The sequence below is a fragment of the Vombatus ursinus genome, unplaced genomic scaffold, assembly GCF_900497805.2.
Source record: "Vombatus ursinus unplaced genomic scaffold, bare-nosed wombat genome assembly UNPS02009975.1, whole genome shotgun sequence".
Classification (NCBI taxonomy): domain Eukaryota; kingdom Metazoa; phylum Chordata; class Mammalia; order Diprotodontia; family Vombatidae; genus Vombatus; species Vombatus ursinus.
In genome coordinates this window covers 3,513,124-3,723,123 of record NW_020949753.1, presented here as the reverse complement: position 1 = coordinate 3,723,123, position 210,000 = coordinate 3,513,124, and the positions used below count along the sequence as shown (strand labels likewise).

At 39.3% G+C, this 210,000-nt stretch overlaps 1 protein-coding gene across 4 annotated transcripts; it reads right to left on the bottom strand.

Annotated features, from left to right (window-relative positions):
- Nucleotides 1-24,119: 24,119 nt before the first annotated feature.
- On the bottom strand, nt 24,120-183,473 carry NFKB1 (nuclear factor kappa B subunit 1). Of its 4 annotated transcripts, XM_027853362.1 has the most exons (24): nt 183,401-183,473; nt 145,986-146,034; nt 142,988-143,075; nt 130,768-130,808; nt 116,982-117,080; nt 73,239-73,387; nt 66,708-66,871; nt 64,620-64,778; nt 62,863-62,967; nt 60,754-60,845; nt 58,127-58,265; nt 52,325-52,468; nt 51,436-51,522; nt 49,718-49,906; nt 48,133-48,274; nt 44,621-44,735; nt 37,446-37,647; nt 36,762-36,931; nt 35,901-36,003; nt 33,274-33,398; nt 31,252-31,318; nt 30,577-30,749; nt 27,728-27,908; nt 24,120-24,964 (listed from the first exon to the last, which is right to left on the bottom strand). In XM_027853362.1, exons 2-24 carry the CDS (start codon nt 146,025-146,027, stop codon nt 24,795-24,797), a joined length of 2,946 nt encoding a protein of 981 aa, XP_027709163.1. In that variant the 5' UTR covers nt 146,028-146,034; nt 183,401-183,473; the 3' UTR covers nt 24,120-24,794. The 4 variants fall into 4 exon arrangements, with proteins under 4 accessions (XP_027709163.1, XP_027709161.1, XP_027709162.1 ...); XM_027853360.1 differs by lacking the exon at nt 183,401-183,473 and having other exon boundaries at nt 145,986-146,105; XM_027853361.1 differs by lacking the exon at nt 183,401-183,473 and having other exon boundaries at nt 130,768-130,805; nt 145,986-146,105.
- Between the last annotated feature and the right edge of the window lie 26,527 nt (nt 183,474-210,000).

Below are 210,000 nucleotides of genomic sequence, written 5' to 3'. Positions count from 1 at the left end.
TTTCCTCTAATTTTATATTGATTTTGTTCTGCACCATATATAACAAGCTTGGTGTCTAACAGTACACAGCTGATTTGAGACTGACTCTCACTTAAGTAACAAAGTGTTTATTACTTGTTAAAACAAAATTATTATCATTTTTGTAATGTTATTTAGTACTTACTTTCATGCCTACCAATTAATTTCTTTTTTTTTTTTTTAATGATGGGACTTTTTGATTGGGGAAGGCAATGAGGAGGGCTTATTCCAAAGCAACCTCTAGAGGTTACATACGTACATGTTCTTTCATTAAAATTAAAATTTCTTCAAAGGAGAAACTGTTTTCACTTTTTCTTTGTATCTTTCACTTAGCATGGTCTCAAATATAGAAGTACTCAAAAACTTCTTGGTTGGTTGATTGAGCCAAGTGGAAATATCTTGTAATGTTTAAAACTGGGGGTTTGGCACTCAGAAGAGGGCAATGATTTTGGTACCTACAATATGACACCATAGCCTGCATAAAACAAAATATCACTTTTTGTGGTAGCAAAGAACTAGAAAGGAAGTAGATAAACATTAGTGGACTGGTGGATCAGTCAATAGTCATTTATTAAGCTCTTGTTATGTGCCAGGTAATATGCTAAGAGTTAGGAGTAGAAATATAAGTAAAAAAGAAAAACAGTTCCTACCTTCAGGGAGCCTATAGTCTCACAGGGGAAGCTAACACCAAAAAAAAAGGTACTGAAAAGCAGGGAAGGGAAAGAGAGGAAAGAAGGAAGAAAGAGAGACGGAAAGGGAGAAAGTACTGTCAGGGAGAAGGGGTGAGAGGAGAAGGTAAAACAAGTCCAGAGAGCCAGGAGCATAACTTGGAAAGAAGTAAGTATGGCTGAGCTCAGTACTCCTTTAAATGAAGGTTCTGGGTAGGAACTTAGCAAGGGAGAGAAAGGACCTGCCTAAAGTCAGAGACATCTCTAGGGTGAGAACACTACTGGGATGGAGGTAGAAAAGCTGAAAGATGGAAAAGTCTGGAAATTCAGAAGCAGAATTGACTAAATAAATTATGCTACATGAATGTCATTGAATATTATTACTACATTGTAAGAAATGAGCTTGGGAAGACTGATATGAATTAATGTAAAATGAACCAGGAAAAAATATGCTCAATAAATACAACAATGTAAATAGAAAGAAAAAAAACAACAAAACTATCCAAAATGAATACTAAAAAATTGTATTTACGGCTTCTTTAGGGAGCTAGGCCCCCAAAGAAGAACTATGGCAAAATAACCTACCCTAACTATTCTTTGCTGTGGTGAGAGACTATGGGTGTGGAACATTTCATATAATGTCATCCTCTTTTATATGTTGGTTAGTTTCACTGATCTGTTTTTCTCCTTTGTTATGAGGAATGGTTCTCTGGTAGCGAAGAGGGAGAGATTATATAGTTAAAAAATAAAAGCAGTTGAAATTTATTTTAAAATTTTTAAAAAATTAGCATAGACTGCATGGGGCCAGGCTGAATGTATATGAAGTTTTATTTAAGGTCCTCTAAAATTAATGATTTTATTATTATTGTGATATTAATAATATAATTAGCACAATTCATCTCAATTCAACCAACATGCATAAAGAACTACCCTAAGCACTGGAAATACAAAGACAAAAACTGTCTCAAAGCAAAGAGTTTGCATTGTAGTTGGTTTTAGAGAAAAATTTTAGGAAATAGTTAAGCTTCATTATTGTAGAAGGCACAGAATTGCATACTGTGTCATCCAAAGCTGTTGCAAAATCTTGAAAAGAACATGACATTAAAAAAAAAATAAAAATCATTAGCACAAAATCTGGAGATTTATGTTTGTTGATAAAAAGTCCTATTTCCCTGTAATGTAACCTCAAACCTTTTAACTGTCCCATAGCATAACTAAAGAAGTAAAAGGCTCATCTGTAGTTAAGAGAAATGGCCTAAAAATAAAATAAACAAAAAAAAAAAACCCAAAAGTCATCTCACACATACTCTGTGTACTTTGGTAGAAGACCCATAAATGTTTTTTTTGCCCTGGACCTTGTCCATTTGTAATGTAGATGTCACTACACAATTAAAAACGTAAGAGGTTGTCTGATTGATTTATTACACTGGGGAAGCAAATCAATTTGATTGTGGATTATTCTGAAGAAATGTTTTTAAAAACTTTTGAGATTATAAATATCATGTTGTGACTTTTCTCCATTTCAATTTTCATGTTGCTTATAGAGATCTGAAGCTCAATGAAAAAAATGATATATTTTACTTGGTTTTGTAACATTATCTGTTGACTTGAAATTTCATTTAAGATTTTTATAGGTAGCATTCAGCGTCTGGTAAAATGAAGGTTGAATTTAATTATGTTATTAATTATATGACATTTGAGGAATTTATTATTGATGAAGAACTGAGGACTTAGCTAATTTACATAAAAGTTCAGATTTTCAAGTGAAAGGTTTTCAGAGAAGGGTATAGTATCTCTCTTATGAGTATTCTTCATCCTCTCCTCTGTGGCTCTAAGAAGCTGTAGCATGTACAGCAGCCCTACCCTGGTAAACCATCTTGGCAGATGGACTAAACCAGGCTGAGAGTAACTGACAGGCCTCAAACCTATTGGTGAGTTAAGGGCCTGTCTACCTTGAGCACGTGAAGGCTTCCCCACACAGAATGGGCAGATGAGAACAATTTGTTCCAACGGCCATGAAAGTGGCTGAAGCAGGTGCTGTGAGGAACTTAGAACTTAATCAGACATCCAAGATACCAAGGTCAGCTATGAATCCCCGGTAATCGCCAGTCATCTTGACTTTTGTCTTGCCACTGGATTTGGATGACTCTGGAAGAGAGCGAGGCTGATGACTTTGTGCGACTTTGCCTCACTTAAATCCAATTCATGCAGAAGTCAAGAAATCACCCTGTGATCTCATTGGCTCTCTTTGAAAATGAAGGACAAACAGGAGCCTTTCATCCTAGCCTGTTGTCTGCATTATAAATTTGTGTATTTGAAAAAAGCCTTGAACAAGGAGTCAGAAGACCTGGTTTCTTGTATCTGTTTTTCCATTTATAAACTTTGACTTTGCCCAAGTTATTTAATTTCTCTGAGCCTTAGTATACTCATTTGTAAAAATGAAAATGTCAATTCCTGCCCTGTTTAGAATGGTGAGTGTAGTAGAGAAAACATTAGGAAGCCATAAGGAGCATAGGCTGGATCTGGCACTTTGCAAGGGAGCTCCTTTTCAGATGATTCTAGCAGTGCCAATACTGTGGGAAATAGCTAGCAATGGTGCAGTTGTTTGCACTGGCAGTTCTGCTGGAGCAATTGAGAGAACCAGATCAGAAGAAAGAGGATTGTATAGCTTAGATCTAACTGGTCTGTGCTTCAAGGTGAGAACATGTGGTAAGAGTCAGTGGGATGAGCAGAGAGTAGACTTAAGTTGAAGATGGAAGGCACAGTTGTCCCCCACCTTGCTTGTAGTTTCTTCATCTTCTGTTACTATTGGATTCGTATGTGTATGTGTAGGGGTGAAGTATGTCTGGGGAGTATTCAGTATGTCCGAGTCGGTCTAGGATAGTCATCATTATCATCATCATCATCATCACCATCATCATCACTAATATTTAAAGATCATTTTAAGGGCTGTAAAATTCTTTACGTTTATTAGCTCATTTGATCCTCAAAACATCCTTTTTACAAAGATGTCATCTTTATCCCCATTTTACAGAGGAGAAAACTGAGGCTGACTTGCTCAGGGCTACAAAACTAGAAAGCAAGGCAAATTCAAACTTAGGTCTTTCTGACTGCTGTTCCAGAATCCTGGCTCTTCCACGGCTCATGTTCCTTTGAACAAAGTGCACCAGAATCGGGAGGCAAAAAAAGATATGGTCAAATATAGCCTAGGACTCCCTCGTTGAATTGTATCATCTGTTCTTAATTTCAACTTACTATATCAAGTGAAAAAAGCCCAGTGGTAGGCCTTAAGCATCATATTCGAGTCCAGTTGACTATCAAATTATGTAATATATTTTTGAAAAGTATAATGTGCCTACTACTGTACGTATGGATGGAATTATTCTCAGCAAAAATAATATTGTCAACTCTCTAAGACTCTGGCACTCATGTGCATGAGTAAAAGAAGTTCCCTAATAGAGTTTCCTACACCGATGAAATCACAGATCCAAACACTCTCTCTCCCTCTCGCAATATTGTCATAAAATTAATTTAATATATAAATGATAACCTCAAATAAGTTATAGGAAACATGGGAGGTGAGTGACTGGAAACAGTGAGTATGGATAGTGTTTTAAAATCAGAGTTTGATTGTGAATGGGAGATGAGAAATGGATTAGAGAATGGAAAAGAAAGTAAGAGAGTAGAAGAAAGTAGAAAGTTCAAATAAAGGGTTTTTTTTTTTTTAAGGATAAGGTAGACTTTCTAGGCAGTAAAGATGGAGATAAGGTAAAACTGAATTTGAAAGAGAGGAGGTGATCAAAGGAGTAAGTTCCCAGAGGAGACAGGAGAAAACAGACCAACAAACAAGTAGAGGCATTGACCACAGCAAATTGAGCTTCTGACCTTCTCTATTTATGTTGAGGGCATCAGCATTCACCCAGCAAGTCCGCAACCTTAGTGTCATCCGAAGTCCTTTACTATTTCTCATCCATATCCAATCAATTGCCAAAGCTTTTTCTTTCTTTTTTTTTATGAGCAGTACCTTTATTTAATTTTTTAATCTATGGAATAAAACAGGCATTTCCATAACATAGTATAATAAAAAAGATGATTGCACATGAACAGCAAATCTATTATGTACAACTTGCTATTCTTTCAAAACATATAAATATTTTATGTATTTATATATAGAACTATATAATAAAGTTTATATATAAATATATTATAGATCATATATAATGATAATAAAATAAACATATAATAAAGCCTCCTGCCCTAGAGATAGCTGCCATTAGACACAAATAGGTTTTTTCTGTAGTCCATATACCATGAAAACCTCTTTTGGTTATACTTCGCAATACATAAAAATCAAGAAAATATAATTCATATTTAATTGTGAGAAGACAGCAGCACCCCCCCACCCTTTGCAAAAAAAGAAGGGAATAATTAAATACAATTGCAAACTCTCTAAGAGGTCACAGTGGTATTCAACTGCTAAGTTTCTCTGAATCAATTTAAGCATCAGTAAATGAAGAAAAGTAACAAGAACAAAGACTTTAAATAAAGTGACAAGCCTATTAACATGGATCATTCTGCTAAATAGCTTCCCTCTTACTATTTTATCCCATCAGGGTGAGAACTTGAAAATGGAATGCTTTGCAAGCAGATTGATTTTAATTGGTTTTACATTCCCTTAAAATCTCACACTTTAGAATGAGATTGTATATATTAGCACTGATTATATAGCATTATTTACTTGTCTGTATTTGGCCATTTATAAAACTCCTGGAAACATCCCAACCCCTCCTGGAGGCAGGTTTGACCTTCCTTTAAGGCAAATTGGCGAGAATAGTGAGAGGCCAAGCCATCTCTGCGTGAATTTGTGGCATCAAACATCCATCAGTTAGGAAACCTCCCGAAACTTAGGTTTTATAGTCACTGCAGTCAAGAAAAGAGAGCAGAAAGAAGGATGCTGCTGCCAGTTTATTGCATTAAAAGGTGGTCTCTCGTTTTATCAGGTCCCTTTCATTATTCATCATCTTTAGAACCAGCTTGGCTTAAATGCTCGACCACATCAATCCGTGCCAGCCTTGTGGAAGCTCCTCGTTGTCATCTGTTTTGTTTTCTGGCTTCCATCCCTGCGTTTTTTTGGGGAGCTGATCTTTTTAAAAACCTTATTTTTTTCTTACATCAGGGAAGAGAGGTATTAGGAGTTTCGACTGAGATAATATTGTTTATTGACGTCATAAAATAACAGTTTGATGAGTCTACACGAACTGATCTTTATTGTCCTTGTATTCAGACAGTATGTGTGTGTGTGTGTGTGTGTGCGTGAGAGAGAGAGAGAGAGACAGACAGACAGACAGACAGACAGACAGAAAGAGACAGAGAGAGAGAGAGAGACAGAGAGGGAGATGGAGACTGAGAGAGAGAGATTAACATTTCCAAGATAAAGTCCAACTTTTTGCAGTAGTTTAGCAGCTTTGCAGATGACTATTTATTAGTGTTGAAAAAAAAAAGCATCCATAGACCCATGAAGGCACGTCCCTGACCTTAATCATGTATGACTGATTGCTAATGTTCCTATATTCTTTGATAATCTTAATAAAGGAATAGCTTTTTGAAAATTCATATATTTATATATAATTGGAGTCGTTTATGGATATATTTCTCTCCAAGAAACTTGCATTAAGGTTTGGGGCTCACCACTTTCACCAATCCTATATTAAAACAAAAGCTTTCGTTATTTGAAAATTTTATCTTCTTCATGAATAGAACACAATACTTCTATCTCCCTCTCTTGGTGCTCTCTGGCACTCATCCCCCTGGCAGTGAGGTCTCTGGAACTTGTGGGTTGGGAGAGAGAAGGAGGTAGTTGTGGTGGTGACAGGGGACATACTCTGTGGTTTGACCCTCTCCCACTTCACTTGTCACCCCACCTCCTTGCCTCCTCTCAGTTAATGCCCTATTGTGCAAGCCTCTTCCCTCTTTATTCTAACCTTCACATAGCTGCCAAAGTGATTTTTGGTAAAGCTCAGACTTTGAGGAAACAAAAAGAAAACTGGAATTCTTCACTGGAAAAAAGATCCCCAACATAAAGAGAACTTCAGGTCTTTAGGGGAGTCTATCTTAGGGCCGTTATTGAAGACCAGATTGTTTTGGGAGGTGGGGAAGTGAAGGGAATGATAGGCCCCTGTGTTTGGAGAAGTCCAGTCAATGCTAATGGCAGACAGGGAAGGAGAAGTACAAATTTTTTACTCCCAGCAGACAGGCTGGCAATATCAGTGTTCATACCATGGGATCTATTGGGTGTGCACAATCTCCCTCAGCCCTTCTCTTGGGCATGATGGTAATGGTTGTGGGGGAGAGCAGGAGACTTGGCAGCAACAGTCTGGGCATGGGGTGTGGTAACTGGTCCAATGGTTACTCCCATCTCCTCTTCCTCCTTCCTATGTCTATCATGACTAAAGTTCCTTTCCCCCGTGACATGGTTGGAATTTTTCAAAAGGAATTTTTATCAGGAAAATAAAGGAAGGAAAACAAATAGAAAAACATAGAAATAGATGAGTCTTAAAAGCATAGTTTCCTTCAGGATAGAGCCTATCCACAGACTGGCTTGATTAGCATAACTTTGGGGGCACTTTACCTTGGTCTCTTTTCTTCTCTGGAATTGGAGAGGGAGTGCTGGACTTTCAACCCCACAGGAGTTTTTGGGGGGATGGCATTTCTCCCAGGAATGGTTTTGTTGGTTTTTTTTTTAACCTTTCTTTTTTGATTATCAACTCCCAGGTCAATACTGTTAACCCTGAGCTATGTTTTGCTTTCCTCTGGGAGAAAGAAGCTGCTTCCTTATCTGGCTCTAAAGATTCCTTCCTCCTTTACCTCAGGTCCTCTTGCACTGACTCTCTAGATATTCTTCTGTAGCTCTATATGTATGTGGCTTTATGTCATGAAAAGTTCTATGGGCCTAAGTTTTTGTTCTTTCCAGGTAGATTACCCGAATCTTATTTATTTTCCTGTTGTTGAGGCTATTTCTACTTATCTGCAAGCCAGAGATTCTTAAAAAAAATTTTTTTCAATAGCTAGCATTTTTTTCTTCTTCCTATTCCTATTCTCCCATAGAGGGGAAAAAAAAAACAAGAACAAACAAACCCCTGTAACAAATAAGCAAGCATAACTTATTCCCACATTGGCCATGTCGAAGAATGTATCTCATTCTGCATTTTGATAGGATAGATGATGTAGTCTTTATTTTATATTTTAATTGACATTTATTTTTACTCTTCCTTGGGGAAGGAAAAAAAACACCTTTTTATAAGTAAGCATAGTTAGGCTCTATAGTTAGCCCTATCACCTCTGTCAGGAGGTGGAGAACATATTTTTAGATAAATATTTTTATTTCTTTAAATATTTCCCAATTACATGTAAAATTTTTTAACATTAATTTTTTTTAAAATTGAATTCCAAATTCCGCCCCTCTTCCATCCTTTGAGAAGACAAGCAACTTGATATTAATTATATATACGAAGTCATACAAAACATATTAGCCATGTTGCAAAAGAAAACAAAGACAAAAAAGAGAAAAACAAAGAAGATGAAAAAGTATGCTTCAATCTGCACTCAGTTCATCAGTTCTCTCTCTTCAGGTGGGTAGCACTTTTTCATTATGGGTACTTTGGAATCATCTTGGATCATTATCTTGATCAGAATAACTGAGTCTTTTGCAATTGATCATCATTACAATGTTGCTGTTGCTGTGTACAGGGCTCTCCTGGTTCTGCTCATTTCACTCTGCATCAGTTCATATGAGACTTCTCAGGTTTTTCTGAAACTATCCTGCTTGCCATTTTTTATAGCACAATAACATTCCATCACAATCATATTGTACAAACTTATTCAGCCATTCCCCAATTCATGGGGCCCTCAATTTTCAATCCTTTATCACCACAAAAAATGAATTTTTTTAAATAAATAGGTCCTTCCCCTCTTTTATTTGATGTCTTTGGGATACAATGTCTTTGAGATATAGTGATATTACTGAGTCACAAGGTAGACACAGTTTCATAGCCCTTAGATTATTCTCTTCAGTTTCCTGAGGGTTATCTTACAGAAGCTGATTCTTCTGACATTCCAATGTTAAAATGACTTAACATGTTACCCACCTCCTGAATGAGAGATGATGGACTCAGGGCACAGATTGAGGTATAATTTTTTTTGACATCGCCAATGCAGCAATTTGCTTTACTTGACTTTGCATGTTTGTAACAAGGATTTTGTTTTTCTTGCTTTCTCAATGGAGATGGGAAGGGTGGGAGAGGTAGAAGGGAGACAATACATATCTGAAAATTAAAAACAATTGTTTAGCATATTCAGTAACAGCAGATATAATTTTTGCCGAGGGAACAAGAATCATTCCCTAACAGCTTGTTCCAAACTAGATGGGGGATGGATGGATAGAAGGGGGGGAAGGTGGGAAGTTCTTGCTATCTCAGCTTTGCATCTGGGAGAGTAATCACTAACTTCCAATAATTTCAGGTCCAGTTTTCCAGTTTGTGGTTTGCCCAAGTCCATTGTCTTCTTTGTTTTTTCTTCCTGCCCCCCAACTTTTGGGCATTTCACCACTTACAGAAGGGAGAGGGCAAGAGAGAGAGGTAGCATCAGCCTCTTTTCTGCCTTAGAAGCTCTGACCCAAGATCCTGCTGGAGAAGAGGTTCAAACTCGTAGCTGAAAATAAAGGCAGTTTGTTTCATCTGCCTGTGTAATCCCTGGGCCCCCATTAGCATGGATAATTGGCAGTTTATAGTACTGTAAAAGCCAGTAAGAGGAGGCTATTAGTATGGGCAGCTGCTCCCATCTCCTTCCTTTTCATCAAGAGTTCAATGGCCTTTGGGGGCCATCGGTACTGATTCATCTGCTTGTTGACACAATGCCCTTGCTGGGACTTTTTATTTGGTGGAGAAGTTGTCTTCTGGGACAGACCTATCCTCATTAACATCTCCCTTGGTTCAAAGGTGCTACTGATGGTGTGATTAACTTTCATTATATCCTGACTTTTCCCTCATCCCTTGAATGAGCCAAAGTGTTCCCTAGGGCAAGGTGTAGATGTCATCAGGAAACTAATTTATTTTAAATATTAAATGTTAAGAAAAGCCATAAGGGGTAGTAGATGGAGGGCTGGCCTGGGAGTCAGGATGACTTGAGTTCAGACTCTACTTTGACATTTTCTGCTTGGGTGATCCCGGGTAAATTGCTTAATCTCCCTGGGGGTCAGTCTTTTCATCTTTAAATGAAGACATTGGATACCTGTCAGATCCCTTTTATCTTTGCATCTATGATCCTGTGATGCCACATTTCACCCATGCTAGCTGTGTGACCCTGGGAAGTCACTTAACTTCTCAGTGCTCTAAGGTCACTCTCTTAAGACCCCACCATTGGCAGAGCATTTTCAGGTTTGCATTGTTAAGGGGGCTTTCCTTTAGGGGCCTCCTTTCTGGATTGGTACCCCCAGAAACCAAACAAAAAACAGATAACATGACATTGGGGTCATGTGTACCCCCCTTTTTTCTTTTTTACTTAGGTGGGTCAGGGGCTGTTAACTTGAATGTTTCTCTACTAAGAATCTCATGAGGGCCATGACTGTGTTTATTTGACATTTGAATATGCTTATGTAGACCTATTAGTTTATTCTTTGGCAATATCACAATTAAAATTCTGTGATTGTTACCCTCAAAGTAACTGCTTATGAATTTTTTAAAATTCAGTTTGGTCCTAATTCTTATTCCAGAAATGAACCACAGAGAGGGGATGGCTCCACACAATGAAGATACGGGAACTGGGAGGGCTCCCAGATATTTTGGTTGGGGCAAAATTGGAAAAATCCAAACTTATGGGTGTTGAGTAATTCTGCAGGAACATGATGATAATTGGAATGTTTCAAAGCCAGCCAACTCCACAGGAACAGTGTCATAAACAAGGTCATGGTGAGATTTTTCAGCTTCACAATGATACCTAACGTTCTCTTATATTAAAGATGTAATTGTGAAACACCCTTGGTTGGAGTACCAAGATAGCTTCCTGTTAGAGCCTGAGGCAGCATGGAGCAATGATAAGATTACTGGACTTGGGGTCAGGAAAAGTCTTGGTTCACATCTCGCCACTTAACTCCAATTACCTCACCAAAAAGAAAACAAACAAACAAAAAGAAGTTATAGAGATGTCTCTCTGTCTTATCATTTAACCTACCACGGTTCTAAATATAACTAATGACTGGAGGTGTCTTTTTCAGGTGAGAGTACACCAGTGGAGCTCTCTGGAGCCTGTGTGCTCTCGTGAGACTGAATACTTGGTGGTGAAGGCAGGTCAGGCGGTCCCTCTCTACAAGGACCTGGTGGTGGAACTGCTGAGAAGGTGTGGTCAGTGCACATGGCAAAGCTGCATCATCTCCTTTGTCCTGACAGCTGGTGGTGAGCTCTCCAGCCCTACTAACTATCACTTCCTGTCCTCCCTGAAGGATGCTGTGGGGCAGGAGAAGGCACAGATCACTGTGAGTACCCACTGTCTTAAAGTTCCTGAAGGGATATTGAGGTTACCTCTGGAGAAAGGTAGCCCCTCCTCCACAGCAGAACAATAACCAAGGGGTGGCAAGTAGGACTTTGCCCCAGGGTACCTGTGTGGGGAGGGTGTCGTTCCTTGGCCCAGGGGAAGAGAAGAGGAGGGGATTCCAGATCTCTTGTGGGTCATTTTGGGGATAAGGAACAGGTAAGGGCAGGGTCCTCTGATGAAAGATGCTGGATCCAGGAAAGCCTGGGGCTCTTGGACCACTTTCTACCATTGAGACAGAGCCCTTCAAGGACCTTTTTAGGTGGTTAGGTGGCTTAGTGGGCAGAGCACCAGGCCTGGGGTCAGGAATACTTGAATACAAATCTGTTCTCAGACATTTAAGTAGTATGACTCTGGGCAAGTCACTTAGCCTTTGTTTGCCTCAGTTTCCTCATCTGTAAAATGGGGATAACATTGGCACCTACCTCCCAGGGTTTTTATGAGGATCAAATTAGACAATAATTTAAGACATTTAGCACAGTGCCTGGCACATAGTAATCACTATATAAGTGTTAGATTGTATTATTATTGTTATTAGCACAAGAGGAAATGCCCTTCTATGGACCCCCCATCAAATTTACCACCATGAAATGATGAATTAAGATAAGAAATAATTATATTTGGGGTGTATAAAATTTGGAATTTAAAACATGTTTCCAGGGCAGTGAGCCTTAGGGGCATCTGATGGGCCCTCCCATGGAGAATGTGGGTATTCTGCCTCCTTGGTAAGAATGTAAGGGGATGGCTGTTGATTGAGCTTCAGAAACCGGGGATATCCCCTGGGTCAGAAGAACCACCCTTCTCTATCAGATCAAACTTGAGAGCAAATGAGATACGGTTTTGCATGTGAAGTACTTTGCACACCTTAAAGCACTATATAAATTCTGGTGGTTATTATAGAAAAGAGGCAACAGATTTCTCTCTAGAACACAGACCCACTCTGCTAAATGAATTCTGATTTGTCCTCAAAGAGGGGGAAGAAAGAAAAAAAAAAGGATAAGTGTGTGGGGGGAGCAATCTGATTTTGTTTTATGGACTCCATAGGCTCTTTTACAGGCTAGCAAAATCCAACTGGAATCTAGCCTCAAGGGTAACAAGTCATCTTGGTAATAGCCCCTGTCACATAAACCCAATCTGGAGCCCTCTCCTATGCTTTCAGCTAGACCACAGTGGTCATGCCCACACTCCATGTGCCTTCGGATTCCCCAGGGCCTTGCTTCTTATAAACTCGTGAAACTAAAGAACCCATCAAATTGGTCAAGAAATACATTTCCCTTTCGTAAAATTCAGTGAATTATTCACTATTGTTAACTACACTGAGCTTTGGGAACGTGATCTGAACCTTGGTTAACTAACCTTTCCGATGAATCACCTAGGGATTGGGCCTAGAAGCACGTATATATCTTCTGGGCTCTTTTCCATTGGTGGAATTAATGTCATCTGACTGTTTCTAGACTGACCCCTTGTTGATTCATCAGAAAGGTAGTTAACCAAGGTTCAGATCAGGTTACTTAAACTCAATATAGAGAACTTCAGGGAGGAATTCCCTCAGGCACCTTCTCCACAACTTTTAGTCCTACAGAGTTGCCTAGAGGTCTAAAAGGTTAAGGAACTTGCCCCGGGCCACACAGCCAACATGTGTCAGGTACCAATGTGTGTCTTGAACCAGGATTCAGTTGCCAGTGTTGTTATTCTCTTTTTTCTATATAATAAACTGTCTCAGAGTTTGAAAATTGCCTAGAATTTCATGGCTACTGAATAGTGACACTGGGAACATGAACCCAGGAAACCCTTAAAGTAGCTCTTTTTTGAATCCCAATTTCTTTTTAGAGTTCAGTGCGCACAAAGGTGAGTGCTTGAGCTGGAACTCAAGGTTTGCCACAGAGCAACTTTTTCTTATCTCTGCTTTTTGGCCTACTTCCTTCCAATCCATCAATGCTACCTTTGCAAAAGGGTGACATTTGAATGCTTTATAATTAGATTTAATTACCATGGATCCATGAAACTTGGCATAAGGCATCCTGAAAAGATGACTAAGGAAAGGGAACAGATGAAAAAAATTAAAAGAACAGTATAGAGAAGTGGTCTCCAAATTTTTAGATTGTGCACCCTTATCAGTAAAAACATTTTGTGCATGTATCCCCAGTAAATATTTGTTTATGTTATATAAATGTTTTACTGTACTAATCATTATGTACATTATAAAACCTGAAAATGGAAGTTAAAAAAGGATAAGATAAAGGTGAAATAATATTTTATCCTAGAGTCCATAGGGAGCCACTGGAATTTTTTGAGTAGGGAAGTGACATGGTCAGACCTGCACTTGAGGAATATCATTTTGATAGCTGTGTAAAGGACAGATTGGAGTAAGGAGAAATTGGAGGCTGAGATCATGCAGTAGTCCAGGTAAGAGAGACTAAGGGTCTCAACCAGAGTAGTGGCTATGTGAGTGAAGAGAAAGTAACAAATACAAGATGCTGTGGAAACAGAAGTGACAAGATTTGGCATCTTATTGGATATGTGGGATTACGGAAAATAAGGAATCTAGGATAACACCAAAGTTGAGAACTTGGGTGACTGATAGGAAGTTGGTACTCTCAATATGTAATTGAACATAAAATATAAATTTAGATTTCAAACCTGAGTTGTTTTGCATGCTACTACTTAGAAGTAATTCTGGACTGGTGGAGAGAATGATGACTGGATGCCACCTGAAAAGGGGATGATTGAATGGAGAGCTTTAGAGAGAAAATATATTCTCTCTAAGACAGGACATGAATGATTCCACACTCACTTGGGGATCGATTCCAGATATGTAGAGAGAGGGACAGACTTTGGAATACAGAAATGTGGGGGAAAGCCTGCTCCTCAACATGCTCTTGATTTTCAGCTTATTTCTTTAGACATTTTGAGGAATTTCCTTTGGCAATTACAACCAAGAATCACCTACCAAGTAAAACTGAATATAATCTTTCAGGGGGGAAAATGGACACTTGAGAAATAAAGAACTTTCAAGCGTTCCTAGGTGAGAGATGGGCTCTGGGGTGGAGATGGTGGAGTAAAGACAGGGGCTCCCTTGAGCTCTCCCCCACGCCCCTCCAAATACCTTTAAAAAATGGCTCTAAACAAATCCTAAAGAAGCAGAACCCACAAAAAGACAGAGTGAAACACCTTTCCAGCCTAAGACAACCTGGAAAGTTGACAGGAAAGATCTGTTGCACCAGGCTGAGAGAGGAGCTCAGTCCAGCACGGGCTGCACCAGCACAGACTGGGCCCCAGCAAACCAGGAGCAGACCTTGGGAGTGACTGAATCAGCAGCGGCAGTAGCGGTGGCTACTTCTGGAGCTCTCTGCCCATAGACAGTAAGGGGATCGAACAAGTGGTCAGAAGGAGATTACAGGGGTCTCTTTGCTAACACTGAGGCAGGACGCTGTTGCTTTGCCCATACTTGGAGCCGGGTCTCAGTCCTGGGTGGCAGTCCCAGGGTGAGGAGGAGCACCGGCACAGCAGAGCTTGTGGCCGCCGTGGAGGTGGAGGACCTTCTTCACAATTCCAGGGCAGAAAAGAGTGCTTATGGTCACATACCTTTCCTTAGGTCATACCACCTTGGAAGAACTAAAAATTTACAGGTCCCTAAAAGCGTCTCTGAAAATAGCTGCATAAAATTGCTGAATCTTGGAACAGCGCACCCTCCACGCTGGAAGCAGAACCCTCCCTTAACAAAGAGATTAAAAATCAAGTAATGGGCTGGGAAAATGAGCAAACAACGAGAGTTGGGCTCTGGTCCAGCACTGTCCCAAGCTTTTTGTGCTGGGGCTCAGGGTCTTGCTTTTGGCTTCCACTGGGATTCAGGAACTAGCTGCTTCTGGCTTGTCCTAGGGTGGATCTTCCCAGGGTGTGGACTTTCTCTACTGGCCTGCTCCAGTGTGAGGCCCTGATCCTGGAATGCTATTGAAACAGGTCTCTCTGTTGGTAGGCCCCAGGAGTTTTCTTGGCAAAGATATTGGAGTGGTTTGCCATTTCCTTCTCCAGCTCATTTTATAGATGAGGAAACTGAGGCAAACAGGGTTAAGTGACTTGCCCAGGGTCTTACATATGCATATAGGTGTATATGTGTGTCTCCTGATAGAATGTGAGCTCCTTGAGGTCAGAGGCTGTTTCATTTTTCTCTCTGCATACCCATTGCCTATCACAGTGCCTGGGAGATGATGGTTGGCACATAATAAATGCTTATGGATTAAACGATTGTTCCTTGGTGTAAGAAGACATTGTGGAGGATAAAAAGATGAATGACGTGGAATAATGATATTCCAAGGTCTTACAAGAGACATTCAGAGGAAAGAAAGAAACTTTTTTTTCTTTTTGGAAGCTGCTATTAAAAAAAAATCATGGAAGGACTCAGATGGGAAGGATTGAGCTTCTAAGGAGTGGTGATTTCAATAATCATTTTAATTGTTTAATTTTTAATTGTTTTTAGTTAATTGTTTAATTTAATAATTGTCATCTGACTTAATAATGAAGACGGCACTCTATAGGGCCAGTCTAAGGTTTGCAAAGGGCTTTGCATGTGTGATCTCATTTGAGCCTTGATTTGCTGATGGAAGTGACTCTCATTGGGTCGCCAGCTGTAGGGGATGACCCCTGGCATCTTTGTGAGGCAGGCTCCCTTTCCCTCTCCTGGCTGCAGCTGCCTGTACTCTTATCTAAGAGCCCTCAGTTTCCATAACAAGTTTTGGGGTATCATTCTATTTTCCACTTTAAAAAATTATCTTGAAATGTAGAGGCATTCAGAGAGATAGACTAGGAGAAGGAGCATGGGCTGGGTTTGCACCTCAGGCTCTGCCACCATGGCCTCCGTGACCTTGGGAAGTCATTTAAACTCTGAGAGCCTCAGTTCCCTCATCTGTAAAGTGCCTGCCTACCTCCCAAGGTTGTTGCAAAGAAAGCAAATATAAACCAGAAAGTGTCCCATAAGCGTGCACTCTAGAGATTCAGCTCTCTACGCCAGGGAGCAAAACTCAAATCTTTGGTTTCTACCCTCACCCTGACCCTGGCCCTTCAGCACCATATTAATTTTCCCATCTTGATAATACTCCCGTGTAGGGCACAGCTCACAGAATCACAGAATACCTTACACATGTTCACTTAAAGACAGACCTTCAAATAGGGGCAACCCCCACCTACTGAGGAAGTGCATTCCACTTTGGGAGGGCTGTAATCATTAGGAAGTGTTGACCGACCTCAAGCCTACCATGGCCTCTTGGCCACTCGTGGTGGCCGCTATTCCTGGTTCTGCCCTTCGGGGCCAAGCAGAACAAGTTTATATCCTAGTTCACATGACAATCCTTCAGATACTTGAAGACAGTGATTATCTTCTTCCCATGAATTCTGTTCTCCAAGCTAAACATTCCTGGGACTTTCAACCTGATTACATACACTGCAGACACTTTCTTGGGTGTCCTTCTCTGGACACTCCCCAGTCTTTCTTAAACTCTGGTGCCTAGAATTGAACACAATGCACCAGATTGGGGCTGATGAGGGACAGTGAGACAATCTCCTTCCTATTTCTAGGAAGTTACTGTTTGGCCATCCTCAGTCATGGCCAACTCTTTGTGACTCCATTTGGGGTTTTCTTGGCAAAGATATTGTAGTGGTTTGCCATTTCCTTCTCCAGCTCATTTAACAGATGAGGAAACTGAGGCAAACAGGGTTAAGGGACTTGACCAGAGTCTCACAGCTAATAAGCGTCTGAGGCTGGATTTGAACTCAGAAAGGTGAGTCTTCCTGACTCTAGACCTGGCACTCTATGCACTATGGCGCCACCTAGCTGCCCTCCCAGGAAGTTATGCCCTTCTAAATGTGGCCCAAGATGATGTTAGCTTTTTTGGCTGCTGCATCACACTGCTGATTCACATTGTAGGCGCAATTCACCTCCAATTTGGGGGGGGATCAATTGCTATTTAACCATATCTCCCCTTGTGAGGGTGATTCTTGTGTTACCTTAATGCAAGACTTTACATTTATCCCTTTTGAATTTCAGCTAGGTGGCACAGCGCATAGTGTTAGACTTTGGAGCCAGAAAGACCTGAATTCAAATCCTGACTGATACTTCCTAGTCACGTGATCCTGGGCAAATCACTCTGTCTCTCTCATCCTCCGTTTCCCCATCTGTAAAATGGAGCTGAGAATAGCACCTACCTCACAAAAATGTGAGAATCAAATGAGATACGTAAAGGTGCTTTGCAAACCTTAAAGAACAATCTAAATGCTAGTTATTATTATTGTATTCAAATTAATATAATATTCAAATTAATTCAGGTTAATAACCTGTCAAGATCATTTTAGATCTACTGTGCTAATTACCCTTCCCACTTCTGCATCATCCACAAATTTGATGAACATAACATTTACTTATGCCTTTATCTAAGTCATTGATAATGTTTTCAGAGCCAAGCACAGATCCCTGGGGCACTCCACTGGAAACTTCCTGTTGTGTTGACATTGAGCCATTAATTACTACTTCTCTTCGAGTCTGGCCATCCAACCATTTCTGAACCTCTCTGACTTCAATTATCTAATCATATTGCTCCATCTTATTTGCAAGAATACAATGAAATACTTTATCAAAAGCTTTGCAGAAACCTAGATGAACTTTATCCACAGCAATCCCTTCATCTATTACTATAGTAATCCTGCAGAAAAAGGAAAGGAGGTATTGGTTATCATTCTTCTTTACAACATCACTAATGCGAAAATATGTTTAATAGGAATATATATGTAGAGTCTATATCAGATTGTATGCCGTCTTGGGGAGGCAGAGAAAATTTAAAACTCAAAAGCTTACGGAAGTAAATGTTAAAAACTAAAATCAATTTAAAAAAAAAAAGGAAAAAAGAAAGGGCAGTCTGTCATGACCTGTTCTTAATGAAATCATAGTCGCTCTTTGTAATTACTGTTTCCTTTTATAGCTAGATGTTCACTAACCATGTCTTTAATGATCCGTTCTAGAAATTTCCCAGGAATTAAAGTCAAACTCATTGGCCCACAGTTTGCAGACTGTTCTTTTTCTGTATTTGAGCATTGGGACATTTATCCTTCTCTCATCTTGCAGAATCGCCTCGTTTTTCATGATCCATCAGTAGTGTTATCGGGGCTCCCAATTTTGATGCCCTAAGCACTAGAGTGGAGGTCAGAAAACCTGGATTCTAGCCTTAACTCTGTCACTAACTACCTTTATATCAGTGGGCGAATTATTTACCCTCCATGGTCGTCAGTTTCCACATCTGTTAATTGGGGTTTAGATCTGGAGACCAGTTAGGTTCTTTCCAGCTCTATTATGCTAACACTTTGATTTTTCTGGAACTCGGTTACCTTGGCTCTCTCTCTGGGCTGCTGGGGAGATGATTTTTATCCCTCCTACCCCTTCGCAGTCCCCTTCCAGAAACTAGGGATGGAATCTAGCCACTAGCTTCTGCCACTTCTTTGCAATTCAGTTGCCTCATTTTCCAACATTGGGCCAAGGCTCTGGCTGTTCTTTTTTTTTTTAATTTATTTATTTTGGATTATCAACAATCACTTCCATAAGCTTCTGAGTTTCAAATTTTTCTCCCCTCCCTCTCCACCTCCCTATCCAAGATGGCGTGCAATCTGATATAGGCTATACATATACATTCCTATTAAACATACTTGCATATTAGTGATGTTGTAAGTAAGAATTAGAACCAATAGGAGGAACCACCAGAAAGAGGAAACAAAACACAACAGAAGAAAAAAAAGTAGCAAAGAGTATGCTTCAATCTGCATTCAAATTCCATAGTTCTTTCTTTGGATGTGGATAGCATTTTCCATCATGAGGCCTTTGGAGATGTCTTAGATCCTTGTGTTGCTGGGAAGGGTTAAGTTTATCAATATTAGTCATCACACAATGTGGCTGTTATTGTGTACAACATTCTCTTGGTTCTGCTCACTTCACTCAGCATCAGACCATATGAGTCTTTCCAGGATTTTCTGAAGTCAGCCTGTTCATCATTTCTTATAGCACAATAGTATTCCATTACATTCATATGCCACAACTTGCTCAGCCATTCCTCAACTGATGGGCATCCTCTCAATTTCCACTTCTTTGCCACCACAAAAAGAGCTGCTATAACTATTTGTGTACATGTGGGTCCTTTTCCCATTTGTATGATCTCTTTGGGATACAGCCCTAGAAGTGCTATTGCTGGGTCAAAGGGTATGCACATTTTTATAGCCCTTTGGGCAAAGTTCCAAATTGCTCTCCAAAATGGTTGGATCATTTCACAACTCCACTAACATTAGTGTTCCAATTTTCCCACATCGTCTCCAACATTTATAATTTTCCTGTTTTGTTATGTGGGTCAATCCGATAGGTGTGATGTGCTACTTCAGAGTTGTTCTGATTTGCATTTTGTCTCTGGCTGTTCTTGAGGTGTAACACACCTGCCCTCCTACCAGAGGGACTCTGTATAACAGCAGGAACTTGCAAGATGTGTAGGTTGTATGAGGCCACACCGTAAGATCCAAGACAAACAGGAAGATGGTTTTCTACTCCAACCCTTAAACCATCTTGTTATCTCCCATAGCCCTTGATCTAAAGACTCTTTTAAGAATAATTTTGATTTTCCATTGCTTTCTCTCTCCTAACTTTAATTTCTAACCCTGAAAAACTTGTTTGGATTTACCAGTGTCTACTGTTCATGATAATGGGTGAATATTGCAGAGAAGGGAGAGGCATCAGGATGCTAGACTCTGAGTCAGAAAGACTGCCTCCTGATAAATACTGGCTCTGTGACTTTGGGTTAAGTCATTTAACCTCAGTTTCAGAGCAAGGATGAGCAGATGATCCTCATTAGTAGTGGGAATTTCTTCACTTGGAGTTGCCTATACCAACAAAATCACAGGTCCGGTCCAATATTACAGCAAAAGGGAGGGCACCTATGGCAATAATGTCATGCGCTAAGTAAAGTCCTGATGGAACTTTTTAGTCTTGGCTGCAATATGATTGTTTTAGGCATCAGCAGGACTGAAATAATGGATGTATTAACAAGCAGAAAGAAGACCCAAAACATAAAATGGGAAAGAAAACGGAGCAGCAAGACTTCTGTGTGGTCCAAAAACTGGAGAACTTACCTATTTACAACTGAAAGGGTAGGCACCATAGCCATCCCTCTGCTAGGTGGAAATTTAGCCCCTTCTATCAGATCCTACATCCTTTCTCTCCACACCCTGGTTCATTTTGCATCTTAGCAGGCTATAATAGTTCCATCAAAAACTCTTTACTTTTTCTTCCCCTGTTTAAAGAACTATAGACAACCTAATACTAAGAAGTCAACGCAGATGACAGATGACCCCTGGGGCTAGGGTGCCTAGGTGGCTGAAAACATCTGTGTGAACTGACTTGATTGATGATACTTGCTTTTAGGAAAACCAGGTGTTTTGCTTGGCCAAAATGGGTCTGTGAACTTGGTTTTAAGAAATATTTTGATAATTGCATTTCAATGTAACTGGTCTCCTTGTTTTCCTATGCATTTTTCTTATATATTTAAAAACACAGGGGCAGCTAGGTGGCACAGTGGATAGAGCACTGGCCCTGGAGTCAGGAGGACCTGAGTTCAAATCCAGCCTCAGACACATAACACTCACTAGCTGTGTGACTCCGGGTAAGTCACTTAGCCCCAACTGCCTCACCAATAAACAGATAGACAGAGAGAGAGATACAGAGATAGAGAAAGTGAGAGAGAGAGAGAGACAGACAGACAGACAGATAGATAAAAACACGATTTTGAGGAGGGGAGCTACCCAGAAGCTTCTATAAGTTTCTATCCATAAGACTGCTAAAGAAGACCATGACACCGTCCCCCCCCCCAAAAAAGGTGAAGAATTCCTGGTGTAAAAGAATATTGATTCAAATAAGACTTGAGAAAAAGCTGGCTTCATAGACAGGGTTATACCTATAAAGGAAGAGAAACCCCAAAAGGTAATCAAAGTCCCAGGAAGTGATTTTACAATTTTTTTTTCTTGCTGTGCTCTAAGTGTTAAGGTTAAGGTGTATTTCAACGCCTTAGCAGGACCTTCCCTGAAGGAGCTGCATTCATTGTGGCTTTATCCCCATCTGCTGGTGCCATATGAAAATGACTCCATCCCATAGAGGTGCAGAAGAGATTGATACCATCACTAGCCTGACTCTTAATTTTAGAAGCCTTGGCCAGGGTAGAGGTTTGAGTAAGTAAAAGAATGAGGGAGTTTCTGGAACAGAGGGAAAGGGCTTTGGAGTAGGATCCTTTTACTCCAAAAGTTAGGGAATATGGTCGTGAGCCTCACACTTAGACCCTCTACTGTCATGCCAGTTCTTCCTTTAAGTTTACAGCTTTCCAACATGGAAAACCTAGACCATGGTGGTGCTGGGGAATGAAAAACAGAAACTGAAATTACTGGATGTTTTAGTCCAATTCCACAAATAAATGCACTTTTTTAAATGAAAAAGTTCAAAGTTAATGTAAAAGCAACACTAACCAGATAATTTGGACCAAGAGAATGTATCACAGAAATTACTTGGTATGGCATGTGAAAAGTATAATTTCCAAATTAATCTTGGTATTTTAAAAATGCCATAATGGCTGTTATATTTCTCAATGCCATTCATTTTAACAAAGCTAGCTTCCCCCCCCCAAAAAAAATCTCAAAACCAAAAATACTTGCAACTTTTTAGTAATTCTCAGCAATTAAAATCCAACCTATTTTTCTGAAATTTTGCCTTTAAGTGAAATAATATCCTTTCTTGATGGATAAATATACAACCAGCTTATAGAGAAAACCCATTAGAGAAGTTGAAACTGATACAAGTGAAGACAGTTTAAGTAATAAGAGAATTGCCCATGTCTGAAGACCTTTGTAATCAATTTGAGAAATTAAAACCTTCCTAATGCATTACAAATGAGTTAAGCAATAGATGTAGTTATATATCCTAATTTGATTATATGTGTATGACAAGTTGTTGAAACTGATACGGCAGTTGCAAATCTACTGATGGCAATGCCCCATCAGGAGGAATTTGCAGTAAAATCGCTGGACTTTTAGAAATGGAAATGATATAATGGGGCAAAATTGTATTGGAATCAGCACCTATGGTGCTCAGTGTCCAAATGAAATATAGGTCTATAAGCACTAGTGTGTGTAACTTAGACACATTGCTTCATACACAATTACCTGTATCGAAGAATAAAGGCTATATCCAATTTTTCAAGTTGTTAAAAAAGAAATCAACTTCTTAAGCAGTTCATTATGTGATATTTTTGGAGAAAATTGCTTGCTTTTAACAAGCAGAACCAAATGTTTTAAAAATCTTACCAGCTAAGATAAAAATATGATGAGATAGAGGTAAGAGAGGACACTTTGATAGCATTATAAAACATGTTGGCTTTCTCATGCCAAAGTAGTTTGAAGAATGTTTGAGCTAAGAGACGATCATCACCATTTTTCTTCCTGATTATTATAATAAAGATGAAGTAAATTCATTTTTCTAACATATTTCCTCCTGAGACTTGTATTTTTGGTGGACCTTTATTTTTAAAATGGATATTCTCAGTACTCAATGAATGCAGTGCCTTCAAATTCACATTCGGTTACTCAATGATAAAGTGACTATTTATAAGAAAGTCAGAGCCATGGATAATAAATTGTGAAATATTCACGTATTTCCCAATCTAAAAAAAAAACTCTGCTTTAATCACTTTAATTAATCACTTGACCCAGTCTACAGAAGCATTCTCATTTTAAAGAATTAGTTGTTTCTAAATACAAATTTATTAGGAACCTGTTAGCCATGTTTAGACATTTAAACCTAAAAAGCTTATCGTGTTGTGTTTCCAGATGAGTAAGGAGTTCTCCATTTTATCAAAGTGATACAAATCTTACTAGTGTCCATAACATCTTATTTGAGTGAAATGGGGTTTTCTGCTATAGCCATTAAAAACAGTAAGTGTCCATCTCAAATAGTGATTGAAAAAAGAAGTAACAATGACACCATATTTTGAGAAACTTGGTAGGGCAGAGTCCAGATGGCGGGAGTATTAGGAATCAATGGGATTGAGCTCCCCTCCACAATTTCCTCTAAACAGATCTAGAAAACATACTAAACTGAATCTTGATGGGGAAATCCAGAAGGGGAGGAAATGTATGACATCTCATAGGAACTCAGTACAGAAAACCAAGCTTATCCATCAAATTAATATTATCATTATGGTTATTATTTCATAAGTTATTCACATGAACACTATAAATAACCTACTATTTGTTCTGCATGTTATAAATTATAAATTTTAACATTCTAATTGAAATAAAGTATGAAGTACGAACTTTAAAATATTACTTTAGTAAGTGGATGGGTGGTGGGCATCCTGGAGGATGGTGAGGTACAACTAACCAGAGTGAACAATTAGAATGGCAATTAAATGCTGTCAAAGCTCCTTGTGAGAGTCCTTGGTCAACCAGCCTAATGAGATGATGTCCTGTAGAGAGACTTGGGCACTCTGACATATTTCAGTCTCGGTGGTTTATGGAAAAGATTCTTCAAGAAAGATTCAGAGATGGTTCTGCTGTTTTGGCAGAAAGAAAGGCATAATCTGCCATGAGGAGATCAGGATCTGGGCTTATGTCCAAAGCCTATGTCTAAAACATTAGACAGATTCTGGTTCTTCACCGTGATGACAAAGTCTCAAGTTCCTTAGTTTACAAAGGCTGACAAGTGAAGGGGCTGTGTGAACAAGGCAATGGAATGAACCCCAGGTATTTTGTCGGAAAGGGACTCTTCAAAGATCAGAGAAGGTGAGGTTATCAATTTACTTTTTCTTTTATTATAAAAGTAAAATAAAAAATAGCATTTATAAATCCAACATTTCTCCTTTAAAGTATCTGATCTAAAAAATTATTTACAATAGTAAAATGCAGAAACAGTGGAAAATACCATTTTCAGCATTGATTAGACCAATGTTTAAATATTCACTGAAATATACATATTCCTTTCTTTCGAATCATGAAAACCAAAAGCAATGAGCTTTTAAAAAATTGTACATTGAGCGAGTCCCACTTCAAAATACTTTTTTCTTAATTTCTTTATAATCTGAGTGAGTAACTGTACTACAAAAAGCTAGAGAGAGTATCCTTGTGGGCACTCCCCAAGTCTTTCAAGGGAAGTGGGTATGCAGCATAGGAACAGCAGGACAAAAACAGAAAGCACTTGAGTTCATTGGCAGTCAAAAAAGGTTTGGTAAGACCCATTCCCCTAAAGAAGGTGCCACCCTGACCCTGGGTTCTGGTTACTAGACATATCTTGTAAATGAACCAAACTAAAGTTAGTTTAAGAAGTAAGAAGGAAGTTGAAGATCCTGGTTTTAATCCAGAATAGTTCAAACCAGTTTGCTTCCTCTGAGCACCTTGAACTTCCTTTCCTTTGACTGGTGAAATGGCGTTTCAGGATTTTCATTTCCATGGTGTGCTGTAAATCCTTTGTTAAACTTTGCCTTCGATTGATGCTTCCTGGCCATAGTCACGAGGCATTTTGTTGAGTGTTATCAATGGGCTGGGGCTGGTCAGAGACTCAGTAAAGCTGAGTTTACGGAAGGAGGTCTCCACCCCACTGTCACAAACACTTTCATTGTCCTGGAGTTTACAAAATTCACCTGAGGAGGGAAGACGGAGCACAGTTGTTCAGTGCTGGACAGCTCTTGTAGCCTATGATTGCATGGAGTTATTAAACATCACTAGGTCTGCACAATTGACACTAAATTCCCCTCTTTATTTCTGCCACTGCCTGTCTCTCAACTTTCACTTTTCCCCATCACACACCTAATGAAACCAGGGAAACACCTACTAAGCGCCTACCCTGACACAAAACACTGTGATAGTAAATAAACGGAAGTCCCTCCTTTGAAGAACTTTAAAGAGCAGAAACATAGGCCTAGCAAACATACTCTGCTTCTCTCAAAACATAATTGCAATGGTGGCAGTTAGGTGGCACAGCGGATAGAGCACTGGCCCTGGAGTCAGGAGAACCTGAGTTCAAATCCGGCCTCAAATACTTATTAGCTGCACGATCTTGGGCAAGTTACTTAACCCCAACTGCTTCAAAAACAAACAAACAAACAAACAAACAAATAAACAAAAAAAAAACAAACAAACTCAAAACATCATTGCAATTAAAATGAAACAAGAAGGGAAACATAGAGGGGACTTCTTATGCTGGATTTCTCCTGGGCATGGGCACAGGACTGGTTCGGAGTCTCAAAGGAGACTTTAATTTGATATTCATTGCATGTAAAGCTGATGTGATTAATAAAACAAAATCTTTTTTCCCAGCCTATTTTATGATGGATGGTCAATGGCTAAGCAAGTATTTGATCACTTGATCTGCCGTAGCTAGGTGGCTCAGTAGACAGAATGGAACAGGAACCACACACTACACTTTTTTACTGAGTGTTCTACATACCATGTATTCAACACTATTTTCAGTCTTTGAACTATTTTGATTAAAATAGCCTGTTTTTCTTTAGTCGTTTTGGTCGTATCCAACTCTTCGTGACCCTATTTGGGATTTTGTTGGCAAAGATTCTAGAGTAGTTTGCTATTTCCTTCTCCAGCTCATTTGACAGATGAGAGACTGAGGCAAACAGGGTTAACTGACTTGCCCAGAGTCACACAGCTAGTAAATATCTGAGGCCAAATTTGAACTCAGGAAAATGAGTCTTCCTCACTTCAGGCCTGGTACTCCATCCACTGTGCCACCTAGCTGCCCATTTGATAAAATATGGGATGATTTTTAATTTTAATGAGACCATTCTGGAAAAATTAAGCCAAATTTCTCCTTAATGGGAGACCTCAGTAGGAGTATGAACAACTTTCATGAGTTACTTGGATATTCTATTTGGGTGGTCAAACATTTTCAAACTCTAATCAAATGGTGTTGCTAGATTTGTGAAAATTCCAGTGGCATGTCTGACATCTACTTGAGGAAATAACCCTAAATAAATAAAGCTCATTATGCACTTCACCCATTATCTAGCATTTCCTTAATGTTTTTAGAATACATCAGCACAATGCTGGTAGTCGAGGACAACTGGGCTCTCACCTGCAAGAGGGACATAGATACAACTGGCCTACTTTCAATGATATTTTAAAACTAAGTAGATGATGGATGCCCTGCTAGTTTTGTCTGTTAATCCATAAGACTACTTTTATTGCTGTGATTACTACTGAGCCAGCTTAAATTTAAGGTACCCCAGAGGCACAGGGAACGTGACTCATTTCATTCTCAAAGAACAACCTCCTTGTGGGTTCCATCGTTAAAACACTTCCTGATTCCTGCCCCTTTTATCTGGAGGTGCCATTCTAGAGGTGAGCAGTACCCAGCCCTGGAAAGCTGGTAGTGAAATGCAACCGTGCATCTAGGGAGAGATTCTTAACCAAAGTGGATAGATTCCAAGGTGGGAAGGGAAGGGTGTGAACTTAGATGGGAAAAAAATTACATCTTTATCTCAATAAAATTGATTTGATTTGTAATCCACCTAATTTATTCTATGTACTAAAAAGCATTGTTCTAAGAAGGGGGAGTCCCAAGGCATCCAGGACACAACTAGGCCCCCTCATCTACTCTTGCCATTAGAATTGCACGGGTTCAAACAGCGTCTTCATTAATCTGCAAACCTTGGGGGCATTCAACACGGCTGCTCCTAAAGTTCCTCCTTCTAGGCGCTAAAGATCTTTTTGCTTGCCAGCCCTACTGGCAATGGCAATGGAGAGGTGTCACCATTACACAACCTGTCCAATGCACACCAGGGCATAAGAAGAAAACTGAGCCAGGAGCCAGAGGACTGGAACTCTGGACCTTGATCCTATTAATAATTAACTAAGCGACCTCAGACTTTATTTCTTTTCTCTATAAGACGAAATGGATTAGCTGAGCCCCCAAGTCTTTAAGCTTCATAATTCTGTGCCTCTAGGGTGGTGATAGGGCATCTAGGTGGTGCAGTGAATAGAGCACTGGCCCTGGAGTCAGGAGGACTTGAGTTCAAATCCATCCTCAGACCAAACACTTAACACTTACTAGCTGTGTGACCCTGGGCAAGTCACTTAACCCTGTTTGCCTCAGTTTCCTCATTTGTCAAATGAGCTGGAGAAGAAAATGGCAAACCACTCCAGTATCATTGCCAAGAAAAGCTCAAATGGGATCATGAAGAGTTGGACATGAATAAATGATTAAACAAAAACAAAGGGTGGGAATAGCTGCCCTGTGACAACCGAGGTTAAGAATGACTAATTTAGGAAGTCCAAGGTCAGGGAGCAGGGGAAGGTGCCTGCCAACCACTCACACAGGAATACGTAGACTGTGTATCATCCCCGCCATCCTCCCAAGACACAGCATTTCAAGTTTGTAATCATTCTCATACCTAGTTGCTGTCTTATGGAGGAGGGTGATGGGGGCAGAGAATATATCTGCTCTGTAGGTTGCTGTTTGGTTTCAGATGGATTTACTGAGGCATCGAAGGCTTTCTGGATGACTTCAATTGCTTCGGTGTAGCCCATTTGTCCCAGGGCATCTACCAGTTCCCTTATCGTCCCTCCAGAGACCTGTGAGAGAGAAGGGTAAAAATAGCATTTCTTTGTGAGAAACACTGCAATTCTCTTTAACAAGCAGAACAAAGTGCGAATCTTCCCCATTTGGCTACAAGTTTCAATGTCCTCTCTCTCCCCCACAGCCTCCCTCCCTCTCTCTTGCCACTGCCACCCCACACACTGGAGGGACAGAACCACCACTGGTCAGATGCAAATCATCAGAGTACAGTGACAAAGAAAATGTATCCTTCTTGAAAAGAATTCAATTTCCTGTTTCATCTCTTGAAGACCACTCAGGATATCAGAGAGGCTGTTTATAGTGAGCACAGAGAAAGAGATGCTGAGACAGTGAAACCTCCACATCAAGTGGCATTTGGAGGGTTTCCCTGCATAAGTGAAGGCTACAGTTATTGTAAAACTGCAGCTGGGGACGGATTTTTCAAAAGAAAGACAAATGACTTTACCTCCACGTTGTTTCTACAGTCTGTACCAAGCCACACTCTAAATTCTTAGAAACAGAGTCATCAGCAGGACCATAGGCTTCATCGGAACCCACCTCTCACTGTCCACACCTCTCATCGTCCACACTACCATCTGGCATCAAGGACATTTTCCACTGGGCAAGAATGTGCATGTTGTTTATATTCCAACCCACTTATTCAATCGAGGAAGGGTGCTGGGCTGAGAGGAGTATAGGGAACTGCTCTCTTCTCTCTTCCTCTACCCTTTATCTGTCTCCTACACTCCCTTTCTTTTCCTATCTTTCTTTTAACCCTCTGTTGTCTCTGTCCCCCATCTCTGCCTCTTCCTTCCTCAGAGGGCTCTCGGGGTAGAAAGTCAAACCTTTGTTGGGAAGCAGGGACCCAACCAGGACAACTTTTCAAACTTACAAAGAGACTCCTAGATCCCTAAACTATCATCTCAGCAACCCAGGGGCACAGAAGGTAGCACGCATGTGTTTTTCTAGAGCTACTGCCTCCTTCCCTGCAGGAACATGCATGAGACCCATCCTTATTTCATTACTAAGACCACTCCAAGCTGTCATATTCCAAACTTTCACCACCATCTAGTTCTAATGAACCCTGCTAATCAGGGTGGTTTGCACCATTCTGCAAAGACCTCAGTCTCTAGACTATGGTCAGAATGTAAGACTGACTAAAAAGTTGGTCAAAATGGGGGCAGCTAGGTGGCGCAGTGGATAGAGCGCCGGCCCTGAAGTCAGGAGGACCTGAGTTCAAATCCAGCCTCAGACCAAACACTTGACACTTAATAGCTGTGTGACCCTAGGCAAGTCACTTAACCCCAATTGCCCCCCCCCCAAAAAAAGTTGGTCAAAATGAAAACTTGGGAGCTAATTTGTCAGCCTGTGATGACCCAATATAGACAGATGGAAGAATCTGAGACACGTGGCCCAGGGACTTCTGGCAACATCTAAGAAATAGTCAAAGGGGAAGAAATCTCATCTAGCCAAAGTCAGCCCTGGCTTTCCTAAGAGTAGAAATATTTTCATTTTGTGTGTTCTCCTTTTCAGCCCATCTCTAAGACCTTAAAGACTCAAGAAAAACAGGGTGAAGGCTGAGGGTGGGCTAGACCACAATCACTTAAAAACTGGATGACAATAAGGAAACTCTCTTCCTGATTGGACAGCTGCACTGAGGCTTTATAATGTTTTGTTTCTAGGTAGATGTTATTACAAATAGACAGATCCTTACTCACGTCCAAACAAACAAACACAAAAAACCTTTCCAGGGAATACTTAGTAGCTCAGCATTTTTCTGCGGCAGCTAGAAAAAATTACAGTTATCCCTTCCACATTGCGGGGATTTGGGCTGTGGTACCCCTGCAATCTGGAAAATCCACATAAAACTTTTTGGCTTTCCCTTTGTACCAGAAAAGAAGTTTGATTTTTTTCTTTTTCTTTTATGGGGTGTTCACAGTACTTTACTGTAAAATTTCAGTTAAGTATTTGGTCATAGGCTATATTATATAATACTATACATATTTTTTATGCATTTTTGAGTTTCTAAACTTTTTTCTGTGTCACCTGCTGGCCTTCATGGGTCATCTGCAGATTCTGCAAAACTCCTCCAAAATTCCCATTTAATTTCTTATGCCAACCTGTGACATATTGAAACCACAATGGGGAAAATCATGAATTGGAAGGAAAAACAGTGGATAGGAGGCTGGACTTGGCCTCAGGAATACTTAAGTTTATTTGAATCCTCTCTCAGACTCTCATTAGCTTTGTGACCCCTGTGGGCAAGTCATTAAAAAAAACCTCTGTCTGACTCAGTTTCCTCATCTATAAAATGGGGACAACATTAGCACCTACCCTCATGAGGTTGTTGTAAGGATCAAAGCAGATAACATATGTAAAGTACTTTGCAGATGCTTAATGTTAACTATGAGAGCTATTATCATTGTGTCCATCCTCTACATCTTATTTTCTTAGAGGCCCTGGAAAACCCCAAAATGCTTGAGAACAGCTTTTCAGAGGAGGTGAGTTTATTATTCCCAATTAGAATGACTAGGTCATGAAGGTAAGCTAGTGATAAGAAGTGTTTTTCTTCCTCTGAGATATGGGAGTGAGGGCAGGTGGAGGTAGCTCTACCTCCTGACTAAGGATGGTTGAAGACAGCCAAAGCCAAACGCCAATGAACAAATGCTTAAAATGGGGCATCACCTCATAGTTGTCCATTAGAGTTTTGGAAGGAGCAGGACTCAGCCGGAAGGCGTTGTTAAGTATCCCCAGACCTAATTTCTGTGCCAGGGTGGACCAGTTTTTGTCTGGATCAGGCATTTCTAATAACTTATAAAGCTGCAACTTTGCGTCTTCATTCAGCTGCTTCATATCTCCTGAAGGGGATGAAGCCACAAGAGAGACAGAATGGGTTAATAACCGATGGTTCATGACAGCATTGTTCTCTCATCATCTCACAGTGGAAGCAATCAGACTGCTTTATTTGAGGATCAGTCGGTGCCCTGCTGAGCAAAATTAATATGTATTTCAGTAGGTTAAAACTGGGCATTCTCATGGGGCAGCTAGGTGGCGCAGTGGACAGAGCACCGGCCCTGGATTCAGGAGGACCTGAGTTCAAATCCAGCCTCAGACACATAACACTTACTAGCTGTGTGACCCTGGGCAAGTCACTTAACCCCCATTGCCTAACAACACACACACAAAAAAAAAGCCAAAAAAACTGGGCATTCTCCTTCCTCGTGTCTCCAGGATCTTCAAACCCTAAACGAGAACTTGTGCTTGACACAGTTTGAAACATATTTTCCCTAAAAAAACATGCAATGATTTGCATTTTAAAGTATCATTAAAAGAAGAGATTTGTATTCTATCACAACTTACCTTGTGCCAGTAAATCACTGGATGCTGACTCTGATTGATACGGCTTTCCATTTAATATGTCATAGACCTGTTGGGAAGAAGAGAGGAAAATGTTACATATTAATGGGAGTGTCTTGGGGGAATCCTTTTCCCAATACCTCAAGCTCAGAGTCCCATGCTTTCTTCACCTTTGCTATCAAAGCTAGCTCTTAGGAGAGGATTCGTAAATTCAGTCTTTGTGATGGGATGAGTGCTAGGTTCTCTATGTGTCTCCCAGTTGCTGTGAAGACCTCCTTACAGGTCTTTTATGCAGGTGCAGGGACAGCAAAATGGACCAAAATCCACTGTCAGGAAAGCAGTCCCTTTGCTTGACCAGTGCCTGAAGCAATAATGGTGTCTGGGGATGCTGATGGTGCAGGGGTTCTTACTCACAGAAAGCCAGGCAGTGTGAAGGTGGGGGCTGCCTGGGTTCTGCTGGTAATTGTCTATGCTGGAAGCTGCTGGAATCCCCGAGCAGGCTGATTAGTTATCTGAGTATGGGCCAGGGAAGTCTTACCACCTCCTCTCTGGGGGGCACCTGGGAACCTATTCTGCACTGTGAAGCAAGCATATGTCTCCCTTCAGGGCTCCCTCCCCCAACCCTCAGGGGTCCTTGTGCTTTCTGACCTTCCCTACTAAAACTTGCTGTCACAGGCATGACTGGAATTCAGGTCTTCCTGACTCCAAGGTCTGCTTTCCATCTGCCAGGCTAAGTTGCCTCTCAAACCCACTTGTATTAAGGCAGAAAGACTGAAAAGGCTTAAATTAATGTTATCATCTTAGGAAAAATGGGAAAAGCTTAAGCCAAAGTTTAAAAAAAAAGCATAATGGTGGAATTTCAAGCAGCTATCAGAAGTTGGGGGTGATGTTTGGGGGACAGACTGAGGGACTGTTTTTGGTGCCCCCCTGAAATCACAGGATGTAAGTGACTGCCTGTTTGTAAGGCCAGTTAAGGAAATATGCTGGAATTTTGCATTAATGATGCCATAACCATTCATTTTAATGTTGTTATGTGGGTCACATAATGGCAGGATACAGGAAGGGGGTCTGGGTGTCTAAATGGGGCAATGCTCCAGTGTGCTCCTGGCCTTGAGGCTGGTCCTGCTGTACCCTCTTTACTGGTAGACAGAAATGGGACACTGAAATGGTCACTTTCTCAGAAGACCTCATCACACAGCCCACAGCCACGAGAAGCCATACTTCAAGGGAAAAATATGTCTCTGTCATCATTCATGACATCAAGATGAAGTGTGAAATGAGCATTCTGTTACTATGGGTGTATGTGTGTTTGTGTGTGCGTGCGTGTGCATGCATGCATGCAATACCCCCCCATTATACTATAAGCTCCATATAGTGCTCTGTATGCAGGAGGCAATTAATAAATACAGCTGAATTGAAGTGGATTCAGAAACCCGGTTAGACTCACAGAGCTTCTGCTATGTCAGAAGTCTTCCTGTGGCCCCCTCCCTCCTCCTGGCCCCTCTGATGGGGCCAGACCAGGGAACCTAACACATGTCCCAAGTGGCCTTTCTCCTCCAGTACTATGAGCAAAGGCTCTAACTTCTGTAATTCTATTTATTCCTGCTGCAATCCTAAGAAGACTGCACGTTGCTGTTTAATACTCAGCTGAACAAACCACAAGCTTCATGCCAAACTGCAAAGTCAAGATGCCAATGGCGGGGCGGTTCAGATGTGGCTCAGTCTCCCTTCGTACTGTTTTATTCCTCCTTCCCAGACCCTTTCTACTCTCCCAATTCTTAACACAGAACCACCTTTAATATCCAAAATCTAAATGGTCTGAGTTAAAGCAACAGAGGCTTTTCAAGGTTATGAAGTATCGTTAGAAGCAGGATTTATTTAAAAAAAAGATGAGAGCATAGCGTTCAAAGAATAAGAAACCAGGAGAACACCACAGCCTGCCTGACATGTTTTCTATTCTTTGCCTTATCAGCAGTTTTTCTCTCTACCTCAGCCAGTGATCAAGGAGCTGGGGAAACCCCTCACCTGGGAGTTGGCTGCCATATCCAGAGGGGTGGTCCCAGGAATTATTCCCTCATCTTCTCCATCCTGTTCCCAAGCATCATCCAGGTCAAACAGAGGTTCAAAGTTCTCCAAAAGAGGGTCTGCACCTGAGGAGTAACATATGTTAGGTATTTCCCATAGAGTTAAGCAGGGGGCAGCCAGCTGGCACATTGCATTGCTAGAGCTCTGGATTTGGAGTCAGGGAGACCCGAGTTTAAATCCAGCCTCAGATGCTTATTAGCTGTGTGACCCTGAGCAACTCACTTAATTGCCAACTATCTCATGTTCTGCATTTGTAAAATGAGATAATAATAATAACACCCCCCTCCCAAGGTGGTTGTGAGGAGAAATGAGATTACATTCATTAAGTCCTTTACAAACGTTAAAATGCTATATAAGTGCTAACTAGTATCCTTATCACTTTTATTTACCAGATACTTTTGGTGGCCACATCTTCATTGGCAAAACACAGTGGAAGACAGGGGCAGTTACGTGTATGATTTTCAGTAAATAAAACCAGCTGCTGCCTAAAATAGTGAGAGTGTTGCCTCAACCATGCACATTGCTTTGAAATTGAATTGAATATGAAATTGGATAGATCTGAAGCCTGGGCTCTTGGCCTACTTTAGAAAATAACAGTCGGCTTGGCCGTGTTATGTATCAGTGACTAAATGGCATATATTTACTTAGCCTCTGTATTGTGGGTGGTGTATCTTTGTACCGTTTAAAAAACTGGGGGCTATAATTGGTACTGTTGGAACATGAGGTCCTTTCTCGGGCTGGTGAGTTGTGAAGGCCAATAAGAGGGTGATAGATTAACATCCTCGAGTGAGAGGAGAAAACTACACCTGAGAGACGTTGTTGATTCCCCTCCTTTCAGGTATGACTGGACCTAATTCAACTCGGGAATAGGAGATGCAATGACTTCTCAAAAGTAGCCAAAAAGTGTTTAGTCAGAAGGAAGTGCGCACACAAAGTCCAAGGGAACAACCCAAAGACCAGTTGTGACTTTTGGAATGTCTTGCCATGCATAGGAACTCCTTCCTACAGATGCTCAATGTGGGACAAGAACTAATACATTTTGCCACTTTGTTAAGATATTATAGCCTGATATCCATGTAGGTAACTAGGTACCATTTTTCATCGAGGTCTTCTCTGGATCCTCATCACTTTAGGAAGCTGTAAGTGCTGTATTCAGAGTCTCAGGATCTCCAGTACTACACAGTGCATCAAAGAAGGCACTTAGGCTCAGATTCTTAAAGTCTAGCCACTGCTCATAACCTAGCCAATAGAGTACTAACATTCAGACTCCTTAAGAATCTGGCCAATATGACAGATGTTCTAATAAATCTTGTCTTTGGCAAAAAAAAAAAAAAAAAAAAGAAGAAGAAGAAAAAGGCATTTACTAAACATTTGTTGAATTATCCACTTGTAAGCCTGGAGAAATTCAGGCACAAAAATTTAGTGGATAGAACTGGGAAACCTGAGCTTGGCTGGCTTCGTAAGTTTGTGACAAAGGTTCTGTGCCCTGCTTTTTTCATCTGTATGTGTACTAAGGAAATGCATGCTTCCTTCAATGGAGAGTGATAAAGATTCGTGAGAAACATTTATTTTAAGGATTTAAAATTCTAACGTAAAGACAAAGGAATAAGTCTCTTGAGACCTATTGATGAATGTGTGTGTGTATGTGTGTGTGTGTACATGTATGTATATACACATATACATATATATACACATACATATGTATATATACACACATCATCAACCTGTCAACAGTTATGCATGTATTGGCCCATACCAAATACAGCAGGGCTTCCTATTTAACAGGCACTGTGCCAGTTGCTAGAGACACCAGGAAATGCAAAAACCTGCTCTCTGAGCATAGCACCTTGCTGAAGAAAGGGTTCGTTTTCATGAGGGAAAGAGAGAGAGACAGGACACTATTATTACTGCTTTGGGAAGCATTTCCTGATTAAAAGACGAAACAAAAACCCTCAACTTACTCATTACAAATTTTGACACCTTTCTTCCAAGAAGTACTTAGGGTGGAGGCCTACCCTTTTTTTGGGTGGTCAGAATATTCTCCTGAGAGAAGTCCTGAAGGGCTTAAGGCATAAACTTCAGCTGAGATATAACCTTATCCAAGCTCATTTTCCCATTTCTAAGGCCAAACAGCATCATGGTCTATATAGAGGAATGCAATCATGAATGTGGGCTCCTACTTTTTCCTTCCTTGCAAAGCAGTAGTGTTAGCAGTATCACATAGGGGAGGTTTTTCCTAATCTGGATTTCTGATGTTTCCCAGACTGGTCTCTCACATATATTTTATGAAAACCTAGTACACTCAAAACTACGTTTTTCAAAACAACTGATCAAGATGGGAGTGAAGATCCACATTATGAAAGGCTGATCTAAAGTTTCTCTAAATAGCAAACACCCTTATCATGCTTACAATGGGATGCAGTCTATGGAAGTTCCAAATATACCTAACTCTGTAGCCTATTGAGATCTGCATCATATAGAGATACATGTCTGTCCTCCTCTTTCAGCCCTAATGGATGCCTGCATTCAAAGCCTGATACTTCTACAAAAACCCCCGCTGATCCTACCTGCTGCTTTGAGGAGAGCTGCTAGCTTCGTGGACCCTCGTCCAGCAGCAATGTGAAGGGGGGTGGTTCCGTCATAGGTGGTGCTGTCCACGTAGGCATCACCCTAGAATGCCATTCACCAAAAGAGAGAAAGAATGAGTAGAGAGAAATATGTGTCCATATTTCCTCACATCACTATGCTCTCTTTCTAGCTATGCCCAATAGATGCATCATTGCCAAAAAGCCAAAGCCAGTGGGAGGAGAGAGAGACAGAGAGACACAGAGAGAGAGAGAGAGAGAGAGAGAGAGACAGAGAGAGAGACAGAGAGAGAGAGAAATCTAGGGCAACGAACTAGTAGAAATGATGCCATTGTCAGTGTGGAGGATGCAGAATTGGATGAGCAGGAAAAGTTGTTGCTGACACTGTTTTTGAAAAGAAGTTATTCAGGGGCAGCTACGTGGCACAGTGGATAGAGCACTGGCCCTGGAGTCAGGAGGACCTGAGTTCAACTCTGGTCTCATATACTTACTAGCTGTGTGACCCTGGGTAAGTCACTTAACCCCAATTGCCTCCCCCCAAAAATATGTTTTATCAATGTCTTTTGCTTTATTTTTGCCAGTTTGTTCCTGAAAATTCTATACCCCCCACCTCTTCCCAGGTTGAACCCTCTTGGTAACAAAGAAAAGCAATTTAAGTAAAAATTTCTGATATGGTGAGGCGGTCTGAAGGTATATACGATATTGTCATCTAGTAGTGCCCTCTCCCTGTGCCAAAGCCTTCCCATCCACAAGGAAGGAGACATGTCTCTGTATCTGCTTTCTTGGAGCTCTGTCCATTTTTCAGTCTGGGCCTTGAATTAAAAGGGCAGTGAGTGCACTCACCTCTAACAACAGGCAACCCGCCAAGGACACATTCTCCTGTTCAACAGCCAGATGCAGGGCGGTGCGCCCGGATGTCTGCTCCTGGGCATTGACATCTGCGCCAGCAGCAATCATTAGCCGAAGGCAGGGCATACTGTTGATCAGCATGGCCAGATGAATCGCATTCAAGCCTATGGCACAAAGTACAAAATGCAGAAGTCACCAGAGGATGATGGTAGCCTTGGTGGAAAATCCCCAAAGATCAGTTGCAGAGTTTAGAAAACCCCTTTCTCCTTCCACTCCTTAATGGTCCAAGGTCCAAGCTCTTCTACAGAACTGACATAAATTTATCCCTCTTGCAACACTGTCTGGTTCCTTTTCTGCTGTTTTCCTTCTCTGATGGACAAAATACGGCCATTTGTTGAAATGATAACCTTTCATTCACCTTTCTTTGGTTATATCTTAGCTGTTTCTTTTGCCACCTAACACATGCCAAATTCCCTTTAAAAGCATTAATTCAACAACAACAAGCAATAGAAAGTTATGAGATGATGAAAAGTAGGGTTAGGTGAGGACCCACATTTATTACATGACCATCTACTTCAGCTACAGAAGCAACTACAAAAACTACAGTAGCTACCAAAGAAACGTTAACAAAATCAACCGTTCATTTTGACAGAAAGCCAATGTGATTTTTTTTCCTACCTTCACCATTGGGGTGATCGATAAGTGGTGATATCTTTTTGTGCTTTAGTAATATGCTCAGAATTCTGTCATCTCCTTCCTTTGCAGCTAAGTGTAAAACTGAGTTCCCCAGGCGGTCAGGAAGGCTCACGTCGGCTCCAGCCCTCAGCAGGTCCTCTACCACATCTTCCTGCTTGGTGATGACTGCTAAGTGCAAGGGAGTCTGGAAATGGTATGGAAAGGAGGCAAAATCCATGTCAGATAAATGGAGAAAAGAAGAAAACCTTTACTATTTCTACAATGTTATCAGAGCTAGAAGAGGTCCAGGATTCTTATTCCTATAGCCACTTGGAAGTTACTGTCTGACCTATGGCAAATTTCTCCCTCCCTTTCAGAAGGATGAGAAAATCCATCTACCAATGCAGACTGGCACTTCTTCAATTAATAGTATTATAGAAGGTATCCTAAAGGCCTTTAGTGCAGTTTACTCAAAAAGGCACTAAGACTTTTAGGACACTTTGTAAATTATAGGGTTACTAAATATAGGCATATTTATGGAAGAACATGGAACACATTCTTTAATTAGGGTTGTGTTCATACTTTTATTGTCACAATGAATTTTTTAAAAATTTCCATTAAAATAGGTCAGGATGACAGATTTAGAATAGAAAGGGATCTAGTCAAACCCCTTCATTTTATTTTATTTTATTTTCAGAGAGGCAATTGGGGTTAAGTGACTTGGCCAGCTAGTAAGTGAGACCACATTTGAACTCAGGTCCTCCTGACTCCAGGGCCACTGCACCACCTAGCTGCCCCAACCCCTTTGTTTTAAAAACAAGGAATCCAAGATCTAGAGAATTTAAAGGTTTTGACTAAAATCACACAGTAACAGAGCCAGGATTTGAACCCAGTTTCTCTGACATCAATCAGTGCTCATTCCACTGTGTTGTTCAATTGTGTTTGACTCTTCATGACCCAATTTGGGGTTTTCTTGGAATAGATACTGAAGTGGTTTCGCCATTTCCTTCTCTAGCTCATCTGACAGATGAAGAAACTGAGGCAATCAGGGTTAAGGGACTTGCCCAGGGTCATACAGCTAGCAAGTGTCTGAAGCTAGTTTTGAACTCAAGGAGATGAGTCTTCTTGACTCCAGGCACTACACAGTGTGCCACCCAGCTGCCCAGTCATTCCACTGTTCTTCACCGATATCTGAATTCCTTTCTAGCAGGGACTTGTTCTTGGTCAATATTTTTACTTGTCAACAACTCTACTCAAAACTTTGAGCCTTATGTAGGCCCTCTATTGGCTGTCCTTCATAAGGTCCCTATAGCTAGAACCTCCTAGTTAAGCAATGTGCTCTTATTCACTGCAAACCTTGGTGTAAAAAAAAAAAAAAAAAAAGCAATTTTCTCTATCAAGATGAGTCATCTGCTTTCTGTCTCTCTTAAGCCAAATCCAAACTGCCGCTTTGGAGCAACGAATTCTTCCACTGCAGGTGGCTAAGGAACTTTCTTGGACCCTGGCAGGGGAGAGGCTCACTGGATATTGGAATAGTCAAGCCACTGACACCTCGCAGGGGCCCAATGGATTTCCCATCTATTAAGTGTTGATAGGAAGTTTTGAAAACTTTATATGAAGTGAAACAGGGGATAAAAAAAGACACCTTAAAAGAAAAAAGCAAGATAGTCAACAAAAGCAACTTGGTTCTAAAAAAGTGAGATCCCTGATAAGAGAACAGCAATATTTTATTTTTATACAAATGAGAGTGTTTCACAGAACAGCACGGAGCAATCTGCCCTGGCTAGCAACGCCTGTTTGCATACTTTCCCCTTCATTGGGCCGTTACGGGCTGTGATTCCACCATAAGGCCGGCTAACAGCATCCTGCCTACGTCACAGATTATGCTATATGTGTTTAGTGGGGGGAGGAAAGCTGACTCTTTCCAGGGCCAGGTGTTTGAGATTATTCAGAGTGATAGAGTCCCAGCATTTCTCTATGGTTTAATTACATTAATTATCACGGCTACCATAAACTAATAAGGAAGCATCTTTGCTTTAGAGTACCTTAAAAAAAAAAGTTGTGAGTTGTCTGATTGAGTTAGTAACTAACCTTTGCAATTATTCAATAAACTCAATTCAATAAACATTTATTAAGCAAGTCCCTACTATGTGCCAGGCGTCGTGCTTAGTGCTGGAAGTTGAGTAAAATATTAATGATAATTGATATTTATATCACATGGTAAGATTTGCCTTATGTTTACAACAGCCCTTTGGGGTAAGTACTACACCTGTCACAGCTAGGTGATGCAGTGAATAGAGCTCAGGGCCTGGAATCAGGAAGACCTGAGTTTAAATCCAGCTTCAGATATTTCCTAGCTGTGTGTCATTCAATATCTGTCAGCCTCAGTTTCCTCAGCTCTAAAATGGGATAATAATAGTTCCTGCCTTCTAAGTTGTGAGGATCAAATGAGATAATATTTGTAAAGGCTTTCATACAGTGAATGGAACAGAGTTGGCACTTAATAAATGCTTGCTTTCTTCCTTCCCTGTAAGGTTTCTTTTCCCCCTTTATTTCTTTGGGTTTTTAATTAGGAGAAGGGAAGGTCAGCAACAGCTTTGCCCAAAATGGGAGGGGGTGGGGGCACGACAAATTTTTTAGATGGACAAAGATAAGAGAAGGAAGTTTGAAAGGAAGTGTAAACAAGCTAGCCAGTTTTGAAAGTATTTTGTAGGAAAAAAATGATATGAAACAAGGGATTTACAGTTTCACACAGAATACTTTTTTGTATCTCATGTGTATGGAAATGCCAGGGTTTTTTGGAGTCCAAGTTCAGAATAAAAAGAATTTTTTAAATAAAAAGGCACTTTGAGAAGTCAAAGATCTTTCTGCTGTTATGACTTACGCTTATGATAATATTTATTATATTTACACTTATGACAATACCAGCCGTCTAAGGTAGGCCATGCTTATTTTATGGAGGAGAAGGTAGAGAAGCAAGATGAGTTAGCCAAGATCTCCTTGTCAAATAAGTGATGTGAGCCAGGAATAGCATCCCTTCCACAACTCACTGGGGCTCTGATTATGTATGGCCCCATCCACCCCTTTCTTCAGCATGGAGCTGCTCTGGAATAACTTAGTGAGATGCTGTTGGCAACTATGAGGCCCAGTGGATAAAGCACAGGACTTAGAGTCAGAAAGACCTGAGTTCAAATCCTACTGCAGATTCTTATGAGCTATGTGACCCTCAGCAAGTCACCTAGTTCTTCTGTTCCTCAGTTTCCTCACCTGTAAAAGGGGACAATAATCCCAGGATGGTTATAAGGATCAAATGAGTAACTTATGTGGAGCACTTCGCAAACATCAAAGCACCCTATAAATGCTAGCTATCATTATCATTATTATTATAAATATCACTTGCTTCAAAATGGCTCATGCTTGATTGCTTTTAACCCAATTTAGTGAAAATTTTGCTCTTTTGTAATATATGTGTCTTTAAGGGTTAAAAAAGAACAGCTTCCCCCCAATTATGTGGACTTCATCAATGGGTGGTAACAGCTGTGCACAGGCCCGGGCTTGGATTACTTGCTACATTACTGAGTCTTTATGGCACTTGGAGTCATGAGACTGGATCTGAATGTCAAATATGTGACCTTGGACAATCTCCCTGAGCCTCAGTTTCCTCATCTGTAAAATGAAGGAGTTGAACTCAGTGACCTCTGAGGTTTCTTCCAGCACCTGAGTTATGATGAGGTTAATACACAACACGGGTCAGGGTAGAATGAAAGCCCCAGGTAAAATGGTCTATAAAATTATGATTTTATAGCTCATTTGGGGTGTTTGCTATTCTATCTTCTGCTGCTTGCTCTTTAGCCCATTCACCATTCACAGACAATGATCAGATCTCCCTTGGAAATGGGAGGAATATGATGCTGCCATTTTTCATCAAGTATATTTTTTTTAATAAAAAAAAAAGGCTGGTTGAAAGAAGCTGTTGAAATTAGGGTCAAAAACGATAAGCAGAGATTGCCTGTATATTGACTGGAATACTTCAGGGACCTGTCCGTGGAGGCATTTACCGCTTTTCCTCCCAATGGATGGGACTTTTTGAGTTTCTATGGCCTAATAATTCATCATTCTGCAGCCAATGTGGTGATGAGCAGCTCCAAACTTAGGTTTGTTTTTAGAGGACAAGTGCCTAGCTTGTCTCTGGGACCACGCTTAAAGCCCCTCCAAATTATCAGGCCTGGGACACGCTGGTATGACCTCTAAGAACCCTGGGGTCCTTCCATCATACAATCTATAGGATAAATTCTAATAATTTGTATTATATTTGTTCCCCAAAATAACTGGGGGTTAGATAACTCTCTCAAAAACATTCCCTTCCAGGAGTATATCTGCTATTTTCTTGATCTATGGATTTTATTTAAAATTAAATTGTTTTTAAATTAACACAATTTTTCTCCCTCTGATCCCTCTCTCCCAACAATGAATTGGGAAAAAGTCCTTATAATACATATGCATAGTTAATCAAAACAAATTCCCTCCTTGACCAGTGCTTAGCATGGTACCCAGCACATAACAGGTGGTTAATAAATCTTCCCGACTGGCCACAAAAATGTGACTTGCAAATTTTTGAATCTCAGAATTATACATCTTAATTACAGAAAAAATAAGAAAGGATTTTTGGTGGTGATGGAGAATAGTGCCTTAATTAATCCCTAATTTAGGGAAATGTATTTTGAAAAAGTTAAGATAAAAAGACATTACTGCAACCTGGTCCCCCCCTCCCAGCCATGTTACTGAAAGAATTAAGTATACCTATTCCCATCAAGGTTGGTGGTTACTGGATAATCCTTAAAAGAGGCAGAATTGAATTTGCTTAATCAGTCATAATATAGAAGTTGAGGCAGCTAGATGGCTCAGTGGCTTGAGCACTGGGCCTGGAGTCAGGAAGACCTGAGTTTAGATCTCGCCTCAGATACTCACTAGCTGTGGGACCCAGCCAAATGGCAGAGATGTTTCCAAAAGAAAATCTAAAATGAGGCTATCACCAAAGCCCTGACTACATGTGAACCTTCCTACAAATTATGCGTCATGGACCAATGGAGAATCCCCTACTTCAGCCTCCTTTCTGTGTCATAAGAGCCCAGTTCCTTTATTGGTTTCAGTAAAAGAAAAGAATATGATGAGAATATGATAGAAAGAATAGGATGAGAAATCAGGAGTGCAGAACCTTTTGCCTTTCAAGAATCAATGACTCATCACAGGGGAAAAATAAATTACTTGAGAGACACACAAGTAACTTAATAGATTTTTGTTGTTTTAAAATAGAGAGTTTTTTAAAATTAAGAACTGAGAACTTCATTAAATCAGTACAACAAAAACAACAACAAAAATCCTTACTTAATATTCTACCTCAGAGTGAAGGCCTTACCTAGACTAAGGAAATATTTGGGCAAAAGGAAACATAAAGCTTAGACAACCGGAAAAAGTAAAAGAAAAGTGAGGAACAGATAAGAAAGAGGGGAGAAGAAAGACAACAAAGGAAAATATGAGGGATGGGTGTGGGGAGAAGGCAGCCTCAGGGTAGAGAAAGATAAAAGGAGAAGGAAGAGAATGGAAGAGACAGCTTGACGTGAAGAGAAGGTCACGATCTGAAGGGTGCCCTCTCTTCAATGAAGACCTAGACACAGAGGGATGGGTGGTGTTTTGTTCTCTGCGGATGGAGGGAACAATCATACCAACAGACCGACAGACTGTTCAAAGTAGGCCCCATTTGCAATGTTGTCAAAATAGATCCATTCATTCTCCAGCTGGTGTCTCTAGCATTCACTCGTGCAGTGGAAGCTGTGTCCTACGTACAATTTGTACTGTTTTTTTTTTAATATTTCTTGTACCAATATGATTTTATTACCTCAGATACAGAGACTTAAATAAAGATTTCAGAATAACTGTCATTTATGTAAAATACTGTTGTGTTGTAACCAAATTATTCAAGTGGGAAATAAAGTTTTCTTAAAGGGGAAAAAAAAAAAAAGAAAATTATTGGCTTTGGAAACCTTGTAAGATACTCCTCACTTAATTTCTAGGGTGCTAAAATATCTTATGGGCTTCTCTTTTCCTCTCCCTTGGTCCCTTTTTCCTTTTCTACTTTTTGAAACACACCTCCTGAAATCATCTGATTTTGTCAGTTAAGTTACAATTTGAAGCACTCCTTTTTAGAGCCCTAAATATTTTTTATCTTTTGTGTACATTTATTCTGGACTTTCAATAAAATGTTTTTTCCCTGCAATAATCTTTAGGCTTCTTATGTATAGCTGACTCTTGTATTTTCTTCTTCTTTCATAGAGGAAGCAGTAAGAAAAGTACAAAGAACAGATGGGCAGTGACTGCCTTACCTGAAGGTTTTGAATCTAGAGGGATTTGAATTAGTAGTAGAGTATCTTCCCCTGATCTTAGTAAAGCTGTGACACAGTGCATGTAAGACAAGGCGCCTATCATATTTTAGTATATTTCCCTTTTCCAATATTCCAAGGGAAAAAAAACACCCAAATCTGGACTCTTTGGTTTTTTTTCTTTCATTGTTATTGTTCAGTCATTTTTCAGTTGTGTCTGACTTTTCGTGACCCCACTTAGGGTTTTCTTGGCAAAGATACTGGAGTAGTTTGCCTTTTCCTTCTCCAGCTCATTTGACAGATGAGCAAACAGGGTTAAGTGTCTTGCCAGGGTTACATAGCCACTAAGTGTCTGAAGCTGGATATGAACTCAGGAAGATGAGTCTTCCTGATTTCAGGCCTGGCACTTTGCCACTGCACCACGTAGCTGTCCATATCCCTTCATACTAAGATGTTAAAAGTTAACTATGTCACAATTTATATAAGCATAATGGCTCACCCAGAAATAAAAAAGGTTCTTTTTTCATGGAGTTAACAGTCAAATACAGAGGATTTTTAAGATATTATCACTAAAGATTTTTCAAAGCTATGCCACATTTTTTGTAACCACATATAGGGACAAGTGCAAAGAACATGTAATCAATCATTTGTTGCATCAAATTTATTCAAGGGCCTATTATGGCCCATGTTCCATGGCCTGGAAGTTTCTATATTACCTTGTATTCTAGGAAATTTCTTTAGCCAACTTTAAATTTAAAAAAAAAATGCATTTTTTAAATAAAAACTGACATCTCTGCTTACCTGGTAGAGGTCATTTCTCATGTTAATGATGTCATCAGAAACCAAACCAGATATCACTTCTAGAAGGTTCCGTACCAATTCAGCATGAAGATGGATGATTGCTAAGTGTAACACACTAGAATGTAAAGATAGTGACAATAATCAATTAGTGGGGGGGAATCAGTTTAGGAATTTATAGGTTCATAGGTTCATATTTGATGGTCTATAAGGTTCATATTTAATGGTCTATAAGCACCAATTTATTTAGGTTCATATTTAATGGTCTATAAGGTTCATATTTAATGGTCTATGAGCACCAATCAGAGGTTTTCTAAGAAAAAGATGATGTTTGCTCCTGGTGGTCTTGAGATATTATGCTGTAAGATTTCTATCAACACTTGAAACTTGTGGAAGGCATCATGCGTATGAACCATTAAAAATGTCACACTTTCCAAAACTTCCTAAAGAATTTCCACGTGTATTTCAGAGAAGAGATAATTTTCCCTCCATATGGGGATTTCCCTATGGTCAGGAGTTTTAATTTCTCAGTTTTTCCTTGTCATTCATGTGATGGCTCATGGCTACAGGATTCAGATTGTTAATTAGCTAAAAATGAAAAAAGTTTAAGAAAATGAGCCGTGATGTTAGCAGTAAAAGATGTCTGTTGTTTCTGTTATTACAAATCATTCTCTTTGACTGAATCTTAGTTCTCTAACCCAGTGATGATAATGATAGTGATGAGGGAGAGGAGGAATAAAATAATTATTACTACTCTCGTCCTCTACTACAAGACATGGTCATACACACACTGGGGCCTAATTCATTAGGACAGATGCTGCTGCTCTAAATATTCATTCAAATCCCTTCAGACTGGTTGTATAGGTAAGGACAGGCCCTCACCAACTGTTTCCTTCGGGCTCTCTCTACATGCTTAAACACGCCTTATTGTCTGGCTTCCCCTGCTCCTACAGCACACACAACTCTCTGCTTCTCCAGAAACTATTTCTTTTTCTTTTTAAAATTTGTCTTTATTCAGTGGTATAATGAAAACTAAATGTATATGCCAAATAGTGACAGCAAAGAAATAATTATCAAATTCTAAAATTCCTTCCAATCCTTATGATTGTGAAAACATTTTTTTAATCTCATAGGAATCAATTTGTAGACAAGCTCTCAAGTTCTGATTTTTTTCATTCAGCATTATTTCACGCAGACATTTTCATATTTTTGCAGTCACTTTTAGTTAATACAGATTTCTTACTATGATCTCATTAGCTCTGGATTTCCCCTGGAAAATTCACTAGAAAAATGACTATCTTCCTTCACTATTTTCTCTTTGAATTATACATTATTTTGCACTGAAGAATATTTTCTGGTATGTTTTCTGATCTACAGTTATTGTGGCATTAAACATAAAGGTTATATGAATTCTCTTGGGCTGTATAACAATAAGGTCAGTGGATATACCACATCTTTGGTTGCACTGTAAGGAATGAGAACACTGATCTCTGATCGCTGAATACTCAGGGTTATTTGCTTTAAAGATCTGCTTCAGGTTTCATACCAAAGTCAACGGGAAAAAAACCATCTCAGTGATGAAAATGATTTCAGTAGATTTTAGTCAAAGTACTTGGCTTGTGACAATTCATTACAGGCCTCTAAGCCTGTCAGAAGACCATGATGAAAGAACTCTCTGGATCATTTTCAAAGAGAGCTCATGGGGATTGGCCAGGTATGATGGGGACAAAGTTTAAAACTACAGTAAGAGCAGAAATGTAAAGCTTGGTGCATAGGAATCACTGACAGATGTTATCACCATGACGTGAACCAAACACCATGACTAGGTGGAAACCAAAGGAAACACTTAAATATGAAAAAAAAAAAGCAGACTTACCACAATTAATTAAGGTATACAGAAGAAAGCAATCATTACAACAGAATATAGCTACTTATTAAGTCAACAAACGTTTATTAACTTGCTATGTTTATTATGTTTATTAACTATGCTATTTATATACTTGCTAAGTGCCAAGCTCTATGCTAAACTCTGGGAATGCACAGAAAGGCCAAAGACAGTCCTTGCTCACAATCTAATGGGAAGATGATATTCAAATGACCGTGTACAAACAAGACCTTTACAGGATAAACTGGGGATAACCACAGAGAGAAGGCACTAAGTGGGAGTGGGAAAAGCTTTTTGTAGAAGGTGAAAGTTTAACTGGGAATTCAGGAGGCAGAGATGAGGAGGGAGAGAATTCCAGGCATGAGGTACAGCCAGCAAAAATGCAAGGAATATTTTGTGTAAGGAACAGGCTGTCCACGAAGGGTACGTGAAGAAAAGTAAGGTGGAAGAAGACTGGAAAGGTGTGTGTGGGGGGGGGGGGGGGGGGTGGGGGGATTATAAAGGGCTTTAAACACAAAACAGAGAACTTTGTATTTGGTCTTGGGGGTAATAGGGAGCTACTGCAGCTTACTAAAGGAGGGAGGAGGGTGATGTAGTCAGACCAGTGGCTTTAGGAAGATCAGCTCTCTGTAGCCTTTTGAAGAATGTTTCAGTGCAAACTCTGTCTAAGGAGAACAGTACGTGGTTAGACTAAAAAGAAGTTTCCATAGATAAGGGGAATAAAAAGACACCAACGAGGGCAAAGTGGAGTTGAAGATACTGCAAGCAGTAGATAAAAGAGAAGAATGACCTGAAGAAAAGTGGGTGACCTGGGCATGGAAAATTCTACAAAAGGAAACTCTGCCTCTGCCCCCAGGGATCTGTTCAGAGGCTGAGCTAAGCAGAACACCCGCACTGGAGACTACGGCGTTTGAAGGCTTGTCGTTGTCAAGGACCATTACAAAAAAAAAAAATCTGAGGAACCCAGATACTCATTCAACCTTGGGCTAAATGGATGACCTCACCACGCCTCCTTTCTGGGACCTGCTTGGAAGCAACGTGTGGGTTGGTGAGCACTCTGCCAATAACCAACACAACACAAGAGGCAAGAATTTCCATTGAGGACTGGACCTCTATATAATCCATCTCAGTTCTCCTTCCCAGCAGGCTGCACTATCTCAGACATTTCTATGAAGGGATGATGAAGAAGAAGGCCATCCCAGCTAGAGAAGAGTGAGGCAGCTGATTTGACAGAACCCCCTGGACTTCTTTAAATCTAGACAGCCAAGTGGTTCAATGGCTAGAACACTGAACATGGAGTCAGGAAGATCTGAGTTTAAATCCTGCCTCAGATACTTACTAGCTGCATGACCCTGGGCAAGTCACTTAACCTCTCAGCCTCAGTTTCCTCATCTATAAAATGTGGGGAATATACCTTCCAGGGTCATTGTGAGGATAAAATGACATAATATTGATAAGGTGCTTAGCAAATTTTAAAGCATTATACAACGTTGGCTATTATTACAGTTGTTATCTGGATGTTTCAGAATGGCCCAACCCCGGCAGTCATTTGATAGCTTAGTGCAACCCTTGCCATCTCCAGGCCTGCTCTCCTCCTCCAACTCCTTGTTCTATATACAGTCCCACTTACTTGTCCCCATTGTCATCCTGCACCGCAGTAAGATGGCGCTGGACAGCTAGCAACATCTTCACATCGCCAGTCACTGCATAGTCAAAGAGAGCACTGGCATGCCGTTTAGCAAGCTGCATGGCCTTCTCTAGGAACAGGTCACCTGCAAGGTAGTCATCCGTCTTCTTCAAAGAACTGACAGTAACAGTCATACTGCAATATCTTATGCCTATTTGTTACAGGGAATTATACCGCTTGACCAAAGATCAACATGCAAAAATCAATTAGCTCACTTTCTCTCTGAGATGTGCATTGTTTTGTTTGAAAAGATTTGGGGGCTTACATTAGAAGCATGGGAGTCTGAGAATTCAATCTAGTGTTTAGTAAAGGGGAAAAAAATACTGGATGAGAGAAGCAGAGAGATCTGCCTGCTTAAGAAGAAATGAGCAAACTACCATTTTGATCTTAATGCTTCCACTCTTGATGAGGACCCTCAGCCTAAAAACCCAAGCCATCCTGGGCTCTGATTGAGATGGATAATCAATGCCTTAGTGCATTTAACATTTCACTGGATTCTGTCAGCAGCGATGGCAGATTTGTTATAAATTAAAGGTTAAAGTTACAGCTCTTTGGGAAAAAAATAGGGTTCGCCCCCCCACACCCAGAAAATAGGGAAGAAAGGGATAGCCTAGCAAACACATGTAATTGATCCACCTTTGGAAGACAGTTTCCATGAGCCATTAGTGTTTTTACGGCTTACTTCCTCTTGGCAAATAGCCTAGAAATATCACAGATTATCTGAGCAGTTCTCAGTATTTTCAGCAGAGGGCAGAAATAATCATGTAACTAATTCATCTACAAAATGGTACGGGAGAAGGCCAGGAGAAACTGTTTAGCCTGTCTTGTTTTCAGACAAACCTTCACCTGAGCCTCGGTGAGAATTCCGAGGATGTTTGGCCTGGAGAAAACTTGGGGGCTGGGGGGAAGGAGGAGTGTAGAAATAAGGTGGGCATCTACAAGTGTGCTTGGGCCCAGAAAGTAGACCTGGGAGTGACAAACAGAAGCTGCAGACAGGAAGATTTAGGTTTGATATAAGAATCAGAGCTCTCCAACGTGCATCCAGGCTACTTTGGGAGGGAGTCTCCCATCCCTGGAGGTCTTTGTTCAGAGTCTGGGTTACTGCCTTTTGAGATGTTGGATTTTCCAGGTTAGAATAAAAACGACCTCTGAGATTCCTTCCTGATTCCAGATTGTGTGCTTTGTTTATAAGACACATCAGTGGGTTACTAAAGAAGGTGAGGGGGAAATCTTCTCTGAAGCTTTTAAAAATCAGGATAGACACACATCCTTCTGGTATGTATTATCTGAGGCAGTTGTATTTGTAAAAAAATAACTGATGATGGTGGAATAGAAAAAAGACCTAACATGCATGCTCTATACTGTGTCCCTAGAGCATAAAATTCTACAAGGCATACTATGTTAGGCATTAATATGTCAGGTTTATCTTAGCATTAAAAAACAACCCAGACACCCTTTTAATCAGCTTCAGGAAATACCTTGCTATGTAGAAGCTCCAATAAAGATTAATCATTTACTTATCACTCACCCTGTAACCTACAATCATCCTCCTCCACTCCTACTGTGCACGTCAAAGTAACCTCATCTTCCCCAGTGACTCTGGACTTATCTTCTTGCTCTGTGGTTTGCAGTATTTTCCCAGAAAGATCTGCAGAGTGCCTGTTATCTCTACTGTCACAGCCTTCATGGCCTTGCTCAGATGAGGAGTCTAGGGTTTCTAAAAATAATGAATAAAGATCAGCTGGTTCTCAGTCTAATCAACTCCCCCCACTATAATATGATGTTAAGAAGGGCCCAACAGTACATGATAGGACTCCACTGAAAATGGAGAAGAAAAAAGTTATTTTAAGATGTTTAAAAAATGCTTATGAAAAAAATGTTTTTCAATAATTTTCAAATTTTCACTTTTTTGATTTTTAAAATTAAACCATCTGTTATTTTAAGAGGTTAAAAGTTTCTACTAATTGGAAATGAACTTTTTTAAGTTTAAAAAATTATATGCAAAGAAGTCTATGGGGAATCTTTTTTTGTTCTTTGTGTATTTAACTATTCATGTTTGTTGATGATTAAGTTCATAATAAAAAAATTTTAAAAAAGAAAAAAAAATTAAAGTCTGGATAATTTTCTTTCTCCCTTATTGTACACTGATAGAATTCAGGGCAGCTAGGTGGCACAGTAAATACAGTACTGGGCTTGGAGTCAGGAAGACCTCAGTTCAAATCTGGCCTCAGATATTTACTAGCTGTGTGACCCTGGGCAAGTCACTTAACCCTGTTTGCCTCAGTTTCCTCATCTGTAAAGGAACTGGAGAAGGAAATGGCAAACCACTCCAGTATCTTTGTTAAGAAAACTCCAAAAGGGGTCATGAAGAGTCAGACACAGCTGAAATGACTGAACAACAACAAGCAGTTCACAAAGTGTAGCCCAATAGATCTCTGGAGGTCCCCAAGGCCCTTTCAGAGGGTCTGCAAGGGCAAATATATTTTCATAATAAGACTAAAATATTAATTTCCTGATAAATATTCATTTTACAACTATATCTGCAGGGGGTTGGATTTTCTTCACATATTTCAAGACAACATATTGCAGCAGATTGACAGCAGAAAGCCACTTTTCTTTTACTAAGCCAGACATAAGAGAAATTTGAGAAAAAAAAACATTCTTCTCAATAAAATTTTTTTGTTCTGGAAAACAGTTTTTTTTTTCAAAAAATGTTATTTATGTTAACATGTCATGGGTTTGTTATTATTTTAAATGAATTAATAAATATTTTAAATTGATCAGTTTTAACTTGTAATACAGAAAGTGCTGATAGGCAGAACCTGCATAAATAACTGATGATCACTTTTGAATCCTCAATAATTTTAAAAGATTGTAAATTTTAATTTTTAAAATTTAACTTTTAAACTTCAAGAAGATCATAAAATTTAAATTTTAAAAGAGATTGTAAAATAATTTTAAAAGAATGTAAAGGGGTCCAAAATACAAAAAGTTTGAGAACCACTGTTGTGAAGGTATATATTGGCCTACGTGGCTTCAGGGTCCCCTCCCACTCTATAAATGTGTGACTTCAATAGAACTTTTAGCAAAATATAGTGTTCATTTGTGTTCCCTTAATTCTTCAAGATGTGAGTAGAAAACTTATTATTGCGGTAAAACTATAAACACCTTTCTTCTTTTGGTGTTTGTGGATTATTTTTTTGTTGGTATTCTTCCTTTAACATTACAAAACCCAGCATTCATTACCATGTTTCATCCCAGCATTAGATTTGGTTGTGCCAGGATGGAAGGGAATTCCTCCATAAGAAAATCCATAAGGAGCAAAGCCATACCCTAAAAAAGCAAAGGAAATAAAAGATGTGCCATTAGAATTTTTTTTAATCAAAAGTCAACAATGACATCTCTCCTCCACTACCAACAGGGCTCATTCTTGGGATGAATATGTGTCTCTACCATAAATCAGAAAGCTCCAGAAATGTTGGAGGAGGAGCGGGCATTGCCAATAGATTTCCACTTCTACAAAATTTCTGATCTTTCACTGTTCCATTAACTAGGAGATGTGTGACCACTGGGCACCTCCCAGGCTTCTATTTCTCCGTGCATAAAACAGAGATGATCATACTGGCACTATCTACTTCATGGGGTTGTTGTGAAAAAAACAGAAAAAATTAACTGCAAGCTACCTTTCCTTGGGGGTTATGTGTGTGTATGTTTTGGGGAGTGTGTGTGACCCATTTCTCGAATAATTAAGAAGACATGTTAATAGTAGGTTATGATAGCCCTAACTCAAATATCTTTGGTTTAAAGGAAGGTCTAAGACATTGCATGGGGAATACAAGACAATACTGAATGAGATTCAGATTGCCACAATCAATTTAACCAACAGCCTTATTTTGTAGGAAAAGAACATTTTACTCCAAGCAAATACGATGAGTCCAACTACAGGCTTAATATTAACTACATGCCTAAAATTAGATCTCATCAAAAGGAAAAACACATTCAGGTATGTACTGAAAAACAGCACTGCTTCTAGATCACATACGGGTTTTCTATAAGCTGGAGGGGGAGAGAAGGGATGGGCAAATGTGGTCTCCATGCAAACTGATAATATGGAGATGCTGGATGGTATTCTTACCTGGGCCGCCAGTTCCACTCCCACTGCCTCCACCGCCACCACCAAACATCCCTCCTCCTCCTGCTCCAGGGCCACTCCCTCCACCAAAACTATCTGAAAAATTAGGCATGAGTTTTTGTCGTTTTCTTTGGACTTCTTCTTTATCTGTATTGAGAGAGAGAGAGAGAGAGGGAGAAAGAGAGAGAGAGAGAGAGAGAAAGAGAGAGAGAGAGAGAGAAAGAAGGCAGAAGAGAAACCAGAGGGGAAAAAAAAGATTGAATTCGTTGATACCAGGACCCACAAAGAGAATATCAACACTGAATATATTTTTAAACACTTTAAAGGGAAATTGAAAGTACTTACAGAGAAGAGACACTAGATTTCAAGAAGCACTGTATTAGCACTTCCAAAGCGTAACCAAATTGTGCAACAGACACAGTGATACCACAAGAAAGGACACACCCAAGTCCTACCAACACTGTAAGGGATCACAATGGTCCCCAACTCTCCTCGCAAGTTTCTAACTTTGCCATAGTTACTAAGATGAATGGAACTAGAATGTTTAGAAAAGGACAAGTCAGAAGACATTGGTGACATTTCTTTTTTCTTTCCTTTTTTTTAAAAAAAAAAAAAAAGCCTGGAGCTGGGCAGAGTGGCATACTGCCTGTAATTTTTTGCTCCTAGAGGAGGTTGAGGCTGTAGTCATCAAACAGGGGCGTTCTGAGCTGTGGCTGGGCTCAAGCCAACTGGATGCCTACACAGAGTTTGGCTCCAAAACTGAGCGCCTGGAGAGGAGCTACTAAGCTAGCTGCCGGAGGAAGGAGGGAGCCTAGATGCAAAGAGAGCAGGTCAAAGCTTTCATATCAATCATTATGGTCCAGGAGAGGCTGCTATACTTGTATCTGGGGAGAGTTGGCTAGACTCATTCTAGAAAAGAAAAGAAAAGAAAAGAAAAGAACAGAGGAGAAAAGAAAAAAACAGAGGAGAGGAGAGGGGAGGGGAGGAGAGGGGAGGGGAGGGGAGGAGAGGAGAGGGGAGGGGAGGAAAGGAGAGGAGAGGAGAGGAGACTGGATTTGTTATTTCATGGAGCATAATGAGCTCCCCTCCAGGATGGAGCATTTAGAGCATTTGCTCTAAAACTCACAGAGCTGCCTGGGCCACTAAGGGGTTGAGTGATTTGCCCAAGGTCACACAGCTTATATATGTCAGAGACAAGACCTGAACCCAGGTCTTCTGACTCTGAAGCAGGCTCTCTACCCATTATTCCATGCTGCCTTTCAGTACAGCTAGGTGGGGCCACATTGCAAAGATCACTGGGCCTGGAGTCAGGAAGCACTGAGTTCAAATCCAGCCTCAGACACCTACTATGTGACCCTGGGCAAGTCACTTAACCTGACTGCCTATTCCCTCAATTGTAGAACAGAAATAATAACAGCACCAACTTCCTGGGGATCTTTTTTTTTTTTTTTGGTGAGGCAATTGGGGTTAAGTGACTTGCCCAAGGTCACACAGCTAGTAAATGCCAAGTGTCTGAGGCCACATTTGAACTCAGGTCCTCTTGACTCCAAGGGCGGAACTCTATCCACTGCACCATCTAGCTGCCCCTCCTGGGGTTCTTGTGAGGATCAAAAGATGTAATATTTACAAAGCCCTTAGCACAGTGCCCAGCATATAGTAGGTACTAATATAAACCCCATTTGCCTCAGTTTCTTCATCTGTAAAATGAGCTGGAGAAGGAAATGGCAAATCACTCCAGTATCTTTGCCTAAATGATGTAGAGTCAGAAACGACTGAACAACAAAATAATGATTGGGATTTACAATTACTATTTCTTTTAAAGCAAACTAATCCACATACGTACTGATCGTGGGGGAGAGTGAGATGCAAAAAAGAAGATGGCATAGGTCATGATAACACATGAAGTGGAGATAAGATAACACAAACCTAATTGGAAAGGAAAGTCTCCTTCTGATCTCTGAAGTTATCAGGTAATGATGAAGATGATGATTTTAAAAACCAAGCCCAGATATCTTAAGGGATTACTTCAAGAGGAAAAGAGCCAGGGCTGGTCAACTTTTGAGGAAATAGACCACCTGTAGAAACTGCACTGATGGGTAATTTCAGAGATGACTGAACTGGATCTGGGGAAGTTCACTTCACTACTTTCAATGTGATTTCACAACTTTTAATGAGTTTGTTGATTTCCCCCTAAATTTTACCATGATGAACTAAAAGTCCAATCCATTACTCATCTTAGGTGTTGCTGTTTATACCTCACAGTGCTCTGGTCTTTGACCAGGTAGAACAAGATGGAAGTACCCATCATCCAGTCAATTCTAAAGGAAAGATGGAATCTCAAAAGAGACCAAAGTACGAGCTTGGGTTTTCTTATGCATTTTGCTTAGCTCACACCATGGCTATTTATCAGATGTATTTTGTCTGAAAAATGGGAAATTTGGAGGCAATTTTTAAAAATAAAATGGATTCCCTACCAATAAATATTATTATTAACTATTAAATTCCATAACAAATGGTTGATTTATTCCAACTAAAATCAATTCACACAATGAATTCCACATAGTCAACCTCATTATATTCACAGACCATCATTCTGAATCTGTCTTGGATTAAACATAAGCACGGTGGCCCTGGGCCAGGCTCCTGGATTATTCAGCCCGATAGCCTCTCTTTGAAAAGCACAACAAGGGAATTTATTATTGTGAAAAGTCACAACTACCCATCTTGGAAAGAATATTAATGGTCAGGAAATCAAAGAGCCCAAATAGAACTTTAGACATCATTTTGGCCAATACCATAAAAGCCCAGAGACTAGATGATCTGCCCAAGGTCACACAGCAAGTTAAAGAAAGGAGCCAAGTCTCCTGATTTTTGGTCTGGTGACCTTTTCCATTTATATCATGACGCTTTGAGATGGATTTTCCTCCTTCCCCAAACACTCTAGGCTTCCTTCAGTAATCTATCACAGATCAGACAGTCATTATTCTAGCAAAACCTTTTTTGAAACTATATTTTCAACCAATATCATCTCTTACGGTAACCTAATTTCTAAAGCACTACTTGATGTCTAAAACAGAATAGGTAGCTGGATAGAATGGCGGACCTGAATTCAAATTCAACCTCAGAAATTTACTAGCTGTGTGACCCTGTGCAAGTCACAACCTCTGCTGGCCCCAGTTTGTTCATCTATTATAATAGTACCTGCCTCTCAGGGTTGTTATGAATATGAAATAAGACATTTGTAAAGTGCTATGTAAATTCTAGCTATTATTTATTAACTGCATTTCTCCTGACCTTTTCTCTTTCAAACTTTATAGGGTATCCCTAGTTCTCATGCATGGATTCTTAAAGTTTATATTCACCCACAATTATATAAAGTTTGATCTTACTGTCTCTCAGCTTTTGTTTTCAATTGGGATCTTTTTACCCCTCCTCCATACAGTGACCCCTCTCATTCTTTTAATGATTTTTGTTGCCCTTCTTAGTACTTGTCTATTGCCTTTACATCTTTCTTAAGGTCAACAACCAGAAACGCACACAATATTCCAAGGGTATGCGCATGATTTTGTGCCATTATAGGATTACGTTTTGGGTTTTGTATATAGGTGCATATACACACACCCATACCCACACCCACCCATACACACACCCACCTATACCCACACCCACCCATATACATATACTGCTGATAATTTGGGTGGTTTTTTGTGTGAGCATGTGTATATGTACGTGTATATGTATGTATACATATATATGTGTATACGTACAAGTGTACGCATGCACATACATGCACACATATACATATGTGTATGTACATAATACCTAGCACCTTTGGTTGGTAATCAATCAACTCAACGTCTTCTCAGAATTTTTGACAATAACTCTCTGGTCTCTTTTCTGGACCATCATGGAGGTCCTGTGATCCAAATACAAGTCCAGTTTCTCACACATACTAGTCGAGAGACCTTAGACATCACAAATAACCTCTGAGTGTTCCAGACTGCTCTCCTAGACTCAACACCGTTCTCAATATATGTCTGGAGATGGAATTTTCTCACCGAGAGTTCTTGACAAATTATGAGTCAAAGGTCCAGACCAAAACAAACAAACAAAAACCTTATGGGTTTAGAGCCCATTATCCTAATAGTATAATATGAGTAATTTCTCTCTTTATATTTCCTCAAATCAAACTCACCTGTCCCTTTCCTGCCTAGTTACACAGCCAGATGAGAGCTTCCTCTCACTCAAATCAAATGAGCTAATATTTGTACAGCACTTAGCACAGTCCCTGGCACATAGCAGATGCTATATAAATGCTATGTTATTATCATGCTACAGTTCAGCCCTATAGGATTTCCCCACCCAAAAGAGTTTAATATAATCTGCACACTGGGAAATTTTACGGTGCACTTTCTCTTCCAGATAATTCGTGAAAATGTTAAATAACACTTGACCCAACACTAACCCTTAGAGAATGTTTGTTTATCTTTGCTATGCAAAAAAAAAAAGTGTCCTCTCACTTTTCCTCCTACACAGCATTCCATCTTCTTTCTCTGTGCTTTTTTCACAGACAGCCCCTGGGTTAGGAATGTATTCCTTCCTCATTTCTGCCTTTTAGCCACCTTTCGAAAACCCAAATAACCCCAATAAAATGTCATAACCTTCCTATATAAGGGCTTTCCTAATTCCTGTTTCTACTAAAACTACCATTTCTTCTTTCCATTCCTCCACTAAAATTACCTGGAATTTATTTTGTGCACACAAGCAACGACATACTCAAATGCACCAGTAATCTCATCAGTTTGGGAACCCTCCAACACTACTGAATGCAACTCATTCAGCCCTGCTCTGTCTGTGCAACTATCCTCCATGGCCTTCTCAAAAGTCTGCCATAGAAGGTTAGGTGGCACAGTGGACAGAGCACCATCCTGAAGTCAGGAGGACCTGAATTCAAATCCAGCCTCAGACCAAACACTTGACACTTACTAGCTGTGTGACCCTGGGCAAGTCACTTAATCCCAAATGCCTTTAAAAAAAAAAAAAAAAGTCTGCCATAGGGAGTTCCAGTTGATGTGCTAGAGGTCTTCCTTGCTATATTCTTTAACTATGTTATTCATCTATTTTATTATATTATTATTCTATGTGACATATATAATAATAGGTTTAGTACATCATTGCATGTCATATTTATTATGTTTTATTATTTTATTGTATGTAAATTTTATAATAATATATTTAATGTATTATTGTATATTATATATTTATAAGTGGATATATCATTTCTTTCTACAGAATAGAAGTTCCTTGAGGGCAAAGTCTGTTTCATTTTTGTCTGTATCTCCAACTGCTAGAACAGTGCCTTGCATTTAGTAGGAAATGTTTGTTGATTAGTTCCTTAACATAATCTACATCCCTCAAGAGAAATTTCTAAAACAGTAATTCCAGAAGCATTCTTAACAGGATACTTTTAATGTTTCCCCAGTTTTGTATTTTCCCTTTTTGCTCCAAGCAGAGTTTTCCCTTGGATATACCTCCAATTATAATCTTTGCTGATTATATGAGCAGTGTTATGTATTTGGGGGAAATCCATCACAAAACCTTGAGATTTCAAATAAGCTTGGACAGGGTAATATGATTAAAATTTGCTTATTATGGGAATATTAAAATAGCATTTCTTTTGGCTCTTCTCTGGAAAATGGACACTTGGGTTCCGGGGGCCTAGCCATCATGAAACTATCCAGACAGACACCATACTTATGTGTCTATGTCTTAGAAAAATGCTTGCAAGAGACAAAAATGACTTACCTTTAATTTCTGGGTAGTACAGAAAAGGCTTTGGCTCACTGGTTTCCAAGTCAGATTTCCGCCGAAGCTGGACAAATACAGAGGCTGGCTTGGTGATATTGACATCTTTATACTTTGGAGTTTTGAATACAATGGCAAACTGCAAAACACAGAGAGCTAGCTTTATGCAGGATAAGGATGGGTCTCTCTCTCTCTCTCTCAGTAAATTTTTGGATAAAAAAGCTATTTCAAACGATCAATATAATCTAATTTGTATTGTTCAATTTTCTCCAGTGTTTTAAAATTGGTCATGCCTATGTGTATAAATTTCACACCTATAAGATGGTCCAATAAATGGGTGGCCCATTCTCTCCCTCTTCAATATCAGCTCTAAGAGCCTGCTATAACTGCTTCTAACAGCACTGAAATAATTAGTTAGGGGAGGTGGGAGAGAAGGGAAGAGAGAAAAAGGGTAGCTGCCCAGGATGTACCACTCCAGAAATTAAATACACTCCCTGTGTGTTACACTTCAGAGCTCTCTGCACCCTCAGGAAAGCTCAACTAAAGCCCCCAAATGCACGAGCCTGAAAACTCATATGCTCTCATATGCTGCTGGGGTAGAGGTAGTGTGGTGTGCTGGCCAGAGAGGAGGCGTTAGACTCAGGAAGACCTGGGTCCCAGTCCTATTTCAGGTACACATTGGCTGTGTGACCATGGGCAAGTCATGTAACATCTCAGTGGCCCAGACTATAAGTTGAAGACCCTTATTGGGAGAAGGGGTTTTCTCACTGAGGGGAGAGGAGTGCAGAGGACTGGACGAGGGGTCTGATATCTCTCTGCCCTTACAAACTCTTTGCCATGCACAATAACTGTCTTCTCATCAATATTCCTCAGCACTGGGCTATCCAAACTCTCAGCTTTCAAACATATGCTAAGTTATCATTGGACAACCCTTCTGACTTTTCATGATGAGTTAAAATACACTAGCTAGAAGAGGCCCTTAGTTTGAAGACCGCTTCTGGAAAAAAAAAAAGACTTCAGTGAAGTATCCTTTTGCAGATATCATATTTATTTATAGAGGCAGTTAGATGGCGCAGTGGATAGAGCACCAGGCCTGAAATTAGGAAGACTTGAATTCAAATATGACCCCAGACACCTCCTAGCTGTGAGACCCTGGGCAAGTCACTTAACTCTGTTTGCCTCAATTTCTTCATTTGTAAAATGAGCTAGAAAAGGCAATACAAATCACTCCAGTATCTTTGCCGAGAAAACCCCAAATGGGGTCATGAAAATTGAACACAACTGAAATGCCTAAACAACAATAAATATTTATTTACAGGCTTAAGCATGCCACTCTTGTGAGAAGAGAACGATTTTTAGCAACTAAGTCATTTTGACCACTGTAAATACTGAAATTAACTACAAAGGACATATGAAGAAAGATGCTATCTGCATCCAGAGAAAGAACTGATAAATAAATGCAAAGAATGATTTTACATATATATGCATATTTTTGTCTAATAATAGCTATCTCTAGGTTGGGGAGAGGGGAGGGAAGGAAAAAAGGAGAAAAAAATTTACATGATAATTTTATTATATATTTAAAAGGAATAGCAAGTTGTATATAACAGATTTGCAGTTTCATGTGCAATCATCTTTTTTTATTCTTCTGTCTTACAGAAATGCTTGTTTTATTCCATAAATTCAAAATAATTTTTTAAAGAGTACAGAGCTCACTGCCTATGACTCATCAAGGAAGCAAACAGGGAGACATACCAAAGACTTGTCATACAGTCTGAGACTCAAAGGTTAATGGGGACCTGTATGATTAATGATTTTCTGGGGGCAAAAAAAAAAACCCTCACAGTTATTTCAAGCATTTTGCCACAGGATTTAAATAAATGTTTGTGAGTAATTCAATTCCTTTTGTGAAAGCAAAGGGCTAGATTTCATCATGATAACTGCTGATGCTTATGTAACACCTGAAGGATCACAGAATACTTCCTTAATAACAACCCTATAAAAGACGCATTTCTCATCAAATTCCCTCAATTTTGCAGACAAAGAAACTGAGGTTTGAAAAGGATAAAGGATTTGACACAAGGCCACAGAGCTATTAAGTGTCATAGCTGAGAATGAAATTCAGAAATTGTGATTCCAGAGTCACTATCCTTTTTAATTATCAATTTATCCAATTATCTAATTTAATTACCCAATATATTAATATGAATGATATAATATGATATTAATATATAATATACTATACATACTGTATATTATAACATATTAGTATATAACATATTAATAACCCCAAACCCCAAAATGTTTAATTACCTCTAAGCCCCCCCCCAAAACCCAAATCTCGAAAATATACAAAAGTGATCATTTTCTTTCATTTGCCCACTAAGACTCTGAGCTCCTTAACACTGTTCATTCTTCATTTCTTTCTTTCATTTATTTTGCCTTTCTTTGTATCCCCAGGGCTTAGCACAGTGTCTGGTATACTGTTGGTGCTTCATAAATGCTTGTTTACAGGCTACGCTCATTCCCCCAATTTTTTTCTTATATTATTGCTATAGCTAGCATTTCTAGCACCCTATCAAATCGTAGTGATATACCTCTCAAAAAATATCCAAACGTATCTTTACCTGTCTGTGAACATCTGTAGGAGAAAAATCTCCAAAGCCTTCCCAGAACCCACCATTCTCCTCTTCTTCATAAAATCGAATTTGGATGTCATCTATAAAACAGTTACACCTCTTTATGGATTTTTTAAATGATGTTTTATAAGCAAGTTAAAAATGAAGGCATCAAAAAAATTTAAAAATAAATAAATGAAATGAAGGCATCGTAGAGCTGGAAAGATATTTCAAAACACGCTGTAATCCATCTCTATTCTTGTCAATCTGTTACCCTTGATGTAGCCTTCGAACACTTGCTACTGTTAAAAGTCAGTCACCAAGAAACTTTTGAAAGAACTGCGGGTACCTGCTGAGGTCCTAAGTATATAGCAACTGCACAAAACGTTTGAGATCCACTGACTCTTTCCCCATTCCATCTTTCTCATCTTAATTCCTCATCCAATAAATGAGACAGATTATAGTACTTTTTAACCTTTATTTTTATTTTTGAATTTTAAAATTAACTTTTTGCCTTTTTTGAAGATTCTGTAGTGATTCTCACCATGTAGGAAACAAATGACTACTATATTACCATTATTATTCACCATAGGAGGGGGTAAGAGGTGGGACAGTCCCTATTCATTCTGGCAAAACTGAGGTCATAGACTGTAACACATTTACAACACTGAAATACATCTGAGTCTCCATTTATTGTCTTTAAATTGTTACTATTCCTTGCTTCTTTTTATTCTTATCAGGAGGAAAAATAAATATGCTTTGTTTGAAAATAACAGAGGTTTGTCTGGGTGTGAAATTAGCAAATGTTTTAAGGGATCTATGAGTACATAACCCTAGTTTCAAATGTCAACCTCAGAGGGACTACAGCTATTGTTACTACAGCTTTAAGAGGCCAGAAAAAGCTCTAAATGAATGTTTAGCAAAGCAGCATGTGCAGGATGTCTGTTTGGGTTTTTTTTGTTTTGTTTTGTTTTGTTTTGTTTTTTGGTAAGACAATCAGGGTTAAGTGACCTGCTCAGGTTCACACAGCTAATAAGTGTCAAGTATCTGAGGTCTGATGTGAACTCAGGTCCTCCTGACTCCAAGGCCAGACCTCTACCTACCCACCAGCTGCACCACCTAGCATCCCCCAGGAAGTTTTAAGACTCAATTGAGAGATGTCTGGAAATAAGGTTCTCCCTATGGAGTCCCAGGAAGAAGATGCGTGTTTTGTCTATAATCCATGAGGATCTATGAAGGAGAATACAGAGAGGAAAAAGGAGATATAAAAAAAAACTCCTTCCTCATCAGAATGGGCGGAAGTGATGTTAAAAATAAATCTTTAAAGAGAATTCTAAGAGTAATTTGGAAAAGGCTGGTAAGCACAGTGCATTTTGGGAAGACTGTTTCCTGTGATTACCAAAGAGAAGCCAGGAACAATAGATTAATCTGACTTATTTAATGAAAGACTGAATGTGGCTATTATACTGAAGAGAAATACGAAGATTCTGAAGATAACTGAATCAGTGTCTGGAAGGAGACCGAATGGGGTGAAACTAAGTTTCCAGAGAAGTCAGGAGTCATCTGCTGTTGTATTGAGGGGACTGTCGTATTGATGTAGACTGGGACACTGTCTATAGCCACAGTATTATAAATAGTTACCTTAAACTTTACTAATCACTGTCCTCATTGGTTAACAAATTGCATATGTTCTATAATTTAATATATTGATTTAGTTATAAGGAAATCAGAGTAAATACCAATGGGAAAAGTTTTCTCCAGTTCATTAAATAATTAATATTTGATGTACTAGGGTAGAGTCTCACACAAATCAATTAGTTGATGAGAAGATATTGAAATCTTATTAATGAGAACACATCATGCAAATATACTCTTGTATCCCTCTAGAGTTCTGAAGGAAAGAAGAAAATAAACAAATGAGTCAAGTGGTAAGTTTAAGGAGAGATATACAACCGAGAGGTGGTCAGACCCCAAGTGCCATTTAATAAACTTGATACAAACGGACTACAACCCATTGTAAGTAGAAAAAGGAATATGGTTTGCAAAGTGTTATAAATACCTAACAATTACTGTCAGTCTCAACTATGTTCCACCTCACAAGCCCAGGCATGCCCTTACCTTTCTGAACTTTATCACAAAGAAGATAAATCTCCTCCCCTCCAGTCACACAGCCTGCCGTCCTGTCCATTCTTACAATCTTCAAATTGGAGGCGTTGGGGGCTTCTGTTGGTAGAATGAATAGTAACAAAACCACAGTTTAGCATGGACTTCAGAAGGCTTCCAGTGGAACAAAGCTTTTTTTTGCAAGAGAGGTCAAGAAATTTCAAGAAGAATAGTATGTTTAAAGAGATATCTTTACCTAAGATATTTTAAGTGGGTTAAGAATAATAAAATGAAAATACCTTCTGTCAAAGAGTTCAATCTACACTTGGACATTAAGTCAAGTCAAGTCAATAAACATTTCTTAAGCACCAAGCACTGTGCCTTTAAGCACTAAGAAATGCATTAATTTATTCATTCCCACTATACATCTATGAGGCAGGGCAGAAGAGGATAGGGAGGATGCAGAGAGTGATAGGACTTTTCCAATATATTAAGAGGCTTCCTTGTTCCAAGTCTTATCTTCGACAAATTTCTGATCTCTTGGTTATATGGTTCTCAATTCAATCATAGATTTATCAACCAACAAGTTTTTGTTGTTGTTGAGTTGTTTTTCAGTCATATTTGTGACTCCATTTGGTGTTTTCTTGGCAAAGATACTGGAGTGGTTTGCCATATCCTTTTCCAGATCATTTTACAGATGAGGAAACTGAGGCAGACAGGGGGTAAAGTGACTTGTTCAGGGTCACACAGACAGTAAGTGTCTGAGGCCAGATTTGAACTCATGAAGGAAGGGTCTTCCTGACTCTAGGCCTGGCACTCTATCCACTACGCCACCTAGTTGCCCTACAACCCATGAGTTGTAAATGCCAGATATGTACCTGGCCCTGTGCTGGCATATAATATCATTTGTATAATAGGACTTTAAGGTTGGTAGCACCTTAAGAGTGTTGAGGGAAAAAATTCAGTTAAACTTTTTGACAATTCCTGTTCTCAAGTAAAGGAAAACAGAAATGTTATTTTCCCCTCAACTAAATTAAGGTTCTGTGTGGTTAAGGGCAAAGGTTTCAGTGTGGTAAATGGTACGATACAAAGCTTCCTTCTTTGCTCTCCAGCTGTGTTATACGGCAATCTCTAATAGAGAAGTCTTTGCCTTTTTAGAAACCTCCAAGTTCCCTTTAAACATGTTATCAATAATGAGAAAAACCTGTCCATGGTACAACTGGAAGGTGAGGACTTTGCTACTTAGCACAAGTTCCACAAAATCTTGATGAGCCTACAGGTCTTTTAATGAATTTGATTGGCAGATGTTTGCCTGGGGGATGCCACAGCACACATCTAGATCAAGTAAACAGCTGGGTGATCAGTATAGTTTTGGGGAAAAAAAAAAACTTGGCCAAAAGTGGTCTATACATGTTATAGACAAAAATGCTTGCTTGAAGTTCATTCTTCAGGCAATAACTTAATTTAGTTCGTAGTATTTTAATTGCATAAACATTTCTTGAGTACTCATTTGAATACATGGTCTCAAAGAAATATTGGCTAAAAAGGGGAAAGAAAAGAACTTAACAATACTTTTCTCACACCACCCCATTAGGATCCCAGAGGAAAATTGCAGCTGCTCTTTCTTCCTCTGAGAGGCCCAACAGAATCTCCTTGCCAGGCTTCTCTACAGCACCAGATGGACTGAATTCACATACCAAGAAAGGCTGGTATTTCAGTTAAGAAGGGGGAGATGGGCACATAAGGAACCACGTGAGGGAATGTGTACTCACTGCTGTCATAGATTGCATCTGACACCACGGGCTCCAGTCTTCTGGTGAAGCTGCCTGTGCTGTCTGGAAGAAAGGCTGTGAACATCAACCGCACCACGCTGAGGTCCATCTCCTTTGTCTGCTGGAGAGCTGCCTGTCGGATGATCTCCTTTTCCCTGTCTAGGAACAAACAGGGCAGGTCATTTATTCCACATGCAATGGAAACATGGGAGGAGGGGGAGGACACTTGAAATGTGATGCTTTTGAGGGGTCCCTTACAGATGTGGAAGCATATTTAAAGACCTCCTTGTCAGTGTCCCTAGAAATATATAAGACGGAAATATTCCCATAATGGGAGAAAAATAAAATATTGAATTTTTTAAAAAGATGTAACTATTGCCCTCATCCGAAAACCCTTTCCATACTTTTCCCAGTTTAAAGTATGTTTAGGGACAGCTAGGTGATGCAGTGGATAGAGTACTGGCCCTGAAGTCAGGAGAACCTGAGTTCAAATCCAGTCTCAGACCAAACACTTGACACGTACTAGCTGTGTGACCCTGGGCAAGTCACTTAACCCCAATTGCCTTAAAAAAAAAAAAAAAAGCATGTTTAAAAGGCCAGGAAAAAAACAGGCTTTCTTATGGAAATGGATTAAAAGTGGAAATCAAATCTTGAGTAAGGAAAGCATTTTATCCAGTTAAACTCATTGCCTTCCCCATCTTCACTAGAAGAAAGCATTTTATCCAGTTAAACTCACTGCCATCCCCATCTGCCTAGCCCAACTTCAGTCATTCAGGATAGATTAAGATATTGATCAGAGGGAGAAGAGATACCTGTTGATTACTTCAGGAAAACACTTCAGGGGAGTGTCAAGGAAGGAAATGAGTAGTAACTATTGTTCTGGAACGCTAACTCAAAACTATTTTAATATATTATGTCATTTTTCTTTGATCAAAACTTCTATAAATACTACCTCTAATTATCTGGGGAGGATGGGGGTGGGGACCTGGGAGGGGAGGGTTATGCTCTCATTAGGCTAGAAATGTGTGGATTTAGAATAAAGTTAAATTAAACAAAATAGTTTCTGGCAGAAGTGCCTAAAATGCAGGATACAGGATTATTTACATCAACACAGAGCAACTGAAGAAAGCAAACATAAAAGTTGCAACTCAATTTTTTTCCTCAAACTTTTCATTTTCCTATTTCCTGTGTAAATTAGAGTTTTCCTATATGCTTGGTTGGCTGTTGTCCTTCATTCTCAGAGGACCAAAATGGCATCACTATGCTAGAGTCAACTTACAGTGTGTCTGACGACGGCTGATCAGACCAGTATGAGCTCAGAATGCTCTACCATAGGTAAGGCATAAATAGTCCACGTGAACATTTGAGGTAGATTCTCTAAATTTGCATATCTCACATTTCTTTTGAGCTACTTCAATTCTACTTTGCTCAAAAGAGCGCAGTGTAAATTCAACTTTTCCTATATGCTCCTACATTAAGAGTTGGTATCTTGATTGTACCTGAAAAGAATTTCAAATACATTATCTCATTTGAACCTCAAAAACTAGGGATGTAAATGACTGTATTATTCCATTTTACAGATGAGGTAGCTGAAGCTCAGACAGGTTAAATGGTTTGTTCACAGTCACAGTAAGTGTTGGAGACAGGATCTGAGTACAGGTCTTCCTGACTCTACATTAGTGAGAGCATTCAATTTAGAGTCAGAAGTCCTGAATTCAAATCCCAATGCTGTTACCAATCTTGGGCAAGGTATTTAGCCACTTTTTTCCTTAGTGAGCTCATATGTGACAAGAACGGGCTGAACTTGATGACTGTTCAGATCACATCCAGCTCTGACAATCTGTGGTATTATGCAAAATAACCAAGAGAAAACCATCCAAAAAGCAACATATTAGCTTTGGGTCTCCTCTTTCTCTGGCATCCACTACAAGAGGCAGTGGTCTGAAACATGTAAGTCCAATGGAATAAAAGGGGAGAGGGAGAGAGAGACAGAGACACAGAGAGACAGAGAGACAGAGAGACAGAGAGAGAGAGAGAGAGAGAGAGAGAGAGAGAGAGAGAGAGAGAGAGAGAGAGATTAAGATTCACCTGTGAGTTGTCTTTCTCCACCACCTTCTGGTTGCAAATAGTTGAGTTCTGGATGCACTAAAAGTCCAGGATTATACCCCCTTATACAGGCATCTGTCATCCGTGCTTCCAATGTTTCATATACTTTTTTCTTTGTCACATGAAGTATACCCAGATTTGCAAACCTTCAATAAACACAAAGAATCAAACAACCATTTACTGCTGGAAGTTGGTGCAATTCAAATAAGGTAAAACTGCATAATTAGTGAAGAAAGGCAATTTCAACTCTTTCGTGGTATATTTCTCCTTCTGTTGGGAACTGAGAAACTTATTTCCAAAGTGCGATACTTAACAATTATAATAGAAAGGCTTGATTATTGCATTGAAGGAAAAATCTCCCAAAGATCAGGTGGCAAGATTTGGGGCAGGGTTTATTTTGAATCCAACATTTCATTTAGCAATTGTGGAATTGGAGAGATTCTAGGATCAAAGATCTGGAGCTGGATGTTATTAGAAGCTGGGCCGCTATATCCACGCTCAGGATTGAGGAAATACATGTAGAGTAGGGGTTTGGAATCTTTTTTTTTCCTTTTGAAAGCCACAGATGATGGAAGAACTCATGTTTACACTACATTCTAAGGGTTTACAAAGTATCTACCTCAGCCACAGTTTTTCATCTCCACTTTACACACAAGCAAACTGAAGTTAAATGACTTTGCCAAGATAACACAACAATTGATGTGGTCACTTAAGAGCAACTTAATTTGATGGCTTCTACCAGAGAAATACAAACGTTCTAATCATCTACTTTTCTCAATTAACGACAGGAAGTTTAACACCGTTCAGATGGAAAGGCAGAAAAACAGATGGATAGCCAGAAGAGATATCTGAGAGATACTGAGAAAGACAAAGAATACAGAGATAGAAAGCAACAGAGACATCCACAGACGTATGGATAGAAAGGTAATGACACAAAGAGACATTTAAAAAAGCAACATGCAGAGTGATCTGGTGGACCATTAGGATATGGCTACCATATAAAATAGTACTGATACTGATTCATATAAAATAGTACTTATTTGCCCAACTATAGGCCAAAATAGAGATGTCACTATTTAGCATGTCAGTAGCAGCAGCAAACATTCATTGGTTAGGCATCTACTACATATTGCTACATACAGGCTTGACTGAAGGGCCAGTACCTCCCCACCTTTTGTGTAAGTGAAGAAAACTAGCCAGCCTTTAAGCCAGAGAGTTCTTCTGGAGTTAAATTTCAGAGGCATCATGAATTGTTTGCTAATCAATACAGTTGGGGGGCAGCTAGGTGGCACAGTGGACAGAGCACTGGCCCTGAAGTCAGGAGGACCCGAGTTCAAATCCGGCCTCAGACCAAACACTTGACACTTACTAGCTGTGTGACCCTGGGCAAGTCACTTAACCCCAACTGCCTAAAAACAAAACACAAAACAATAATCAATACAGTTGAACTGCTTTGTAATACCATGTATTTTATTTTACTCATTTAGAAACATTATTCTTAGAAGGGGTTGATGGGTATTACCAGATAGCCAGAGGTCCATGACCCAAAAGAGGTCATGAATCTCTGCACAAACCAAGTTTCTCTGATAAAAGTCTCATTTCCAAGATACACATATATAAATAAGAGCCCTTCCTCAATTGATATAAATTGATTGAAATTATTCAAATTTGTAAGAACAAGAGCCATTCCTCAATTGATATAAATGGATTTGAAGAGGCAGTTTTCAAGAAAAGAAAGCCAAGCTTTTTGGAAAAAAAAAAACTTCAAATCATTAATAATTAGAGAAATGCAAGTTAAAGTAACTGATGTTCCAATTTATACCCATCAGATTGGAAGAGGTGACCAAAAAGGAAAATGACAAATGCTGGAGGGGCTGCCCCCAAATAGGCACACTGATGTACAGCTGGTAGAGCTCTGGTACCATCATTCTGGAAAGTACTATGGAACTATGTCCCCAAAGTGACTAAACCATAAATATCTTTTGACCAGCAATACCACTATTAGGTCACTCTATAGACCACTATTAAGTCTATACTACAAAGAAATCAAAGAGAGGGGAAAAGGTTCTCTGTGTGCAAAAATATTTATAGTAACTCTTTTTGTGATGGCACAGAACTGGAAACCTAAGGGGGTATCCATAATTGGGGAATGCTAAACAATTTACGGTATATGAATGCAACAGAATACTACTGTGTGGTAAGAAATGAAGAAGGAAATGGTTTTGGCTTTTGAGACAGCTAAGAGGCAGAGACTTGGAGACAGGAAGATCTGAATTTGAATCTTGCCTTGATACTAATTAGCTGTGTGACCCTGGGTAAGTCACTGAGCTTCTCAGTTTCCTTATCTGCAAAATGAAGATAACAATAGCACCTATGTCACAGGGTTTCTGTGACAATCAAATGAGTTAACATGTGTAAAGTGTTTTGCAAACTTTAAAGTGCTATGTAAATGCTAGCTGCTATATTATTATTATTGTTTTTATTATTTATTGACTGAAACAACGTGGAGTAGGCAGAACACTAAAGAACAAATCTATACCATAATACTACATTGAAAAAACAATTTAGAAAGGCATAAGAATTCTGATCAACCCAATGATCAGTCATGATTCCAAAGGCTCAATGATGATGGGGAGAGGTCTCCTAACAGAGACATGGTGGACTAATGCACAAAATGACACACACATTTTTGAAAATAAAAAAAAAAAAATCAGATGCTTCAAAAAAAAGATAATGGAAAAAAATTTTTTAAAGGGGCTTATGATTTTTACTTTTTTTTTAGATTTTTTTTTCTTCCCAAGGCAATAGAGGTTAAGTGACTTGCCTGGGGTCACACAGCTAGTGAATATCATGTGTCTGTGGTCAAATTTGAACTTGGGTCCTCCTGACTCCATGGCTGGAACTCTATCTACTGGGCCACCTACCTGCCCCGGCTTATGATTTTTTTTTTCGGCTTATGATTTTTAAAAAAAACCCCTGCTCTCAGCAGACACTGTAAGGAAAGGGTAGGGAGTAGGATAGTTTGCTATTAGAAAGAGCATTCTGAAGCACAGAAAACATCTTTACAACTAAAGAAACTCAACTGATTTATGTTATTTGAAAAAACCCAGAAGCAGTAGGCTAACAACCCAACAAAGCCTCAAGCTGGGCCTGTTTTAGCTGGGCAATTTCAAAAGACCAAAGGAAAGCAACTTCTGTCTTTTTATTTCTCGTTTTCTTCTAAAAGCCCCAAGAAACAAACCAAAAAAAAAAAAAAAAAATCAAACTCCCTCAAACTAACCTGACCACATTCACAAAGACTTAACTGAAGAGTTGAAAACTAATAAAACTATTATTCCACTGTGTTTTTGAAAATGGAAACTCTTTCTCATCAGTGACGTTGACAGAAGGCACCAGAGACATAGTATGGTTTCTGTTTTTAATGAGTTAACGTATTATTTATTTATTTCATACACGCCATCCTCTTTGAGTTTTCTGTTGCCCTGGGCTCAAGCCTCCTTCTGAATCCAGAGAAATCTAGAGAGAGAGATCCGAAGCAGACTGAATAGCATGGTTCCATCACTGACAAACCAACTGAGGGTTATCATCTTCAAATTCCATCCATGTTTCATGTGAAAAACCACCTTCTTGCCAGCTAAGTCAAAATGGCAAAATACTGGCTAGTAATATGACACAAATAAAAACTATGACAAGTTTGCTCATTCTACTTTATGTTGTTTCAGAATAAACAAAGAATCACAGCATTTTGGAGGTAAAGGACTTTAGAGATAATCTAGTTCAGGGCATCTTAACCTGAACATCCTCTCCCGTTCCCCGGACACTTGGACAATTTTAGTAATGTTTGTGAACTTAGATGGGAAAAATTACATCTTTATTTTCACTAACTTCTAATTGAATGTAAGCATTTTTTAAAATTTTGAATTCTTTAAAAATCTAGTATTCTGAGAAGGGCTTTATATAAGGCCTCACCAGATTGGTAATGGAGTCCATGACAAAAAAAAAAAAAAAAAAGAAAAGTTGAGAACCTATGATCTAATCTAAGTCATAATGGAAGTATAACCAAATTGGGAATTAAGTAGCAGAGGAAACTCTTGGTTTGATTATTTGTTCATTATGATATTTTTTTTCAGTCTGAATCTATGATTTCATCAGTGTAAAGAACTCCATTGTTGAAGCTCCCTCTACCATTCAAATAAGCTGGCAATTTAAGGTTGCTTCATGACCTGAGAGGCCAGTACATGATGGAAGCTAGGTCTTCCTGATTCCAAGTCTGACTCTCTCCAGCATGCTCTCTTTGTATACATTATGGCCTCCCCCAAATACTGCCAGAGAATATAATATCCATATCAAACAATCTGATAAGCGTACATAAACAGATGCTCATTCAAGGAATTAAGGGAACAAGGAGCATTTTGTAAAACGAATTTTAAAACGAGTTCTTGATGAGCTAGAAATCAATTTAGAAATGGTGGGCTCAAGTGAAAAAAAGCTCAACTTCATTGACTTAAGATCCCCTGGGTCTGTTATAATCAACCTGAAATTGTCATCTGTTCCCATGGGGTTGGACAAAATCAGAAAATGGCCATTCTGGCTTAAACTTATTACATATCTTAGTGATGTAACTTAGAAGCCAAGTCTGAGAGGCTGTTTTTTTTTAAGGTGGGAAAGACAGCTCCTCTCTTGGTGTCTTTGAGGACACTCCATGTTTATTTAACCTGGCTTCTGTTGTTATTGAAACCTCCCAATCAAAGAGCCCATTCTCCATTCTATTCCCTCATTGCAATGAGACCTTCTACTAGGAAATGTACATGTTGTCTTCATTTAAAGCCAGGTCCTCATCTTGGGGCCCGCGAGCTTTTTTCTCAAAAAATATTTTGATAACTGCACTTCACTATAATTGGTTTCCTTTGTCATCTGATGTATTTTCCTTTATGCTTTTAGAGACATTATTTTGAGAACGGGATCCATAGACTTCACCAGATGGACCAAGGAGTCCGTGACACAAAGTTAAGAACACCTACACTAGCAAATGCAAGCTCCTCGAGGGCAGGGATGTTTCCTTTTTGTCTCTGAATCCCCAGTACACAGTATAGTGCCTACCACATTGCAGGTGCTTGGTAAGTCCTTATTGATTGGTCCAAAGAATAAGAGATGCCCATTGCTTATCTACTGATGAAGTGAGACTGAAATAACCATAGGGTCTTCCTGACTCCCTATGTGATAGCTTCTGTTCACTTAACAACTTCCTAAAAAAGCCTCCATGTCAGAGACACTAATTCACTGGCACAAACACAACTTTTCAGTGTCCTGGAAATTTCATAACAATAGACCTTGTTTCAAGGGCTCCTTAAGAACAGGACGCTCTGAACCAAGAGATAATTAAGATATATTAAACTGGAATATATTTCTAATAAATAAGAGGCTATTTTAATAAACCAGCAGGCCCACAATTAATGTTCAATTATTTCAACAACTCCTGGCCTTTTCAGACCTCTCAGAGGTCAATTAGGAAGGGGAAGGGAGTTCCTGAACAGACCATGGTGACTCACCTAGGATGGGTAACAGGAAACAGGCCCAGTCTTTCAAGAGTTTGTTGAAAAGACAAGTGCAAATAAAGCAAATTTGAAATTCTAATATCAACTTAAGCTTCTTCCTTCAATGCAGTAGGCCTTTTGACATCAAAAGAGTCAGATTTTAGTGACTAAAAAGGAAGTGCTCTCTCTACCTAGGCTTTTCACAACTCGAGTATTCCCATCATCAAACAAAGAAATAAATGCCAGAGCACATACATGAAAGAAAGTAAACTCTCTCTACTAAGAGCCAAACTGAAACCTGAGCTCAACTCAAGGTCTGCAATGCCACTAGAAGTTTAATTACAGTGATTTCATGCAACATCTCTCTTTTGAATGAACAACACAGATTAACTGAGATTTCATCATAAACTTTGCTTAAGCCAGGATTATGAAGTTTCAAAAGATCCTAATTTTTGAAATTGATTTTTTTCATCTTTTGGATTCAAATTCTTTTTATAAAACTTCTAAAATTAAAAACAAAAGTCCGATCAATTCATGGACAAATAAGTGAGCCTGTCTAGGTATGAATCTAGTAAATGGAAAAATAAAAATCTGTTGCTTCTTGTCCTTCAGTAAGTACCTTCTGAGAAGCAAGAGTTTGGAGACCAATCCTAACTATTTCTCCTTTCTGAGATGTTTCCCAAATGTTTGTTCCATAAGTGAAAATTAATTTATTCAAGGAAAAAAAAAATCACCAAGAGTATGTCAGATGCCCCAACAAATCAATCAATAAACATTTACTAAGTGCCTAGTATGTGCCAGGCAAATGACAAAGAGAGAGACCTTCGAGATGGTGGCAAGAATACTTAGTTCCCTGAGAAAGCCTTCTAAATGTCCACAAGGGGACTTCTACCAAAAATGCCTCCCTTTAAGAAAGGTCTCTGGCCCTCCTTCCTTCTACATGTCACCTTCCACCCATCATACTGACACTATCACTTACCCCACCACCATGTCCTTGGGTCCAGCAGTGACAGTGCAGATTCCATCCTCACAGTGTTTCCCCACCAGGCTATGAGCATGCAGGTGGACATGCTTCCCATTGGTGACCAACTGGACAATAACTTTTGCTGGCCCCACATAGTTGCAAATCTGAATGAGAAAACATTTAAAAAAAAAAAAACATTTAACACCAATGAACAAGGACACTTTGACATGATGGAAACAAAAAATATTAACATCAGAAAGACAGAGAGAAGGGTTTCTGGGTGGGACCTTTCTGAAACAGGCCTTGGTAAAGCTGTTGTAGTTTGACATAAAGGGGGCTGAATTTCAATGAAATATCGGCACTATGCAGCAATGGGCAAGAGTACTGATGGGTAGTTGGGACAGGAGGCCATTACTGATTGGTGGAAACCTAAGATCTGAAAAAATGAGTAGGTATTTCTTGATTTTTAGGTCCAATCCTCAAAAGTCCAAACCTTATGTTCCTATCCATTTTTTAATTTATTGTTATATACCAGAGCTATCTTTTCCTTAAAATTTTAATTTGTCTTTTGTTTTTCATACTGCCTTCATTTCAGAATGTGGCCCTTCCTGTCTCCTATTCAGAGGGCCATCTCCTGTAAAAAAAAAAAAATTGAAAGAAAAAAAAGCAGCAAAATTAACCAACAAATCAACTGTGTCTAATAATATATACAACACTGCATACCCTTAGTTTCCCCCCTTTGCAAGAAGGGAGGGAGGTATAGTTGGTTTTTGTTTTTGGGTGAAGCTTAACAACAATATCTTTCATAAAAGTCCCTGTTGTACCTTAGTGTAGCTATTATGCGAACCAACAATCCAACCATAATCCCTCATCAACAAATTACTTGGAACCAACATTTGCTTTTTTGTTAATTCATAACTAATACCCAATTCTTTTCTCTAGATGGAAATTAGGATTGTTGCATTTTGCTAATAGAGGTGAACTATATAAGCCTAGAGAACCAGCCTGGTGGCATATTAGATCAACACCCAACAAAGTTGGTGAAATCATGGTTAATGCTGGAGCACACTGAAAAAGACTAGATACCCTAACACTATTAGAATAAATGTTACCAGCAGAGACTCTCTGAAATAACTGAGCTTCCTTCCAAATAACAAAACACTCATTTAGTTAATAATTTTTATTGCTATATAATTATTATATTATCAATTTTATATAATGTATAATTATGTATTATATAATACATTACATATCACATATAAATGTATTATTGTATAATATATAATATACAATGCATATTATATTAATATTTATCTAATATAGTACTACATATGCTATACTATACTATAATATGATAATTATATAATTAATAATTTAACGTCCTCTTTTGCCCAATGCCCTCACAAGCTGCAGAAGTAAATGGCTTGTCCCTCACTTCTTCTCCGCTACCCAAACTGGGGAGCCTAAGAAACAGGGCAACAACAGAAAGCAAGATGAATGGATGTTTGCCTAGACACCCTCTCGCCTCCCCTCACACACCGTCATGGCTTAACTGTGTGCAGCTCTCAGGCCACCAATCTTTTTACCGCAGGCTCTGAAACAATTCTCTCTTCCAATGCTACCTCTTACCAAATCCAAACTAGCAAAGCCCTGGAATTCTATCCATCAGACTACCTTCTTAATACACTATCACATTATACACCTGGCATGACAATTATGTATGTCGCAGTCTTATTTCCCCCACTAGGCTAAGACTCCTTGTGGGCTGGGGCCGTGTCTTGTTCAGTTTTGTATTCAAATGACTGTTTCAAAAAAACATTTATTTGGCATCTACTTATTGCACAGAAAACCCTCCTAAGTAGGCGTAGTATCATAGATCCAGAGCTAGGAGGCATTTCTGAGGCCATCTTGCCAACTTTCTCAATTTATATATGAGGAAACTGAGGCCCAGTGTCTTGCCCAAGGTCACCCAGGTAATAAGTATCTGAGGCAGGATTTGAAACCAAGTCTTCTGATTCCACAGCCCATGTGTTTTCCACTGTGCAGGGTACCTCCCTTAGCCCCTGCCCAAAGGGCCTACACTCAATGGAGACAAATGACAAGTTGTACAAAAACATTTAAATACTAGGTAAGTTGAGGCAGCAGAAAACGCTAACAATGTGGGGGGGTGGGGGGAGGGATAACAGAGAAGGCATTACAGTGACACAAACTGAAACTCGAAGGAATTTGAAGAGGCAGAATTCCTGGCATACAGTAAACTCTCAATAAATATTTGTTGAATTGAATTGGTGAGATTTTCCTCATTCCAAAGGAAGAGTCATTCTTCTGGCCAAGATAGTAACTTGAGTACATAAAACTACTTCCTAAGGTAGAAAAAAAACAAACAAACCTGTTTATACAAAGCCTTTTACAACCCTGAACCTGGACAAATCTTAATTCTTCATAAACCCAAAGGAAAATTTAATCTTTCCCAATTGATGTCCTTTATTTTCAGTATGTGTTAACACCTGACACAGAATTCAGAGATGTCTCCATTTACCTTTCCTTTCAGGATATAAACGTGTTAAGGATTCAGTTCTTCTCTCAACCTGTTTACAGAGTACATTTTTGTCTGTTTCCTTAGGAGCTTGGACTGCCCATATTCATTACTAATTCAAGATGAGTCAGTTAGGTTAAGAGTGAAACTATGCTTTTCAAAAGTCTGGCTGAAGCATAATAGATTTTATTTTATCCTGCCCCCTATTTCAACTTTGACTGAACCGTGTTGTTTCAACTGTATATTGAGGGATGTAGTTCAAGTAGTCCTTATGGGAAAAGAGTAATAATCCTATGAAAGTACTGACCTCCATTATGTTTTGTTAGAATATCTAAGCTGGATTCTAAGGGGAAAAAATTAAAATCACACCTCGCCCACATTTCTATTGGCTAACTATATTTATCCTCTACTGAAAATGACATAGAGAGTTGGGCCAGATACAGAGTTTGGTCAGAAAGGTTTGTAGGAAAATTGGAGTAGGCAGGGTTGGGGTAGAGCCATAACACAACTGACCCCTTCTTCTATTCCTGAAGGCAAAGACGTCATGATGCAGCAGAGAAACTGAGAACAGAAACCAAGACAAGAATTCTACCTGTCAGACTGTCAGTTAAGAAAGCAGACCACCTCCTTACTACTGGGAAGCTCCTGGAATTTTGCACAATGGACTTAAAACCTGGTAACCATAGAGATTCTTTTGCATTTTAAGCAATACGTTGGTGCTTATTTTTTTCACACTCAAAACTGTCTGTCTGTAGGCTTGGCAGGCAGGCAGCCCTAGTACAGAATTCATGTTTACTGTGAAAACATGCTGAAGCTAAAGTAGTTTACCATGCTTTTGGCAACTGCAAAGAAGGAACCATCCAGCTTATCAGTAAATCATTACCTTATTTGGTCAGTCACTAAAAGCTTAAGCAAAATCCTTTCCCAGAGGCATAGTACAAATTAAGCCAGTTAGATATCTCAGAAACACTGAATTTTAGAAATGGAAGAGGTTTTAAATATCATATAGTTCAACCTACTCATTTTACAGATGAAGAAACTGAGGCACAGAGAAGTGTCATGATCTGGCCAAAGCTACAAATTTCTTGATTCCCAGCCTAATCCTCTATCGTATTTCCATTAAAGTGCGCGAGGAGGAATAAATAATACCAAGACACATACAAACAAAATTTCATGTCATTTTAAAACTTGGAATTATTTATTATTTTTAAAAAGGTATTTTTTATTTCAGGGAAGGCAGAAAATGTATTTAGGTATTTTATTGATAATCTCTCTTTTTTTAAACTTCTCTGTAACTTTCCACCCATCCCCAATGTATGTTTCATTCTGCACCTATAATCTACCACATCTTAATGGCAAGGAGGGATTCAAGCTTCACCAATAGCTTTCGGAAGTCCTGAATGGTCACAATGCTGATCAGATCTCTCTCTCTCTGTCTCTGTATCTCTATGTCTCTGCCTCTCGCTCTGTCTCTCTCGCCCATGCTCTCTTTCTGTGTGTGGGTGTGTGTCTGTCTCACTCTCTGTTTCTCTTTGTCTCTGTTGCACTTTCTCTCTCTGTCTTTCTGTCTCTGTCTCTCTCTGTCTTTTTCTCTCTCTGTCTGTCTTTCTGTCTCTGTGTCTGTCTCTCTCCCCCACCCCCTTCTTCCCTTCCTCCCCAAGTTTTATTAATGCTTTTCCCTTTGGAGCTACATCATTTTGACTTCCCCATTGATACCATCCACAAAACAAATACATAGAGCTTTTCCTTTATAACAAAAAATTACAACCAGGCTAAACAAGTCACTGGCTTCTTTTGACAACCATGCTCCCCGTTCCCTAGCTCTCTGACAACAGTGAAGCATACTTCACCAGGAAATCTTCTGAACTCCTGACTAGTCACTGCATTCATCAGAGTTCTGAAGCTTTAAAAGGTTCTTTTTCTTTATGTTATCATGGACATGGGGATGACTTTCTTCATTCAACTTATTTTGATCTACATTAATTTATACAGGTTTTCTTGTGCTTTCCTGAATTCTTTATATTTGTCATTTCTCGTAGCACAATAATATTTCACTAAGTTCACACACCACCATTTGTATGACTATGTCCCCAAATGCTGGGCACCAGCTTTTGTCTCCATTCCATACCACTATAAGGGTTGTTGCAAGGATAAAATGAGATAATAAACATAAACACTTTGAAACCCTTAAAGCATTATATAATTACCAGCTAGTTTTATAATTCAGTAGCTGTTTTTCAAATTAAAAAAAAAAAATCCATCGCCCTATAGGGAACTATTAACTTGGTTGATGTTTGGTTAGTTTTGCTGAATTTCCTTTTTTCCTTTCTTTATCTTTTTTGTTTGTTTGTTTTTTGCTAGGCAATGGGGTTAAGTGACTTGCCAGGGTCACACAATTAGTAAGTGTCAAGTGTCTGAGGCTGGATTTGAACTCATGTCCTCCTGACTCCAGGGCCAGTGCTCTATTCACTGTGCCACCTAGCTGCCCCTTCCTTCTTTATCTTTAAAATTCTTTGTTAGAAGGAATTCTCTAGGAAGGAGGAAAATATATTTGGAAATGAATGCAATGGAAAAAAACCAAACAAACCAATTGATAACAATAATTTGTTTTGTAAAAGCAAGCCAAATTGGGGAAGAAATCCCTCTAATAAATAAATCCTTCTTTTTTAAAAAATGAATTTCTTAACAAACGCTATCACGCTGCAGCCAGTTTGCTTTAAAACTTAGCTAGGCCGGTCCACACACAACAGAAACAATGGGTGCATACTTGAAAGCTCTCCAGCTTCGGAGGACCTATTAGAGCTCGCGTGGCATTGGCCCAGCCTCCCTTAACCCTGGATCACCCTGAAACCATGGTGAAGGCCTCAGAACAAGTCTTCCACACTGTATGAACTCTAAAATACAACATTAAGCAGAGTGGTTCAATAGTTACAAGGCTTACGACAGGCTTCACTCAAGAGAAACCCACTGGGCTGCCACCTTAAATTAGGTGACAGCAATTGCATGCTGTCTTAGTTTTACTCTATCATGTCAAGATTCAAGAGTGTCAAGAATGAGGAACTTGAATGTCTCTCTGAGGTAAAGAACCTGAAAAATCTGCCTGTGACTAATGTGTTTCTTGATCTATTTGGATGAATGGGAAAGCATCATCTGGTCTTTACAGAAACCACATTGCATCTCCACAGAGGGGTAGCTGGCTGGAAATGGACTTTCCCAAACACCATCTAAAAGCAGAAGCTGAAATGTGATGATACACAATGATGTCTCACACACACACACATACAGGCTCAGTGACCTACGCTCAGGGGAGACATTTACTCTTAAAATGTCACCTTCAGTTAGGTATGGATTTCACATGCTGGTACAAAAGCCACAATACTGCTATGCTTTGTAAATAGTACAACTAAGAACAACGTTAGGGCTGTTACTGTCATATCATAATGGGCAGGCAGCATCATGGCCTGAGAGCCTGGAAGAGGAAGGGTCAGGGCCTTCCTCTGACACACATCATGTGACTCTGGGCAAGTTACTTCACATCCCAGTGTTTCAGGTACCTCTCCAAGAACATAAGTTACTAAGAGAGTACTGACTCGCATTAGTGGAAGGAGTTTGTTTGCCTGGGACTTCCAATGAAATCTACAGGTCCAGTCCTATCTAATCGTATATAATAAAAGATGATATGAGAAAAATACATGAGTGGAACAGGAGATGGGCTGATTAAGTCTCGTGAGGCAGGGATCACAGATGGACAACTGATGTGCTTACAACAGCAAAAGATTCAGGGGAGGGCTCCAGAGTTCTGAGGGGAGTGCTTAAAGGACAAGAAACACAGAAGATTAGCTGGCTTATATGAGTTGTAATTTGTACCAGCGGAGGGAATACCTACATCAATGAAATCAAAATATAAAAATTCTATTAATCTATCTGCTATATAGGATCATAGATTTTTGAGTTGGAAGAGATCTTAGAGAAAAGTGAGTCACCTAGGCAGCTTATGGAAAAAAAGTGCAGGAGGGCCACTAGGTGGCGCAGTGGATAGAGCACCAGCCCTGGAGTCAGGAGGACATAAATCCAAATCTAGCCTCAGATATTTACTAGCTGTGTGACCCTGGGCAAGTCACTTAACCCCAACTGTCCCTCAAAAAAAAAAATCTAGACCTGTGAGTTCATTGATATATAACTCCCAGGACAGCAATTTCCTCAACTGGTCCATATCAACAGCTCATTTGAGTGTAACAGAATCATCTGGGGCACTGAGAGGTTGAATGACTGTCCCAGGGTCATGTAATCACATGCATCTGAGGTAGGATTTGAACCTAGGTCTGCTTGACTCCAAAGCTAGTTCTCCATCCGCTGTGGCATGTTGCTATGGAGAACTTCTTAAAGATATAAATGGTTCTATTAGTTTATCTCTATGGTTACTTCTTCCAAGGGGGCAGATCATAACCCATCCACACTTTCTTGTCTTGTGTGATTCTTGTCCACAAGAATATATGTGTGTGTATGTATATGTATATATACAAACACACATATATAAAGTATAACGATATAATTATATAGTATATTATCTAGCATAACTATAATATATAATTATATAGCATATGTGAATATACAGTATATCATCTATCATATAGTATAACCATAATACATGATATCATATAGTATACATTATATATGAAATGGGAATATACTACAATCTTTCCCAATAAATATGAGAGTGAAGCAAGGATGTCCACTCTTCTTACGAAATGCTAGAAATAGTAGTAAGACAAGATAAAGAAATTAAAAGCTTAAAGACGGTAAAGAGGAGATAAAACTATTCCTTTTTGCTGATAATGTGATGATATACTTGGAAAATCCTAGGGAATTGGCAAAGATTCTAACTGAGACAATACTTTCAGTAAAGTTGCAGGCTACAAAAAAAAATCCTCAAAAAGCAAGAGTATATCTATATGGTAACAAAATTTGAGAAGCAATAATGGAAGGGAAATCCCATTTTAAATATCTACAACTACATTATATACGCACACATACAAACACATGCAAACACACACAGAGACAGACCAGATCAATGGACTGGTCATCCTAATGAATGTCATTATCTTGACCAACTGGCGTTCTTTGCGCGTTTGGTTTTTCTCTCGTTGGCTGTTAGATGGTATTCTTCTGAGTGCCTGTGAGTCTCATTTGTAAAGTCTGACAGTGCTCCACGGCTTGAGACGGTCAACGCTCTGTCACCCACAAACCAGATCATCTTGTTGACCTCACCACCACATATAACGAAATCATCTCCTACTTGGAGCCCAATACTAGTTATTCTCTATGACGGTGACAAACAGCTCTGGTAAGAACACACCTCCCAGCTTTGCAGCGACAAAGGTATCTCTGTTTCTGCATTTTTCAAGGAGTCTCATACGGGAGACATTTTTTCAGAAGAGAGCCTTCAATGATGCATTTGCTCTATCAAAGACCTTGGACAAATCTCCTTAAATTTATTAAAACAAGAGCTTCTGCTGGGATATGGCTCATACTGAGCTACTTAAGCTAATTAGGAAGAAGGGAGGGGCTAGCAGGATTTTATAATTCTCTCAGATATCGAATCATCCTGCGCCATCGCCAGTCATCTTGACTTTTGCCCTGCCGCCGGACTTTGCTGACTCTGGAGGAGAGAGTGAGGCTGATGACTTTGTGTAGCTCTGCCCACACTTAATACAATTCACAAGCAAGTCAAGACATCACCCCGTGATGCTACTGGTCCTCTTTGAGAACAAAGGATGAACAACAACAATAATAATAACAACTTCATTCATTCAATATATGTATTTTTCAAGTAGAGTAACAAACTCAAAGAAGGCAGGGATTATGTCATTTCTCACCTTTGCACCCCAGCTCCTAGGATGGTACCTAATGTACACATAATGGGTATTTAATAAATGTTTGTCATATTGTTTTGTTGTTAGATTCCTTCCTGTTCTAGCATTGCATAGTCACAAGATGACATCCTAAGGGCAGATCTCTTAGCAACGAAACAAAATCAAGTGTTAATAAGAGTCTTTCCTTTTGTTTAATATTTATTGAGCAACCACAAAGCACACTAGAATGGAATACTCAATACCATCCCCTCTCTGGATGAGCTTCTATTCTATGGTGCACCAATAAATTCACGTCCCATCTTTTGTACACACGGGTGGTATGACTGACTTGATTCTGACAAGGTTCTACCAGTCACTATCACTGATCCATGCCGATCCACCCGGACTCTCTCACTTGTACCCCTCTTTACTAAAAGAATACTTTTTAAAAATTTGTATTTATTTTATTTTTAATTTATGGAATAAAACAAACATTTCCGTAACACAGTATAATAAAAAAGATGATTGCACATGAAACTGCAAATGTATTACATACACCTTGTTATTTCTATTAAATATATTAAATTTCTATTAAATATATTATTTCTATTAAATTATATTAAATATATAATAAAGTTATCATGTAAATTTTTTTTCTTTTTTCCCTTTTTTCTTCCCCTCTCTACCCTTGAGATAGTTTACCATTAAATACAAATATGTATATGTATATGTATGTATGTATATGTGTGTGTGTGTGTATGTGTGTGTAAAATCGTTCTATACATACTTCTATTTATCAGTTCTTTCTCTGGATGAAGATAGCGTCCTCCTTCATGTCCTTTGTAGTTAATTTGGGCTTTTATAATAGTCAAAACGATTTAGTTGCTCAAAGTTGTTCTTAAAACGATATTGCTGTTACTGTATGTATGTCCTGTATATGACGTCCTCTTGGCTCTGCTCATTTTGCTCATTATTGGGGTGTGTGTGTGTGTGTGTATGTATCCACGCACAGTATATATGCACATATGCTCACAGGAGAATTGGTGACCAAGGAATACAGGAAACTTTCAGATTCTAACCACACACACTGTCCATCTGAGAACACACTGGGCAAATGACCTACACATAAATGAACCTGGTTTTAGTTCTTATGCCATTTTGTTTTCATTTCTGTCACTGTTCTATTGTTATAAGCACCATCCACATCAAGTCCCTCTGTTTCTCACCAGTTCTCAATAGTAGAGGCAAATAGACACTGTCATTTAGGAAGCAGGCTAAGAGGAGACCTTAGACAGTTCTGTGACCCTAAGGCACTTGACTTACAGTACCCAAGTCTGTAACACAACAGTTGCAAACTTGCACAGGGTGTTTCCTCTTGGAGATTTCCCTACACAAATGCAATCCCAGGTTCAGAACAAAAAGCCAAAATCAAAACGTCAACAAAGGATGCCTTCTAGCCTCTGCAGTCTATGAGGCTGTAAATAAGGTTGACAGTGGTGACTGTAAGACATCTGGAAGTTCTATAAAGAGCAGTCCTCTTGTGAAATCCTGCCATTAGGATGAGGTACAGTTTCTCAGTCGTGCTTGGGGGTGGGCCAAAACAGTGGGATGGGTGGAAAAAGAACTGTCATCAAAGAGATCATGATAAGACAGAAGTGACACCGAGAGGGTGAGAAAATGCAATGAATCACAGTGGTTCAGTCTCTAGGGTGAAACAGGTTCCAGCTGACTCTGTCCCGGGCTCTTTGTAATCCAGGCCAGTGATCTCCGACTCACAACCACTGCTTATTGTTTCTGCTAGAAGCTCGGTAGAGGAATGTCCTGGCACTTGCACTTAATGGAAAGAACTGAAAAAAAGTAGGCAAATTTGGGTCTCTAGACACTAAAACTGCTGCCTACCATGGTGCTCTGAACACAGTAGGTCTTTATAAATGTATGTTGAATGGAACTGAATTGAATCAGGTCTGGGAAGCAGGTTACCCTGAATATCTTCCTGTCTTCTATCCAAAACAAGGTTTGGGAAATATAAAAACTATAGCAAATACAACGATATAGCTATCTACATGTAGATGATGACAACAATAATTATAATATAAACTAATAGATGTGATATATACATACACGTGTGTATGTGTGTACATATCACTTAAAATGTGTTGCTAAGCGCTTTACAATTATTATCTCTTTTGATCCTAACAACCTTGCAAAGAGGTAGGTACCATTATTATCCCCATTTTATAGATGAGGAAACTGAGGCAAATAGACATTAAGTGGATAGCCCAGATAGCAAGTATCTGTGCTGGGATTCAAACTCAAGTCTTCTTGACTTCAGACCCAGTACTCTATCCACTGCACCACCTGGCTGCCCCTTAGGCATAGATATATGCCTCAGTGTGATCATGACCATAATTTTAAAAAAAATTGTAAATTCAAATGGCTCATAATCCTCAAATCTAAGGAAAGCTCTCTATGTATTGTCTCCATGTGTGAAACACTTCTCTCTTGTAAACAGACTCCAGTTAGGTCCCACCTTCTACTGGAACACTTCCCTGACCCTCCCAGGTGTTAATGTTCTCTTTCTCTACTCAAAGGTACTTTGAAGGAAACCTTTATCTCTCCTTATTATTGTACCTCAGATGCCCCTAGTAGAAAGCTCACATCTCCTCACTGGAGGTAGAGACTGCTTTTTGGTTTTATCTTTCTATTTCTAGTGTCTAGAAATCAACAGAACACCAGTCATTTATTAATTAACAAGCACCTACTGCACTCCAGGTACTGGTAATATGAAGACAAAAGTGATACTGTGCCTGCCCTCAAGGAGCTTACTAGTACAGGTGTCTAGAATATAGTTGTTGATTGTACAGAATAATGCTAAACATGTTGCCTTGCCTATCAGTTTGATTTTAACTCTTCCCCAAAATAAATTATCTTATTGAATGTGGATTCAGACGGTCGATTACTTGGAATTCTTCTTTTTTTTTTTTTGCAAGTGGAAATAATCTATGTCCTTAGGCTTTGAGGTAGATCTTACAACTAAACCACTTTGTAAATAAGAAAGCCTAGCATAAATTATCTTATTTTCATAGTGTAGCACACAGCATGTTATTGGTAAGAGTAGGCACTGGATAACTCTGGGGCCCTAGTCAAGTGCCCAAGTCTTAACCTCTTTTTTAAAAACTTATTTTATTTTTAATTTATGGAATAAAACAAGCATTTCTATAATATAGTACAATAAAGAAAGATGATTGCACATGAAACTGAAAATCTACTATGCACAACTTGGTCTTCCTTTCAAATGTACAAAAAAAATTACTGTGTAAATTTCTTTGCTTTTCCTTTTTTTTCTTAACCTGTTAACTACAGTACCTGGCACACAGTAAAATATATATGTATATGTATATTATATATACATGCACATATGCTATTATATGTAATGTATATATTATATTGTATAAACACATGTATATATTATACATTATAGTATATATATACATGTACATATACTATATATTGTATAGTCTATATTATATATCATATTGTATATACACATGTATATACTACATATTATATATACATAATGCATCTATGTATGTATACATATATTTATGTATATTTATACATAAAATTATTTCTGTTATCATCATCTACATGTAGAATGATATATCGGTATAATTGCTATAGTTTTTCTATTTCCCAACCTTGGTTTAGATAGAAGACAGGAAGACACTCAGGGTGACTTACTTCCCACGTCTCATTCAAATCAATTCCATTCAACATACATATTATTAAAATAGGGATTAATAATAGCACGTATTTCTCCAAGTTGTTGTCAGGATAAAATGAGCTGATCCTTGTAAAGGAGTTTATGTCTCACTACCCAAATCTACAACGGAAGAGTTGCAAATCTGCATTGGACAGTTTCCTCACCGAGATCTCCCTACACAATGCAATGACAGTCAGGCTAAAAAACCAAAACCGAAATATCAATAAAAGCTGCTTTCTAGCCTCTCAGTCTGTGAGTCTATGAAAAGGGTTGATGGTGGTGATTTTAAGACATTTAAAAGTTCTATGAAAATCAGTCCAATTGTGACGATAATATAATAACAAAATAATAACTAAAACTCTCTAGACCCAATCACATTATACTCAAATATTATTTAAAAAGACGAACACTATATAATTATCTGTGGCAATGAAGTGGGAATGAGGATGGGCATGGAAAATAAAAATTCAGAGATAATTAAAAAAATTTTAATTCTAGAAATTCAGTTTTTTTTTCACTATTAAATCATTTATCAGAATTGCTCAAGAGTAGTCAAAGAAACTACAGCAAAGAAAAGCAAAGTCCCTGGATAATGAGGTATAGAAAAATCAAGAACTGTCCACACTTGCAGTGTGTCGGAAATGTTTTCATGACTAAAGTTAGCCAGAAATGGAAGCCAATGAACTATAACCAAAAGAGGTTTGACAGAAAAAAAAATGCTGATACCTGTGAGTCAGAGTACCAAGTCAGGAGATTTAGTTAGCCCTCCTGTATCTGAGATAGAGTTAAGTTCTGGGCTGGACCTTTCAAACACAGAGTAACAACAATACTAATAATAATGACAATTGACTTTTCTCGAGTGCCTCAAGGTTTATATCCTAGGTAACCAAGTAGGTACAGTTGGACTTGGGGTGGGGAAGAAGAGTTCAAATCTAGTCTCACTAGCTATGTGACCATGGACAAGCATCACTTCACCTCTGACTCAACCTCTGCCTCAGTCCTCTCATCCGTAAAATGAAGATAATAAAAGCACCTTTATCCCAGGGTTTTTGTGAGGAGAAAATGAAACAATACCTGTAAAGCACTTTGCAAACCTTAAAGCGCTATACACACGCTATCATTATCGTTATTGTTGTTGTTTACTTCTTTCCTCAAAACACCTCTGGGAGATAAGGACTCAAAATTGTTAGCCCCATTTTACAGAAGAACAAATAGACTCAGCAGTTAAATGATTTTCTAGCAGGATTAATAAGAATCAAAGCTGGAACTAAGATCAAAGAATCAGATTTGGAATCGTTCTACTCCTCATTTTACAGATGGGGAAACTGAAGTTGACGGCCATGAAATGACTTGCTCAAGACCTCGTAGGTGGTACACAGAGGCAGAGACATGGTTCAAACCCAGGTACTTTCACTAAAAACAAACAAATTCAACATGCTTTATTTATTTACTTGGTGAGAAATGTAAATTACCCCTTCAATGAACCAAAAAAAAAAATGGTTTAGGCCTCTCAAACCACAAATAATTTTGAATGAAAGCTAAAAACTTGAGAGTACTGAGAATATTTGATATTGTGATCCAGTCAAGAAATGAAATGATTTCTTTCTTCAAAAAAAGGGTAAGTGATTATTTCAAGACTATATTTTTCTGCTAAAAAAAACAAACTTTATATCAACTTCATTGAAAGCATCTGATGAGGGAATAGTAATTGAGATAATTTGACTCTCAATGATCTAAAAAATCCTTCGAAGTTCACCAGCTCTATGCAGAATTTAATTTGCATTACAGTAAATACAGCTGCAATGCAGAACAGGGATGAGAGACATTTTGGTGGCTGCTGGAAGAAAGCCAATGAACTGTTCCTTTCTTCAGAAGGAAAGTACATGAAATAAAGAACATTTCAATTATTCTTCTGAGATTTCCTGTGGAAAACCCCCACTAAATTAAGAGAATTTCAAGTGAGTAAAACTGGGAAATTTTCTATGTAAGATTTTTCACCCTTTAATTAGTTATTCTAAACACTAGGACACCAATAGGGCAAAACAATAAAGCCCATCTAAGTGATAGACTGAGGTTAACCGAAATATTGTAACAGTGATACACGACGATGATTAAAAAAAAAAGAATGGCAAAATTCACAGGAAGGGGAAAATATCACATGTTCTGACATGTTCCAACACACAATCAGGCTAAACAGTGTTGTGGAAAACAACTGTACTTTTAACCGGCAGCCAAACCAATGCACACCACCACCATTACGAACAACAGGGGCTGCAGCAGTAACTACTCACATTTAAAGAGAACTTGTAGAATTTATAGAGCATTTTCCTCACGACCACCCTGGTACAGATGGGGAAAACTGAGTCTCAAAGATGTGACTGGCACAGTATGAAATAGCTAGCAAGTATCAAAACCAGCTCAGCTGCCCCTAAAACAAATTCATTCTGTCTCTGTCTCTGTCTCTCTCCCCTCTTTCTCTGTCTCCCCTTCTCTTCTTTTCTCTCCTCTTTCTCCTTCTCTTATCTTCTTTTCTCTTCTTCTTCTCCTCTTTCTGTCTCCTCTTATCTTCTCTTCTTTTCTCTTTCTCTCCTCTTATCTTCTTTTCTCTTCTTTTCTCTCTCTCTGTCTCCTTTTCTCTTTCTCTCCTCTTTCTCTTTCTCTTTCTCTTATCTTCTTTTCTCTCTCTGTCTCCTCTCATCGTCTTTTCTTTTCTCTTTCTCTCCTCTTTCTCTTTCTCCTCTTTTTTCTTTTCTGCTTCTTCTTCCTCTCTCCCCTCCCCTTTCCCTGTACCACTGCTTCTACAAATCACAACACAAGTTCCTGAAGTGAACAACAGAATGTAAAAAATCTGGATGGCACTTGACCTTTTCATTCCTATGTGAGTCTTCTCAAATGAAAAAGAAAAAAAAGTAAGACAAAGAAAGCCTTTCCTTTGTATTGTACAATTGTGACACTTTAATTAAACAGCTTTGACAACGACCATAAATAAACTTTGTTCCTATGTACTCCAAAGGACTCTTCACCTTCCCAGAATGTAACAGACAGGCTCTGTTAAAATGCTGTAGGAGTGGTATGACGTGAGGCAGCATTTAGCTCATAAACCAACAGTCCCAGGAGGCTTATTAATAAGTAAAAAACATTTTTGATGATAAGGAACAGAAAGACATAGCTAGCACTTGATAAGAGTGGTTAACTCTTATGGGAGAAGCAGGGACTCTGAGAGAATAAGTTTAGAACTGGGAAGAATTTTATCATGTTAAATAAATTCAACTTTTGTTAAGGGCTTACTATGCGCCCTGGAACTATGTTAGGAGCCGAGGATATAAAATCAGAAACACAACAGTCCTTATTCTTAATAGACTTAGCTTAGGGGTAGGGAAGCAAATACAGTACAGACCCACATAAGAATGCTACAGAGAAGACCCTGATCAAGGCAAAGAGCAATCAATGATGCCATAAGAAATTGGAGGGACAAAGGATCATTTTCAGCTGTGGTGTCTGGGAAAGGTTTCACAAAAGTAGGACCACCTAAACTGGGTCTTCCTTAAAGGAAGAGAATTTAAAGAAGAGAGTGCCTTTGTTCCTAGAGGAGGCAGATTGCCAGACAAGCTCATTTTAAAGATAATGGAATAAGTCTGCCCAAGTATCATGGAGGTTTTTTTTTTTACCTTTATGTAAAATTCTCATTTGGATTTGTTCGATGTTCCCTGAGAATACAAAAGTTGAAGAAAGCATGTCCGAAGTGTTGGCTCCTCATCCAGGTCTTATCTCTAACCATAGAAGTCCCATGAGGTTCTGTCCTGGGCCTCCTTCTCTCCTCCCTCTAAACTGCTTTACTTGGTGATCACAATAACTTCCATAAATTTAATTACCCTCTCTCTGCTGACAGTTCTCAGATCTACCTATCCTTGCCCCTTCTCTGCTGACCTCCAATCTCGCATCTCCAACTCCCTTTCAGACATCTCGAACTGGATGTCCAATAGACATCTAACTCAACATGTCCAAAGCTGAACTCAACAAAACCCTCCCCAATCCTAACTTTCCTATTCCTGTAGAGGGCAATGCCATCCTCAGTCCCCTCAAGCTCCCAACCTAGATGTCCCCCTTGACTCCTCACTATTTTTCATCTCCCATATCCAATTTGTTGCCAAGGACTGTTGATTTTACCTTTTCAACATCTCTTGAATTTGCCTCCTTCTCTCCTCTGACACTGCTACCATTCTGGTACAGGCCCTCATCACCTCACACCTGGACTATTCCAACAGCCTGCTGGTGGGTCTTTTTGCCTCAAGTCTCCCCCCCTCTTCGATCCATCTTCCATTCAGCCACCAAAGTGATTTCCCAAAGCACATGTTCAACTGCGTCTCCCCACTCCTCCCTCCCCACTCAATAAACTCCAGTGGCTTCCTATGGCCTCCAGGAGCAAATACAAAATGTTGTCTTCGTACACTTACTCCCCAACATGTATTTTTCAATCCAGTGACAGTGGCCTCCTGGCTATTCCATGAACAAGACACTCCATTCTTCTGCTCTGGGCATCTTCTCTGGCTGTCCCCCATGCCCAGAATGCTCTCCCTGTTCAATTCTGCCTATTGACTTCCCTGGCTTCCTTTAAGTCCCAAATACAACCCCACCTTCTACAGGAAACCATCTTAATTCTAGTCTTCCTTCCATTAATTATTTAGAATTTATCCTGTATGTAGCACGTTGTACATATATGTGTGTATATATACGTACAGATAAGTACATACATATTTTCTCCCCCTTGTGAACTCCTTTGGGACAGTCTTCCTCTTTTTGTATCCCCAGTGCTTATCACAGAGTCTGGTATATAGTAGGTGCTTAATAAATGTTCACTGACTGACTGAAGAGTACTTAATAGCATGGAAAAGCTAGATAAGGATTAAGAATGTAGCCTTAAGAAACCATCATAATGATCCTTCTACTCAAAGGTTACATCATAGCTCTCTCCACCCTTTGCTGCTAAGCTTGTTTTCTTTTTTTTGTGGGGGGGGGGGGGGGCAGGCATCCGGGTTAAGTGACTTGCCCAGGGTCACAAAGCTAGTAAATGTCTGAGGCTGGATTTGAACTCAGGTCCTCCTAACTGCAGGGCCAGTGCTCTATCCACGTGCCAACTAGCTGCCTCTGTTGCTAAGCTTGTTTTTAAAAGCTTTCTATATCTATTTCCCCCACTTCACGGAATCTCTGAATTTGGAAGGGCCCTTAGTATCCATCTAGTCCAGGCTTGCCCAACATATTGCCCACCTGCAGCCCACCAAAGCGGCCTGCAGGCAGTTATGTTGTGCAGGCCTGTTTCACATCCTCTACATTTTTCGCAGGTCGCCCAGTATCCTTTGGTAATCCACAAGCGGTGCACGGGCCATGTTGCGCAGGCCTGATCTAGTCCATAAGTCCCCAAAGTGGGCAATACCACTCCCTGGGGGTGCTGAATCAATCCGGGGGGTGGTAGTACCAGCAGGTACAACTAGGGGGCACTGAATAAAAATAAGGGGGCAGTAGAAGCATAAGGAAAGAAGAGAATTTGAAAAACCATTCGTACATGTTTCATCTACTGTGTAACAGAGTTAAAGTTGTAGTGATTACATTATTTTCCAAATAAACACACAAAATGCAAGTTATAACCAATCAGTGGTCAAGTTCATTGACAGGTCTTAACAGGAAACTGTTGGCAGGTGAGCACATCGCTCATTGTGGGGAGGTCCAGCATGAATCAGCAGAAATATGTGCATATAATGACTTATTTACAATATGACACTATATGCCATATAGTATACAGTTACACAACACAATATTGTGTCATCAAAATTTCAATGCAGGAAAAAACCCCACAAATTTGCAATAAATTATTGAATTTAAGATGCATCATTTTAAAAAAATATGTATTTTACACTTTTTTGAAATGATGCAAATTAAAAAAAAGTTAAAGAGTTTTAAAAAAGTAGATTTCCAGGGGGCACTTGGGAACCCAAAATGGTTTGAATAATTCCAGAAGAGGGTAACCAGGACGGTGAAAAGAAAGATGGCAGATGAAGGTTGGACAAAAGAGCCAGTAATGTTTCACCTGTCAAAGAGAAGAAAACATGGCAGCCGTAACTACTATCTTCAAAGATATGAAGGGTTTTCACATAGACAAGGGATGAAAACGATTGCACTTGGCCCCACAGTGAACAACTCAGTACAATTCAACTCAACAATTATTAAGTTCCTACTATGTGCAAGGCCCTGTGCTAGGGGAGGGGGAAACATATAAAAATGAGATAGATTCTGTCCTCAAGGAACTTCTATTCTACCCAATGTGTAGACAGCTAAGTATGTACAAAAGAGATTCCAAACAAAGTGATTTCAGGATGAGCTATGCTCTGAAGGAAGCCAGAGATTCCGAGGCAAAGGTGAGGAGGGGGAGCATTGCAGGAGCTTTAAACAGCCAATACAAAGGCCATGGATCAGGAAGCAGAGACGGCAATAAGTAGCTCAGTTTGGCCTGAACACAGGAGGCCTGGCAGGGGAGTGTGAGGGCAGTCTGGAAAGGTCCACAACCAAACAGTAAACCAAAGAGTTGGTAGTTAATAATCTAAGAAGCAACAAGGGACGACTGAAGCTTCCTAAGCAGGGTAGTGATACGGTCTTTCAGTCACGTCCAACTCTTTGTGACCCCATTTGGGGTTTTCTTAGCAGAGATACTAAGTGATTTGCCATTTCCCTCTCCAACTCATTTTACAGATGAGGAAACTGAGGCAAATGGGGCTGAGTGACTTGCCCAGGGTCATACAGATAATAAGTGTCTAAGGCCGGATTTGAACTCAGGAAGAGGAGTCTTCCTGACTTCAGGCCCAAGACTCTAGTTATTGTACCACCTAGCTGCCCTAGTGACAAGGTCAGACCTACGCTTCAGGAATATCATTTTGGTAGCTGTGTGAAATTGTGATTAGAGAGGGGGAAAAATTAGAGGCATGATTGCACTAGTTCAAGGGAATTCAGGTAAGTAAGGCCTGAACTAGATAGCTAGGTGGCCTAGAGACAGGAAGACTTGAGTTCAAATCCAGCCTCAGACATTTACTAGCTGTGTGACCCTGGGCAAGTCACTTAACCTCGACTGCCTTCCCACTTCCCCAGCCAAAAAAAAATAGAGTCAAATCTAGCCTCAGATATTTCCTAGCTATGTGACCTTGGCAAAAGCTGAAGCAAACAGAGGTTAAGTGACTTGTCCAAGGTCACACAGCTAGTATATGTCTGAAGCCATATATGAACTCAGAACTTCCTCACTCCAGGCCACGCTCTCTATCCACTGTGCCACCTAACGATCCTTAAATAAACTAGTATGATAAATAGTGTCCCAAAAGTCTTAGTGCAGTTTTAAGCTTTCGCTGCTTTTGTATTTTCATATTAAAGCACAGGTTCTTAATTATTTTTATATTATGGAACCCTTTGGCAGTCTGGGCAAACCAAGCCTATGGTCAGAAAAATAGTTTAAATGTCCAAAATAAAATACATAGGATTATGAAGCGAACCAACTATACTGAAATACAGTTGCCAATATATTATACGGATATATTACATCAACATATTGATATTGTTATATCAGTAAGTTACATATAATATACACACATGTTCACACAAAATAATTATACTTCCCCAATTTAGTCATTCATTCATTCAGTAAATGCATATTAATCATCTATTATGTGCTAGACATTAGACATACAAAGATAAAAAAAGATTGTTTCTGCCCTTGAAGAATTCATATTCTGTTACAGGGTACCACATAAGCAAAGGTAAATAAATACAAAATACACTCAAAGTAAAAACAAAGTAATTTCTGGGTGAAAGGGTACTGGGAACTGGGGGGATCAGGCAAGGTCCTGTAGCTCTTAACATGGGGCTTGCAGAAACTTGGAAATCAATGATAGGAAGTGGTAGCACATTCGAAGCTTGCAAAGACATGGAGGCTGGACATGAAATCTGGTGCATAAAGAACAGCGAGAGGACCAGTCGGGCTAGACAGAGTAGCACATGCAGAAGAACAATGCTTTAAATGGCAAACAGAAGAATCTGAATACTGGGGCAACCGGTAGCCCCTGAAGCTAAGTGCATTACAAGTATTGTCGCATTTGATCCTCACAACCCTGGGAGGTAGGCGCTATTATGACCCCATTTTACTGATGAGGAAACTGACACTGACAGAGGTTAAGTGACTTGCCCAGGGTCACACAGGTAGTGCCAAATTTGAATTCAGGTCTTCCTGACTCCAAGCCTACTGTAGCCCTGTACTATCTAGTTGCTGAGGCAGCATCTTGAGCAGGGGGGGTGACGAGGTGGAAATTATGCTTTAGAAATATTAATTTGGCAGCTGTGTGAAGGATGAATTGGAGAATGGATACAGGCAAAGTAATTAGGAGACTATTACAATAGTGCAGGATCAGGGGTGGGGAACCTGCTGCCTCGAGGCCATGTGGTCCTTGTAATCATACTAGGAGGTATGAAGTATGATACCTGGCCCAGGTAATCATATTATAAGACAAAAGAACCCCAACTGGTATCAGTTAAAAAAAACAAAAACAAAAAAACACAAAACATAAAAAAAAACTTTGGTAAAGTACAAGCCTCACATGTTAAAAATTTTTCCTAAATGAAAGGTTTTTTAAATAGGATAAAATTTACATGCATAGACCCAAAAGCTAGCATTATTTGTAATGGAAAAATAACAGTTTTCCAGTAAATTAGAAGCAACGCACAGACGCCTCCTTTCCCCAGCTATTATCTGACACAGTACTAGAAAACCTCTAATATTCTGAATGAATGAATTGCCATAGTAATAAGCCAAGAGAAAGAAATTAAAGGCAGATGAGACCCAACTATTCTTATTGACTAATGAAATAATGATTTGCTTAGAGAAGGTCAGGGAATCAGCAAAAGCTTCAGTACAGTAACATGAACAAGAGCTTCAGTAAATTAACAGGATGCAAAATAAATCCACAAAATCAACAGCATTTCTATATAGTAATAAGAAAATTCAAAAGGAAATGATAGAAAAGGAAGTCCCATTCAAATCAACTACAAAGTTCATAAACTATCTGGAGATATTTTAAAAATATAAATGAAGGGACAGCTAGATGGCGCAGTGGATAGAGCACCGGCCCTGAAGTCAGGAGGACCTGAGTTCAAATCCAGCCTCAGACCAAACACTTGACACTTATTAGCTATGTGACCCTGGGCAAGTCACTTAACCGCAATTCCCTAAAAATAAATAAATGAATAAATGAATGAATGGTTAGGTAGATAAAAAAATAAAAGCACACTCAAGACAAAGAAATACAATTTGAAAACACTCTTTAAAGAAATAATCAGTTACATAATTGGAGGGATATTTATTGCTTTTGATTGGGTCACATCAACATAATGAAAATACTACTTAAAGTAATATATTAGTGCTTTACCAATCAAACCAACAAGAGGATGCTTTATAGAGCTAGACCAAAATAACAAAATTCATTTGGAGGATGAAAAGATCTAGAATCACAAGGGAAATAATGAAAAAAGGAGAAATGGAGGATAAAAAGTAGCATCCTAGGCTCAGATTCTTATAATCTAGCCAATAACTCACAGATGTTCAGATTCCTTAAGAATCTGGCTAACACGGTGGATCTTTGATAAACCTTGTCTTTGGCTGAAAAATAAAATAGCACCCTCGAGCTTGCATTATTCTATAAAGCCTCATCAAATTTATTTTATACTAATATGATTATATGTGTATAGCCTATATCAGGTTGCATGCTGTCCTGGGGAGGGGGAGAGGAGGTGGGGGGGAATTTAGAACTCAAAATCTTATAAAAGTGAATACTGAAAACTAATAATAAATAGTTTAAAAATTATTTTATATGACTAAACGAATACAAAAGTAGATAAACTGAATAGACTAAATAAAGAAGAATAAGAAACAACTAAACTAAATAATCCAGTATCTCATATACCTGAGAATATAAATTTTTTGAGTAAATATTCCACATTTGAGCAGAACTGATGCTTCTCAGCAGCTTCTGCCCACTATACCTACTTCTGCCAAACAGAACAAATCAAATCTCTCTTCTAGGTGACATCTCTTTAATACCTGAAAACAGCAACCATTCCCCCCGCCCCATAAATCTTCTCTTTTTGAAGAAAAGTTTCTCTACTTCTTTGTAATAATCTTCATAAGGCATGATTTTCATTGTGAAGTCTGTGAGCTCATGACACAAACAAGAGACTGATAATGAATATCTATCACTTGAGACCTTTTTCCATCGCTTATATGAACTTGACCCCACTAAATCCTTGGCACCGGTGACTTTCCTGTGATGAATGGAGGCACTGACTTACTCTGTAACCAGTTATTTTGGCTCCCTATCATCTCCCTAACAATGATTACCACTCAACACACCAAGACATGCTCTGGATCCCCGGTCAATTTTATTTCTTGCTTTCTCATTTTCCTTTTGAAAACTCCCCAGCAGGAGGTGATCAAGATCAAGGTGATGGAAGGAGCCATAGGTCTGAAGTAGCTGACCACAAAGTGAAATTTTGAAATCCTGAACAGCTTTACGGAGAAATGTACTAATAGGACAAAATGAAACGTTACAATTGAAAGAACTCTTTAAACTGATTCAAAGAGAGAGTATAAAGCAGTAAACATATTTACGGCATCCTCTAAGAAGCCCAACCTAATTAGGCTAGCCTTTCCAGGTCTCCCTGTCCTACATAATAGAATGTTCTCAGTAGTAACTAAATGGTGTAGTTGATAGAACACTAGGCCTAGAGTCAGGAAGACTCTAGTTTAAATTAGATCTCAGATGTACTAGCTCTGTGACCCTAGGCAAGTCACATAACCTCTGTTTGCCTCAGTTTCCTCATCTGTAAAATGGGGCTAATAATAGCACCTATCTTCTAGGGTTGTTGTAAGAATTAAATGACATAATAATTATAAGGCATTTAGCACAGTGCCTGGTATATAGCAGTTGCTATATAAATGTTAGCTATTATTATTATATTATCTTACATAACCTATGAATTATTTTTCATTTACATTTGAATGTGGCCTGAAGTCAGAAAGGCCCGAATTCAAATCCAGCCTCATATACTTACCAGCTATATGACTCTGGGCAAGTCACTTAAATCTCTATTTGCCTCAGTTTCCTCGAATGCAAAACAGGGATTAATAACAGTACCCACCTCATAGCATTATTGTGAGAATCCAATAAAATAATATTTGTAATGTACTTAGCACAGAGCTTGGTATATAAGAAGCACTTAAAATGCTTATTACATTGCTCACGTGCACCGGTCTTATCTGCAACTATATCTCAAGTTCTTTGAGGTCAAAGATCTTTTTCTGCATCCCTTCCAGGTTGCAAATCTGGATGACTGGATAATGCTGGTATACTCATAACAGCAGTAGGAAGAAAAGAAGGTTGAGGACAGGGGGAGATAATGAGTTCTGTTTTAGACATGTTGAGCTTAAAATTAAAATAAATTTGAAGAGGAGGAAATGCAGCATGTCTAGATTTGGAGGAAAAGAACTTGAATCCTGGATCTGATTCTTACTATCTGTATGTGCTAAGATTTGTCACCACTAAGATATTCAAGAGAACGTGGGGCAGACTTTAAAGGCAATGCCAAAAAACGTTCCGGGAAATGACAACATCACTGGAACAAAGATGCCAAGTACTCTGAAGGGAATGATCCACATTTGGGATATAATTTCAACTATGTTAATTAATCAATTAGTCATGCAACTTCTTGAAATCTTTAATGACTGACAGGGAGACAGACAGGAAGAGAAGAGGTGAGTTCTAGAGGCTGTAAGAGAAAGCATCTCTCAGGTCTGGAAAGGTGAGATTATTAAGTCAGTCAATTAGCATTCAGCGAGCTTCTACCACATGCCAGTCACTGAGGATACAAAAAAAAAAAAAAAGGTAAGAGTTAATCTCTGCCCTCAAGGAGCTCAAAGGGGCAGACATCATGAAAGTAATGACGTATAAAAAAGCTATACATAAATAGTAAACCAACAATAAGAAGACACTAGAATGACTAAGGATAAGTAAAGGCTTTTCATAGAGGGTGGGATTTTAGTTGGGACTTGTTGGAAGCAAAGAAGTGAGGTGAGGTGAGGTGAGGTGAGGACACAGAGTATTTTAGATGAGTAGGAATTCAATTCAATTCAAATTCAGTGGGAAGCTGCCCAGCACAGTGTAGTTGTGCATATTCTCTATTCTCACCTTCCCAATGTTAAGAGGCTAATTTGGTTCTGACCCAGTCTCATTGGAATTAGTGAACTGAAATTCTAATTTAGACTAGCACAGCACTGCCTTGGAAGGCTGGTCTGGTCTTGAGTTGTTTCTGACTTAGACCAACCCTACAAAAACAGGTGAGTGTCTGAAGGATCACCAGCTTGAAAGTCAAGAGATCTGGGTCTAGTCCAGGCTTTGCCAAAATAATTAACTGTGTAATATTGGACAGATCATGCACTTAATGTTGTTAGGTTTGAATTTTTACCTCCATGAGATGAGGGGCTTGTATTTAATGATCTCCAATGGCTCTTCTTGCTCAAAATTCTATAAACCTCAGTATTATTAATTTGCCTAGTGTGAAATAACCATGAGGTTTACAAAAAACAAAAAACGTATACTCAGGCGCATCCTGGGGTATGCTCAGGTCTCTCAGGAATTTAGAAATCAAACTCAATCTTTGGTTGGTCTAGAATAGGAATTTTTGACTGACTGATTTCTGGGATGCATGAATATGTATTTGGGGCTGTGTTTGCAACCAATGTTCACCTCATTGTTAGGATGGAAATTCGCTAGTATATGGAGTTAAGGGAAGGAAGGGTATGAGGTGTTACAAAATACAGAATGCCTTGGACTAGAGATTTCAGGAGTAATTGAGACAGGATTAAGGATATGCAAGAACAGAAGATGGCAGTGATCAGAAGCAACGCTATGAGCTCCTTCTCACTAACAGATCTAGAAAATGCACCAGATGCTAGCTGTGTGACCCTGGACAAGTCACTTAACCCCGACTGCCTCACCAAAAAGCAAAAAAAAGAAAAAGAAAAGAAAAGAAAAGAAAAGAAAAAGAAAAAGAAAATGCACCAGACCAATCCTAATGGAGAAATACAGTCACGGTGAGTCCTCTGTCCAGTCCAGGTCTGCCTAGGGAAAGAGACAAGGAGGTTTGCATACGCTGGAGACACACTGGGCCAGCAGCATGCTTCACAGGGAGCCCTCCAGTGCCCAGGGAGAGGCTATGCACCAGGGCAAGTAGTTCTAGACTAGGGCACTGCAATCAGGACAAGTGCCAATGAGCAGCTTCCTCACCCATGACTCAGTTTTGGTAGCAGGTCCAAGGCAGAATGGGAAGGAGACTGTGCATGGCAGGTAGCAGCATTCCCTGGTAGGATAGTCATGGATGGTGTACAGAGAAATGAAAAAGTTCAGAAATAAGCAGCAGTGTGACTCAGACCTCAGGTGCATAGCAAGGCCTCATTTCCAACTTCTAACCTGGCCTACCGAGGAATAACTAGGGTAAGAATCCCAAACCAAAGGGGAGCCCAAGTTCTTGATATTCTGAACCAGCAGAGCTTTCTAGCTGCCTGAGAGGGGCTGAGTCCAGGAGCAGTCTACTCTCGCTCAGACCCAAACCCAGGTCGGAAACTTGCAGAGCTCAGACCTTGGGGGAAGTAATCACACTTTGCCTGAATCAAACCACTTTGGGAGTCCTGAAAGTCTGCAGGTCTCCAGCCTGTCCCTAAGATTCTTAAATACCAGACCACTCAATACAGCAGAAAGCAGCAACAGGACCAGCAGAAATGCCACAGAGCCCTGCCCTAACATCTGAAGTCAGGAAGTAGGCTGGAAAACAAAAAAGAACGAGCTATGATGGTAGTAGGGACACTAAAGACACAAACACTGAAAAAAATGACTCCAAAACATCTACAAATACTGCTTCAAAGAAAAACACAGGTTGGGCACAAACTCAACTAGAATTCCTGGAAGAGATGATATGAGAGTTTAAAAAGAGTTTTAACTTTTTTTTAAATAAATGGAACGAGAGTACCTGAGGAGAAAATTGGCAAAGAAAGAGAGCAATGAAAGAAAGAAGTAGAAACAGAATTAATAGCCTGGCAGAAGAGGAACAAAACCTTGTCCAACAACAAATGCTATGAAAATGAAAATGAACTATATAAAAGCCAATGACTCCATGAGGCAACAAGTAATATTAAGATAAAGTCAAAAGGCTGAAAAAAATAGAAAAAAAAAAAAATGTAAGGTGTCTCATGGCAAAAACAACTGACCTGGAAAACAGATAGAGGAGAAAAAAAAATTAAGTATCATTAGATTACCTGAATGCTATGACCAAAAAACAGGAGCTGAGATATCATATTTCAAGAAATCTTAAAAGTGCCCAGTTCTCTTAGAACCAGAGGGCAAAGTTGAAAGAGAAAGAACCCACCAGTCACTCCCTGAAACTCAAGAACATTATAGTCAAAATCCAGAGCTTCCAGGTTAAAGAAAAAAACAAAAAACATTGCAAGCATCAGAAAGAAAAAATTTGAGTACCAGGAAGCCATAGTCAGGATGACACAAGATTTAGCAGCCACCACCATAAAGAAACAGAGAACCGAGAATATCATATTCTAGAAGGCAAAGGATATGGGCGTACAGCCAAGAACAAGTTAACCATCAAAACTAAGTATAATGCAGTTGAGACAGCTAGGTGGTGCCATAGCACATACAGCACTGAGCCTAGAGTCAGGAAGGCCTGAGTTTGAATCTAGCCTCAGATACTTATTAGCTGTGTGCCCTGGAGCAACTCAATTACCTCAATTGTAAAATAAGGATGACAGCACCTACCTCTGAGGGTTGTTGTGAAGATCAAAAGAGATAATATTTGTAAAGTGCTTAGAACAGTGCCTGGCATTTAGTAGATGCTATACAAGTGCTTATTCCGTTCCCTTCTATACCTCTCCCTCTCAGTATTGCAGGGGGAAAAAATAGGCCTTAAATGAAAACAGAGGACCAGAGATGCAGAGAAACTTTAAAGTACAATTACAGGAGTGAAGTAAAACATAAAAAGATAAACATGAAGGATTAAACAAGGATAAACTGCATGCATTAAAATACAGGGAGATGATACATGTGTCTCCTCTTATCCCTAACATTATCAGAGTTCATAGAGCTAGTCCAGTTAATAAGACTTGGGAGTGATTCTGTTATGTCTCCATCTATAGAAAAGAATAGAAAAAAAGGGGGAAGAGAGATACACTTGGGGAACCACAGGTACGAAGTCAGGAAAAATTACCTTTAATCAGATATACAAGTACACATTTATACAAATGAGGAGAGGTTGGGCATGGGCTGACGCTTGAACCTCACTCTTATCTGATCCAGTCAAAAGAAAGAAAAATACACACACATACACATACACACACACACACACGCACGCACGCATGGAGAATTGGGTAAAGAAATATATTTCATTCAACAGTAAAATAAGGAAAGGGGAGGAGAGGGGAAAGGGAATTAGAGGGTGGGCAGATTAAGGGAAGGATTAGTTCTAAGAAGAAACAAATTCTAAGGCTGGACAAAAACATTTATAGCTCTTTTTCAGGTGGCAAAAATGGGAATCTGAGAGGGTCCCCATAAATTTGGGAATGGATGCACAAGTCAATATAGGAGTGTGATAGAATAGCATTGTGCTGAAGTCTTAGCATAAAGACCAACCAGGATTCCAGAGGATTTATGACAAAACATCAGCCCATCTCCTGATAGAGAGGTGAAGGACTCAGAATGCAGAATGAGACAAATCTTTTTAGGACAGAGCCAATGTGGAGATCATTATGACTGACCATACATGTTTGTAATGGATCTTGCTTTTCTTATGTTCTCAATGAGGTAAAGGGTTAGAATGGGAGGGTAAGAAAGCTGATCTTAGCTAATTTAAAATGATATATGTGTGTGTGTGTGTTTATATATAAAAGAAAAGTTGAGAACCCTGATCGATACAATAATCAACCACATTTCCTAAGGACTCATGATGAAATGTGCTGCCCATCTCCCAACAGAGGTGACAGACTCAGTGCAGATAAATACGTGTATTTAAAAAAAAAAAAAAACACTGCATTGAGAAATTCTGTTTTGCTTGACTGTACATGTTTGTAATAGGAGTTTTGTTTTTCTTGCTTTCTCAGTGAGGGGCAGAAGGGAAGGACATGGGAGGGAGAAAAGTCTGACCTTTGAACATAAAATAAAATGTAATTTGAAAAGATATGCAAGAATGGAAGATGTCAAAAAGCCAAGCCTTGCCCCAAACTGAACAATGGTTTGGGAGGGAAATCAGGGTCCTGTATAAAGGAGGTGTTCTATGTTTAGGGGATGACATTGAGCCCTTCAAGGATGGAGAATGGAGGAATATCAAGAAGAAAGTTTACCAGAACAGGGTAGAGAGTACTAAAACTTCTTTGGGAAGCAGTTTCAAACAAGTCTTCTAAGTGACAATTAGTAATTTCACGTTGTTTGCATATGCATACTGACAAATTCACAGGATTAGGTTTCATAGCTCTGCCCAGGGCTAGAAGACTTTAAGTTTACTTCAGGGAAATATAACTTTATCCAATAATGGTCCAAGATCATAAATCTAAAGGCTGATGGGAATTCAAAGACCACCTAGTCTATCTCCCTTGTTTTATGGATGAGGGAACTGAAGCCCAGGGAGGTTGTGAGTGTTGTGCCAAGTTACACAAGTAGAAAGAAAAACAGGATTAATTCATCAGAGGCAGGATTTGAATTCAGATCCTCTGACTTCAAAACCAGCGTTTTCCAACTAAAGTTGTTTTGTTTTGTTTTTAACATAAATTGTTTAAAAGATTGGAGTTTGGAAATTTAAAAAAAATCTAGTATGTGAAATCTAGTCCAATCAAATGTAGGAATAAACAGTAATTCAGAAGTAGAACTATATAGAATTCTTGGTTTTCCTGCTCCTGACTTCACTGATATTTGTTCACCTCTTTTTACTGGCAGCTCTCTAAGTGGGGAGGAAGAAGAAAATGTAACTCTCAAGTCTCCCATCAATCACACCCCCACACCAAAAGCCAGGAGACTTTTTAGATTGCTTGCAGCAACATGCACTTCTATAGGAAAAATTACCTTGACAAAAAGTGCTCCATTTAACTACTGGTAGTTGAAATGAGATAGGTGTCAGATTGGCACATTCAATCAGCTGTTGTTGGTTTTTCCCTTATTGCCCTGAATCACTAAATCAGTTCCATTTAAATGCCCCCCCACCCTCAATTCCCCCAAAAAAGATTGCAGCCAGATAATTAAAACTGGTGTAACATCTGAACGAAGTTGTCCGAGGACCCAAACAGTGCTACGTGAGACACTTCATGGCTGGGGCAATTCAACCAGCCTTTAACCTTTGTCAGCCCAAGACAATAGTACTTTATATTAATGATGAATGTTTCCACTGGTGGCCTTGAGCCCAGACCTTTCTTTTCTCATCAAAGAAAAATCCTTGCTGATCCAGACGTTTCAGTCAAAACCTCGTTGCTCAACATGCAGCTTTGACTACATGCGGGACTGCGATATAGGCTAGCTTTTGGAAGACTCTTAGCTATAATAAGCCATATAGAGATAAATCGTGATTTCAAAGCATAATTCATACACTATGTTTAATATTTATGCCAACAGGAAAAATGTAAATGGGCAAGCATTTATTACTTCACTATTTAAATGATGCTGACATGCTCATTTTTGCTGTGCTGAGCCTTCTTCCAAGCTCCAGCAGGGTCAAACACCTACAGCAGCCCCCAGGTTATGGCACAAACCCCTCAGACTGGTCACATAGGGTTCCAGGTCCCTTTAAATACAGACTAGGAAGCTGGAGTTTCTAAGGCATCACTGGCTCTCCTTAACTCTCTAGGAGTTCACCCCCATGATGAGGCAGGCAGTTTGATGCTGATAATAAAACTCAAACATGACTTTCGGGAAAGAGAGAGAAGTGAGCCTTTCCTGGCACACCTTGCTGAGTCAAAGGCAGGCAGCAACAAGCCATGGCCTAGAGGAAGCCGAATGTGTTTATTCACCAGCCTCTCCCATCAGGTGTTACCATAAAGAAATTAGTGTACAGGGAATATCAGCTGCTATTAAAGGGGATTTTGAAGAGGAAAATAATAGAGTCCATTAAAAAAGGTTAACAGGATTTTAAAAAAAAGATATGAAGTTTAAAACTTTCTGTTCACTCATTTTCCCCCTGTGTACTGTTTCTCTACAGTGTATACCCTACATAGGGTCTTTCTATTTTGTATCACGAACCCTTTGATAGTCTGGTAAAGTTTATGGACCCCTTTTCAGCATAATGTTTTAAAATGCATAAATTAAAATACATAAGACTATAAAAGAAACCAACTATATTGAAATACAGTTATCAAAATATTTAAAAAACATAAACAACCCTAGTTCACAGGCCTCAGGTTAAGAACTCTTGTTCTCTGTAGGGAGGGCTAAGCAGAAAGAACATTATCCATCTCTTTCCACAGCCTGGAAGGGAGGCATTATGTACAGTAGGAAGAGAGAGGCCTAGATTAAAACTGGGAGAGGGTAGATGTATTTAAGAGTTCTTCAGGGAGATTAAAAGAGAGCTCGCCCTGTAGCCAGAATATCACTACGGAAAATGGGACCAGTAAGTCCGGTTGAGGAATTAGGGTTAAAAATGGAATTAAATCTCTAACCTACAAAAATCTCCCTAAGATGACATTTCAGAGACCCAGCTAATAAATCATTTAGCTAAACTAATAAGATACTCTTTTCTTCCTTTTTCTCAGCTCCGTACAGGACAGTCTAATGAGTTGGCTATGGAAAGATCAGTCCTAAAATCTCAATAATTGAGAGCGAGCTCAGGGAGAAAAGACCACAACAGTGTGAATGCCATAACACAAAGTAAACATCCATGTGAACACAACGACAACAACAACAACAACAACATAATAATAATAATAATAATAATAGTTATATTTACATGGAGCTTAAAGGTCTGCAAACCATTTTATACACCTTGTCTCATTCAATCTTCACAACAACCTGGTGAAGCAGGTGCTATTTTTATGCCCATTTTATAGATGAGGAATTAAGAACTAAGTGCCTTGTTTAGGGTCACAAAGCTCTAAGTGTCTTACCCAGAATTCTGGCGCAGGGTTTCCTGAATTCTAGCACTCTACGCACTACAACAGACAAGTGGGAGAGCAAGTATGGCGGAAGAGAGAGACTAGAGAAGATCTCCACAACTTCAGGCTGAAAAATAGCTGTCTAGAACGGTACTTTACATAATTATGAGGAATTGGGCTTCTAGAAAAATAAAAGTAAGAGGATGTAAGTCATGTTCGTCAGGTACCAGCACCAAGAGGGAAGTAGCAAAGACGGAGGCAAGAGTGGCGAGAGATAGACAGAGACAGAGATAGAGAGGGAACGACAGATAGGGAGAGACAGAGACGAAGAGAGAGAGATAGAGACAGACAGAGAGGCAGAGACAGACAGAGAGAAAGACAGAGACAGAGATAGAGAGAGAAAGACAGACAGGGAGAGGCAGAGAGACAAAGACAGAGATGGAGAGAGAGAGAGTGACAGAGCGAAACACAGAGACAGAGAGAGAAAGACAGAGATAAAGACAGACAGGGAGAGACAGACAGAAAAAGACAGAGAGACAGAGACAGACAGAAAGACAGAGATAGAGAGAGAAAGACAGGCAAGGAGAAAAGACAGAGAAAGAGAGAGAGAGAGAAAGAGAGAGAGAGGAGTCAGACACAGAGACAGAGGCAGAAAGAGACAGAGAGACAGAGGAGAAGAGAGACAAAGAGAAGGGGAGAGAGGAGGAAGGAAAGTGAGACACAGAGAGAGAGAGATAAAGACAACGCAGAAGAGAGGTAGAAATACACATTCACACATACCAAGAGGTGCCAGTCATTGCCACCCACACGCTTCCCCCGACCCTGCACTTGGAGGAAGGGGACTACAGAGGCAGCTGCCAGCACTGTCTAAGTCCCCACAAGCTGGAGTGGTCTGGAATTGAGAGGCATCCAGAGCCTTGCTCCTCCTAAGGCCACCACTGCCGTCACTGTGTGTCCCCCCAACTGAATGAAAGAACGGCTGAGCTGTCTCTGTGAGCTTCCCCGGGGGCTGAAGCAGACAGGGACTGTGTATCTGCCTGAGATTCTCAGGCCTCAAATGATATCAGGTGCTTATTATATGTAAAGCCTTTCTGCAAACATTTCAGGACTACATAAAGACGGGCTCTTATGATTTCCCCATCACTAGGAGTGAGGACAATGAGGAAGCAGGAAGAGAAGGTCTGGGATTAGGGGGAAAAAAGATCTGAGAAGGAAAGCCTGTTGTGCCTCTAGGTAGATCAAGGAAGGAGGAGAAGGAGAAGAATTGGTAATGGAAACCTTATAGGCCCTAGGAGTTCAAACCCATCTTTTTAGAGTTGAGTGAGAGACAGAGAGGTGAAGTCACCTGGCCAGACAGTGTCACAGATCTGGTAAACGTCTAAGGCAGGATTTGAGCCCGGGTCTTCTGCCGGGCTTCAGCCAATACTTGGCTGATGCCCCTCCTCCCTATCTGGGGAGGGTGGAAAAGAACACAGATTAGATGTCCACACATCTCAAATCCAGAGTCAACAGCCTTGGTTATTTTTTTTCCTTTAAATCTATTAATGAAAAAATAATCATTACAAACACTGAGAAGAAAAATAAAACATTGAATGATGACTAAGTCAAAGAGAATATCTCACTGAATAAAGAAATTCTATAACATATAAAACTAAAAAACAAAAATAACACTAGAGATAAAAAAAATTGGAAAATGATAATGATTAGGTCTATGATTTCATCGCTACTTACTGTATGTAAAATTTTACCTCTATCACTGAAGACTGTGAACCTTCCCTACAAGTTATAATCTTAGAGAGTTTCCCAGAGCACTCAGTTGTTAAGTGACTCGTTCAAGGTCATATAGTCAGTATGTGTCAGAGGCTGAATTTGGACTCACCCAGCCCAGCTCTTTGAAAGGTATAACACACTACCTTTCAATAGGATCACACTAGGGCTAGGAATAAACAAGCATGTTAAAAGAATGAAAGGAAAGTTTAATTTTGGGGGAGAGGGGAAGGGTGAAGGCAAAGGAATAGGAACTGATCAAAATAACAAAACAAGAAATAAAAATCAATAAAAGTAGAAAAAGGTAAAATAACCAAGCCAAGCAAATCAATGGTGAGTGAGAATAAAACTGAAAAACAAACTTAGAAAGTAATAGAAATTTTAAAAAATCAATAGCAGTGCTCGGTGAAGTAATAGAAGTGAGGATAAGGAAATCAGACTTTAGATTAATAAGGTTCTTGCAGGTCATTCAAGAAGAAAAAAAAGAGCTGGATTCTATATACTTGTATAATTGAATAGAAATTGTATGATAGAAAGAATAACTGTAGAAAATCCCCCAGAGTGGGCAAGAACAAGTATTCCTTCACTGGGGAGAATCCACAGAACTTGTCATGGAGAAGGTCAAAATTCAAGGGTCCAAAACACACAGAGATCAAATGTCAAAAGGATAAAAGCAAAGATATGAACTACACTGAAGGCTACTAGGTACATTTTCACCAGATCTTTCCGTGATTAAATTGGAAAGTTTCTTCAAAGTATTGCAATAACACAGGAAAGTAAGCAAAATTTGTGTGTATATGCATATACACGTATGTATGTATATTTATATATGTACATACACATGTATAATATACACATTTTTAAAGCATAAAATCAAACTAAAACATTACACGTCATTCAGAATGTGCCAGAAGTTCTCCACTTCACATGTTTTTGTTGACTTCTCATTACTCTGGCTTTCATCTTATCCTTCACTCTTAGAACATGACCAACCATCGGTCTTCAGAAAATGGATGGAGAGCAACAAATGGGTGTGGGACAGAACAGATCCGCTTGGATTTCTATGGTGATCTGTACTCCATGGGTCAGCGAGGTGAGCCAGTGGATAGAAACTAAGTGGTTACCCAAGATCACAGAGAAGGTTAGCCTTCAAAGTCCCAGTCAAAGGTCACCTCCTTCCTGAAACCTCCCCTGATTGTACCCAGCTGAGGTCCTGGCCAGCTAGGTAGCACAGTGCATAGAGTGCCGGGCCTGGATTCAGCAAGACTCATCTTCGGGAGTTCAAATCCGACCTCAGACGCTTACTAGCTGTGTGACCCTGGGTGAGTTACTTAACCCGGTTTACCTCGGTTTCCTCATCTGTAAAATGAGCTGGACAAGGAAATGGTAAACCACTCCAGTATCTTTGCCAAGAAAACTCCACAAGAATTGAACAGTCAGACACGACTGAAAATGACTGAACAGCAACACGCGTTAACTAAGTATATCTCTGATGAAAAAAAAGAAAAATGAACAGGGAGGACTTCATAGCCAATTTTCCATAACAGACTACATTTTTACAGTTCCACAACTGATTGACAACTATGGAAAATGTATCCTATTATGCCTACTCTTTGTTGATTAAAAAAAAATCTAGGGGCAGCTAGGTGGCGCAGTGGATAGAGCAACGGCCCTGGATTCAGGAGGACCTGAGTTCAAACGTGACCTCAGACATATAACACTAGTTGTGTGACCCCAGGCAAGTCACTTAACCCCACTGCCTTGCCCCCTATTAAGTTAAAAGAAGATATTTAAAATAAACTCAAATACTGGTTTACCAAAACTTAGAGGATATTGCCACAGAAACTTTTGGAGATAAATTTATAGTTCTGAGTGTCTATATTCGTAAGTGAAAAAAAGAATGATTTACATCAATTACGTCTACACCTCAATACATTAGAGAAAGAACAAACAGAAAGGAAAGTACAAAAAAAGACACAAATGATAAAAACAGAAATTATGTTTTAGTTTTCTATTTTATTGAACTGACAAATAAAGAGCTTTTTTAAAAAAAATCAGAAAAAGCAACAGGCCATTAGCAAATTTAATTACAAAGGGGGACCAAAAAAGTATCAAAATTTAAAACGAAAAAGGAAAAACTACAATTAATACAAAAGAAATTAACTATATCATCAGAGAACGAATACATCTAAGGTATTAAATGAAACTGATAAAAATTCACAAAAACACAAAATTACAACAACTGACATATAATTGAAAAAAATAACAAACATCTCAATTTCAAAGGAATTAGACATAAAAAATTATCCTTCAAAAAAAAATATGCCCAGATTTTTCCACGCTTTCAAAGAATAAACAAATAAATAAATAAATAAATAAATAAATAAATAAATAAATAAATAAATACTACATAGGTTATTTTTGAATAGAAAGATGTTATGCTCTCGGGTACTTTACAAGATATTACAAGCTGATTGAGACAATACTTAAAAAAATCAATCTTACTAATTAATGTAAAGATACAGAAAAGCTCCAAATTAAAACACATCATTCATTTGAGATAGAAATACTAAAAACAACAAGAAACCTAAAGAGAAAATTTTCAGCAATGAGCTAACATGAAAGAATTGTCACTAAAAACAGGTATAAAACAAAGCATTGCTATCTGATGTGATTATCAGAAATGCTAAGAATAGTAAGACAATAAAAAGAAAATCAAGGAATGAAGACAGGTAGCAAAAATATCAAAATATAATCTGAAAATATTCTGATTATTCCAAAATCAGTTCATTTGCTTAGCAGAGTGCCTATCACATAGCAAGCCCCTAATAAATGTTTACTGATTGATTAATTCACTAAAAAAGGAGACAATTAGGCAAGGATAAATGATAAATCTTCAAAAGAATCATTCATATGTAAAACTTATGTATACGTTAATTTCAAAATAATTTACAGCAGAAAAAAAAACTAGAAGAATCCATTTACTTAAACACAGTATAACCCAATAATAACTTTTAAATTACACTGATGGAAATGAAGGAAGCTCTAAATAAGTGAAGGTAAATTCAGTGTTCACAGATGGGTTGGCATAACACAATGGAGTAAAAATACTGAAATTAATTTTAGATTTAGCATAGCACCAATAAAAATACTAATGGGTTTCTTTAGAGAACCGAATAGAGCAATAATAAAATTTATATGAAAAAACAAAGGGGGACATCAGAGGAAAAGGCCAAACCTCTCATATTATAAAGCATAAAACAAAGAAGCCATTGCCTACACTATCTTTTCACTAAGCACAAAACAGAAAAGCAGACTAATGGAACACAATGGAGATCTCAAAAATATAAACAAATATACAGAACACAATGAAGTCTCATAAAAATAAGTGAATATACAGAACCCTATAGGAAATAAAAACTGGGGAAAGGATATATTGCTATATGCTCTTGGGGAAATTTTCTGGCAATATGGTAAAAAATAATTTTTAATTTTTAAGTTCTCATTTCGTATCATATATGCAATAAAATATTAATGAAAGAATTATGAGGAAAGCTGTAAGAAAATGGAATTTTGTAAGTATGAAAGGGAGATACATTTTTATTTATTAAACAAATACAAGAAATTGGGGGCAAAAAATGGATTTTATTACCTAAATTTTTTTTTATTCTCTATAGCAGCATTAAAAAAAAAAGGAAAATGGATAGCCTTTTAAAGTCTACAGCAAATGTAACATATAAAAACTAGAAAATCAATCAGAAAGCATTTATTGAATATCAGACAACGTGCTAAGTGCTTTACTAAGTGCTACTAAAAACAAACAATCCCCCCCCCAAAAAAACTCCTAAGAATAATCCCTGATTTCAGACACTGATACAAATATCCAAAGGGAAGATTTATTCCCCATTAATAAATGTTCAAAGAAGATGAACAAGAAACTTATAAAATATGATTCAATAGATTCAAATATTATAAACAAATCACTTAAAAATATTCAATCTCACCAATATAAAAAGAAATGCCAAAATTAAAGCAGCTTTGAATTATTTCTTTATATCGAAAAACTTGACAAATTAACTAAAAAATGACAAAACTGAAAGGTGGTAGGAGTTTTGAGAAATAAGGACATTTGTATATTGTTAGGAGAATTGCAAATTGGATGACTTTGTGAAAAGAAGTCTAACAATCATGTAAGAACTACACACCCTCTGAATCAATAATCCTATCCTTGGTAATGTATTCTAGAGGTATTATCAGAGAGAGGAAAAGGGAACTATTTGTTGAAAGCTATTTCTAGCTGTATTATCTAGGCTGGATATTTGTCAGGGGTATCAACAGAGATTATTCCTATTACAGGAAGGTCACGGATTCAATGATCACTGAGGCCTCTTTCATCTCTTAAGATTCTGTGATTAAGTTTTAGAGTCTGAAGGAAACCCCTTCATGTTACAGCTAAGGAGACAGAGGCCAGAAGTATAGTAACAGTGAGTTAGTTATTGAAGTTAGTATTACAGTTCCAGGTTTCCTGGCTCTCCAAGGGTGTTCTAGATCAAATCAGACCTGAAAACTTAAATTTCAATGTGAATATTTACACCTCGATTTATTGTTCTGTTGGGGGTCTAGACTTAAGAAAGTGATGGAGAAAATGTTAACAAAGCAGGTAAGACTGAAAAGTATACCATGACTATATTCTCCTCCATCAAAGCTGGTTGTTAAACATTTACCAGCAGATTACCAACACTTTCCACTACACAGAACTAGTAGGGGAAGATCATGTACACAAATAACTCTAATAGGAGTTAGAAAAAAAATATAAATGAGAATTCCTTTTCTGGACATCTGGAAGCCATGGAGCACGCCTTCAGTCAACAGTCAAAGTCAACAAGCATTTTTTAAGTGCCTATTGACTGACCTCCACTTTTGTTTGGAATTGGAAGTCTCACTCTTTGGACGCTGGGCTCTGATAGATGAGCATTTTAACGTGTTTTGCTCACTTTCTAGCCCACTCCCTCATTCTCTATCTCCAGGCCATGCTAACAGCAAACAAATCAACCTTTCCATGCCAATCAACTACCCTACTGCTCCTGTCCTCATTTCTTCAGATTTCTCTGCCCAGAATGCTCCTGCCTGCCCACCACACTCCCCCATGTGGGCTCTCTTCTCTTATCACAATTTAAGCTGCCTGAGGTCAGGGAATACCTTGCTTACTAGCCTGTAATTCTGTTCCTAGTGCCTGAGAAATTGCCTAGCACATTTCTTGATGTTATTCAGTCACATCTGACCCTTAATGACTCCGTGGACCCTAGTATTCCAATACTGTTCAGGGGCTTTTCTTGGCAAAGATACCAGAGTGGTTTGCCATTTTCTTCTCCAGTGGATTAAGGCAAACAGAAGTTAAGTGACTTGCCCAGAGTCACACAGCTAGTAAGTGTCTGAGGTCGCATTTGAACTCTGGTCTTCCTGACTCCAGGCCTAGCACTCTATCTACTGAGATACCTAGTTGCCTCTTGCCTAGCATATAGTAAGTGCTTAATAAATGCTCCTTTCTTCCTTCATGCTTCCTCTCTTTTTCTCCCTTCCTTCCTTTCTTCTTTCTTTTCTTCCTACATGATCACTTCTTGCCTATATTATTCGATAGCCTTCTAATGGATCTTCTTACCTCTAATCCCTCCCGTGTCATAAATATACACTAAAAAGTTCCATCAGATCAGTAGTCCTAATAGATACATCTGATAATCTGACTCATCTAATCTGAAATTTTCCAATGATTACCCAGGAAGTAGAAAAAAATCCAAGTTCTTAAAGTTAGGATTGGGGGCAGCTAAGTGGCCCAATGGATAGAGTGCCGACCCTGGAGTCAGGAGGACCTGAGTTCAAATCTGGCCTCAGATACTTGACACTTATTAGCTGTGTGACCCTGGGCAAGTCACTTAACCCCAATTGCCTAAAACAAACAAACAAAAATATCTAATTAAAGTTGGGATTCAAGGCACTTTACAACCTAGCTCTAAGCTACCATTCCAGTCTCATCTCTATCTCTGTCTCTTTCCACATACAAACACGTATGCATATACATATACATATACACACATATTGCACCTGTCTTCCAGTCAAACTGCCATATTCTGAAAATCCCATGCTTTCCCACCTCCATACCTTTGCTTATGCTCCTTCCTATGCCCAGGCTCTCCCTCTCTGTCAGATGACACCCTCCTTTTCCTTCAAGGCTCAGTCCAAATACCACTTTTCCCATTGGTCCCAACCCTGATTTTCTCAATCAGAAATGCATAAAATATTTTTCTAACCTTTCCAAACAACTGCTTTACCTCTCTTTTACATTTTTTTCATAATTCTAGTTAGTTTTATTCGTTACGGACATGACCTGTCCCTTCTACTACATGTGAGCTCCTTGTGGGCAGGGATCATGTTATCTATTTTTTATACCCTTACTGAAGGAGGAGTTAGTCTCTTTTGTGCCATGGACCCCTTTGGCATGTGGTGAAGCCTGTGGACCCCTTCTCAGAATCATGTTTCTAAAGGCATAAAATAAAATACATAAGATTACAAAGGAAACCAGTTTTAAAGAAATAGAATTATAATATGTGTGTATATATACATATATATACATGTACATATACATATATACACATGTACACATATATATGCATATACATATACATATACATATACATATACATATACATATACATATACACATATACATCTTAACTTCAAGGACCTCAAGTTAGGAAAGCCTGCCCTAGCACAGCATCTTACATAGAATGGGTAAAATATAAATGTTTACTGCATTGGCTTAAGATCATTTTTATAGGAATGTTCACATATACACTGTAAAACTGGAAGGCTTATCCACTAATCCCAGCTTAACCCCTTTCATGCCACATGACCTTGGACAAATCACTTAATTAGAGCCTCACTCTCTTCAACTGTAAAAAGGCAAGAATCAGTTCCTACTTTGACTGAATCTTATCAAAGAATGAAAAAAAGTCTGTGAAAACTGCAAAATGCTACAACAATGTAAGGCATTGTTATTTGACTAAAGAAAAAAGAGAAATGACTCTGAAAGTTTGAACTTACTAAGGGGGCCATATTACAATGGGAATTAGGATGTAATTTTCCTACATGTAAAGGTGCCACGCCCCACCCATGTCAATTTCCTGTTGGGATGGGTGATGGCAAGGCCAGGGGGTAGGAGGGGCCACAGTACACCAGTTCCCTTCACAAACTAGGCACTGCCTTTTTTCTACTGTTCTGGGAGGTTCCTTCCAAATGATCGGCCATTTCAGATACTTGACAGCCAGCTCTTGGTCTACACTTTCACTTTCTCTTTGGCTCTGGTTTTTTAACTGAAAACAAAACACCCACCCACCCTCTCCTCCCTAAAAAAAAAAAAAAGTGTAATGAAAATGGAAAATATCACAGTTCAGGCTTTCATTGCACATTAAAGAAATAGGTGATATAAGAAACTGTTTGAGTATGGGAGCATCACACAATATGAAAGTATCATATATTTTTTTGTGTGTGTGCTTTTTTGTCCTTTGTCTTCCCACTTAGTACTATTCAGTTTCTCTGAGTTTTCACAGAAACTTTAGTTTTAGCTGGGACACAATGCTGTCCAGAGAGTGCCTAATGATGATACAGATATATAATATATAATTTTATATATATATATATACATTTATAACTATATAATATAGAATTATTAACCAGTGAAAATGCACTATTACATTCTAAAAAATAACTCACATATATCATTTACTATGTGCCTGGCACTGTGCTGCTAACAAGTGCTTTACAATTACTAACTCATTTGAGTCTCACAAGAACCTTGCGAGGTAGGTACTGCTATTATGCCCATTTTTCAGATGAGGAGAGTGAGGCAAACAGAAGCTAAGTGACTGGCCTAGAGTCACACAACTAAGTGTGATCCAGGGCCAGATTTGATGCTCTGTATTCTATGTAGAATGTATTCTCTGAAGTCTTAGAATGAATGGATATACTTTTAAAAGTATGCCAAGGAGTTCTTTTTTTGTCCCTCTCTCGATGCCTACTACAATAAGCTCAATAAATATCTGGTGAAAGAAAAATACTCTATATACAAATGATTATGAATAGGATGAGGATCCTGCCAATGCCTGGCATTGCTCAGACACTGAGGGTTTCCTTTTTTCACTCTATCCTTGCAGATCATCACAATGAAAAGAATGAAAACAATGAAAGAAGGCTAACTTTCAGATGAAAAGACACGAAGTGCTCTTTGTAGATAGCATCTTCATCTCTTCTTAAAAAGAACAGCTTATGGAAAGAGCCATTCTCTCCACCCCCACCCTCCTAGAAAGCTGTATCCTAGATTCAAAATGGAATTGTTTCTGATAGCTGTTATAAACAGAAGTATTTAGAATTCTACTGACATCTGCAATAGGCAACAAGGATGGCTTGCAATTCGATAGCAGGGTCTACCTAATTCAGTGCCTTCCAGACGGAAGGTGCTTAACAAAAGTGAACAGTCCTATTGTTCACCCTAAAAATCCCTCCTTTTCCTGAAAAGTATATACTAGCTGATCAATAAATGTTTATTGGGTGAATTAGTTAGTTGAGTGAATTAGTGAATAGTTGAGTGAATTAATAAAGCTACAGCTAACCCTAATTCCAATGGTCAACCTTCCCTCTAGCTTTTAAGTCATGCACAGATGACTGCATCGTATGGTTAGATGTCCAAGTCACATGACCAACATCCTATGAACACTGAGCATGTGTACATTCACAGAGAGTATCAAATATATAGCAAATTAATTATTTTAATTACTAAATTAAACATTAATCATCACAGTCATTACTGTACTACATGGTAATTACACACAAGTAGTAAGCAATTCACATAAATGACTCTAATTAGCATTGCTTTTGTATTGCCAAACAAAATTTTTAGTTTGGTGGGGTTTTTTTTCTAATTTCTATTAGCTCTCTGGTATCTAGTTCTGGGTTTGACATCAGTTTCCTCTGACACCACCTTTGCAGTTATTGTCATACGGACACACATGTTAGAAATCAAGATTCTTACCATCTGATAACTGGGATTGCTAGCTCTCAAACCAAGCCCATGGGCTCAGTTTTCCTCTGATCCTCATGCTTCAGTTGGGATTCTTCTACTCGCTCTCCCTTCCCCCAACCACTTGAGAGGTCCTTGGGTAGCACCCTAATCATTCCCTGTTCCTGTTCTATCCTGAATGCTGAAGGAACTGAGACTCAATGGAAAAACTGGGCAATGAGGCTTTAAACTGCCCAAATTGGAGACCCCAGCCTCATTGCCATTCCTAAAATTCCTTTAAAACAGGGTTTCTTAACCTGAGGACCGGGAACTTGTTTCTTGAATATTTTCATAACTTTCAATTTCAATAAAATCAGTTTTCTTTAACAACATTCTGAGAAGAGTTGTATTAATTTCACCAGACTGTCAAAAGGGTCCATGAAACAAAAAAAGGTTAAGAACTCTTGTTTCATAAATTTATAAAAATATGTAAAGAAATTCTTGTTTTATAAAATTTATAAATATCATTCCATAATTAGAGAAAAGAGGCTCAAAACATTCAAATGTGACCAAGAAAGTGAATGGTATGAATGAGCTTTGGCTAACAGGATAAATGATACTGTAAGATCCTTACTTAACTTGAAGGAAGGGTAGGGGTGGGGTCAGAAGGCAGAGGGGCATTGAATACATAGAAATGAAGGCTTGAGGACAGAATGCCACTGACAGAGGAAACTTGCAAAAGGAATTAACTAGATTAGAGACTTGCTTCTCCACTTGAGGTTTTTACTGAGTGCTTTTCCAAAAGGAAAAGTATTTTATGTTCTGGAAACTCAGATGATAATCATAAGTGCTGTTCTTAAATTATGAAACAAATACCAAAATTTTCAAAATGACTCCAACAATTTGGTATTATGCCCACTGACTCAGATTAATACCACCAGCATCAGAAAGAAAAGACACCCACAAAATGAATAAAGTAAGATGCTATTGTCTTATTATGAAAATAAGACAAATTAATTTTTATGAAAGTTAACAACCTTAATACAATCAAGGAATATTAGGATATATGGATGATAAGACTAAAATTCATGTGATATAAGTCGTTACTTGTTTAGGATGTCCTTTTCAATAAATATTTGCATTTATGTCACTGAATCTCTATGGTGAAAGTGTAAAGGTCAAGATTTTGCTCCATAAATGTGAAGGCAGTGCTAACCTATGCAACTCAATAAAGTACATTTTCTTACACTAATTATACTATTTTTAAGATAACTGAAAACCACTGAAATTGAACAAAGTGAAAATGTATTCATAACCAAAATAATATAAATGATCTAAAAACCACACTTAATGGAAATACTAATAACATTTTTACATCATCCTCCTTTAACAGAATATAAGTCCTAGATGTCACCAACCACCTTTGTTTTAAGCAAAATTTTTATGTGGACAGATAAGAGTAAGTATTTGGCCTGTTGCATTTTAAGAAGACCAATCCCTGTTTCTGCTCACAGGTCATCAAATCTCCCAGAATTAACAACCACAAGGCATAATCTGGTAGTAAAAGAACCACAAACTTACTTTAACTTGTGGGTATGATTTCTTGTTCTTTTCACTAGAAGCACCAGGAAGTCCTCCATGGGATGGTCCTTCACACACATAACGGAAACGAAATCCCCTCTGCAAAGATTAACATAAAACAAACTGTTGTAAAAAAATGCTGATCTAAAGAATTACGACAACAGGTAAAAAAAACACTTTAAGGTTCTTATGGCAATTGACTACAAGTGGGAAGTGACAAGAAAATTTATAATCATGATTGCTTAACTTGGTTGTTGTCCTTAGTTTTGGAAGAGGACCAAAATGGCATCACTATGCTACAGTCAAGTTTTAGTGTGTCCGACTATGGGTGATCAGACCTATTCAAGCTTGGAACGCTCTACCACAGGTTGGGCACAAAGAGTTCACGTGAACATCTGGGGCAAATTCTCTAAGTCTGCACATCTTGAGTTTCTTTTGAGCGACTTCAAATTCTGTTTCGCTCGTAGAGCACAACACCTTCTCTGATGTGGGCACGCCATGCTGAGCGGACTTGTGCCAGTGTCTCCCATGTCACCAAATCAATTCCAAAGTTCTTAGGAGAGACCTTAGGAGTCTCCTTGTATCACTTCTTCTGACCACCATGTGAACGCTTGCTCTGTGTGAGTTCTCCACAAAATATTCTTTTTGGCAAGCGTGTGTTTTCCCTTCAAACAATGTGGCCAGCCCATCGGAGTGACGCTCTCTGAAATAGAGTTTGAATGCTTGGCAGTTTAGTTCGAGAAGATCTCAGTGTCTGGTACCTTATCCTGCCGGCTGATCTTCAGAATCTTCCTAAGATAATTCAAACGGAAGCAATTCAATTTCCTGGCATGGTGCTGGTATACTGTCTAGGTTTCACTTAATTCAGAGTGAACTGCCATCTTAACGAAGTCATACTGCTTTAAGTAGATTTAAGGAAACAAAGAAAAATATACTCTGGTACCATCAATGAGAATGGACATCTGATATCAATTTATATGGAGGCAGTGAGGTGGCACAGTGGATAGAGGGCTGGGCCTGGAGTCAGGAAGACCTCAGCTCAAATCCAGTCTCAGACACTGAAGAGCTATGTGATTCTGAGTAAATCGTTTAATCTCTGCTTGACTTAATCCACTGGAGAAGGAAACGGCAAATCACTTTAGTACCTTGTCAAGAAAACCCCAAGGACAATATGGTCCATGGGGACATGAAGAGTCAGACGTGACACAGGAACAACAAATTAATTACATCTGGTTCTCTTCCATTTCCACCACTTTACGTAGCTAAGTGGGTAGAAGACAAAGCATGGAAATCAGGAAGACCCAAGTTCAAATTCTGCCTCAGAAACTTACTAGAATGTGTGACCTTGTGTTATTTAACTTTTCTGTGCCTCTGCTTCCTCACCTGTAAAATGGGGATAGTATCTAATAATCACACTCACATTAAAGGGTTATTTAAAGGATCAAATGTATAAATATTAACTGTTATTAAAGGTATAAACATTGTCCTTATTAACAAAAGTTCCTGATCCAATTTATTGCTATTGCCTTCTCTCTACTGATTATCTCCAATTTATTCTAGTTTGGACATTTGCATGTGATCTCTCCCATTAAACTGTGAGAGCAGGGACTACAGCCTGCTTTTCCTTGGAGTGGCACATAGTAGGAACTTAATAAATGCTCTCTGACCATTATTAGACTTGTATCTATCTTCTTCCTCTGGTAGTTTTCTTCAAGTGTTTGAAAGGCTGTTTCTGCCTTACTCAAGACGTTTCATCTCTTTTGGACTTGTATTGCTAACTTTGGCCCAGAGCTTTGCATACAAGAAATGCTTCTAAATACTTTCCATCCATCCATCCATCCATCCATCCATCCATCCATCCATCCATCCATCCATCCATTCATTAAAAGATGGTTTGGGGATAAGCTTGATGTAGACTCCTAATGGAATTCTCAAAGGAACCCCAAATCCCCCAAGAGGAAAATTGTTCTATTTTGGCATCAGAGTGAGTAGAAAACATGCTAAATTTGGAGTGTCAGGTTTGAATAGCAATAGAAGCTCTATCATTATTTGTGTTAACCAACTTGGTAGTAAAGTGTGACAAGTGACTTGGAGGTCATTTACCCTTGTTGGACCTCAGCCTGCACATCTGTCAAATTAAGAGTTAGCTTGGATGACTTCTCAGGTCTTTTTCAGGTATAAATCTGTGATCATAATTGACATGGCAAAGAAAAATTAAATGATATGAAAGGTCATTTTCTATCTCCTAAGGTGGAGGCGATTAGCCTGTACAGCAATATAAGCTTAAATTCTAAAAAGCACTTTGGATTTTTGTTTGTTACTGTTGAATCATTTCAATCATGTCCAACTCCTCATGACCCCAATTGGGGTTTTCTTGGCAAAGATACTGGAGCAGTTTGCCATTACCTTTTCCTTCTCCAATTCATTCCACAGATGAGGGAACTGAGGCAAACAGGATTAAGTGACTTGTCCAGGGTCATACAGCTAGTAAGTGTCTGAGGCCAGATTTGAACTCAGGATGATGAGTCTTCCTGACTCCAAGCCCAACCCTCACGACGCCATCATGAATGCACTATGTTTCCTCATCTGTAAAATGACAGGGGTGAACTAGGTTTTCACTAATAGTCTCTTCCAGTCTCAAAATTCTATGATTCTAAATAACTAATATACAAGTACTTATGCATTTATGTGTATGAGTGTGAGAAGTGAGAAGGGAGGGACAGAGAATGAGAATGATTTCATTTAGGAAAAGATATGGGGAGATAAAATAAATCGGATTCCCCACCAACACCATTACCAATCCCTATTCTTTCCAGCTTCCTTTTGTGTATTATCTTTCTCCGTTAGATTGTAAGCTCCTTGAAGGCAGGGACTTTTTCTTTTTATTATTTGTATCCCCAGCTTAGCACAGTGCCTGACACATAGTAGATAGTAGCTAGGCACTTAATAAATGTTTACTGAACCCAATTGAATTGCCCCTCCCCTCAGCTGGAAGGTAGTCTAATAGACTCCAGTGTCTCCCCAGAATCTAGAATTGCACAGAAGCGGCATATAGCTAGAATTCTAGTTTTACCATTTACTTGCCATGGAATCCTGGCCAAGGCCTCTCTAGGCCTCTGATTCCTCCAGTATAAATGAGACAATTGGACCAGATGACTTCTAACCCTTCCACTTCTATACTGATGCTTTCCAAAATCCCACCAATGTAAAAATCTTCCCTGAAGCTTTGACATCCCATCAATTTAGATACTTCCAGTAACAGAGCAATCAGCATGTCATATACCCACCCAAGCTGGAAGAGCAGGTTGGGATCAGTTTGTGAAGCATTTTAATGCTACATAAAGGGACTTACATTTTATCTTAGAATTAACTGGGAGTCAGAGTTTGAGGAGGGGAGAAAGAGATGCGGTCAGATCTGTGCAGAAAAACAATCACCTTGGCAGCTATATGGAGGATGTTTTTAGTGAGAACACATGAAGTGGGGAGAAGAATTTCAGAAGGCTATTGCAATAGTTCAGACAAGTGCCTGAACTAAAATGTTGGCTATATTAATAGAGAGAAGGGGATGGATGCAAAAGATCTTGTGTAAATGACAAGATTTAACAACATTACAAACACTTAAAGGCGAGCTGGAAGTCATTGGAATTGGCCAACACTAAATAACATAATAAAAAGTGAAGTTGACTATGTTTATGAACCTTTAAGTGTTATATAAATGTAAGTAAACAGACAGGAAATTAATTGTCTATGTTACAGTCGGTAGATCCTGTCTGGTTAGAGCGAAGTTCAAAATAAACACTAAATTGGAAGGAAGTATACAGATGAAAAGATAGCATTGCATTGGGTTACAACAGCTCCAACCTGACCTGTTTAAACTTTTCCTAGAAAAGTTTAACCACTGAAAAACAGCTGTCACAGCAAAGAGAACATAAGCAAACCCAGAAACGTCCTCAGCCAACAATCTCTTTACTAAGTGGACAGTTATTGCAGCCAAAGGTAACTGTGATGTAGATTGTGAATTCACGTCGAAAACATTACAAATTATTAAAAAAAAACCAAACAGTTGAAAAGAAAAGAAGCTTGAAGAACTTTGGTGTTAAGACTCAGTTAAGCTAGATCACCTTGAGGATAGGTGTTAACCAAAACGGAATGACACCAAACAGATGTGAAATGAAACAGAACTGCCAATATGTTATGGTAACATATTTTCATTAGCAACAATAATAGGTCTACATATTTCAATCCTATGACCTCAATACTATAAAAGGAAACCAGGAAGTTACTTAAGAGGCTGAACCTGGCCAAATACATACAGAAATAACTCCTACAAAAGGCAAAGCAAACATCTAATGTGTTCAGGGATCAATATTTAGGACATCTTTAAAATATCAGAGGAGACTGCAAAATAATGAAAGGGATCATAGATAGATCACTATATCCCCAAAAAGCAATTAAGGGGGGCAGGTAGGTGGCACAATGGATAGAGCTCCAGCCTTGGAGTCAGGAGGACCTGAGTTCAAATCTGGCCTCAGACACTTGACACTTACAAGCTATGTGACCGTGGGCAAAGTCACTTAACCCCGATTGCCTCACCAAAAAGCAAAAACAAAACAAGAAAGCAATTAAGAAGGCATTCATCTATAGTTCAATTTCTATTCTCTAAAGAAATTCCTTGTGAGAAACATCTATATACCCACTGAGTAGATTTCTGACAACATGAAATGGGAAAAGATGGGCTTTGAAGATTATTTTTTGTAAAAGATCCCATAATTATGATCACTAAACTCACTGCAGCATAGAGACCCAACTACACTTGAAAAAAAACATTGAGAAAGTGACACATCAACAAAAACTAATAAAAACATAAATAAAAACTTTTTTTAAAAAGAGTACTTGACTTAATGGGCAGCTAGGTGGCACAACGGATAAAGCTCCAGGCCTGGAGTCAGGAAGACTCATCTTCCTTAGTTCAAATCTGGCCTCAGATACTTATTAGCTATGTGGTGCTGGGCAAGTCACTTAGCCCTGTTTGTCTCAGTTCTTCATCCATAAAATGAGCTAGAGAAGGAAACAGTAAACCACTCCAGTATCTTTGCCAACAAAATCCCAAATGGGATCATAAAGAGTCAGACACAACTGAAAAATGGCTGAACAACGAAAATCTACCTCAATGAAACAAAGTATGGCTTTTGAAGAAAGATCCCTGGCTCAGCCAAGGTGCCATATTACATTAAGCACATAGGATTAGGGCTTAAAGCACCTTATACACAGATTCTGTAAAAGATGCGATCACGAGATTAACTTTGTTCAACAATCTACTGAGGACTGACATTTGGTGAGGTACAGAACAGAGAGAAATACACTTACCCAACTATCTGTGTCAGAGAAATGTCCCGTGCAGAGACTCAACAAAAGAATTCCCTATTGATGTCAAGAGTCTCCAAAGCTTCTAGATGACACTGTACTAGTTGTTTTGAGTCTCACAGGAGACTTCTTGGAGAAATTCCCAAAAAGGACAAAGTGATGAAAAACATATTGTCCACATTCTGATATGCAACTAGTAAGGCAGTTCAGTGAATTAATTCACCTATCTATAATACTGTGTGCTTTGGACAGATGCTTTTAGACAGACAATGAGTTGACAACAGAATTGAACTGGGAGAGAAGATCTAAATATTTGCATCTGAAAAAACAGGCAATATTTTAAATGATCCCATAGTGATCACTTCCACAAAATCCTATCTCTTCAAGTCCAATATTCTCCCAGTGAGACTGTATCACAACACATGATCTTAGAAGAATAAAAATGTCAAGATGACACAAAGTACAATAGAAATATGCCTGGAATGAGTGAATTGACCACAGCAATGTTATCTGACATTCTTTTTTTATTTCATAGACAAATATTTATAATGCTGTAAATAACACCATAGCCAAAATCACCTTTAACCATTAGTACAACTGTTGCCATCTCAATTTTGAAGTCTTTTTTTTCTTTGCACAGGAAACTGCAAATCTATTATGTTCAAATTGTTTTCCTTTTAAATAAATACGGTATCATATAACTTTCTTCCTCCCTCACCCTAGAGATGGTTACCATTAGACACACACACACACACACACACACACACACACTATATTCTACATACTTCTATTTATCAGTTCTTTCTCTGGATGCAAATAACATCTTCTTTCATAGGTCCTTTGTAGTTAATTTGAGTATTTATAATAGTCAAAATTGTATCATCACTCAAGTCATTCTTAAAACAATATTGCTGTTACTGTATACATCATTCTCTTGGTTCTGCTTCTTTTGCTCTTCATTACTTTGTGAAAGTCTTTCTATGTTTTTCTAAGATCATCAAACTCATCATTTCTCAATAGCACAGTAGTACTTCACCATGATCACATACCGCCACTTGTTCAGCCATTCCCCACTTGATGGGCATCCCTGCAATTTCTAGTTCTTTGCCACCACAAAGACAGCTGCTATAAATACTTTAGAACATATAGGCTCTTTTCCTCTTTCCCTAATCATCTTGGGAAACAAACCTAATAGTGGTATGGGAAAACTGACTGTTTATATCCCTTGACCATTTATCAATTGAGGAATGACTTGTGTTCTGAGAGATTTGACAAAGTTCTTTACATATTTGAGATATGACTTTTATCTGAGAAAATGTCTATAAAAATGTTTTCTCAAATTTCTGCTTTCCTTCTGATCTTAGCTACATTGGTTTTATTTGAACAAAATTTTGTTAATTTAATGTAATCAAAATTATTCATTTTATACCTCACTCCACTCTCTCTCTCTTATTCATAACTTGTTCACCTATCCACAAGTCTGATAAGGCAATATGATGACATATTTGGAAAATCCTGAAGTTATCTGACATTTTTGAGCCATCTCCCCTTTGAAGGTTTCTTGCTGTGGGATCATGTCTGTCTTTACTATGAACTTTCTAAAGTATGCTTTCCTAAAGTCTAGGACGTATGTCTGACTCTATCCAGATTTACCTTCCACTACCCTTGGATTGTCCTCAGTCTAAGATGACATGAATGAATCAAAGTATTTATCAAGCACTTGCTATTATTACAAAGCACTGTGCTAAAGCATCCAGAATGAGAGAAAAGCAAGGCAGTCCCTGTTCTCAAGAAGCTCTCATTCTACTAAGGCTAGGTTTTAGCTGCAAATCGGATGAAAAGGTCTAGCGATCCTGAAGGTGTAACAGGAAAGCAGATTGTAATGCATTATCTTTCATGTCATTTCCATTTTTTAAAAATCACAACCTTTTCTGGTGTTTAATAGGACATTGGTGGTGAGAATTTCCTTTTCCAGGTCTTCGGGTAGAGCTGAAGTACCTATAGATTAAATTGTTGGCTCACATCTCCACAAATGTTGCTCCTCCGGACAGGTCCTTTGGTGGCTGGGTTAGAAGCAGGGTTGGTGATTTAGGGATGTGATGCTATTCCCACAGTTCCTGAATTTAACCTGCTCAGCCTTGGCAACTGGTGGTTGCAGGAAGGGACATTGGGCTTCTCCACAAGGATCACGGCTCTTGATATAGGTTGCGGGAGCCAGTCAAGAAGTAGGGCTAGTGACTTGAGCCCAGGACACCTGGATACGTAATCCGGGCTTTCTTCCCCTGGGTCTGAGAGAAGGGATTGGTATTGGTACTGGTATCACCCATCTGGCACACGTGACCCTATGTCTTTCCCTCAAGATGCCTTGTTCCTTCATCCTGGTTGGCTTGCCATGGGTGTTGCTGCTAGTGGAGAGTACAAACCCCTTCTCTCCACAGGTTGCTCCTGTCAATGGTAGCATCTTTCTCCCAAGGTCTCCATGGTTTCCACAACATCAGTCAGGTATTCCTTAGTGGTCAGAATTGAGTCCCGAGAATAAGTTTGCTACTTTCTGAGAATTGAAATTATTATTACAGAAAGCCAAGAGTTGACCTAATATACCACTGTTACTGGAAAAAGATTTTTTTTTTTATCAAATGCCTAGCTAGCTTAATGTTGACCCCTTTTTCCTCTCCTACCCTGATTAACTTTACTATGTGCCAGTTTTGTGACCTGTTTTAAGACCTGTACTGAGAAAGCATCCACTTGCACTAAAGTTCTCCAATGGTTAATCAAAATGCCAAAGTTCTCCTGGGTCTCCAAGGTTATGCCACTGAAGTACAAGCTGTGGCAAGATATTCTAAGCTGGATAGGATCCAAGAACTGCCCCAGGGACAAGGCCTATGTGTGAAGGCCAACATAGCTAAGTATGAAGAGATTTTCACCAGAAAGTTGCCCCACCCCCCTTTTTAAAGCCAAAGCTAATCATGAATACAAAATTGTGAAAGCTTTCAATGTGAGCCTGTGGAGAGAATGTTCACACAGAAAAAATTCCTGGTTATTTTTTCCATTAAAAAAATATATTTTATTGGTATCTTTTGCTTTTATACTAAATTTTCCTCTGTATCATCTCTCTCCCATATAACAAAGAATATTTTTAAGAAAAAAAATTAAAAATCATCAAAACTGATTAATATATTTTTAAAATATGAAAATTCATGTAAGGAAAATTCTTGATATTTTTAAAATATTAAAAAAGCATTATCTATAGCCTCCATCTATCCAGGTGGGCTGTGCAATACTCCAATAACAACAAGACTTCAAGCTCTCCTTTTAGGCACATAAGCGCCCTACCCTAACTCTCTATTCTAGGGTTCATGGATTTCATAAAGCTTCATGTTTTCTTAACTCACCTACCTCTTTTATTAGACATGTGTATTTTGACCCCATATAGATTTCCACTACCACTTTACCAGATACGAATTCTATACCACAAAATCCTGGTGATCAAATTATCTCCTTGCATATCATGTTTTATCTTTACTCCTGTCTTACATGCAGAAATAACCCTGGGTTCTTGAAGACTATGCCAAGAGAACAACAGTTCTGTCACATTTTACAACACTGGAAAAATTTCAAGTATGGGCCTAGTTTGTCTGAGGGTCAACCAGGCTGGCTGCAGAATGAAAAATAAATTTGGGCATATGGAAAAGGTCTTAGCAGCTAATGCTTTTGACAAAGGCCTGGTATCCAATATCTACAGGAAATGGATATAAATATATAAGAATCAGAGTCATTCCCCAATAGCTAAATGACAAAAAGATATAAACAGGTAGTTTTCAAAAGATCTATCAATAACCATATGAGAGTATGATGCATAAATGCAAATTAAATCATTTCTGTGATTGAATTTTTCACCCTTCAGATTGGCAAAAACGAAAAAGGTGAAAATAGTAAATGTTAGAAGACAGGCACATTACTGCACTGTTCACAGAGTTGTTAAGTATTCCAACAATTCTGAAAAGCAATTGTGAACTGTAACCAAAGTCACAAATAGCATATACTGGGGCAGCTAGATGGGACAGTGGATAGAGCTCCAGCCTTGGAGTCAGGAGGACCTAAGTTCAAATCTGACCTCAGACACTTGATACTTACTAGCTGTGTGACCCTGGTCAAATCATTTAACCCTGACTGCCTCACCAAAAAGCTCCCCCCAAAAAAATTACACCTAGTCTTTGACCAAAGGGAACCACTAACAGGTATTACACCAAAAGGGTCAGGGACAGAGAGAAAGGTCACATATATATAAATATATATATATATATGCATGTATGTATGTGTGTATGTACATGTATGTGTGTATGTATGTGTGTGTACATATGTATATATGTCTGTATATGTATGTATGTGTATATATATATATTTTAATGCGTAACAACACTTTTTATAGCAGCAAGGAATTGGAGGGGAAAACAGATGCCTGTTGACAGGAGAATGGCTGAACAAACTGCAGCATTCAAATACCATGAAATCTTATTGAGCCCTAAGAAATGATAAATACAGAGAATTCAAAGAAATGTGGAAGATGAATATGAAGCAACACAGAACAAAATAACCAGTACCAGGAGAAGAATTTACACAACGTCCAAGATAATGTAAAAGAAAACCACACTGAAAAGACTTCAGAATGCTGATCAACACGGTGACTTACGACTTCAAAAGATAGTTGATGAAACATGATTTCTGTTTCTCAACAGAAAGGCAGTAGAATAAAGGTGTGGAAAGAGATACGCATCTTTGGACAATATGTTGATTTGTTTTGCTGGAGTGTATTTGTTTGTTATGACGTAGGACTTATGGGATGAGTGAGAGTCCCTTTTATAAAAGTGCAATAATGAATTTTTTTTAATTTAGCCACAATTCTCAAAGACTGATGGAATTCATTGGGTAAAATCACAGAAAAATCCGTAAGAGAAATCCCCTCCAATTATAAGACTGGAAACAGTGAGAGTCTAAGTCAGAGAAGGGTCATGATATATAAGGTAAGGGAAAAACTCACATTGACAAAATTATAGATCTTTAAAGTACTGGAGTGAATTAAAATTTCATATTCACTTCAATTTTATTCAAGAATTATGAGGGCATAATTGCTCCTATTCAAGACCTTCTTTCTTATTATTTTCTACTGTGACTTACTGAGCACACCTCCATTACTTCTCCATCTCTCTTACAGTAATTATCCTTCATGTCTTTCATTTTCTGATTTTATATGGCAGTCCAGCAACTCCCATCCTATTGCGTTGCAGGGATTTTTGTCTCCATACCACTCAAATATTCAATAAAAGTTTTCTATGTCAGGTCAGAGAGTATCCTGACAAATGTGTCTTTCTCTGCCTTCCTGAGGTACTTTCCATTCCTTGATGAGAGATCATTGAAGAATTATAAGCTATAGTCCAGATAAACAAATCTTGTTGCTGTTCACTCCTTCTTCTTCCAAGACCATAACCTTTAAATGGAAGAGACTGAAAAAACCATTTGTGCTCTCTGATTTCCTATTTAGGATTTCAGAGTTTCTAGAGATACACTAATCACTAAAGACGAGAATTGTTCCAAAACCACAACTGCTACTTGTAGAAAAGTGTTGGTAACTTACTTAAAAAAATCGAAAAGAAACCCAAAAACCACAAAAGCAACAAGGAAGTTCTTAACATTCAATCTCAAGAACTGGGTAGCCATGAAGACAAAGATTCACATGCGTACTAGCCAATCTGAACAATTTAAATTAATATTTAGTGATCCTAGAAAAGCACCGTTGAATAATGTCATACAGCAGAAATGAATATTCTCAGACATTCATGTTGTATATTGATGAAATGATATCCCATCGACATTTGAAAAAATCCAAGATGAAGATGCCCATGAATAAAGCAAAAAACTAAAAAATATTCTAGACAATGATTCTTTAAGATGGATCACTGTTTCTTCTAGATACTGGGTGGGTTGGGGTGGGGAGGGAAAGGTTCACTTATAAATGCATATGGTTCCACTTCAGCCATTTTTCAGTCATGCCAGATTCTGTGATCCTATTTGGGGTTTTCGTGGCAAAGTTATTGGAAGTGGTTTGCCATTTCCTTCTCCAGCTCATCTGACTGATGAGGAAACTGAAGTATATAGGGTTAAGTGATTTGCCCAGGGTCACAGTGCTAGTAAGTGTTTGAGGCTGGATTTGAACTCACAAAGATGAGTCTTCCTGATTCCAAGCCCAGTGCTCTATCCCACATTAATAAAATTATTTTTCAATAAAAAATGAAGTGGATTTTCTTTAAATCTTAATTACAGCCTCAACGACAAAGAGGAGCCCAACAAATTGTTGACGTATCATAAGTTATCTGTAAAGCAAGAGCTGAGGCCCGATGACCTCTGAGGACCTGTTAAGTTTTGACACTCTAGGATTCTGATTCCTTCCAAAAACTAACTTTAATGGGGCAAACCCTAGTGCTCCAAAACCCCAAAACTCACAATTTTGATGAAATTTCTGATACTGATTTTCTGCAATGAAAAGTTTGGCAATCCATGGTTGTTCACAGCAGTCATTCCATTAGTTTAAAATGAGTAATCAACCTCAAAGCCAAGGCAACGATCATCCTGTTGAGAAGTCTGGTTTGATATAACCTCCTTATACAGATAATTTTTACTTTCACTCGAGACAGGAATTATCAAATCATATCAATATGGGCAATGGATGCGTTGGCAGTTGTATATTCAAGAATTTCTTCTCCTCCATGAAAGGCACCACAGATCAAGATTCCACCAATGAGAATGACTTGTTTTAGTAAAGTACATTAACTTTTTTTGGTAATGTACAAACATTCACATTTTCTGTATGCATTTTAAGAGACACGTTCTTTAACAGTTATTTTATTATGAATGTATACAAAAGTATGTATTATAAATATATTATTAAACACATAGTTAAATATATTATTAAGCATATGAATATATAAAAGTATATTTAACATCATAATCTAGTATATATGTATATAATTCCTAATTTCATGCTAAAATGATTTTTTTCATTAACAAAAATCTCTTAACTTTATTTTAAAAAAAACTTAATTTATTTCAATGAACAAAAATCCATTTTCTTCTTAACTTCATTTGCAACAAAGTCTGGATTTCCTCAGCCTAACAGGCTAAGAGAACTACTTTTATGTCAAGCAACTGGATAGCTTTTTCAAGGTTACCCAAGAGAAGTAGAGTTTTGGGGGAACTAATGACATGCTGTATGAGGTCACTGTGGCAAAGTATATAAGGGGCAGATAAAGAGAAAGAAAATAGAGTATAGAACACAAAAGGGTACCCAACAGACCCCTGGAAAGGTAGTAAAATGTTTTTTACCACTCCTGTCTTACATCAAGTATTTTTAAATAGTATTTTATTTTTTCTCCAGTTATATGTCAATAAAAAATTTAGCATTTATTTTTACAAGATTTTGAGTTCCAAATTTTTCTACCTCCCTCCCTCCCTCCCTTCCCCCTCTTCTGAAAATGGTAAAAAGTTTGATATAGTTTATATTTACATCAAATATTTTCATTTAATTTTCAGTCTTGTGAAGATGGTCCATGTAGTCAGGTACCATATAACTAAACACTGTAGAACTGTGACGTAGTGCCGCTGAGGCATTAGGGGTTCAATGAAGAGAAAGTAGGCACATTTTAGCAGATTGGTGAGATCTTGAAGAGGTCAGTGAACCCCTCGAAAAAAATAAAGCCAAAATCTTTCAAATATATCTTCAAAGAGCCTGTTCAGAATCTCAAAAGAATGATGAAAAAGCATGACTCCCATCTCTTGACAGAGAAGGGATGGACCAGAGGTACAAAATGTGATAAGCAAAGACATGGCCAACATGTTGATTTGTCTTCCTCAACTATACATTTTTGTTTCAAAGGAGGTCCTCCACTACGGAGGGTTAAGTTAGGGAGTCATGATAGAAATGCAAACAAAAAAAAAAAAAGGTATCAATAAAACTTTTTTTACAAAATACCAAAAAAACTCCAGAAAGGGATACAAATAGGGCAATTTGCTAGTACATAGTTTAATATATATTTTTAAAATATTTTAATGGAAATTCATTTTTATATAATCCTCTATCTTGTTTCTTTGTATACTGAAGTGTGATAAGTGGTAATTATTAAATTTTTACTTTAAAAGTATTTCAAAAAGAAAAAATGATTTCCAGAATGAAATTTTCTCAAGCACTTTAAACTTTAGCATTCTGCTTCTTTTATTCAAGAGAGTGCTTCTATTGAGGAAAAGGATCACTGGGATGCAAAAAAATAAGCATCAATAAAACACTTTTTAAAATTTTACATTACAGTTACTGATCCACCATTTTGTTTCTGTTAAGCACTGAAAGTTCCCAATCCACTTTTCATCTTCTTACCTGTTTAGGTTGCTCTAATATTTGAAGGTATGGGCCATCTGCTAAAAAAAAAAAAACAAAAAAAAAAACAAAAAAAAAAACAGAAAAAGAAAAAGGTTAACTGTGAGGTTTCTCAAATTTGGCATAAAACATAAAACAAGTAAAAAAAATGAAACATACTACTAAAAAAGGCTTTGCATCTATATTCTTCACTCTACTCTACTTGGGCCATTATCTCCACTCCCTCCCAACCTGAGAATGGGATTTCGCCCTAGAGCCAGCCCAGGCTTTGACAGGACAACTCTGGACCTATCTTGTTCAGTTCTAAGCCTCTACCACTCTCCTAGGCCATCTACAGCCATGCCACCTAGCTGGTTTTCTTCTCCCATTTCTAACTCCTATTTATATAAGCTCCTTGAAGGTAAGGACTACCCTGCTTGTTAGCATCTGTATTTCCAGTTCTTAGCATAGTGCAGGGATGGGGAACCTACAGCCTCGAGGGTACATGTGGGGGTCCCCCCCAGGTCCTCAAGTGCGGCCCTTAATCAAAGGGCCACACTTGAGGACCTATGGGGACTGCATATGGCCTCAAGGCCACAGGTTCCCCACCCCTGGCATAGTGTATATGGCACTTGGTAAGCACTGAATAAATATTCTATCTATCATTCTAACTATCCATCCATCCATCCACCCATTTAAACCAAAAATTTCTTGAGAATATAATTTAGTCTCTTTTTATATATTTAACGTCTCCTGATTTGAGTGACTGCTCTTCAGTAAATAACAGAACCCCCAGGAATACTGGAGCCACCTGATAAATTTACAAGGCAGGGGTTGTCTTTGTGTTTTTTTTTTATCTAGCATGAACCTTAGATGGTTACCCTTTCCTAGGTAAATAATTCAACAAACTATAAATTTTCCTATGGAGAAACAAAGAAAATGTCACATTAGATTGCAGGAGGCAAGAGCTTGTAATTCTGCTCATGTTACCTATTACCAGGTACTCGTGGAAAATCACATGTCTCCCTTATATTCCAGAATTCAATGCAGTTTATGTTTAGTGATAACAGTAAAATAAGGATAAAAGTGAAACAGGGAAAATCATGAAATAGTCTCCTGTAAGACCTTATCCTGTAGTGTGTGTGTGTGTGCGTGTGCTTTGGCAATTACAATTGCACTAAGATTTTTGGGACACGTATGTAAGATCCATATTAGTATCCCATTCTAGCATAATTCTTCCACAATTAAGAATTCAATATAAAGTCAGACTCAGTTGATATATCGCTTGATCTTGCTGAGTTCCTTTCCCCTTTTTATTTTTTAATTCTTTCATACCAGGATTGGCTCCCTCACCAGGAAAGGAGGAAGAGATATATTTGGAAATAAAGATACCATAAAAACAAGAGAGTCATAAATTCATTTTAAAGGAATTCCGTATAACATCAGTCTATTAGGAAAGGGCTAGGAGCTGGTAATACCATGAGGCTTTTGCTGGAAATAAATGTGATCTCACCTTCTTGTAACGAGGTTGAACAGCTAGCGTGGACCCTGAAAGCTTTTGTAATTAGAAAGCTTTCTTTAAAGTATAATAAGTATGAAGATGATAACCCGTTTCATTTTTATAGACCTTTTCATCTTTTTTTTTTACAATACTTTAGCCCAAGGGTGGGAATCTGCGGCCTCGAGGCCACCTGTGGCCCGCTAGGTCCTCAAGTGCAGCCCTTTGACTCGGATTCAGTCAAAGGGCCACACTTCCGGACCTAGCGGGCCACAGATGGCCTCGAGGCCGCAGATTCCCCATGGTTTAGCACTCTGTTTTCTTCCTTTTCCCTTGCCAGAGCTGAGGGAGGGAGATATAACAATCCTATCATTCTACTCACAGGACGATTTGGTGAGTGTGAGCCAAGGATATTGGGTGGTGTAAGGCTGTAAGCAATATTCCCCTTAAAGCAGGGCTTCTTAAACTTCTTGTACGTCATGGACTCCCTCATGGGAGTCTGAGGAAGACTATGGACTTCTTGTCAGTATGATTTTTTTAGTGCATAATTTAAGGAAATGCTAAATTTCAGTTAAATATTAATGAAAATAAAAATGTTATTTTTTTCCATCCAAGTTCATTCTTCCCCTGGATGCCTGGGAGGGGTGAGATTATCTGTGGACCCCAGGTTAAGAAACACTCTGTTAGCATGACTATACATATTTGTTACAGGTTTTGTTTTTTTTGCCTTCTCATTGGGTGAGGGAGAGGAAAGGAGGAAGGAGAAAATCTGGAACTAAAAAAAAAAAGAGTAAAAAAGTCTTTGTGCTTTAAAAAAAAAAAATAGAACCCCTCCTATAGATGTTTCCTAGTATGCAATGAGAGGGCAGCTAGGTGGCACAGTGGATAGAGTGCTGGGCCTGGAGTCAAGAAGATTCATCTTTGTGAGTTCAAATCTGACCCCAGACACTTACTAGCTGTGTGACCACGGGCAAGCCACTTAACCCTGTTTGCCTCAGTTTCCTCATCTATAAAATGAGCTGGAAAAGGAAATGGCAAAGCACTCCAGCATTTTGCCAAGAAAACCCCAAATGGGGCCGTAAAGAGTTGGACAAAACTGAAAAATGACTGAACAACATGTAACAACAAAGAACCTACAATATTTCTATATACACCTGTGGGGCTCATAGCTGGGCCTGTCCTGAAACCTCCCTCAGACACCTGCCCTCACCACAGGACAAGGATTCTCTAGAGGTAAGAACTGGAAAAGGAGGCCACTACAATCTCTCGAGAATATGAGCTCTAACAGGATCAAAGGACAAGTAAGCCTTCTTTCTATACCCTTCCAACTGACTGTGAGTCCCTCCCAAGATGGGGCCTACAAATCCTGGATCCAACCTCCCTCATCCCCACCTCCACCTACTTTCCTTTCTGGAAATATGACTCCTTTTCCCTAAGGAAAGGGAAGGGACAGGGAAAACAAAATGGTGGAAGATGCACTTGGTATTCTCCCATCTTTCTTCCACTGCTTGCTTGGCTGATTATTACTTAGATTTTCATTGCCCTCAAGCTGCCTGATTCTACTTCCCTCTGGCAGGTCCCTAATGTCTCTGGAGTAGTAGTTGTAAAATACACTCACATTCTCTCTCCATCTCTCTCATCTCTGTCTCTCCCCCTCTGTCTCTGTCTCTCTTATCTCTGTGCCTGTCTCACCTCTATCTCTCTCCCTCTCTTTGACTCTCATCTTTGTCTCTGCCCTTCTGTCTCTCTCTCTCATCTCTGTCTGTGTCTATCCGATCTCTTGTCTCTCCCCACCTCTCCCTATGTCTCTGTATGTTTCTCTGATCGCTGTGTTTCTGTCTCCTTCCCCTTTTCTCCTTCTTCAACTAAAATCCCTCATTCCTTCAGTGTAACTGAACTCAGGTGTGAAAGAGGAAAACAATTTGAATTAATTCACACTAAGGCAAGATAATTTCCCTTCTTCTTTACCCCACATCCCTTTCCAGGAGTGTTTGCATTTCAAAAGAGGATATTTACGCAACAAAAATAAATGACTACTTGCAAACATTTCACGTGGTATCTTGGAAATCTCTGGGGAGGAAGAGCTATTTTCTCCCAGTCTCTGAAGTCACAATATGGGTATGTCAAACCCTCACTCCACCCCAGGACACGGCCCTCCAGCTCTATCCTACACACAAAGGAGAGAAAGACAGCAACTCTATCCTTTTGCTCCCACCCCATCAGCTTTATGCCCAGATCTTTGGCTGACACGAGATGTCCAGCTTCTGGCCCCTCTGGGAAAATAAAAAGATCCAGCTATCCAAGTGCCCTTCTGTGATACATTTGACATTACTGAGGCGGACCTAGGGTAGCTTCCTCCTAGCTAGGTGAACAGTGGATAGATTAAGAGCTTTAGGCCTGGAGGGAAGAAGACTTGAATTCAAATATAGCCTCAGACACTCACTTACTAGCTGTGTGACCCTGAGTAAGTCACTTAACCTCTGTTGGTCTCAGTTTCCTCAACTGTAAAATGAGGGTGATAATAATAATAATAATACCTACATCCCAGGGCTGTTGTGAGGAGAAAAAGAGAGATGATATCTATAAAATGCTTTGCAAACTTTAAAGTCATCATGTTAGCTATCATGGCTCTCGCTCTACCTTCCAGTCCATGGATGACCATTTATTTATACATGTACTAAGGTGAGCACGTAGTAGAATGGACATCTCTATGGGAGTCAAAAATCCTGGCTCTGCTACTAGCTACTTCTGCGACCTCAGACAAATAGCTCACATTGTAAGAAGCTGGAGAGGGAGAAAACTTAGGGAACGTCAACAAAATCTGCAAGGTGTCCCCTAGATTTCTTTAAAGGAAGTTATGGACGGTCTTCATAGTGTTAAGTGTTCCCCTACCTGGAAGCAGGGACTATAGGATATAATCAAGGTCAAAACAGTACTTCCAATTCTATCATCTCAGGACAACCTGTTGTATTTTTAATAGTTCTCATTTATGTAGCATTTCAAGGTTTGCAAAAAGGTTTTTCTAACAATACGGAAAGAAAGCTCATGCAAATATCATTATCCCCATCTTACAGAACAGTCGGTTGATCAACAAGCAACTGTTAAGCACCTAAGGTATGCCAGGCACTGCGCTAAGCGCCGGGTATAAAAAGAATCGCCAAGAACACTCCCTGCCTCTCCAGATGCTCAAAGGCAAGGACGCTGAGGCCACCCCTGACAAAATGACTTTCCCACTGGCACGTAGCCAATAAATAAACGTCAAGGCTGAGGCTAGAACGATGTCTGCTGATGCCAGGGATAGCATCCTTTCCATTGTAACATACTAACTCTCCTAATAATACCAGCCATTTCTAAAGGCTCTATGGCAATTAGTTTGATGGCTTACACTCCTGGAAAGGGATGTGGGGTAAAGAATAAGGGAAATTATCTTGCCTTAGTGTGAATTAGTTCAAATTGTTTTCCTCTTTCACACCTGAGTTCAGTTACACCGAAGGAATGAGGGATTTTAGTTGAAGAAAGAGAAAAGGGGAAGGAGACAGAGACACGGGGATCAGAGAAACACAGACACAGGGAGAGGTGGGGAGAGACAGAAAGAGATCAGAGAGACAGAGAGAGATGAGACAGCGATCAGATAGACACAGACAGAGATGAGAGAGAGACAGAAGGGCAACCAGGTATACATTAAGGTCATGTGGGAATTTAAAATCGGAGGTTCTATCCTAAAGGTACTTTATCTGTAAATGATTCCATTCCAAGCGGTAGTACAGATGGACCCCAAAGAACGAATGTAATCACAATATATTTGAAATGAAGGAATGAAAAAACATATCAGCCGCTTCATCCATTTGTTTTGCCCCACTGTGCCAAGCACTGTGCTAAATGGTAGGTATACAGATAGAAAAAATATAATAGTCCCTGCTCTCAAGGAGACTGGGAAAGACAGTACATAAAAAAGAGCTCAGCCAAAGGGAAGAGAGGAAGGTCCAAAAGTACTAAAGATGCAATTGTGAAGGAAATAAAAAGGTCAGGAGGTCTTGGGTTATGGCGGTAGTTGGAATTAGACAAGGAAGCAAAGTTATGGAGAAAACCATTTCATGGTGATATTAGATCCCTGGAGTCCTCTACTCCATGTGCCAAATTCAAGATGTGAGTGGCCCGATTATGGCCCCAACCAGATTAAAATTCTAGATAGCAGAGTGGGTAGAGCACTGAGCCTCGAGTCAGGCACACGAGTTCAAATCCAGCCTCAGACACTCACTAGCTGTGTGACCCTGGGCAAATCACTTAACCTCTTTGCCTCGGTTTCCTCAACTATAAACAGGATTTAATAATAGCACCTACTCTAAAGGGCTGTTGTAAAGATCAAATGAAGCAATATTTGTAAGGCACTTAGTACAGTGCCTGACACATAGTAGGTGCTATATAAATGTTTATTCCCTGATGAGAAATGTTTAATAAAATAAATTTTAAAATGCCATATAGATGTTAATTTGTGATTTCCTAAGTCAATATGCGCCAGCCATGCTTGTACTTATATCAATGTTGTAAACATTTGTAGAAGGGAATGCTTTTCATGGTGCCCCCTCATCACTGGGTTCATTCGGTTCAGGCTTTACCTTTTGCTTCTATTTCATATTTTAAGGACCTGTGGTTTTATCCACATGGCCACTTTCTCCTCCAATGCACAGTGTAAACTCTTCATGCCTTGGTAGCCCATTTCATGAACTGCTATGCATCACCTGATGGCCACCCCTTTGATGATGACCCTCTCAACTCTAGCTGGTCCTTGATCAAGAGACATGGTCACAAGGCCCAAACTTTAAGCATTTCCATTTTGGTATGACCTGTCAAGGCTGAAGCTCCCCAGACACACCTCTCAAGAACCTAGCTCACCTCCACGCCAGAGGGAGGCATCAGAATAGGTCAATAGTGGAAGAGCTTTTCCTTAAAAAACAAATAAACTCTCTTTTTTTATACGAAAATGAGGCCACTGACCCAAAAGAAGGTCTCAGTGAGCTTTTCCAATAATGCAAATGGGATTTATACTAATCTATCCACATTGTTTCATTTAGCTGACCTTGTGCCCAATGGTCACACTGGGTGACGACAAAGGGCAAAGGTCACGGAAGAGAACAAAGCCAAGTCATGGGAATGATAACTTTCTTTGGAATACCAATATAATAATTCAATGACACAGTTAATAATATCATGCTCACTACCCCACATTCAACCTTTTGTGACCAAAAAGCGAATGAGCATCCAGATATAGTAGAAAGATCCCTGGTCTTAGAATCTTGGTTAAAGCTCTGAGACCCTAGGATTTAGATCTGTAAAGGACTTTCAAAATCAGCATGCGACACTGCCTGCTGGCATAGAGTGAGTGCTTAATAAATGCTTATTAATTGACTGGTACTGTGGAAAGAATACTGGCTCTAGAATCAAAAGGCCTGGGTTCAAACTCTGTTGCTGACACTACCTGAGTGATCTTGAGCAAGTCATTTAACTCTGCTGAGCCTCAGTTTTCTCATCTGTAAAATGGACGGGATTATACTAGCTGACCTCTAAGTCCCTTCTAACTTTAGACCTATGAACCCTATCTAATGTTTTCATTGTTTACTTGAAGAAACTAAGGCCCATAGAGATCAAGTAAATTGATCAACCACAGAAGGAAGTAAATAGCAGTGCTAATTAATACTAAGTAGGATGTAGGAGAAAGAGCATGAGATTTGGAGTCAGATGACGGGGATTTGAATCTAGCCTCTACTACTTACTACCTGTATGACCTCGAATCCCGCCTCTTTGGACCTCTCCCATATCTTTGTGACCCTGGACATGTCAACCTTTGAGCCTCAGTTTCTTCACCTGTAAAAGGGAGATAATACTATTTACACTACCTACCTCACAAAGGCCATGAGGAAAAGACTTTGTAAACCACTGAGCACCATATAAATAGGAATGAGTTATGGCTGGTGGGAATTACCCTACCAACAGTTACACATGGTAACTTATTAAATGATAGTACAATGACTTACACACGGCATGCACTTAATAAATATGTGCTGAATTAATCATAAAATGGGGGGGGGGAGTGACTGCTAATAAATTATACTCCTACATTTCAGGGACGGGGAGAGTCATGTATCAATCAGGCTTTGTCTCCTTTTGTTACACATTTCCTTAAAGGGAGCAAGGCTAACATGAAATTAGAAAGAATGTAATCAATACCTCATGTCTGACACATGTAGATTTTCATCTCTGGAATTCAAACTGGCTACATTTGGACCCTGAATTATCTACCTTTATTCTATCTGCATTACAGCACCCTTTCAACCATCTAAAATAACTGCTATCTTTCTTTAAGGTCTAGTGTATTTATCTTATCTACTGATCTCTTTTGGTCAAGTAGACCGATTGACCATGGGGTGGATTTTCCTTTCTAGCTCATGGCTGACAAGTATGACCTGAAATCTGTAGTGGTTCTCTTCCCTCAGACAGACTAATGTAGACAATTAGAAACAGCTGATGAAACCTAACAGAAAACAGAAAAATGCCAACTGGCACAAAAATTTCCATTTGAATCACTTGTATATGCAAAGACAAGACCCAAAACAAAACAAAGAAAAATAAAGAAATGGAAGAAAAGAAAAATTAATCCCTGCAACCAAAATATCTGACCTTTGCATGTCAAAAGGAATTACTGACAATAGAAACAGAAATCTATTTTCTACAAGAGAATCTCTCACACCTGGTTAGTTTTTATGTGAACAGAATGTTGGACTACAGTTCTGAAATACAAAAGCCATGATGTTCTGCCCATTGCACTCAAATTAAAATTGATAATTTTTTAAAATGTGAGGATGGTCATTTTGTTCATATAAAACTTCTCTCCCTCAGATAAAAACATGAGAGTACTTTGGATAAGTTCATGAATTATAAATAAGTCCCAAAGTTGAAATTCTAAGTGATTTATGGCTTAAAAGTAGATTTAGTTTCATTTCTTCACTGCCAGGAATGAATCTGGAAAAATGACAAAAGAAAAACAGGGAAACTAAAGTGTAATTATTTCTTGTGGTTACATTACTAAAATAACTTATAGGAGAAATCCTCTGACAATGAATGAACTTGAAACAGATCGTGCTTCAACAGGGAGAGACGGAGAATAATGTGCATGTTTTGCATATAACATTAGTATACTATCTTCTTTATCCCTCCATCAATTCAATCCCTTAATTTTCTCTCTTTTAGCTTTAATGCTGAAATTATGAATAGCTTTGTAAAAAAATAAGAAATCTAACATTTGGAATACAGGAGGGGGTATGGGAGTAAAAACAATTTATGTAGAAACTGTGAATGGTTTTGTAAAAAAATAAGGAATCTAACAATTGGAAGACAGGAGGTGGCATAGGGGTAAAAACAATTTACATGGCTAGAAATGAACCTCTGCAATGCAATGCTTTAAGAAACTGAAAATATGCTAACTATTGCTTTGCTGCTCAGGTGACATAATTTTTCTGCCAAAGTAATATATTTACTTAGAAAAACATTTTCTGTGACAGGAATACAATGTTAATAAATCATATTGCTTATGAAAACACCTGTGCAGGGGTAGGGAACCTGCGGCCTTGAGGCTACCGGAGGCCCTCTAGGTCCTCAAGTGTGGCCCTTTGACTGAATCTGAACTTCACAGAGTAAAGCAAGGGGATTTACCTAGGATCACCTTCTACCTCTCCAAGCTTCTGACACCTCATTCCTCCCCACTTATTCTGAGATCCAGTGACATTAGCCTCTTTGCTAATCTTCTAATCTTCTCTGGGAGAGAGAGGGAGTCTGAAAACATTGTGCAACTCTGCCTCACTTAAATCCAATTTATGCATGAGTCAAAAAGACATCAAACCCCAAACACAATACTCTGAGCATTTTCCCCCGGCTGCTCCCCATGCCTGCAATTTTCTCCTTCCTTTCTACCTCTCCCTGGCTTCCCTGGCTTCCTTTCAGGTTAAGCTGAAGTCCCACCTTCTGCCCGAAAACTTTCCCAGGCCTCTCTAATCTTAGTGTCTTCTCTGACACTACCCCCAACTTATCTTATACACACCATGTTTATACATAGTTGTCTGTATATTGTATGCCCTATTACCCTGTAAGGTCCTTGAGGCCAGGAATTGTGTTTTGCCTTTCTTTGAATCCGAGCAAATAGCAAAGTCTCTGGCACGTATTAAGCAATTAAATACAAGTTGATTGGCTGACTGGAAAACTTTATACTTCAAAATGCTGCTATTAATCCAAGGTTATAGTTATGTGTTATTATTATTATTGTTTTATCAGCACTGAACACTTTTCTTTTAAATGTGATATTATAAGATTATCCGCTTCAAATGTGAGTTTTCTCTATTGCAGTGCCAGGTACATAGAAAATACTTAATAAATGCTTGTTGACTTGACGTGCAGTGACAATTCTTTCCCCCTCCAAGAATTATACTCTAAATAAAAGTCAGTCAAAAAATTATACTTGCTCTGCATGAATTTTTGTAGGCATTTTCCAAAGTCAAATTTCTACATCATAATGATAAAAAAAGTTAATAAGAAAAAGTAGTCAAGAAAATGAAGATTTTTTTTAGCTATAATTTGATTTTGAAAAAAATTTTACTATGGGCAAAATATTTTGTAAAACAGGAAGCTCTGAAAACAAAGTATTTGCTGAGATGACTCTTGTTAACAGCTTACTAATTGGTTTTTTTTTTCCTTGTTTAACTTGACATTAAAAACACACTGGGGAAAACTCTACCCTGGGATGCCAGCTAGTATCACACAAAGGTATTAATGGAATGAAGACAGCTCTCCAGGGCAGAATCTTTTGCTGAATTTTCAAGAAAGCACTGATACCAGGAAAATAGCAAAATACGCTGAAAATCAGAATCATAAATTTCACAGGAAGCCCAGAAGCCACCAAGAAAGTAAAGAGATTCATCGGTACACAGGAAACTGAACTAGGGCTTAACCTGGGCAAGAGCTCACAAGATCTCATCTCTGTCTGGTACCTTAAAAAAATTGTTTTGTTAGGCTGAGAGATAGCTGGCGCCTCAGAAATGTGTCCACCAGGTAGCACAAAGTGGAGGAAAAACCTGGTATCTTTTTTGTCATAATTATAGTCATGAAAATATTGCAGAACAGAGTTTGGAAAATGTGTGAAACATAAAAAAAAAGAGAAATGTTCTCTAGAGAAAAATTATCTAGTAGACAAGAATACCACCAACTGAAGTAACACTACAAATATGGAGAAACAGGTGACTTGAAAACACTTGGTAAATGAGGTAGCCTGAGGCCTAATTCCAGTGGATATTTTATGAAGTATCAGTAATTACAAAGTCTCCCTCAACTCATTTCTTAATATACCATTTCAATCAAATGCAGAGCACATAAAAAAACAGTCCTACTCCAAAAGAACATGCATATGAAAAAGCCCAATGCACTAAAGATTAATTACTCACTTGGGGATCATCCACTCTATGGATTAGTAAATTTTAAAATTCCAGACTGGTTTCCAGCAAACTTCTGGGACACCATGAGTTTTATCAGGAGAGGCAATAAATTTAATCATAATTCCAGTAAAACATAGTTAGGAAAAGAAATCTTTAAAAAAAAAAAAACCTCAGGGAAAGGAGGGTGAGGGAGGGGAACGATGCAAACAATTGCTAAATAATAAAATGGAGATTTTTCAATTTTCTTTGTCATCGACACCGTAAGACTCCCTAATGGCACGGGTTAGATAAGAGATCTGGCAGGCATGCCATTGGGAATGAGGAGGACGAGGAGAACCCAGATGGAGTATTTCAAGATCCTGGATGTTTTATTTAGCTTTACTGAATAAAGATCAGGACAGGTCTGCTATGATAGGAACAAATGGCCAATTGTATAACACCATGACGGTCAAGGCTATTCTGGTAAGAGAGGGAGATTAAAAAAAAGCTCCTAAGAGGGTGACTGTCAGAAAGAAACAAAAAGAATGGGAGAGTCCAAAGGGGAGGAGACAGGAGTGGCCAAAGGGGTTTTAGAATTAGAGGCAAATTGGTGGAAATCTGGAAATCTAGCACAAACTTGAATTAGATACAGGATTTAGAATCAGTTGGTTGAAAGGTTAGGCCACAGAAGAGATAATAAAAGCAAAATTATGACCTGACCACCACAAAGGAGTAAGATTTTCTCATGGGGATGGATTTCTAGGAATCCTGTGCATCCACGAGTCAAAGGGAAGATGGGCCACAGTTTGGCTACAGGAGAAGACAGGAATGATGCCAACATTGGCCTCAACACCAAAAGACTGGGAGAAAAGGAAAACGGCAATGCTGTGCAAGGCATAGTTAATAGCACAATTAAGTACAAATGGATCTTTTTAGAGACAGTTTGAGCTGTCTTCAGCAAAACTGAAAAGAGATTGGAGCTAGAAAGTAGAAGAGAGGGTGGTCTGGACCCAGAGGGCATCCAAGGCACAAAACCACCAGCTAAGTAAGGCATTCATAACAATGGTTACGTGTACTATGGGTAATGCAACTGAGGCACTTTTGTTCAGGCCAATTTGGGTAAAAATGCTCTGACTGTTTAGTGGTCTAATCAGCTGGTTTCCAAGCAAAATCTCTGAATTTCTAAAGTAGACTAATTGGGGACACTTGAATTTAATTTTTTAAAAAATGAAACAAGACCACAGGAGAAAAATAAGCTTAACTCTGCAGAGGAAGAAGGGTGTCTTACCTGTTATCAGTGGTATCTGTGCTGGAAGTAATCCTGAATTATTAAAAATTGCATTTATTCCAATATTATAAGGTTCCATTGGAAACATCTGCAATGAAGACCATTTTAAAAAAAAGTTAAACCACTATTTTTCCTAGGATGCCTTAAAAAGTTGAATTTGAAGTATATAAAAAATGCTCTATCAATGGATGTATATTTTTTAAAAAACATCAAAACTATACAAAGACTAGTGAAGAATATTTTTTTTTATTTCCTAAGGACCATGAAGGTAATATCTACCATGCAAACACTTATTTCTATATCTAGCCTCCTTCTTGAGGCGTTGACCGTTTTTGAAATTATGTAGAATAGCAAGTTGAAAACTTTCAGAATGACCCTGGTTGATTTTAAAAGATCAGGCATCTCATGGCTTGGCCTTGAACTTGAGAAAAAGGACTTTTCTCAGGGAGTTCTACATTCAACTGGAGAAACAAAGGAGGAGGAACCAGGCCATGCTGTACCACACATTCCAGAGCTTCCCTGGTAAGGAAGGGAAGGCACCAAATCTGGGCCAGCCCCATTGGCTACCATCCCTTAAAATACTGACCGACTTGAAGGAAGTGTGAACCACTGAGCCCAGAGTTTAGAAAGAAAAGAAAAGAAATGTATATACAAAGCACACACCTTCAAGGGCCCCTTCCCCCTCAAGAGAAGAAAGATAAGGAAATGCTCCACCCTTGTTGCTGGTGAGGGCAGAGATGCCCACATGACAGGCACTTTCAAAATGAATGTCTCCCCAGCAGTTTTTGGAGGGCCAACCATTTTTTATTGATAAAAGATTTCCTGTGTTTAGGCAGGAAAACATGGTTTTAAAACCAAGCAGAACAGTCCTTATACATAGGTTAGGGTTCACCTTTAAATATTAAAAGTGAAAGGTAAAACAAAGGTTCTGACATTCTGAATAACCAAGCGTCTGTCACATTACAATCAAAGAAGGCATTCCTGGACCTATTCTATTTCCCCTGCTTTCAAAAAAAAAACAAAAAAACACCAACCCAACAACTGTTAAGTGTGTAAGAGCTAATTTTCACTTTTAACAGGATAAACCTATATTTTTTTACACATCACGGAGAGGATAAATTTAGGGTAGTCTCAAAGGGAAGGCACCAAGATTAATGAGGTTTATCCTTCATACACACACACAGACACACACAGACACACATACACACCATGGTCATCTACCTGTTGTCTCCATCAGACCATGAGCTTTTTGTTGCACCTTAGCATGGTGCTTCGCACACGTAGGCACTTAATAAATGTTTGCTGACTGACTGATTAAACATAGTGCTTTTAAGAAAATGGTGTGCATTCTTTAAAAAACAAACTCCAAACCAAAGCAGGAGAGTTCATTTTGCTTTTTGGAAAGGGAATTTCTAAGCCTTTCTCACTTAGATTTGCTTTTTGACCTTGTTTTCTGTCTCGTTTCATTCCTGGGTTCGCTACTTACTGGGTCAACATGCGTCTGAGTATCCCTTCCTCATCTGTATGTGGAAGACTCTCACTCTTTATAGTGTTGTTACAAGGCCCAAACGAGGTAAGGATATTAAATTAGAGGCATGAGGGAGTTGCTATAAAAATGGGGCAAAAGAACCTTCAAAGAGCTGTTTGTGGGTTTTTTTTTTAATTCACATTTTTAAACATCAACAAAGTTATTCTGGAATAGCAGTTACCTATTTTTATAGGTTACATCAACTTAATGTTACTAATTCAAATCATTACCTTTAAATTCCAGGACTTCTAACTCTTAAAGAAACCAATTTATACTTGGTTTTGAATTGATTGGTTGAGAGAAAGGTTAGGCTACATTAGAGATAATAAAAGCTAAATTATGATCTGACCAAAGGACTAGGAATTAACTTTATATGGGGAATAGAGGTAGGAAGACGGAAATGAGTATTGCTGTTGAGTCGTTGCAGACTCTTTGTGACCCCATTTGGGGTTTTCTTGGCAGGGATAGTGAAGTGATTTGCCATTGCCTTCTCCAGCTCATTTTACAGATGAGGAAACTGAGGCAAATAGGGTTAAGTGATTTATCCAGGGTCACATGACTCCTAAGTGTCTGAGGCCAGATTTGAACTCAGAAAGATGCCTGACTTTCCTGACTAGCACAGCAGTCTAACCACTGCGCCACCTAGCTACCTCAGATTATACAGAGGCTACTATGCGCGAGGCAACGTACTAAGTACTTTATGATTATTATCTCATTTTGGTCCTCACAACAGCTCTGAGACGTAGGTGCTGTGATGATCACCATTTTACAGTTGAGGAAACTGAGGCAGACAAGAGATGAAGTGACTTGCCCAAGGTCACACAGCCAATAAGTGTATGAGTTTGAATTCGAACTCAGATCTTCCTAACTTCAGGCCCAGCTATCTCTCCATTGAGCCACCTGGCTTCCTCTTTTATTGCATCATAATAGACGTTTGTATGTGTAAATATAATTTAGGAGACACAAAGCTGCCTTTGCAGTGTGGGTTAATTCTTCCAGGCTTCTTATATTTTACTCCTCTCTATATACTCTAGGATGCTATGTCTCCAGCGTTCCATCTTGTCACCCCGAGCCTGTCCAAGGTCTCCCTCCACACCTCCCCCTCCAGCAGTCCCTGGCTTCCTTGAAGACTCGGCCCAAATAGAGGCCTTTCCCCGTCCTCCTATCGCTGGTGCCTTCCCTCTGAGACGATGATCTGCCATTTATTTATACCACAGAACCGAACTCTAACTTTTGGGACACCCTGGACAATTTGCACATAGATTATTATTTGCATGCTGTCTTCCCCTCCTCTCCACCATCCTTCCCTCCTCCCCACGCAGCCAAACGCTCGTGGACCCCTTGACTATGACAAGCTTCCAATGGATTTCCTAACTAACACAACTGATTTTGATTCTGCCTATTTTAATAAGCCAATATGAATGCTTTAAACATGATTAAAAAAAAAACCAATATCATTCCAGCACTTACTTGTTCGTGGATCACCAATTTGTAAGGATCCTCTTCTGCCATCCTGGAACTGAAAGGAAGAAATGAAAGGCATTGGAGAATGAGAATAGAAAGGGTTCCCTCCCTCCCTGTCTTCTTCATGGGGGATCACGGTGTTCTCTAGGAACCTGAGAGGACAGCCTCCTTTTGGGGATAACATGGGGTACAGCAAATCAAAAACTTTCAAAATGATAAAAAAAAAGAACCAGGTTGTTTTTAAACAATATTTTTAAATTTAAATTTAATTTAATTTAAAATTTATTTTTATTTATTTATTTTAAATTAATTAAAAATTTTTAAACAATATTTTTAAAAATATCAAGTCAGTTAACTAGCATTTATTAAGCTACTACCATGTGCCAGGCACTGTGCTAAGCACCAGGGCTACAAAGAAAGGCAAAAAATAAACCAATCTCTGCTCTCACGGAGCTCATAGATAATGGGAGAGACAGGATGAAAACAGAATAAGCTGAGGGCAGTCTCAGAGGGAAGATATTTAAGTAGGCTTGGGAATGTCTTCTTGCAGAAGATGTGACTTTAGCTCAGACCCAAAGTTAGGGAAGCTGTAAGATGGAAATGAGGAGGGAGGGGATTCTAAGCCTGGGTGGGGGGGGCCATGAAAATACCCAGAATCAGGAGATGGAGTGTCTTGTATGAGGATTACCAAGCAGGCAAGTTTCACTAAATCCACAAACTGAAAACACAGGAAGGAGCCAGGCTCAGTGCTCAAGTGTGGACTTGAGAAAAGGCAATATAAAGGGGAAAGGGACAACACCCACGTGGATTAAGTAATCCTAATTCCTCAAAAAAAAAAAAAAACCTAACTAGATGCCAGCCAGTGATATGCTAGTAAAATGTTTAACAACTGGCTTTCAGGGAGGTGGGGGAGGGGGTAACCATGACACACTTTTAAATTTAATCTGCCCCCTCAACATTTTCTCCATCACTTTCTTAAATCTAGACAATCAACATCAGAGTGTTTTTCTGAGGGGTAAACATACACACTAAAAATTTAACAATCAGCTCTCCATAGCTGGTTTGAGCTGGAACACCCCTGATTCCAGCCCTTAAGCATCTCATAGTTCTCTACAAGCTACTTAAAGGGCAGGAATTAGAGCCAGTTATGTTGCTCCAGGAAGGGCCTGACCTACGCATAATGAGTCCGTCTCTGTCTTCAGTTTCTCTGTATGACATTGATATAAGTTCACTACCTTGAAGTAAGCTGTTTCCTACAATTTTCATAGATACCCAACAATCTTAATAACAATAAAGCCCATTTAAAAAGTACAACCAAGAGCTAATGGTCAAGGTTCATAGACACGTAGATTTAAGCCTGAAAGAGACTTTTCAGGTCAACAAGTTCAATCCCCTCCTTTCCTACTTGAGAAAACAGATGCCCAGAAAAATCAAGTGACTTAGCCAAAGTCACCCAGACAGTAAATGTCAGACTGAGGGTTTGAACCTACATCCTCTGATTCCAAAGCCAACACTCCCCCAGCTGCCTAAACACATACCAGAAGCTCAGAGTCTGCAGGGCCCAGCACATCCTGGATGCACCAAAGCCCTGCTAACAGGTCAGGGCCACAGATAAAGACTCTCATTCACAAAATGTGCCCAATTGGCTGGTCAATATTTCAGTCTAAACTAATTTTATTTCAGCCTAACTTATGTTCAACTTCACCCATGTGATGTGAAAAATTAAAAGACTTTTTAAAACGCTGTTCTTACAAAACATTAGACATGAAAATAAATTAAAAATAAACGAATGAATGAATAAAACAGTGTTCTTGCAATACGCTAAGGTCGGCTAATTGCCTGCCAAGTTTTATACCCTTATCCTGAATTCAACTTAAGAGCTAACTATTCCCTTAACTGTCCTGAATGGCAAGGAGCCTAGATGTCTTAGATGATATCAAGAAATCCTCTTCCTCCAGAAATATCGAGTCCGTGTTACCCCAATCAATCAATTATCGATTGAATGACTAACTGCCCTATCTCCAGATTAGAAGGCTCAATCCAGTCTTATTTCCTCCAAGCTCTCAGCTAGGCACGTTCCACTTCATTTTTAATAGTATGTTATATTTTCCAATTAAATGTGAAGATAATTTTTGACAATTAAAAAAAAAACTTTTGAATTCCAAAATGTTCTTTCTCTGTCCCTCCCCACCTCATGCACCATCTACTTCAGAGCAGTCTACAGGGAAAGTGAAAGCAAGGGAGCAGAAGGCGCTGATGATGAAATTCTTAAATACTGCAGTGATTACGAATAAGTGTAAATAGAACCAGCCATGACAATCTGGTAAAGTGGAAACATCACTGGATTAGGAGTCAGGAGTCCTGCTCTGGCCCTGTCCCTCATTAGCTATGTGACCTTGGGCAAATTCTTGACCTAGATAGACCTCTCTCTTGCTCTCACTCTCTCTCCTCCTCCTCATCCTTTTCTTTCTTTCTCTCTCTCTCTTCCTCCTCTTCTCTCTCTCTCATATATATATATATATATACACATATATGTATATATGATTATATATACTTTATAAATTATATATACATACACATATATACTTTATATACTATACACACACACACACACACACACACACACACACACATATATATATATATATATACTTTATCTGTAAAACAGGACTATAGTAAGAGGGTTATTTGACGGTAAGGTCACCAGAAAAGAGAGGGAGCTGGAAGAGAGCTTAGAAGATATCCCTTCCAGTTTTACAGCAGAAGAACTGAGCCTCAGAGAGTTTAGATGCCTTGTCCAAGTAAAGTGTCAGAGGCAGCATCTGAACGCAGGTCCCTCCTCTGACTCCAAATCCAGGCCTTTCACTTACGCCCCACTGCCTCACATAAAGGCTTTGCAACTATAAAGCATATCATTATAGTAACTAGTATAGTAATTCAGTCCAATAAATGAATAGACATTTGTTAATTTTATTATTAATTAAATGTATTGATTTTCACATTCAGCTACTCCTCCTCTTACCAGGAGAAGCACTGCAATGTGATGAAGCGCAATGATCATTGCTCATTGCCTCTGGCCTTCCACCGGTTCAGTCGTGACAAGTTGGTGGCTAAAAGCAGAAGTGAGACTGGAAGCCCATTTAATTGTCACCATGCTCAATCTAGAGCCGGCAGGGGCTTGAGCAATCCCCTGGGGCAAGCGGGGTGGCAGCCCTGGGGTCAGGAGGACCTGAGTTCAAATCAGACGCTTACGTATGTGACCCTGGGCAAGTCACTTAACCATGACTCCCTCCCAAAAAAAGCAGTCTCCGAGCCCAACCCCGTCATTTTACAGAGGCCCTTGAGTAGGGCCAAAAAAAGACGAAATGTCTTGCTCAGGGCCGCACAAGAAAGAAGAGTTGGGATTCAGAGGGCCTCAGATTCCAAGTCTAGTTGTTATATACACTACAGATGGGCTGCCCTGTGATACAGAGTAGTAAACTTTCAGTAAAACAAACAAGGGCACCCATTAGGCTTCTAAAACATGGGTTCTCAATAACCTTTTATGAACATAATTGATATTCTATAGTATCACACAACCCAATCACTTTCATATATGCCACCAAAATTATTACTATTTTACTTCTGTTAAATGTGTTGAGTATCTATAATATATAATATTATCTAATAAGTATCTATAATATATAATACATGTGGCCTTCTAGGTCCTTGGGTGCAGCCTTTTGGCTGAGTTCAAGTTCCATAGAATAAACCTTTTTATTAAGGGGATTTGTTCAAAGGGCTGCATCTGAGGACCCACAGGGCCATGTGCGGCTTTGAAGCCCTCGGCTTCCCTACCCCTGTGTTAAACACTCTACAAACTACAAGATTTAGAGGCAGTTAGTTGACATAGTAGGCAGAGTACTGGCCTTGGAGTCAAGAAGAACTGAGTTCAAATCTTACCTCAGACATTTTTTAGCTGTTCCCCTGGATAAGTCATTTAACTTGATGAATCACCTACACTAAGTTTCCTCATCAGTAAAATGAGAAATGAGGGGTTAAACCCAATGGCTTCTAAGGCCCCTTCAAGATCAAGATCTAGAGAGTTTGTGTGTGTGTGTGTGTGTGTGTGTGTGTGTGTGTGTGTGTGTGTAAAAAGACAGACACAGACCGAGACAGAAAGACACAGAGAGGGAGAGGGAGAAAGAGACAAGAGACAAAGAGAGACAGACAGAGAAAACACGCATGAGCGAGCGAGCACACTAGAAGCTAGCAGCTGAATAGCCTAGCTGCAATCTAAAGAGAACACAAGATTGACAGTTAAAATCAGAAGCTTCAAAAAGTTTTTTTTTCCCTATTTAAATCTACTTTTACAAACCACAGTAGCAAAAATCTTAAGGCAAGCAATAGTAATGTTAGTAAAATTTTATAATAATTGTAAATAGAACACTCCAGGAATCAAGATTCACTTGAAAAGGATGACTCACTGAGTCATATTTGCATTAATTACAAAAGTGGGTTTTACGTCTAAAATTATAAAATATAAACTAAGCCCTTGGCAACGACAGACTATATAGGGAAAGTCCCTTCTTTCTCCCTCCTTCTACCCTATTCTCTCTCCTCTTCCTTCTCCCTCACCCCTCAATGCTTGTACTTTTGAGGAAGGAGAGAAAAATCAAAAAGGGAGAGACAAAGCCGTGTGAAGGGTACAGACCACACTGGGAAGGAAGTCCAGGAGTCTGTGCTTCATGCACTAGGTTTCCATTCTTGATCTGTAGTAAAACTTTAAGAAATGTTTGTGTGTCTTAGGTGAGGGAAAGACATTTCAGAAAACTGCAGCCAGCAGGTGAATGACACGTCCTAATGAATCTTTTGTTTTGTTTTTCACACTTAGCATCAAAGCTGACTGACTTCAGAATGGAGGAGGGGTAGAATACTGAGGGAGGTAAAGGGTGAATTCCGGTAGAAATGCCCAAGATGTTCCCAGTTTGCTTGTGTGAAGGTCATTTCTGAAGCCCCACTGTATATACTACTCACTCACTGAAGCCAGCAAGAGTGGTTAAATTAACATGATGTAATTGAGTCTTATTTCACAGGGCCATCCATTCTTGTAAGAATAGACCAACACCTCATGTTTCTCTGCTTAGAAGTGAAGAAACTGCCGCCTAACACCAACGCGGAACTGTCAGAAAGACAAGGAGAAAATATCTTGCTTCTAAAGATTAGATAGAGTCTCAACTCAGTCTCCACAGTTTCTCTTTTACTTTGGGGGTAATTAAGATGCACCTGGCCAGGAGCTAACACAAAGTTGGGAGAGTTAATTGGTTAATATATCAAATGACACACTTATGATTATGACAGTCTAGAAAGAAAGGCTGAATCCAATAAGATAAAATTTAATAGAGAAACATGTAAAATCTTAAAACAGGTTGAAAAAATCAATCTGTGTATACTCAAAAACACAAAAACTCAACTGTACAAGTCCAGGCAGGACGGTGTGGCTGGACTAATAGTCCATGTGAAAGACTGGGGGAGTTTTAAGTAGACTGCAAATTCAAAATGAGTCAACAGAATTTCGGCCAAAAAAAAGTTAACAAAAACTTAAGTTATATTGTTATATTATAATAGGAGGGGGGAGAGAGAGAGAGAGAGAGAGAGAGATGAACAGAAAGAGAAGGGAAGGAGGGAGGGAAGGAGAGATAGAGGTTGTGAAGGAGGGGAGGAGAGAAAGAGAAAGAAAGAATATAAAATAAATATATATCATAAGAAGTTCAGCTCCCCGAACAGGGGAAGTGATACTCCTGGTGTCTTCTGCCTTTGTCTGACAATATCTGGAATACAATGACCTGGGGACCACTGCCGCATTTTAGGAAGAAAGCACAATCTGCATCATGTACAAAGGAGGAGGACCGAGAGAGTGGTGAGCACGAGAAACCAAGTTACAGAAAAATATCAGGTGAAATCACCGGAGATATTTAGGATGGAGAAGCAGACTGAGGGAGGAACCATTAGCTCTCTTGGAGTACTGAAGAGCAAGCACGTGAAAAAGGGATTAGCTTTGTTCTTGGCCCCAATGGGCAGAACCAGGAACAACAGAGAGGACTTCTTGACAATCAGAGCTGTCCAAAAGTAGAAAGTGTTGTCTTGCAACACACTGGGTGTTTCTTCATCAGAGGTCTTCGCATGAAGATTGGATGACCACTGGTCAGGAAGAGACTTTAGATATCACCTAATCCAACTTACTTCATTTTGCAGATGAGTAAATTGAGGAAGAGAAGCTAAGCGATTTACCCAAAGTCACACAGTTAGTAAGCATGAAAAGCGGAATTAGAACCCAGTGCTTCTAATTCCAGAGTTAAAGAGTTCTACTGTGCTACCCTGACTACCAAAGAGAGTTCCCTGGGTTCGTGGGATGGTCAAGTGACTTAATACAACCAATATGTATGTGTATAGGGGAGTCAGTCAAACTGAGACCTGTTTAAGACCTTAGCTTCAAAAGGCCAAGGCTCCCCACTGCACCAGGCCATCTCTAGTCATCCTGATCTATGTCGTGCCACTGGACCCAGATGGCACCAGAGGTGAAAGTGAGGCCAGCAACTTTGCACAGCCCTCCCTCACTTAAATCCAATTCACTTGCACGTCCTGGCATCACCTCCCTGATGTCACGGTCCCCTGTGAGAATGAAGGATAAACAACAGCTACTCTAGGTCATCTTGACTCCTCAACCAGCCTTCTATCCACTTCGCCATGCTTGGGACAGAACAGACAACCAATGGAGAATCTTCCAACTCATGGTACAGATAGGCTGAAAGGCACAACCTCCACGGTAAATAAATGGGCGTGAAGAAAAAAAAAAATTTGGAACGTCTCACTCGAAACATTTTCTTTCTAAAAAGGCCCATTTCTTCTAAACATCCTGCTGTAGGTATTACTGGAGAAAGAAACGTTTCATGCTTTATTCAGCAGAATTCTTGGAAACGAGCTGTCAGCAAAGGACTCGAGATGCAGGAGAATATCTTCGGAAGTGGCCAGTGTGGGATTTGTTTCGCTTAACTATGCACATTTGTTACAAGAGTTGTGTTTTTCTTTTCTTTCAATTGGGGGAGGGGGAAGTGGGAAGAGCAGTTTCTAAGAGGATTGTCAGGAAAAAAGAAAAAAGGGTCACTGAGGCATTTTTAAAAATGCACAAAGGCAACAAGAAATTCAGAAGAACAGCTCTGTGAGGTACATGTTTATTATCTCCTTTAAATGAAAAACAAGCTGTACGTAATAGAGACGAACACTTTACAGTACAATCCTCTTCTTCTATTTAACAATAATAATAATAATAATAGATAGCATTTATACAGGTGCTTTAAGTTTGAAAAATGCTTTACAAATATAAACTCATCTTACTGTCACAACAACTCTGGAAGAAAGGTTATTATTACTATCATCCCCATTTTACAGATGAAGAAATTGAAGCAGCCAAAAGCCAAGCGACTTTCCCAGAATTAGACAGCTAGTAAGTATCTGAGGATGAATTTGAACTCAGGTCTTCTCAACCCCAAATCCAGTGCTCTACACCACTGAGTCACCTTACATATGAAAATGCTTATTATTTGCGGTGTTTAAGTTCAAAATTTTAAAAAAATTAATAAAAAAAGAAAAGGCCTCATGGAGTAGCAGGATATAAATAATCCCATAAATAGGGGTAAAATAATATTCTTCATTTCCCATTTTAATTAAAGATCTATGAGGCTGCAATCATAGTTAATCCCAGAGGAGGATGCATTTAAAAGTATTACTTTGCAACTTCCTGAGGGCCCATTATCCCATAAATTCATGATGCTGTTTTGATTCACATGGAAAGCAAGGATTATTTGTCATAATCCTAGACAGCAGTGGTTTTTCTTCTTGACTTGTTTGTGAAAACGTTTTTTTTTTAATTATGCTGTCTCTATGACAGTACTCCTGGGTACCTTCGAATAGGTCTACTCCAGTACAGACTGATAAATGAAAACTCAACCTTTAAATTTATTTTAAGATCTCTCTCAGTGTACACTTTGAAGACAGGTCCTGGGGAATCTGAAAATCTGTATCTCTACTGATTAACACATGTTGAATTAAACAAACAAAAAAAAGATTCTGAACAGAGCTCTGAAAAGAATTCTTCACTATTTTTTTCATTTCAAGAAGAAAAAACTTTGAAAATGAAACAGCAACCCCTACCACCTCCCTACCCAGAAAAAATGATAGTTATATCTGAGTTAATCCTCATGTTCCGAGCGCTGATTGCTTTTTTGCTGTATTTTCTTGGTTTCCCTTTGGTTACTGTGGGAGAAAACATAACCCCAGCAACCACCATCCTCTATATTAGTGACCTGGAGGTGTACATATATGTATACACATACATACACCCATACATATACATACATATACATATACACACGTACATATACACACACGCATACATACATACAAACAGAAAGAGGGAGGGAGAGAAAGCTGGAGCATTTCGGAGCCTCACTACACAGTTTTCCTTGGAGATGACACTATGGGGCTACCAACTAGGTGAGAACACTTGATTTCGTTTCTGTGGAGGACTTCAGTAATTATTTATTCTTTGAGTCCAAAACATTCCCCTTCCTGCCCTGACCACCACATGCCAGGTTCCACTCTCTGGTCTTATAGCATATGTATGTATGTGTGTATGTATGTTTATATACAGATATGTACAGATGCATAAATTGTACAAGAATAAAAATTTATCCTACCAAAACTCCTGAGAAAAATGGAACCGTTAGACTGCTCCACTAAAAAGTAGATAGTTAATGTAAATTTCTGCTGGCGTTAAGTAATGACCTACCACCTTAAAATGTGTTAGTGTCTACTCAAATTACACTAAGCAGCTTTGCTTTTCTTCATTTCTTGTTGTTTAGTCATGTCTGACTCTACATGACCCCATGGAGAAAGTCCATGGGGTTTTCTTGGCAAAAATACTGGAGTGGTTTGCCATTTCCTTCTCCAGTGTGTCCCCATTTGGCAGAGGAGAAACTGAGGCAAATAGGAGTTAAGTGACTTGCCCAGGGTTACACGGCAAGTAAGTATCTGTGGCTGATTTGAACTCGGATCTTCCTGACTCCAGGCCCAAGACTCTAGCCCTTTCTTCACTTAAATTAGGGGATTCACCTCTTGTCAGTGTCAATTGTCTCCCTAGATGAATATGTCCTTAATCTATATCTCTACTTCCTACTTATTTCCGTAACACCAGGTCTATATTTTTAATTACCTATAGAAGGAAAGGGAATAAGCATTTATATAGCACCTATCATATGCCAAGCACTGTGCTTTTTTTTTTCTTCACAATATTAGATCATTTGATCTTTACAACAGTCTTAAGAGGTGGGTACTATTATTGTCATTTTACAGTTAAGGAAATTGAGGCAGAGATGAAATGACTTGCCCAGATCTACACAGCTAGTAAGTATCTAATGCAGCTTTTTCACTCAGGTCTTCCTGACTCCAGGTCCACTGTACCACCTGGCTCCCTCCAAGGAACATTTTCCACTCTCTTTCCATCTGGCCAACTGTTCACAAAGATATCACAAAGATTTTCAAATGTCATGGTGAAATCCTGACATGTTTACAGAATTTTTCTCTGAACTAGTAATGTAAGGGGAACAGCACTGGATTTGGAATCAAAGGGCCGTGGGTTCAAATCTGGCCTTTGCTTAGAAGTCACTCATCAAGGCTTCACTTTCCCCAACCTATAAAATGAGGGGTTTGGTTTGGGGTCACTTCTAGTCCCATGTCTATGATCCCGGGGACCGTGTCAGAAAAGATTTGTTTTTCATGACTTGTTCTTAACAAAGCTAAGGCAGTTTGAAGGAATAACTGCTTCCCTTCCTAAGTGCCCACAAACCATCCCGTGATTAATCCGTTCTAGAACTCTGCTGGGCCATGATGTCAAACTCATTAGCAGCCTGCGCGTTCCTGAGGCTATCTTCTTCCCCTTTCTGAAAGTCAGTCCTGCCTCTTCAACACAACTGTTACTCGGCAATCACATCTACAAGTTGTTTTGGTACCCAGGGATACAAGGACCAGACCAGGTGACCTGATTCCATTTAGGGATCTCTGAAAGACAGGAGAAGCAGCTGAATTACCAAGTAGACTTGACTCAGCAGACAAAGAGTGCTGGATTTGGAGTTAGGAAGACCCGAGTTCCAAACCTGCCTCAGATACTAATTGTGGTTAGTCTGACTATTTCACCTCTCCCTATAACCTCTAGGATCAAATACAAAATCCTCTCTTTGGCACCCAAAGCCCTTCATAATAACCGTAACCCTCTAGTCTTCTTATGCCTTATGTTCCCACCTACTCTTTCATCAAGTGACACCAGCCTAAATTCTGTTTCATGAACAAGACACTCCATCTCTCTGCTCTGCGCATTTTTTCTAGCTGTCCTCCATGCCTGGAATGCTCTCCCTCCTCATCTCTCCTTCCTGCCTTCCTTAGTTCTTTTAATTATTGTAGTTCAATCACGTCCAACTCTTTGTGATCCCATTTGGGGTTTTCTTGGCAAAAATACCAGAACAGTTTGCCATTTCCTTCTCCAGCTCATTTTACAGATGAAGAAACTGAGGGGGGCAGCTAGGTGGCGCAGTGGATAGAGCACCGGCCCTGAAGGCAGGAGGACCTGAGTTCAAATCTGGCCTCAGACCAAACACTTGACTCTTACTAGCTGTGTGGTCTTGGGCAAGTCACTTAACCCTAACTGCCTAAGCAAAAAAAAAAAAAGAAAGAAAGAAAGAAACTGAGGCAAATAGGGTTAAGTGACTTGTCTAGGGTCACACAGCTAGTAAATGTGTGAGGCCACATTTGAACTCTGGAAGATGAGTCATCCTGACTCCAGGTCCCTATTCTATCCACTGTACCACCTAGCTGCCCTGTCTTCCTTGAAATCCCAACTAAAATCCCATTTTGTATACAAAGGTTTTCTCAACCCCTCCTAATTCTAATGCCTTCTCTCTGTTAATTATTTCTTATTTCCCTTTCTGAATATAGCTTATTTGTACATATATGTACATATATGTTTGCTTGTTGTCTCCTCCATTAGACTGTGAGGGTAAGGATTGTTTTCTGTCTTTCTTCTCTGGTCATACATCTGATAGCACCATCATGCTTCTTCTTTTGCATAATAACAACAGAGATAACTTTGTTCATTAACATTTGTTACAATCCAGGCCTAACACAGGCAGATTCAGGTGCAAGAATAGGATGAAATAAGCCACTCGGAGACCTCAAGTTAACAAATAAGGTTAACATAGTTATAGCCAGGAAAGGATATTGGTCAAGGATGCAGCATTGATTCAGGAGGGGTTAACTTCTTTGCCTCTGGGTTGGCCATGACTATTGGCCAGTCAGAAACCTGAAAGAGGATCTGCTGACTTCTTAGACCAGGGCTTTTTGCTACTTAGGCCAATAAAAAACTATCTCCATGGCCTGAGCCTTAATCCCTGAGTCAATTAAGTCTTGAGGATGGATTCCTTATCTTTGAATGAAAAAACTAGCCTAGTTTTGTCAGTGTAGGGCCTTGGGTTATTGCTCTTTTCATGACATTTTGATTATTACTAACATCGTGTCCTTAAAAAAAAATAATTAGACATTTTCCTTATGTGCCAAATACCATTCTTCAATGGTGTTTCTCAGTGCCATGATGGATGGCCAAGACAGAGCACAAACGTTAGAGGGATTCTCTAGAGAAGACGAGATTCTCCAAAAGTTTATAAGTGACATTCTATTGATTACATCAACTTCCAGAACACTGCCATCACCTAAATGAGATCCATAACCACATGAAATTTTTCCAAACTTTCTAAAAACCACATGTATTAAGAATATCTATTGTCCAAACAATGATGGACAGTTGGACTGACATAGAACTGATTCATCACTCCATCTTCTTGGGCCAATACCACACATGGACAATGAACCAGGACAAGATAACCTTTGGGAAACTGAGTTGTATCCAAACTTATCCCTGAAACAAATGACTATCCTTATTCTTGTGGCGACACCATACGGCTACAAGTCTCAGAATACCTGTCTCCAAAGATTTAAAGTTGAGTGTTATCCAATGGCCATGGAGAGGCATACATTGGAGAGAAGTAAGCAAAACACACTAACAACCAAGGATTATGCAAAAGAGGTAGCAGAATGATGTTATCAGATGCATGACCAGAGAAGAAGGTGGATGAGTCAAAGCCACATATTGTAGAAATGCGTGCAAGGCAGGAACCACGCTAGCTCTCCCCAATACTGTATATATTATTTAAGCTTGGAGATATGCTCAGTATTTGGACATAGGGTGAAAAATGAAACAAAATAAAATGACTGTACTGAGTAAATACCCACCTGAACCCCATTACATGTGATCCTTTGTCTAAAATCCTCGTGGTTCATTAGCCACAACGCTCCCAACAATGCCTAAAAAGGTGGGTTTCTCAGCTACAACAGGCATTCTCCTTTTAACTTGCATATTCCCTGGAAGGTCCTGGGGCTAGAGGAATAATTCGGAGCAGCTGTACAGACCATCCTCAGACAGCTAACTTCTCTCATCTCCATGAATATTTAAGCAAAGCCTACGTAAGCAAATCGACTGTGACTATGATCTCCATTTGTCAAGAGCAGGGAAATCCTTTGGGTCAAGGAACTCAAAAAGGGATGGACAAAGAGGCCTATATGTTCTACTGGTATCCTCATTGTCAAGAGATATGGAGGAAGGTGCCCAGCTTGTTAGGTGGACTGCCTAGGAATGATTCATGGGAAGACAATGGCAAGGTCTGAGAGGACATTCGTTGATCACCAATAATGAAACTGCAGCTCCATTCAAACATCAAGGCACTGGAAAATGGTGTGCTCTATCTGTCATGCCACCTAAGGATTGTTCCCCACGACAGAGAAAAAATAAGTAGAAATTGAGCAGGCCCACCTTTTTCCCATCATCCATTAAGACCATCCTATCTGCCCCAATATATACTTCAATAGATCCAAATCTCATTGTTGGAGGTAAACTCCCCATAGCTATCTATCTACCCAGACCACAACACATTCATCCCTTTGCATCCAGGGTGACTTTTGTTCCTTTCTTTCTGTAAATCCTTAATAAAGTATCTGGAGGCCTTCCCTTGTTTCCTTTACCATTTCATGGCTACCAACCCAATAATAAATAATAACATTAATGCTTCTAAAGGCAGCTAGGTGGTGCAATGGATATAGCATTGGACCCGGAGTCAGGAAGACTCATGTTCCTTAGTTCAAATCTGGCCTCAGACACTTACCAGCTGTGTGACCCTGGGCAAGCCACTTAACCTTGTTTGCCTCAGTTTCCTCATCTGTCAAATGAGCTGGAGAAGGAAATGGCAAACTGCTCCAGTATCTTTGCTGAGACAACCCCAAATAGGGTCAGGAAGAGCCAGACACAACCAAAAACATCTGAACAACAAAACCTCATCAGCAGCAAAACCTCAATATATCCAAACTGAATTAATCATTTCCACTTCCCCAGAGCTCTCAGTATCTACTCTCTTTCATTACCTTCGCTATTTCAATCCATTTTCTATATAACTGAGGCCTCTTTCTTAACAGACTCCTCACTGGTCTTCCTGCTGGTAGCCCATTCTTTCATAATTCTGCCTTCACCTGCTTTGATCACTTTATTCCTCTACCCCAAAACCTTCATTTACTTCCCATTGACTAACAAACTCCTTGGCAATTAAGGTTCTCTACAATCTGGCCCAGGAGATAGAACTCTGGATTTAATATCTGTTTGATCCTACACAAGTTACATAATTGTTCTCAACCTCAATTTCCCCAATAGTAAAATGGAGATGATAACTTTTTGCGTCCACCTCTCAGGGCTGTCATGAAAATTTAGTATACGTCAAGGGCTATGAAAATCTTAAATGTTCTCTGTTATCCAATCTACTTTTCCACTTTTATCACAACACAGTATTTTACATCTACTCTGCATTTCAACCAAAACAGGATTAGTTAAATGTTCTTCATTCTACCACCTGCATGTTTCCATTGCTTAACAGTTTTTCATTTTTATTTTTTTCCCTTGATTTCTGCCTTCAAAGTCCCCTCCCATTCAGTTACCAACCTCTGTTGGAGAAGCTTTCCAGACCTGCTCATTCTCCCTCTAGCTGAATGTACCTTTCCATCCTCCTGGTACTTTGCCTGGACCACTCCTCTGTAGTAAACCGCCTTATCTCTTACAGAGCTGTTGTTTGTGTATATCAGAGGTGTCAAACATATGGCCTGCTGCCCACAACAGTCCAAAACCACTAAAACATAAGTGGGAAATATTTAAGAAAATAAATGAAAATACAGTAAAACATAGATAATGTTAATATATGGTTTTCTAAGTCAATATGCTGCCTGCAGGGATTCTATGTATGGTTCAGTGGCCCCCCTATTTCTATTTGAGTTTGACATCACTGGTTTACTAATCAGCCCATTATCAGAGTGTAATCTCCTCGAGAGCAAGCATTATGTGGCATCTGTCTTCCTGCTACCAATGCTTAGCCTAGTAATTATCCATTTTTTGAAGACCAACAAAAGTACTATTCCTTTTAACTATTTAGGTGAAAACGCCTACCCTGTCATAGGGTAGCTTTCATGTGTTGCTGGGTCAATCTTTAGGACAATTCCATAACTGAAGCCCATCCAGCCTGGTAGCTAGCACCTGCCAGATGCTCCCTGTGTTGTTCAGGTATAGCCTCTGAAAATCAAAGGCCAGCTCTATTCCAGGATGAAGCATCACAGCAACACTTTAGGGAAAAAACAGTAATACTAGTTTACATTTCTATAGTGATGGATAAAACCCCCCCCTGCCCTTATTCTATTTACCCCATGAAACTTAAAAATCCCCCTTTATTTGCATTATAGAAAGCCTCAGTTCTGCTCTTTTATATTCATCTTTAGTTATAAACCTTTGCTTCTTCTACCTTTTGCATGGGTACTGTCAGAATCTGACTTTACTGGACAGCTCTCAATGCAGGCTCAAGGGTGTCTTTAGAAGCCTCTCCCTTTTCTTCCTCACCAGGAACATTGTGATTGTTTTTTCAGAATTTCTCAAGAACTTTCCATTTCTTTAAGGCCAATTTTTATTTTTGATTCTCAGGCCATGTGACCAAAATGGTGACCCTGACACCCTATTCCAAATATAACATCTAAAAAGAAATTCAGCATCTTCTTTTAGAAACCAAGCCGCTCTCCTTACTTGCTTTTTTCTTTTTTGCTTCTGAACTCCACTGTGTTCACCTTTGACTCCTCCTCTCTCTCCCTTGGGTCTGACATTCAATTGGTCACTAAACCTTATTGATCCTTCCTTCAGAATATCTCCTACATCTGTCCTTTTCTTCCTCTCCTACTGTTACTAACCTAGTTTAGAACTCTAATCATGTCACATCTGGAGAACGACAGTTCTAACTGGTCTCCCTTCCTCCATTTTCTTACTAATTTCTATCTCTGCAGCATACTCGGACCAATTAATATTTCTAAAACAGTTTTTATTATGACTCACCTGGATAAGAAATCGTCAGAGACCTCAGTATTGCTTTCAGGATAAAGTCCTCAACTCTAGACTACCTTTCCAACCTCAACTGTGACTACTGTCCAGCAAAAACTCTTCTCAAATCCTCTCCAGTTGGGACCTACACCTCCTGGAATGCCATTCCCTTTTCCTTTTTCATAATCCAAATCCTAGATTTTTCAAGGTCTTGTAGTTATGATGTTAGATTCTTACTGACCTAGCCCAGGATTCAGTTCCGGTCAGGGAAGATCTTTGACAGGCAGCACTGTACAGTAGAAAGGGTGATGAGTTTACATCAAAGACCTAGGTTCAAATCCAATCTCTGATACCTGTTGGCTGTGTTACCTTGGGTAAGTCGTTTCACTTCCTCGGTGCCTCAGTTTCCTCATTTGTAAATGGAAGGGGTTGGATTAGATGACATTCAAGGTCCCAGAAGGAACCTTTAAATCTGTGATCCTGTGATCTTTTGAAATACTAAATCTGCCATTAAGTCATTCCTGACAACTCAGGCCCACAGCAATTTCTTTTTCCGATCAGCCAACGATAAGCATTTATTGAGTGCTTGCTATGTTCCAGACACTGTGCTGAGTGTCGAGGACACAAAGAAAGGAAAAAAAAATAGTCCCTGCTGTCAAAGAGGTCACGGTCTAATGGGAAAGACAACATGCAAACACCTACGTGTAAACAATCTACAGAAGTGTTTCTTTGAACAGATCATGAACTTCTCTGATATTGCAGAGTAGGTATCGTAATTCTCCGTACTGCACTGTGCCCACTTAACAGCCCATTCAATAAATATATGACTGAAATAAAACTTCATTCCCCAAAAGAAAATAAGATATACCTGACACCATGCCACCAGCTAAATGGCCGGCTGTCCTACCACAATGAACAGTCACTTTCTTAGACAGAAGTGTATTAGCCCCATCTTAACAGCAACACAATTCCTGGCACATGGTGTTATTCCTAATCACTGCTGGTGGCTTGTTAGAGTGTTTAAATGAAGGTTGTAGAGATGTTCTAACAGTATTGTCTTGAAGGCATCTCTCATGCTAATTTATTCTCTAAAGAAAAAAAAATATGGATCAAATCTATAAAACTCTGACCCTTACTACCTAAGTGACCATGAGTAAGTCACTTAACCACACCAGACTCCACTTCCTTCATCTGTAAAATGGGGACAGGGTTTGGACCTGATGTCCTTTGGTGTTCTTTCCAACATGATCCTTTGAGCTCTAACCTAGTAAAGTTGTCAAACTCAAGGCTGACCTAAATCGGGACTATTTTTTCTAAAATCCTTCCAGAATGATGTTACCTTTCATCTATATTTAAAAATCTACTAGCTCACTGCTAAGAAGTTAAGTTGGACCATTCCACTGCTGGCATCCAAAGGAAATTTTATTTACTGATAACACACCTTCTTCTTCCTTAGTGATATTACAAATTTCTAATTTTGGGAGGAGGCTAGAGACTTCCTCTTCTTACCAGTAGAGTGGGATAAATGCAAATGTGATCAAATTTGCATTCAGAAGTCTCAATCCAAACGGCTTTTAAGTACCACTCTTTTTTTTTTTCCCTTTTTGGTGAGACAATTGGGGTTAAGTGAACTGCCCAGGGTCACACAGCTAGTAAGTGTCAAGTGTCTGGATTTGAACTCAGGTCCTCCTGCCTCTAAGGTTAGAGCTCTATCTACTGTGCCACCTAGCTGCCCCCTTAAGTACTACTCTTGAGTACCATTGTGGAGGGTTGACATCTTAGACCAGGGAAATAGGATGCTTTGTGGATTATGGATTGAAGCTTGGCAACATGAAGTTTTCCCGCCATCACACAAAAGATGCAAATGGCCAGGTCTTTAACTCCACTACAAAATGTGATTTTTTTTTAAAGCTTCAAATTGAGTTCTATATGGACTGATTCTGATCAAGTTAAGGCAAATCCTTTAAAAATTTAAACAATAACAACAACAACAACAACTTACCATGAGAATTACACTGCTTTCCATTTGCACTATTGTCCTTCCTGTTTGAAAGGAGTACAGCTACCAATGTGTGTGTGGGGGGGGGGGGGGGGGGTCATGGCCAGTCAGTTAGAAACAGAAGTTAAGTTCTGATAGAGGTAGAAATATGGACACAGAAAGGGCCTTTTGATGATAAACAAAAGCTCAGCAAATGCAAAAACCACCCCCTCTACCACATGGCTCATTTTTCTTCAGATACAGCTGTCAAGTCATTTCTATGCTGACTTCATATAAAAGTGAATCCCATGACACAAAGAGTAGCTATGGAATTCCTACTTTATGAATTAGACAGAATGGGTTTATAGGCACAGAAGGTGATTTTAGGCTTAAGGCGACAGTGCAGGACTGTCCTGATTTCATGAAAAGGGAGTATACTTTTAAAGAGTCTTTCCAAAAAGGAATATCCTTTGTTTATTTATCCTCTGTGTGTGTGTGTGTGTTGGTGTGTGCATGCACATGCGCACATTTTGTTTGGAAAGTACATTCTGTCTTTCTATGACCTCAGTCCTTCAGTCACATGCAGGGCATTTCCCAATTCCAACCCTAAGTCTGCCAGGTTGTCAGAGCTCAACACTTTAGCTGGTCACGAACCTAGGAAATTTGGGCAATAGTGCCTTGAAAGGCAAGTATCTGAACAGGCAGAGTAAGGAGAGGAATGACATAGGGGACAGTAAATGTGAATTCAAGTAGGTGGGAGATTCTGAGAAGGAAGCAAACAGAAAGGGATTTGACTGGCGGACCTTTGAGGTTCCTGCCAGCTCCAACAGAACTACATGATTCTGATGTCTGCATCAAATATCATTCTCACCAGGATTAGGTCAGGAAACACCAATGGTCACAACTACAATTACACTGAAACTTTTATCTGTGCCTTCACTTTCCTTTGTCTTAGTTGCTATTTTATCAAAGTTAATTTATGAGGTTCCTAGTTAGAAAACCCAGGAAGTTCAATCCCACTGGAATTTTATGTGAAAATTACCTAATAGGGGCAGCTAGGTGGTGCTGTGGATAGAGCACTGGCTCTGGAGTCAGGAGGACCCGAGTTCAAATCCGATCTCAGGCACATAACACTTACTAGCTGTGTGACTCTGGGCAAGTCACTTAACCCTAATTGCCTTGCCAAAAAAAAAAAAAATTATCTAGCAACAGAGTTAACTAGTATCACTAGCACAATGGATGAATATTATGCTAGTTTTTTATAAAATGAGCGTGTTTATTTATTTTTATTTTTTATTTCTTGCTAGGCAACCAGGGTTAAGTGACTTGCCCAAGGTCACATAGCTAGTAAGTGTCAAGTGTCTGAGGCCAGATTTGAACTCAGGTCCTCCTGACTTCAAGGCCAGAGCTTTATCCACTGCACCACCTAGCTGCCCCACATCAAGTCTAAATTAACCTCCTTGCAACTTCAATCTCCGACTAGGAGGTCTGTTCTCTGGGGTCAAGGAGAACAAATCTAGACCCCTTCCCACATGACAGCCCTTCAGATACTTCAAGATAGCTATGAAGTCCCCTTTAAAAATCTTCCCTTCTGGGGGCGGAGCCAAGACGGCAGAATAAAAGCAGTGATTTGCTTGAGCTCTCCTCCCTCCAAATACCTATAAAAAATGGCTCTAAACAAATTCTAAAGCAGCAGAACCCACAAAAAGACAGAGTGAAACAAATTTCCAGCCCAAGACAGCCTGGATGGTTGATCAGAAAGGTATATCACGCCCAGCGGGGAGAGAAGCGCAGTGCGGCGTGGGCGCACAGGCCACAGTGACCCTGGAGCAGGCCTCAGAGGACTGAATCCCAGGCAGTTGTGGTGGTTTCCAGACTTCTCAACCCACGAACGCCAAAGACAACTTAGGTCAGTGGGAAAAGTCTATTTCTGCAGTGAGAGAGAAGCTCGGGGCCCCAGCCCCATTCCCTGAGCGTAGCCCCTGGGCGGCAGCTGCTTCTAGAGCTTCAGGCCCACAAACTGAGGGAGAATCAAGTGGCTGATCAGAGGGGGATTGCAGGGATCTCTCTATTGGTGCTGAGGCAGGATTCTCTTGCTTTGCCCATGCTTGGATCTGGGTCACAGTTCTGGGTGGTGGTCCTAGAGTGAGGAGGAGCGCTGGCATGGTGGAGTTTGTAGTGGCGGTGTAGAGGAAATCCTTCTCACACTTCCAAGTCAGAAAAGAGTGCTTGTCGTCACTCATAAACCAAAGCACAGGCCAGGTCGCCCTTCATCACAGCACCTTGGAAGAACTGAAAATTTGCAGGTCCCTAGAAGTGTCTCTGAAAACAGCGGCACAAAACCCCTGAAGCTTGGGACAGTACATTCTCCACATTGGAAACAGACTCTTACCTTAACAAAGAGTTTAAAACTCAAGTAATTGACTGGGATCATGAGCAAGCAGCGCAAAAAGAGTCAGGCTATATTATCTTACTTTGGTGAAAAAGAAGATCAAAACATGCAACCAGAAGAAGACAACAAAGCCAAAGCTCCCACATCCAAAGCCTCCAAGAAAAATATGAATTGGTTTCGGGCCATGGAAGAGCTCAAAAAAGCTTTTGAGAAGCAAGTAAGAGAAATAGAGGAAAAACTGAGAGTGATGCTAAAGGAGGCCCCAAAAAAATAGTGAAGAAAATAACACCTTAAAAAATAGCCTAACCCGAATGGCAAAAGAGGTCCAAAAAGCCAATGAGGAGAAGAATGCCCTAAAAAGCAAAACTGGACAAATGGAAAAGGAAGTCCAAAAGCTAACTGAAGAAAATACTTTCTTAAAAATTAGAATGGAGTAATTGGAAGCTAGTGACTTTATGAGAAATCAAAGCACTGTAAAACAAATCCAAAAGAATGAAAAAATAGAAGAGAATGTGAAATATCTCATTGGAAAAACAACTGACCTGGAAAATAGATCCAGGAGAGAGATTTTAAAAATTATTGGACTATCTGAAAGCCATGATCAAAAAAAGAGCCTGGACATCATCTTTCAAGAAATGATCAAGGAAAACTGCCCTGATATTTTAGAACCAGAGGGCAAAATAGAAATTGAAAGAATCCACCGATCTCCTCCTGAAAGAGTCCCCAAAGGAAAACTCCTAGGAATATTGTAGCCAAATTCCAGAGTTCCCAGGTCAAAGAGAAAATATTGCAAGCAGCCAGAAAGAAACAATTCAAGTATTGTGGAAATACAATCAGGATAACACAAGATTTAGCAGTTTCTACATTAAGGGACCAGAGGGCATGGAATATAATATTCCGGAGGGCAAAGGAGATAGAATTACAACCAAGAACCACCTACCCAGCAAAACTGAGTATAATCCTTCAGGGTAAAAAATGGTCATTCAGTGAAATAGTGGACTTTCAAGCATTCTTGAGGAAAAGACCAGAGCTGAATAGAAAATTTGACTTTCATATAAAAGACTCAAGTGAAACATGGAAGAGGTAAACAGGAAAGAGAAATCATAAGAGACTTATTAAGGTTGAATTGTTTACATTCCTGCATGGAAAGATGATATTTGTAGATCATGAGTCTTTTGTCAGTATTAGGGTAATGGGAGGGAAAAAATTATGTGTATGTGTATAGATAGATAGATAGATAGACAGACAGATAGATAGATAGATAGATGGCACAGGGTGAGTTGAAGAAATAAGGGGTGAGAGAGGATTATACTGGGAGAATAAGAAAGAGAGAGGTAGAATGGGGTAAATTATCTCACATGAAACAAACAAGAAAAGGCTTTTCCATGGAAGGGAAATGGGGAAAGGTGAGAGGGAATGAGTGAATCTTATTCTCATAGGATTTGGCTTAAGGAGGGAATAACACACACAATGGGGTATGGAAATATATCTTACCCTACAGGAAAATAAAGGGGGAACACAAGAACAGGGGGTTGATAGAGAGGAGGGCAGACTGGAGGAGGGCATAATGTGAAGCAAACACTTTTGAGGAGGGACATGGTCAAAAGAGAGAATAGAATAAATGGGGGGTAGGATAGGATGAAGGGAAATATACTTAGTTTTTTACAACAGGACTACTATGGAGGTGTTTTGCATGACTATACATCTATAACCTGTATCGGGTTGCTTGCCTTTTCAATGAGGGTGGGTGCAGAGGGAGGAAGGGAGAAAATTTGTAACCCAAAGTTTTAAAAACACATGTTAAAAAAAATTAAATTAAATTAAAAAAATAAAAATAAAAATCTTCCCTTCTCCCAGCAAACATTCCGAGTTCCTTCAACTGATGCTTATTTGGCAACAAGCAGTGCTGTTCTAAGGATCAAATGAGATAATATATGTAAAGTACTTACAAAAACCTTAAAATCGTATGTAAATGTTTCTCTCTCTCTGTCTCTGTATCTCTCCTCTCTCTTCTCTCTCTGTCTTTTCTCTCTCTCTCTCTCTCTCCCTTTCTTTTCTATCTCTTTGTACATCTCTGTACACTGCCATACCTATCATGTGTAGCTCTAAACCACACAGGATGCCATACTTTTCTGGTCTGGGTGTAAACTGCTAAATTACCAGGAGCTTCCAAGGATCAAGAAACCCTGATCTCCAATTTGGATTTAGGTTTCACAAAATTTACTGCTGACTATGGCCTTAATCTAATATTCTGTTTTAGCGATGAGGAAAGATTAAGTAGCTTGCCTAAGGTAACACAAAAAAGTAAGCAGCAGATTTCCCATAAACAAAGATTCCTATACCAAATTTCTAAAAATCTGGAGTAGGAAGGAGTTTTCAAGGGGCTTAAATAATCTGTTTAGTGGGCTATTTTCACAGCTTTTAGGCTGATGGTAGATATAGGGCCAAAAAACCTCACATTTATGCAGCCTTTTAAGGTTTACAAACTTCTTTCCCCATAATCACTTTGGACTAGGGATAGTGTAAATGTCACTATCTTTATTTTATAGATGAGGAAACAGAGGCTCAAAGGTATATTACCAGCAACTGGGTATATTTAGCCTGGAGGAGAAAAGATTTAGGAAGCACCAGGTAGTTCTGTTTTATCTGAATGGCTATCAGGCAGAAGAGGGGTTAATTCTTTTGATTGACCCCAGAGGGAAGAATTAGGAGCAGAGGGTATAAATTGGAGAGGCAAACTTGCTCTTCATATACAGTAAGGAAAAATTTCCTCAAAATTAAAGTTCTCAAAAGCGCAATGGCTGCCTCCAGAGGCAGCCTCACTAGGGGTGGGGAGAGAGAAGGAGCCTCAAGTGGATAAAGGATTAGCACCAGTTTGGGTTATTTCTCTTTACTGAGAAAATGGAGATCATTCTTTATGAGCTCCCTCTTTCCTTCCTATTCTAAATCTCAATGTTAATCAGGTTAATCAGGGTTAAGTGACTTTCCCAGCATCAAACAGCTAGTAAATATCTAAGGCTACATTTGAACTCGGGTCCTCCTGCCTCCAAGGCCGCTGCTCTATCTACTGGCAACCTAGCTGCTCCCCATTCTAAATCTTAAGACCCTTTGACCTCATCTTCCATTCTCTCCAACTTCTCTCCACTCTCTGAAGAAGAAATTGCTTTTCTCTTTACCAAGACCAACTCGTCTATTTCCTCTACTATATACCCACACAATCATCCATCCCTCTTTCAAAAATCTTTATTCTCTCCCTCTCTAGTGGTCCATTCCTTGCTGTTTATGTAACACGCCCAGCTCTCTTCCACTCTAAAAAAAAAAAAAAGATAAAGGAAAAAAAAACAACCCTCATGTGCCCCTATCACTCTTTTATCAATAAACATTTATTAAGTAAGTACCTATTACATGCCAAGCACTATATTCTCCTAACTCTGTCTCTCCATAATCCTGGACAAGTTTTCCAACAATTATTGCCTCCTCTGATTCACTTCCCAATATTTAGCAATCTAGCTCCTTCGATAATTCAATTAAAAGTGTTCTCTCCAACTATATCTGGCTTGCCCTTTTCTCAACACTCATCTTTCTTGCCTTCACCATAACATTTCAGTCAACTTCCTCCTAGCTAGTTCCTCCTCATTGGATTTTCGTGGCACCACACTGTTCTTCCCTGTCAAAATGTTCCTTCTCAGTCTCCTCTACTGGATCATTGCCCATAGTATGCCCTCTGTGACTCTGTCTTAGGCCTTGCTCTCTTTATACTCTCTCACTTACCTCATCACCTCATCAGGTCCCATGGATTCAGTGATCACTTCTATGAACATGACATCCAGATCTATATACCCAACCCTAGTCTCTCCCCTGAAGTCCACTCCCACATCACCAACTGCCCCTTTGATATATCAATATATCCAAAATAGAATTCGTTATCTTTCTCCCCAAATCCACTCCTATTCCAAATTTCCCTAATTTCTCTCAAGGGTACCATCATCCATCCAGTCACCCCAAGTTTGCAATCTTGCAGTCATCCTCAATTCCACACTCTTTCTTACCCCACAAATTTAATCAGTTGCCAAATCTTGTAGACTCTACATCCACAATATAGCTGTCATATTTCCTTTCTTACATTGGCCTCTTTGAATCCCTTGTTTCCTTCAAAACTCAGCTGCAGCACCACTTTCTAAATGAAGCTCTCCTGATCCATCCAGCCACTATGGCCTCTCCTCCAAATTAGCTTGCATTTATTTGATATATATACTGTACTTAGATTGTACATGTTGTCTTCTCTGACATAATATAAATTCTTCTGGGGGCAGGAACCATTTTACTTTGGTCTATGTATATCTAGCACCAGGCCTGCCATATAGTAAGCACTTAGAATGTGTCTGTTGATTGTTGTAGGGGGAGGTCAATCAATAAAATTTGTAAGTATTTATGAAGTGCCTATTATGTGCTCGCACAGAGGATACAAGTAAAACGAATTAAATAATCCCAATCTAAAAGAGAAGACAACAAAGAATGTATAAAAATATATCTTCTGTATAAAATGAATAATACAAATATATACATATATAAAACAGTTAAATACAAGATAGTTTGAGAGGGAAGGTATTAGCTGTTGCTACACGGATCAGAAAAGATGCCTCAGCTGTATCTCAAAGTAAGGAAGGTCCACATCTCCTTATTTCCCACCCAGTCTGCCCTCCTTTTGGAATCTTTGACTTCTTCGTCATGCCCCCAAGGACCCCATCATTGGGAAAACTTATCATCCTGCAAGATCACTCTTGATCACACTTGGTACTCACACTTTATCACTTCCCGCTGCCCCTCTGACTGGGCGGTGAAGTCAAGAACTCCAAAACTGCCATTTAAGAACAGGGCCAAGGACAGACATCTCATTTCCCACCAGGAAGCTTTCTTTTCTGTGTTTTGCCTTCCTCCATTAGATTGTAAGCTTCTCGAGGGGAGGGGCTATCTTTTTTATTATTTTTATCCCTGGCACCTAATATAGTACCTGGCACACAGAAGGCAACTGATTATTGATTATATTATATGATTACATTATAATATCAATAATGAGTATTGGCCAAATAACTGAAGCTAAGTGGACCAGTGGACTGAGCACTTGCAACTAGAATCAGAAAGACCCAAGTTCAAAACCAGCGTCAGAGATTTCCTAGTTGTGTGTAAGTCACTTAAGCTATGCTTCAACTATAAAACAGGGATATTAATAGCATCTACTTCCCAGGGACAAAATGAGATAATATTTGTAAAACACCTTGCAAACCTTAAATTGCTATATGACAATTATTAATTATTATATGTGAATGCTGGTTATTAACAATTATTAATTATTAACAATAATTACAGCCCATATTTATATGTCACTTTAAGATTTACAACATTAGTCACAGTCACACAGCCAGGACAGAAACTAGATCAGGTCTTCAAATTCTGAATCCACTGTCACTAGGCAGATTGGTTCAAGGGGCACTCAACAAGCAGGTTTTTCCCCATCTTTACATGCTTAATAGACAGCTTAGAAACTTATCTTGTAGGGAAAGAAACAATAGATGTACAGAGACGTGGGGGTATAACAGTAGTATCATTTCAAAGATGGTTAAATTCATACACTTTGGCTCACGTCACATGAATTTCCCAGAATAATTAGGACATTTGCCAAGTTGAATACAAGGAAACAACTCCTATTTAGAGAGAGAACCTTAATGCCCACAAAGCCCTTTCCACAGCTCCACACAGCCTTTTACTGGATTGGGAGAAAAGACATTGGCCCTAGTACTTACTCCTGTGTGACCAGAGGAGTCAATGGACAACTTACTCCTCTCCTCTTTCTAGAAGTTCCACATCTGATTTGTTAAAAAGGCTCAAATTGGGGCAGCTAGGTGGCACAGTGGATAGAGCACCAGCCCTGAAGTCAGGAGGACCTGAGTAAAATTCCAGCCTCAGACCAAACACCTGACACTTACTAGCTGTGTAACCCTGGGCAAGTCACTTAACCCCAACTGCCTAAAAAATAAATAAATAAAAAGGCTCAAATCAAAGCAAACCTTAATAGTGTAATTTAAAGTTAAGTAACTCTTTAGTGAACTGCTGAGACACATACCAGCACGATGGAAAAGATTGAAGGCAAAAGGAAAAGGGGACAACAGAGGATGAGATGGATAGAGTGTCATAGAAGCAATGAACATGACAGATTTTGGAAAAGTGGAAGATAGAAGGGCTTGGTGCGCTATGGTCTATGGCATAGAATCCATAGACTCTATGGGGTCGCAAAGAGCCGGGACTGAACAGATGAACAACTGTGATTTCTTGGGTAAACTTTTTTCTTCAAAGATGTATCACCCTGGGGGCAGCTAGGTGGCACAGTGGATAGAGCACCAGGCCTGAAGTCAGGAAGACCCGAGTTCAAATCCGGCCTCAGACCAAATACTTGACACTTACTAACTGTGTGACCCTGGGCCAGTCACTTAACCTCAATTTCCTAAAAAGTTAAAAAAAAAAAAGAATGAAAGATGTATCACCTTTATTTTCTAGACAAAATGATACAATTAGCAAGGAGGGTGGCACCAGGGACTAGGAAGCATTTGATTTGTTTTAGGCTTTCATTCCCAGCTCCAGAGTTTCAGTTTCGGATGATTTCTTTGGAGGACGGAAATGGAATTTCCAGGTCAGAAGCAAATGGGATCTGGATAACAGGGCCCTTTAGAAACTACTCCAGCATACTAATGAACTGTTGGTGGAGTTGTGAACTGATCCAACCATTCTAGAGAGCAAACAATTTCGACCTATGCCCAAAGGACTATAAAACTGTGCATACCCTTTGATCCAGCAATACCACTGCTAGGTCTATATTCCAAAGAGATTTAAAAAGGGAGAGGGAAGGACTTACTTGTAGAAAAATATTTAGAACAGCTCTTTTTGCAGAGGCTTAGAATTGGAAATTGAGGGAACGTCCATCAATTGGGGAATGGCTGAACAAGTTGTGGTATAGGAATGTAATGTAATATTATTGTGCTTTAAGAAATGATGAACAGGCAGACTTCAGAAAAACCTGGAAAGACTTATATGGACTGATGCTGAGTGAAATAAGCAGAACCAGGAGAACATTGTACACAGTAACAGTCACATTGTAAGATAATTGACTTTGATAGACTTAACTCTTCTCAGCAATGCAGGAATCTAAGACAATCCCAAAGGACTCATTATAAAAAATGCTGCCTCCAGAGAAATAACTGATGTTGTCTGAATACACACTGAAGAATACTTGTTTCACTTTCTTTCTTGTTCTTGTCTTCTTGTACAAAATGACTAATATGGAAATGTTTTACATGATTGCACATGTATAACCTATATCAGATTGCTTACATCTCAGGGAGGGGGGAGGGGAGGGAAAAAAGGAGGGATAGAATATAGAACTCAAAACTTTTTTTAAAAATTAAAAATTGTTTTAATATGTAATGGGGGGGAACCATTAATTAATTAGCTAATTAAAAATAAAAAGTACTCCAGCCAGCAAACTCTTTGAATAATAAATACCACGTTTTATTCTACTGAGTACTTTAAGACAGTATGTTATGTAAGTAAACATTAACACTGAATTTTCATAATTCACGAATGAGAGAATAAGGTTAGAGGGAGAGGTTTGTTTCTCTAGGAAGACAAAGAGGTTAGGGTCAAGAGAAGAGAAAGGTTAGAAGCAATCAAACAACTAATGAACTCTTATTAAGCACCCACTATGTTCCAGGCACTAGGCTAAGAGCTGAGGATACAAAAAGAGGCAAAAGACAGTTCTTGTCCTCAAGGGGCTCACAATCTAATCGGAGAGACAACATGCAGATAAACTATAGACAGGATAAATAGGAAATTATTGAGAGAGAAGACACTAGAATTAAGAGAGGCTGGGAAACACTTTCTGTAGAAGATCGGATTTTAATTGGGACTTAAAAGAATCCAGGGAACCCAGTAGGAAAAGAGGGAAAACATTCCAGGCATAAGGGAGAGGCAGCCAGAGAAAACACCAGGAGCCAAGATATAGAGGGTCCTGTTTGTGGAGCAGGGCAGCCTGCAGAATTTGATAAAAAGAAGTCCATTTCCTCTCCATGGGAACACAAAAGCTGCCAGTATGGAAGCTTTCATGTCATTCATATGCTGTTCACAGACTTGGAAATGACCTGGGTGATTATCTGGCCCAGGTTCCCTCTTTTTCAGATGAGAAAACTGAGGCCTGAGAAGGTTGAAGTAACTTGCCCAGGGTCCAGTGTTCTTGCCATTTTACCTCATAGGGACAGTGTCAACTGTCCATGTATATTAACTATAGTTAATGGGGGAGGTAGCATGTAAATAACTAGGAACATAAAAGATATATACAGAATTGGTGACAGTTATCTCAGAAGGGAAGGCACTAGAAAAGGCTTCTTGCACAAGGTGAGATTTGACCTGAGTCTTGAAGAAAAACAGGAAGCTTTGAAGTCAGTTGAGGGGGCCAAGCTTCCAGGGCCCAGGGCCAGCCAGTACAAGACATTTTTGAAAAACTTTGAGTAGGCCTGTGCAACTAAGTTGGCATCCCCCCAAAAAGTTAACTCGTATTCAAAACAAATTCAGTCATTCCTACTTAGTGCAGAACAAGGCCCAATATTTGTAAATCAATGCTAACTGATCAATTAAAAAATTATTTCTTTGTATATCCTTGGTATATTATTATGATTTGGTTAGTTTCCTCAGAAAGTTGATCATACTTTTTTATGTTTTGATATAGGTTGTGGATAATTTCTTTCTTAAAGCTTGAACTTTTTCAAGCATATTTTCTCCTTTATGAAGTTAAGTTATTTTAAAATACAAATGATACAGAATCACTAAATTCATATTTTAAATTACACTTGCGAGGGATTTTTTTTACTTCAATAAATTCATAAGCTTATAGTGTGAAGTCTGCAATAATCTGTTACTTATCTTCTGATATAAGATTCAAGAAGGGTCATAAGATCTTGCCAAAAATGGTGAAATGTCAAGGCAAAGCAACATAATTTTTGTGGGGGAGTAAAGCTTTTTTAATCATTATTCCTAATTACCTAAACTTTAAAAAGAATAGGCAAAAAGTGAAAAAGAAGAAATAATAGCCAAGTGTCGGATGATATCTTCATCAATATACATCTATTTAGTGCTTAAAGCCCTACAAGCCTGGCCCCAACCAATTTTTCCAGCCCCCTAGGACATCATTCCCCTTCCTGCACTAGGTGATGCAGCCAAACTGGCCTTCCCTCTGTTCCTCATTCACAATGCTCCATGTCTTTGCACCTTTGTACTGGCTATCCCATATTCCTGCAAAAGTCTCTCCTTATCTTCACTTCACAGAATACCTCTCTTTTAAGATGCAACTTAGGCACCATCTTATTTCTACGTGAATCCTTTCTGATCCGCCCCCGACTGCTAGTATGTACTTTGTATGTCTGTACATACACATAGGTGTGTTTATTTATTGATTTTACATTTATGCTATAAGTATTTTTACATCACATTTTCTCCCTCATTAGAATACAGGCTCGTTTCAAGTAAGGATTGTTTCATTTTTTGTTCTTTTATTTCCTGTGCCTAGTAAAGTGCCTGGCACAAAGTGGGAGCTTCGTAAATACTTACTCATTGACTGATTGATCTTTGCAGTTACTAGATCTAGTCACCTCCTTCCCTAATTTCTCATGCCAATAGACTTCCTCTAACTAGGAATGGAACCTTTTTGAAAGCAGGAACATTTTTCTTCCCTTTGTATCCACAGTACTTAGCAAAAGACACTGCTTAAAGTTACAGAAAAATCCAAAGCATTAACAGTACTGAATTGGATTGTATACAGCACAACACACAGAATTTTAATAACATAATACCTGTTTGCATAAGGAAGCTGTTATTAGACAATCACAGAATATTCAAGAATTAGGAGAACTGGTCAAATCAGCTTCAAAAAATGTACCAAGCTAATTATGTACTTTCACAATTGTGTATTTACTAACTTTAAAAAAAAAAAACCCTTCATGATTTGTGCCATACTACTCCATCTAAGCATCAGGAGAATGACACAGATACAGTATCCTTCGATTTCAACAATACATTTTACAAAGTCTCTTGAATTATCCTTGCAGACAAGATGGAGACATATGGAATGGATGAGAGCAGTTAAATGGCTTCAGGTAGGTGGCTGATTGCCTTAACCCAAAGAGAAGTCATCATTCATTATGGTTCAGTTGCCAAGTTGACACTGACCCATTATCAATTGTCAACTTGGAGATAGGGTCTCTAGTGGATGGTCCATGGATTTAATCTACATCCTGACCTGTTCACATTTTTGCCAGTGACCTAGACAAAGACACAGATAATTTGCTTCTGAAATCGGAGGACGACCCAAAGTTGAGAGGGACAGTTAACACAATGAATAAATGTGTCATGATCTATAAGTGAATAGCTCAAGAGACTCAATTTGACAAGAATAAATGTTCAGGTTTGCACTACGCCTAAAAACAACAGCAGCAATGGCAAAGGTACAGAATGAGGGGGCAGTACTAAGCAGAACACGGAAAAGAGATCTGGGGATTTTATTTTAGTGGACTATAAGCTCATGTGAACCAGCAAGGTGACAAGAAAAGCTAAAAAAGCAACCTACCATCTGGGTCAACCAACCAACAAGCATTTGCTAAGTTCTTACAATGTGCCAAACTCTGTACTAAACTCTGGCGATGTACAAAGACACAAGGAAACCATTCCACACTTTGAAGGAACCAACATTCTAAGGAGGAGACAAGATGTACATCTAAGTTTGAAGCTTTAAAGGTTTACAACTGCACAAAGACTCTTGTGACAACCTGTATGTAGAATACATACAAAATTAATACAACGTAGTCTTCAGAAGCGGTGAACCAGCAGCTGGGGGAACCTGGAAAGTCCTTTTGAAGAAGGCAGCATGAGCTGAGTCTCAAAGGGATTTTAAAAAGATTTCAGAATAGTCCTGCTGTAGTCTGACCTAGTCTGACATTTAGACTATTATGTTCAAGCATGGGTGCCATGTTTTCAGAAATACACCGATTAGCTGAAATGTAACCAAAGGACATAAAATGGTGAGTAAGGTTAGGAATGGAACAAGCATTTATGAAGTGCCTACTATATGCCAGGAATGGTGCTATGTCATTACTTTACAAATATTATCTCACTTGTGAGATTTTATTATTCAGAAAACTAAGGCAGATAAAGGTTAAGTGACTGGTCCAGGGTCATACAGCTAGTCAGTACTTAAGGTCACATTTGAACTCAGGTCTTTCTGATTCCAGGCCTAGCAGTCTATCTGCATTTATTGACTACCTACTTTGTGCAAGGCACTCTAGTAGATACTGGGAACAAAGACAAAAGCAAAAGAATCCATGTCCTCAAGAAGCCTATGATCTATGGGAGAAAACTACATACAAAGATAAGTATATGCAGAATACATACAAGGTAATTTCTAGGGTTGAGAGCGTGAACAACAGCAGAGCAGGAAAAGTGTCCTGTATGAAGAGTTCATACCCGTGTTGTGTGCTTTGAAAGAAAGGTAGGTATTCTCTGAGGCAGAAGTTAGGAAGAAGAATATTCCAGGTATGGTAGACAGGAAGCTTGTGTAAAGTCTATGTAAAAGCTGTGTAAATGAGAGAGAGAGAAAAAATGTTGAAAATTCATGGGGAAAAAGTGGTAACATCTAGCCTAGGGCAGAGAAGACTGAGGAGTATTTGCAGGCCCATCCCCTGGAAAAGCCTGGGTCTGTTTAGTACTAAAGGTCAAAGTTGGGCCATCTCCAGTGTCCTGATCTATATCTGGCCACTGGACCCAGATGGCTCCGGAGGACAAAGGGAGGCTGGTGACTTTGCACAGCCCTCCCTCACTCAAATCAAAATCAACCGCATATCATACCATCACCTCCCTGATGTCAACAGTCCTCTTTGAGAACAAAGGACAAACAACAACAAAGGTCAAAGTTAGAAGCAGGCGATAAAAAGGAGAGTGACAAATTCAGGTTACGTGTAAGGAAAAATGTGGTTAAACCACATAGAACTATCCCTAATTACCTAATTAGGTAATGCATCACAATGAGCTGCTTTGGGAAGGATGAGCCAACCCTTTGTTGGAGATGTTCAAGCAGAGAAGCTAGATGACCATTTTTCTAAAACGATGCACAAAGGATGCTTATTCAGGCATAGACTGGCCTCACTGACTTCTGAGCTCCTTTCTCACTTTAAGGTTCTGTGATGCTCTGATCACTTCTCCAGAGTAATGGCCACCATTCTGCCCAAGCTTGCTGAGCAGCTCAAGCAGCAAAGAGTCTCAGAGAATAACAACATTTATCTAGCAGTCTAGAAGGCAGATTTTTTTTCTAATTTCAGAATAATGTAACTGACCAATAATTTGTAAACGGTGCTAAATCAAGAATAATGAAGAACAGCTCAAGGAGGAGAGATTAAAATATAACTGCCAACCTATAGCCCTGTTAAGATAAATAGATGGGAGATAGGTAGGTAGATAGATGAGAGGCAGATGCTAGATAAATGACAGATACAGATAAAGACAGATTATAGATAGGTAGGTAGACAGATGGAGAGATAGAGAAAAATAAAGAAATAGGTGATAGTGACATAGAGAGGAGAGAGAGACAAAGACAGAGCCAGAGCCAGATGAGAGACAGACAAAGAATTTGTTAAGTACTTATTATGTTCCAGGAACTGTGCTAAAACACCAGGTATACATATATAAGCAAGTAAAATAATCCCTACCCTCAAAGAGTTTATATTCTAGTGAAAGATAACATATAAAGGGGAGCTAGTGGCAGAGAAGTTGATGCTATTCAGCTGGAATGGGATCTGTCTTAAATGGGGAGGTTGGACTATATCATAAGTGGGGAACCTGGGGCCTCGAGGCCGAGTGTGGCCTTCTAGATCCTCGGGTGCGGCCTTTGGACCGAGTCCGAGTTTTATAGAACAAATCCTTGGGGATTTGTTCTGCCAAGTTTGGATTCAGTCAAAGGGCCGAGCCCGAGGACCTAGGGAGCCACACGCGGCCTCGAGGCCCCAGGTTCCCCACCCCTGGAATAAATGATCTCTGAAATTGTCTTTCTGTAATTCAACTACATTTGTAAGTTTCTTAACAAGAAACATCTGCCTGCAAAATTGGACCAATTTAACATCTCTCCTTCCAGATCTAGTGACCTCTTCCACATATGCAACGCTTCCTGTTAGGACTCCCACTGGATCTAGTCTAAAGGGGGATAAATCAGGCTTGCTCAGCATTAGGACCAATCTCCAAATAGTCTCAATCTCCAGATATTTCCCTCCTGTAATGAACTCTCTCCTTTCAAAGTATAAAGCATCTGGCAAATTCAAAATGAAAGGAAAGTTTCCATAGATATTTTCTGTAAGCAGTAAGAGAAATTTATTTTTACTGTTATTTTATTTGCCAAATGAAGTCATTTATCCTCCACACCTCTGAACCTAAATTTTAAAATTTTAAAATCCCATGTTTGTTTCTGTTCCTGTTAATTAGATTTCAGTTGATCAGTATGAAGCAAGCACTTCTCCCAGAAGCCAATATTTTACCCTTGGGGGTAGGGAAATGAATACTTTAAAAAAAAATGCAGTCTGAAAACTGTTGTGAATACACAGATTCCTTAAGAAGAATGAAAAGAGAATCTTTTTAAAAATAATATGGAAATGCTTTGTAAACATGTACTGCACTTTTCTCAGTGAGCTGATGAAACAGCAGGGAAATGGAGGTTATAGGCCAAGTCAACATACTGAGTTATTCTTTTTCCATGGCACTTAACACATGCATTAACAATCCCTATGACACTCTGAATACCAATGTGAAAATACAACTCGTTACATCCTTTGGAAATAGGAGGATTTCTCAAAGGGAAATGCACCCTTTCAGCAATTCAGGAAAAGTGACAATAGTTAGCATTTATGTAGTTCTTCAAGATTTGCAAACTACTTTACATGTTAACTCATCTGAGTCTTATAACAACCCTGTGAGGTAGGTGCTATCATGAACCTCATTTTACAGAAGAGGAAACTGAGGCACAGAGTCAGTGGCTTGGGTCACTGAGTCAAGGTAAGTGACTTGCCCAGGTTCCCACAGCTACTGAGTATCTCAGGGAACATCTGAACAAAGATCTTGACTCCGAGTTCAGTTCTCTATCCACTGTACCACACAGCTACTGTGGAATATCCTAAAAAACTTACTCAGGACTTCAGTGTGAATATATTCGGATCAAATTCCAGGCCTGCCAGTGGCTATCTAAGTTACTCTCCGAAACTGGAAGGGGGGTGGGACTAGATGGTTTTTAAGATCCTTTTTAGAGCTAAATCTATAATCGTTTAAGGGAGCTGGAAAACGTAACAATTCTCTCTCTATCACCAGTTTCTGATATGATTAGACCTGTGACCACCACATTTAAAAGCCTGCCCCATTTCAGACTAATTAATTTTGACCAACTATAATTCAGACATTAGGGCAGGTATTTTTTAAAGAGCTTAGTAGTGTAAAAGCAGTTAGGTGGTACAGTGGATAGAGCCTGGGCCTGGAGTTAAGGGTACCTGAGTTCAAATCTGGCCTCAGACACTTGCTAGCTGTGTGACCCTGGGCAAGTCACTTAACTCCATTTGCCTCAGTTTCCTCACCTGTAAAAGAAGCTGAAAAAGGAAATAGCAAGCTACCCCACTATCTTCGCCAAGAACACCCCAAAAATGAGGTCACAAAGACTGGGATGACTGAACAATCAGTTTAAAGCAAGTTGGCTCAAAGATCCCAACGATATTACCACAGCAGAGGTAGACTTGGCTACTTTGTATATGTGCTCCAATATTTACTACCTGGATTTGAAAAATAAGGGCTGCTTTGGCTTGTGGTAAATATTTGAGCAAGTAGCTCATGTGTAAAATAGGCAATTAAAAAACAACAGATGAAAGCCTTGGAAATGACCACAACTACAGAAGCACATGAATAATCACAGAATGAGAGTAAAAACTCAATTCTAGCTCTGCCACTAACTTGCTGTGTGAGTTTAGATAAATCACAACCTATGTGGAACTCAGTTTTCTCATCTATAAAACAAGAGTGTTAGACTACGTGATTTCTAAGGTCTCTTCCAGCTATAACATCTGTGATTTCTGTGTCTGGAAATTATTCTGAGGATAAGAAACATTTTTAAAAGATATTACCAAGGATTTATGTTAAGAATCCAGAACTCATATTATTTTAAGTCATGACTTAAAATAATTAAAATAATAAATGCTTTTTTCATTCATTCACTACATTTATACACCTTGTGAAGGTAGCTTTTCCTTCACAAGAAACTGTCTTGCTGGTTGAAGCTCTCCATAGCTCAGGTGGACATTTTGCCAAATAAATATGAGTTGAAGGTCTATCAATACTGAGCAGATAATTATAAATAAAGTCTGACTGATCATTTCAAGAAAAGTCCTAGTACATCTCTTCTCAGTACATACCTTCTTTGCATTTTAACAATTCAGCTGCATGTATACATGAAAAACAAATGCAACAGATTTCTCTTTCCAAATTCTATCTTTCCAGACACACTGGGCTCAAGTTAATTTTTCTACTCTATATCCATGGAATTTCTTCTCTATTACAGAGCAGACAATCAAAACAATTAAACTGGTTTGGAATTGGGCAGCTACCTCATCATTTGCCACCTGAACGTTGTCCTGGACTTCATCATTGCCTCCAGAAACTCATCTTCCTGAAAGATGGAATTAACTCTGACACTCAAGCCTCCTTAAGTATCTCCAACCCTTGGAGGGGCCCCCTGTAACTGCAGGGAGTAGAGGATAGAAATAGGAGACCTCTTCCCATATCCTCCCCCAGTTAAGGAGGGGCCCCAGGGCATCACCGGGCTTCAGAACTTCAATCTTCTCTTAGGTAGGGTATCCTCCCCACCCTCCCCCTCAATTTTCAGCTTCTGTTTATGTATTATTTCCTCCATGACACTGTGAGCTCCTTGAGAGGAAGGGCTGTCTTTCTGCCTTTCTTGGCATCCCTGTGTTTTTAGCCAAGAGGCTGACCCATAGTAGGTGCTTTAAAAATGACTAACTTCAAATAACAGGATATGAAGAACTGTAAAATTAAATCTCAACAACAAGCTTCAGCTAAGCCCTTGAATTCTAATCAAGCTTTCTTTCTGCAGGACAAAAAAGCAAACAACCCTGTCTACTCAGGAAGATGAGTGACTCCCAGGAGTAACAATGTTACAGTACCTTGCTTCCAAAACAGTGGAAACATTTGAATTCTGGAAGGATCACGGGCTTATTCTAATACAGCAACTGGTTCAGCTGCTACTTTCATATTATATTCCTAGACTTACTATACAGTAAAGAGACCAAGATTTGGAATCAGCTACTTTGATAAAATTCCATTAAGCTGAACTTAAGCCCTAAACTGGTGGTTTCTACTGAACCTTCACATATCCAGTAAAAACAAACAACCATATTTGATATCCAGGTTATTTCAAACATGAAACAGAAAACCCAGAGTGCAAATTAATTTTACTATAGAAAGGTCATACTTACGAGATCAGTTTTAAACCTTCAAAAACTTAAAACCACCGCTATGCGGTGTTAGCTTAAACTATGGCTATTAAAAACTTAAAACTGCACTCCGACTTTTGGGACACCCTGTATATATGCCAGCACCACCACGTTTTATCTAATGAACTAATCATCGGACTAAGTACTTGATTTAGCGAGCGTATTAAGAACTCCTACCTCCTTTTTTCAGAATGTCTTTTTGGGGGTCTCGGAATGCCCCTATAGACTTAATCTTTCTGGAAAGATAACCAGAGGTCCCGGTGAAGTTGGGGGATGGCAGATAGCTAACAAGACTTGGCAACTAGAGGGTTTTCAAATGAAGAGAAATCGGTAGCCTTCTCTTCTGCCTTCATTTCATAAAACGCCCTTGGATAAAAACCAGGTTCAGCACTTCACTCAAAACACCTCCCCCCTCCACACACACACACACACACACACACACACACACACACACGCACGCACGATACTCGCGCACACCAGCACACAAACGTACGCCCTTAGTCATTCCCTTCCCCCCCAACTCTAACCTCCCCCCCAAAAGAAAAATGAAGTCTCCCCCGCCGCTGCCATCCAACATGCCCAGATTTCTTCCCTCGTTTCGAAAGGTTGGAGGAGGTGAAATGGGCTGGGGGAAAAAAATCCAACTGGCCAAACCACATGGCCCTGGGCGCACCATCCCGGGTCCCCGGCTGCCTCTTTTCCTCCTCTCTCACCAATCCCATGCACCTCGCAACTGGTGTCAACCTCCTCCGGCGGGTCGGCCAGGAATGAGGAAGTCTAGACTCGGGGGATGGCGGGGTGGGGATCCGCAAGCGTGAAGAGCCGCACTTGTCCGCACCTTCCCTCGCAGGAAGCGCCTCCCCGCTCCCCTGGCCCCAACCTCGTTCTTACCCTTTGGGGGAGCTGCTCTCCGGGGCCTCCCAGCTCGTCCTGGCTCCCCGCTCGGCTCCGGCGGGCGGCAGGGGCGGGCTGGCCGCAGAGGGCACAGCGGGCGGGCGGTCTGCGCGCGTGGTTCAGCCCCGCGGCGCCTAGCAGCAGGCAACACGGCGCATGTCCCGCAGCCCGGGCCGGGGAGGCGAGCGGAGCGGAGCGGAGCGGAGCGGCTGCCCAAGCGCCCTGTCCAGCGGCCGCCCCGGGCGCCCCGCAGTCCCGGCTCGCTCGCTCGATCGCTCGCTCGCTCGCTCGTGCGCTCTCCCCGGAGCAGCTCGGGCGGCCGACTGGACTGCGGGCGGGCGGGACCGAGCGACGGGAAGGGGAAAGGGGGAAGCTGTCAGCGCGTCCCCTGGCCCTCGGGTGGCGAAACCTCCCCTTCCTGCTAGCGGCTTGCGGGCGCACTTCTCTCTCTTTCTCTCGTTCACTCTCTCACTTCCTGGCTGGAAATTCCCACTGACGTTGAGCCGGAGAGGGCGAGCAAGGCCAGACGCGCACACACTCACAGACACACTCCCAGTCCGGGGGCGGGGGAAGCCCGTTCTCCTGGGGGGGGGGGGCAGGGCTGGGGACGTGGGACTGGGGTTGCCCCTGCGCCCCCTCTCAGGCCTGCGCTCCTAGACCCCTTCCCCGGAGCGCAGCGGAGCGCAACGTCAGGGACGGGAGGAGGGCCTTGGACTTGGGCGTACGCGGCTCGTTCCAGTCCCTCGGCCTCGTCGGCTGGTTCCGGCGCTCGGAGGCCCGGGGCCGGCTGTTGGGCGGGGGCCATTGTCTCCGGGATCTGGCCGCTCTGGCTGCCGTACCTGGGCGGGGGCAGCCGCGCACCTGCTGGGAGCCCCCCGGGGACCGATTAAGGGTCCCCCACGCTCACGCTGCTGCTGTTGTTATGCGCAGTAGCGGGGCAAGCCTGACCCGATTTCAAAGCGGCCCCAACGCACTAGCAGTGTGACTCTGGACAAGTCACTCAACCCCTGTCTGCCTCAGTTTCTCCTTCTGTAAAACGAGGATAATAACAGGATCTACCTCCCAGGGAGATCAAGTGAGATAATATGTGTAAAGCGTTTTGATAACTGTAAAGCACTATATAAATTCTAACTATTATTTTTAATAATAATTCACATTTTATAACAAATACAGGCTCAAGGATTATCCATTTACAGAATTTGAACTCTGTGACAAAAAAAAAAGAACACCCTCAGAACAAAAACTCTCACCTTCAATTCTGTCTGTACTGATTCCCCATTGGGATGTTTATTAAAAGTATGTAGAATAATGATGATGACGATAAGGGTAATCATTTCCACTAATTTAGGGCTTTGACACACTGCTTTCCTATGCATAGATGGCCTCATTCAAGCCTGAAAACCCCAGGATGCAATGTGAGTATTGTTTCTCCTCTTGTACAGATAAGGAAACTGAGGCTCAGAGAGGTAGTGACTTTCCCAGAGGCACAGAAGTAGTAAGTCTTTCGGGTTCCAAATCCAGTGCTATCGAGGATCTACCATTGTGCCTTCTCAATACTCATAGCGGTTTAGATATGACCAGCCCAGGCCTCCTTCTCTGGTGGTGTGTAGGAACATAGCTTGATAGCTGAAAGGGACCTCAGAAGCAGTTGAATCCGACACATTTGTACAATACCTCGTGGTGTAAAGATCCAATAAGATTATGTATGTAAAATGAGGTATAAATTTTAAATTTTATGTATAAATGTGATTTGCCATTAAGCCCTGGGGAGGTCTCATTTGCCCAGGGTCACACAAATACACAGTACTTTGGATGGGCCTTCTGGTAGGTGGCCTCTAGCAGACCTTGGGAAAGAGTCAGTCCATGTGAGATGTGGGTAGCAGATGGGGTGAAATACTGACATCTAGGAGATCACAGATTCATTGAAGAATAAGGACCTAACTCTTGGTGGAGTTGTGAACTGATCCATCCATCCTGGAGAACAGCCCAAAGAGCTATAAAACTGCACATACCCTTTGACCGAGCAGTACCCCTACTGGGTCTGTATCCTGAAGAGATCAAAGGAAAAGGAAAAGGACCTGCATATAGACAAAAGTATTTATAGCAGGTCTTTTTGGGGTGACAAAGAATTGGAAATTGAGGGGACACCCATCAATTGGGGAATGACTGAACAAGTTGTGATATATGATTGTGAGGGAATACTATTATGCTATAAGAAATGAGGAGCAGGATTATTTCAGAAAAATATGGAAAGATGTGTATGAACTGATGCAAAGTGAAGTGAACAGAACCAGAATATTGTACATAGTAACAGCAATATTGTATGATGATAGGCTGTGAATGACTTAGCTATTCTCAGCAATTCAAGACAATTCTGAAAGGACTTATGATGAAAAATGCTATCCACTTCCAGAGAAACAGCTAATGGAGTCTGAATACAGATCAAAGCATGCTTTTTTAACTTTCTTTTTCTTGGGGTTTTTTTTTCTTGCCTGTTTTGCAACATGGTTAATATGGAAATATATTTTGCGTGACTGCACATGCATAATCTATATCAAATTGCTTGCCTTCTGAAGGAGGAGGTAGGGGAGGGAGGGAAAGAATTGAGAACCCAAAATTTTAAAAAATGAATGTTAAAAATAATTTTTACATGTAATTCAGAATAAAGTAAAATAAAAGAAGAAGAATTGCCATTAGGCCTAAACCAGCTATCCTAGAAAGAAATAGAGATCAGAGTTTTTTTCTAACCAGGCTTTTGGAATTCATACAAGAAGCCTTCCTGCTTCCCTATTCATGCTACCTTCACCCTAAATCCACTCCACCAACACAGCAAGAAAAGTTCAATTGATACTATGTTTTTTAAACCAATCTAATCTTGATTAGGTAATGATGACCAGGATCTAAATTACTGGGTTGATGGCAGTTTCCTCTCATGGAAAGATCTTGGCAAAGAGGCCTGGAAATTAAGGGGCTTCTTGGGGTGTGGTCTTGCCTCTCATTTTCAGATTCCCGGACTGATCAAGTTATTAGCTCTCTGTACCTCTTTAATCTTCTCAAATATACCCAGGGCTGCTTCTGATTATTACAGCTCAGGGAGGGTGCTGTAAGATGATGTTTCCCAAAACAGGGGTTGGAGGTAAGATGAGGTTTTATCACAGCTGAGGGAAATTATAAGATTAGTTTATTTCTGTTTGAGGAATGACTATGACCTCTGAAAGTCCAAATATTTAAATTTTATAAATGTGCTGTCCCACTTTTGAGTGCCATAAAGTTTATAATTCAAATGTGTTTTTCTCTACAAAGTTTTCCTTGATTCCAAGTCAGTAAGGACTCCTCCTCCCCACCCCCAGGACCTTACCAGCCACTTCGTTTTAATGTTAAATGTTAATGTTAAATGCCCTTGTCACTCACTATTTTGTTTTAAACTTATCTGCGTACTGGTCATGGCTCCCCACTAAAACTGTAGATTTCATGAGAACAAGGACTGTGTCTTGTCTAAACTGTATTTCCTTCATTGCTTGGCATAGTGCTTTATAAGTCTGTTGAATTAAAGAACAACTCTACACATTTTACTCTAAGGAAAAGTTCTAGTTCTGAGGAAATTGCCTAATATTTGTGTAAATCCCCACAGGAAAAAAGAACCTCCTATTATAGGTTGATAGAAAGTATATTGTTATTAATATATTCATAAAGTATTTTTCTATAGTAAGCTTACTCACGAAATGTCACCCTTCTGGGGTTAGGGAGGGGAGAGGTGGGAAGGGCACCAGAGGATGAGTCATGAAAAAGAACCTGGGGAAGTGGGTGGAGCTTATAAATGACAGAATGTGGATTTAGTCCTTGGATTCAAAGTATAGTAGCCATTTCTACTCTACTAAGGAGTTGAGAGCTTATTGCATCCATCAGACCAGAAATAGGGACTTGATTAGAACTTTAAGATAGGGAAGAGAGAGGGGAATCTATTTTTAATCTCAACATGACCCAAACTGAACTCATTATCACTTCCCCTAAATCCTCCCCTCTTCCCAGCTTCCCTATTACTCTTCCCAGTCCCTCAGGCTCACGGCCTAAGAGTACCATCCTTGACCCTTCACTCTCTCTCACCCTCCACATCAAATCTGTCCTCTCAATTTTACCATCTCTCACATATGTCCCTTTACTCTCTTCTGACCACTCTGGTGCAGGTTGTTTTTCACCCCACATCCAGACTTATAAGAGCCTGCTGGTTGGTCTCCCTGCCTCCACTTAGCCGTCAAACTATCCTAAAGAGCAGGTCTGACCAAATCGCCGCCCCTTCAATGAACACCAATTTGAATATAAAAAGCCCTGTCTGGTATTCAAATCCCTTCACAATCTGGACGCTTTTTACCTCTCTAGTCTTCTTACGCCTGCCTCTCACTCACATAATCTTTGATCCAGTGACACTGGCCTCCTTGCTCTTCCATGAGCAAGGCACTCCATCTCTCGACTCTATGTATTTCACTGGCTGTCCTCCATGTCTGCCTCTTGGCTTCCTTCAAGTCTCAGCTGACAATGCACTTTCTAGAAGAAGCCTTTCTAGATTCCCCCTTTAACTCTAGTGCCTATCCTCTATTGGGTATCTCCAATTTATGCTGCAAATATCTCTATGTTATCTCTCCATTTAGATAGTGAGCTCCTTGAGAAAAGAAACTGATTTTGTTTCTTGTTTTTGCCTTTTTAAAATCTCTAGTGCTTAGTACATATGTCTGGCACATAGTAGGCACTAAATAAATGTTTGTTGACTGACCGACTAGCCTTGGAGGAAACCTCAGTGAAGGAGGAAGACTCCAGTGTATTTTATTCCTTCTGTTTTATAGGGGAGGAAATTAAGCCTCAGAGATTGACTTGCCCAAGCTCTGCCATGTAGTAAGTATTTTGGATTCCAAGTTCAGTGCTATTTCCACTGGTTTTCTAAATGGTTTAGACAACCGTTTTCCAATGGTTTAGACAAGACCAGCTTACTTCCAGTTCTGGTCAAATGTAGGATCATAGGAGAGCCAAAAGGGACTTGAGAACTCAGGGGTGATCACATCTGCCTATGAGGCTTCAAGTCTTTTAGTAAGATTGGGTATCCATGCTAACTTTGAGACCAGATCATAGCAGCCCATTATACTTTGGAGCTTGAAGGGATCGAATTTTACAAATGGGGAAACTGAGATGGAGTAAAAACCATGCTACAATTGCTGGGTAGAGATCTTAGGGGATGGGTTGAGGTAAGAGCCAGGAACAAGAATTCAAAATGTCAACAAAACCAATCTGTGGCCAGACTGGAGTAACCTTAGGAAAATACCTCTGAGCTCTTTATTTTGTGATTTGTTTTGTTTTCTCTTTGCTTAACTGTTTTCCCTTTAGGGAAAAATTCCAGCTTGGTTATGGTTGAACTTGGGGAGCTGGGGGAGGATTTGTCCACACCCAGGCCAAGAGAACCAGAAAAATTAAGATGCCCCTTGACACAACAGAGGTTGTGTCTGTAGACACCTCTTTGTTCACTCTCCTCCCCAGTAATAGTCTCCCTTCCACCTCAGAACTATCCTCTCCACCCCACCCCACCCCCACAGGGAACTCATATTCCTGCCTTCCCTTGACCCCCCATTTAAATACTGCACACACTTATGTATTCTTTTCAGGATTACAGCACTTTTTCTTCTCCACCCACTCAGGAAAGGTGCTGAGACTGAAATAACTGAACAGCAGCAAATGCATTTGAGGCAATTTGTAATGATACTTACGGATATTCTAACATAGCACAAAGCAATGAATTTCTGGAGTAAAGGACCCAGGGAGGGAAGTCAGAAAGTCTGATCCAATGTTCCAGAAAATGCATCCTATTGTCCGGCTTTTAAGGTTGACCTTAGAGTCATTATTAGGAAGAGAAGGAGACTAGTATGTGGTGTGGTGGGGAGTGGCAGAGGAATTCAAAATTACAGAAATATGTATCTGTATATATATATATATATATATGTGTATATATATATGTGTGTGTGTGTGTGTGTGTATATACCTGCGGCTGCTCACTAACCCCTAGGCACAGTCCTAAGGATGTAATGGGAGAAAGCAGCTCTGCTATGTAGGGTACGGCTTGTCTTTGTGTTACGAAGCCCTGCCACCATGCTTTAGACCTCTCTTGGGAGCTCTGGGTTGTTTGTTCCCAGAGGAAAGGCTAAGAATTAATTTCCCCATGTAGGTTAGAGATGCAAATTAATGCACGAAGTATTTTTTTTCCTTGTTCCTCATTTAACAAATACGGTACTTAATGAATGCCTGTTACATGTAGAGCAGTAGGCTAGTTTGTCTAGAGGCAGGACGCAAATGAATCAGAGGAATATAAGAGCTGGAAGTGACTTTGGAGATGTGGTCTCACCTCTCTTATTTTAGTCTCTGACTCTGCTGGAGGCAAAATCGAAGCCCAAACTGGGCCCAGGTTGGAAGTCTCGCTATTCACATTTCTGCTATCAGTGATTTTTTCTCATCAACAACCTCTGCCCGGTTACTTATTTTTTAATGTGCCCTGTAGCTATTTATGGATATTTTGTTTAAATGTGCTCTAGAAGAGAAGAGTAATGTGGTATGAAGTACATGGGACATAGTTTGAGTCTTGGCTCTGCTATTTACTGCCTGTATGACTTTAGGTAAATTCCATAAACTCTCTGGGGCTTCCTTTTCCATATCTGTGAAGTGAAGGGGATAGATAAGATGAGTTTGCAAGTACTTTGCCAGCTCTAAATTCTGTAACTTAAGAATTTGGTTTTTTGCCAAGTAGGAAGTACAAACTGAAATCCAACAAATGGAGATCAATAGTATCAACATGTGTCTCCTTAGTGTTGGTAGCCTAGACTTTGACACATCACACACTGGATTCTATGATTAATGGCTAACTAAATGGAGGAGAGGACAGCGAGGTGGTGCAGTAGATAGAGTGCCAGGCCTAAAGTCAGGAAGACTCAACTTCTTGAGTTCAAATCCAGCCTCGGAAACTTTCTAGCTGTGTGACCCTCGGCAAGTCATTTAACCCTGTTTGCCTCAGTTTCCTCATCTGTCAGAAGAGCTAGAGAAGGAAATGGCAAACCACTCCAGTATGTTTGCCAAGAAAACTCCACATGGTGATGATGAAAAGTCAGACACAACTGAAAAAACTGAACACCACAAAACAGAAAGGCAAAGTGGCCCTTATCTCTTGTAAGCTATGTGAAGAAACTAGAATATTTTGAGTCACAGAACCTCAAAAACCAATCACTCTAACTGGAGAGGGGGAGAATGTCACTGCTTATATGGAAGATCACACATTTGCCTTTAAAACTCTAAAAAAAATCGGCAGCTAAAAAGCACTAAACTACTTAACTTTAGTAAGAAAGCTTTATTAAATGGATACCTTCTACTGGCTTGGACTAAAATAGGTATCTAACATTTTCTGGGGAAACCCAGATTTCTGGATGGCAAGCCTTGTTAATAAATGGTTGACTTTATACTTCTCTGGAAAGGTCTCCTATCTTCAGAATGGGGGTGAACTCTGCAATTCCCTTTGCTGCGTTTTCCTTTGCTACCCCTGTGCACACCTCTTGAAGAAGACTAGGAGTGTGCTGGAGTCAGCTGAAGCTCAGGAGCCAACTGCTAAATTTTCAGAGTGATCCTTTTCACCTTAGAAATCAGAAAACACTACAAATCAGGGCTTGATTGATTATTTTGTTGACTGTCTACATGTAAGAAAGTGATGGAGAAAATGTTAATAAAGCAGAAGAAATCTGAAAGGTGTCTTACATTCTTACTGTGACAAATGAAACATCTGGAAGAACCCATCATTATGACAACAAACATCTGTTCTAGTAAATCACTGTTTGTCACGTTAGAAATTAGACAGACTTTGAGGGGAACTTGATAAAGGCTTGCTGAAGCACAAGTTCAAATGGTATGGCTGACTATTTTGTCTTGATTTGGGAAATCTTAGCCTCATTATGTTTTAATGGTGCCCATATATTATGCAAAAAAAATATTTTAAACCATTAGTTTAGTCTTGGTCAAAATAATTTTCTGCAAGTAGTTCATGTAGACTGGTCTTCCTCCTACTTAAGGTAATAGCTAGAAAAACTTAGCAGATATTTAGGAATTATTTGCCAATTTTTAAATTAGAAAAAAAATCACAAGGGGCAGCTAGATGGCGCAGTGGATAGAGCACCGGCCCCAGAGTCGGGAGGACCTGCGTTCAAATCCTCCCTCAGACACTTGATACTTAGTGGCTGTGTGACTCTGGACAAGTCACTTAACCCCAATTGCCTCACCTAAATAAATAAAAAGAAAAAAATCACATTTGTGTTGGTCATGGAGACTGATACATGTTTCCTTTTAGAAAACACTTTCTAACGGAAAAGATAAAGGAATTTTTTTAAAAATTCTATAATAGAATTATAATATTCTAATATTACAATTAATTGAATTGTTACATTTAATTACAATTAGACTGTATAGAATTATGGTAGTCTATATTACAATTACAATTAATTGCATTGTTAATTGAATTGAATATATTACAATTAATAGAATTATCACTGGAATGGACCTTCTAGGTCATCTAATCCAGCTTCCCAGCCACTGCAAACATTCCATTTGATGAATCTTTGTTAAGTCCCTCCCACATATACAACTTTCCCACATGAGGATTAACATCTGTTCTAGTAAATCACCATTCGTTATGTTAGAAATTTGTTATGTTACTGGGGATATGAAGATGAAAAATGACACACTGGAGAAAGCATGGTGCAGAAGATAAGACCACAGATTTGATCTCAGAGAAGCTACCTTCAGATCCTGGCCCTGACCCTGGTCACCTGTGTGACCTTTGGAATGTCCCTTAACCTCTCTAGACCTCGAATTTCCTCTTCTATAAAATGTGTAGGTCAGGAGTTCTTAAACCTGGGTTCCTGGAACTTATTTTAAAAAATATTTAGAAAACTGTATTTCAATATGATTAGTTTCTTTTGTAATTCTTTAGATTTTATTTTGTGTATATAAAAATATCATTTTGATAAGGGGTCTACGAAAAAAAAAAAGGTTTAGAACACCCAGGCTAGGTGAACTAGGTAACCTCTAATATCCTTTCCAGCTTTAAATCTCTGATCCTATGAGGCATCCTTCCCTTTGAAGATCTTACACACTAGTAAGGGAGGCAGCATTTTATAATAGAAAGGAGTTCAAATTCCATATTATAGCTATGAACAAACTATTTAACCTATCTGAGCCTTAAATTCCTCCTCTTTATGCAATCCAAAGCCCACTTGTGTGGGACTTTACTTTCTCCTCACTGGTGAGAGCAATCCCCTCTCCCACTCCCTTACTCCTCATGGAATTGGCTGCTAAGCTTGCTTTTCTCAATCTCTCTCTCTCTCTCTCTCTCTGTCTCTCTCTCTCTGTCTGTCTGTCTCTGTCTCTCTCTCTCTGTCTCTTTCTCTCCAACTCTGCTCTGCCCCTCAGGATCAGTGGCATTGATCTCCACCAGTGAGGAGAGAGCACCGTACCAATGGCCTTTGGGATTGGGATTACATTTAAAATGGGTTTAATGATCCTGGTATTAGCTTCCTCCCAGGGATGTTGTAAACAAAGCACTATATAAAGTGATACCTATATAAAAGGCGAAATAGTGGTGATTATTAGCTAGGCGGTACAGTGGGTAGAGTGCTGGGCTTGAAGTCAGAAAGACTCCTCTTCCTGAGTTCAAATCTGGCCTCAGCCACTTACTAGCTGTGTGACCCTGGGCAAATCACTGAATCCTGTTTGCCTCAGTTTCTTAATCTGTAAAATGAGCTGGAGAAGGAATTGGCAAACCACTCCAATATCTTTGCTGAGAAAACCCAAAGTGGAATCATGAAGAGTCAGACACAAGTGAAAAAATGATTGAACAACAATAATCATTAAGGGAATAACATACACAAGGAACTATAATACCAGGTAGGACAGTGAGAAGGAAGGAAATAAGTAGTTATTAAGTGCCAACTATATGCCAGGCACTGTGCTAAGTGTTTCACAAATATTTCATTTGATCCTCAAAACAACCCTAGGAAGTAAATGATATTATTATTCCCCTTTTACAAATGAGGAAACTGAGGTAGACAGAGGTCAAATGATCTGCCCAGGGTCACACAGTTAATAAATGAGACAGGATTTGAATTCAGGTGTTTCTAACTCCAGGTCCAGGGCTCATCCATGGCAGCATCTAGCTGCCTCAGTGCATACTTTTAGAGCATGAGATCATATGTAGCCTCATTGCCCAATAAATCAAATCATAAATCCTCAGTCTGACATTCAGGCCATAAAAGCTGGTCCCCTTCTTCCTATTACGGTTCATCACTTACAGTTTCCCAAAGTATGCCTCACAATATAGTCAGGTCGGTTTCTTCACTGTCCTCTGCATGCATATCCCTTAATCCCACCCCTGCATCTTTGCTCTCCTAATTTCTTTGCCTAAAACACCTTGCTATCTCCTCTCCCCTGTTTAAATCCTCCCATCACTGATGAAGCCCTCAAGGCTAAAGAACTCATGTTCTACCTTCTCTCTTCAATTTAATACTACAATAACTTGCCTGCTGTGTAGAGCTCTGTACCAGATGTGAGGGATACAATACCTAGATAAGACATAGCCCCAAGTTAGCCCCAGACCTCACTTTACCTCTCATGTAGTTGTCTCATTTGGGACGTCTTGTCAGCTGCTCTATTATTGACGCTTTCTTGCCACTTGAAACTGAAGCCTCCCTACCGGAACTCCAGAGCCCCTACCTGCTCCAAGAGTGGATGAATATGGAGGGGTAAGGGTTAATCTACTCTGCTTTGGAACTCCTACCCTGGGGCTTGAATGCTTTCATGACTGGTCATCTTTGAGAGGGTGAAAACTCATACAACTCACAATCTAGCTTGGTACAGAGTGGAAAACTCATATAATTCATAATCTAGCTTGTTTCAGAGTATGCTTAATGTTCCATCCAGTCATCCTTCAGGATCACTGGATACCCTGAAATACCCTCCTTCCCTCTACCCTTTTCTTCTCTTCTGTAGTCAAATCAATACTACTATTTCTTTTGGGAAAGGCATGACAATCACCTTCCCTATGACTCTACTTACCATCCTTGTGTCCCCCCCTCCAATCAAAAATTTCTATCAATCGACCAATGAGTATTTATTAAGAGCTGACTGTGTGCTAGCTGCCAGGGATACACATACAAAGAATGAAACAATCCCTGCTCACTAGAAACTTACATTTCTAATAGAGAAAGCAACAATTACATATCCATATGTACAGAATAAGTAAAGCAAATCAATATTAATATAGACAAAGTTCTTACATATAGTGCAGTTTGGGAGGGAGACAAGTACTGCATTTGTATCCCCAGTACCTGTACATACCTACGAGGCACTTGGTAAATGTCTTTTTTTTTTTTTAATTCACTCATTTATGATCCTAAACATGTAGTTGGGAAACATGATGTACCAGATAATTATATCTCCAAATAAGCACACACACACACACACACACACACACACTAAATGCATGAGAGCAGTGAAAGGAAAGTTCTACATGAGATCCAGGGGGTAACTTAATGAGTAGATGGATCAAGAAAGACTTTCTGGAGGAGGTGCCATTTGAACTGGTTTTTAAGGGCAGGGAAGGGGTTTATCTGGTAAAATTTATCTGGTAAAAAAGGAGAGACAGAGGTGATTCCAAATATAGCTAATAGGTGCAGAATCTGAGAGATGAAGGAAAGAAAGAGAGAAAGAAAGAAAGCAAGAAAGAAAGAAAGAAAGAAAGAAAGAAAGAAAGAAAGAAAGAAAGAGAGAGAGAGAGAGAAAGAGAGAAAGAAAGAAAGAGAGAAAGAAAGAAAAAGAAAGAAAGGAAGGAAGGAAGGAAGGAAGAAAGAAAGGGAAAGAAAAGGAAAGAAAAGAAAAGAAACAGGGCATGTTTGAGGAAAAGAGAGCAGAACATGGAGTATATCCAAAGAAAGTAGCTTATAGGTGCAGAATCTGAGAGATGAGAGAAAGAAAGAAGGAAAAGAAAAGAAAAGAAAAGAAACAACGTATGTTTGAAGAAAAGAGAGCAGAACATGGAGTATATCCAAAGAAAGTTGTATATGATAAAACTATCTATTAGAATTGCTGCTGTCCCCCTGTGTAGGGGCTTGGATTCCAGATAAAGAAGTTTGAACTTAGTCAACAATAGAAAGCTATTAAAAGGTTTTAGAAATATTTTATTAAGGCTATTAAAAACTCTGACCCATAGGATCCACCCTTATAACAAAGAGAAACAGTTAAGCAAAACAAACCAACACATTAGCTCTTTCTGACCACAAAAATAGGACTCTGAATCTGTGGTCAACTGCCTCTCTATTGAGAGCAGGACAATATGGTTCATCATCAGCCACCTGCAATGGATTGTCACTGCATTAAAGCTAAATGCTGATGTCTTTTGCTCTTAAAGGTTGTTAAGCAGAGGAGGGGTCAGACCTGGGCTATGAACACCACTTTGTGGCATTGAGAATGGCTTAGAAACAAAAAGAAGGGAAGAGCGGAAGTTTGTTATGGGCTAAGGGAGTAACCCAGGTGGCCGATACCAAAAGTGTAGGCTACTGCCTAGATTCTGTGATTATGACAGAAGTCATAACAGTTGGGGTAACAGAAGTAGTGGGAGCTCTCCAGCTGAAGGGAATTCAGAGGAAGTCAAAGGGTGGGGTAACATCAAGCATTGCCAGTCTCACAAATTTGCACCCACAAATAAGCCAACAAGTGTGACAAATTGGAATTTTCCTGGTCTAACTCACTTGCTACTAAATTCTCATTAAATTCCTCAAACTCTCCTAGAATCTCAGCATTCTAAGTTCCCTTAAAGGTTATCCAATCCAGCTGAGGCCTGAACAAGAGTCTCCTCTATAACCCACCCAGTGAGTGCTGATTCAGAATTCTCTTGGAAACCCTAAGAAAGAGGACCCACCAACTCTCCAGACAATCCATTGCACTTGGGAACAACTTGAGTTATCAGGAAATTTTTCCTGACTTGAAACTTAAAGATCCCTTTAATGGGCAGAATTTGTGGGTAAGATAATATTCCAATTTGGGACATTTTGAGTTTAAGAAGTCAGCAAGACATCCCAATGGATGTATCCAGCGGGGAGTTGGAAATGTAGGAACAGATTAAGATCAGATAAACAGATTGGGAAATCATCTTTACAGAGATGATAATTAAATCCATGAGAGTAGATGAGATCACAGAGATACCAGAGAGAAAAAAGAAAAAAACCCATGACAGAGCCTGGGGAATACCCTCACTTATGGATGATGGAAAGGGATGAAACAGTGTAGTGGTTGAATATGGAACAGCCAGACAGGTAGGAGGGTATACTTGTAATGACAGTCCAGGGAGAAGAGTGGAATCCGGGAGATGGGGGGGGGGGGGTGATGTCCATTCTATTTTAAGAGCTACAGGAAAGGAGACAGTCCTTGGAAGAGTATACAATCACTTGTCTTACTGTTTTCCAGTACTTGTTTCTTCTTCACACCTATTTTATTTCATACAACTTTTCAATTGCTTCCTCTCTTAGGATAAAGTCCAAATTCCCTATCCAAGCATTCACCTGATAGCTCCACTATCTGGTAACCTTCTCCAACCTTTTCTGCCTTCAGTTACTCATCTAGACAAGACTATCCTCCACTCTACTGTATGCAGGTCTGACCATATCAAACCCCAACCCTCCAATTCTGTAAATCCTGTTGGTTCCCTCTCACTTCCAGCATCAAATATAAAATCCTGTTTGTCTTTCAAAGCCCTTTATGATCTCTATTCTTCCTACCTTTCTAGTCTTCTTACGCCTTATGCCCCTCCTGTATTACTGTGCTAAACACTAGGGATACAAAAAGACACGAAAGATAGTTCCTGCCCTCGAGGAGTTTGCCATCAAATGGGGGGTTGATCTAGTCTGCCAAGATCTGTTTGGATCTAGACTTTGTCCTTTAGTATAGCAGTAATCCTTGCTAGCTCTGTGTCATCTTGAAAATTTGATAAACATACACCCTATGGTTTCATTCAATTCACTGGTAAAAATGTTAAGAAAAAAAAGGGAAGGGGAAGAAAAGGGAATAAATGCCTACTGTGTGTCGGGAACTGTGCTAGGTGCTTTTTATAAATATCTCATTTGATCCTCACAACACAGAACACTCCATCAAAGACCGGCTTCCAAGCAGTCCAACTTACTAATGATTATTCTATGGATTTGGTCATTCAACCCATTCAGAATTCATCTAAGTGCCATCATCTGGCCTGGCTATTTCCATCTGGTCCACAAAGATAGAGGAAGATTCTTTGTTAATTGTTTTGCTGAAAGCTGGGTAGGCCTTACCTCCAGCACTCTCCTAATTACCCTGTCCAAAAAGGAAATCAGTCTGGTATGCCTTGTTCCTTTGAAGTCATCTGGATTTTTTGGGACCCTGCTTAAACTTTGTCACAGATCACCCTCTTAGTCATGGGTTCCAGAATTCTGCCAGGCACTGGAATGAGGCTCACTGACCTGCAGTTTACAGACTCTATCCTTCCCTTTTATAAAAAAAAAAGTGTACCATTTTCCCTTCCCTAGGCCTGTAGTACCTTTCCCCTTCACCAGTCTTTCAATAACCACTAATAGTCGCTCTGGAACCATATCTGCTGGTTTTTCCCAATATCAGAACATATTTGTCCAAGTCTTCTGTCTAAGACTTCTTACCATGCTCACACTTAGCTTCAGTTTCCACTCCATGTTAACCAATCGAGGGCTAAGTGGAGCCTGTAATCATTAACAACTCAATGTCAACTAGATATGTGAAGGATTCCAGGAGTATTTATATTTAGGAAGGACACAAATGTGCAGGCTTCCCCAAGTCCGAGGCTTTGGCCTCAGGGCAATGTGGTTGTTGAAGTCTGGAGAGACAGGTGAGCTCTCTTCTCTGGCAATGCCTCCTTTGTTGTTCAGTCTTGTCTGACTCTTCACAGCCCCGTGGATGGTCCAGGGCTTTTCTTGGCACAGATGCAGTGGTTTGCCGTTTCCTTCTCTAGTGAATCACCTTTGCCCCTCCGTAACGCTGGAACTGCCCTTCAGACCCTAAAGCTGTCAAGAATTCCTTCATAAAAATGCCTCTCTTTGGCCACCTTTGTTGTGGTGCGTGATTGTCTCTATTTCATGGTGACACTACCCAAAGTGCTTTTTTGGACAGTGGGCGTTGGATTTGTCTTCTGAGTCACCCTGGCACAAAGTGCTAACAGAGAGCTAGCTGGCTTACTGTGGGTACAGACTGTATCTGCCTTCACTTCAGCCCCAGACATACATTCCGAAGTACACTTCTCTCAAATCTGACTCCCAACCCTTGTCTCCCTACCCACCTCCCTACCCCAGTGGGAAATGACTCTGGCTCTGGCTTCCTGCCTGTACAATGTTTGACGAGACTCTGAGATTTTTTTTTGTTTGACAAGAGTCTGAGATTTTTCATCTTTCTGATCTCTGAAGGTCCCTTCGAGTTCCTAAGATCCCAAGCGTCTATAGATCTCTCCCTGTGCTGTGTCTGAAACTTATAGAAAATAGCTTCATTACCTATTGTTCTACTCAGCCCTAGTATTCTGTAAGATATTAAGTGTGAATGTAAAATGCAAAGGGAAAAAAAATCTCTAATGGTGGAATGCCAGGCACTGAGGTTGGGGGGCTAATATATTTTGGGGGCAACAGAGGCTTTCTATATTCCCTCTCAAAGTATACCAAATAAACAGCTTCCTATATAACCTGTAAAAATGTCTGCAGAAATGAGGTTGCTGCAGGCTGAAGAAATCCTACTAAGAAGGAACAGTTCTAGTAACAATGCTAGTAGACTTCACAGTCTCTCCTGAAATCCACTTTTTACGGACTTATAGAAAAGTAATAATAATTTGTCCTGCTAGCAGACAAAAGGGACAGCTTTTTATTCATCATCAAGGCTCTGACAATAATCATCTAAAATATTAACCCATAAAGTTAGAGAATTTCATTAAGGGGAGATATTTTCCTGGTTGCTGTCACAGAGATATGTATTGGGGTTGAAGAGTTACATTTTTCTTTCTTCCTTAAATGAAGATTTCTTGTGGAGAAGTCTGTATCCCTTCTTTTTACACAGAAGTTATTTTTAAAAATACAATTACTATTACATCTGTTTAGTTCTTCTTTATCCCTGAGCTGTCTCCCCCTGTTGATAAAGTGCCCTCAGGGAATGGAGACTCACGTAAACATCAGCTTAAAAAAAGCAATTAGGAAGGTAAATCAGCTACAGCAAAAATTAAGTAAATTATAGAAGATGTATTCCAAAGAGAATGTTATTACTAGTTGCTTTTGGGGATTATCAATGCCAGGACTGTCTCATTGCTTTTATGTGAAGTTAATTTAGTATCTATTGTATTTAATAATGCAGTAGTTAGCATTTGTTGTCTTAACTGGATTTCGATGACCTAGAAGAGTCAGGCTGACAACTTTGTGCAATTCTGCTTCATTTAAATCCCATTCATGAGCAAGTCAAGACATTACCCCACGGGGCAGCTAGGTGGTACGGTGGGTAGAGCACTGGCCTTAGAGTCAGGAGGACCTGCGTTCAAATTCAACCTCAGACACTTAGTAGCTGTGTGATCTTGGACAAGTGATTTAGCCCTGATTGCCTCAAAAAAAAAAAGACATCCCCCTGTGATGTTATTGGTCCTTTTCAAAAATGAAGGATGAATAATAGTAATAGAGAACATAATTTTATAGGGCATTTGGTCCTTTCCGTTCTGTTCATGATAAATTAGCAAAAAGAAGATAATTGTACTTTGTGATAGAGGATGAAATTTTTCTACTTCATCCTGAAATGTAGAAAAAAGTAAAAAAAAATCTATGAAAAACTCAATAAGATTTTCTAAATTCAATCACCATATACTTTGATAATTGATAGCTTCAATGCAAGGGTAGGAATAGGTGAAGGTGGGAAGGCACATATTGAAGAAATATCAGAATAAGGAGAGAGGCTGGAGACTAGTGGCTTACACAGAATCCTCCATCATTCCTATATGTCATGAACACTTTTCTTCAAGGAAAGTAGGCCAACCAGGTCAAGTACCAAATAACATGGCAAAAAATGAAACTGATCCTATTTTAACAGGTAAGAAATGATGCATTATGGATGAGAAAGTCATCCCTGAATCAGATGTCTATACACATACTACCAACCTGTTAGAGCAAGGATTGACCTTAATTCATACCTGGAAGAAACAATAAAGTACCACAGTCTCCAAAGGATTAAAAATGACTATCACAGAGATGGCCGTAGAGAGGTATGGTAGGTGTAAACAGGTTGCAGCACATAAAACTAAGAAATTCCAAAGAAAAATTGGAGTGATGGATGTCACCATACAAATATCAGTAGAGAAGACAGCCTGATTTCATGCCTACAGTAAGGGATAATCGAGAGGTAGCCCACAAGATCATCTGGTATGCTGGTGCTGCTAGAAGACCCCTTGCATGTTGGATGGAATTCTTCTCCCCCAGCCCTTGATCCATGGCAAAACACATGTCAAGACATGAGCAAGAAGCCCAGAGGATGGGCAGGAATGAAGATTGTTGGAGACGACGTCTACAGTGAGTTCACAATCCATCTTGGTATTTGAACTTCCTGCTGTTTTTCATTTCCTACACCTCCCAAGAATATCCCCATCCAACAGAACTCTCTTTTGTAATGTTATTTCTTACTAAAATGAAGAGAAAATTCAACAGATCCAGCAAATTCCCATAGGAACCTAGTAACCTATAATCAGTGAGTAATACTTACATGTATTTAAGAGAAAAAAAAAAAACAACAAACAAAAAACAAGCCGGGGTCTCTGCCCTGGTCTGAAGTCCTTAGATAAATATAGAGGAAACTGAGATTTCACAAGAATGGGTCCTGTCCTTCAGATGAAAAATGCTATCCACCTTCAGAGAAAGAACTGATGGAGTCTAATTTAGATTGAAGTATACTTTTTTAACTTTCTTTTTTGTCTGTTTTCTTTTACAACATGGCTAATATGAAAATATGCTTTGCATGCCTGCACATGTATAATCTATATCAAATTGCTTGCCTTCTAATGGAGGGGAGAAGGGAGAAAGGGAGAGAATTTGGAAATCAATTTTAAAAGACAAATGTTAAAAATTGATTTTACATGTAATTAGGGAAAAATAAAATATAAAAATCTAAAGAATGGGTACAGCCTTTTAACATTCTACGAATTAATTTAGCAACCAATAAGTTTATTGAGTGACAGGTGTGCATTCACTATTGTGCTAGGCACTAGGGGTCTAACAAGAAAGCTAAGGGGCAGCTAGGTGGTGCAGTGGATAGAGCACCCACCCCGGTGTCAGGAGGGTCTGAATTCAAATCCGGCCTCAGATCAAACACTTGACACTAGCTGTGTGACCCTGGGCAAGTCACCTAATCCCAATTGCCTTAAAAAAAAAAAAAAGAAGAAAAAGGCTAGGAGAGGGTATATTGCCTGCACAGGTTAACATTATGTAAATGCTTATACTGGATTTGTTGTTGTTATTCAATCCTTTCAGTCACGTTTGATTCTTTGTGACTTCATTTTGGGTTTTCTTGGCAAAGATACTGGAGTGGCTTGTTACTTTCTTTTCCAGTTCATTTTACAGATGAGGAAAATGAGGTAAACAGGGTTAAATGACTTGACCAGGGTTACATAGCTAGTAAGTTTCTCAGGCCAGGCTTTCCTGAAGTCAGGCCCACCATTCCATCCACTGTACTGCCTAGCTGCCCTGGGTTGGATGCTAAGAAATAATTCCCAGGGAACAAGGCCCAGAGTCTCTGACTCTTTGTACCACCTAAAGCTGAAGGGGCCATATTTTTTTTTTTCTCCTCTTGCTGCAGATGCCAAAATTTTTAGTTGGTACTCTGATATGTGATCCACACTCTCTGGATGTGACTGGCCAATCTCCTTTTCCAATCATACAATTCTTCTAGGATTAATCTTTTGCGTTACTTAGGAGGTACGGTGTGTGGAGCATTGCACTGGATAGAGTTAGTGAAGACCCGAATTCTAGGCATACTTCATACACTTACTAGTTGTGTGATCCTGGGCAAGTCATCACTCTATGCCTTAGTTTCCCCATCTGTAAAATGATGATAACAAAATCCCCTGCCTCTCAGGGTTGTTGTTGAAGTCAAAATGATATAATATTTGTAAAGCACTCTGCAAACCTTAAAGCCCTATACAAATGCTAGCTAATATCATTATTCTGCTTCTTATTTGCAGGACATCACTGCTAAAGTTGTAAAATTCAAAATACATTTTGTTTACTCATTGACGGCAAATTTCATTCGTACAACAATCTCTTTAAAACATCTAAGTGTTAGAGTTTGAAAGTAAATGAAAATACATTTGAAATTTACCGTTTGATTTCCACAGTTACATTCCACTGCAGGGAGTCAAGGTCAAGGGATACTTGAATCAAAGCATAAGGCATTCCTTAAATGAACAAATGACCAGGTTTGAAAATAGAAGTATTGTTTTTCCCCAGGAGAATGCCTTGAGGGCAGGGATTGGTTTTGGCATCTTTCTACGCCTAATACAATGCTTAATAAGTACTGGTGGAATTGAACTTACTGTAACCTTCATTCATTAATTTTCTAATCTTTCTTCCTTCCTCTGGCCTTCAATATGTAATTTTGATAGTCATTTTATATCCACTGTTAAATTTCTCATTTTTTTTTCAAAGTATTTTCTAGAATGTGATAGCACCATCTATTGGTTTCTAAAGGGAACCAGAAGGCATACAGTTAATGGAAAAATGCTTCTGCATTTGGGGGCACTTAAATTATCTACTTTCCTCTTAATTATCAACCATTCACTTTATAGATTATCTATAGCAACTTGAGAACGTCAAATCAGCTTTCCCTTGCCACTTTCCGTCTTCTTCCTCCATGCCCCCAAATTGCCAACTGGCTTGCACTCAGAGTAAGCAAACTAATTTTAATATCAGCCAAGACATTAGAAAGTAAATACTTGTACAATGCATTCGAAATCCCAATTTTGGCTCATTACATTATGAATAGCAACCATAACGATAATAAATTATACAAGCTGAATTACATGTCATTGGCAAAGTGCCTTATCTGCAGAATCTCATTTGGTACTCACAACAACCTGCCTGTGAGGTAGTTTGGAAGCATATTATAGGTCTAATTTTATGGATGAAGAAATAGAGGCAGACAGAAGTTGTGTGACTTACTATGGTCTTTTTGTTGTTATTCGGTCACGTCTGACTCTTTGTCACCCCATGGACTATAGCATGCTAGTATTATCCATGGGGTTTTCTTGGCAAAGATACTGGAGTGGTCTGCCAATTACTTCTTTTTTTTTAAAAAAATTAAAATGATATAATGTATTTGTATTTATTCTCTTTATATTTATTCTATCTACACATATTATGTGCATAGAGAATATATATTAAATATATATATATTTATGTACATATATGTAATATAAATACATAGGTAATTCTAGTGTATACTGTATATACAATAGTGTATATTCTCTATATATGTACATATACACACATATCCTTATATGTGTATATCTGAACGTATGCATCCTTGTTTTCTCCTATTTTATTTTTTAACAGTATTCTATTTTTTTCCAATTACATGAAAAAGAATTTTTAGCATTCATTTTTACAAAATTTGGAGTTCCAAATTTTTCTCCCATCCTGCCATTTTCTTCTCCAGTAGATTAAGACAAACAGAAGTGAAGTGACTTGCCCAGAGTCACTGGTAAGTATCTGAAGCTACATTTGAACTCAGGTCATCCTGACTCCAAGCCCAGCTCTCTATCCACGAAGCCAACTAGTTGCCTCCTGCCAAAGGTTACTAAGTTGCAAGGCTGAGATTCAAACTCCTATCTTTGGACCCCAAGTCTACTACTCATTCAATTATATTCAATTTAATAATAATAATAATAATAATAATATTTATTGAGCACCTACTCTATATACACCTGGGAGCTGTAGATGCCAAGATAAATATGAAAACAGGTCTACTTTTACTCTTTTCACCATGCCACTCACATAGTAAGGGGATTTTATTCTCAATTTGAATTCCATATATATCCTTTGTCTTTCCCCCTCATAAGACTCTAAATGGTATTTTTGAAGTTGAAATGAAAATTCCTAGAACTTCCTATGAGTCAAAGACTGTTTCAGGCTGAGAGATTATTTTTTGTGAATAATTTAGAACTGAGAAACTAATAAGAGCTCCCTTTATGCCTCAGTTGATTTGCAGAAAAATTTCACTTCCAGTTATTTCTAGATCATGCCAGCTTTTCCTAAGATCATAAGAGAAATTAAGTGGCTCTCTGTTGTATGGTCCTGTTAACTGCATACCTGAGCTTTATTATTTATTTTGGGGGGAAGCAATTGGGGTAAAGTGATTTGCCCAGGGTCAGCTAGTAAGTGTGAGGCAGGATTTTAACTCAGGTTCTCTTAACTCCAGGGCTGGTTCTCTATCGAAGGCACCACCTAGCTGCCCCAGATCTGAGCTACAGAAGCTCTAAACACTCCTACGAGAACAAGAGCATTTAGCTCTGTGTAAGTCTCGGCCAATTGTCAGGATTTCTTCCAAACCTTAAATCCTACTGAGTCAGGGAGGTTTGGGCACTCAGCTACATTACACATTCAAATAATATTCTTTTTTTAAAAAATAAATTTAATTCCAATCTTAAACACCAAATAAAATGAACATTTCCATATACACTGTGGAACAGAAGAGAATTGTACAAGAAACTGTAAATCTTTATTATGTAGATCTTGCTGTTTAAGTAACTCTCAGAGCTGTCTTTCTTGTCTGTGATTCTTTTTTGTTGTTTTTAGGCAGAGAGAATCCTAATCCTTCCCCTTCCCCTCCTCCACTGAAAAAGCATGAAAAAATACTTTGCAAACAAATATAGAGTCAAGCAAAATAAATTTCCACATTGGCCATGTCCAAAAAATTTGTCTTGTTCTGCATCTTGAGTCCATTGCCTCTATTGGGAGGTGCACAGCAAGCTTCCTTAACGGTCCTCTGGAGTTGGGGCTGGCCATTGCATGGATGAGTTCTTAGTCTTTTCAAAGTTGTGAAACAGGGGCAGCTAGGCGGCGCAGTAGATGGAGCACCGGCCCTGGTGTCAGAAGGACCTGAGTTCAAATTCAGCCTCAGATGCATAACACCCACTAGCTGTGTGACCCTGGGCAAGTCACTTAACCCCATTGCCTAGCGAAAAAAAAACAAAAAAAACCCCCAAAAAACAAAGTTGTGAAACAATAATTTCCCTCCACCATCTTACTGAGTAGAAACAAAGGTGTTGCTTATGTCTCCTTTCTAAAATCATATTGCAATCACTCTGCTATGTCATATGTCATATAAAATCACAGAGCAAATCACTTTGCTATCTCGTATATCTTGTTTTCTGGTTTCTTCCCAGAAATTTGTTCTTTTGATCTGGTGATTTCTGCTCCTTGGGTAATCACAAGTATTTCCTGCTTTAGCAGGGATAGGACTCAGCCTTTTGTTGGCTCCTTCATCTTGAGACTTGGGGTGGTTGGTGGTGGTGATGGGAGAGGGATGCAGTACCCATGACACCACAGTTGCATGCGGCAATTCCTCATTCCTTTGTTTTTCTCTTGGCCTTGGGAGTTGATCAGCTAAACTCTCTTCCTACAGAGCCCAAGGACAGGGATGACAAATGGTTTCAGAGCCCTCTAATCGTGGTGCTCTGGGGCAAAGTCATGGCTCTGGATGCCTGGCACTAGTTGTAACTGATCCTGAGCCCTCCTGACCAGCTCCATTAAATCAGTAACGCTGTGCAATATACATAGCTGCTGATCGCTATGTAGTTTTATTTTATTTTTAATTTAAGAAATAAAACAAGCATTTCCATAACACAGTAGAATAAAAAAAGATTGCACATGAAACTACAAATCTATAATGGGCAACTTGCTATTCCTTTTAAATATATAATAAAGTTGCCACGTAGATTTCTTCTTCTTTTTTATCTCCTCCCTTCCCCTCCCAGAGATGGCTACCATTAGACACAAATGTGTTTTAATGATGAGTTCTCATAAATTCTCTTGAACTTCTTGGCTCATGAAACATAAACAGCCAGACCCTGAGCATTTTCTTGGAGCAGGTTAAGTAATTTCCTAAAATGCCATGCAGAAAACTAGGCAACAAAGCATAGAAGTGGAATGGAGATTAAATCCTGCATTCTAGACCCTCGGTAATGTTTCTTTGGTGAATCTAGACTAAGGATTTCTACTGGATCCCTCTGCTTCTCTGCTGGAGAAAAGTCCTATCTTTGGGACAACCTGTGCCTCAGACATCCTGCAAGCTGGAGTTGCAAGGCTTGTATATAACATCTGGTACAAATTCAATTGGACCACGATGGAGCAATTGCATAATTGTAATTATAGCTTGGTGAAATAGCAACATTAATGTTCCATTTTCTCAGGGAGGTGATAGGAAAAAAAGCCCCTTGATTTTCCTGCCTCCTCTATGAAGCCCATTTGAAATATTTCCTTTTGTTTGTCATCTCTTCATTTCTCATTTCCCGAATACTTCTACCAACCTAGTGAGTTTGTTACTTCCCGTGTTACACAAACACTTAGAGACGTATTCTATTTCCTTCAGTTATTTGCTTGCCAAATGCATTGATGGGATGGGAAGATGGACTAGAATATGGTGTCAAAGTCAAATAGAAATGTATCTCTGCTGGCCGTATGTCGACTTAAAAAACACAAATTAATATCAATATTAATTTAATTAATATTAATTAATATTAATTAATATTATTAATATTAATATGTCGTATTGTATTTTTCCTGTTTTTGTTCAGTATTTCCCAATTATATTTTCATCTGGATGGGGCCATACTCAAGACATGTTCAGCCATGGGCTGTGAGTTTGACACCTCTGAAATAAATGTTCTTTAAGGTTCCTTCAAGCTAGATGTCGAAGTGGATAGAATACTGCTGACTCCTGTTTCAGACCCTACCTGTCTTACCATAGACAAGTCACTTAATCTCTCTCAGTCCCAGTTCCCTCTTCTGTAAAATGGGAATGATCATAGCATCTATTGATTGTTGTGAGGATTTAGTGAGATAAACACATATGAAGCCCCTTGAAAACCCCAAAACACTTTATGAATATTAGCTCTTCTTATTATTCTAGCCCTAGATCTATGATCCTTTAATGTTAATTTATCAGTGTTACATATGTGCCTTCCACCTGCCCTGTCCTTTGAGCCATTTCACATAAAATCAAGTTTAAAAAGAGGAAAAAAATATTCAGCTATACATGAGGCAGCGAGGTGGCACACTGAACAGAGCACCTTCCCGGGAATCAGGAGGACATGAGTTCAGATCTGGCCTCAGACACTTACTAGCTGTGTGACCCTGGGCAAGTCACTCTACCCTGACTGCCTCAGTTTCTTTATCTGTAAAATGACCTGGAGAAGGAAATGGCAAACCACTCCAGCGTCTTTGCCAAGAAAACCCCAAATGAGGTCACAAAGAGTCAGACACAACTGAAACAATTTACCACCACCACCACTACCAACAGCTAAACATACCAGCACATCAGCTATGTATGGCAACATATACAACATTTTCTCCCCAGACTTCTCTCCCTCCCTGTCATTGAAAGGGAGGAATTGCGTTTTCTAAACTTTTCTTCAGGGCCAAGCTCAGTCACTATGTTTACAGTATGTTCAGTTTTGTTTTTCTCTCCATGTCCATTTGTATAAGCTATGAAGTTTTCAAAAATCTCTATATTATTTGAGTTTCTCATAACATAGCCAAGCTCATTTTATAAGGCAGTGTTGGAATTACTGAATGGAGGCCCTAGGAATCCTTGGTTGAACTACCGAAGTTAAGGAAAAAAGGCCTCAGTTTGTAAAGTGACAGGAGGAAAGGCCCTTTGAGCCCCAAACTCTACGATTCCATCAAATGTATAATTTGGAGACAAAAAGACTCATTCTTTGAGCGACATTTGTAAGCACAACTTGATGGAATTTGTTTGGCATATTTGGTCTCAAATGTGTAAAAATTATTTTCTTTTAGGGAACAAAAAATAACAAGAAATAAATTTCTTCTCCAGAATCTTGAGTCATTCTAGCATGTGGATGATTCATTCTTTATTCATTTTAAGCTCAGAAAATAAAGAATAAAATCCATCCTGATTTCCTCACCCAGAAAAAAAAAGAAATTCCATATGAGAATAAGTCATATCTCCAAAGTTTTTGTTTCTAATAATCGAAGGAAAATAAAACTATGTAATGATAAACTCAAGGTTGCAGAACTTATGTAAGGAGAGAAGACGCCTTCTATTTTGAATCTAAAAATTCCCAACCTTTGCTCTAGTCCTATGAGAATGGACACAGATGTGTAGTCTTCTTTTACATGGCAGCAGAATTTCCTTTTTGCTGCCTCTCATTCTCCAACACAATGCATGCTATATTTGTTGATCTTGGTCTGCAGATGTGGATATGGTCAAAAATACAGTTACCTGGGCTCCCCTAAGTCTTATCTTCTCCAGGCTAAACGATTCCAGTTCCTTCCCCCAATCCTTGGATGGCATGCATGAGAAATACTTTCTTTGAACACATGGACAGTGTTCTTTGGTTTGAGACCATAGCAGGTGTTTGAAGAGTCCATCACAATTTTAGACTGTTTCTTAGATTTGTTCAGTCCTTTTTCTGTTGTGTCCAACTCTTTGTGACCCCATTTGGGGTTTTCTTGACAAAAATACTAGAGTGGTTTGCCATTTCTTTCTCTAGCTCATTTTACAGATGAGGAAAGTGAGGCAAACACAGTCAAATGACTTGCCCAAGGTCAGAATGTTAGTAAGTTTCTAAGGCCGCATTTGAACTCAGGAAGATGAATCTTCCTGACTTTAGGTTCGGTACTCCATCTAGCTACTCGTTCTTAGACTTACTGTTACTTTGTTCAAAATGAATTCTTCTATTTCTGGTTGCTGCTGCTATTTCTCAGGAATCCGCAGTCAAGCTCCATACATATACACATTCACTTTTAAAAGGCTGGCTTCTGTGCAGAAGCATGACTCCCATAGGGCAATGGGGGCAGTTGCCCTGGGGAGTGTCCTGGGTATTTGGGAAACGGCAAGCTCAATGTGACTCAAAAGGGTGATGCTAAAGCCAAAAATGGTCATGCAGTCACTGACTGTACAATTCCAATTGTCATGGTCTCTAAGTAAGGGAGGGAGGAAAGAAAGAGCAGTTGTTTCTGCTCTACAATGTCTTGGGCAGGCAACACCTATGATACTATTTTTAAATTTCATATTATTTTTATTTTTAATATTTTTATTTAATATTATTTCCTTTTATTAGTATAGTGTGTATTTAACACACATTAACTGCCATGAAATTTCCCCTTTACAAAGAACAGAAAAAGATTACATATGAAACCACAGGTGTATATTACAGTTTGTTTTAAATATATATATATAGATAGATAGATAGATAGATAGATAGATAGATAGATAGATAGATA

Excerpts from the sequence above, each read along its gene's own strand:
- NFKB1 (XM_027853360.1), bottom strand. The coding sequence starts at position 146,105 with ATGAAGAAGACAGGGAGGGAGGGAACCCTTTCTATTCTCATTCTCCAA. Across the intron at positions 73,388-116,981 it reads AATCATACCCACAAGTTAAA|ATTTGCAACTATGTGGGGCC; the intron begins GTAAGTTTGTGG and ends TTTCTCATTCAG. Across the intron at positions 49,907-51,435 it reads TAATGCTGGGATGAAACATG|AAACCCTAGACTCCTCATCT; the intron begins GTAATGAATGCT and ends CATTATTTTTAG.